General features: G+C 42.7%; 1 protein-coding gene and 1 non-coding gene across 2 annotated transcripts; one reads left to right on the top strand and one right to left on the bottom strand.

Annotated features, from left to right (window-relative positions):
• The first annotated feature begins 62,265 nt into the window (after positions 1-62,265).
• On the top strand, positions 62,266-274,580 carry mdga2a (MAM domain containing glycosylphosphatidylinositol anchor 2a). The gene is made up of 17 exons (XM_014210233.3): positions 62,266-63,208; positions 117,910-118,049; positions 137,919-138,093; positions 140,973-141,169; positions 150,481-150,613; positions 156,605-156,874; positions 171,112-171,441; positions 174,822-175,115; positions 209,298-209,567; positions 224,254-224,402; positions 240,648-240,825; positions 248,008-248,028; positions 251,382-251,537; positions 259,330-259,494; positions 264,006-264,136; positions 264,614-264,713; positions 265,621-274,580. Exons 1-17 carry the CDS (start codon positions 62,866-62,868, stop codon positions 265,707-265,709), a joined length of 3,141 nt encoding a protein of 1,046 aa, XP_014065708.3. The 5' UTR covers positions 62,266-62,865; the 3' UTR covers positions 265,710-274,580.
• LOC123726802 (U7 small nuclear RNA) lies at positions 262,523-262,579 on the bottom strand. The gene has a single exon (XR_006758950.1). It is a non-coding gene; the product is annotated as a U7 small nuclear RNA (small nuclear RNA).
• Positions 274,581-278,458: the final 3,878 nt, after the last annotated feature.

Genomic DNA, 278,458 nt, shown 5'->3' with positions numbered 1-278,458 from the left:
ACTTACTGAGGGTGCCATCCGGGCAAGTGGTTTATGGATGGTTGGAGGACCAAAAGGTGCATAAGCAGTGTTCATTTTGTATTTAACCTTTGTGAACGGATCAGCTTGTCCGAAACACCCTGACGTAGGCAGGAGGCACAAAACGAACAAACCAGAGGCAGTGTTTGTGATTCCTTTTCTTGTGATTGTTTAAAAAACAGGTCTTCTTTCACCAGACAAAATAACTTGAGTAGAGGATAACGTCCAACACAGAAACAGCAGCGTAACAAAAACAAACTGAGCTGTTGACCTAAAGGCCATGGCCAAAAAGGGAAAGCAAACCAACAAACAGCTACTCCTGTCTTCAGACGATTGTCTACACATTCTCTGCGGTAGGAAAATCTGACATCCTCACAGGTCCCCGTCTCTACTCCCACTTCTCCTTCAGCTCTTCTCCTGGCACACCTATATAGAGGAAGACACAAAGCAATTAGTGGGCCCAGGTGTGTACTAATTGGCTTTACACTGAGTACCTATCCCCTGAGGAAGTGCTGTCGGGTCATCTTCCTCCGGCTGGTCACTGAACTCTCACACTATTTAACTAGGCAAGTCAATTTAGAACAAATTCTTATTTACAATGATGGTCTACCCCGGCCAAACCCTCCCCTAACCGGACAACACTGGGCCTATTGTGCGCTGCCCTATGGGACTCCCGATCACGGCCGGTTGTGATACAACCCGGGATCGAACCTCGGTGTGTAGTGATGCCTTTAACACTGCGCCACTCAGAATCCCTCCCACAGATGTGACCTGTCGAAAACTACGAGGACGAATAGAACAGTATCAAATGGCAGACTTACCTGATGAACTCCTGCAAAACAGACCCACATTCTCTCATGTGGGCCTGGATATCTTCGGGCCATGGGAAGTCACCCCACGCCGTACAAGAGGCGGCCAAGTGAATAGCAAAATATGGGCAGTGCTACACTACATGACCAAAAGTATGTGGACACCGGCTTGTCGAACATCTCGTTCCAAAATCATGGGCATTAATATGGAGTTGGAACATTGCTGTGGGGACTTGCTTCGATTCAGCCACAAGAGCATTAGTGAGGTTGGGCACTGATGTTGGGCGATTAGGCCTGGCTCACAGTCTGCATTCCAATTCATCCCAAAGGTGTTTGATGCGGTTGGAGTCAGGGCTCTGTGCAGGCCAGTCAAGTTCTTTCACACCAATCTCAACAAACCATTTCTCTATTGACCTCACTTTGTGCACAGGGGCATTGTCATGCTGGAACAGGAAAAGGCCTTCCCAAAACTGTTGCCACAAAGTTAGAAGCACAGAATCATCTATAATGTCCTTGTATGCTGTATGTTTAAGATTTTCCTTCACTGGAACTATGGGGCCTAACCCCTGAAAAACAGCCCCAGACCATTATTCCTCCTCCACCAAACTTTACAGTTGGCACTATGCATTGGGGCAGGTAGCGTTTTGCTGGCCAAACCCAGATTAGTCTATCGGACTGCCAGATGGTGAAGCGTGATTCATCACTCCAGAGAACGTGTTTCCACTGCTCCAGAGTCCAATGGCGGTGAGCTTTACACCACTCCAGACGATGCTTGGCACTGCGCATGCTGATCTTAGGCTTGTGTGTGGCTGCTCCCATGGAAACCCATTTCATTAAGTTTCCGATGAACAGTTATTGTGCTGACATTGCTTCCAGAGGCAGTTTGGAATTCGGCAGTGAGTGTTGCAACCGAGGACAAATGTATTTTACGCACTGTGCTTCAGCACTCGGCGGTCACGATCTGTGAGCTTGTGTGACCTACCAGTTCGTGGCTGAGCCATTGTTGCTCCTAGACGTTACCTTTTTTTAATTTAGTTTTTTTACACCTTTTTCTCCCCAATTTCGTGGTAACCAATTGGTAGTTACAGTCTTGTCTTATCGCTGCTCGGGAGAGGCGAAGTAAGGTCGAGAGCCGTGCGTCCTCCGAAACACAACCCAACCAAGCCGCACTGCTTCTTGACACAATGCTCACTTAACCCGGAAGCCAGCCGCACCAATGGGTCAGAGGAAACGCCATACCCTTGGCTACCGTGTCTGAGTGCACTGTGCCGGCCCGCCACAGGAGTCGCTAGTGCGCGATGGGACAAGGACATCCCTGCCAGCCAAACTCTCCCCTAACCCGGACAACGCTGGGCCAATTGTGCTCCTCACTGTCAAACTAGACATTAGAGTCTAGTTTGAGAAACAGACGCCTCACAAGTCCTCAACTGGCAGCTTCATTAAATAGTACCCGCAAAACACCAGTCTCAACGTCAACAGTGAAGAGGCGACTCCAGGATGCTGGCCTTATAGGCAAGAGTTGCAAAGAAAAAGCCATATCTCAGACTGGCCAATATAAAGAAAAGATTAAGATGGGCAAAAGAACACAGACACTGGACAGAGGAACTCTGCCTAGAAGGCCAGCATCCCTGAATCGCCTCTTCACTGTTGACGTTGAGACTGGTGTTCTGCAGGTACTATGGACTTGTGAGGCATCTGTTTCTCAAACTAGACACTCTAATGTACTTGTCCTCTTGCTCAGTTGTGCACCGGGGCCTCCCACTCCTCTTTCTATTCTGGCTAGAGCCAGTTTGCGCTGTTCTGTGAAGGGAGTAGTACGCAGCATTGTACAAGATCTTCAGGTTCTTGGCAATTTATCACATGGAATAGCCTTCATTTCTCAGAACAAGAATAGACTGACGAGTTTCAGAAGAAAGTAGTTTGTTTCTGGCCATTTTGAGCCTGTAATCGAACCCACAAATGCGGATGCTCCAGATAGTCAACTAGTCTAAAGAAGCCCAGTTTTATTGCTTCTTTAATCAGGACAACAGTTTTCAGCTGTGCTAACATACTTGAAAAAGGGTTTTCTAATGATCAATTATCCTTTTAAAATAATAAAAGTGGATTAGCTAACACAACGTGCCATTGGAACACAGGAGTGATGGTTGCTGATAATGGGCAGCTGTAGATATTCCATTCAAAATCAGCATTTCCAGCTACAATAGTCATTTACAACATTAACAATCTCAACACTGTATTTCTGATCAATTGATGTTATTTTAAATGGACCAAAAATTCGAAAACAAGGACATTTCTAAGTGACCCCAAACTTTTGAATGGTAGTGTACATTATGCAATGGCTGAAATACATTTCAGAAAATGGCCACTTGGTGGTAGAAAAGGTCTGTGGCTTTGGTTTCTGTGAGGGTGTAATTATTACCATAGATGAGACAGGTTGAAATGCAAAAATGCCTTTAGAAGGAGCCACACTTAGGCTACTGCAAGATTCTAGACTTTTTAGAACAGTGTTCTATTGAGTTGGTGTGTGCGAGATGTCCTGGAATCAGCTTCCTGTATTTCCCAACTTGGCTAGGTGTGAGAGGTAGGTTGAATAGCACTTCAGCCAGCTGGTTGGTGACAGATACTTAGTGGTCATAAGGGTGACGTTCCAGCCTGACTACATTGCAGAAACATGCCAGATAGGCAGGCAGGCAGACAGACAGAGAGACGGACACTAAGAGTATGGCATTCACTGGGCTATAGGAATGAATAATCAATTACAGGAGAGATGGGTAGTTTAGTCTTATGTGTAGGCCTACTATGAACGATGTGTGTTAGATTGATTGATCTCCAATCTGCCTTCATTAACACAATGGGAAAAATCTAATTATTTATTTTTGAAATATTGAAACAGCCTGGGCGACCGAGAAAAGCAAATTGGTACTATTTAAGGCCAAGTGACAAACAATAATGCAGGCACTAGGGATGGGTTTGTGAGCATGCAGGTCTGGGCAGATGAGATGTAGTCATTGTTTGTGTGAGTCTGTAAGTTGTTGTTCGTATGTATAAGTTTATATCTGGACTGAAAATAAAAAAATAAAACAATAATACAATTTTTGTTTTTTAAGATTGGCCATTATTTCAGTCCAAGCTTCAGCATTTTGTATTGACTGCACCCTGTGGGGCCATTTTGAGCATGTGAAACCTTTCGGGTTTTTTCCTTTATCATTATAGACCTAGAAAACGATCGACCTATGGAAGTGGATGGCAGGTGGCTACCATCATCTGTGGCTGTACTGATACCAGCAAATTCATCTTAATAACTCACTGATACTCAGTGAGAGACATAGAAACCACCGCTCTAATTCTGGCTTCATTGAATTCAGAAATAAGGGCCCCTTGCCATGTCTGAGTGACAGATAATAGACTGAATGTGGTGTGTAAATACTCAATGTGGGAGCAGCCAGGGACTTGGAATGATGAACATAATGAGGACTACTGGAAATCTTTCCAGAGAACTATACTGTATTTCTACACATTGATTTGTACGAGAAGAAAATATTAGACCGTTATTGGTATTCATCATGGTTCATTTAAGGATACCAGGGACATTCAAAAAATATATATAACAATTTAAGGGCAGAACACTCAAACAGAGAGGTCATGATAAAAGGTTGTTATGTTTTGTCTAAAATATGTGCTTAATTGAGCTATATTGATATGTGACATATTCCCAATGTGCCAATCAATGTTGAGACCAGAGGATGTAAGCAAAAAGAGAACTTGACTTAATAGGTCTGGAAGGGTATAGACATCCTGTAATTATCTCATTCAATACATTTCCAAGCATCAAATGAAATGCCTTGGGTCTTTTTTCAAATGATTCTGTTAGGATGACTCCTTTCACGCCTTATCCCTCATGACCACTCACAACGAATAACATTTTCAATTTCCATTTAGGCTACGTGGTAATTCTATTACCAGGATAATTAAGAAGAACGCTTCTTAATATAATATCAGGGACTCTGTGGATGGCATAAAGTAAAACAAAATTGAATTGGAAAGCTCATCAGCTCATTCATAATGCAGAAATTACTAAAAGCAAATTGCCAAATGCTAAATGAATCTCAATAGCTATGTTTTCATCCAATTGGCGACAGATTTCATGCGAACATTCTAAAATCTGCATAAAGGTAATTTCCCCACTAGTGGTGTGTTTCCACCAAACTGACTTGTTGCTGATAAAAATCAGTGCGTGATGATGTAGCTCACACAAAATGTACTTTTTTGCTTACCTTTAATGTACTGAATAAAAATCTCAAGTTCAATGTGTTTCCATCACATTTTCAACTCTACCAATAGGTTTTTCATAAAAACAATTGTGTTAAAACCTCTACACCTCTATTTGTCCAACGGCAGTCAAGCAGTGGTGTAAAAAGTACCCAATAGTCATACATGGGTAAAAGTAAAGATACCTTAAAAGAAAATGACTCAAGTAAAAGTGAAAGTCACCCAGTAAAATACCACTTGAGTAAAAGTCTTAAAGTATTTGGTTTTCAATATACTTAAGTATCAAAAGTAAATGTAATTGCAAAAATATACTTATTAAGTATCAAAAGTAAGATTATAAATCATTTCACAATCCTTATATTAAGTGAGTCTGCCAGATCAGATGCAGTAGGGATGACCAGGGATGTTCTCTTGATAAGTGCATGAATTGGACAATTTTCCTGTCCTGCTAATCATTCGAAATATAATGAGTACTTTTGGGTATCAGGGAAAATGTATGGAGTAAAGCACTTTACAACACTGCAGTCAAGCATGATCATCATAACATGTTTGGCCTTGGGACAATTTTTTTGTGAGCTAAAAGTTGGAGGAACAGAACATAATAGCAGCCCAATTAAAAGGCTTATGCTACAAACTATACACAATTTTTAACACATCTGGTTAGTAGGCTATATAATCAGTTCAATGTCAATAACATGGCATAATATTTTCAATCTTTTAATTTAGAAAAAATATAGATTTCACCTTTATTTAACCAGGTAGGCTAGTTGAGAACAAGTTCTCATTTACAATTGCGACCTGGCCAAGATAAAGTACAGCAGTGCGACAAAAACAGCAGAGTTACACATGGGATAAACAGACGTACAGTCAATAACACAATAGAAAAATATACAGTGTGTGCAAATGTAGTAAGATTAGGGAGGTAAAGCAATAAATAGGACAGTGGCAAAATAATTACAATTTAGCATTAACACTGGAGTTACAGATGCGCAGATGATGATGTGCAAGTAGAGATACTGGGGTGCAAAAGAGCAACAACAACAAAAATAATATGGGGATGAGGTAGTTGGGTGGGCAATTTACAGATGGGCTGTGTACAGGTGCAGTGATCGGTAAGCTGCTCTGACAGCTGATGCTTAAAGTTAGTGAGGGAGATACGTCTTCAGGTTCAGTGATTTTTGTAATTCGTTCCAGTCATTGGCAGTAGAGAACTGGAAGGTAAGGCGGCCAAAGGAAGTGTTGGCTTTGGGGATGACCAGTGAAATATACCTGCTGGAGTGTGTGCTACGGGTGGGTGTTGCTATGGTGACCAGTGAGCTGAGATAAGGCGGGGCTTTACCTAGCAAAGACTTATAGATGACCTGGAGCCAGTGGGTTTGGCGACGAATATGTAGCGAGGGCCAGCCAACGAGAGCATACAGGTCACAGTGGTGGGTAGTGTATGGGGCTTTGGTGACAAAACGGATGGCACTGTGATAGACATCATCCAGTTTGCGGAGTAGAGTGTTGGATGCTATTTGGAAATGACATCGTCGAAGTCAAGGATCGGTAGGATAGTCAGTTTTACGAGGGTATGTTTGGCAGCATGAGTGAAGGAGGCTTTGTTGCGAAATAGGAAGCCGATTCTAGATTTAATTTTGGATTGGAGATGTTTGATGTGAGTCTGGAAGGAGAGTTTACAGTCTAATCAGACACCTAGGTATTTGTAGTCCACATATTCTAAGTCAGAACTGTCCAGAGTAGTGATGCTAGTCGGGCGGGCAGGTGCGGGCAGCGATCGGTTGAAGAACCTGCATTTAGATTTACTAGCATTTAAGAGCAGTTGGAGGCCACGGAAGAAGTGTTGTATGGCATTGAAGCTCATTTGGAGGTTTGTTAACACAGTGTCCAAAGAAGGGCCAGATGTATACAGAAGTATGTCGTCTGTGTAGAGGTGGATCAGAGAATCACCAGCAGCAAGAGCGACATCGTTGATATATACAGAGAAAAGAGTCGGCCCGAGAATTGAACCCTAGGGGGTTGCAACAATTGCGCCGGATAATTTTAGAAAGAGAGGGTCCAGATTGTCAAGCCCAGCAGATTTGTAGGTGTCCAGATTTTGCAGATCTTTCAGAACATCAGCTATCTGGATTTGGGTGAAGGAGAAGCGGGGGTGGGGGGGGGGGGTCTGGGGGGGGGGTTGGGCAATTTGCCGCGGGGGGTGCAGAGCTATTGGCCGGGGTAGGGGTAGCCAGGTGGAAAGCCTGACTTCCATGAAAAGTTGTATATCGCGGGGGCTATTCAATGCTAATGCAGTCCGCCAAAGGATGTTTTTGTGCTTGTCAAGGGCAGTCAAGTCTGGAGTGAACTAAGGGCTATATCTGTTCTTAGTTCTAAAGATTTTTCACGGGGCATGCTTATTTAAGATGCTGAGGAAAGCACTTTTAAAGAACAACTGGGCATCCTCTACTGACGGGATGAGGTCAATATCCTTCCAGGTTACCCGGGCCAGGTTGGTTAGAAAGGCCTGCTCGCTGAAGTGTTTTAAGGAGCGTTTGACAGTGATGAGGGGTGGTCGTTTGACCGCGGACCCATTACGGACACAAGCAATGAGTCAGTGATCGCCGAGATCCTGGTTGAAGACAGCAGAGGTGTATTTAGAGGGCAAGTTGGTCAGGATGATATCTTTGAGGGTGCCCATGTTTACGGATTTAGTGTTGTACCTGGTAGGTTCCTTGATAATTTGTGTGAGATTGAGGGCATCTAGTTTAAATTGTAGGATGGCCGGGGTGTTAAGCATATCCCAGTTTAGGTCACCTAACAGTACGAACTCTGAAGATAGATGGGGGGGCAATCAATTCACATATGGTGGGGGCTGAGGGGCACAGCTGGGGGCTGAGGGGGGTCTATAACAAGCGGCAACAGTGAGAGACTTTTTTCTAGAAAGGTGGATTTGTAAAAGTAGAAGCTCGAACTGTTTGGGCACAGACCTGGATAGTGTGACAGAACTCTGCAGGCTATCTCTGCAGTAGATTGTAACTCGCCCCCTTTGGCAGTTCTATCTTGTTGGAAAATGTTGTAGTTGGGGATGGAAATGTCCTAATTTTTGGTGGCCTTCCTAAGCCAGGATTCAGACACGGCTAGGACATCAGGGTTGGTGGAGTGTGCTAAAGCTGTGAATAAAACAAACTTAGGCAGAAGACTTCTGATGTTAACATGCATGAAACCAAGGCTTTTACGGTTACAAAAGTCAACAAATGAGAGCGCCTGGGAAATAGGTGTAGTACTGGGGGCTACAGGGCCTGGGTTAACCTCTACATCACCAGAGGATCAAAGGAGGAGTAGGGTTAGGGTACGGCTAAAGGCTATAAGAACTGGTCGTCTAGTGCGTTGGGAACAGAGAAGAAAAGGAGTCGATTTCTGGGCGTGGTAGAATAGATTCAGGGCATAATGTACAGTACAGACGGTATGGTAGGATGTGAGTACAGCGGAGGTAAACCTAGGCATTGAGTGACGATGAGAGAGGTTGCATCTCTGGAAGCACCAGTTAAGCCAGGTGAGGGCTCCGCATGTGTGGGGGGTGGGACAAAAGAGCTATCTAAGGCATGTTGAGCAGGACTGGGGGCAATTCAGTGAAATAAAACAATAAGAACTAACAGAAACAGCAGTAGACAAGGCATATTGACATTAGAGAGAGGCATAAAGCAATCACAGGTGTTGATCGGGAGAGCTAAGACAACAACGAGTAAATGGCGATGAATGGGCAGAGAGGGTCAGTTAGGTACACACAGGACCTGAGTTCGAGGCTGGGGCCGACAAATAAACCAAATGAGGTACCGTGTTAGTGAACAGTATAGCAGGCATCAGCTGTGTAGCCGAGTGATCATAGGATCCAATGAGCAGCAATAGGTGAGTCAAGGAGCCGTTCGGTAGCCGATACTACGCTAGGCGAGCGGGAGACACGGCGTTCAGAAAGCAATCGGGATGGGCTAGCAGATGGGTCTTCGGCGACATCGCAACGGAAAAGCCTGTTGAAACCACATCGGACAATTACATCGGCAGACCAGTCGTGATGGATCGGCGGGGCTAAGTGTCGACAATAAAGGGTCCAGGCCAATTGGCAAAAGAGGTATTGTAGCCCAAGAATTAGCTGGTATACTTCATCGGCTAGCCGGGAGATGGGCCTAGCTCGAGGATAACTCAAGGCTAACTGGTGCTTGCTTTGGGACAGAGGCGTTAGCCAACCATAGCCACTCGGTTGCAGCTAGCTAGCTGCGATGAGCCGGTGTAACGGTCCAGAGCTTGCTGCAGGAATCCGGTGATGTGGTAGAGAAAAGCAGTCCGATATGTTCTGGGTTGATATCGCGCTGTGCAGACTGACAGGTATTGTCCGAGTTAAAGCTGGCTGGTGTCCGAGCTAAAGGTGAAGACCGCTAGCAGTAGCTAACATGACTAGTAGCTAGTTAGCTGCTGATGGAGGTTCCAGTTATAAGGTATACAAATTGCACTATTTACACGGGACAAGACAAACACACGCCCGACTGCTACGCCATCTTGGATATTCTCAATGGACTTTACAGTGTCCCAAAACTTTTTGGAATTAGTGCTACAGGATGCAAATTTCTGTTTGAAAAAGCTAGCCTTTGCTTTCCTAACTGACTGTGTATATTGGTTCCTGACTTCCCTGAAAAGGTGCATATTGCGGGGACTATTCGATGCGGATTACATTGATAAAATCACCAATGCCCTGGACGTTCTGACGCCCTAGGCGAGACAAACATAATGACATTTTAGACATCCTTATGAATCTAAACATGGCACTTTCAAAAGTTACCTTTCCACCCAGACAGAGGCTCTACTTGACGCACAAAACTGTAAACTTCAACTGCTGGCTACTCGTCCATAACCCAACAACAGAAGTACTTCCCTAAAAGCTGCCTGGGTTTAAACAAACATCTTCTCTTTTCAGAAAGAGAAAAGCTCAATTAATAGGGACTAAATAGCAAAGTTTAAAAAAAAACGATCTCCTCGAATATTATAGGCTGCAGTTTAGCTTCCGATTGTCACAGAGAGGAATCAATATATCCTCATATGCATCGGAGTCACGTCTTTCCGGGGCATTTCAGAGCTTGTTTCTACCATAAGGCATCACCGAGTTAAGCATTGTTATATAACGCTTGATATAATCTGGATACGTTTAATGTATTTATTTCAAAATATAAAGCAAACAATAGATATCATTTTTGCCATTTTCTTTAACAAAGGGTATGTGACACCCTCTCTCAATTTGAGCCCTGGTTTTAGTCAAACACACCAAGTCCTTCCCAGACACGGAGGTATTATATCAGTGCCTGCGACAGTATTGGAGTATTTGGCTATACCGACATCTATGGATAGGAGAACTGTGTCTGTCAAACAGGTATGCTTACTACTTGTTTTTTGGAAAATGAAGAAATAAACTCCAATTATCTATGTAATTCTGTGTTCATGCCCGTAAACATTTGTGGTGGATGCGTGTGCATATAGGAGGTCCCTATCATACAAGGCAGAAGGCAATTTTAATTTAACCCCTGCATCGGAGAGTTACATTGTTGCTATCACTATGCAACCTACTACCTATAGTAGGAAAACTAGTTTGTTATTAATAATATCCCTCCTGAAATCAAATCAGCTGAGTTTGCTTTGACACCAGCCTGATCTCCAGATCCTTCCACCTCTGGAAACTATCTAGGTGGTCATGCGAGGCTGATGAGGTACTGATTCTTCCGGTCCCTGCTTCCATCCCTGGCCAGCGCAAATTTGCACTCGTGTGAAAAAAAGTTTGCAGGAATAACAGAAGGCTGCATCGTTACCTTGGTCTCTCCCGGTTCGCCATCCTCCTATTGTAGTGGGCCACCGAAAACTTTCGTTGCAACTCATCTCTTGGGAAATGTCCATCCTTATCCTGATGTGGCCCACCCTGCACTAACATATCCCGTACAGATCCATTCATATATTTTGGCCACTCACCGGTATCTTTATTGTTTTTTGTCTTGGAGTCGGATTTAGCAGCCGCAGGCAGCACTGTTATCCTGGACGGCGAGCGACGAATCGGAGTCTGGGTCCAAGATAGGGTCTTCACCGGCATTGTTTGGAGGTGTGGCTAGGCCTGGTGCGACCACCTGTTCTTGTCCAGCCAGACAGCTGTCATCATCGGTTGAAGTGCATGGCTCGGTCTCCTCCGGTTTACCCTCTTTGCTGCTAGAATCAGCGAACGGGGGCTCGTCGTTCTCGATTAATGAATGGCCTGTCACATACATTTCACCAGCGAATTTCTTTGTTTTAGAAATTATGCATATTTTCTTTTTGTTGTTTTAAAATATTAGCTTCCTGATAGTTTTTGTATCTTAGACATAGTAAGAACATCTTTCAAATCTCTAGATTACTTTTAGCTAAAATGATATCCACAAGTAGTAGCTAGCTAACGTTAACAGGCTAGGTTAGGCTACTGCCTTAATCACCTATTGTCTTCCTCCTCACACACAAACTAAAAAACTAAATGCAATTTATTTGGCAGATTCATTTTTATTAATGTTTAATAATTGGATAATCTCATATAAACACACACATAACAATAGCTACCAAGGATAGTGGGAGTGAACTTCGGGGGAATGGGTTGGAGGTAGGAACTGCAGCAACGCTATGAGCTGGTGGCTGGGGTGCTGCAGGTGGTGTCGTACCCGATCAGGGGCACCGAAGGGCGGCAGCCAATTGTCAAAATGCCGCCACAGTCGGCGGCGTAATCTTGCCTAATGGGAGGGCCGGCCCTGCTCATCACCACGCACTTTCACAATCCTGTGAAGTTCATCATCATTTATTGCATCTGTAGCCTAATAAACTGCATGCTTTCCAGAGTTGTAGTGGGAGGACTACACAACAAGTCATCGCGTGACTCCCAAATTTACTTTGATAGGATCGGGAAGTAGTTTGGGGGTGGGGGTGCTGCGATTTTTATTTGTTATTGTTTTTATTTATTTTTATTGTTTACCTAAATGTATTTCTATTTAAGTCTTTACATTTGTAACTTGAGTCTTATAATTATCTGTACAAAACAGTTAATTTGATAATACTTGTGGAATGAAACCGTGCTTCTACACCTGCATTGCTTGCTGTTTGGGGTTTTAGGCTGGGGTTCTGTACAGCACTTTGAGATATCAGCTGATGTAAGAAGGGCTATATAAATACATTTGATTTGAATATAAAGATACTTGCTTGATATGTTTTTCAGTTTCTTGAAATACTTTTGCAAATGCAACTTATTTATATGTAAAAACTGAAATGGTCTAGCCATTCCTTTTCCACTTTAGTAGACACACTTATCCAGAGGAAATTACAGTAGTGCATACAATTTCATATTGGTCCCCCATGGGAAATGAACCCACAAACTTAACATTGCAAGAGCAATGCTCTACCAACTGAGCCACATCATCACATCACAGCATCACAAACTACTTGATGTCTCAATGTACTCAGTTACTGTATTGGTCATTGTTGTTCGTTATGGTGATAGAAAGTCTACAGGTACAAGCCTAGATGATCAGCCTATGTACAATTTAGTAATGTATATTTACATTAAGTGGTTTGTAAGGATGGTAAATTAATACTGCACAAAAAGTGGTTGTTTTCTGTGTTATTTGATCAATAAAAAAGATTTAATGTGATGTGGATGTTTTGTGCCTTGCCCATAACTTTGCACCTTTTGATGTCAATGTTTGAGGACAGGGTTTTGTTCTTTCTGGATTACATTAGAATGACAATCACAGAGAAATGGACAGGGCAACAACTCTTACAATTCCAACTATTGAATCCTGCAAGATACTATTCTTAATTATACAACAGTGGAGGCTCCTCAGAGGAGGAAGAGGAGGACCGTCCTCATTGAATTACATAAAAATAAAACAGTGAAACATTAAAAAAGTTATCCTTTTTTAGATAAAACTATACTAAATATATTCACGACACCAAATAATTGATTAAAACACACTGTTTTGCAATGAAGTTCTACAGTATTCTCAACAGCACTCTGTAGGGTAGCACCATGGGATGGGGTAGCCGGAGGACAGCTACTTTCCAGCTAGAAAAAATACATTTCTTCAAAAATGTTCACTTTCACTTACTTAGCTAGTGAATGCAGCTAGCTAGTTTAGCCTTCTCAAACACCCGGCTCAAACAGAGAGGGATGCTATGTTACCTAGCTGGCTATGGCTATCCACCACTGGAACTCTTCCAAGTCAAGGTAAGCGTTTGGATTTATTACATCCGTGGCTCGCCGGTGGAACTTCTAAACTGCTTGCTGACTGTACACTCTATGATTGTAGTGGGTTTACTAAAGCGTTAGTACTAGTAGCTATGTTGACTTGATGTTAGGTAATATGGTGACAACGATGTAGGCTGTGTGTAGAGGTTAGCGGTTATGATATGAGGGTTTGGCTCTGGAAGTTTTTGTTGTTGTGCCTGGTCACATACAGCTGGTGAGAGGAGGAGAGCACGTAGATGCGAGAAGGAATTATCGAGCGATCAACGGGATCATCATGTTTGTATGTGGCTGCTATGAAAGTGAACTGTGTTTGCGTGTGATCAGGGATGTATTTATTCCACTGATTCTGTTGAAAAACATTTCTTAAATGGAATAAAACGGAACGAAATGAGATAAACATACTGTACATACTGTCCAATAGAAACTCTTGTTCTTATTGGCAGACTCGACAGCCTTGGTTTCTAAAATGATTGCCTCGCCTGGTTAACCAACTACTTTGATGATAGAGTTCAGTGTGTCAAATCGGAGGGCCTGTTGTCCGGACCTCTGGCAGTCTCTATGGGTGTGCCACAGGGTTCAATTCTCGGGCCGACTCTCTTCTCTGTATACATCAATGATGTTGCTCTTGTTGCTGGTGATTCTCTGATCCACCTCTACGCAGACGACACCATTCTATATACTTCTGGCCCCTCTTTGGACACTGTGTTAACTAACCTCCAGACGAGCTTCAATGCCATACAACTCTCCTTCCGTGGCCTCCAACTGCTCTTAAACGCAGGTAAAACGAAATGCATGCTATTCAATCGATCACTGCCCGCACCTGCTCGCCCGTCCAGCATCACTACTCTGGACGGCTCTGACTTAGAATATGTGGACAACTACAAATACCAGGGTGTCTGGTTAGACTGTAAACTCTCCTTCCAGACTCGCATTAAGCATCTCCAATCCAAAATTAAATCTAGAATCGGCTTCCTATATCGCAACAAAGCATCCTTCCCTCATGCTGCCAAACAAACCCTCGTAAAACTGACCATCCTACCGCTCCTCGACTTCGGTGATGTCATCTATAAAATAGCCTCCAACACTCTACTCAACAAACTGGATGCAGTCTATCACAGTGCCATCCGTTTTGTCACCAAAGCCCCATACACTACCCACCATTGCGACCTGTACGCTCTCGTTGGTTGGCTCTCGCTTCATACTCGTCGCCAAACCCACTGGCTGCAGGTTATCTACAAGTCTCTGCTAGGTAAAGCCCCGCCTTATCTCAGCTCACTGGTCACCATAGCAGCACCCACTCGTAGCATGCGCTCCAGCAGGTATATCTCACTGGTCATCCCCAAAGCCAATTCCTCTTTTGGCCGCCTTTCCTTCCAGTTCTCTGCTGCCAATGACTGGAACGAACTGCAAAAATCTCTGAAGCTGGAGACTCATATCTCCCTCACTAGCTTTTAGCACCAGCTGTCAGAGCAGCTCACAGATCACTGCAGCTGTACATAGCCTATCTATCTACCTACCTCATCCCCATACTGTATTTATTTATTTATCTTGCTCCTTTGCACTCCAGTATCTCTACTTGCACATTCATCTTCTGCACATCTACCATTCCAGTGTTTAATTGCTATATTGTAATTACTTCGCCACCATGGCCTATTTATTGCCTTAACTTACCTCATTTGCACTCAATGTATATAGACTTTTTGTTTTCTTCTGTTCTACTGTATTATTGACTGTATGTTTTGTTTATTCCATGTGTAACTCTGTGTTGTTGTATGTGTCGAATTGCTAAGCTTTATGTTGGCCAGGTCGCAGTTGCAAATGAGAACTTGTTCTCAACTAGCCTACCTGGTTAAATAAAGGTGAAATAAAAATAAAATGGTTTCGAATATGTCAATGTCTGTCACCTTGATTACTCAGATATCACTCGACCTGTGCACCTCATGCTGTCACGGTTGTTGTAAGAACGGACCAAGGCGTAGCGGATGTTGAGTTCCACATATTTATTACAAAGTGAAACTTTAAGCAAAAACAATAAATTAATAAACGAACAACAGAACATGACTATATGGTGCACATGCACAAAACAATATCCCACAAAACATAGGTGGGGAAATGGCTACCTAAATATGATCCCCAATTAGAGGCAATGATAAACAGCTGCCTCTAATTGGGAACCATATTAGCACCAACATAGAAATAGACATACTAGATCACCCCCTAGTCACACCCTGGCCTACTACACCATAGAGAACCACGGGCTCTCTATGGTCAGGGTGTGACACATGCTGGGTATAGGGAAAATTCAAGTATCATGTAGTAGGCTAAACCTATCAATGTTACATTGAGCTCGGTGAATGGAATATGAATGACAGTCATCCAATATGCTGTAATAGAAATAAGGCCAAGATGATAAAAAATATATTATCGTACTCCCTCATTTTAAACAGCAGCGACCGCCACAATTATACAACTACCTTTTTGCCAAAGTGGAGAATCTGATTTTTATTGTGCCTGCACTACAGACGTCTGTATCGGTCCGCCAATAAAGGACTAATAAAGGCCCAGTCTACTACTGTTGTGAAAAAATCTCTATAAAAAAAACATATATACATTAGGTGGTGCTGCAGCATCCTCAGCACCCCTACTTCCCGCAGATATGGTTATTATATCAATATTTGCACATAAAAGGCACCGTTTCTCCCATAATGAATTTTACCAACACAAAGTGATCCCACCTTGTCTACCGTATTTTGTTTTTTGTCCACATTTGGAAAGTTTACATACAAATTTGCTGTTTCCATCAGGCCTGTCATAAAAATGTTTATCTGACATGTACTTTACTTGCATAAAAATGTTTGATAGAACTGTTCGTGAAATGCTATTCCACAGTAAACAAAATAGTGTTTTTCCCAAACCGTGCCTGTTTTCAGTTTGCTTCAGTATTTCCTGACTGTAGAAACAATATTTCGTTTCTAACATTTGGAAATAGCTCCGAGGGAAGTTTCCATATTGTTTGTACCTGGCAAAAATCCACTTGTATCAAACTAACCTTTCCCTAGTTTGCCCATTGGCTCTGTCAAACATGAGTTGGTATCAGGATAGTTCTGATATTACCTGATTTCCCCTGAGAGCTCGCTTTGGATTTTAATGATATAGTATTTTAGGGACCAACATGTTTCATTAACGAGGGCACGGGCACTGGTAAAATAAAAAAAAATGGATCCATAAAAATATTGTTAATTTTAAAAATGAGTTCAGAATTTTGATTCATTTGATTGAGATAAATGGTATACTGGTATTTTTTACGTGATATTACAGACGTTATTTTGACTTACATAACAGTGAGCGTTGAACAGAAAAATACACCGTTCATTTACTAAACCCACGTTCTTACTGTATTAGTCTTTTATTTGATAGATAAGCAGCTCTCTTAGGCAAGCAATGACTTTGTAATGATTACATTGACTTCTCTACTTAAATCACTCCTGGGATGACACCTACACTCAATGACATCCCCCATCTTTAATTGAAGGAACATCTGTCACCTGTCTGAGACACATCTTAGTTCACTTTAGAGCTTCTTTATCAGTGCCATGAGAGCCATAAAGGTGGTGTCACCTTCGCACATTTTTATAGATAGGTGTGCAGATGTCAAAAGTGACTTACAAAAACTTTATTGACCCATAACTCCAAGTATCCCCAGCATTTATTCACAATGAACAAACACACACATCAACAAACACCATCTCGATCAGGGGGTGCAACTATTGGCCCATTTTCTACTGAAAATCCACTTGTACTACTGCCAACCCGTCTTATTTACAACCCTCTGTTATTTAAAGCAAAAGACGATGCTCTGGGAATAATTGCAGAAAAGAAAAGCTGCTGGCAAAGTGAGTGGGAAGCCAGCACGACCCAAAATTGCTTCAAGGAGAGAAACTATATTCAGTTTAATGATCAGGCCCCTCCATTGACATTTGGAAAATCCAATATTCTATCTCGGAGCAGGCAATCTCTGTGAATCTCTCTCTCTCTGTCTCTCTGTCTCTCTTGGCAATGAGTCTTCAATGCGATCGGCGGCGGAGACCAATAAACATTTATAACTCCCCACATTTGGCATCAAGTCCACCCACACCAGTGTACCAGAGGCAGGCAATAACACTGTGTGTAACCTGTGGTGTGTGAGAAAACAGAAACATCCTGCTGAGCTGCAAAACGACCGGACGATAATATACACATGGTGACAGTGACGTCCAATCAGTGCAACTGTTATTATGTGTAAACTAGAACCCCCCCCCCCCCCGCATTCATACAGATTCATCAGTATTGATTCTTCTTTGAACTCCTGACTCTCGACACTCCTAATTGATTCTTCTTTGAACTCCTGACTCTCGACACTCCTAATTGATTCTTCTTTGAACTCCTGACTCTCGACACTCCTAATTGATTCTTCTTTGAACTCCTGACTCTCGACACTCCTAATTGATTCTTCTTTGAACTCCTGACTCTCGACACTCCTAATTGATTCTTCTTTGAACTCCTGACTCTCGACACTCCTAATTGATTCTTCTTTGAACTCCTGACTCTCGACACTCCTAATTGATTCTTTTTTGAACTCCTGACTCTCGACACTCCTAATTGATTCTTCTTTGAACTCCTGACTCTCGACACTCCTAATTGATTCTTCTTTGAACTCCTGACTCTCGACACTCCTAATTGATTCTTCTTTGAACTCCTGACTCTCGACACTCCTAATTGATTCTTCTTTGAACTCCTGACTCTCGACACTCCTAATTGATTCTTCTTTGAACTCCTGACTCTCGACACTCCTAATTGCGGGGAGTCACACCACTTTGTACTACAATTCAATTTCTGGTTTAATTTAGTACAATTGAAAATTTCACATAAAAAAAGTACATTGATAACTTTCTGTTTTAGATCTACAGGATAATTTAGGAGAAGTGTTAGCTACTGTACATTGAATGTGTTTTAAATGTAAAATCCAACCACCAGTATAGAAAACCTGAACTGTGAATAGGATAGACCACAGAACAACCTTGGCATAAGCAGCTTCAGCAGATTACTTTGTTGACCTTAATGGAAATGAACATAGACAACTTATTCAACCCTCTCTTTTTTTAATTAAACTTCTACTAAATCCGTCTGGAGAAGCGGTTTGTATGACCTGCATGCTAATTAACCATGGAAGAAGTTGCCAATTTGTTTTGGTGCCAGTGTTTAAAATGCTTTTTTGCATTTATTTACAAGCCTAAAAATATTTAACAGCAGGCAACTCCCATGTTTATTCATGAAGTTGCCAGGATACATGGAAATACATTCACCACCACCTGTACAATTATGAGCTCCATCCCAAGAGAAAACAGAACAAACAAATAATGCACTATAGAGAGATTGCTTCTCTCAATACTTAGCCTTGTAAGGCGCTTTCAGGAAGCCAATCAAAACCCTTTTATTACTTTGGCCCCAAGGCCAACAATGACTTACTGCAGATTTTTTTGTAGAAAAATCACACTTTTAAAAAGTTAATATTCTGTTAACTCTATCCAAATAATGTTGTTAACTCATCCTATGCTTGTATTTGAATCCAAAGCATAAATTAGAGAACACACTACAAAAACCCCACCTCAAACTTGTATTTCAAACAGACTGTTTCAAAAATGCTTGTTATTTCCTCATAGAGGATGATGGTATCTTCCTGAGGACAATGAGCTGGCCAATCAGCGGTCTCCTCTCATGAATATTTTTTATGACCAGTATATGTCCACACCATTCTGTTGTTAAGATACGCCCACACCATTCCAACACAGAAAAGCTGCTTTTTAACACACTCATTTACCAATTTTTGGAAGGAAAACTATTTCACTCATCTTGTAATTAATTATAGGACATATTTCATAGAAATCTAGAAACACTGGACAGTTACTTTAAAGCCAAGTATATTTATGAAATATCCAGTGTTTGGGCTCTTCAAACACACCTAATCCTTTGGCACACTCGGCTGGGTTGAAGATTTTAAAGTATGGACAGGTATACTTTTTCAGCTAATATCATAATATGGTCCAATCCCTAAAAGGCCTAATGAGGACCCATGCAGAGGTTTCAAACACTTAACAAATCTATTTATGTTGCTTTGCATTTAATTGTCTGGTAATAAGAAGCCACCTATGTACAGTACATGCACTTACATAAAAAAAAGACTGAAATCTCTTTAATTACTCTTTGTATTCTCATTTAATCCTGTTTTCAATGGAACACATCAACCGTTCGAACTGAACTCAACTCGTAACATTAGCTCATTGCCATGTCTCTATGTCTGCCATACTGTATAGTATGATATAATATAATAATACATGCCACTTAGCAAGCACTTAACACACTGACCCATGTTTGTCCTCAAAGCCCCCACTATTAGCCAAATAATGATTATTCTGCACTAAAACACACATTTATAGAGGCCCACTGGGCTAAAGATGGACCAGCTCATCTGGAATTTGCCAGAATTGCCCAATGCCCAGTCCGTTTCTGGTTAGTACAGTGATTGTGGAGTATGTGTTTTGATAAAGTCAACATCCTTCACTCAGCTGCCAGCTAGCAGCCCCTTACCTCTATCAATTATTCAAACCATCCATAGCATGCAGTTGTAGCTACTGTAGCTGCCTGCAGGATGATGATGCTGGACTTCCACTGCAAGCAAAGTGACAACAAACAGGGCCCGTAGCCATCAAGCGTCTCAGAGTGGTAGAGCTGATCAAAGAGGTTAAAGAGGCCAACTGAGATCAGCAGTTCCACTTTGAGACGCTTTAAGAATACAGACCTGCGTTCAAATAGTATTTGAAATCTGTCGAATACTTTGAGTGTTTACTTGAACCTGCCTGCCAGATGGGTGGGGTTTGCATCGATTCAGGCAGGCAAGACCAATCAGAGCGGCTAAAGTAGGCCTACAGTACTTGAAGGATTTCAAATACTATTTGAACCCAGGTCTGACTACTGCAACACACTGTCAAAATAACGAGCTATCTGTGTGGTTCCTGCATGGCTTTTCTGTGTCATAATGTTCCTTATTACCATCACAAGGCTGAGTCAAGATCTACCAGAGCCAATCAGGTGTAAAGAGCAAACATGACTGTCAATCCCTGGCACTGTCATGTTCATTATGTGTTTTTATTCTGTGAGTGAGGACAAAAGACAAATGAGACGCATCAAAATGTTTCTGACAGCAAGTCAAGGGAGTTCAGGAGGGGATGCGTCTACAATGAAGCCAATTACATCTATAGACTGCGTTAAGAACTATGTAAATCAGACATGAGTTTACATATATACAGTAATCATCTTAATTAGTACACACATTTTGAATCGAAATAAAGATTTCAGCCACTGTACACTTCAATATTTTATCCATCGTATTTCTTGCAATGCGAACGTACTATACGACCTCAAACATCACAATGGAAAAGCCTGAAACCTTTCCCCAAACCCCAGGGAATTCACCGCCGTTGGGCTAACTGAATATTTCAGTTCACGTCTGGTAACTGTCACACAGGTTTAATTGCCCTCGTGTAGGTTGATTATAGCTTGCTTGACTTTGCCTCTCTGGAGGTTTACGGTAATAGAGTTATGGAATTCAAACAATCCATTTGTTCACAGCAATGTAATTAGTGTGGGTCCAATATTATTAACCTGGAAACGGTATCCATTTCAGGGGAACTGACTCTGCTGTTAACTAAATGGGGAGTGTTGTCACAGTTAATGAGAACTAATGGCACTTGATTACACATCCTCAAGCCCAAAAACCATCTCATTACGCATAAACAACGTTCTCTGTCTCCGCCTCCTCTGCTGGACCTTTGATATTAGATCCATATATTTTATTTATACAGGTTAGGGAATGTTTGTAAGATAAGGTACTGTTGTGCCGTTACCCTAATTGATTCATCTAGAGGACAATGTTTAATTTATTTAAGTACGCTTCAAAGATTCAAAAGTATAACTTCATAATAACATCTGATGCAATATCATTACCATCCTTCTTACTATGTAATATGTGGGTCTTAAGGGGGCTTGGCCGTGCCCAGTCAAGTGTTTGCAGTCCACAAAATGTGTTTTCTTTTGTTCATTTATTGTCCTGCTTCATTGAACATAGATCAATGGAATGTTAATAATAATGGTATAATTACTCAGAGAGAGAAAAATAATAAATAACATAGGAACCCGTTTTTATATCACATTTTTCTCTCTGGGTGGGCACATAATTGATCAAACTAAGGTGAAAGGAAACTTTTTTTGCATCAAATATTTTTCTAACCTTTGAGTAGGTATCTAATACCTAAAAGGGTTCTTTGGCTGTCCCCATAGGAGAACCCTTTGAATAACTCTTGTTGGTTCCAGGTACAACCGTTTTGGTTCCAAATAGAACCATTTTGGGTTCCATGTAGAATTCTTTACACAGAGAGTTCTACATGGAACCCAAAACGGATCTAGCTGGAACCAAAAGGGTTTTTACCTAGAACCAAAAGGGTTCTCCTATGGGGACAGCAAAAAACAACAACTTTTGAAACCTTTTTTTTCTAAGTATAGGCATATATTTTGATAAGGAACAGTTCTGTTATTCACCTTTTACTCAGGGGATTGAATGATCATATTGATCATATTAGTTTTCACAAACAGTTAGTTTTCACAATTAGTTTTCACAAACAGATCCCATATCTTCCTACCCACCGCTACAGTATGTTTTGTAGTTTGCTCAGAAGTCCGTTTTGTTCTCCTCTGTCTCCTCTAAAGACTTCGAATGTTTCAAAACTGCCTGCAGATGCACAACATTGCAATGCATAGGGATTGTATCAACTGTCCTCAGTTTGTATGTATTTCATTTAATTGATGACATAGTTCAGTTTTTAAAAGTTGAGGAATTTTGAACATGCTGTAACTTCTAATTAATGGAGACGTGTGGAGGACAGTCCCATGGAATCCCAGCAGAAATTGGTGTTTTTTCACTACTTTCATTTATCTTCATGTCCAGCCCTCATACAATTAAGTGTGTACCATTTTCTTTTCAAGACAACCATAGATACAAGTAGAATGAAAAACTATTTGACATAAAAAGTTACATTCATGAGTATTATTGACTAATGCTCTGCCAAACAATATAACCTGATAAAACAGAATATTCATAAGAATACTGTAAATACAGAAATGGTTTACTCAGTTGGAAACGGATATCCAACTAGTCGATGAGAACTGTGTGGAGTTTGGAGTTTGTGACGACAACTATGTGAGTTTATTATAGTATTATAGACACTATTTCCTGGCGGAAATTTGTGAAATGTACTCTAATATCCACAAAACATTACCCATTGTCTTATATCCATGTCTGTGAACTGTCTGTAAGTGTTTGAGAGATAAAATAATTGCTCCAGAAAACATCAGGAACCAGCACAATGCAATATTTCATCATGATCTTCATTGTAGAAAAACCCTTCTTAGTTAATCCAGACGGTTAGCTTTTTTGTTGTGTAACATTTTGTAGAATACTTAATTCAACATGACCACGGAAGGACAGTCAGCAGCACTGGGTGACTCACTGAAGTTAAAGTGTACCCTTCATTGACAGTCTTCATGAGTTACCAATTCAAAGAGATGCTGCCCCAGCCATCAAAATGTCTCCATGGTGCCTCTGGGAGCACTGCTTTAAATTGAATTCACACTGCTACCCTGCTGTTGCCTGGGCCTCTCCTGCCTCTCCCCCCTCTCTCCTGCATCTCTTTTCAACATGATTGATACCATTGCCTCCTTCAATGACCATTCGGGACCGTTAGCATTTTAGAAGGAATAGTAATTATGTTTTAGGTTTGTTGTGAGTGAGATAGAGGAGTCAAACGCTAACAAGTAACCTTAACTTAACCTCAACTTATTTACTGGCATCAATTGATTGTGTGACAGACTAGTGACAGGTTGAACATCCAGTAGATTAGGCCTACAGCAGACCACAGAGAAGTGAAGGCAGAACTGAAGGTGGTGAGTGCCATGCAGTAGCTATGCCCTAACAGGACAGCTTCTGTTTATACCATTACCTAGTTGCTCCCATCTTAAAGTGAAAGTTCAAGTGAGGTATCACATCTGCTTGAAGTGGAAATCAGAACACGTTTTATCAGGGATGAAGAAAATCGCTTACTGATGTTTCAGAGAGACATTTCAGACCAAGTTGAAAGACAGAGCTTTGTTTCTCTTTATAATTGTTAGTTCCTCCCTTCGGTTCCACAACTTCCGACATTAAAAGTCCACTGTTTGAAGTTCCAAGCAGTACATTTAATCGGTGGAACAAAGTCATTATTTTGTTGTTCAAAGCCCCCAATGCTTTAAACAAATGACTTATAAACATAGTACATGCAAAAACAGCCTAGTGTCCTCTATGTTCCTGTTGGAACAACAACAATACGTTTCTGATTGGTTTAGCTCTCAGACGGAATTAGAGGCAAAGCTCAGGGAAAGAGGAGAACTTGGTTCCAAGAAGGAATGTGACAGAGGTTTAATCCATTTCCCTACCAAACAAAACAGACGTGTGTCTGATCTATACAAAGAGTTAGGCTACAATTGATTATGCCAGTGAATGCCACATTGTTCCCATAAAACAGGAGCTATTATCTGCCCCGAAGAATCAGTCTGCTGCAGTGAAAATCTTGTCATGGTCATTTCATTAAGAAAACAAAGCCTTCCTAGAGAGTGCCTTATACATGACGTCAAGCACAATAGATGGATTTATGCGAATATTGCTATATATACAGTAACAGCCAAACGTTTGGACACACCTGCTGATGCAAGGGTTTTTCTTTATTTCTTTTGTATTTTCTACTTTGTAGAATAATTGTGAAGACATCAAAACTATGACATTATTCATTCTTTATTTATTTCACCTTTATTTAACCAGGTAGGCCAGTTGAGAACAAGTTCTCATTCACAACTGCGACCTGGCCAAGATAAAGCAAAGCGGTGCAACAAAAACAACAACACAGAGTTACACATAAACAAACATACAGTCAATAACTCAATAGAAAAATCTATGTACAGTGTGTGCAAATGTAGAAGATTAGGGAGGTAAGGCAAAAAATAGGCCATAGAGGCAAAATAATTACAATTTAGCATTAACACTGGAGTGATAGATGTGCAGATGATGATGTGCAAGTAGAGATACTGGGGTGCAAAAGAGCAAGAAGATAAATAACAATATGGGGATGAGGTAGTTGGGTGGGCTATTTACAGATTGGCTGTGTACAGGTACAGTGATCGGTAAGCTGCTCTGACAGCTGATGCATAAAGTTAGAGAGGGAGATATAAGTCTCCAGCTTCAGTGATTTTTGCAATTCGTTCCAGTCATTGGCAGCAGAGAACTGGAAGGAAGGGCGGCCAAAGGAAGTGTTGGCTTTGGGGATGACCAGTGAAATATACCTGCTGGAGTGCGTGCTACGGGTGGGTGTTGCTATGGTGACCAGTGAGCTGAGATAAGGCGGGGCTTTACCTAGCAAAAACGTATACATGACCTGGAGCCAGTGGGTTTGGCGACGAATATGTAGCGAGGGCCAGCCAACGACAGCATACAGGTCGCAGTGGTGGGTAGTATATGGGGCTTTGGTGACAAAACGGATGGCACTGTGATAGACATCATCCAGTTTGCGGAGTAGAGTGTTGGAGGCTATTTTGGAAATGACATTGCCGAAGTCAAGGATCGGTAGGATAGTCAGTTTTACGAGAGTATGTTTGGCAGCATGAGTGAAGGAGGCTTTGTTGCAAAATAGGAGTCTGGAAGGAGAGTTTACAGTCTAACGAGACACCAAGGTATTGTAGTTGTCCACATATTTTAAGTCAGAACCGTCCAGAGTAGTGATGCTAGTCGGGCGGGCGGGTGCGGGCAACAATCGGTTAAGAGTATACATTTAGTTTTACTAGCATTTAAAAGCAGTTGGAGGCCATGGAAGGCGTGTTGTATGGCATTGAAGCTCGTTTGGAGGTTTGTTAACACAGTGTCCAAAGAAGGGCCAGATGTATACAGAATGGTGTCATCTGCGTAAAGGTGGATCAGAGAATCACCAGCAGCAAGAGCGACATCATTGATATATACCGAGAAAGAGTCGGCCCGAGAATTGAACCCTGTGGCACCCCCATAGAGACTGCCAGAGGCCCGGACAACAGGCCTACGATTTGACACACTGAACTCTATCTGAGAAGTAGTTGGTGAACCAGGCGAGGCAGACATTTGAGAAACCAAGGATGTTGCGTCTGCCGATAAGAATGCGGCGGACTCTCCCCCTTTGAAGAGGGAGATGACCGCGGCAGCTTTCCAATCTTTGGGGATCTCAGACGATACGAAAGAGTGGAGGAACATGCTAGTAATAGGGGTTGCAACAATTTCTGCGGATAATTTTAGAAAGAGAGGATCTAGATTGTCTCACCCAGTTGATTTGTAGGGATCCAGATTTTGCAGCTCTTTCAGAACATCAGCTGTCTGGATTTGGGTGAAGGAGAAGTGAGTTGCTGTGGGGGGTGGAGGGCTGTTGATCGGGGTAGGGGTAGCCAGGTGGAAAGCATGGACAGCAGTAGAAAAATGCTTAATGAAATTATCGATTACCGTAGATTTATCGGTGGTGACAGTGTTTCCTAGCCTCAGTTTAGTGGGCAGCTGGGAGGAGGTGCTCTTATTCTCCATGGACTTTACAGTGTCCCAAAACTTTTTAGAATTAGTGCTTCAGGATTAACATTTCTGTTTGAAAAAGCTAGCCTTAGCTTTCCTAACTGACTGTCTATATTTGTTCCTGGCTTCCCTGAAATGTTTAATATCACAGGGGCTATTCAATGCATATACAGATCACCACAGAATGTTTTTGTGCTGATCAAGGGCAGTCAAGTTTGGAGTGAACCAAGGGCAATATCTGTTGTTAGTTCTACATTTCTTGAAAGGTGCATGCTTATTTAAGATTGTGAGGAAAGCACTTTTAAAGAGCAACCAGGCATCCTCTACTGACGCGATGAGGTCAATATCCTTCCAGGATACCTGGGCCAGGTCGATTAGAAAAGGCCTGCTCGCTGAAGTGTTTGACTGTGATGAGGGGTGGTCGTTTGACCGCGGACCCATTATGGATGCAGGCAATGAGGCAGTGATTGCTGAGATCCTGGTTGAAGACAGCAGAGGTGTATTTAAAGGGCAAGTTGGTCAGGATGATATCTAAGAGGGTGCCCATGGTTACGGATTTAGGGTTGTACCTGATAGGTTCCTTGACAATTTGTGTGAGATTGAGGGCATCTAGCTTAGATTGTAGGACAGCCAGGGTGTTAAGCATATCCCAGTTTAGGTCACCTAACAGTACAAACTCTGAAGATAGATGGGGGCAATCAATTCACATATGGTGTCCAGGGCACAGCTGGGGGCTCGGGGGGGTCTATAACAAGCGGCAACGGTGAGAGACTTGTTTCTGGAAAGATGAAGCTAGAAAAAAGTAGAAGCTAATTATTTGGCCACAGATCTGGATAGTATGACAGAACTCTGCAGGCTATCTCTGCAGTAGATTGCAACTCCGCCCCCTTTGGCAGTTCTATCTTGTTGGAAAATGTTGTGTTTGGGGATGAAAATGTCAGACTTTTTGGTAGCCTTCCTAAACCAGGATTCAGACATGGCTAGGACATCAGGGATGGTGGAGTGTGCTAAAGCTGTGAATAAAACAAACTTAGGGAGGAGGCTTCTGATGTTAACATGCATGAAACCAAGGCTTTTATGGTTACAGAAGTCAACAAATGAGAGCGCCTGGGGAATGGGAGTGGTGCTGGGTGCTGCAGGGCCTGGGTTAACCTCTACATCACCAGAGGAACAGAGGAGGTGTAGGATAAGGGTACAGGTAAAGGCTATAAGAACTGGTTGTCTCGCGCGTTGGGAACAGAGAGTAAAAGGAGCAGACTTCTGGGTGTGGTAGAAAATATTCAGGGCATAATGTACAGGCAAGGGTAATGGTAGAACGTGAGTACAGTGAAGGTAAACCTAGGCATTGAGTGACGATGAGAGAGGTTGCGTCTCTGGAGGCACCAGTTAAGCCAGGTGAGATCACCGTATGTGTGAGGGGTGGGACAAAAGGGCTATCTAAGGCATATTGGGCAGGGCTGGGGGCTCTACAGTGAAGTAAGACAATAATCACTAGCCAAAACAGCAATAGACAAGGCATATTGACATTAGGGAGAGGGATGTGTAGCCGAGTGATCATAGGGTCCAATGAGTAGCAATAGGTAAGTCCGTAGTCGCTACTATGCTAGGCGAGCTGGAGACACGGCGATTCAGACAGCTAGTGGGCCGGGGCTAGCAGATGGGCCTTCGGCGATGTCACAACGGAAGAGCTTGTTGAAACCACCTCAGACGATTACGTTGGCAAACCAGTTGTGATGGATCGGCGGGGCTCCGTGTTGGCAGTAAAGGGATCAGGCCAATTGGCAAAAGAGGTATTGTTGCACAATCATTTGCTGGTGGACCTCTTCGGCTAGCCGGGAGATGGGCCTAGTTCGAGGCTAGCTCAAGGCTAACTGGTGCTTGCTTCGTGACAGAGACGTTAGCCAGGAGTTGCCACTCGGATTGCAGCTAGCTAGCTGCGATGATCCAGTGTAAAGGTTCAGAGCTTGCCTCAGGAATCCGGAGATGTGGTAGAGAAAAAGCAGTCCGATATGCTCTGGGTTGATATCGCGCTGTGCAGACTGGGAGGTATTGCCCGAGCTGAGGCTGGCTGTTGTCCGAGTTAACGGTGAAGACCGCTAGCAGTGGCCAACTGACTACTAGCTAGTAGCTAGTTAGCTGGTTAGCTTCTGATGGGGGTTCCGGTTCTTAAGTATGAAAATATCAGATCCGTACCACATTGGGTGAGGCGGGTTGCAGGAGAGTATATTCAGTCCATAGATGGAAAGTGAGATTAAAATATATACGAAAAAAAGAGAAAAACAATATTTACACGGGACAGGATGGGACATGACAAAACACACGTCCGACTGCTATGCCATCTTGGAACTCTATAATAACACACATGGAATCATATTTTCAATTTGAGATTCTTCAAAGTAACCATCCTTTGCCTTGATGACAGCTTTGCACACTCTTGGCATTCTCTCAACCAGCTTCATGAGGTACATTTAACATTTACATTTAAGTCATTTAGCAGACGCTCTTATCCAGAGCGACTTACAAATTGGTGCATTCACCTTATGATATCCAGTGGAACAACCACTTTACAATAGTGCATCTAAATCTTTTAAGGGGGGGGGGGGGGTTAGAAGGATTACTTTATCCTATCCTAGGTATTCCTTAAAGAGGTGTGGTTTCAGGTGTCTCCGGAAGGTGGTGATTGACTCCGCTGTCCTGGCGTCGTGAGGGAGCTTGTTCCACCATTGGGGTGCCAGAGCAGCGAACAGTTTTGACTGGGCTGAGCGGGAACTGTGCTTCCTCAGAGGTAGGGAGGCGAGCAGGCCAGAGGTGGATGAACGCAGTGCCCTTGTTTGGGTGTAGGGCCTGATCAGAGCCTGAAGGTACGGAGGTGACGTTCCCCTCACAGTTCCGTAGGCAAGCACCATGGTCTTGTAGCGGATGCGAGCTTCAACTGGAAGCCAGTGGAGAGAGCGGAGGAGCGGGGTGACGTGAGAGAACTTGGGAAGGTTGAACACCAGACAGGCTGCGACGTTCTGGATGAGTTGTAGGGGTTTAATGGCACAGGCAGGGAGCCCAGCCAACAGCGAGTTGCAGTAATCCAGACGGGAGATGACAAGTGCCTGGATTAGGACCTGCGCCGCTTCCTGTGTGAGGCAGGGTCGTACTCTACGAATGTTGTAGAGCATGAACCTACAGGATCGGGTCACTGCCTTGATGTTAGTGGAGAACGACAGGGTGTTGTCCAGGGTCACGCCAAGGTTCTTAGCACTCTGGGAGGAGGACACAATGGAGTTGTCAACCGTGATGGCGAGATCATGGAACGGGCAGTCCTTCCCCGGGAGGAAGAGCAGCTCCGTCTTGCCGAGGTTCAGCTTGAGGTGGTGATCCGTCATCCACACTGATATGTCTGCCAGACATGCAGAGATGCGATTCGCCACCTGGTTATCAGAAGGGGGAAAGGAGAAGATTAATTGTGTGTCGTCTGCATAGCAATGATAGGAGAGACCATGTGAGGATATGACAGAGCCAAGTGACTTGGTGTATAGCGAGAATAGGAGAGGGCCTAGAACAGAGCCCTGGGGGATACCAGTGGTGAGAGCACGTGGTGCGGAGACAGATTCTCGCCACGCCACCTGGTAGGAGCGACCTGTCAGGTAGGACGCAATCCAAGCGTGGGCCGTGCCGGAGATGCCCAACTCGGAGAGGGTGGAGAGGAGGATCTGATGGTTCACAGTATCAAAGGCAGCAGATAGGTCTAGAAGGATGAGAGCAGAGGAGAGAGAGTTAGCTTTAGCAGTGCTGAGAGCCTCCGTGACACAGAGAAGAGCAGTCTCAGTTGAATGACCAGTCTTGAAACCTGACTGATTTGGATCAAGAAGGTCATTCTGAGAGAGATAGCAGGAGAGCTGGCCAAGGACAGCACGTTCAAGAGTTTTGGAGAGAAAAGAAAGAAGGGATACTGGTCTGTAGTTGTTGACATCGGAGGGATCGAGTGTAGGTTTTTTCAGAAGGGACGTCTCTTGAAGACGGAAGGGACGTAGCCAGCAGTCAAGGATGAGTTGATGAGCGAGGTGAGGTAAGGGAGAAGGTCTCCGGAAATGGTCTGGAGAAGAGAGGAGGGGATAGGGTCTAGCGGGCAGGTTGTTGGGCGGCCAGCCGTCACAAGACGCGAGATTTCATCTGGAGAGAGAGGGGAGAAAGAGGTCAAAGCACAGGGTAGGGCAGTGTGAGCAGGACCAGCGGTGTCGTTTGACTTAGCAAACGAAGATCGGATGTCGTCCACCTTCTTTTCAAAATGGTTGACGAAGTCATCCGCAGAGAGGGAGGAGGGGGGGGGGGAGGGGGAGGAGGATTCAGGAGGGAGGAGAAGGTGGCAAAGAGCTTCCTAGAGTTAGAGACACATGCTTGGAATTTAGAGTGGTAGAAAGTGGCTTTTGCAGCAGAGACAGAAGAGGAAAATGTAGAGGAGGGAGTGAAAGGATGCCAGGTCCGCAGGGATGCGAGTTTTCCTCCATTTCTGCTCGGCTGCCGGAGCCCTGTTCTGTGAGCTCGCAATGAGTCGTCGAGCCACGGAGCAGGAGGGGAGGACCGAGCCGGCCTGGAGGATAGGGGACATAGAGAGTCAAAGGATGCAGAAAGGGAGGAGAGGAGGGTTGAGGAGGCAGAATCAGGAGATAGGTTGGAGAAGGTTTGAGCAGAGGGAAGAGATGATAGGATGGAAAAGGAGAGAGTAGCGGGAGAGAGAGAGCGAAGGTTGGGACGGCGCAATACCATCCGAGTAGGGGCAGAGTGAGAAGTGTTGGATGAGAGCGAGAGGGAAAAGGATACAAGGTAGTGGTCGGAGACTTGGAGGGGAGTTGCAATGAGATTAGTGGAAGAACAGCATCTAGTAAAGATGAGGTCAAGGTAGTCACCTGGAATGCATTTCAATTAACACGTGTGCCTTGTTAAAAGTTAATTTGTGGATTTTCTTTTCTTCTTAATGCGTTTGAGCCAATCAGTTGTGTTGTTCAAATCAAATCAACTTTCATTGGTCACATACACATATTTAGCAGATGATATTGTGGGTGTAGCGGAATGCTTGTGCTCCTAGCTCCAACAGTGCAGTAGTATCTAACAATAATGAGTTTGACCCAATCAGTTGTGTTGTGACAAGGTAGGGGTGCTATACAGAAGATTGCCCTATTTGGTAAAATACCAAGTCCGTATTATAGCAAGAACAGCTTGAATAAGCAAAGAGAACCACAGTCCATCATTACTTTAAGACATGAAGGTCATTCATTCCGGAAAATGTCAAGGACTTTGAAAGTAACTTCAAGTGCAGTTGCAAAAACCATCAAGCGCTATGATGAAACTTGCTCTCATGAGGACCGCGACAGCAAAGGAAGACCCAGTTACCTTGGCTGCAGAGGATACGATCATTAGTTTCCAGCCTCAGAAATTGCAGCCTAAATAAATGCTTCACAGAGTTCAAGTAACAGACACATCAACTGTTCAGAGGAGACTGTGTGAAGAAAGCCTTCATGGTCGAGGGGGTGGCTACTTTGAAGAAGAAGAATCTAAAATCTAAAATATATTTTGATTTGTTTAACACTTTTTTGGTTACTACATGATTCCATATGTGTTATTTAATAGTTTTGATGTCTTCACTATTATTCTACAATGTAGAAAATAATAAAAATAAAGACAAACCCTTGAATGAGTACATGTGTCCAAACCTTTGACTGGTACTGGTCTGTAATTTTTACCCCCTTTGTCTCGTCACCGCAACTCACCAACGGGCTCGGGAGAGGCAAAGGTCAAGTAATGTGTCTTCTGAAACATGACCCGTCAAGCCGCGATTTTTAACACCCACTCGCCTAACCCGGAAGCCATCTGCACTATTATGTCAAAGGAAACACCGTTCAACTGACAATTGAAGTCAGCCTGCAGGTGCCCTGCCTGCCACAAGGAGTCACTAGAGCACGATGAGCCAAGTAAAGCCCCACAGGCCAAACCCTCCCCTAAACCAGACAACGCTGGGCCAATTGTGCACCGCCCTATGGGAATCCAAGGCAATATTGGAGACATCTGCTTGATTTCATCATTCAAATCCACAATGTTTAGGCTTTCACCTATTGAGTTCAATTATCCTGATGCATTCAATGGTTCACATGAAAGAGAACTTTGGAAATTGAATATTTGTTAGAATGGATTTAGTTTGTTGCCAGGATTTAGGCCTAGATATGTAGAGTAAATAATTATTGCACCATTTCCAACACCTAAAGGACACTTAATGGTTTTCTCCTCTAGAATTACAGTTTACCAGCACCTCCCTTATAAAAGTAAATGTCTTTCATGATGCTGTAAAACTAAATTCAGTCAATCATTTATCCATTAATCTCCTCTATCATAGGGCCTGGACGATACCAGTATCGCGATGCTTGTTAGTATGGCAAGGAAACAAAACACAAAGCGGATTTAACTTCTTTATGAAAACAGCCCTAATGTTGGAAACAAACATCCAGAGTTACATATATTTATTTTTCAAGCTATAGCACACAATATTTTACATACAGAAGGTTTTTAAAGGACCATAGAGCTTGGTCTGCTTAGTGTTTTCATTTTTGCCATGGAAAAAATATTGCAATACTAGTGTCGTCACAGCTTTATAAAGTCTTTAGTGTAGCTGCAGCAGCTACTCTGTAACTACTTTCTGAGTCTCATTGTAGACCTCAGTGTTCACCCCCGTGCTGTGGCCCTCACCAACCGCCCATCTGGCCCATAGAGACTAAAGGACGATGCACTCTCCGCTGCATCAACCATCATTGAACTGCACATAATAACTGCATATACCGTAAATATACTTAGTGCATAAAGGTGATTCTGATTGAGCCTTGGAACTCTATGTGTAAGTAAATATACTTAGGGCATAAAAGGGATTCTGATTCTGCTTGAACCTTGGAACTCTATGTGTAAGTAAATATACTTAGGGCAAAAAAGGGATTCTGATTCTGATTGAACCTTGGAACTCTATGTGTAAGTAAATACACTTAGAGCATAAAGGGGATTCTGATTCTGATTGAACCTTGGAACTCTATGTGTAAGTAAATACACTTAGTGCATGACTGGGATTCTGATTCTGATTGAACCTTGGAACTCTATGTGTAAGTAAATACACTTAGTGCATGACTGGGATTCTGATTCTGATTGAACCTTGGAACTCTATGTGTAAGTAAATATACTTAGTGCAGAAAGGGGATTCTGATTGAGCCTTGGAACTCTTCACTCCACTTACTACACTCGGCATCTCCGCCCAGGTTCTCGACTGTTCCACAACAACATGACAAAGGTCATTACATCCTAATAGAATTCAATTTGGCTCTAGAGATGTAGTTCACTGGTGTAGACAGAGGGCAAAAAGATCCAAAAGTGCCCAACAACATAATGTTTTACTGAATGGAAGCTGGTGGCAGCCATCTCTGTCTTCCTTTTGCAGAAGTAGCACAATTGATCAAATTCCTCTCTGGATCACAAATACCTATAAATGTTTATCCAGCAACAATCTCTCAGATGTCCGTGAAGTGTTTCTTTGAGATGTGTGACACATCAAAGGAAACAGAAGCAAAGATAAGGCATCAAGACAAACACAATGTTGCTAACGAGAACATATCTTCCAAACATTTCAGAGTGAGACTTCATTAATAAATAAATAAATGTCTGATGCACTCTGACTCTAAACAATTCCCTGCTCTCTGTCTATTTGACAAGTTGGAGATAGACTTTTGTAATCACAAGCTGCTGTTTTGTCTAATGTGACTGGCCAGTTACCTCATGGTTATGTCTTAGTTATTTCCATAAATTATCATTCTCCTCACACAGACTAGACAGGGTAGCCAGACACAAATGACTCAGGATGGTCAGAAGCCCGCACAGAGGTTTTAGGTGTCCTTCACAATACTTTCACTGACCAATGGATTGTTACATGGTTTATCATACTGTATGATGATGGGGTTGGACAGGCTGCTCGTGTTGGACATCTATGAAGCTACCTCGAAGAGTACGCTCTTTAAAAAAAAGGTTCTACCTACCACCATAAATTATTCTTGTCCCTTTAGAGAAGAACCCTTGGGTACAGGTAGAACGTTTTCGCCCAACAAAGAACCCTTAAAGAACTCTTGAACCTTTTCGGATGAAAAAAGGTTCCATTGTAAAACTCTTCTCCCTGTAGAGAAAAACAGACTAATTTCTTCTTCAAGCTATAGGAGGTTGGACCTTTCCTCTCTATACTTCACTGGGTCAGGCTGCAGAATGTATACCATGACTTCACAGGTGTAGGTAGGTTGGTAGATGAATGGAAAACAGCATTGCCACAATCTTTGTAACTACATCTAATATTTTGTTCTGCACTGTCATCTATCGATTGCAAACATTTCAGTTCTGAATAATATATATCTATGTGTTTCTCCATGTTACAAGAGAAGATATGCAAATCACTTTTGTGTTACATAATAGATGTAAATGTACAGCTGAATCTGGGCTGGTTGGGGAGCAAAGTCCTCTGGTCTGTGAAGATACAGCAGCAGCTATCAAAGATGGAAATATCTTTTAATCCATTCCAACCCTGCTCAAGGAGATTAAAAAAACTTTGCTCTGATGAGATTCATTTTTTCAGATTTTGAGGAAGACTTTGCCATACTACTTCTTCAACATCACCTCTGATGTTTCTCAGCATCCCTCTCTAGTGCAGTGTTTCCCTCCTCCAGTACCCACAACAGTGTTTCCCAACTCCCGTCCTCCAGTACCACCAACAGTACATATTTTTGTTGTGGTGCCGGACAAGCACACCTGATTTTACTCGTCAACTAATCATCAAGTCTACACACCTCTCTGTAGTATCTGCATTGCCACATCTTTGTCACATCTCCTTCGCTTGTCTTTGATTTATGTTCTACTCTTGCTCTCGTGACTTTGACTGGTGTTAGCACCAGCTGAACTCTGCTGCAACACCTTGACTGGTGTAATTAAGACCAGCTGAACTCAGCAGCAACACCTTGACTGGTGTAATTAGCACCAGCTGAACTCAGCTGCAACACCTTGACTGGTGTAATTAAGACCAGCTGAACTCTGCAGCAACACCTTGACTGGTGTAATTAAGACCAGCTGAACTCTGCAGCAACACCTTGACTGGTGTAATTAAGACCAGCTGAACTCTGCTGCAACACCTTGACTGGTGTAATTAGCACCAGCTGAACTCTGCTGCAACACCTTGACTGGTGTAATTAAGACCAGCTGAACTCTGCTGCAACACCTTGACTGGTGTAATTAAGACCAGCTGAACTCTGCAGCAACACCTTGACTGGTGTAATTAGCACCAGCTGAACTCTGCTGCAACACCTTGACTGGTGTAATTAAGACCAGCTGAACTCTGCTGCAACACCTTGACTGGTGTAATTAGCACCAGCTGAACACTGCAGCAACACCTTGACTGGTGTAATTAGCACCAGCTGAACTCTGCAGCAACACTTATTTCCCACCTCAAATGACAGGAGCAGCCAAAGACAACTGGAGGCTCCTGTCCAACAGTCTAGCTAGTAGCCGATTCAAATTTCTTAGAGCTAGTTTCAACGTGTTTTAACATTTACAGCGCACTTTAATGTAAGTGTGATTTCTGATGACCCTCGTATTGCACAGACCTGGGATGGTTCAGTAAGTTTTTATGTTCTGGGACGTTCAATTGAACAGAAACGGTGCTGTACTAAACGATCAGTTGAAAAACAGAGAGGATGTTGGGTTGTGGGTTGGGGAACGCTATCAGCATGGCCACTGCCCTTTACATACGTCACTCATTGCTTCAAGCCACACCTCACCACAGTACAACATTATTTTCATTATTGGACATAAAAGACATAAAATCGTCTCGAAGTGATTTTAAATTTGAGAAATCTGTTTCCAGTATTCCCATGCATAATAGAGAGACAAGTGATCGTATACAAATGTAAGCAAGGTTTTAAATTATGTTTAACTCAAATATTAAATCTGTTTGGGCGTCTTGCAGTCAATTTGCATTCTACAAATGAAGAAAATAAATCGACCCCCGGCTGAATCTAGTTGATGATCCCTGATGTAGAGTGCTGGGCCTCAACATCATCCTACCTCAGGCAATCTAAACCTCCTTTATATGAGCCTGTTTGCATTCAACTTAATTTCACATTTCACACCTCATCAATTCTCTACGATACACTGCCCAGCCTCCAGTCCAGCCATACATTTAAATGGCACTCGGATAATAACAAAGTGGATTATTCCTCTATCTGGTTGAGACCATGAATCTTCCAGGTATCAATTCATGTCCTGCAGTCAATGACAGGAACACTGGTAGCGCTGTTGCTCATTTGTCATGTGAAACGCTTTAATATCTTTCTCCCAATTGCAAGGTTAAGGAGTAAATTAGTGCTTGAATCAACATTAGATGACCGTTGGCTTCCATTTCCATGAACTATCTGCATACTGTGCATCCCCAGAGGTCTTCTTCCATCTACTCGGCTCGTTCAGAATAAAGATCTCTTGGGGTGGCTTTGGATTATGCCTGTCTTTTCAAATCTAAACCACAAAACAACATTTGGGAGAAAAGTGTAGGGTTGTATGAAAAATATCAACTCATATTATTCAGCAATTGTTTTTAATAAATGTCTCTTGTCCTTAGCATTGTAAATGTGGCTCTCAGATATAGCTCATCTTTATGCAGTGCATGGAAATAGAGATGGATAAGATTGATAGATGAATTTACTCTTGTCTGGTGTAGGTAGGAAATTATTCAGTCAACCTTTTCATCTGTTTTTGATTATGGTGATATTATTTATCAAAGAGCAGCTGCTACTGCTCTTAAACCTTTGGATGGCATTTACCATAGTGCCCTTCGTTTTGTTACAGTTGACAGTTTTAATACTCATCACTGCATCCTGTATCGAAAGGTTGGCTGGACTTTGCTAAAGACCCGTAGATCTCTACATTACTCCCTTTTTGTTAACAAAGCCCTACTTTATAAACTTCTGTCTTATCTAACTTTGCTGTTGAAGTATAGACACCTGAGTTACCTAACCCGTTCATAGAATTGGTTAACTATTGAGGTTCCTAAGGTTTTCAGCCAGCTAGCTAAATCTGCTTTTAGTTTTCATCCACCGTATTGCTGAAACAAAATTCTAAATACATTTCATCTTGAGATTCTGGTGCCGTTCAGGCAGTTTAAAGTATTGATTGAGGACTTATTTGTGGAGGAATGTAACTGTTTATCTGGGTGATTTGTGATGTTATATTTGTGCTTCCCATTAATGTGTTTTTGTATTTTAATGTGTATATGTGTATGTGACCAATATAATTTGATTTGATTTGAGGGATGGAGTGATGGAGAGCTGCATCAGATGACCCGGCCTCCACAATCACCCGACCTCAACCCAAACTTATATATATAGTTCCAGTCAAAAGTTTGGACACCTACTCATTCAGGGTTTTTCTTTATTTTTACTATTTTCTACATTGTAGAATAATAACACATCAAAACTATGAAATAACACATGGAATCAAAAAAGTGTTAAACAAATCCAAATATATTTTATATTTGAGATTCTTCAAAGTAGCCACCCTATGCCTTGATGACAGCTTTACTCACCCTTGAAATTCTCTCAACCAGCTTTATGAGGTAGTCACCTGGAATGCTTTTCAAACAGTCTTGAAGGAGTTTCCACATATGCTGAGCACTTGTTGGCTGCTTTTCCTTCACTCTGTGGTCCAACTCCTCCCAAACCATTTCAATTGGGTCGATGTCAGGTGATTGTGGAGGCCAGGTCATCTGATGCAGCACTCCGTCACTCAAATCAAATTGAATTGTATTGGTCACATACACATAGTTAGATGTTAATGCGAGTGTAGCGAAATGCTTGTGCTTCTAGTTCTGACAGTGCAGTAATATCTAACAAGTAATCTAACAAATTCACAGCGACTACCTTATACACACAAATGTAAAGGGATGAATAACAATATGTACATATAAATACAGTTGAAGTCGGAAGTTACCATACAACTAAGCCAAATACATTTAAACTCAGTTTTTCACAATTCCTAAAAAATCCCTGTTTTAGGACAGTTAGGATCACCACTTTATTTTAAGAATGTGAAATGTCAGAATAATAGTAGAGAGAATTATTTATTTCAGCTTTTATTTATTTTCTTCACATTCCCAGTGGGTCAGAAGTTAACATACACTCAATTAGTATTTGGTAGCAATGCCTTTAAATTGTTTAACTTGGGTCAAACGTTTTGGGTAGCCTTCCACAACCTTCCCACAATAAGTTGAGTGAATTTTGTCCCATTCCTCCTGACAGAGCTGGTGTAGTTCAGTCAGGTTTGTAGGCCTCCTTACTCGCACACGCTTTTTCAGTTCTGTCCACAAAATAGGATTGAGGTCAGGGCTTTGTGATGGCCACTCCAATACCTTGACTTTGTTGTCCTTAAGCCATTTTGCCACAACTTTGGAAGTATGCTTGTGGTCATTGTCCATTTGGAAGACCCATTTGCAAACAAGATTTAACTTCCTGCCGGATGTCTTGAGATGTTCCTTCAATATATCCAAATAATTTTCCTACCTCATGATGCCATCTATTTTGTGAAGTGCACCAGTCCCTCCTGCAACAAAGCACCCCCACAACATGATGCTGCCACCCCCGTGCTTCATGGTTGGGATGGTGTTCTTCGGCTTGCAAGCCCCCCCCCCCTTTTCCTCCAAACATAACGATGGTCATTATTGCCAAACTGTTCTATTTTTGTTTCATCAGACCAGAGGACATTTCTCCAAAAAGTACAATCTTTGTCCCCATGTACAGTTGCAAACCGTAGTCTGGCTTTTTTATGGCGGTTTGGAGCAGTGGCTTCTTCCTTGCTGAGCAGCCTTTCAGGTTATGTCGACATAGGACTCGTTTTACTGTGGATATAGATACTTTTGTACCTGTTTCCTCCAGCATCTTCACAAGGTCTTTTGCTGTTGTTCTGGGATTGATTTGCACTTTTCGCACCACAGTATGTTCATCTCTAGGAGACAGAATGCGTCTCCTTCCCGAGCGGTATGACGGCTGCGTGGTCCCGTGGTGTTTATACTTGCGTACTATTGTTTGTACAGATGAACGTGGTACCTTCAGGCGTTTGGAAATTGCTCCCAAGGATGAACCAGACTTGTGGAGGTCTACAATTATTTTCTGAGGTCTTGGTTGATTTCTTTTGATTTTCCCATGATGTCAAGCATAGAGGCACTGAGTTTGAAGGTAGGCCTTGAAATACATCCACAGGAACACCTCCAATTGACTCAAATGATGTCAATTAGCCTATCAGAAGCTTCTAAAGCCATGAAAATATTTTCTGTAATTTTCCAAGCTGTTTAAAGGCACAGTCAACTTAGTGTATGTAAACTTCTGACCCACTGGAATTGTGATACAGTGAATTATAAGTGAAATAATCTGTCTGTAAACAATTGTTGGATCGTTGTCCTAACCGACTAACAATTGTTGTCCTAACCGACTTGCGAAAACTATAGTTTGTTAACAAGAAATTTGTGGAGTGGTTCAAAAACAAGTTTTAATGACTCCAATCTAAGTGTATGTAAACTTCCGACTTCAACTGTATATGGATGAGCAATGGCCGTGCGGCATAGGCAAGATGCAGTAGATGGCATAGAATACAGTATATACATATGAGATGAGTAATGTAGGATATATAGACATTAATAAAGTGGCGTTACTTAAAGTGACTAGTGATAACTTTATTAAATCCATGTCATACATTTATTAAAGTGGCCAGAGATTTAAGTCTGTATGTCGGCAGCAGCACTCTATGTTAGTGATGGCTGTTTAACAGTCGGATGGCCTTGAGATAGAAACTGTTTTTCAGTCTCTTGGTCCCTGCTTTGATGCACCTGTACTGACCTCGCCTTCTGGATGATAGCGGGGTGAACAGGCAGTGGCTCGGGTGGTTGTTGTCCTTGATAATCTTTTTGGCCTTCCTGTGACATCGGGTGCTGTAGGTGTCCTGGAGTGCAGGTAGTTTGTCCCCGGTGATGCATCATTCTTAAATGGAAGAAGTTTGGAACCATCAAGACTCTTCCTAGAGAACCCGATGGTCACTCTGACAGAGCTCCAGAGTTCCTCTGTGGAGATGGGAGAACCTTCCAGAAGGACAACCATCTCTGCAGCACTCCACCTATCAGACATTTATGGTAGAGTGGACAGACGGAAGCCACTCCTCAGTAAAAGGCACATGACAGCCCACATGGATTTGCCAAAAGGCACCTAAGGACTCCCAGACCATAAGAAACAAGATTCTCTGGTCTGATGAATCAAAGATTGAACTCTTTGGCCTAAATGCCAAGCATCACGTCTGAAGGAAACCTGGCACCATCCCTACGGTGAAGCATGGTGGTGGCAGCATCATGCTGTGGGGATGTTTTTCAGCGGCAGGGACTAGGAGACTAGTCAGGATTTAGGGAAAGATGAACGGAGCAAAGTACAAAGAGAGATCCTTAATGAAATCTGCTCCAAAGCGGTCAGGACCTGAGACTGGTGCGAAGGTTCACCTTCCAAAATTACAATGACCCTAAGCACACAGCCAAGACATTGCATGGCTGTGATTGCATGGCTGTGTGCTCAATTTTATATACCTGTCAGCAACGGGTGTGGCTGAAAAAGCCGAATCCACTAACACTTTTGTATATATAGTGTATTTTGTGTATAATGTGTATATGTGTTGTATTATACAGGGCACATCTGAAAAAGAGACCTAGGTCTCAATATGTCTTCCTTGTTAAAATAAAGGTTACATAAAAAAATAAGACCTGAAGATCAAAAAGCTAAGAGAGACCAAACACTTACCCTCTCTCAAACTTCAACAGTCCAAGTAACAAGAACTTCTAATGACCCTGATGTATTTCGCTATTACATTTTCCAAAGGTGATTTTCAATTCCACTGCTCGCCCCTTTTTGCCCCATCCAGAAATCACCAAAATCAATTAAATTGTTCTAATGGGGTGTAGAGCCATTCGCTTCCTTTATGCAGTGACTGAATCCATTCTCCATTTGTAATTGATTCAACGCTACTAAAACTCTCTGTTGTGAATTTCAATTTCTGTCCTCGTTTCTCCTCAGTGCATGGAGTGTCAGTTAATGTCACTGAAAAGATAGATTGACCAGTTTAATAGAAATGATCAACATGCCATTTGATAATAAAATGACGAAAGTAGCCTACAGAGACTAATTGGTTTTATTGTCAAGTTATGGTATTTCATACCCCATGCCTCTTCTGCTCTGAAAGTGATTGTCTTTCTGTACCTTCTGACACAGCCTGCTCTGCACTCTCTCTCTCTCTCTCTCCCTCCTTCTCATACACTGTGTGTGGTGCTTTATCTCATTCTTTCTCTCTTCGCTCTCTCTCTCTGTCGCTCCCTCTCTTTCACTCATCTCTCTCACTCTGTATGGCTCTCCCCAAAGATTATGGATATACTGACAAGATACCTGTCTCTCCACCCTAACAATGGGAGTCATTGTCCACAAAGCGGCACGGTGGGAAATAAATGTTTAGTTTCCTCACAATAACTAATCAATTTCTTTGATCTAGAATCTAGCTAATAAATCAACCTGCTTTTAGCTGTCAAGCTCCTGCCTATTCCTCTCTTTTAGATTGGTGGATACATCATTATTTTAATACATTCTTGAATATTTAATGAGGGTTGTTGATGTCAACCGCCTGTATTCAATTGAGAGGGATGCTATTCTACTAGCCTCATCCCATGAATATGCATATCAAGCTCGAGACAACTCCGATAGTGTTTTTTCCCAAAGTTACCAGGATGTCACGTGTCCTACTTATATCAGTAACAATTTAAGTATTACAAAACTTTGATTAGATCAAATAAACCTCACGCAGCAAATAAGCCATTCACATTTTATGTTGACCAAATTCGACACTCACTGACTTCCATACAAAACCGCCTTGATGGTGGCTGAAAGAAAGGAAACAACCCCACCTGCTGGATTAGACTGATTTTTGGGGGAGAGTTGGGCCTCTCACTTTGGCTCTTCCTCTCTGCTCTCCCTCTAGGTCAATGACAGGACAAGGCTAATCAGAGAGCGGGTGGTCAGTCCTATCACCCATGTGTCTTTCCCAATCCAATCACAGTTTAGGTGTCATTATTATCATAGATTAGGTCATAAATAGGAATGGCTGCCAAGTGCCAACCTACCGGTACGGCCTGCAGAGCATCATACTCTGATTTCTTTATAGCTAAAGCGTATGACCATTACGCAACCAAATAAATACCTTTATCAAAAATTGAATGCTGCTCCATGCAGAGAAAAATAATGCTTTCCAATCAAGGTGCATGAACTGTGGAGCGAGCCGACGATGAAAAGATATCCAGCAACTCTTGAAAGGACAATGGAAGTTTGTTTCAAAAAGTATTTATCCATCCCTGCATCCTGCCTATGTTCTGCACATTTGGACTCTATTTCCCATGTTGCCTCTAAATATTATTTAATTGGCCCAGAGATGGTTCTTCACCAGAACAAGTTGAAGCTTTGATTGGCCATCTGATTCACAGTCACACTCCTGTAATGAACTTTCCATTTCTCATCAGAGACCGACTGCTCGACAGATGATAATTGCTCGACAGATGATAATTACTCTACAGATGATAATTACTCTACAGATGACAACTGTTCTACAGATGATAACTACTGTACAGATGATAACTACTGTACAGATGATAACTACTCTACAGATGATAACTACTCTACAGATGATAACTACTCTACAGATGACAACTGTTCTACAGATGATAACTACTCTACAGATGATAACTACTCTACAGATGATAACTACTGTACAGATGATAACTACTGTACAGATGATAATTACTCTACAGATGACAACTGTTCTACAGATGATAACTACTGTACAGATGATAACTGCTCTACAGATGATAATTACTCTACAGATGATAACTACTGTACAGATGATAACTACTCTACAGATGATAATTACTCTACAGATGATAACTACTCTACAGATGATAACTACTCTACAGATGATAACTACTGTACAGATGATAATTACTCTACAGATGATAACTACTCTACAGATGACAACTGTTCTACAGATGATAACTACTGTACAGATGATAACTACTCTACAGATGATAACTACTCTACAGATGATAATTACTCTACAGATGACAACTGTTCTACAGATGATAACTACTGTACAGATGATAACTACTCTACAGATGACAACTGTTCTACAGATGATAACTACTCTACAGATGATAACTACTCTACAGATGATAACTACTCTACAGATGATAACTACTCTACAGATTAACCTCCTTGGGCTAGGGGGCAGTATTGTGATGTCCGGATGAAAAGCGTGCCCAAAGTAAACTGCCTGTTACTCAGGCCCAGAACCTAGGGTATGCATATAATTGGTAGATTTGGATAGAAAACACTCTAAAACTGTTAAAATTATGTCTGTGAGTATAACAGAACTGATATGACAGGCGAAACCCCGAGGACAAACCATCCAAAAAAATAATAATTCAGCCTACCACTGTTTCCAATGGCTGTCATGTTTATTATGAGGTGAAATCCTCCCAGATTGCAGTTCCTAGGGCTTCCACTAGATGTCAACAGTCTTTAGAAAGAGTTTCAGGCTTGTTTTTGGAAAAATGAGCTAGAATTTGTAGTTTTTCTAAGTGGCTCCCATTTTGGCTGTAGTGTTTTCATGCGCGTGGATGAGAGCTCCTTCTTTGTTGTTTATCTCCGGTAAAGACAATAACGATTCTCCGTCTTAAATTTGATCATTTATTTACATATTAGGGTACCTGGGGTTTGATTATAAACATTGTTTGACTTGTTTGGAGAAGTTTATTGGTAACGTTTGGGATTAATTTTGTATGCATTTTGAAGGAAGGAAACCGGTGGATTATTGAATGAAGCGCGCCAGCTAAACTGGGTTTTTGGGGATATAAAGAAGGAATTTATCGAACAAAAGGACCATTTGTGATGTAGCTGGGACCTTTTGGAGTGCCTGCCTGGTTGAAAAATGTTTTTCCTGCATTTGAATGCGGGGCGCTGTCCTCAGATAATCGCATGGTGTGCTTTCGCCATAAAGCCTTTTTTGAAATCTGACACAGCAGCTGGATTAACAAGAAGTTAAGCTTTATTTCGATGTATGACACTTGTATTTTCATGAATGTAAAATATTATATTTCTGTAATTTGAATTTCGCACTCTGCAATTTCACCGGATGTTGTCGAGGTGGGTCGCTAGCGGAACGCCTGCGCCAGAAAGTTTAACTACTGGAAAACTGAAAACTAGCTGTTATTGGCAGGGAGTTGGAACTCTTTGTTATTGGTCTATTATACAACGGGTGGTTCTAATCCTGAATGCTGATTGGTTAAAACCGCATTCCAGCCGGTGTCTATTCCACAAGTTACCACTGGCTAAATCTATGACGTTAAAATGCCTATTTTCTCTGTTCCATATGACTGCGCAATACACTGTCTCATGAGTCAAGCCAGGTAATTTATAAACTTGATCTCCAATATAAAAAGCATCTAGACATTAGCTCACATTTCTTTCAGACTAACATTTAGTTTTCAACAGCAGAGATTTGTATAAACCTTGCTGTCTGTCTCTCCAATATTTGCAACATTGTTTTAATATTAAAATTTGATCTCCAGCTGTCCCATAGTAATGAATGTGTAGGGACGAGACAGACAGGCAGCGTTTCTCAGCCAGTCGAAATCATGAATCAGCTGGCATCAAAGTGCAGCTAGTTTGCAGTCTTCCCAGCTTCAGTTTGAAGGCTAGAAATGTGTTGTTGACTAGCTCCTCTGAGGAACAGTGTCCTAAGAAGAGAGCACATGTTCTATGTCAGGCGAAATCGCGCCTCATTTGCTCATTGTTATGGATGTATCCAAATAAATGTCACTAGAAAACAGCTTAAAACAAATGAAAATGCAGCTACTGTTGTTATTCTGGCTGCACTGTTTGACGTGACTGTAAGTTAGCTGTAGTTGGCTAGTTAGCAAGCAAAGGATTAGAACGTTGTCAGCTGGTATGGAAATAGAACATTTAGATCGAACAACTGGGTTGCGTTCGTAGATACAGAATAAAAAGACTGAATGACTGGGTATCGTTCATAGATACAGAACAAAAAGACTGAATGACTGGGTATCGTTCATAGATACAGAACAAAAAGACTGAACGACTGGGTATCGTTCATAGATACAGAACAAAAAGACTGAACGACTGGGTATCGTTCATAGATACAGAACAAAAAGACTGAACGACTGGGTATCGTTCATAGATACAGAACAAAAAGACTGAACGACTGGGTCGCTTTCATAGATAGAACGAACGATCAGCCGGCTGTGTCGGGACTATATCTTGTGTAAGGATGAAATAGTATGAATAAATTCATCAAAGTAACATTTTTAATGAAAATATTTAAATCCTTATTTGAATATGTTGGTAACCCATTGTATAAAAGTGATAATTCTCACGAAGCAGGTGTTTGGAGGATATATTGGCATGGTTTGCCAGCCTTCGACTTCCTCCAAATACCAGCTTCTCGGGCATTATCACCTAATTAACCAATTTACCACATGGTGATGTCACCATCGAAAGCCGAAACTTCCGCCCATGTAAACCTGCTGAATAGAAGGTCCTGTGTAGATTGTATTTTCAACCAGCAACTATCAGGAAATACCACACTTTTATAGTGTTAGTTTGGAAAATTAAATACATCCGATTTTAATATGAATAAAGACTTGCTGAAGTGCCAGAATTCAGCATTTTGACATGTCCCTCTGTGCATCCTCACAGATGTTAAGTAGCATGTTCTAACCTACTTAACTGTAACATTTCTCCCAAGTATTCAACATCATTGTAAAGCCATGGTTATTTTTGTTGTTTTGACAAAGTAATGTATGAAGATTATTTTTTATTTCCTGTTATTAGTGATTCATTTTAAGGTAAATAAAACTATTCCTTTTTAAATATGATTTTTTCTTTCAAAAGAGACACTGAACATCTAGTAGTCAAATCTGTGTAAAAGCAGGTGAGCTGGTTCTACTCATTATGGCAATTTTCTGGTGTTTTGTGACGGGAAACTGAGCGGGTCGAACATAACACGTCAACCCTGTTACACATAAATAAACAGACTAGGAATGTTTTAACAATTAAAACATTTTTGTGAGTCGATTGCCCATCCCTGTTGCACACAGCAAGCTTCCATTCCCTTTGTCACAAGGGAATTTATGGCTGATTTAAGATGAAGTCGTCAACACTGTTACGGTCAACCCTGTAACTATATTTGGTACATAATAGGCTATTAATATAGTAATTTTTTTATTTCACCTCGAGATGGTAAATGTTTTTTTTAGGAAGTTACACTAGCCTAATCAAAAGGCACCTAATTGGTGGAACAACCCATCTAATCATCCAGAATGAATTTTCATTCCTGTGTCGAGTGAGGATTTTCATTTTATATTTAACTAGGCAAATCAGTTAAGAACAAATTCTTATTTATAATGACAGCCTAACGGGGGACAGTGGGTTAACTGCCTTGTTCAGGGGCAGAACGACAGATTTTTACCTTGTCATCTCAGGGATTCGATCCAGCAACCTTTCAGTTACAGGCCCAACGCTCTAAACACTAGGCTACATCCCACCCCCAGAATGTACTTGGGACCGAAACAGATCAGTATTCAAATATATGTATAATTGATTACAAAACCCATAAAAAAAGAACTGAAACACATAGCACTGGGATGCACGAGTGCCTGCGGTAATTAGCCAAAGCAGCTAACCGTGAGAGGCAGGCAGGCAGGGTGTGAAGTGTGGATGTCAAGAGAGGAAACCAGAGAGAAACGTTGGGGCGTTCTGACAAAACCCTCCATCTCACTGAAGCGCCAGCAGAGACCAGGTTCAGTTTCAGTCAGGGTTTGAGTTACACGTTGACTCTTGTACGGTGTGTGACATTGTTATTGTTGACGCTTATCAGGGGGGGAGGGGGACAAATTGATATAAAACATTTTATGGGGGTGCCCTGGATTCACTAAACCTGTCGTTTTTCACCTGTATCCTCTGTCGTCTCTCTGGCCTTCTATTCCTAACATGGTGCTAGTGTAGGGAAGTTTAGGGTTTTCAAAAGGTGTCGGTATAAACTAGGATGGCTTAGGTAAGGATCTTGCAAGTGCTTTCTTTGTCTAAAACCAGGCTAGGATATGGATTTTAATGTTATAATTACAACAACCAAAGAACTTGGGTCAATCCCGCGCTAACCAGATGTACTACATACTCTATCTAAGTCAACTGCATTTCTTAAACAAGAATGTACATTGGTATTTGCATATGATGAGCACAAGAGAACAATGTTTACAAAATTGAACAAATATATTCTCAACTAGGTCTACATATAAATTCAGACATGCTTACCTCAATGCACTAAATGTTGTTTTTGGGTCAGCCCCAAAAAAACGATTATCTGGATTGACTGATTAGGGCCGTCTGTCCAAAATGTGAACAACTGGCCAAAGACTAGATACGGTCTAAACGGTTGCAGGACATATATTTAAGCAACAAGGCCAGAGGAGGTGTGGTATATGGCCAATATACCAAGGCTAAGGACAGTTCTTAAGCACGACGCAACGTGGAGTGCCTTTACACAGCCCTTAGCCTCCATATATTGGCCAAATATCACGAACCCCTGAGGTGCCTTATTGCTATTATAAACTGGTTACCAAAGTAATTAGAGCAGTAAAAATACATATTTTGTCATTCCCATGGTATACGGTCTGATATACCACAGCTGTCAGCCAATCAGCATTCAGGACTCAATCCACCCTGTTTGTTTACAGTAATTGACCACAGCAGAGGCTCTAAGCCTCCAGACCTGACAGCAGTGCATTCTGTTTGGCGACGTGCGTCATTGATTAATAAGTTAGAGGTTGAAATTGGCATTCTGTTGTTGGGGTCAGAGAGGAAGAGGTGAAGCGAGAGGCTCCACTCCAGTTAAAATCTGTCCATGCGGGAATACAGTGATAAGCAGACCGATAAGCAGACCGCCTGCCTTTGGGACAACAACTCACATTGTTAGGGTTGGAGACAAGACAATCTCGTCATTATATACATTATCTCTGGTGGGGTGAAGCACATTAGTACTGGAGGTACAATTAAGGGCTCCCAAGGAGAGCTGGAAGTGACGAGACAGGCTGTCGCCAGGGGCCTGGGGGCTGCCCCGGTCAGTCATACAGCCCAGTTCAGTCCATCCATCCCCAGAACCCCTTTAGAATGTTTTAAAGTGTGAAAGGTTTGTTCAGATAGCAGGTCTAGAGCTGCAAGCCTAATTCCTGAGCTTAGATTCACCAATAGGGGATGTTTTGGAACGCAGCACAGCTGCACAGCCTGCTGTGCTGACATGACTCTGTGTGTGTATAGTCTATGTGGCAGTGACTGTATAGCCATCGATCATATGATACCATTCATTGCTATGTGAAGATTCAATAGATCATCTAAGCCAAATGAAGCCGGTTAAGATGGCATCTCACGGAGACATAGTGAAGATCTCAATTGCTTACTTTAGGGACCTCTGGATTTCTCATTCAATTGTTTTTTGTTGTTGAAGGAAACAGGGGGAGAGAGGGATTTTTAAATAAGTACATCTCGTTTATTAGAAGCAATTATTGGTAACGTGATTGTCTTAAATTTTTGAATTTATTTACACAAAGATTGCCATTTTTCCATTCACTATAATGGGGGATCCTGTTTTCTGCTAACAATGCCTGCAGTACCACGGTCGGCATTGAACTTCCGAGGCTTCAATGAAAGGGGGCAGTAGTTCTCCCCTGCCATGTGGTGGTTGGTGAGAACAGACAATCTTGGATTGGAATGACTGCGTTTGGACAGGAAAGCGATGACGTTTTTGCTACATCGCAGTCAGTGGCTCCTAAGTGACCTTTGGAACACATAGTTGGCTACATTTTCAATGTGTGTCAAACGCATTTGCAAATTTTTCTGCCCCCACTTAACAAAGTTAAAGCAATTGCTGTCAGCCAGGCGCAAGGACACAGAAAAAGGCTAAGAATGAATTGGCAGTCTCTAAGTCCTCTGCATATTTTGGGACATTTGAGCGTATGGCCTGAGTGTAGGCCTCATATTTCACAACCGAAAGAGTCTCAAACGGTCATAACATTTTTATAATGCTCCCTTATGTGTCTTTCATAACACATAAATGGGATCCTAAAAATGGGAGGCAAATTAGGCATGCAGCTGGTGTTCTCTGGATCCCCATGCCAAGAAAGCTAGAATGTGTCCTCCGCAATGTCTCACTCTGGTGCCCTAGGGTAAAACCTGTTTCACTTATCTCTTATAGACTGCAGCTGTTGCAGTACCTAACTGTTCACTAGCTCTCACTTTGAAACGCACACTACGATAGGAATGCTGTGAAGCAGTGGTTCTCAATCCTGGTCCCAGGGCCCATTTTAGTTTTTACCCTAGCACTACACATCTGATTCAAATCATAAATTCATCATCATCTTTGATGATTTGAATCAGGTGTGTAGTGCTAAGGCAAAAACTAAAATGTGAACCCCTTTGGGTCCCCGGGTCAGGGATGAGAACCACTCCTGTAAAGCACTGGAGGACATAAGCAGGAACAGAGTTTAAGAGTGAGTACTATTAAAGTGTATGCTATATGCATACAATCCCCACTAAAAGCCAGTAAATCTTGCTCTTCCAACTGACTAATGGAGTTACAGTGTAACCCTAAGCATTAGCTCAGGGAGCTAACACAAGTCTTCAGGTCTCAGGCAAGTTAAAGGACTAGTTCACTATTTTACAACTTGATGTTAGATGATTCCCCACCCTATGATCCAAGAGAAACCGCAATCCATGTTTTTCCTCGCACATTGACTACTTTCAGGGTGAGGAACCATCTAACATCAAGTTGTAAAATAGTGAACTAGTCCTTTAAGTCTCCTCATCTAAACCACCTTCAGTTACCCCTTTGACCTCCTCCTGTCAATGTGACCGAATAGGGTCTGAATTCAGGTCTCATGCTAAAGCCTGAGCTAAAGCCTATAATTATCCCGGGAAAGCTAACGCCGGTGAGACTCATCGTGTCACCACCGTTACACTGGTCTCGCTACATGACGAGGTTGTTCTTGCCGATGTGTTTTCTGCTGTTTTTCCACAAGAGCTCTCACAGAGAAAAAAACAGTTGGATTCTGACCGATGGTTAATAGGCTCCTTGCCAAATAGTCCTTGAGGAGTGGTAAACGTGAAAGCAACAATGCAAATCTATTAGAAGAGGATTAAAAGGACACACAATCATTTGATGTTGTACAGTATGAATATGGAGCCGGCTGGATTTCATCCAAAAACATACACTCTAGCAAAGGCTCAAATAGGAACGTTTTTTCCAAGATGATAGATTAAGGTAGAGAGAAGGTAGGAACTGCTGAAAAGAAGCTTCATGAAATACAACTCTTGTAAGGAGGACACATCAAGGTTCCTCTCAGGATGCACACCGAGCTTCTTATCTGTGCTAATTTATCACCAGCGGCAAAATTTGCAGGTCTCAAGATTATCTTCAACTCCAGATTTCTCCCAGGTGTGCTTCTCTTATCAGAGGCAGAGCAGCCAGCAGACCCTAGCCCTGTCTCCTTCAGACCTGTAAATCTCACTTGTTTTTCAACGTCTTTGCCATCTCAAAACTTTTTATAAATGTTTTTCAAATACACCTTCTTTCAATACTTAAAGGGATTCATAAAGAGTGTATAAATATTCTTTTTTTTAATATATTTTAGAAATCAGTTAGAACCTATTGCTTGAAAATGTTTGCTTTTTATTTTGGTGCTTGACAAATATTGAGCGTATGAAATATAAAGCATTTTGAAAGCATAAACAACAAACATTATGTCATCAACAGAGACCTGTTCCAACATACTAGCGATGTGCAATAACAGCAATGTACTTTATTTTTTGGAAAGTGTTTATTGAGAAGTTCACATAAAATGTAATAACATCTCGTCTCTCCCTCTGTTTCTAGCTGCTCCGCCATCACCAAGACTGAATCACGATCAGAGCAGAGGTTTGATGCCAAAACCTATTAAATGGGCCATTAGTTCACTGTTTCCTGTCCAACCAGACACTGGACAAAAGAAGCACATCCATCCATATTATATCTCTATCTGCTCAGAGAAAGCGTTTTCTTTGGCTTCTCAGCACTTCCATGACAAATGAATGATTTGATAAGCCAGTCAACACTAGCATATTATGCCCATGGAGAATGTCGCCTAACCAGTTGCCCTGAAGGTCATGTAGATTCTAAAAACAAGTTCAACACCTCCTAAGGTACACCAACACTAATAAATAGAGTTTTTCCACACTGGGTTTGGAATGGATATCTTTCAATGACGTAAGCTACAGTATATAAACAGCTCACTTCAACTATTGCAATCAAAGAGAATTATACCAGGTAGAAAAGAGTGATATGCTCATATTATCTACACCAAGTAATGATTTGATTTATACAGCCTACATAATACAAATACATGAAAGGTAGGTTAATAAAACAAAGATTAGTTTAAATACAGTTGATAAATCTGCAGTGGAAAAAACACATTATAGAACAAGCAGAATAGAAGACTAGTTTAATGTGCGAATCCCCTGACAATTGTCTTTTTCGTTTTAATCCAAGACACCTACACCCTAAGGGTTGGAAGCACAGGACCAGTCACAGTGCAGTGCCCCCGGAGCAGTCATGGGTTAAGTGCCTTGCTCAAGGGCATAACGGCAGGAGATTGAACCCTCCAGTTGCCGTCCCATTCCCCTTCAGATTTCCCCAACGGGCTTCTTTAACCTCTAGTGTACCTGCTGCTGTTCTGGTATAGCTGGACAGACCAACTATAACAACTGTGTGTAAAAGTCTGATAGAGCAAACCTATCAAAAGGAATGCCAGCTTTCCCATTGGGTAGAACTGTCTCTTCATTGAGCAGAATGACAGATAAAGAGGAGGTGTTCTCAGCCTCCAAAGGGCACCAATCCATCTAACAGCAGCAGAGACTGTGTTTGACACAGCTACCAAACCAGAACATGGCCTGCAGCCTAGCTGTGAATGCAGCTAAAGAGACCCTCTCTTACAGCATTGCACATTGTGATTCAGTGTAACGTTACAGTGTCAGTCAGTCAGTGATTGTTCATATACAGTGCATTCGGGAACTGTTCAGATCCAATTACTTTTTCCACATTTTGTTACGTACAGCCTTATTATAAAATTGATTAAATACATTTTATTTCCTCATCAATCTACACTCAATACCGCATAATGACAAAGCAAAACATTTAAAAAAATATATATTTATAGCAAATAAAAAAAATAAAAAACTGAAATACCTTATTTAGATAAGTATTCAGAATCTTTGCTATGAGACTTTAAATTGCGCAACAATATTTTGCTGCAACACTTCTCTTCACTGCTCAAACAAGACGGGCTGATGCATTGTTTCCAAATCATAACCAATCATAATGCTACAAATGTTTAAATGTAGCTAATTAAACCAATCACACACTAGGCACACGCCAGACGACACAACTAACCCCTTTTCACTACACTTTACCAAAGAACTGTCAGCTAAGTAATGACATTAGCTAGAAAGCAAGAACAACAACAATGAAACGAGGCGGAATTTAAGCTTTCTTTAACAAAAAAAAAACTCATTATGAAAATGATCAACCAGAAGAAGATGATGAGGACGAGGTCACTGTTGGAGATAGTGCCAATAGTGTGTGATTGCGGCCCGCAATTCGGGTCGTTCCTGCATGTGGGCATTTCTGCGTCTGCAGGAACCCCTCTTAATACTTCTATTGGGAACGCATCTGCAGGAACGCACCCTCCCTCAAGCATCCCATTGGTTCCTGCATGAACGCCCCCCTTGAGCATCCCATTGGTTCCTGCATGAACACCCCCCTCGAGCATGCCATCTTCATGCTTGTGTGACACTTTAGATTTTCTGGTTTCCCCCTGATTGTCTATGCGATTAAAATGTGGGTCAAAAGGGAAACAACGGAGAAATACAAAAATTAAGACACTACCGGTATCCTAGGTAGCTACCGGTGTCGCCCCCACCTGCTGTGTACCGGAGCCCTCCTAGCTAACTAGCTAGCGTGCACACAGTGTCCTTCGCTCCCACCTGCCAAACACCTGCCCTCGCCGTCGTTAACAGAATTGTGGGAAAGCAGTGCCCGACAGGTGGAGGCAAAGTACACTGTCTACTGGTGTGCTAGCTAGCTACCTATCCTGCCTAGTGTGTACCGGAGTCCGAGCTAGCTGGTTAGCTAGCTAACTAACTACCTAGCACACAGTGGGATTCGCTCCTGCTGTGGTTTGCAAAACTGTGGTAAACCAGTGCATGACAGGTGGGGGCGAAGGACACTGACTTCCGGTGTCTTAGCTATTGTTAGCTATCTAGCTAGCTACCTATCCCACCTGCTGTGTACCGGAGTCCTAGCTAGCTAGCTACTTGCGTTGTCGCCTCTTCTTCTGTGGCGTTTTTTTGGCGGTTGGTATCCAACGTTATGATGCATTACTGCCACCTACTGTACTGAAGCGCCTTGCCTCCCGCCTGTGTACCGGAGTCCTAGTTAAAAAATGGACCAATAGAAGTATAAAGACGGGTTCCTGCAGATGCCCACATGCAGGAACGCCTCGAATTGCAACTTCACCCTTCTCGATGTTGCTACTGATCTACCTCTTCAGAAAACGATCAACATTTTTAGACAGGGGTGCCTTTGCGAATTCAAGTGGCTAAGGTCAGAGGGACAAAACTAGCAAGTGTGAAATGCTAGAATGTGTGAAATAATAGCAGCAGGGAAGACTTCTTTTGCTACTGGGTCCTGCAACGTAAAACAAGAATCGTTGCTAAAACATAACTTAAGCCAAAAGCACATCAAATGCCAGGACAAGTGCATTGGGACAGGAACTGGAGCAACACGACATCTACTAGCTACCAGCCATATTTGGCGGGCAAACCGGTCCACAGGCAGAGCTAGAGATTAAATGTAACACTGCTTACTGCAGTCCAAAGAGGAGATGGTTTTTACCAAATTCAGACCCATGTTACTCACCCAGAAAAAGAATGGATTGCAAATCAACCCAACATATGGTTAGTGCTATCCGGGATCCTTGGGCCATCCCTACCCTAAACCCTGATCCTAAAAGCAGGTTGATTTATTAGCTAGATTCTAGATCAAAGAAATTGATTAGTTATTGCGAGGAAACGAAACATTTATTTCATTATCCAACTATCAGTTCACAGTCAGCATGTTGCCTGGTTACAGTTTAGTATTATTATTATCTGTTAGCTGAATGCAGTAATGGATAAAGGTTTACAGTTTGCATTTTAGCAGACGCTCTTATCCAGAGCGACTTACAGTAGTGAATGCATACATTTCTTTTTTTTTTCTTTTTCTGTGCTGGCCCCCCGTGGGAATCGAACCCACAACCCTGGCGTTGCAAACACCATGCTCTACCAACTGAGCTACAGGGAAGGCTATATTGGGAATGCAGTTGCACTTTAATACAATAGTTTGTTTTAAACACCTATATAAATATGTTTGTTTGTATTTGAAAGTGCAATAACAATGTTCTGTTTTGTATGTTATATTTATTTGTGCAAAACTAATTACCTATGTAAATAGGTTTGCTGTTTGTACTTTTGAATACAATCAATGTTCTGTTTTGTGTATTACATTTGTTTATCCAAAATGAATTACCTATGTAATAATGTTTGCAGTTTCACTTTTGGATACAATTATTAAAAGTAGTTTTAAATCTAATGTCTTGCCCACTCTTTAGTGATGTGTTGTTCGACATCATCAAGGTAACAACTGATGACAATTAACAATGATAGGACAGTCAAAACAAATGTTGAGCGGCAAAAGTGGAGCGCCAAAACAAATGTTTGGCGCACCACTGGGCTTTCCCCCATCTCTAGAAGAGGGCACTGGGGCGGAAGGTAGCCTAGTGGTTCAGTGTTGGGCAAGTAACCGAAGGTTACTGTTTCGAATACCCGAGCTGACTAGATGAAAAATCTATTGATTTGCCCTTGAGCAAGGCACTTAACCCTAGTTTCTCTGGACAAGAGAGTCTGCTAAATGACTAAAATGTAATGGTCTGGAAGTACAACTCCACTGGGCTAGAGTGCTCAATGGCAAAAGGACGAATATCAGTTTGACAGTGGCATGAAAGCTTCACCAGCCATTACATGGTTATAAATGCCATACATCCAGCCAATACTGGTATGAAGGTTTTACTTCTCGAGAGAACTGGAAGACACAAAATAAAAATGTACAAGGTCAAAGCAATCTCTCATTAATATTGTCCAAGACAAGAGAGTCTGTAATCTCAGAATAGCAAGGTGGGTTTTGTATGGGAATAGAAAACAATAGGCCAGGGCCTCCTGAGTGGCGCAGTGGTCTAAGGCACTGCATCACAGTGCTTGAGATGTCACTACAGACCCGGGTTCGATCCCGGGCTGTATCACAACCGGCTGTGACCGGGAGTCCCATAGGGCGGTGCAGAATTGGCCCAGCGTCGTCCGAGTTAGTGGAGGGTTTGGCTGTGGGGGATGTCCTTGTCCCATCGCACACTAGCGACTCCTGTGGCGGGCCCGGGCACAGTGCACGCTGACACGGTCGCCAGGTGCACGGTGTTTCCTCCGACACATTGGTGCGGCTGGCTTCCGGGTTAAGTGGGCATTGTGCCACTTGGGAGGCCAGCTGCACCAATGTGTCGGAGGAAACACCGTTCAACTGACGACCGTAGTCAGCCTGCAGGTGCCTGGCCCGCGACAAGGAGTCGCTAGAGCGCGATGAGCCAAGTAAAGCCTCCCCTTGGTTTGGTTGTGTTTCGGAGGAGGCACGGCTCTCGACCTTCGCCTCTCCCGAGTCCGTACGGGCGTTGCAGCAATGAGACAAGACTGTAACTACCAATTGGATACCACAAAATTGTGGAGAAAAAGGGGTAAATGCAACAAAAAATAACTAAAAACTACAACAACACAAAAAATATACATTGGTTCAGCTGACTCCCCGGTTAAGCAGGCAGGGGTTAAGAAGCACGGTTTGGCGGGTCATGTTTCGGAGGACGCATGACTTGACCTTCGGAGTTTCAGTGATGAGACAAGATTGTATTCTTGAAATGGGGGAGAAAAAGGGGGTAAAATACCCAAAATAATCTAAATAAATTGGACTAGTGGGCTAGACTTTATACACTGAATTAATTTCCTCATTGGGCAACTTCTGAGTGTAGACCAAAAGAGGATATAGGCCTACTGCCTTTTACTGTAGCCTATGAACGGTAATGTTTGATAGTAGGCTTGTGCATCTAGTTTGAGGGAAATAACATGCACAACTTAACTTCATCTGCCACAAAAGCAGATGCTTTGAACTCTCACCAATGCCTCAGGATTTTAGCCTATGCATCATAGCCTACCTTGAAAATATTGTTTTGCCCAGAACGTGCCTCCTAGATGCACGCTTTAGTAAAACAATTGCTCATAGCACCATATAAATGAAATCTGATAGTCAGGGGCCTAAGTTAGCATCTAAAAATTATGAAACTGTTACGCAGCGGATACAAGCGTGAAATTTGGTAGAGATGCTTTTTGGGATGTATTAATTGATATTAGAAGGGGTGGCCAAAAATTGGGGCATGGCACTCCTATTATTATTTTTTTTAAACATAATCCAATATGGCCGCCAATACGGTATCCGATTTTGGAAAGGTGATATTACTGTAGAATTGTTGTTGGAATATATAATCAAAAATATGATGTATTTGGGAGTAGTGCACCAGTCTTCAACAATATGCCGTTATATTTCATAAGCAACCAGCCTAAAGTGGCAGAAATGGCCTGAAAACAACAGAAATCTAACAGTAAACCACTCAAATTTTGTTGAACTACTACATGAATCACCTTAAAAACATCCTGCTATCATGCTTAAAAATTGCCTACACACCCTAGGAGTTACATTATGTAGCTGTTACCTATAAATCATTCATTGATGTTGAAAACAAACTTGCAACTGCAGTCTTCAAAAACGACATGACTGAAGGACTTGTCTGACCTGCCATTCTAAGGGAAGTTATTTTCACTGTTGGTGTGCTCGATAACATAGACCTCAACCCTTCCTCCACTGCAGCCCAGAGCTAATATTATGGAAAAGGAAAAAGTGTGTTCCAGATCCCGACACCTTCAACTGGCACCATTTGTAAAGTACAAATTACCATCAAGACACCAACTGCAGAGGAAACTCTAGTTCTTCCTGATGATAGCTACACAACAGTGCGGTTATTTGCCATTTTTGTGCCTGTTGTAAATCCAACTGAAATAGAGGGTAACCTCCACACGGCGAAATAACAAGAGAAGAAATGGACTGAGCACGGAATACAGCTTCTACAGAAACACACATTGGATACAGGAGACTTCATCTCTTGGGCAGCATACCATGCTTCACTCCAGCCAGATCCCACCGACCAGGCAGCACAAAATTCACTTCTACTTCTTAAAAAAAAAAAAAAAAAAAAGTTTTATGAGAAAGTAGTCAGTTTCATCACGGTCAGATCACTGAACATCTCAATGCTGGCCAAATACGTGTGACGGCTTTAGACCAACTACTGTTTGCTCTTGAAAAGTTTGTTTAGTGGAGCTTTCCTAAGGCTTATGGAAAGCAAATGTTTGTGTTTATGTTTGGTGAACTGCACATAGAGATAGCCCTATGGCACACAATAGGATAGCTTTTTAGGGTGGCTCAAGTTGGACAGCTGCCTTGTCTGATGCTAGGATGGCACATTCAGGAAGAGCAGACTCATTCTTGAAGGCAGCACAAGGTCATCAAGTTACTTTGCTTTTGTGTAAAAAAAACTCCTGAATGATGCTTGGCTGTTGGGAGTCCACATGCATTTCTTTTGATATATGGAAAGCAGACATTGACGTATTGCCGCTTTCCATGTTATCTGTTTTCTGTAGCTTGTGAGGTGCGGAAACACTATTTGTTGCTTTTATGTATTTTGTTTTGTTGCTTTTTGTGCTGTGTTGCTCTGTCTGCGTGCTATGTGTTGCTTGTCCTATGTTGCTCTGCATGAGGTCACTGCTCATTGTTTGTCTGTATTGTTATTGTAATTGTTTTTAATGACCTGCGCAGGGAATGCGGTTGAAAATTAGCCGGCTGGCTAAAACCGTCACTTTTACTGAAAAGTTGATTAATGTGCACGGTCCCTGAAAAAATAAAAACATGATTCAGCCTTCTTGTTCTGGAACATTGTTCTTGAATTTGAGAGACTTGTGATGATTTTTGTCTGTGCAAACTAGAGATTGGCATGGTTATTCAAATCTAGAAATATCTGAATGGACGTTAGTATTCGAATACTTGCAAGAGAATTCATTTTTTTGAGGAAAAAACATCAGGCCTATTTTAACAATGAAAAGGCTTTGTCTGAATTAAATACAATTATATATGTGACACTGCTGCAAAAGGATATACCATGACATTTGAAATTCTTAATTTAATAAAACAACAAACTTTTGAATGTAGTTTTTATGACTTACGCCCCACAAAAAGATACGCGTGTAGCTTGTTGTTGTTGGCACTACAGTCAGAGGCTCCAACATGAAGTAGGAGATCTCTAATCAACGAAAAATGGAATTCAAATTATGGAATTAAGTTAGCTAAATGAGAAGGAGTAGGCTACAACGAGCAACCGACAGGTAGGCTGTTGTTTAATCTGAATGGAGTTGTTGTAGACAAGGAAGGGGAGCGCAGCAAAATAGCCTCAACTAGCCTAGCTCGCTAGCTACTGTAGCTAGCTAACATCTGGCTAGCTAACATCTGGCTATTTTAGCTAGCTTCTTAACATCGATTTGATGCAGTATAGACAGGCACTGCCAGATGGGATGATAGATAACCTATGGCATTTAGAAGTTTGTCTTACTTACGAGTCAGTGTGACTTCTTTTTCTCTCTCTCCCTCCTGTGTCACACACACACCACCTGCTCACCCCATCCCTGCTGCAGCCGTGCTGCACAGTCTCTCCCGAGTTGCTGCGCAGCAAGCAAGTGTCGAAGTTAAAACAAACTATTCGAATAACTGAAAAAATTTCATGATATTATTAGAATAGTGAAATTATTTCAAATGCTCATACCTAGTGCACACAACTAGATATTTTGGTTTTTATGTTGAAACAGAGGCTTTGGCACCCTGGTTCTTTACACTGGACATAACAACCTACGCAAGGTGGATTCCTATTCACGTCTGAGACATGAAAGCTCTACCAGCTAACATCAGAGAAGAACTCTCAGAGTTCTGGATCCTGCCAAAAACACAAAACAAGTTATTATGCATGCCGCTTTACCAAGCCCATGAGCAATACAATGAGCTGGTTAAAGGTACTGGGGAAGCCATTGGTCTAACTGAGAACCCACTGATGGATGGTAGCAGGGCCTGAGCGGGCCAAACTACTGGTTGATTTTGAATCCCAGCTTTGGAACACTGAGTCCCATTCAACACGAAATGTTCAACACAAGCAGTTAATCACCCCAGCAAACATAAAAAAAAACAAGTGGCCAGCTGCAACACAATCTCAAGCATGGGGAGTCCATTCCTAGATAAATGTCCAGAGCTTCTGGTTTTTGTCACATTCGTTGTAGTAAGTGGACCAAGGCGCAGCGGGTCGAGTGCTCATCTTAACTTTATTAGTGAACACTTAAACAAAACAAGAACCGACCAAACTAACAGTCTTGCAGGCTAAATACAGCAGTGCAAATAACAACCTCCCACAATACCCATAACAAACATACTCCTAAATATAGGACCTTCAATCAGAGGCAACGATAACCAGCTGCCTCCAATTGAAGGCCCCAATCCCAATTACCTAAACATAGATCTAAATACCCTAGAACAGACATAGAACTATACAACATAGAACTAAACCAAAAACCCCGGAATACATAAATCAAACGCCCCTCTACATAAACACACACTCAAAACCATATAAAACAAATACCCCCCGCCACGTCCTGACCAAACTATAATAACAAATAACCCCTTTACTGGTCAGGACGTGACAGTTTTGAATACATCCAATTGTGCAAACAAAGATGTCATTACCACAGTCTGCACCATTGAGCAACTAGGCACTTCTCAAGGAAGTCATTGTGGATCAGTACACATCCATCCATCAGTTCATTAAGAGGGATAATGTACCACTGCTTAAAATGCCAAAGCAAAGCCTCTCACAAAAGAGAAAAAGCAACATTCAGCATTAAAAAGTGATTGTACACTTTTCTGCTGACTTTACATTGCGAGCAAGTTCCGAGACGGAAACCTGGACGAGTTTTTCTCTCATGAGAAAAACCCATGTCCTCCAGTCCTTTAAAATAACGGAATTCTTTAACCTGCCAACCCAAAAATCTGATCTGCTAGGCCTGATCGCTGTAGATTCCTACCCAGCGTGCCCTTGTCTTTTGAAGCCAAAATCTCTGACGGAGCTGTCATTGTCCATTCCTTCCCTACTCACCAAGTTTCTACATTTGGCGAATATGGCAGTAGTGTCTTCCTGCCTTGGGTAGGGAACCAATTGAAAAACTGCAATAGAATCGATATTGTGTTTGACACATACAAAGAAGATAGTCTAAAAGAGAGAGAGAAAGCCAGAAGCAAGGACAAGTCATCTGAAAAAAGTTGTGAAGATAACCAAGCTTCTATGTAAGTTCTCTGACTTTCTCAGAAATCCTAATAACAAACAGTAGCTTTTCAAATCGAATCAAAGTTTATTTGTCACGTGCGCCGAATACAACAGGTGTAGACCTTACAGTGAAATGCTTACTTACAGGCTCTAACCAACAGTGCAACAAAAGGTATTAGGTGAACAATAGGTAAGTAAAGAAATAAAAACAACAGTAAAAAGACAGTGAAAAATAACAGTAGCGAGGCTATATACAGTAGCAAGGCTATAACACTAGCGAGGCTATATACAGGCACCGGTTAGTCGGGCTAATTGAGGTAGTATGTACATGTAGATATGGTTAAAGTGACTATGCATATATGATGAACAGAGAGTAGCAGTAGCGTAAAAGAGGGGTTGGCGGGGGGTGGGTGGCAGGACACAATGCAGACAGCCCGGTTAGCCAATGTGCGGGGGCACTGGTTGGTCGGGCCAATTGAGATAGTATGTACATGAATGTATAGTTAAAGTGACTATGCATATATGATGAACAGAGAGAAGCAGCAGCGTAAAAGAGGGGTTGGGGTTGGGGGCGGGCACAATCCAAATAGTCCGGGTAGCCATTTGATTACCTGTTCAGGAGTCTTATGGCTTGGGGGTAAAAAACTGTTGAGAAGCCTTTTTGTCCTAGACTGGGCACTCTGGTACTACTTGCCATACGGTAGTAGAGAGAACAGTCTATGACTGGGGTGGCTGAGGTCTTTGACACAAGCTGCACTGCTGCAACATTCAAACCCAGCAGCGTACCAAACAAGCATTTTGTCAATAGGTCTGAAAACCATCTAATTAGCACCTTCACCAGAACGATTTGGATGGGCTAAAACAGTTGATTCCTTGACACTTTTATTGACACTCTTATCTGAGGCTGACAAAGCATGCAGAAAACTCAATGCCAGGATGCTGGATTGTCATACACTGCAGTATGCCATTGTGCTGGCATATGTGAACCAGGGCCTTAAGGCTTTTCTTCACTAATCAGAACTTATGGAATACATTGGATGTATTATTACTTGATTTAGTTTTTTTGTAAAAAAAAAAATCATATAATAAGCTGTTTTAAATATGACTATGGATGTATTACTATCTCCATCAACGGTCATTTTTAATTCTGCTTCCTTGTCAATTTGAAATGAGCAGCCCTTCTAGGATGTTTTCATATGATCTGAGAAATGTTTGCTCCAAATGTAATGCTTTTATCTGTTGCATTACAGTTTTTAATGGTCAAATAGCTATTATGGCAGCCATTTGGAATTTTCCTGATAACTTGCTTCCTTTTTCAGTTTGAAATTGGCACCCCCTCTGGGATGTTTTCATATCACCTGCGGTATGTTTGTACCAAATTCCATGCTTGTATCTGCTTCATAACGTTGTTTTCGCTAAGGCCCTGGACTATGAGGAGTCATGCACTTGATGTCAGCGGGAAGCGGAGGCTTGTCGTTTCAGCGCAGTACGTAGTGCACGGCATTACTGACCATCTCTGAACCAACACTTCCTCTTCAAATAATAATTTGTACAAGACACTTTCAGATTTAAACGCGCACGTAACGACGAATCGTCGTTTGCTATTTCGAGAGACACAAACTCGAGGTTTTAGGTAACCTGCATCATGAGTCAAATACGCTTCTAAAACCGGGAATTATTATCCGCCGGGGATGGCACGTTCACGGTCTTTGGCCATAGTCCTAGCATGAACGCGTCACATCCAGCGGCTCAGTGTCAGCTTCTCGGAAAACCTTTTGCCTTGCTGTCCTCGGAACACTGTGGCAAGCCGCAAGTGGATATCAGAATGTCTTTAATCTCCGTTTAGCAATGGATGCTGCTGGAATCGGTATAAGCGTTTTCTCGAAAGAATTATCGGCGTTGCATTCTCGGTTACTTTTACAATGTCACAATCAAGGAGATCCTGTTGAGGCTTCAAAGTATGCACGGACATTGGCGATTTTGACTGATGTGCCATTTTAGGCACAACATTTATCCATTTGTTATCTATCGCTGTGAATCATTTATGCTATTACCTGCTGTCCCTGCTCCCACTGAAATATTGACAGAACCAAATGCATTTCATAGAGCATCAAATAAACATTCGTTACCCGGTGTCTCAACCAGATTTACGGTGAATCCTGGTGCGGAACCGCGGGAACTGAGTTCCGACAAGCTGCATCTCGCCTTGGGAAGAACCTATCACCATCGAAGTGGATATGTTGACATTAACGTGAAGATGGGCTTAGTTTTCGGTCTCTTGTGGCTGTTCAACTTCTTTTTGGAGGGCATTCATTGCCAAGGAGTGTATGGTAAGTCAACGCATTTTTTAAATACCCAACAGCTATCATTAATACCACCAACTTGACCTTGTGAAAATTGAGTCGAATGCAAAATGTATGCTGTACGGTTCAGCTCTGTTTTCTGTAGAATTGTAAACTACAACAGGTAGCCTATGTCATCATTAAGACGGTGGCTCGCTGAAACCACAGGTGCTCTCAGGGCATTGGGCTATTCAAACCTATGGTGCATGGCTGGTTAAGGAACGCACCAGCGTAGCATTGGCACTGTTTGTGAGCGTACAAAAAAACAAAACAACGACATCTCATCGATGATGTTATTTTATTGGTCCAAACTTATATTATTCCACCACAGCGTTAGTGCGTGCAGTAAATCGACTGGCACCAACCCAAGACCGATTGCCAAGTCTCATCTACCACCCAAGGCAGCAAGAGCCTGGCAAAGGCATCAACATCGAATCTGACGTGTAGAGCTGGTGGAATTTGATGGAATCATGTATATGAATAATCCTTATTGGTATATCTAAATGTTAGAGTCTATCCAATCTGAATGGTTAGAGAAAAGGATAAATTGAATGTTGAAGGTTGGAATGTGAAAATCATTTTATATAAGCAATAATGTGATTGTGGGCCTTTAAAACCAAGACCCAGAAATGATCTTGAAATAGTTTCATTACCCCATTTTATTGCCTATTAATAATCATTAGTTCAATGTCTTTCCCAGAGACTAATACTTTTACAAGATCAGATCACTAGTATTGAGCATTTGTCCCCCCAGATTCTGTCAGATTCTCTGTCAGTCCCATGACTGCATACAGTTGAAGTCGGAAGTTTACATACACTTAGGTTGGAGTCATTAAAACTCGTTTTTCAACCACTCCACAAATTTCTTGCTAACAAACTATAGTTTTGGCAACTCGGTTACGACATCTACTTTGTGCATGACACAAGTAATTTTTTCAACAATTGTTTACAGACAGATTATTTCACTTATAACTCACTGTATCACAATTCCAGTGGGTCAGAAGTTTACATACACTAAGTTGACTGTGCCTTTAAACAGCTTGGAATTCCAGAAAATGATGTCATGGCTTTAGAAGCTTCTGATAGGCTAATTGACATCATTTGAGTCAATTGGAGGTGTACCTGTGGATGTATTTCAAGGCCTACCTTCAAACTCAGTGCCTCTTTGCTTGACATCATGGGAAAATCAAAAGAAATCAACCAAGACCTCAGAAAAAAAATGGTAGACCTCCACAAGTCTGGTTCATCCTTGTGAGCAATTTCCAAACGCCTGAAGGTACCACGTTCATCTGTACAAACAATAGTACGCAAGTATAAACACCATGGGACCACGCAGCCGTCACACCGCTCAGGAAGGAGACGCGTTCTGTCTCCTAGAGATGAATGTACTTTGGTTCGAAAAGTGAAAATCAATCCCAGAACAACAGCAAAGGACCTTGTGAAGATTCTGGAGGAAACAAGTACAAAAGTATCTATATCCACAGTAAAACGAGTTCTATATCTACATAACCTGTAAGGCTGCTCAGCAAGGAAGAAGCCACTGCTCCAAAACCGCCATAAAAAAGCCAGACTATGGTTTGCAACTGCACATGAGGACAAAGATCGTATTTTTTGGAGAAATGTCCTCTGGTCTGATGAAACAAAAATAGAACTGTTTGGCCATTATGACCATCGTTATGTTTGGAGGAAAAAGGGGGAAGCTTGCAAGCTGAAGAACACCATCCCAACCGTGAAGCACGGGGGTGGCAGCATCATGTTGTGGGGGTGCTTTGCTGCAGGAGGGACTGGTGCACTTCACAAAATAGATGGCATCATGAGGTAGGAAAATTATTTGGATATATTGAAGCAACATCTCAAGACATCAGGCAGGAAGTTAAAGCTTGTTTGCAAATGGGTCTTCCAAATGGACAATGACCACAAGCATACTTCCAAAGTTGTGGGAAAATGGCTTAAGGACAACAAAGTCAAGGTATTGGAGTGGCCATCACAAAGCCCTGACCTCAATCCTATAGAACATTTGTGGGCAGAACTGAAAAAGTGTGTGCGAGCAAGGAGGCCTACAAACCTGACTCAGTTACACCAGCTCTGCCAGGAGGAATGGGCCAAAATTCACCCAATTTATTGTGGGAAGGTTGTGGAAGGCTACTGATAAAATCATTTATATGTTTAAGCTTTTGACTAAATGATTCCACCCTGAAAATGTATAACTGAGTGATTATAAGTCTAATTCTATAACTGTGTGTGCATAGGACAAGCTAAGACTTTACTATTTAGCAATGTAAGTGAGACATTTAAGGAAAATATGAACTGTTAACAGACAGCAGACAACTTGTGACCACTGTGAAACTGATAACAGGAAGAAGGTCTCCCCACCCAGGGTAGATTATGGAACATGTTATGGAACATGTTGCAGGATATGATAAACAATGTATGTGTTGTAGAAAACTTGTAAACTGCATCGTCAATGTTAGAGAAGAGGAGGGGCATTTATATGACCAAATGTTAGGTATAAAAGGCTGTGTACATTGTATAATTGGAGAGCACTCGTGAATAAACATTCTGATTATTGTAAGCTGGGCCTGCGTCTGTTTCATTCAACCAGAATCTTACAAACTCTGGGGGGCAGACTGAGTCGTTTAATTGAAGTTCAGTTTATGGACATTGGGATTGAAAATTCTCGTAACAGCAACCCAAAACGTTTGACCCAAGTTAAACAATTTAAAGGCAATGCAACCAAATACTAATTGAGTGTATGTAAACTTCTGACCCACTGGGAATGTGATGAAAGAAATAAAAGCTGAAATAAATCATTCTCTCTACTATTATTCTGACATTTCACATTCTTAAAATAAAGTGGTGATCCTAACTGACCTAAAACAGGGAATTTTTACTAGGATTAAATGTCAGGAATTGTGAAAAACTGAGTTTAAATGTATTTAGCTAAGGTGTATGTAAACTTCTGACTTCAATTGTATGTTGTGCCATATTTGATCCACTGTTTAACTTAATGCATGATCGAAACCATAGGGTGGCCAATAGCCAGAGTTGGGAATGAATCAGGAGCCCTGCCTATGGTTATGGGGTGAGTCGAGTGTACTGTCACCTGTGCCATAAAGGTTCAGACCTCTTGGCATTGGCTGTCGTCCACTCAGATACAGGGAGTCTACACTATTCCCCGTCTTAAGAAGTTCCCCATACACAAACCCCAATGCAAACGGGGGAATACTTTTAACAAAGGCCTGCGAGGCTTTCAGGATTATTCTGCCACATGTAGCAGTTGATGGAGAACAGCTGGACCACAGCTTGAATCAGCTTTTCTCTGGGTACAGGTTGAGGACACTAGAAAAAGTTCCAGACCTTTTGACCAAGGCTGTAGTATACATTGCTCACCCAGCAGCATTGTTTTGCCATATGTTACACGTGACCCAACCTTTATGAGGGGTTTTCTACTGGGATATGACAGACGCCATATGGTGTTGCTTAAAGGAAAGATTATATGTTATTCTACGGGAAACATCCAAATTAGAGGAAAATGTACAACGCTATTTCTTATAGCTTCCGGTGGTTATTGGTGCATTTTTAATGTACGTCTATAATAGGAATATAGCACCATAATAACATCAGGCCAAATTGGCATAACAGCAAACCCACTTAGGATGTACAGTAGTGGGTCTACATGACTTAGGATGTACAGTAATGGGTCTACATGACTTAGGATGTACAGTAGTGGGTCTACATGACTTAGGATGTACAGTGATGGGTCTACATGACTTAGGATGTACAGTGATGGGTCTACATGACTTAGGATGTACAGTAATGGGTCTACATGACTTAGGATGTACAGTAGTGGGTCTACATGACTTAGGATGTACAGTAGTGGGTCTACATGACTTAGGATGTACAGTGATGGGTCTACATGACTTAGGATGTACAGTAATGGGTCTACATGACTTAGGATGTACAGTAGTGGGTCTACATGACTTATGGTTGTGATTGGTCTTTTTCCCTTGACGTCCCTTTTGACTACTCACCCATAAGATCTACAAAGCATTAGCTCTGGAAGACTTCTCAAATACTAGCCACAACTGGGTCATTCTCACGAAACTGACATTTGACCCCAAAATTTACTTTTTTTATTTAATAATTATTCTGCATATTTTTTTTATCAAATATTATGCATTTGACCACAATTTCCACAACTACCAACACAAAAAGGATCATCACCGCAACAGTTTTCAAGTTCCAAAAAGTAATGAACAAATCACTTTCTAGTATTTTTTTAACATTGCTCCCCTAATGAAAAGGCCTGAGTTAAACATTACTCTGAAAATGTCATTATTATGATGTATTTTGTAATTTCTCATTATTGTAACACAACCTTTTGTTGTTGTTGTCATAATCACTGTTTAACTTGTTGCATGTTATTTTTTAATTGTATCGATTTTCACACATTTGGATAAAGAACAAAAGTCACACTATCCGATTAAGCCAAAATTGCTTGTTTTATTTTTTTTATTATTTCCTAAATATTGGTGAAATACGGTAATGATGAGCAGGTATCAGAGATGAGACTGCGTGTTTTGATTATGTGTGTGCATAGTTTGGCATGAACGTTTTTACTGATTTGTATCAGTTTGCCATTATACAAAAATCACTGATCTTAATGCAATTTATTAAAGTACTGTAGTTTAATGCATTTATTTTCAAGTCAAAAGTGGACCTAAATGTAACAAAGTTAATACTTCATCCAAGGTTTTTACAAGTAATATTGGTGTATTCGGACGTGAATATTTGTGTTGTAAGGTATTTTTAGATGTATTTCTGGATTGAATGGGATCTTATGGGCAAACTGCATAACACAAAATGCATATAAAGAATATAAATATGTGAGATATGGATCAAAAACTGGGATATCAAACAACAGTATATGTAAGTGTGAAAACAGCTCCTACTTTAAGTGGTGGGGTTGCTCTTTGCTGAAACCCAAACTGCTGATTGCGGCTTAAAGCAAGTTAAATGGCCTTCCCTGTGGCTCAGTTGGTAGAGCATGGTGTTTGCAACACCAGCATGGTGTGTGCAACACCAGGGTTGTGGGTTTGATTCCCACAGGGGGCCAGTACAAAAAAATTAAATTTCAATTGCATGAAATGAAAATGAAATGTATGTATTCACTACTGTAAGTCGCTCTGGATAAGAGCGTCTGCTAAATTACTAAAATGTTAAATGGGGTTTATACAACACATATTTCTTAACAAACCCTACTTAATCATATAACAGTTTTTTTTTTAAACCAAAAATCTATACAATAGGTTTAGGGAGTGGACCTAGTAAATAAATGAAGTTACCAGCAGAGCACAACCATTGACTACGCATTTGAATTAGCTTATTATCATTACCTAATTTAAGGTTTTCATTACCGAAACAGACCTAAAAATAACGTGGTAATGAGAAATTTGTGTTTCGGTAATGAGAGGCCCTTAGGTCAATCTGTAAATAATAGGAGGCACATTATTGTGAGTCAGCAAACAATTGACCACTTCACTAAAGCCCATTATTGCCTCCATGTTGTTAAGGTAATGGTTGTCTGACTTTTTCCCAAATTGAGCTTTTTATCCATTTCGGTAATGAGAAGGCCAAGTGGGGTAAAGGGGTGTTTAAGAATAAGAACCTCATTCTGAAGGTAAATAAGCAAATAAATTAACTTCACTTGTGCTCATCTAAGGACTACTCTAGATGATGCATCATGGGTGAATCTAATTTAATTTTAAACATTTATTGGAGTTTTTACATGAACTTTAAAAAGTGTTACGGTAATGAGACCCATGTCCACAGACACTGTGTTTTTACGTAATAAATATTATAGTTTAATGTAAACTTCAACTAGTATACAATTTGTATGATTAATGGACAAACTACAGCAACATATGTTGTGTTTTATTCAAATAAATTAGGTTTTTCTAAAGTAAAATTTTATAAAATGATTCAATAATTTATTTCAGACACATTTTGGTAATGACAATTTGTGGTGAAAATGTACAGACTTCAAGCGGAAAATGTAAAATGTATTTAAAATAACACACTTTGCCAAAAACGAGACATCTTAGTCTTCCGAATGAGAGTTGATTTTTGCAGATGCATCATGGGGTATGTTACTCAATTTGCTACAGACATAAAACTGGTTTCATGAGAATCACCCAACTGCTGTTGGTCACATATGGTGTTACAGTACTAGGTTTAGCCGTGTTTATGCAATATTGTGCCCTTGGAGGACTTACAGTACACGTCTTTAGAAGCAGTACCAGGCCAACACAGAAATTAGTCAGTGTTTGAATCAATCAGTTCATTGATATTTTCCAACTCGTTCCCCACAGCTTATTCATCCACCACATTTTATATTGGGCAACATTGCTGATAGATTAGGCTACTTTGGCAATGCAGTTTTATTTTTTGTCAATACATAAAGAGGGTTTGTAGGTTTGCCACATTGTTACTGTCTGCACGTCTTTATCTGTAGGCAACTGTTTGCCAAGATAAAGGTTTATGTGATCAAATTCTCTAACTGTCATTAACGACAAACTTCAGGTATTAATACAGTATAGTGTACCGAACGTTTCTGGAGGAACATTATACTGTCAGTATCTTTTCCGTCACAGCCAAGACCAAACATTAATACTCACTGCTCGGCCTCTAATTACAATATTACTGCTTTGAAATTTCCCCCTGCATAGTAATTTCGATGGATTCAGAGGCTTTGACTGATAATGGTAAACCTCACTACTTTCATTTGGTTGATCTGAAAGCAGGTTTACCTTTGATCAGCCTTTTTCTTATACTGTGACAGTAGGCATACATCATGTACATTTGCTGCTGACAATGATTTAATTGCAGCTCACATTAAATGCCGTAAATCAAATAAATCTCTGCAGCATTAAAATATAGTTGCATAGCTTTCCGTTTCTTTCAATGTTTTTGAAGTCTACAAAATATTGAAAATGGCGTAGACACGAAATTTACTTCTAAGCTATTCAAATTAATGCTGATTTGCGAAAAATTCATACATTTTTTGTTGTTGCCTTTTCTTAAGTTCTTAGTTCCTCATCCAATTCTCTTGGATCCGGGCCCTCTCATTCCCTAGCAGTGTGAACCATATTCAAATGAGTCTTCTCTCACCCACCTGCTTCTCTCTATTCTACAGATCCTCAGAAGGGTAGACTTTATCCATGGGTCAGATACAGTGTAGCCTCAGCTTCAGGCTTCCTACACTTGGGAGTATGGTAACACAAGACTAGATACTGTGTTACTGAATAAAGGCAGGTCAAATTCATTCAGATTTTTCTACACAAACATATGCCCACATCTTCAATCCTTTTTCATGATGATGTCGCCTCTGCCTCATGGAATCGACACGAACTTGTAACCACGAGCCGCAGAGATACCCGATTCCCCAGTCACATTCAGTTAGTTAATCGCCTTGGGAACACACTGCAACAAACAGAAGTAAACGCTGCTATGTGGAGCATTCGGCTCAGTTCAAGTAACGATAAGGCATTTCTCGAAGGCATACGATCAGTCTGCAGTCTTTCAGTGGGTGGTGTGAACATTGACCCCTGAGCCTGAATGCTTCAAGTCATTCTTCCATGCTTTAACACAGTATATTATGCTGTTGGTGCAGCAGTAGGGTACTGTAGGTTCAACCATCTGCAGACCAGAGAATAAAAAATGTCCCAGTGATCATTTTCATGAATCATTTAGCTGTGATGAGGCGGTAATGTACTTTAGTTACAGTACACTACCGCAGAATAATATACTTCACAGGACAAACAATCGTTCCATCCTTCCTTTCGCTAGCCTCTGCAAACAAAAATAGTCATTGTTCACAGAGAAAAGTGTATTTTTATAGCGGCTGCTGCCATTAGATTTTATTATTAAGACACTTGTCCCATCTCGAGCATGCATTGCTCAGCATTACAGGGACTGCTGTGATTAAAATGACTTGTGATGCTGGGTCAGTGAAAGCAACAATGCATATACTGTACTAGGGGTTAATCCCATCGCTCGGGGATCAGGCCGGATGACGTCAGGTCACTGTTTGACGTCAGTCCCAACGAGAACAGCTGACTTTGCACAGCGACAGACAAGAGGGAAACCTCTAGGATCCCTAAGAGCTTAAGAACAGAATGCTGGAACAGCTGAGGCTCGTACAAATAACCGGAACTGTGTCCAAACAGTATTGATTGTCTTTAAAATACTCTTTGAGCATTTGATTGAGCCTTCCTTGGGAGTGCCAGATGGACAGGGTTTGCATTTCTGAGACCGTTCGTTCCATTGAGCCAGCCAAGCTCAATCAAGCACAGCTAGAAAACACAGCTAGAAAACAAATACTATTTGACCCCATGCAGGTCTGCAAATAACCTGTGTAGATAAAGATGATTGCTGCACTTTTCGTAACGTGGTTTTCCACAGTGCTTGTTCACGCTGTCCACTGAAGAGAAGCCAAGCTTTGAAATAGATATTTCTGTGATATTGAGAGGTGATTGGAGGTTGAGATCACAGTACCCATTATACTAAGTAGATTTTTTTCCCGCTGACTATTTATTTTAATTTGGAATGAAATTACTGTATGAGCAGCTCTGAGCGTTGGTATCTTCACCATCGTTACTTTGAGCATAAGAAGCCACCTGATAGGCTAACGGCGAGGTCAAGACAGGAATAAAAGTGACAGTTCGACAGGGTGAATTTCAGTAGCATTTTGAGGATTATCTGACTCACAATGAAAAGTCTCCATAATTCATTGTAATGTAATAATATACTGCTCAAAAAAATAAAGGGAACACTTAAACAACACATCCTAGATCTGAATGAAATAAATAATCTTATTAAATACTTTTTTCTTTACATAGTTGAATGTGCTGACAACAAAATCACACAAACATAATCAATGGAAATCCAATTTATCAACCCATGGATGTCTGGATTTGGAGTCACACTCAAAATTAAAGTGGAAAACCACACTACAGGCTGATCCAACTTTGATGTAATGTCCTTAAAACAAGTCAAAATGAGGCTCAGTAGTGTGTGTGGCCTCCACGTGCCTGTATGACCTCCCTACAATGCCTGGGCATGCTCCTGATGAGGTGGCGGATGGTCTCCTGAGGGATCTCCTCCCAGACCTGGACTAAAGCATCCGCCAACTCCTGGACAGTCTGTGGTGCAACGTGGCGTTGGTGGATGGAGCGAGACATGATGTCCCAGATGTGCTCAATTGGATTCAGGTCTGGGGAACGGGCGGGCCAGTCCATAGCATCAATGCCTTCCTCTTGCAGGAACTTCTGACACACTCCAGCCACATGAGGTCTAGCATTGTCTTGCATTAGGAGGAACCCAGGGCCAACCGCACCAGCATATGGTCTCACAAGGGGTCTGAGGATCTCATCTCGGTACCTAATGGCAGTCAGGCTACCTCTGGCGAGCACATGGAGGGCTGTGCGGCCCCCCAAAGAAATGCCACCCCACACCATGACTGACCCACCGCCAAACCGGTCATGCTGGAGGATGTTGCAGGCAGCAGAACGTTCTCCACGGCGTCTCCAGACTTTGTCACGTCTGTCACATGCTCAGTGTGAACCTGCTTTCCTCTGTGAAGAGCACAGAGCGCCAGTGGCGAATTTGCCAATCTTGGTGTTCTCTGGCAAATGCCAAACGTCCTGCACAGTGTTGGGCTGTAAGCACAACCCCCACCTGTGGACGTCGGGCCCTCATACCACCATCATGGAGTCTGTTTCTGACCGTTTGAGCAGACACATGCACATTTGTGGCCTGCTGGAGGTCATTTTGCAGGGCTCTGGCAGTGCTCCTCCTGCTCCTCCTTGCACAAAGGCGGAGGTAGCGGTCCTGCTGCTGGGTTGTTGCCCTCCTACGGCCTCCTCCACGTCTCCTGATGTACTGGCCTGTCTCCTGGTAGCGCCTCCATGCTCTGGACACTACGCTGACAGACACAGCATACCTTCTTGCCACAGCTCGCATTGATGTGCCATCCTGGATGAGCTGCACTACCTGAGCCACTTGTGTGGGTTGTCGACTCCGTCTCATGCTACCACTAGAGTGAAAGCACCGCCAGCATTCAAAAGTGACCAAAACATCAGCCAGGAAGCATAGGAACTGAGAAGTGGTCTGTGGTCCACACCTGCAGAACCACTCCTTTATTGGGGGTGTCTTGCTAATTGCCTATAATTTCCACCTGTTGTCTATTCCATTTGCACAACAGCATGTGAAATTTATTGTCATTCAGTGTTGCTTTCTAAGTGGACAGTTTGATTTCACAGAAGTGTGATTGACTTGGAGTTGCATTGTGTTGTTTAAGTGTTCCCTTTATTTTTTTGAGCAGTGTATATATTTTTATTTTCCCCTCTGTTTCCCAGCTAATTATCATCTGCTAAAGAGTCAAGATTGTTGTGATACACAGTTACATAACCACAGATATGAATTACTTTATTATACGGATGGTTGGAACATGGAAAATAGGTCTCTTACACAACCTTATTTTCACCACATCTTGGCATTTACATTGTTTTGCATTCACATCCCTCTCATTGACTGAAATATTGTTGGATGTATTACATATAGGACATTATATATTTTATGATAGGATAGAGTAGAATATATTGCATGTAAGGACAACTACAGCAGTTTCTTGACAGACAGTGATATTGTGTGACTTAATGTATCTGCTCATTTGTCCCGCGTTAATCTGCACTGCCCACATAATGGCATTCTTTGGCCTTAGGAAGCCATCTGCCAGAGAGAGAGTGCTGGATGTTTTATCAACACACACAGATTAGGCAAATGCTCGGTTCACAGAGCACTGGAGAGGCCAGTTACAGATGAGGAAAAACTGAAGCCCTCTCAATTAAGTGGAAAAGCTACTATCTTTCCGCGGGTTCAGTGTTCGACTGCTGATTTGCACTAAGAGAGTCCGACACTGATATTCTGTTGACATTAGAAGATCTTTTTTTGGTTTCGTTGCCACACAATGCCAAACACTTGAATTAGTCACATGGTCCATATGGTCCAAATTGAGTATATGAACAAAAATCTAAATGCAACATGTAAAGTGTTGGTCCCATGTTTCATGAGCTGAAATGGGGATGAGGGTGCTGAGGAGTATTTCTCTGTATTTCTGTCTGTAATAAAGCCCTTTCGTGGGGAAAAAAAAATATCATTCTGATTGGCTGGGCCTGGCTCCCCAGTGGGTGTCCCTATGCCCACCCATGGCTGCACCCCTGCCCAGTCATGTGAAATACATATATTCAGGCTTAATGAATTTATTTCAATTGACTGATTTCCTTATATGAACTGTAACTCAGTAAAACGTAGAAATTGTTGCAAGTTGCGTTTTTATATTTTTGTTCAGTTTATTATTATTTATCAGTTGAACATGATAAATCTGAGTCATTTATCCCATTGACAGTACCTATTGTTAACATCTCTCTCCAAGGGGACAATCTCTGACAGTGGCTATATGAGTTTAAAAATGAATTGAAGGTGACAGATAGCAGATTTGTGCAAAAATACACAACTCTTTTGTGACTGTCAGTTTAAGCCTTTGTGGGATAGTTCTGTATGGCACTGTATTTACAATATATAGATATATCATGTCACATGGTATATGATATTTGTGACTTGCCTGGACAAGAATGAAATAGCCACAGCTGGTACTGCCATTGGACATCTTAGGATAGCAGAATCAGTGATTTATCCCATGGGTTTAAGGAGATGCACTGTCCATTTCCACTGCTGTGTCCTCCGGAGAGAGTGGGCCTGTGTAACATTGAGTGGTGAGGCTTGGCCGGCAGCCTGGCCTGCTTCTTTTCCAGCTCGCCTTCTTCCTGTTATTACCCTCATTACGCAGAGGACACCTCCTCACCGCTCACGCACCAGAGGGTGGAGAAATCAGTCATCCTCACATCTGGAGGCCACCAGTTAAAGCCAAAGATTATTATTGGCTGGCTTTGCACAGTACTGTGGTTCTGATAAACCCTACGGCAATGGGTTCTGCATGCATTATTGATAGACAAACATGAACATACATGGCTACATTAGTACATATAGTACAGTGCCTTCAGAAAGTATTCAAACCCCTTGATTTATTCCACATTTTGTTGTTACAGCCTGAATTCAACATAGATTAAATATATATGTTTTCTCACCATTCTACACACAATACCCCATAATGACAAAGTGAAAACATGTTTTTAGACATTTTAGCAAATGTATTGAAAATGAAATGAAGAAATATCTCATTTATATACATTGGGGGGAAAAAAGTATTTGATCCCCTGCTGATTTTGTACGTTTGCCTACTGACAAAGAAATGATCAGTCTATAATTGTAATGGTAGGTTTATTTGAATAGTGAGAGACAGAATAACAACAAAAAAAATCCAGAAAAACACATGTCAAAAATGTTATAAAATGATTTGCATTTTGATGAGGGAAATAAGTATTTGACCCCTCTGCAAAACATGAGTTAGTACTTTATGGCAAAACCCTTGTTGGCAATCACAGAGGTCAGACGTTTCTTGTAGTTGGCCACCGGGTTTGCACAGGAGGGATTTTGTCCCACTCCTCTTTGCAGATCTTCTCCAAGTCATTAAGGTTTCGAGGCTGATGTTTAGCAACTCGAACCTTGAGCTCCCTCAACAGATTTTCTATGGGATTAAGGTCTGGAGACTGGCTAGGCCACTCTAGGACCTTAATGTGCTTCTTCTTGAGCCACTCCTTTGTTGCCTTGGCCGTGTGTTTTGGGTCATTGTCATGCTGGAATACCCATCCACGACCCATTTTCAATGCCCTGGCTGAGATTTGACAGTACATGGCCCCGTAAAATGATGCGGTGAAGTTGTCCTGTCCCCTTAGCAGAAAAACACCCCCAAAGCATAATGTTTCCACCTCCATGTTTGACGGTGGAGATGGTGTTCTTGGGGTCATAGGCAGCATTCCTCCTCCTCCAAACAGGGCGAGTTGAGTTGATGCCAAAGAGCTCCATTTTGGTCTCATCTGACCACAACACTTTCACCCAGTTGTCCTCTGAATCATTCAGATGTTCATTGGCAAACTTCAGACGGGCATGTATATGTATTCTTGAGCAGGCGGACCTTGCGGGCGCTGCAGGATTTCAGTCCTTCACGGCGTAGTGTGTTACCAATTGTTTTCTTGGTGACTATGGTCCCAGCTGCCTTGAGATCATTGACAAGATCCTCCCGTGTAGTTCTGGGCTGATTCCTCACCGTTCTCATGATCATTGCAACTCCACGAGGTGAGATCTCGCATGGAGCCCCAGGCCGAGGGATATTGACAGTTCTTTTGTGTTTCTTCCATTTGCGAATAATCGCACCAACTGTTGTCATCTTCTCACCAAGCTGCTTGGCGATGGTCTTGTAGCCCATTCCAGCCTTGTGTAGGTCTACAGACTTGTCCCTGACATCCTTGGAGAGCTCTTTGGTCTTGGCCATGGTGGAGAGTTTGGAATCTGATTGATTGATTGCTTCTGTAGACAGGTGTCTTTTTTACAGGTAACAAGCTGCGGTTAGGAGCACTCCCTTTAAGAGTGTGCTCCTAATCTCAGCTCGTTACCTGTATAAAAGACAGCTGGGAGCCAGAAATCTTTCTGATTGAGAGGGGGTCAAATACTTATTTCCCTCATTAAAATGCAAATCAATTTATAACATTTTTGACATGCGTTTTTCTCGATATTTTTGTTGTTATTCTGTCTCTCACTGTTCAAATAAACCTACCATTAAAATTATAGACTGATCCTTTCTTTATCAGTGGGCAAACGTACAAAATCAGCAGGGGATCAAATACTTTTTTCCCCCACTGTAAGTATTCACACCCCTGAGTCAATACATGTTAGAATCACCTTTGGCAGCAATTACAGCTGTGAGTCTTTCTGGGTAAGTCTCTAAGAGCTTTGCACTCCTGGATTATATAATATTTGCATATTATTATTTTTAATATTCTTCAAGCTCTGTCAAGTTGGTTGTTGATCATTGCTAGACAGCCATTTTCAAGTCTGGCCATAGACTTTCAAGACAATTTAAGTCAAAACTGTAACTAGGCCATTCAGGAGAATTCAATGTCATCTTGGTAAGCAACTCCAGTGTAGATTTGGCCTTGTGTTTTAGGTTATTGTCCTGCTGAAAGGTGAATTTGTCTCCCTGTGTGTGTTGGAAAGCAGATTGAACAAGTTTTTCCTTTAGGATTTTGCCTGCTCTAACCTCTATTCAATTTCTTATTATCATAAAAAAAACTCCCTTGCCAATGACAAGCATACCCATAACATGATGCAGCCACCACCATGCTTGAAATATGAAGAGTGTTACTCAGTGATGTGTTGTGTTGGATTTGCCCCAAACATAACGCTTTGTATTCAGAACATAAAGTAGATTTCTTTGCCACATTTTTTGCTGTTTTACTTTAGTGCCTTGTTGCAAACAGGATGCATGTTTTAGAATATTTTTATTCTGTACAGGATTCTTTATTTTCACTCTCAATTAGGTTTGCATTGTGGAGTAACTATAATGTTGTTGTTCCATCTTCAGTTTTCTCCTATCACAGCCATTACACTCTGTAACTGTTTTAAAGTCACCATTGGCCTCATTGTGAAATCCCTGAGCGGTTTCCTTCCTCTCCGGCAACTGAGTTCAGGAGGATGCCTGTATCTTTGTAGTGACTGGGTGTATTGATACACCATCCAAAGTGTAATTAATAACTTCACCATGTTCAAAGGGATTTCCGATGTCTGACTTTTTTTTCACCCATCTACCAATAAGTGCCCTTCTTTGCGAGGCATTGGAAAACCTCCCAGGTCTTTGTGGTTGAATCTGTGTTTGAAATTCACTGCTCGACTGAGGGACCTTACAGATAATTGTATGTGTGGGGTACAGAGATGAGGTAGTCATTCAAAAGATCATGTTAAACACTATTATTGCACACAGAGTGAGTCCATGCAACTTATTGTGTGACTTGTTAAGCAAATGTTTACTCCTGAAGTTATTTAGGCTTATTTAGGAGATTATTAATTATTGACTCAAGACATTTCAGAATTTTTTTTTTTTTTTTTTCAAAAAACATATTTCCACTTTGACAATATGTGTAGGCCAGTGACCACCAAAAATCTTTATGAAATCAATTTAAATTCAGACTGTAACACAACAAGATGTGGAAAAAGTCAAGGGGTGTGAATACTTTCTGAAGGCACTGTATGTTGGCATTGCTGTATTATACACGATAAGGCATATTTATTCAGCCAGTAATACTTTCCCTCTGATTGTGTTTGATCTAGTGTTATTTGTACCTTCCATGTCAAAACGTGATATTTTTTATCCTGCTTATATTTTCAACTGCAGAAACTGTTAACTTTGCAGATTTCCTACAGCATCATATCATTCGATGCTCATAAAGAATTCCCCTTGGGTGTAGTAGTGTCCATGATCTTATGAGAAGGAGTTGGGATACCTAAATATTGTTGATGTAGTCCTCGAGCAGCGTCTGTGTCATCTATTATTAATGCTTATATTAAAAGTCTTTGGGAGGCATCCACCCGTGACGGTACTGTTCCTTTACAAAGGCAGATTCGAGCTTGTCCAGAGAAACAATGTTTTCAGAGCATATACCATCATATCAATCCAATCAATATCACTTAAAGGTGCTGTGTAAAGCTTCCCATCAACCAGCCGATACGTAAAAAACCTTCATAATCTTACTAATATGATGGACAGATGCTTCAACGAAATTCGGTTCTCAGTTTTGTATTTGTTTTTGTTCGGTCTATATTTTTGTTGCATTTCTAATCCATTTTACTACACCGGTTAGAAAATGGGAAGGTTAAGTAATAACACAGACGACTACTGTATATATATATATATAATTTAAAAAAAATATTGTTATGTCACTGCTTTTACTATTATGCCAAAAAGGAAGTGCTGCTTATGATGACGGGACGTTGGAGCCAACCTCTCTAGAATCAGGATAATCCCAAACTTTAGGATCAGGAGGATATCAAGCTTTACATTTAAAACCCAGAAAAAGCTACGTCAGCATTGAACTTGGATATGTAACATACTGTTTCTCAGAATGGATATGGAATTATTGACTGTTCTGATTCCCGAGGAATAAATACAACTTTATAAGGTACAAGCATCAGAACTACAGAACCAACATTTTTTACATGAACATGATGATACAAAGAGCTGTAGCTCTTTAGTACTGTCCACAACCTTGCTAAAACCCTTACAGTACAACACAGTTGCATTCTACAGAGCCTTACTCTGACGAAGAATGAAACATGTAGGTGGCTGTTGTTTTGGGAAGTCGGGGGTGCAGGAGGGGGACAGGGAGAGCAGGTAGCTGCCTATTGGCTATTCAGCAGCCTGTTGGTCTCGGGGTAGGAGCTATTGGCCAGTCTGACAGTTTTTGCCATGATACTCCTATACAGTGATGTAGGTGGGGAGAACAGGCCATGGTTCCAGTGGCTGAGGTCCTTGATGATCTTCTTGGCCTTCCTGTGACACCTGGTGTTGTAGGTGTCCTGGAGGGCAGGCAGTGAGCGCCCAATGGTGTGTTCGGCTGAGTGTACCACACTCTATAGAGCCTTGCGGCTCTACAGTGTAGTCTGCTGGATAGACTGCCTCTGGTCTGCAGACAGTGGGAGAGGCTTATAAAGTCTAAAAGTCACGTTGGAGGTTACCCCCAGTGGTTTCGGTTAGCGCTCTCTCTGTTTCTGTGTTTATCAAGCCATTAGCTGTAGATTTAGAGGGAATGCCTGTTAATAAGTGGTAATGACTGTTAATGAGGATATAGCACTGCAGATTACTGGGAGCAATATGGGCGCGCTTCATTTTGTGCCTGACTGCAGTCTCTGAATTATTGTCTATGGTATTTCACCTTAACTAGTAGCTACCTCAGTCTCATCAAAGGCAAAGGAATGGACATCGGGGCGAATGGCTTAGGGGCATAGTCGGCTTGGGAGAAAATCTGTCATCACACTTTGGTCTACGTTGAGTGTAAATATCCCAGAAGAGGAGAGATGGTGTCAGTTAACCAGCGCGAGCATGGACCTCACACTTCACTGCCACGACATGCCAACGCATTACTAAGGGTTCAATTCGCATGACAAAACGAAAGATTGGTTGTAGTGCAACGAGGTAGAGCCCACCATTATTATTCTTAAACATTACCCTCGTCATATATGCCCTTTGCAAGACATTAGCATGAAAAAAGAGGACAGAATTCCATTAGAGGAAGTGCACCGCCTCCTTTACCATTTTGCCTGTTCTCTCCCCAGAAAACAATGCGGACAGACGAAGAACCCTTTTTTCGTAGAGTACAGTGTGTGGCATTTACTCTTAAGTACATCCTAGTAATGGTCTCTGACAATCTAAAACAGTTATACATTGGTAGATTTCTGTGTTTAAACTACAGCGACAAATGATCTACAGAGGATGCGGTGTTGAGAGTTTGCCACTGATGTCCGATATTTTATTGAAGTATATAAATGGAACACAAGAAAATTCACATAACTTGCCAATGGAAGTGTTCACCCAGAGGTTAAAACAAACAAAATCATACATTGTTATTACCGGATGAATTCTGAAAAGCTTTTTTCTCTAACAAGTGTTTTAACCAGACATCCACTCAGGTCAATGCTGTAGTACATTAGACATAAAACATGAGTGAGAGGAATCTCTGTTTACATTCCAAGTATGTAACCCCTGTTTAGAGACAGCAGGATCGAGGCAGAGATTATAGTATTAGGCAGCATTAATATTCCACATCAAAACATTTTATCTTAGAGATGAGAAAAATCCTTACCTCTGGGAAAAGATCACAGTATCTGGATTAAGTTTATGTTTATAGAATGTTGGTATTACACTATTATGTAACATTCATATTCTGTTAAATTCAGATCTGAGGCCACAAAGCAGAAACTTTAGGTCTCCATGTTTTGGAGGAACTGGGTGGGGGTGGGGGTTGGTCTATCCCTTTAATACTCACCAGTGATTTAGTAGAAACATTGTGTTATCGGTCGTCCACCCCCCCCCCCCCTAACCTTTAGCTGTGTATGCATCCAAAAAGCAGCTTGGAGGCTCTGCTAAACTCGCCACATGAAATGGAAACGTTTAAGAAGAATTAATGTGATCACTAATGTGTTGGACAAATGTCTTAATAAATGTCATGATGGGATTAGCTTGTGGACATAATTTAAAAGATGTACACACACCATTCAGCAATTATTTATTTCGATAGATTTATTTCTTCACAAAATGCTCTGCTATCATGTGGAACTACAAACTATAGCGCACGTGATTGATTACGGCAGGGTTTTGTCTCCGTGCAGCCATGTTGCCAATACATCTTTATGTCCAGTTGTTCATCTTAGAACTACTCTTAGTGTCTCTCTACCTGATACTTGTAACTGGAAGTCATTTGGCCCTCCACGGTCCATTCCACATAGGCTACTTTGACTAAAGTGCTTTAGGGAAGTGGATAGGATGCTAGTAAATAGACTACAGGGTGATGGCATTTGAATTGCTGACCTAACCTGCCTTGAGTTTCCCCTCTCAAAACGGTTAGCTTCGTTGGACGGACTTAAAGGAATGAGTACAGTTAGGAAGAAGTAGAGTCGAGAAAGGGGGAGTAGCACAGCGTCCTTGGCAGAGCATGGGCTCTAAATACACCGCCATGTTGAGGCACTAATCGTCTTGGTCCGTTCAAACAGCCCCTGACCTTCATCTTGATGGGCCTTAATTGCGTTTAGTGCGTGCCATTTAGAGTGTCTCCCATGCATCAGCATCTTTCTCAAGGCAGCCTTAGTTTGATCAGACATAATGTTCAGCAATGAATACATTCACATTCCAGATATAACCTTGACAGTCCTTCCCAAGGACAGTTTTAGTTTGAAGCCGTCTTTCGTGGTGCGTTTACAGTTAAGGGTGCATGCCAGAAGAAACAAAGGACATTTGTTGAAGACTTGGACTTGGACTCGACTATTAGTGATTTTGTCAGAAAGTCTCTCACTTTTGTTGATTTAACATGCTAGCTACAACAGTTAGGTAGCTACTGTATTAGCTAGTTACTAATGTGCAACACTGTAGGATTCTGTGTTGCTTTCAATGTTATGAAATCTAGCTTCAAAGATTGTTGGACTTGACTTGAGTATAAAGGGGTCAGAATTGGACTTTCCAGGGTTAATGACTTGTCTACATCGCGTAGAGTACACACAATACTCAAGATATTACAGTGGTTTTAATATTCAATGCTACACGTTAGGAACCTGCTATCATTATACATTCTACATTGCCACTCAATATTTTATAAAAAGGTTGAAACTCCAGCACTCCAGGTGTTTGGATGCCCCTCAAAAAAACATATATTTTTATACACATTTTTGTTGCACGGTAGCTAGCCAAGGTAGGATATAGGGCAAATAGATTAAGTTTAATTGGAATTCTTGACAGTACATTTTTTTACATGTGAATGCGGGAATTGATGACTGTGGGAGAATAAAAAAAGAAAAAAAAGTTGTTGTTGCATTTGCCTTTCTTGTATTCCCCCAATGGACTTTTGTCATGGAAGATTAATGTTGTAAATTTATGCTGTGTCGTCAACAGTTTCCAAGTCTTTATGCATGAGAGGTAATCTGAGATACTCCTGGTGGTTGGATGATTTCAACATGTTTTGGTGAAGCTCTATTTTGTGCATGACCTGCTTTGTTGCTTCCAATTCCTATGTATGTGACACCTATGGAGTTCCCTCGTTTGTACTATATTATGTAATTACAATGATAGCTTGTGAGGGTTGAATACAAATGATAAAATATAGCAGGCTATGGTCAGCCTCAATTGTTAAGGGTGGATTATTAAAATGGTTGGGCAGGAAATGATTCATGCGGCATTAGAACAATAGAGCATCATTATACACTGCCTTCAGAAAGTATTCATACCCCTTGACTTATTCTACATTTTGTTGTGTTACAGCCTGAATTCCAAATGGATTACATTTTTTTTCTCTCACCCATCTACACACAATACCCCATAATGACAAAGGGAAAACATGTTTTTAAAAAATTTTGCAAATTCATTGAAAATGAAATACAGAAAATATCTAATTTACATACGTATTCACACCCGAGTCAATACTTTGTAGAAACACCTTTGGCGACGATTACAGCTTTGAGTCATCTTGGGCATGTCCGTATCTGCTTTGCACATCTGGATTTGAGGATTTTCTCCCATTCTTGCTTGCAGATTTTCTCAAGCTCTGTTAAGTTAGATGGGGAGTGATGGTGAACAGCAATCTTCAAGTCTTTCCACACATTTTTAGTGGGATTCATGTCTGGGAGCGTTGCTTTGGCTGTATGCTTGTGGTCATTGGCCTGTTGGAACGTAAATCTTCGCCCCAGTCTAAGGTGGTTTGCACTCTGAAGCAGGTTCTCATCAAGGATTGGCCTGTATTTGTCTCCATTCATTGTTTCCTCTATCCTTACCAGTCTCCCAGTTCCTGCCGCTGAAAAGCATCCCCATAGCATGATGCTGCCACCACCATGCTTCACGGTAGGAATTATGTTTTATTTTTTATTTAACCAGGCTAGTCAATTAAGAACAAATTCTTATTTACAATGATGGCTTGGCAAAAGGCCTGGGATTAAGAAAAGCACAAACAAAAACAATGCAAGACAAAATGGACAACACAGCCCGAAGACCCTGGCAGCAGCACAAATACAACAGCAACCAGACTGTGTGTGTGTGTCTGTGTGTGTGTCTGTGTCTGTGTCTGTGTCTGTGTGTGTCTGTGTCTGTGTCTGTGTGTGTGTAAAGTAAAACCTCATGTTTCCTTACATAAGACAACCCAAACTAGTGGCAACTAGAAACAATTACATGTCTCAACTAATAAAACCCAATAAATGTTAGATGTATGATGAGCTGTGCCTGGTTTTCTCCAGACTTAGCTCTTTGCATTCAGTCCAAAGAGTTACATTTTTTCTCTCATCAGACCACATACGTTTTTGCCTTATGCTCTCAGCCTTTCATGTGTCTTTTTGCGTGCTGTCATGTCTTTTTGCCATGTGCCTTTTTGCGTGCTGTCATGTGCCTTTTTGCATGCTGTCATGTGCCTTTTTTCTCAGGAGTGGCTTCCGTCTGGCCACTCTCCCTTAAAGCCCAGATTGGTGAAGTGCTGTAGATAGACTGTTGTCCTTCTGGCAGGTTCTCCCATCTCAGCCAAGGAACTCTGTAGTTCTATCAGAGTGGTCATTGGGTTCTTGGTCATCTCCCTGACCAAGGTCCATCTTGCCTGGTTTGCTCAGTTTGGTCAGACGGCCAGCTCTAGGAGGTCGTTACATATTTTTTCAATTTCCCAACGATGGAGACCACTGTCCTCTTGGGAACTTTCAACACTCTAGATATTATACTGTGAACCATCAGATCCTCCTCTCCACCCTCTCCGAGTTGGGCATCTCCGGCGCGGCCCACGCTTGGATTGCGTCCTACCTGACAGGTCGCTCCTACCAGGTGGCGTTGCGAGAATCTGTCTCCGCACCATGCGCTCTCACCACTGGTGTCCCCCAGGGCTCTGTTCTAGGCCCTCTCCTATTCTCGCTATACACCAAGTCACTTGGCTCTGTCATATCCTCACATGGTCTCTCCTATCATTGCTATGCAGACGACACACAATTAATCTTCTCCTTTCCCCCTTCTGATAACCAGGCGGCGAATCGCATCTCTGCATGTCTGGCAGACATATCAGTGTGGATGACGGATCACCAGCTCAAGCTGAACCTCGGCAAGACGGAGCTGCTCTTCCTCCCGGGGAAGGACTGCCCGTTCCATGATCTCGCCATCACGGTTGACAACTCCCTTGTGTCCTCCTCCCAGAGTGCTAAGAACCTTGGCGTGATCCTGGACAACACCCTGTCGTTCTCCACTAACATCAAGGCGGTGACCCGATCCTGTAGGTTCATGCTCTACAACATTCGCAGAGTACGACCCTGCCTCACACAGGAAGCGGCGCAGGTCCTAATCCAGGCACTTGTCATCTCCCGTCTGGATTACTGCAACTCGCTGTTGGCTGGGCTCCCTGCCTGTGCCATTAAACCCCTACAACTCATCCAGAACGCCGCAGCCCGTCTGGTGTTCAACCTTCCCAAGTTCTCTCACGTCACCCCGCTCCTCCGCTCTCTCCACTGGCTTCCAGTTGAAGCTCGCATCCGCTACAAGACCATGGTGATTGCCTACGGAGCTGTGAAGGGAACGGCACCTCCATACCTTCAGGCTCTGATCAGGCCCTACACCCAAACAAGGGCACTGCGTTCATCCACCACTGGCCTGCTGGCCCCCCTACCTCTGAGGAAGCACAGTTCCCGCTCAGCCCAGTCAAAACTGTTCGCTGCTCTGGCACCCCAATGGTGGAACAAGCTCCCTCACGACGCCAGGACAGCGGAGTCAATCACCACCTTCCGGAGACACCTGAAACTCCACCTCTTTAAAGAATACCTAGGATAGGATAAAGTAATCCTTCTAACCCCCCCCCCCCCCTTAAAAGATTTAGATGCACTATTGTAAAGTGGTTGTTCCACTGGATATCATAAGGTGAATGCACCATTTTGTAAGTCGCTCTGGATAAGAGCGTCTGCTAAATGACTTAAATGTAAATGTAAATATTGTTTTATATCCTTCCCCAGATATATGCCTCATCACAATTCTATCTCGGGGATCTACGGACAGTTCCTTGGACTTCATGGTATAGGTTCTGCTCTGATATGCACTGTCAACTGTGTGACCTTATATAGACAGGTGTGTTTCTTTCTAAATCATGTCCAAACAATTGACTTGGACATAGGTGGACTCCAATCAAGTCATCTCAAGGATGATGAAAGGAAATTGGATGCACCTGAGCTCAACTTCGAGAGTCATAGTAAAGGGTTGTGAATACTTATGTGAATTAGATATTTCTGTATTTCATTTTTTTTTAAATACATTTGCAAACATTTCTAAACACATGTTTTTACTTTGTCATTATGTGGTATTGTGTGTAAATGGAATTCAGGCTGTAACACAACATCATGTGGAAATAAGTCCAGGGGTATAATCACAGAAGGCTGCTGAAGAGAGGATGGTCATGAGAGTGAATGGAAACCATGTGTTTGATGAGTTCGATACCATTCCATTTATTCCGTTCCAGCCATTACTATGAGCCCGTCCTCCCTAATTAAGGTGTCACCAACCTCCTGTGGTATGACTACTTTCTGAAGGCACTGTATGTGCAAAGGAGATTATGTTGTCACTCAGCCAGAATATTTAGGCTACACTTAATATTTGGTACCTTTCAACTGTTATTTAGTGGCCTTAAACTGCAACAGTTTCAGAGAGAGCAATGAGGCTGGAGAAAGAACCCTTTTAAGGGCATGCAGGACTGAATTTGAAAGAAATTACAGTGACAAATGACAAAGAAGAAGAAAACGGCTGTGTCGATAACTCAGTAAAAGTTGTTTTATGTCTCTGCTGTCTGTCGTTTTGGGGTCAAGCAGATCAAATCTGAAATCTCCATTCCAGTCCAGGGCTTCCTTTGCGGAAGACACAGATCAACTAGCCTGAATTGTTACAGTTGGACTGTGTGTTTTCCATCAATGTGCTATAGCCATGGTACGTTGGGCCTTCTTCGGTATCGGGACACGCTGCCTGAATATGATCTAAGTACGATGGCCGTTTTAGTTGAGTGATTTTCGACGACGTTACATCTTAGTCCTTTTGAAGCAATTTTCCAACTGGCAGTCACGGTTCATGTCGGTTGGCGGCTCTAAAACACTGACATAGGGGGATCAATTTAACAAGGCCCAGCTCTGGTCACAGCAGAGCCTCCCATCTCGCTAACACACAGTGACATTCTGCATGTGTTGGCAGAATCAAAGGAAAGCACATGCCTCCGCTGAAATGCGAGCTAAAAATGCTATAGCTGTTGGTCTCTAGCTACTGCAAGTCCTATTCCCAAACAATATCATAACATCCGGGTAGACACAGCTGATGCTACAATTGCTATTATGGCAATAGGAGTTTTTTTGTTGTCAGAAATAACATTCACTGTACAACTGAATACCTAGAATTGAGAACTCATGAAGATAATGTAGCCTGATTTAAGAGATTAGATAAAGTAGCTTGATTTAATAGATTTAATATAAATTAGCCCGATTTAAAAGTTCTAAGATAAAGTAGCCCAATTTAAAAGTTCTAAGATAAAGTAGCTTGATTTAAAAGTTCTAAGATAAAGTAGCCTGATTTAAGAGACCTAAGATAAAGTAGCTTGATTTAAAAGTTCTAAGATAAAGTAGCCTGATTTCTCATCCAAGCCTGAATGTCTGAGATGGTAACAGTGACTGTATTCCTCTATCAAAGTGCCCCATCACTGATACAGCTGAATACACTGGGAAACCTTAGTAAATTCCAACGTGTTTTAATGAATACTGTATAGCCCCAGTTAGGTTAGTTGAAGGGTTATATGCCAATTGCTTGCCACCTGCCTTACTGTATTCACAACGCCACAGATTTAGTGAAGCTTGTTCCAATCCGCACGTGCGCGTGCACACACACACATACGCACACACACGCACATACGCACACACACACACGCACATACGCACGCACTGCCTCTGCCCAGCAAAGCTCTCCAAATAAAGTTATTGAAAAGCTGATCCCTGTTGACTGTTGCCCTCAGTGGCCTTACCCACAACATCTGCTGCTGTTTTCAGAGCTTTCTGTTCAGATAAAACTTGTGTTTTTTTATTTTTCCCAGGATGGAATGCCAGGTGTTCAGTTAGAACGAATGAGGAAATACATCAAAGAGAAACACTGTCAAGGGCATATACAGTGCGTTCAGAAAGTATTCAGACGCCTTCACTTTTTCCACATTTTGTTACGTTACAGCCTTATTCTAAAATAGATCAAATATTTTTTCCCCCACATTAATCTACACTCAATACCCCATAATAACAAAGCAAAAAACACGTTTTTTGAAATTTTTACAAATGTCTTAAAAATAAATAACAGAAATACCTTATTTACATAAGTATTCAGACCCTTTGCCATGAGACTTGAAATTGAGCTCATGTGCATCCTGTTTCCATTGATCATCCTTGAGATGTTTCTACAACTTCATTGGAGTTCCCCTGTGGTAAATTCAAATGATTGGACATGATTTGGAAATCAACACACCTGTCTATATAAGGTCCCACAGATGACAGTGCATGTCGAAGCAAAAACCAAGCCATGGGGTCGAAGGAATTGTCCGTAGAGCTCCGAGACAGGATTGTGTTGAGGCACAGATTTTGGGAAGGGTACCAAAACATTTCTGCAGCATTGAAGGTCTCAAAGAACACAGTGGTCTCAGTAGAAGTTTGGAACCACCAAGACTCTTCCTAGAGCTGGCTGCCTGGACAAACTGAGGAATAGGGTGAGAAGGGCTTTGGTCAGGGAGGTGACCAAGAACCCGATGGTCACTCTGACAGAGCTGCAGTTCCTCTGTGGAGATGAGAGAACCTTCCAGAAAGACAACCATCTCTGCAGCACTCCACCAATCAGGCCTTCGTGCTAGAGTGTCCAGACAGAAGCCACTCCTCAGTAAAAGACACATGACAGCCCTCTTGGAGTTTGCACAAAAGGCACCTAAAGGACTCTCAGCCCATGAGAAACAATATTCTCTGGTTTGATGAAACAAAGATTAAACTCTTCGGCCTGAATGCAGCGATGCTCCCCATCCAACCTAACAGAGCTTGAGAGGATCTGCAGATTAGAATGGGAGAAACTCCCCAAATACAGGTGTGCCAGGCTTGTTGCGTCATACCCAAGAAGACTCAAGGCTGTAATTGCTGTCAAAGGTGCTTCAACAAAGTAGTGACTAAAGGGTCTGAATACTTATTTAAATATAATATTTCAGTTTTTTATTTGTAATGAATTTGCTAATAAATCTAGACTGTTTTTGCTTTGTCATTATGGGGTATTTTGTGTAGATTGATGGGGGGGGGGGGGAACTATTGAATCAGTTTTAGAAGAAGGTTGTAACGTAACAAAATGTGGAAAAACTCATGGGGTCTGAATACTTTCCGAATGCACTCTATATTACCTATACTTCATATTTCAGTTCTTACTTAAAGCCCAATCTGTCCCTTTTGTCCAACTAACATAGTTTTATTGGGGTTTTATTGAATCCTATTACCCAGTCATGCCATAGAGGAAAAACGGCCAAACATGTTTGAATAATTCATGAGGTAGCCTAATAGAAACTATTCCCGTTTTCCCGTATTGATCGTTGCCAGTAATGTCCCCATCGGCTCACCGAAAACACAGCAGGATGTATAAAGCGAATTTGCATTTGAGGTAGGCTTTAGGCAGTTGCATTAACTTGTGTTGTAGTACACCAATTTCCCGACTGGAGCTGTCCTCATGTCCCCACTCCAATGGATGTGGCGGAGAGCATTTGTCAATCAAACCCCTGATCTAATCATCACCTTTCATGTGGACAGCATGCTGCAGTATTAAGGGCTTAACCGTCTCTAAGCCATACTGTAAGCTGCTTTGCTGAATTTCATTACTGTCTTCATCATGATCAGGTGTAGTATTAAAAACAGTTCCTCCGTGTTTCGGAGGGGGCTGATTGGTTGGTTAGTTTGGCTGGCTATGTTTCGGAGGGGGCTGATTGGCTGTGTTTTGGGGTGGGCTGATTGGTTGGTTAGTTTGGCTGGCTGTGTTTCAGAGGGGGCTAATTGGTTGGTTAGTTGGTTGGGATGGGGAACTTTGATGGGGTGGGGGCCATACAAAATTTGAACTCATCATGAGGGGCCGCAGTGGCTTGTAGGTCTGCGTACCCACACATGCAGTCAATTCATTTCTGCACTTGACTCTCTTAACTAAGTGTATTATACCAGGAGCCCTCCCACCTTGCGGACAAAACATTTTACTGGTCCCCGTTTTGGAGAGAAAAATGTACCTTTAAAGTACATTTTTGACATGGTACGGAGAGAAAATGTTGCATGTTTTATAACAAATTTCATGCAATTCTAATTATTTTGCCATGGGGCAGAGAGAAAATATTTCAGTTTTACAACAAATTTCCTGCAATTATATCCTTTTTGCCATATCTTCTTGCATGTTAATGTAATATCTGAGTCAGAGTGACTAGCTGACTAGCAAAGTCAATGGGGGCCCACATTTGATTTATTTATTGGGTCGGAGGCCCCGTTTTTGGAAATTGATCCACAGACCTACAAAAGGAAGATTTCAATTAACAGTTATATTTTGTACTCATTTCACCAAAACACATGTATGGCTGCATGTAGACACGTAGACAGCACAATTCTGATCTTTTTTTCACTAATAGTTATTTTAACCAATCAGATCAGCTCTGAAAAACATCTGATCTGAAAAGATCTGATGTGATTGGTCAAAAGTTGCCTGATGACTCAAACTGAATTCTTCCGCTGCTCTAGGTTCTCGACATACTTCAGTCTGAGACTGCCATCGTTGAAGTCTTTTGTGGTGACGATAAAATGAGGGGTGTTGTACAAACGTTATCAGCGATTGGATCATCTCTAACCAGAGTATCAAAGCCAATGATGAATTGTCAAAACGCTGCTTTACCCATGTGTGTTCTGGCTCTGGCCCAACCCATTGGTTTCTGGGACCAATCAGAACAGTTAGAATGTGTTTGCGTTCTAGAAATCGGCGAGAAGGTACTCCGATCCAGACTCATTACGGAGAAGAAACTAACGTCCGTGGGCGTGGCATAGTGTTTGGCCGGAGCAAGTAGTTTGGGTAGCCAGACAAGGTCAAAAGCCCAGTTAGTGGAAAAAGGATCAGAATTGGGCTGCCTGTCTTAACGCAGCCTTAGTTATTTCCTATGACTGCATTCTGATTCAACCTGCTTTTTGAGGTATAGTGGAAATGGCCTCTCATGATGAAGGACTGTACAGAATTGTATTTATGCCCCCTTTTGTGTCAAATATGATTAAACGTTCAGAGGAAACTGCAGAATACTGATCGTCAACCAACTGGGTAAACGATACCCACTGATGAGATTCTAAATGATGTATTCTGTTATTTTTGTAGGAGTATTGGCAGCCTTGGCTCTGATGGGACGCAGAATACACACACAGCTGGGTTTTTGTGAAATTTCAGGTCTATTTGGAGTGTAAAAATGTTTCACCACTAAAAATTATATTTACCCTAACCCTGAACCTAACCCCCAAAACCCTAAACCTAACCCCAAAAACCGTAAACCATAAACCAAGCCCTTAAGCTTAAAATTGCAGTTTAACCAGTTCCTGATAATGTAGGAAAGAAAGTGCACACACACACACACACACACACACGCACGCACGCACACACACACAGCTCAGAGTTCAACACCATAGTGCTCTCCAAACTCGTCACCAAGCTTAGGACCCTGGGACTGAACACCTCCTTCTGTAATTGGATTCTGGACTTCCTGATGGGCCGACCCCAGGTGGTGAGGGTAGGCATCATCACCTCCGTCACGCTGACCATCAACACGGAAGCCCCACTGGGGTGTGTGCTTAGTCCCCTCCTGCACTCTCTATTCCCCCACAACTGCGTGGCCACGCACAACTCCAACAGCATCATTAAGTTTGTTGAAGACATGAGGGTGGTCGGCCTGATCACCGACGACGATGAGACAGCATATATGGAGGAGGTCAGTGACCTGGCAGTGTGGGACCAGGACAACAACCTCTCTCTCAATGCAGGCAAGACCAAGGAGCACACCTCCATCCACGTTGACGGGGCTGCAGTGGAGCGGGTCGAGAGCTTCAAGTTCCTTGGTGTCCAAATCACCAAGGACTTAAAATGGTCCATACACATATGGACAGTTGTGAAGACGGAGCGACAGCACCTCTTCCCCCTCAGGAGGTTGAAAAGGTTTGGCATGAGCCCTCAAATCTTAAAAAAGTTGAGAGCATCTTGACCGGCTGCATCGCTGCTTGGTATGGCAACAGCAGCACCCTCGATCGCATGACGCTACAGAGGGTGGTGTGGACAGCCCAGTATATCACTGTGGCCGAGCTACCTGCCACCCAAGACCTCTATATCAGGCAATGTGAAAAGGAAGGCCCGGAAAATCGACTCATGCCGCCCAAGCCATAGACAGGGCATCAAATCTGACACCAACAGGATCCTGAACAGCTTCTATCCCTAAAGCCATAAGAATGCTAAATAGATAATAGAATGACTATCTGTCTCTGTACACACTCACAGGACTCTACACACTCACAGGACTCTACACACTCACAGGACTCTACACACTCACAGGACTCTACAAACTCACAGGACTCTACACACTCACAGGACTCTACACACTGACAGGACTACACACTTACAGGACTACAAAATCACAGGACTATACACACACACACACACACGCACACTCACATACAATCATTATATACGCTGCTGCTACTCTGTTTATCATATATCCTGATGCCTAGTCACCTTACCCCTATACATACAGTACTGTATCTACTGTATGTGTCACGCCAGTATCCCTGCTCATTGTACACTGAACAAAAATATAAACGCAACATGTAAAGTGTTGGTCCCATGTTTCATGAACTGAAATAAAAGATCCTAGAAATGTTTCATACGTACACATAAAGCTTATTTCTCTCAAATGTCCTGCACAAATGTGTTTACGTCCCTGTTAGTGAGCATTTCACCTTGTGCTGGGGACAATAAAAGGCCACTCTAAAATGTGCAGTTTTGTCACACAACATAATGCCACAGAGGTCTCAAGTTTTGAGGGAGTGTGCAATTGTCATGCTGACTGCAGGAATGTCCAACAGAGCTGTTACCAGAAGATTGAATGTTAATTTCTCTACCATAATCCGCCTCCAAACTTGTTTTTAGAGAATTTGGCAGTACGTACAACCGGCCTCACAACTGCAGACCACGTGTATGGCGTTGTGTGGGTGAGCGGTTTGCTGATGTCAACGTTGTGAACAGAGTGCCCCATGGTGGCGGTGGGGTTATGGTATGGGCAGGCATAAGCTATGGACAACGAACACAATTGCATTTTATCAATGGCAATTTGAATGCACAGCGATACCGTGACGAGATCCTGAGACCCTTTGTGAGGCCCATTTTTTTTAAAGGTATCTGTGACCAACAAATGCGTATCTGTATTCCCAGTCATGTGAAATCCATAGATTAGGGCCTAATGCATTTATTTAAATTGACTGATTACCTTATATGAACTGTAACTGTAAAATTGTTGCATGTGTTTATATTTTTGTTCAGTATAAATCTGGTACTGGAATTGACCCTGTATATAGCTTACTAACTTCTCCTGTTCTTATTTCTTATTCTTATTTTTAGTGTGTTTTTCTTCTACCTTATGTTATTTGTATTACTACATTGATATTGATTACTGGACTGTTGGGTATAGAGCTTGCAAGAAAGGCATTTCACTGTACTTGTGTGCGTGACATTGAAACTTGAAACACACACACACACCCTGCTCCCACGTGCACTGTGATGTATTCATACGCAGGTTATGATCTGACGGTGGTAGACCTAAGGTTATGATCTGACGGTGGTAGGCCTAAGGTTATGATCTGACGGTGGTAGGCCTAAGGTTATGATCTGACGGTGGTAGGCCTAAGGTTATGATCTGATGGTGGTAGGCCTAAGGTTATGATCTGACGGTGGTAGGCCTAAGGTTATGATCTGATGGTGGTAGACCTAAGGTTATGATCTGACGGTGGTAGATCTAAGGTTATGATCTGACGGTGGTAGGCCTAAGGTTATGATCTGACGGTGGTAGGCCTAAGGTTATGATCTGACGGTGGTAGCCCTAAGGTTATGATCTGACGGGGGTAGACCTAAGGTTATGATCTGACGGTGGTAGACCTAAGGTTATGATCTGACGGTGGTAGGCCTAAGGTTATGATCTGACGGTGGTAGCCCTAAGGTTATGATCTGACGGTGGTAGACCTAAGGTTATGATCTGACGGTGGTAGGCCTAAGGTTATGATCTGACGGTGGTAGGCCTAAGGTTATGATCTGATGGTGGTAGACCTAAGGTTATGATCTGACGGTGGTAGACCTAAGGTTATGATCTGACGGTGGTAGACCTAAGGTTATGATCTGACGGTGGTAGGCCTAAGGATCTGATGGTGGTAGACCTAAGGTTATGATCTGACGGTGGTAGACCTAAGGTTATGATCTGACGGTGGTAGGCCTAAGGTTATGATCTGACGGTGGTAGGCCTAAGGTTATGATCTGACGGTGATAGGCCTAAGGTTATGATCTGACGGTGGTAGGCCTAAGGTTATGATCTGACGGTGGTAGGCCTAAGGTTATGATCTGACGGTGGTAGACCTAAGGTTATGATCTGACGGTGGTAGGCCTAAGGTTATGATCTGACGGTGGTAGACCTAAGGTTATGATCTGACGGTGGTAGACCTAAGGTTATGATCTGATGGTGGTAGGCCTAAGGTTATGATCTGATGGTGGTAGGCCTAAGGTTATGATCTGTCGGTGGTAGACCTAAGGTTATGATCTGACGGTGGTAGGCCTAAGGTTATGATCTGATGGTGGTAGGCCTAAGTATCTGATCTGATGGTGGTAGGCCTAAGGTTATGATCTGACGGTGGTAGACCTAAGGTTATGATCTGACGGTGGTAGACCTAAGGTTATGATCTGACGGTGGTAGACCTAAGGTTATGATTTGATGGTGGTAGGCCTAAGGATCTGATCTGATGGTGGTAGACCTAAGGTTATGATCTGACGGTGGCAGACCTAAGTATCTGACGGTGGTAGGCCTAAGGTTATGATCTGACGGTGGTAGACCTAAGTACCTGATCTGATGGTGGTAGACCTAAGGGTCTGGTCTGACGGTGGTAGGCCTAAGTATCTGATCTGACGGTGGTAGACCTAAGTACCTGATCTGACGGTGGTAGGCCTAAGTATCTGATCTGACGGTGGTAGACCTAAGGGTCTGATCTGACGGTGGTAGGCCTAAGGTTATGATCTGACGGTGGTAGGCCTAAGTACCTGATCTGACGGTGGTAGACCTAAGGTTATGATCTGACGGTGGTAGGCCTAAGGGTCTGATCTGACGGTGGTAGGCCTAAGTATCTGATCTGACGGTGGTAGGCCTAAGGGTCTGATCTGACGGTGGTAGGCCTAAGTATCTGATCTGATGGTGGTAGACCTAAGGTTATGATCTGACGGTGGTAGGCCTAAGGGTCTGATCTGATGGTGGTAGACCTAAGGTTATGATCTGACGGTGGTAGGCCTAAGGGTCTGATCTGACGGTGGTAGGCCTAAGGGTCTGATCTGTTGGTGGTAGACCTAAGTACCTGATCTGATGGTGGTAGGCCCAAGGGTCTGATCTGACGGTGGTAGGCCTAAGGGTCTGATCTGACGGTGGTAGACCTAAGTATCTGATCTGATGGTGGTAGGCCTAAGGATCTGATCTGTCGGTGGTAGACCTAAGTACCTGATCTGACGGTGGTAGGCCTAAGGACCTGATCTGACGGTGGTAGACCTAAGTACCTGATCTGACGGTGGTAGGCCTAAGGGTCTGATCTGACGGTGGTAGACCTAAGGGTCTGATCTGATGGTGGTAGGCCTAAGGGTCTGATCTGACGGTGGTAGGCCTAAGGGTCTGATCTGATGGTGGTAGGCCTAAGGGTCTGATCTGACGGTGGTAGACCTAAGTACCTGATCTGACGGTGGTAGGCCTAAGTATCTGATCTGACGGTGGTAGGCCTAAGGATCTGATCTGACGGTGGTAGGCCTAAGGATCTGATCTGACGGTGGTGGGCCTAAGGATCTGATCTGACGGTGGTAGGCCTAAGGATCTGATCCGACGGTGGTAGACCTAAGGGTCTGATCTGATGGTGGTAGACCTAAGGTTATGATCTGACGGTGGTAGACCTAAGGATCTGATCTGACGGTGGTAGACCTAAGGTTATGATCTGACGGTGGTAGACCTAAGTGTGCTGAGAGGAGATGGCACTGTGACACTGAGCTCCTGACAGCGGAACTTCTCTGTGAGGTCTGTCAGATGAGTCGCTCTCTGTTCTGTGTGATGGCGTTTAACACTGATCACCTCCAACTGGGCCAACTATTCCATGTCCTATAGCCCCCAGAGGACTGGAGTGTTGCGTTACCACCAACAAGGATAAATCTGAGGCCGACCCAGACAGGGCGCCATTCAGCAGGGCACAGTGTTGTGTACGGTCACATATATGTGATATGTATAGATGTCATATAGGCGTGTATTATTTACAACAAACATGCCTCTCTGACAATGTAAATTAGAATAAGGAGTTGCGTCAGCAATTTTCATGACATTCCGATCTGCAGCGTTCCAAGTTTGTGGTTGTGAAGTCACATCTATAACCATGGGGCAAATGTTAGGTCAAAGTCAGGTCATTGGTTTGTGTATGCTGAGGAGCTGTGTGATGCCTGGAAATGTTTCCTTCATGTCTTGCAAGTTCTATGGGATTTGCTGAGCTGTCAGCGTATGAACAATAGTCACATCAAAAAAGGTTCTCATTATAGCCCGATCAAAAAAGCCCTGCTTTGTAGTATTCTTACTGGCATCATCTGGAGTTGGTCAGGAGGGTTATCTGCAATGTACTGACTGTTTCACCTCACTGAATACACCCACCTCTGCTTTCACAGCTGACCAGACTCGTCCTCTCCAGACTATTGACTCTGGGTTGTAATGGCCTACTTGTCGGTCAGTCGTACACCTTCCACACGCTAACCCAAAGAGCACAGATGGATTTGCAAGCATTCTCTTCTGAGCAAATTGTAACAAGGTTATACATCTTTGCTACGTCAGCCTTTTTCCCCCCAGTTGATGGGAAAATAACCATGCTGGGTCCTTGTTTACTGACAGCATGGGCTTAATGAGGCTCTGATGACTTTATGTGCTCCACAGCACTGCAAAGATATAGCAAGTACAAGCAGAGTGGTACAACGACGTCGACGGAATGGCAAATATTGCTCTATTAGGGGGAAAATAAGAACAGAAACAAGCTTATTCACAAGTGAATGGATATTGAAGATGCAATGAACATGTATTATGGTTGTGATATTGTCTATGGTACAAAGATGGATAGAGAGCTGGTGCTGCAGCAGCAAATAGGATGAAGGAACTCTCAAATTGCTGTGTCATAGGCCACCTATTCATTAATTTCACATCTCTATCACAAAACACCCACATTCAGTACTCTGTAGTGTATGTATTAACAAACAATATGTTGATAACATCATTAGTCTACACTACAGTACTGCATGTTGATAACATCATTAGTCTACACTACAATACTGCATGTTGAAAACATCATTAGTCTACACTACAGTACTGCATGTTGATAACATCATTAGCCTACACTACAGTACTGCATGTTGATAACATCATTAGTCTACACTACAGTACTGCATGTTGAAAACATCATTAGTCTACACTACAGTACTGCATGTTGATAACATCATTAGCCTACACTACAGTACTGCATGTTGATAACATCATTAGTCTACACTATAGTACTGCATTTTGATAACATCATTAGTCTACACTACAGTACTGCATGTTGATAACATCATTAGTCTACACTACAGTACTGCATGTTGATAACATCATTAGTCTACACTACAGTACTGCATGTTGATAACATCATTAGATTACACTACAGTACTGCATGTTGATAACATCATTAGGTTACACTATAGTACTGCATGTTGATAACATCATTAGGTTACACTATAGTACTGCATGTTGATAACATCATTAGCCTACACTACAGTACTGCATGTTGATAACATCATTAGGTTACACTACAGTACTGCATGTTGATAACATCATTAGGTTACACTACAGTACTGCATGTTGATAACATCATTAGTCTACACTACAGTACTGCATGTTGATAACATCATTAGTCTACACTATAGTACTGCATGTTGATAACATCATTAGGTTACACTACAGTACTGCATGTTGATAACATCATTAGCCTACACTACAGTACTGCATGTTGATAACATCATTAGTCTACACTACAGTACTGCATGTTGAAAACATCATTAGTCTACACTACAGTACTGCATGTTGATAACATCATTAGCCTACACTACAGTACTGCATGTTGATAACATCATTAGGTTACACTACAGTACTGCATGTTGATAACATCATTAGGTTACACTACAGTACTGCATGTTGATAACATCATTAGCCTACACTACAGTACTGCATGTTGATAACATCATTAGGTTACACTACAGTACTGCATGTTGATAACATTATTAGGTTACACTACAGTACTGCATGTTGATAACATCATTAGTCTACACTACAGTACTGCATGTTGATAACATCATTAGTCTACACTATAGTACTGCATGTTGATAACATCATTAGTCTACACTACAGTACTGCATGTTGATAACATCATTAGGTTACACTACAGTACTGCATGTTGATAACATCATTAGGTTACACTATAGTACTGCATGTTGATAACATCATTAGTCTACACTACAGTACTGCATGTTGATAACATCATTAGGTTACACTACAGTACTGCATGTTGATAACATCATTAGCCTACACTACAGTACTGCATGTTGATAACATCATTAGTCTACACTACAGTACTGCATGTTGAAAACATCATTAGTCTACACTACAGTACTGCATGTTGATAACATCATTAGCCTACACTACAGTACTGCATGTTGATAACATCATTAGGTTACACTACAGTACTGCATGTTGATAACATCATTAGGTTACACTACAGTACTGCATGTTGATAACATCATTAGCCTACACTACAGTACTGCATGTTGATAACATCATTAGGTTACACTACAGTACTGCATGTTGATAACATCATTAGGTTACACTACAGTACTGCATGTTGATAACATCATTAGTCTACACTACAGTACTGCATGTTGATAACATCATTAGTCTACACTATAGTACTGCATGTTGATAACATCATTAGTCTACACTATAGTACTGCATGTTGATAACATCATTAGTCTACACTACAGTACTGCATGTTGATAACATCATTAGGTTACACTACAGTACTGCATGTTGATAACATCATTAGGTTACACTACAGTACTGCATGTTGATAACATCATTAGGTTACACTATAGTACTGCATGTTGATAACATCATTAGCCTACACTACAGTACTGCATGTTGATAACATCATTAGGTTACACTACAGTACTGCATGTTGATAACATCATTAGTCTACACTACAGTACTGCATGTTGATAACATCATTAGGTTACACTACAGTACTGCATGTTGATAACATCATTAGCCTACACTACAGTACTGCATGTTGATAACATCATTAGGTTACACTACAGTACTGCATGTTGAAAACATCATTAGTCTACACTACAGTACTGCATGTTGAAAACATCATTAGTCTACACTACAGTACTGCATGTTGATAACATCATTAGGTTACACTACAGTACTGCATGTTGATAACATCTTTAGGTTACACTACAGTACTGCATGTTGATAACATCATTTGACCGGTAAATGTTTATCATCACAATGTGCTCTTACAGTAAAGGCTCCAAAAACTCTGGACTGTTATGTAAAAATCTGCTCTCAGAACATCTGGAGTCTTGTCATCCCTGGAGCTAGGTCATACATCCACATGTAGACTGATGTCGACGCTTCACCGACTGAATCTGAACTTACTGGAGCTAAGGAGACATGAGTTGTGGTGCGGATTATGCAAGGAGAGAAGTGCACAGTTCTCTGAATCAGGGCCAAAAGTGAACGAGTCGATTCAGAATGAGTGATTGCGGTTGAAGAATGCACTGGAGCTTATCGTCGGTTCGTTCACCTGCTTGTATTTGCATGTAGAAAAGGGAGAGAACTCTGTGTCACACAGTAAAGCCCTGGAGGTTCTGCTTTGTCATCAGTATGCTTGACGGGATATTACATTCATTTGGCTCAGCCTCTCCATTCCTCAAAGTTCAAGGCACGGGACAAATGGAAAACAACCTTGCCTGCCTCCTTACTGAGATCTTGGATGCATTTGGAATTTCAAACAAAACTTCCCTGGGTTATGAATTGCTTGTGACATTAAGCCTATTTCACAATGGATTTGCTTATTAAGACTCACTCATATTGACCAGCAGCGAAGATGATGCAGGCCCTGGAAACAAGATTTGCCAAGCTTCCATTCAGCCGCACAATAACCCCTATGGAATTAACGGCTCTGTAATGACCCCTATGGAATTAACGGCTCTGTAATGAAACGTAATGAGTCATTTTGCTGCTCTTATTCAATTGCCACTTCAAAGCACGAGGGGAATTCCATCAGGCGGTTCTCCCGCGGTGCCTCCTCCAAGACTGTGCCATCCCAGTCAGCAGTACACACATTCCCCAACCCCATTTTCTCCCATTACACATCATGATACTCAGAGACTGCCTTTCCCAGTCACCGCCTGCCGGGTCCAGCTATACCTCCTAATCATCTTTGGCTTGTCCAGCCAGCGATGGTGCCGGAACCCGAGGAGCAAACCAAGCATGTGGGCCCGCCTCTCCGTACTCAGCATCTCCATGTGCTGTTGGGTAAACGGTCAGGAGCTTTTCCTAAAGCTGGGGGTGGGAGAGATTAAAGCATTAAGGGAAAGGGGATATAATATGGATCCGTTCTCTGCTACTTTGCCCTCCCTCCCAGAATGCTGTTGTAATGCGTTGGTTTAGGGGTGGTGGGTGGGGGAGATTCAGGGAGAACAGGCCAGGTTGGCAGGCTAAGCCGAACCGCAGTCGGCCCATGTGGCAGGAGCAGCCGGTGGATGTGGCGTAGTCCCCAAGCAGTTGTCCTGTCATGTGTATCTAAGTGATTATCAGGAATGGCAGCGGGCCGCTTCATCCAATCAGGGCTATTATCCTCCTGGCCCCACTGTTGATTAGAGTGATTGAGAAGATAGAGAGGAGCTCACTGTAAAAAGGGGATTATAGGTCCAAATGGGGCTGTGGCTCGGGTGTGTGTGTGTGTGTGTGTGGACCCATTGTGACCCAGTCCAGCTAAAACACTCGCTAGCTTTGACAAAGCTGGGATTTGTGTCATTCATTGTAAATATGTAGATCTATTTCCCATCCCCTTGTATTTATGGTTGTTGCTCATACAAGTTTGTCGTTGGTTAATGGTATTTGTATTAGTTTTTTTAGAGAAGCAGTTGTACTGTCCCACTTCTGCCATCCTGGGTCTAGCTAGCTCAAAGTGATAACCATTAGCCAACTCAGTTGCCACTGTGCAGAGTTAAAGTAGAGTGACTATGTTTGTCCCTATTATTGTTCTGGTACTTGGTTTGTCACTCCCTCCGCTGCTTCTGAAACACTCAGATGTCTGTTCACTTCATGTCAGAGAAGTGAGTCCAACAATTACGCCACCAAAAATATGACAGATGCGAATGACAGTGTTTAATTAAATGAAAACAAATCCTATTGAAAGCTGAATTTAATATGCAAATGAACACATTCAGTTCAGCGATGATGTTGCTGTTCGTCCACACATTCAATTTCAATTTACTGCAGAGTTCATCTAGCTACTGTATTGAAGTTTCAGTGACATATGCAGATCTAGCTTCATGAATAAGACATCGCATGGATCCCTTGACCTCAAATATTTTTAACTTCTCCTGTATCCCTGATGGGTTGTAGTCAGAATTAGAGAGATGGGTTGTAGTCAGAGGTAGAGAGATGGGTTGTAGTCAGAGGTAGAGAGATGGGTTGTAGTCAGAGGTAGAGAGATGGGTTGTAGTCAGAGGTAGTGAGATGGGTTGTAGTCAGAGGTAGTGAGATGGGTTGTAGTCAGAGGTAGAGAGATGGGTTGTAGTCAGAGCTAGTGAGATGGGTTGTAGTCAGAGGTAGAGAGATGGGTTGTAGTCAAAGGTAGAGAGATGGGTTGTAGTCAAAGGTAGAGAGATGGGTTGTAGTCAAAGGTAGAGAGATGGGTTGTAGTCAGAGGTAGAGAGATGGGTTGTAGTCAGAGCTAGTGAGATGGGTTGTAGTCAGAGGTAGAGAGATGGGTTGTAATCAGAGGTAGAGAGATGGGTTGTAGGTTGTAGTCAGAGATAGTGAGATGGGTTGTAGTCAGAGGTAGTGAGATGGGTTGTAGTCAGAGGTAGAGAGATGGGTTGTAGTCAGAGGTAGAGAGATGGGTTGTAGTCAGAGGTAGAGAGATGGGTTGTAGTCAGAGCTAGTGAGATGGGTTGTAGTCAGAGCTAGGGAGATGGGTTGTAGTCAGAGATAGAGAGATGGGTTGTAGTCAAGAGATAGACAGCAAGTCTTACACCATGATGACTGCACCAAAAGTGAACTGGCAATCATGTTCTGGCTGCTTGTATGATTGGACCTTCCCAGAACCCCACACAGACGGCTTGGCACTGATAGAATGTCAGATTTGGAAAGAAGAAAAACATTTGAGCTGGCTCAAAACACTAGCCTTTAATCCAAGTTATTCAATTTGGATCCACATGAAAAAATACTATGGTCTAAATACTGTAGTATTACTATATTTATATACACTGTAGTGTTTTTGTGGACATGACTGTAGTATACTATAGTGTTTTTGTGGACATGACTGTAGTATACTATAAAGGAAAGGGAAAGGGGGGATACCTAGTCAGTTGCACAACTGAATGCATTCAACTGAAATGTGTCTTCCTCATTTAACCTAGCATAGTATTTACTGTAGTGTTTTTGCGGGCATGACTGTAGTATACTATAGTATTTTTGCAGACATGATGGTAGTATACTATAGTGTATTTGCGGACATGACTGTAGTAAATGTAAGTAATAAGGCCAGAGGGGGTGTGGTATATGGCCAATATACCACGCCTAAGAGGTTGTTCTTATCCACGATGCAACACGGAGTGCCTGGATACAGCCCTTAGCTGAGGTGCCTTATTGCTATTATAAACTGGTTACCAATGTAATTAGAGCAGTAAAAATGTTTTGTCATACCAGTGGTATACAGTCTGATATACCATAGCTTTCAGCCTTTCAGCCAGCATTCAGGGCTCGAACAACCCAGTTTATAATGTAGTAACACCTGCCGACTAGGGTTAGCTAAAACTACCAGACTACGATAGTTACTGTTTAATGAAGAGAACACCTCAACCAGAACTTAAGACACACAGGTTTGTGACAGGCCACCTATTGAGTTGGGTCAACAGTTCTGAGCAATGCAACAGACCCGACAACTCACCATAGCAAAAATGTTTATTACAATTGTAACATCTAAACTTAGAGAGGTTCTAGGCCCATTAAAGGGAAACAGTAGAGGCAGATATAAAGAAACAATGTTTTTTTAAAGCTTAGAGGATTAGGTTTGCTTGTTTGACAGATAAATTACTGTAACTTCCACTAGAAAGCTTTCTGAAATATAACAGTGCTTTCACAGAGATTCAGCTGACCAAGTTCACAGATGAACAAAAACAGTGACAAACAATACTGTCATTTGATTGTAGGAAATAAAGAACAGTGAACCACTGCATTTACATGAACTGTAGATATTTTAGAAATACAAATGACTTCTTAAGAAGACAGCCACCTTTTTTGGAGGGCTCAGTCAATAAACTGCCTGGACCTCAAATCAGAAAAGTCTCTCCAAACAAACCAACTGAAAACAAAAGGATATTATTGCAGTGAATACTGCAGTAATGTCCTCAAAAACACTAAAGTGAATACTATTCATAAAGAACATCTTGAATATTGTCACACATGAATAAACTCACTGATGGTCAAACTCAACACATACCATTCAGAACAATCGACCACAAGCCAAACATTTTTGGGGCGGCAGGTAGCCTAGTGGTTAGATCGTTGGGCCAGTAGCTGAAAGGTTCCTGGATTGAATCCCCGAGCTGACAAGGTGATCTGTCGTTCTGCCCCTGAACAAGGAAGTTCCTTCACGGTTCCCTGGTAAGCCATCATTGTAAATAAGAATTTGTTCTTAACTGACTTGCCTAGTTAAATAAAGGTTAAATAAAATAAAAATATTCAAGACAGCATGGTCACAAAATGGTTGCTCACAGAAACAACCCAACAACTTATAGTCTATACACACAAATTATCTTCCAGGTACAAAGCTCCCACCTGAACACCAAGGGGTGCTTCTATACATTTTCTACACGTCCTCCCCTAAAATAGGGCCCAGGGAAACTGACCAAAACTTTGGTTCCTAGTCTGTCACACATTCTTCAGTTACAATACTAACTGACTGAGGTTTAGGTTATGGTTATGGTGATACCTATCTACTGTGGAACTCTGGGTGAAGAGCAGGCGGAGGCAGAGATGCACTTCAGTTGATTCAGGTACTGGAGATGATACATGGCAGGGAATGATTGACAGTTGTTGACATGAGGCTCGTCTTGAATGGAGATTTGGTTGGCTTTGCATGGAGTATGGTTCATCTATCAATCAAATGTATTTATAAAGCCCTTTTTACATCAGCCGATGTCACAAAGTGCTATTCAGAAACCCAGCCTAAAACCCCAAACAGCGAGCAATGTAGATGTAGAAGCACGAGACAGGAAGGTACAAATAATACTGGTCAAAAACAGCAATGAACATGCATAATTAATCGTCTGTTAATGACAATAATAAAATGTAATAAGCATATAAATGGGTAAAGCTATAAATAAACATAGCAGCAATTAACAATGAATGGCCAGTAAGGAGTGCAATAGCATGCGGAATGGTAGGCCGAAGTTATAGCAGGCTAATTTAGCAATTGCTACATAGCATAGCATAGCATGGCAAGCAAACAAACATTATAAAACTAACAAAAGTAGCAAGCATAGCCATAAAGCAGGCCTAGTGAGCATAACAAGGAAATGCACAAAAAAGTGCAACATTTATTAATAAGGATCGGACCCTTTTTTTCAATTTTCGCCTAAAATGACATACCCAAATCTAACTGCCTGTAGCTCAGGACCTGAAGCAAGGATATGCATATTCTTAATACCATTTGAAAGGAAACACTTTGAAGTTTGTGGAAATGTGAAATGAATATAGGAAAATATAACACATTAGATCTGGTAAAAGATAATACAAAGAAAAAAGCATGCGTATTTTTGTATTTTTTTGTACCATCATCTTTGAAATGCAAGAGTAAGGCCATCATGTATTATTCCAGCCCAGGCGCAATTTAGATTTTGGCTACTAGATGGCAGCAGTGTATGTGCAACGTTTTAGACCGATCCAATGAACCATTGCATTTTTGTTCAAAATGTTGTATCAAGACTGCCCAAATGTGCCTAATTGGTTTATTAATAACTTTTCAAGTTCATAACTGTGCACTCTCCTCAAACAATAGCATGGTATTCTTTCACTGTAATAGCTACTGTAAATTGGACAGTGCCGGTAGATTAACAAGAATTTAAGCTTTCTGCCAATATCAGATATGTCTATGTCCTGGGAAATGTTCTTGTTATTTACAACCTCATGCTAATCGCATTAGCCTACGTTAGCTCAACCGTCCCGTGGGGGACCGATCACCGATCCTGAAGAAGTTTAACATGTGTCCATTAAAACTACTAGTACCAAAGGGAACTGATCAATAGACTCAAAATACCAGTTTTTTATTTAGCCATTATTTAACTAGGCAAGTCAGTTTAGAACAAATTCTTATTTTTAATGACAGCCTAGGAACAGTGGGTTAACTGCCTTGTTCAGGGGCAGAACGACAGATTTTTACCTTGTCTGAGCCGTTAGCATTTCACAGCCATTAGTGGCTGATATCAAACAATGGTTTGGGAGTCCTCTTATCCTCTTCTACAAGATAAAAGGCTTGTCCTTAGCACTGCTGATCCGACACAATGAATTGATGCTTGTTTCAAAGTATTACTGATCCGACACAATGTACCGATGCTCGTTTCAAAGTATTACTGATCCGACACAATGTACCGATGCTCGTTTCAAAGTATTACTGATCCGACACAATGTACCGATGCTCGTTTCAAAGTATTACTGATCCGACACAATGTACCGATGCTCGTTTCAAAGTATTACTGATCCGACACAATGTACCGATGCTCGTTTCAAAGTATTACTGATCCGACACAATGTACCGATGCTCGTTTCAAAGTATTACTGATCCGACACAATGTACCGATGCTCAACGACGTCCGAAGCGTCATTTTTTTTATCACGTGGTTTTTCAAACTGTTTGGCAAAATGCGAGACCCCACAGATTTTGTCGTGGTTCTGGTGCTTTCTTCAATTCCAAGTTGCTTTCAAACACCGGCCTCGACTGAACAACTTACAATGTAGTACATTTTTTTCATGTAACGTCACCTGAACGGTAGCTTAGCAGGTAGAGTTGGGGTCTCGGGGACCAGAACACTCAGACAACAGGGAACGGGGTTGAATCCCAGCTAAGGCATATTATTTGTATAATTGTTTTATGTGAAACCACACTTTCTGCACATTGTTGTTTAAACAATTAGTTTAATTCAGTAAAGTAAAACAAAATAATGACATAGATTCACAGTTTTTGACAGCAAAAAAAGGGATTCACAGCATAAAAATGGAAGCATGATGAAAGTTGCTATCCTGTATGGTAAATGATAGTAGTCTACTAAGACCCGCAACTAGCCGCTGGAGATTTGAGGAATATTGTGGATTTTTTTATATGAACTTCAAATGCTGCTTTTCATTGCAGACCAGCAGATGTCACTAATGTTTTTTAACCTCTTACATCTGGACGTTCCGCTAGCGGAACACCTGCTCCAATATCCAATGATAGGCGTGGCGCGAATTACAAATTCCTCAAAAATACAAAAACTTCAATTTTTCAAACATATGACTATTTCACAGCATTTTAAAGACAAGACTCTCCTTTATCTAACCACACTGTCCGATTTCAAAAAGGCTTTACAGCGAAAGCAAAACATTAGATTATGTCAGCAGAGTACCAAGCCAGAAATAATCAGACACCCATTTTTCAAGCTAGCATATAATGTCACAAAACCCCAGAAGACAGCTAAATACAGCACTAACCTTTGATGATCTTCATCAGATGACACACCTAGGACATTATGTTATACAACACATGCATGTTTTGTTCAATCAAGTTCATATTTATATTAAAAACCAGCTTTTTACATTAGCATGTGACGTTCAGAACTAGCATACCCCCCGCAAACTTCCGGGGAATTTGCTAACAATTTACTAAATTACTCACGATAAACGTTCACAAAAAGCATAACAATTATTTTAAGAATTATAAATACAGAACTCCTCTATGCACTCGATATGTCCGATTTTAAAATAGCTTTTTGGTGAAAGCACATTTTGCAATATTCTAAGTACATAGCCCAGCCATCACGGGCTAGCTATTTAGACACCCGGCAAGTTTAGCACCCACCAATATCAGCTTTACTATTATAAAAGTTTGATTACCTTTTGTTGTCTTCGTCAGAATGCACTCCCAGGACTGCTACTTCAATAACAAATGTTGGTTTGGTCCAAAATAATCCATCGTTATATCCGAATAGCGGCGTTTTGTTCGTGCGTCCCAGACACTATCCGAAATGGTAAATCAGGGTCGCGTGCATGGCGCAATTCGTGACAAAAAAATTCTAAATATTCCATTACCGTACTTCGAAGCATGTCAACCGCTGTTTAAAATCAATTTTTATGCAATTTATCTCGCAAAAAAGCTATAATATTCCGACCGGGAATCTCCTTTTCGGCAAACAGAGGAAAAATCACAAAGACGGGGGCGGCCAGGGCACGCGCCTAAGCCCACAGTCCCTTGATCGGCCACTTGAGAAAGGCGATAATGTGTTTCAGCCAGGGGCTGGGATGACGACATTCAGGTTTTTCCCGGGCTCTGAGCGCCCATGGAAGACGTAGGAAGTGTCACATTAGAGCAGAGATCCTTTGTAAAAGATAGAGATGGCAAAGAAGTTCAAGAAATGGTCAGACAGGCCACTTCCTGTAAAGGAATCTCTCAGGTTTTGACCTGCCATTTGAGTTCTGTTATACTCACAGACACCATTCAAACAGTTTTAGAAACTTTGGAGTGTTTTCTATCCAAAGCCAATAATTATATGCATATTCTAGTTACTGGGCAGGAGTAGTAACCAGATTAAATTGGGTACGTTTTTATCCAGCCGTGAAAATACTGCCCCCTAGCCATAACAGGTTAAGGGTGGGTGGGAAAGGATCTGGGTGGAGTTGAATCAGTGAAGGTAACCTGTAGTGGACTTGTGATATTTGTTTGTGTTTCTTCTGCCCAGAGGGAGCGGGTGCTCTGTCGCCTTGCAACTTGGGTCTAGATTGGTTTCTTGCTTTGCCCTTAGGAACAGGGCACCATTGAAAGGAGTGATTTCGGGGGTAGCCTTAAGTGTGGAAGTGGAGCAATTGAAGTTTCCTGGTGTTTGTGACGCCCGACCATTTGTTGCAACGTAGACCCGGTGGTAAGCGTGGTGAAACATTGTCAGTCCTTTTGAGTTTTGAGTAAGTCTTTACCAGACAAAGTCATTTTAGCATATATCAGTTATCCTGTTAGAGCTTTTGTGCCGAATCCACTGCGGTGTTTCAGGTGCCACATTTATGGCCATGTCGCAGCAGTGTGTTGGAGAGAGATTCCAAGATGTGGGAAGTGTGCAGGACAGCATGGGATAGAGGATTGTGTAGTTTCGGTGGATAAAGTTGTGTGTCAACTGTAGGCGTGCCCATGATGCTGGGGATCGGAAGTGTCCGGTGTGAGAGGCAGGTTGAGGTGGCCAGAGTCAAAGTAGTGCAGAAGATGTCATATGCTGAAGCAGTGACGAAAGTAGAGGAGGATGGGTCAAGGGTGAGGGATTCTGAGAGGATTCCTGTGAGTAGTAGATCTGTGCCAGAACAGAGGGATAGGCCAACGAGTGATATACTTTATGCTTCAGTATGGTTGGCTTGTTAGTGTTCATAGCAATGGTTATCAACTGTACCACAGAGATGAAACACAAATCACAGAAAATAGATGTTGTGCTGGCAGCTGCAGAGAAGTATTTGGATATACAAGATTTGACTTCAGAAGAGTTACAGGGTGTGTTGAGTGTTGGTGTCCCGTTCTACCAGGCCGTTGGCATGGTGCAGGAGCAGATAGGGTCCAAGTAGTGGGGGAGTAGGTTTTTAATGAATGGATTGCATCACCAAGTATCATGGATTTATATTATAGTCCAGTTGGGGATGGTAATGCAACATATTGGATGCCAACCACCGTTAAACCACGAAGAAGAAGAGGAGAGAAACGTATAAAAGCACCCCTTGGTCACGCTCAGGTGAAGCTTTGTACCTGGAAGGTCCTTTGTATTTATAGACTGTAAGTCGTTGCTGTTGGTTGATTTCTGTGAGCAACCATTTTGTGACCATGCTGTCTTGAAGAAATGTTTGGAGTGTGGTCGATTGTTCTGAATTGTATGTGTTCAGTTTGACCATCAGTGAGTTTATTCATGTAACAATATTCAAGATGTTCATTATGTAAAACCACTGCAATAATGTCCTTCTGTTTTCAGTTGGTTTGTTTGGAGAGGCTTTGCTAGTTTGAGGTCCAGGCAGTTTATTGGCAGTGCCCTCCAATAGTGACCCTTTAAGTAAAGTAATTTGTATTTCTAAAATATCTACTGTTTATGTAAATGCAGTGGTTAACTGTTCTTTATTTTCTACCATCAGAAGAACATTATTGTTCTTAGTCCTCTTGTGAACTTGGTCAGCTGAACACTGTTGTATTTCAGAAAGCTATCTAGTGGAAGTAACAGATCAAAGTCATTTTGGTGTACTCTTGTTAATGTGTGTTATTTCTGTCAAACAAGCTAATCCTATAAGGTTTTAACAACTTTGTTGGGCCTCCTGAGTGGTGCTGTGGTCCACTAGAGATTCTGGGTTCGAGTTCGGGCTCTGTCACGACCGGGAGACCCATGGGGCGGCACACAATTGGGCCCAGCATCGTCCGGGTTAGGGGATGGTTAGGGGAGTGTTTGGCCGGCAGGGATGTCCTTGTCCCATCGCGCACTAGTGACTCCTGTGGGGGGCCGAGCGCAGTGCATGCTGACACGGTCGCCAGGTGTACAGTGTTTTCCTCCTACACATTGGTGCAGCTGGCTTCTGGGTTAAGTGGGCATTGTCAAGAAGCAGTGCGGCTTGGTTGGGTTGTGTTTGGGAGGACACACGGCTCTCGACCTTCGCCTCTCGAGTCCATACGGGAGTTGCAGCGATGAGACAATACTGTAACTACTACCAATTGGATACCACAACATTTGGGAGGAAAAAAGGGGTAAAAAGTAAATAAATTACAAAAAAATGTAGTTTCTTCTTTACATCTGCCTCTGTAGAGTTTCCCTTTAATGGGCCTAGAATCACTAACGTTTAAATGTAAAGCATTTTGGTTTATTTTTTGCTGAGGTATGTTGTCGGCTCCGTTGCGTTGCTCAGAACTGTTTACCCAACTCAATAGGTGGCCTGTCACAAACCTGTGTGTCTTATGTTCTGGTTGAGAGAATGCCAAGAGTGCAAAGCTGTCATCAATCAAACGGTGGCTACTTTGAAGAATCTCAAATATAAAATATATTTAGATTTTTTTTATTCTTTTTTTGGCCACTACATGATTCCATATGTGTTATTTAATAGTTTTGATGTCTTTACTATTTACAATTTAGAAAAGAGTAAAAATAAAGAAAAACCCTTGAATGTGTGATAGAAGAATTTCTATGTTAAAAGATAACGATTAAATAATTCTACCCTGAAACCTAATTATTAGTGATATGGTTTATGTAGCCTGTATAATGAGTAACTAAAATGTTCAGCATAAATCTAACTAGGTTGGACTGGGGAAGAGAGGAATGTTAGTGTGTGTGTTTAAGTAAACACCAAGAACCGTTAAACTGTGGTTGACCCGGCATAGCTTGAACTCTGAGTGTTTATGATATGAGAGTGAGTACCCCTCAAGGTTTCCCTAATCTCAGAGGAATGAAACTGTCAGCTGGGTAATGATCTACAGTGTTGAGAGTTCTGGGGAAGAAGATAACTAACTCGCCTTAATGTTCGTGTGTATGTGCATGTGTAAATAAAGGAGCCTGGTATATAATCGATGTCTTTGTATATGAACTGCAGAGCACACTCGTGAATAAACATTCTTGACTATTGTAAGCTGGGAATTCTGTCTGTTTTATTTAAACCAGAACTTTACGAACTCTGAGTTGCAGACGGAGTATTTTAATTGAAGTTAACATTGAGAACATAATTCTCTTAACAATTGTCACGGCTGTCATCGTCGTCAGACGATATAGCAAAATCATCGTCGGAAAAGGAGGACCAATATGCAGCAGGATTGAGATTGTTCATCTTGAACATTTAATAAACTCAAAATGAACATACAAAAATAACAAAACGAACTCACGATTTACAGACAGTCTTCTCAGGCTCACATATGCTAGACAAGAAACAATCTCCCACAAAATACAAACACACCCTAATATATGGGACTCGCAATCAAAGGCAAATAGACCACACCTGCCTTCAATTGAGAGTCTCCACCCCAATTACCTAAACATAGAACCAGACTCACTAGACTAAACATAGAATTACATGAATATCAAACAGTGCCCAAAAACCCCGGAATACATAAATCAAATGCCCTCCTAAATAACACACCACCCCGAACCACATAAAACAAATACCCTCTGCCACGTCCTGACCAAACTACAATAACAATTAACCCTTATACTGGCCAGGACGTGACAACAATGAGTAGGTGTGTACAAACTTTTGACTTGTTCAGTACATGTACATATTGCCTCAATTACCTCAACTAACCGGTGCACCCGCACATTGACTCTGTACCGGTACCTCCTGTATATAGCTTCCACATTGACTCTGTACCGGTACCTCCTGTATATAGTCTCGCTACAGTTATTTTATTGGTGCTCTTTAATTATTTGTTATTTTTCTATTTTCTTCTTTTCAATTTCTTTTTTATCTTATTTTAGTAAATACTTTCTTAACACTTATTTTTCTTAAAACTGCATGTTTTGTTAAGGGCTTGTAAGTAACCATTTCTGTTGTATTCAGCACATGTGACAAATACTATTTTATTTTGATTTGAACTGGTGTAGAGTCTTATGTTCTGGTTGAGGTGTTCCCCTCATTAAACAGTAACTGGTGTAGAGTCTTATGTTCTGGTTGAGGTGTTCCCCTCATTAAACAGTAACTGGTGTAGAGTCTTATGTTCTGGTTGAGGTGTTCCCTTCATTAAACAGTAACTGGTGTAGAGTCTTATGTTCTGGTTGAGGTGTTCCCTTCATTAAACAGTAACTGGTGTAGAGTCTTATGTTCTGGTTGAGGTGTTCCCCTCATTAAACAGTAACTGGTGTAGAGTCTTATGTTCTGGTTGAGGTGTTCCCTTCATTAAACAGTAACTGGTGTATAGTCTTATGTTCTGGTTGAGGTGTTCCCTTCATTAAACAGTAACTGGTGTATAGTCTTATGTTCTGGTTGAGGTGTTCCCTTCATTAAACAGTAACTGGTGTATAGTCTTATGTTCTGGTTGAGGTGTTCCCCTCATTAAACAGTAACTGGTGTAGAGTCTTATGTTCTGGTTGAGGTGTTCCCCTCATTAAACAGTAACTGGTGTAGAGTCTTATGTTCTGGTTGAGGTGTTCCCCTCATTAAACAGTAACTGGTGTAGAGTCTTATGTTCTGGTTGAGGTGTTCCCTTCATTAAACAGTAACTGGTGTATAGTCTTATGTTCTGGTTGAGGTGTTCCCTTCATTAAACAGTAACTGGTGTAGTGTCTTATGTTCTGGTTGAGGTGTTCCCCTCATTAAACAGTAACTGGTGTAGAGTCTTATGTTCTGGTTGAGGTGTTCCCCTCATTAAACAGTAACTGGTGTAGAGTCTTATGTTCTGGTTGAGGTGTTCCCCTCATTAAACAGTAACTGGTGTAGTGTGGTAGTTGTGCCATTTTAGCTAACCCTAGTCGGCAGGTGTTGCTACAATATACTACAGTCATGTCCGCAAAAACATTACGGTGAATAATGCAGGATACTAGTCAAGTCGTCAAAAACACTACAGTAAATACTGTAGTATACTTCAGTCATGTCCACAAAAACACTATAGTGAATACTGTAGTATACTACAGTAATGTCTGCAAAAACACTACAGTGAAGATTATAGTATCTAGTAATACTACAGTAATTAGACCATAGTATACTGTAGTATTTTTTTTCATGTGGGTTAGCTGTAACATGTTGGGCCACAATGGAAATACATTTTAAATACATTTTTTTTGTTATTCTCGACAAATCTCTAAATGCATTGTATCCACATTTGTATTGTGTTTTTAAATAGTTAAATAAATCAAGGGATACTACAGTGTGGAGTATAGCATACTACACAATTTTACAATAAGCACTACACAATCGAGGGAGAACCTCAGAGGAAATCCCCAGTATGAGCTCCCCAAGGAGAGCACAAATCAAAACAGCATTGACAAAGCTAGCAGCTAGCAGTAAAGCTAGCTAGCAGCTAGCAGTAAAGCTAGCAGCTAGCAGTAAAGCTAGCAGCTAGCAGTAAAGCTAGCAGCTAGCAGTAAAGCTAGCAGCTAGCAGTAAAGCTAGCAGCTAGCAGTAAAGCTAGCAGCTAGCAGCCCAATTGATATAAACATGATTTAGTAAGCACTACACGATTGAGGGATACTTCAGTGTGGAGTATAGTATTCTACAGTATACTAAAGTTTACTACAGCATTCTGTAGAATTTCATAGTAACTACTATAGTATTCTATAGTAAACTGTAGTATTTTTTTATCTGGGCGAATGCAGGCTCCATGAACACACGTCCAAATTGTTTGCCTCTCTTTTCTCCGAGGTCGTTTTATTCTATTCAAATCCACACGAGATATGTTTCCATATGTTAAACCCTGAACATATGCTGCTCACTGAACCAAGAAAATGGGTACCCACGTCATTGTCATCCTATGGGGCCATATTTAGGTGAGGCATGCTACAGAGAAGACTGACATCACAGGACGGCCACATTAGCAGAGTCATGTTGGGGGGGGGGAGACTCATTCTCTAAAAATAGACAATAGAAAAGTAGGTCAGGGTACATTGCAGGCAGCTGGCACACAGGAAGTACAATACCTTAAGTTTTTCCCTTTGTTGTGCAGTCCAATGGAACAGCCTTAACCTTTAGCTCGTTAGCTATTTTGGGCCTGTGCTTTTTAATTACCATAACCCCCCCCCCCCCCCACACACACACACACACAATATGAGTAGAAACATATTTTCCCGGCTCATAAAGTAATCTTATGTTGCGTTATGGCCCCCCAATACACATTCTCAACATTACATCCATTATTTTCATTTCAAACACATTGCAATGAACTACTCTACTCTGCACGATAGGAGGCTACCTCAATAAGAATAGTAGAAAATTACATTAATTTCAGAGCTAGGGGAATGACTCATGAGTATATCATTGAAGCTCCAGCTCTGTGATACTGAAGGCTTCAGTTCTGGCTGTTCATATGGGGGGATCAATATTGGAAACATCCCGGTTCGTCGGTCTCCCGTGCACAACTTTGTGAAGTCTAATAAGATAGGTTATTTTTTTATCTCCCGTTTCTAAAGATGAATAATATCCTTGGTTTATTGTATAAATCTTGCTCCTCTCAAATCGTCTGTGCTTTACATCAGCCGGGGAGATGCGGGTAACATTGTGTGAATCAGCAGAGGCAGACGTTTTTCATGAACAGGAGAAAAATTAATTTCCCTAGTTATATGGACTGTGACTTTAGCCATACCTCTGTTTTTTCACTGTTTCTACACGCTAGTTATATGGACTGTAGCCTCGTCACGAACCAGGAAGTTCCATGTCAGAAATCATCTAAAAATCATCTAAAGAGGGGTCAGAACCCAGTGTAAATCAGTGACGCCTCTCAACGCGTCAAACCAATCAAATGCCTTGCTAGGGCGGAGCTCCAAAAGGTGCTCAGCAGATTAGTGCGGTAGGAGTAAACAGTGCGTGTAGGCGAAACATTTCAACAAAACACGCAATTTAGTGCATTGTCAGCGCGTTGGTTTTCACAGCATTTCTCTGTTAGCTCAAGATGATCTAAAGCAGAAATGGTCTACAATGCTGGCCATATTAATATTTTTCTGAAGTGATATTTGGCTGTAAAGGCTAGCATGAGGGACATGTAGCTTTCTTTAAGAAAAGTCAGCTAACCTTGTAAGCTACCTAGGTTTAACTAACTAGCTAGTTCCTATTTCTCTCACGATTCTAAAGCCAACATAAAAAAAAGAAGAAAAAACGCATATTATTGACTTAAAGTTTAGCTGTGTTAGCCCAGTCTCTAGTTTATCCACTGATGCATAGAGCAACCATGTACTGTCTATGGTAACTTCAATCATTTTGCTAGCAACATTGCTAAAATTAATGAAATTAAATGAACCTCATAAAATGTTACCTGTAATGCTCATCTCCTAATTTTCATACTGTACCGAAATTACAAGGGTTGGATTTGCACCATTTCTTTTTATGTCAGCACTTAAAAGGCATGTACCAAATGTGGTATATAGTTTGCCTCATATACATTGTCTACTGGTATAATTTTAAATTGAGAACATACAGCTCAACATGTAAACAATGTGAGAGTTTAGCCATGCTCTGCTTCAGATGACAGATGCCCATAAGGCCAGTAATTCCATCATATTATATTGGCGATGCATGACATATGATAAGCTGCAGAATGGATTCACACAGCTGATATACTGAGAGAGAGTGACAATCAAATCAAACAGATTGGAGATCTTGCAACAAAAAGGAAATGTTGATTTGAGAACACAACACAGAATCACAGACACATTACAGACAGAACTCCTTCCCCTCTTTATTGCAGGATTGTGATTAATCAACATTGACACTAGTTCATTTTGCATAATAGTTTAACAATTAAAAACAGTTTAAAGACTTCAGTGAATCAACACTTCATCACTTCAGAATGTACAAATAAGCTAACTGGTATGTAAAGATTAGACATGTTACTCTAAACAACAATAGATAACTGAGTAGTAAGAAGTAGGTTATTATTACTAAAGCATCATTTCAGGTGAACAAAACAAACTCCATACCAGCGGTGGCCAACCTTGCTCCACTTATCCCTGACCTACTGAGTGAGCAGACTTCTATACCAGCCCAGCAATGGCACACTAGATTATCAACTCATTAGGTTTGATAAGTTGAATCAGGTGTGTTATTGCTGGGATGGAATAAAAGTCTGGGGTGTTATTTGGCTCCCGGGTGGCGCAGCGGTCTAAGGCACTGCATCTCAGTGCTAGAGGCATCATTACAGTACCTGGTTTGAATCCAAGCTGTATCACCCTGATTGGGAGTCCCAGAGGGCGGCACACAATTGGCCCAGCGTCGCCCGGGTTTGGCTGGGGTAGGCCGTCATTGTAAATATCCATTTGTTCTTAACTGACTTGCCTAGTTAAATAAAAGTTTAAATACATGCTTTTTTTTTTTTTCCCGAACCCTGCACACCTCCTGCAGGGTTGGCCTGCTCCAACTGTAATAGGTCTATACATTGTGTGATGTTTAACTGTATGTTGTGAACATACTGTAGGTAGGCCTACACATATAACCCATGGCATATAGGATATACCCTTAGTCTCTTGCAACCTCTCTTTTCATCTGCAAACAGTCTTTCACAGCTTTCCATATCTGAGTACAGTAAACATCACAAAGAAACAGGCTTCATTATACTCAAATTAGACAGCACTGAATATTATGATGCTTTGTCCTCAAAGATTTCCCCTCTAGGAACTGGATAATCTTTTCATAATGAGCTAGCTAGCTAGTAATACATTGTATTTATTTACTTGAATGGGTTCCCTCAACCAACCCTTTTGGGGTCCTTACGAAAACAAAAATAATAGGTAATCTTCACTATATTTTCGGTGGTAGCAAATCGCAGCAATGTGGATGAATGGAGGCAAGGAAAAAAGTGTTTGTCACCAGAGCGGTATAGAAGATGTTATGACATTTGACTTTCCCATTGTAATCCACTTTCAATTTCAATAAATATACACTTGATAACTTGAAACTAGCACTTGAAACTAGCATTGGCAACAACAACTACCCGGACGGAAAACTGTGACGCACACAACACATTGTGCCCCTTCTACACACTTGGAAATTGGAGACATTACAAACATCAAAATGTAAACATTAGTGAAGAGACTAGCTAGATTTACATTTGCTATCAAAGAGCGTTGCAGTAGCTAATTAACTTTACATATCTGAATTGTTACCCCACAGTTAGTTTGTTAGCTAGCTAGTTGAAGTTGTTCACAGTTAATTAGCCACCACTCGCTAGCTACCGTGACGCTGTCGTGTCAAAAGCCTGTCACCAAAAAAGGTCTGCAGATGTGTTTATATTTCATCGATTGTCATATAATCCACTTTTCCACTTTATTAAAAAGGATTGATATGACCAGTTACATCTGTGTTTCTCATTGAATCTGACATTCATTGATTTGATATTTTCTTCCTTAACAGCACCTCCTACAGTCCGAATCATCCACTCTGGCCATGCATGCAACGTCGAGGAGGAGCGCTATACCGAGCGCGTCTACACCATCCGGGAGGGAGAGACCCTGGAGCTAGCCTGTCTGGTCTCGGGCCACCCTCGACCTCAGGTGAGATCATCACTGCACTATCCCCAGATCCAGTTGACTGATGTACAGCGTTGTCTGTGCCATATCACCAGAATGACTGGAACTGACATTACCATTCAAGACAACGTTCTGTGATGGATGGACCAGCGACAATATTGAGTTTACCCATGACTGTACCAGTCAAGTTGCTGTGGTCTGAGCATAGAATTTGAGTTACTTGGCCTCCCGAGTGGCACAGTGGTCTAAGGCACTGCACTGCAGTGCTAGCTGTGCCACTAGAGATTCTGGGTTTGAGTCCAGGCTCTGTCGCAGCGACCGAGAGACGCATGGGGCAGCGCACAATTGGCCCAGCATCATCCGGGTTTGGGGAGGGTTTGACCGGCAGGGATATCCTTGTCCCATCACGCACTAGCGACTCCTGTGGCGGGCTGGGCACAGTGCATGCTGACCAGGTCGCCAGGTGTACGGTGTTTCCTCTGACATATTGGTGCGGCTGGCTTCCGGGTTGGATGTGCGTTGTGTCAAGAAGCAGTGCGGCTTGGTTGGGTTGTGTTTCGGAGGACGCATGGCTCTCGACCTTCACCTCTCCCGAGTCCGTACGGGAGTTGCAGTGATGAGACAAGACTGTAACTACCAATTGGATATCACGAAATGGGGGAGAAAAAGGGGTAAAAGAAAAAAAGAAGGAAAAAAAAGATTAGAATTACTAGATCAGACTCTAATTTAAGTCAACGTTGCTTGAAGGGTGGACCAGTCAAGTTGCCATGGTAACTAGTATTTCTATTTGTACGGCTCCTGTAAATTCTCCACCTTTTAGACTTCCACTCCACTGTCATAAATTTGCCGGAGCTGAGTGGCAGGGCGTCGTCAAGCACTCTCAGTCGCAAGGCCTCTTTAGGCCGCGTCACGCTGTTCTGTCCAGGTCTTTCCATGTGCAAATGAGTGCAATCAGACCGAGTGAAGAGGAGCTCTCCATTGGGGGGAAACGGCCACAGGAGAAATCATCAGATGTTCTCTACTACAGAACTACCCAGGGAATCAAACATTTACACTAAAAGCAAGAGAGAGAGAGAGCTGGAAAAGATGAGTGCATACCACATTTCTCATGGAGTCTTCATGAATACGTGTGATAGTCATCTTTTATTACTCAACATAGTTAAGTGAATGAATGGGAAAGGCATACAAGGAGTTGACACAATGGATGATGAAGAGGGGCGGGGGTCACTGTTGGAATGTGGAATGTTTTATTGTAGGATTGGGTATGTGATGTGCTAGGACCCTGATAACAGATGGTTTCATTCATCTCCACTATATTACAGTACAGTTCCACAGTAATGAATTGACTGAGGTCCAATTGTCCAACCTATACGACCACAGAGAGATGGCGCCATGGCGGCTTACAATGAAGCCGGGTACTATACTATAACACCATTTCATTGGGTGGATGGACTTCAAACACGCTGTAGATTTCCAGAACTTGGCTTCTGGGGCTTGTCACTGATGGAGCAACGGGGCACCATCCAGCCCTGGCATCGGCTGCCTTGTCCCCCAACTGACAGAAGTGTTAGCCTGCTAAAGCCAGGGGTGTGCCAGCCAGAGGCACAGAGCCATAATGCCAAGAATATTGTTCTTCTCTGCTGTTGTAGAATGCTGTTGTAGACTCTGCTGTTGTAGACTCTGCTGTTGTAGACTGCTGTTGTAGACTCTACTGTTCTAGCTAGGTCAAATTATATGTTCATTCCACATTTTCAATTTTTTTTTGCTAAAGACGCGAGATTGAGAATGCTTTTTTTACCCTCAGTGATGAGCATTATATCTTCCTCTTCCAGAAGAGTAGGTTCCATCGACATTTGCTCCAAGACATTTTGTACTAGGTTGCATTTTTGTACTGTTGCAATAGATTTAAATATATGATTATGCTTTTGTCTATTTGTTTGAATGGAACTTCAACAATGGGAGGTTTTTCTAGGATGTTCCAGAGAGACAACAGATAATATAGTTTTAGGAGGGGTCTTTGGATGAGCCTGGCTCCATGCATGTGTAAAATGGAGCCCCAAATGTTTTGACCTCCTCCAAAGTGCAGTGTTAGACCATGTGGGTTTTGGTGCTAAATCCGCCCCAACAATTTACTGTCATTGAGACAAAACTAGACGATTGCAACCCATGACTGTGTTTAGCTCAGGGCATGATCAGAAGTACAGAATAACGCCATGAAGTTGTGGCCAGTGAACAATTTACTTTCATCAGACAAAACTAGACGATTGCAGCCCAGGACTCTGTGTTCAGCTCAGGACATAATCAAAGTGACACATGCCATGACTGGTAGTGGTGGCTCTATTGATCCGTCGGTGGTATCTGTTCCAGCCGCTGACACATCGTCAGACTAATGAGCGCTAATGGCACTTTATGTTTTATCCCGTTAATTGGTGTGCCAGTCTAAATGGGCTCTGGAGGATACTTTTTAAAAGGCCAAATAGTATTGGGAATAATGTTATGGATAGTTGTTGTATATTTACTCCAGGATTCACTAGCATACTACTGGGAATGTAGCATGCTGTTCTGTTTCAATGTCCTCACTAGCATACTACTGGGAAGCGTACTTTTTGCCTAGTCTGACGCCGGAGGGGATGGCTGTCGTCTTATCGGCTCTTAACCAACCATGCAATTTTTTTCCCCCCCGGGTTGTTCATAACTTGTTTTGTACATAATGTTGCTGCTACCGTCTCTTATGACCGAAAATAACTTCTGGACATCAGGTACTATTACTCACCTCAGATTTGACAAAGAGTTTTAATTCAATGAGTCGGATGGGAGGGACATACTACAGACACCCGAGCAGGAACAGATCCCTGTCATTCGCTGGAGAAGGAAACTGCGGTTTCGTGGGAAAAGATCTGCTAGCTAACATTCAATTGCTGTAAAATAAATGGGATGAACTGAAAGCACGTAAATCCTACCAATGGAACATTAAAAACTGTAATATCTTATGTTTCACCGAGTCGTGGCTGAACGACAACATTAAGAACATACAGTTGGCGGGTTATACACTCTATCGGCAGGATAGAACAACAGCCTCTGGTAAGACAAGGGGCGGGGGCCTATGCATATATGTAAACAACAACTGGTGCACAATATCTAAGGAAGTCTCAAGGTTTTGCTCACCTGAGGTAGAGTATCTCATGATAAGCTGTAGACCACTACCTATCTACCTAGAGAGTTTTCATCTGTACTTTTTGTAGCTGTCCACATACCACCACAGACCGATGCTGGCACTAAAACCGCACTCAATGAGCTGGATACCGCCATAAGCAAACAGGAAAACACTCATCAAGATGCTGCGCTCCTAGTGGCCGGGGACTATAATGCAGGGAAATTTAAATCAGTTTTACCTCATTTCTATCAGCATGTTAAATGTGCAACCAGAGGGAAAAAAATTCTAGACCACCTTTACTCCACACACAGAGACGCGTACAAGCTCTCCCTCGTCCCCAATTTGTCAAATCTGACCATAATTATATCCTCCTGATTCCAGCGTACAAGCAAAAATTAATGCAGGAAGCACCAGTGACTCGGTCTATAAAAAAGTGGTCAGATGAAACGGATGCTAAACTACAGGACTGTTTTGCTAGCACAGACTGGAATATGTTCCTTGATTCTTCTGGTGGCATTGAGGAGTACACCACATCAGTCACTGGCTTTATCAAGTGCATCGAGGACGTCATCTCCACAGTGACTGTACGTACATACCCCAACCAGAAGCCATGGATTACAGGCAACATTTGCACTGAGGTAAAGGTTAGCGCTGCCGCTTTCAAGGAGCGGGACTTATACAAAATCCCGCAATTTTTTTAGCTTTATTTAAGTATGCAAGTCAGTTAAGAACAAATTCTTATTTTCAATGACAGCCTAGGAACGGGGGCAGAACGACAGATTTTTACCTTGTCAGTTCAGGGATTCAATCTTGCAACCTTTCGGTTACTAGTCCAACACTCTAACCACTAGGCTACCTGACGTCCATGCCATGCCCTCCGACGAACCATCAAACAGGCAAAGCGTCAATACAGGACTAAGATTGAATCGTACTACACCGGCTCTGACACTCATCGGATGTGGCAGGGCTTGCAAACTATTACAGACTACTAAGGGAAGCACAGCCGAGACCTGCCCAGTGACACGAGCCTACCAGACGAGCTAAATAACTTCTATGCTCGCTTCGAGGCAAGTAACACTGAAACATGCATGAGAGCTTTAGCTGTTCTGGATGACTGTGTGATCACACTCTCCGCAGCCGATGTGAGTAAGACCTTTAAACAGGTCAACATTCACAAGGCCGCAGGGCCAGATGTATTACCAGGACGTGTACTGCGAGCATGCGCTGACCAACCGGCAAGTGTCTTCACTGACATTTTCAACCTCTCCCTGTCTGAGTCTGTAATACCAACATGTTTCAAGCAGACCACCATAGTCCCTATGCCCAAGAACACTAAGGTAACCTGTCTAAATGACTACAGACCCATAGCACTCACATCTGTAGTCATGAAATGCTTTGAAAGGCTGGTCATGGCTCACATCAACACCATTATCTCAGAAACCCTAGACCCACTCCAATTTGCATACCGCACCAACAGATCCACGGGCCTCCCCCAGGTGGTAAAGGTAGGTAACAACACATCAACCACGCTGATCCACAACACGGAGGCCCCTCGGGTGCGTGCTCAGTCCCCTCCTGTACACCCTGTTCACTCATGACTGTACGGCCAGGCATGACTCCAACACCATAATTAAGTTTGCTGATGACACAACAGTGGTAGGCCTGATCACCGACAACGATGAGACAGCCTACAGGGAGGAGGTCAGAGACCTGACCGTGTGGTGGCAGGACAACAACCTATCCCTCAACGTGATCAAGACAAAGGAGATTATTGTGGACTACAGGAAAAGGAGGACCGAGCACGCCCCCATTCTCATCGACGGGGCTGTAGTGGAGCAGGTTGAGAGCTTCAAGTTCCTTGGAGTCCACATCAACAACAAACTAACATGGTCCAAACACACAAAGACAGTTGTGAAGAGGGCACGACAAAACCTATTCCCCCTCAGGAGACTGAAAAGATTTGGCATGGGTCCTCAGATCCTCAAAAGATTCTAAAGCTGCACCATCGAGAGCATCATGACTGGTTGCATCACTGCCTGGTATGGCAATGAGTAGTGCGTATGGCCCATTACATTACCGGGGCCAAGCTTCCTGCCATCCAGGACTTCTATACCAGGCGGTGTCAGAGGAAGGCCCTAAAGATTGTCAAAGACTCCATCCACCCTAGTCATAGACTGTTCTCTCTGCTACCACACGCAAGCGGTGCCGGAGCACCAAATCTAGGTCCAAGATGCTTCTAAACAGCTTCTACCCCCAAGCCATAAGACTCCCGAACAGCTAATCAAATGGCAACCTGGACTATTTTCATTGCCCCCACCCTCTTCTACGCTGCTACTCTCTGTTATTATCTATGCATAGTCACTTTACTAACTCTACCTACATGTACATATTACCTCAATTACCTTGACACCGATGCCCCCGCACATTGACTCTGTACCGGTACCCCTGTATATAGCCTCCACATTGACTCTGTACCGGTACCCCTGTATATAGCCTCCACATTGACTCTGTACCGGTACCCCTGTATATAGCCTCGCTATTGTTATTTACTGCTGCTTTTTAATTACTTGATATTCTATCTCTTATTTTTTTGGTGTGGGTATCTTCTGAAACTGCGTTGTTGTTTAGGGCTTGTAAGTAAGCATTTCACTATAAGGTCTGCATCTGTTATATTCGGCGCATGTGACAGATAAAATTTGATTTGATTTTGATTTGAATGTAGCATGCTGCTCTGTTTCAGCATACTACTTAAAATGACGTAGTGCATTGGGCAATGGATATGCATTCTAAGTATATGCTGGTATGTACTTTGGAACATAGAGGCCATGTCACTCTTGCCTATACTACTTATTAAAAAAACGAAATACTAATCATACTACATACGATTTTTGAACGTACTGTTTACAAAAAAAGTATGCGTTAAGCAACAAATATCAACATACTAGAGCCATACTGATCATTCTTAATCTAATGCACAATTGCGTTGTTTCCCTCCATTCCTTCATTTTGGTATAGCGCGTCCTCTTATCTGATTATCAGCTGTAGTAAAACACACGTGGGTCTAAAAAGACAATTATTTTCCTCAATAGCATGCTGCGAATTCTGCCAGATGACATGCAGATAAGAGTATGACATCACTTCATTTTTTTAAATTTCACATACTGGAAAACCTTCTATCTACGCATACCCAAAATGGTTATCGAGTACGGGTATTCGGACACAGCCGAACACTGGCTCTGTTTCATTGTCCACACTAGCATACTGCGTAGAATGAGGTAATGTATTTGGCATACATTCTACTGTACGAAGTACTGTATGGTATGAATATTGGAACATAGAAATGGGCTCTGATTGGAACATGGACATGGGCTCTGATTGGAACATAGACGTGGGCTCTGATTGGAACATGGACTCTGATTGGAACATGGACATGGGCTCTGATTGGAACATGGGCTCTGATTGGAACATTGACTCTGATTGGAACATGGGCTCTGATTGGAACATAGACATGGGCTCTGATTGGAACATAGACATGGGCTCTGATTGGAACATTGACATGGGCTCTGATTGGACCATAGACATGGGCTCTGATTGGAACATCGGCTCTGATTGGAACATGGACATGGGCTCTGATTGGAACATGGACATGGGCTCTGATTGGAACATGGACATGGGCTCTGATTGGAACATGGACATGAGCTCTGATTGGAACATAGACATGGGCTCTGATTGGAACATGGACACTGATTGGAACATGGACATGGGCTCTGATTGGAACATAGACCTGGGCTCTGATTGGAACATGGGCTCTGATTGGAACATAGACATGGGCTCTGATTGGAACATGGACATGGGCTCTGATTGGAACATGGACATGGGCTCTGATTGGAACATGGACATGGGCGCTGATTGGAACATGGACATGGGCTCTGATTGGAACATAGACATGGGCTCTGATTGGAACATAGATATGGGCTCTGATTGGAACATAGACATGGGATCTGATTGGAACATGGACTCTGATTGGAACATGGACATGGGCTCTGATTGGAACATGGGCATGGGCTCTGATTGGAACATTGACTCTGATTGGAACATGGGCATGGGCTCTGATTGGAACATGGACATGGGCTCTGATTGGAACATGGACATGGGCTCTGATTGGAACATGGACATGGGCTCTGATTGGAACATGGACATGGGCTCTGATTGGAACATAGACATGGGCTCTGATTGGAACATGGACTCTGATTGGAACATGGACATGGGCTCTGATTGGAACATGGGCTCTGATTGGAACATGGACATGGGCTCTGATTGGAACATAGACATGGGCTCTGATTGGAACATGGGCTCTGATTGGAACATAGACATGGGCTCTGATTGGAACATGGACATGGGCTCTGATTAGAACATAGACATGGGCTCTGATTGGAACATAGACATGGGCTCTGATTGGAACATGGACTCTGATTGGAACATGGACATGGGCTCTGATTGGAACATGGGCTCTGATTGGAACATGGACATGGGCTCTGATTGGAACATAGACATGGGCTCTGATTGGAACATGGGCTCTGATTGGAACATAGACATGGGCTCTGATTGGAACATGGACATGGGCTCTGATTAGAACATAGACATGGGCTCTGATTGGAACATGGACATGGGCTCTGATTGGAACATAGACATGGGCTCTGATTGGAACATAGACATGGGCTCTGATTGGAACATAGACATGGGCTCTGATTGGAACATAGACATGGGCTATGATTGGAACATGGACATGGGCTCTGATTGGAACATGGGCTCTGATTGGAACATAGACATGGGCTCTGTTTCAATGTCCACACCAGCATACTCCTTTCACGGACCTGAAACGGGTCAAGATAGACATTTTGTCTATCCACACCAGACTCAACCATTTCCTATTGAGTATGGCTTTTGTGGAGTGGAGTTTGCGATGTAAACTAAAGCGTTACACGTCTCAGACAGAACAAAGTTCAACACCAGCGTACTACTGACAGTGGATTGGGCATTGGTATGTAGTCAGTCACTCCCCACCAGGATATCCTGTCTCTCTAGAGCAGTGGGGTTTAGTATTCTGAAGGTGCTAATGTTTGAGTGGGTGTGTGAAGTCTGCAATGACAAGGAAGTAATACATGTTAACATTCTTTTCAAGAAGTCGTTTGAAACTCCAAAGTGTTCGACAGTTCAAAAGACACCCCATATTATGGGGAGGATTACCCTTTTGTGCAGGAAGCTCAAGTGGAGTCTCTGACTTTAGCCCTTCCTCTGCCATATCCTCCCAGTTTAAGCAGCACTGCACTGTCTCTTCCTGTCTTACTCCTCCACCTTGTCTCTTCCTCTCTTCCTCCTCCACTCTCTCTTATTTTGATATGGAAAGGAAAGGAGGGAGGGATAGTGAGAGGGGAGCGAGAGGGTGTAGCAGACAGAACCTTGTTATATCATCCCTTGCTTCGGTACAGTAAGTTAGTAAGTTAGTTAGTTAATTACACACTGATGCACCTTCCTTCCTCCCTCCTCTCTCCTCAGACACTGTCCACACACACACACACACACACACACACACACACACACCACACACACACACACACACACACACACACACACACACACACACACACACACACACACACACACACACACACACACACACACACAGTCAGAGTCCAAGATCAATTGTGCCGCTGTCACAGACCAGCCAGCAGCATACCATTGCTGGCATGCCTCTGAAGCTAAGAAGGGATGGTCCTAGTCGGTCCCTGGACAGGAGACCAGATGCTACTCCAAGTGGTGTTGGAGGGCCAGTAGGAGGCACTTTTTCCCAGGGAAAAATATCCCAGGGCAGGGATTAGGGTCATTTGCCCTGTGTAGGGGGATGTTAACCTGGTGTCCACCTGACTCACAGACAACTAGTGTGGCTGACTGGCAGATCCCACACACAACTACCGTAATTTCCGGACTATAAGCCGCAACTTTTTTCCCAGGCTTTGAACGTCGCGGCTTAAACAATGACGCGGCTAATATATGGATTTTTCCCGCTTTCAAATAAAAAAAATAAAAAAACACATTCTGTGACGTGCTCAGTTTTTTGGCGGCATGAAGCTTTCATTAGACCAATGAAATTGCCGAACGGGTTGAGGTCAAACAACTATTTCTGTTTACTGTTTAGATTAAATCGAGCGCTCTCAAACTTCCCATCATTCTGATTACGGTAGTCATTTTGTCACCCTGATTGCTGGGGGCACAACAAAGTATTTGCAGCAACTCGACATCAGTGTAAATCGTGCATTTAAGGTGGCGCTCCGTGTTCAGCGGGAGGCTTGGATGACAAGTGGGGAGAAATCCTTAACTAAAATGGGCCGCATGCGAAGAGCAACTTATGGTCAAGTCTGCCAGTGGGTCCAGACAGCGTCGAGCATTGTCAAAAAATCCACTATCATCAACGGGTTTCGAAAGGCTGGACTGCTGCATGTTGAAGAGGGCTCAGCGGGGGATTTGCCTCCGGATGAAAGTGACGATAGCGACAATGAAAACGATCCAATATCGGATGAAGCAATTCTGAGGCTATTCAACTCCGACACCGAAGGAGATGGTTTCAGTGGTTTCAGTGCACAGGAGAAGGAAGATGGTGACCAATGACTTTCTTGGTAGGCTACTGTTTACTGCTAATTTTGTATTTTTTGTTACAAGCCTATTTATTTCTGTTACAAGCTGTGTTTCGTTAACCTCTATGGGGCAAGCGTCCCACCTACTCAACAGCCAGTTGAATCCTGTGGCGCGTTATTCAAATCCTTAGATATGCTATTACTTCAATTTTTAAAAAATATGACTATTTTACACCATTTTAAAGATAAGACTCTCGTTAATCTAACCACACTGTCCGATTTCAAAAAGGCTTTACAACGAAAGCAAAACATTAGATTATGTCAGCAGAGTACCGAGCCAGAAATAATCAGACACCCATTTTTCAAGCTAGCATATAATGTCACATAAACCCAAACCACAGCTAAATGTAGCACTAACCTTTGATGATCTTCATCAGATGACAACCCTAGGACATTATGTTATACAATACATGCATGTTTTGTTCAATCAAGTTCATATTTATATCAAAAACCAGCTTTTTACATTAGCATGTGACTAGCATGTGACTAGCATTCCCACCGAACACTGCCGGTGAATTTACTAAATTACTCACGATAAACGTTCACCAAAAGCATAACAATTATTTTAAGAATTATAGATACAGAACTCCTCTATGCACTCGATATGTCCGATTTTAAAATAGCTTTTCGGTGAAAGCACATTTTGCAATATTCTCAGTAGATAGCCCGGCATCACAGGGCTAGCTATTTAGACACCCAGCAGGTTTAGCACTCATCAAAGTCAGATTTACTATAAGAAAAATGTTCTTACCTTTGTTGTCTTCGTCAGAATGCACTCCCAGGACTTCTACTTCAATAACAAATGTTGGTTTGGTCCAAAATAATCCATATTTATATCCAAACAGCGCCGTTTTGTTCGTGCGTTCTAGACACTATCCTAAAGGCTAAATAAGGGTGATGAGCATGGTGCAATTCGTGACAAATGAATTCTAAATATTCCATTACCGTACTTCGAAGCATGTCAACCGCTGTTTAAAATACATTTTATGCCATTTTTCTCATTAAAAAGCGATAATATTCCGACCGGGAATCTGCGTTTAGATAAACAGACAAAGGAAAACAAAGCATTCGGTCGAAGCGGGCACGCGCCTAAGCCCATAGTACTCTGAGTGGCCACTTGCCAAAAGCGATAAAGTGTTTCAGCCAGAGCCTGCCTCGATATCGTTCAACGTTTTCCCGGGCTCTGAGACCCTATGGAAGACGTAGGAAGTGTCACGTTATTGCACAGATCCTGAGTCTTCAGTACAAAAAAGAATGCATGCATGAAATGAAATGAAATGGATGCATTCACTATTGTAAGTCGCTCTGGATAAGAGCGTCTGCTAAATGACTAAAATGTAAATGTAAAATGTCTTCAATAAAAAGAGCCAAGATGAAACACTACTTCTCAGACAGGCCACTTCCTGCTTGAAATCTTCTCAGGTTTTGGCCTGCCATAGGAGTTCTGTTATACTCACAGACACCATTCAAACAGTTTTAGAAACTTTAGGGTGTTTTCTATCCAAAGCCAATAATTATATGCATATTCTGGTTACTGGGCAGGAGTAGTAACCAGATTAAATCGGGTACGTTTTTTATCCAGCCGTGTCAATACTGCCCCCTAGCCCCAACAGGTTAAAGCCTATTTATTTTTGTTACAAGCCGCGTTTCGTTAAAGCCTATTTATTTTTGTTACAAGCCGTGTTTCGTTAAAGCCTATTTATTTTTGTTACAAGCCGTGCTTCATTAAAGCCTATTTATTTTTGTTACAAGCCGTGTTTCGTTAAAGCCTATTTATTTTTGTTACAAGCCGTGTTTCGTTAAAGCCTGTGTAAAGTTCATTTGTTTCAATGTACTGGTAGGCACCTGCGGCTTATAGACATGTGCGGCTTATTTATGTTCAAAATAATATTCTTTTTTTAATTCAGTGGGTGCGGCTTATATTCAGGTGCGCTTAATAGTCCGGAAATTACGGTAGTGTGGCTGACTGGCAGATCACACAGACAACTAGTGTTGCTGACTGGCAGATCCCACAGACAACAAGTGTTGCTGACTGGCAGATCCCACAGACAACAAATGTGGCTGACTGGCAGATCCCACAGACAACAAGGGTTGCTGACTGACTGGCAGATCTCACAGACAACAAGTGTGGCTGACTGACTGGCAGATCCCACAGACAACAAGTGTGGCTGGCTGACTGGCAGATCCCACAGACAACAGGTGTGGCTGACTGGCAGATCCCACAGACAACAAGTGTGGCTGGCTGGCAGATCCCACAGACAACAAGTGTGGCTGACTGGCAGATCCCACAGACAACAAGTGTGGCTGACTGACTGGCAGATCCCACAGACAACAAGTGTGACTGACTGGCAGATGCCACAGACAACAAGTATGGCTGACTGGCAGATCCCACAGACAACAAGTGTTACTGACTGGCAGATCCCACAGACAACTAGTGTTTCTGACTGGCAGATCCCACAGACAACAAGTGTTGCTGACTGGCAGATCCCACAGACAATACGTGTGGCTGGCTGACTGGCAGATCTCACAGACAACAAGTATGGCTGACTGGCAGATCCCACAGACAACAAGTGTGACTGACTGGCAGATCCCACAGACAACTAGTGTTTCTGACTGGCAGATCCCACAGACAACAAGTGTTGCTGACTGGCAGATCTCACAGACAACAAGTGTTGCTGACTGGCAGATCCCACTGTCAACAAGTGTGACTGACTGGCAGATCCCACAGACAACAAGTGTGGCTGACTGGCAGATCTCACAGACAACAAGTGTGGCTGACTGGCAGATCCCACAGACAACAAGTGTGGCTGACTGGCAGATCCCACAGACAACAAGTGTGACTGACTGACTGGCAGATCCCACAGACAACAAGTGTGGCTGGCTGACTGGCAGATCCCACAGACAACAAGTGTGGCTGACTGGCAGATCCCACAGACAACAAGTGTGACTGACTGACTGGCAGATCCCACAGACAACAAGTGTGACTGACTGACTGCCAGATCCCACAGACAACAAGTGTGGCTGACTTGCAGATCCCACAGACAACAAGTGTGACTGACTGACTGGCAGATCCCACAGACAACAAGTGTGACTGACTGACTGACTGACTGGCAGATCCCACAGACAACAAGTGTGGCTGGCTGACTGGCAGATCTCACAGACAACAAGTGTGGCTGACTTGCAGATCCCACAGACAACAAGTGTGACTGGCTGGCAGATCCCACAGACAACAAGTGTGACTGACTGACTGGCAGATCCCACAGACAACAAGTGTGGCTGGCTGACTGGCAGATCCCACAGACAACAAGTGTGGCTGACTGGCAGATCCCACAGACAACAAGTGTGGCTGACTGGCAGATCCCACAGACAACAAGTGTGACTGACTGACTGGCAGATCCCACAGACAACAAGTGTGACTGACTGACTGGCAGATCCCACAGACAACAAGTGTGGCTGGCTGACTGGCAGATCCCACAGACAACAAGTGTGGCTGACTGGCAGATCCCACAGACAACAAGTGTGGCTGGCTGGCAGATCCCACAGACAACAAGTGTGGCTGACTGGCAGATCTCACAGACATCTCTGGCCTGCTCGCCTCCCTACCTCTGAGGAAGCACAGTTCCCGCTCAGCCCAGTCAAAACTGTTCATTGCTCTGGCACCCCAATGGTGGAACAAGCTCCCTCACGACGCCAGGACAGCGGAGTCAATCACCACCTTCCGGAGACACCTGAAACCCCACCTCTTCAAGGAATACCTGGGATAGGATAAAGTAATCCTTCTAACCCCCCCCTTAAAAGATTTAGATGCACTATTGTAAAGTGGTTGTTCCACTGGATATTATAGGTGAATGCACCAATTTGTAAGTCGCTCTGGATAAGAGCGTCTGCTAAATGACTAAAATGTAAAAATGTAAACAAGTGTGACTGACTGACTGGCTAATCCCACAGACAACAAGTGTGGCTGGCTGACTGGCAGATCCCACATACAACAAGTGTGGCTGACTGGCAGATCCCACAGACAACAAGTGTTGCTGACTGGCAGATCCCACAGACAACAAGTGTGGCTGACTGACTGGCAGATCCCACAGACAACAAGTGTGGCTGACTGGCAGATCTCACAGACAACAAGTGTGACTGACTGGCAGATCCCACAGACAACAAGTGTGGCTGACTGGCAGATCCCCTAGGCTGCTGCTTATGACAGACCGCTGAGGCATTGCGTGCTATAAATAGCCTGGTGAATGGGGACGCTCGCCTGTCTTTTCCCACACTGGAGCCTACGTCACTGCAGTGTGCTGATCGGGGGGCTGAGTCGCTCCTCTCATATGCCAGTCATCTGCTGTTGCTGCAGCTGACTAGCTACACGCAGGCAAACCAGCAACCGCATCATATGTGAACGACTATGTGAACGACAAACAAGAATAAGAACAGATTCCTCTTCTGCTCTTTCCAAACATTCTGTGACGTGCTTCATCATCGTATTATAGGCTACATCCAGTGGCATTGATAGACTGGATGGAACACATTATTAGCACATAATGACTATGAAGCCACATTACAAAGAAATGCATTACTGTATTTTTTGTACATTATATTGTATATATTGAAGCATATACAGTATAACACATCTATAAGCATATTGTAAATGTGACATTATAGCTACATATATTACCGTTCAAACGTTTGGAGTCACATAGAAATGTCCTTGTTTTTGAAAGAAAAGCACATTTTCTGTCCATTAAAATAACATCAAATTGATCAGAAATACAGTGTAGACATTGTTAATGTTGTACATGACTATTGTAGCTGGAAACGGCAGATTGTTTATGGAATATCTACATAGGTGTACAGAGGCCCATTATCAGCAACCATCACTCCTGTGTTCCAATGGCACGTTGTGTTAGCTAATCCAAGTTTATCATTTTAAAAGGTTACTTGATCATTAGAAAACCCTTTTTCAATTATGTTAGCACATCTGAAAACTGCTGTCCTGATTAAAGAAGCAATACAACTGAGAAATTGCCAAGAAACTGAAGATCTCATACAATGCTGTGTACTACTCCCTTCACAGAACAGCACAATCTGGCTCAAACCAGAATAGAAAGAGGAGTGGGAGGCCCCGGTGCACAACTGAGCAAGAAGACAAGTACATTAGAGTGTCTGGTTTGAGAAACAGACACTTCACAAGTCCTCAACTGACAGCTTCATTAAATAGTACCTGCAAAACTCCAGTCTCAACGTCAAATTGGAATTCTGAATGCCAGTTTTTGTGGGGGGGACAGTGTCTGGGGTCTAGAAGTTTTAAAGCTGCTTTCTCTCTATTTACTGAGTAAAAAGCTACAGCGGTTTTACTTAAATCCAAACTTTGAGGTTCAAGTTGCTGAGAGAGAGAGAGGACATCCTATTAACCCCCCCACCGAAAAGAAAGCCGTGTGTAGTTAAGCCCCATGAATTCCAAAGCTGTTCCTTAACCAACACCAATCTGTGTGTAAACAAATCCATGCTACCTACCATCTTGAGCAAAGCATGAAATTCATTTTATCCCCCTGATTGCCACCCAAAGTTAGGTTCCGGATCTGTCCGATCTCAGAACGTGCCTCAACCCCAGTGGTATTATTATTGTTTTTATTCTTCCTTCTGTGGTGCCGTGAGAAAAGTAGATCACCGAACCAGACCAAAAGTTATCTGTCTTGGAAAATGGGGGTGTGAAACGTTTCAAATTAGCTAGTGAGAGGGGATGAGTTGCAAGGTGGAGGTGTTGGAGGGTGGGGTAGGGGTGTTAGTGGCTGCACAATGCCCGCCCCACACATAACCTTCTTGAATGGATCTCTGCTTCAGCTCCGTGGACTGCAGATCCCGCCTTCCCCGCTCATAAGTAGCCCGTACAGGAAGGCTCACACAGGCCCCAGCCAGGTCCATTCCAGGGCTGAATGGACAATTTCCTCTAATTGTCTGCATGACTGCCAGAGGGAGTGTTGTATAGTGGGAGTGGAGTGCAGTGTAGAGTCGTGGCCAAAAGTTTTGTGAATGACACAAATATACATTTTGACAGTCTACTGCCTCAGTTTGTATGATGGCTATTTCCATATACTCCAGAATGTTATGAAGAGTGATCAAATGAATTGCAATTAATTGCAAAGTACCTCTTTGCCATGCAAATTAACTGAATCCCCAAAAACATTTCCACTGCATTTCAGCCTTGCCACAAAAGGACCAGCCAAAAGTTTTGAAAAGTCAGTGATTCTCTCATTAACATAGGTGTGAGTGTTCACGAGGACAAGGCTGGAGATCACTCTGTCATGCTGATTGAGTTCGAATAACAGACTGGAAGCTTCAATAGGAGGGTGGTGCTTGGAATCATTGTTCTTCCTCTGTCAACCATGGTTACCTGCAAGGAAACACGTGCCGTCATCATTGCTTTGCACAAAAAGGGCTTCACAGGCAAGGATATTGCTGCCAGTAAGATTGCACCTAAATCAACCATTTATTGGATCATCAAGAACTTAAAGGAGAGCGGTTCAATTGTTGTGAAGAAGGCTTCCGGGTGCCCAAGAAAGTCCAGCAAGCGCCAGGACCATCTCTTAAAGTTGATTCAGCTGCGGGATCGGGGCACCACCAGTACAGAGCTTGCTCAGGAATGGCAGCAGGCAGGTGTGAGTGCATCTGCACGTACAGTGAGACGAAGACTTTTGGAGGATGGTCTGGTGTCAAGAAGGGCAGCAAAGAAGCCACTTCTCTCCAGGAAAAACATCAGGGACAGACTGATATTCTGCAAAAGGTACAGGGATTGGACTGCTGAGGATGGGGTAAAGTAATTTTCTCTGATGAATCCCCTATCCGATTGTTTGGGGCATCCAAAAAAAAGCTTGTCCGGAGAAGACAAGGTGAGCGCTACCATCAGTCCTGTGTCATTCCAACAGTAAAGCATCCTGAGACCATTCATGTGTGGGGTTGCTTCTCAGCCAAGGGAGTGGGCTCACTCACAATTTTGCCTAAGAACACAGCCATGAATAAAGAATGGTACCAACACATCCTCCGATAGCAACTTCTCCCAACCATCCAGGAACAGTTTGGTGACGAACAATGCCTTTTCCAGCATGATGGAGTACCTTGCCATAAGGCAAAAGTGATAACTAAGTGGCTCGAGGAACAAAACATCGATATATTGGGTCCATGGCCAGGAAACTCCCCAGACCTTAATCCCATTGAGAACTTGTGGTCAATCCTCAAGAGGCGGGTGGACAAACAAAAACCCACAAATTCTGACAAACTCCAAGCATTGATTATGCAAGAATGGGCTGCCAACAGTCAGGATGTGGCCCAGAAGTTAATTGATAGTATGCCAGGTCGGATTGCAGAGATCTTGAAAAAGAAGGGTCAACACTGCAAATATTGACTCTTTGCATCAACTTCATGTAATTGTCAATAAAAGCCTTTGACACTTATGAAATGCTTGTAATTATACTTCAGTATTCCATAGTAACATCTGACAAAAATATCTAAAGACACTGAGGCAGCAGACTTTGTCAAAATGAAAATCTGTGTCATTCTCAAATGTTTGGCCACGACTGTAGTCTAGTGTAGTGGAGGTGAGTGTAGTGTAGTAGGGAAAGGGGGATACCTAGTCAGTTGTACAACTGAATGCCTTCAACTGAAATGTGTCTTCCGCATTTAACCCAACCCCTTTGAATCAGAGAGGTGCGGGGAACAGTGGGTTAACTGCCTTCCTTAGGGACAGAATGACTGATTTTTACCTTGTCAGCTCAGGGATTCGATCCAGCAACCTTTGCGTATTCCTAGACCATTGCTGCTGCCGACCGCAGTAGTTTTCTTCCTCACCTTCGGAAGCCAAACGCTCCACTGATCGTATTTTTCTATTTTTTATTTTACCTTTATTTAACTAGGCAAGTCAATTAAGAACAAATTCTTATTTTCAATGACGGCCTAGGAACAGTGGGTTTACTGCCTTGTTCAGGGGCAGAACAACAGATTTTTACCTTGTCAGCTCGGGGATTCGATCTCGCAACCTTTTGGTTACTAGTCCAACGCCCCCATATACAGTATATACTGTATATGTAAATGAAACTGATGGTATATTCTGTATATGTAAATTAAGCTGATGGTATATACTGTATATGTAAATGAAACTAATGGTATATACTGTATATGTAAATGAAGCTAATGGTATATACTGTATCTGTATATGAAACATCCATTCAGATGGATAGCCAGGCAGCGGGAGACTGGTGTTCTCATCCTCCTCCCTTCTCAGATCACTAATTCCAGGCATGCCTAGATTCTTGTTGCCTTGTTTCAGATGCATTTCTCCTCCAAACACTCAAACACATGAAATACTTAATGTGGGCGGCAGGTAGCCTAGCGGTTAGAGCATTGGGCCAGTAACCGAATGGTTGCTGGTTAGAAGAATCTATCAGTGTGCTCTTGAGCAAGGCACTTAACCCTAATTTACCCCAGGGACGCCATACTACTATGGCTGACCCTGTAAAACAACACATTTCACTGAACCTATTATAAAGACTGCTTATCGCACACGTTTAGTGCCATTGAGAATACCTCAAAGAGTTGCATGGAATTCAGCTGTTTTCTGTGGTTCAGTTATAGTTCTGGTTTTCTCAGAGTTCTCATGCTGAATCCAGACTCACTGGATGGCGTTGGAATGTAAGACACGTCGCTGTCTCACAAGAACCACTCCAACACAAGCCACCTTCTAAATATTTGATGCGCTTGTCCTTTTAATGGATTTTGAATAGTGCCATAGATATACATTTCAGTCAGTTTTACCATGGAGATTTTTGTTATGTATTTTAAAAAATAAAATCACCTTTATTTAACCAGGTTAAAACAACTTTATTTAACCAGTTTAGAACAAGTTCTCATTTACAACTGCAACCTGGCCAAGATAAAGCAAAGCAGTGCGACAAAAAACAACAACACAGAGTTACACATGGGATAAACAAAAGTACAGTCAATAACAATAGAAAAATCTATATACAGTGTGTGCAAATGGAGTAAGGAGGTAAGGCAATAAATAGGCCATAGTAGCGAAGTAATTACAATTTAGCAAATTAACACTGGAGTGATAGATGTGCAGGTGATGATGTGCAAGTAGAAATACTGGTGTGCAAAAGAGCAAAAAAAAGTCAATAAAAACTAAATGGGGATGAGGTAGGTAGATTGGGTGGGCTATTTACAGATGGGCTGTGTACAGCTGCAGCGATCGGTTAGCTGCTCAGATAGCTGATGTTTAAAGTTAGTTAGGGAGATATAAGTCTCCAACTTCAGCGATTTTTGCAATTCGTTCCAGTCATTGGCAGCAGAGAACTGGAAGGAAAGGCAGCCAAAGGTGGTGTTGGCTTTGGGGATGATCAGTGAGATATACCTGCTGGAGCACGTAGTATATGGGGCTTTGATGACAAAACCGATGGCACTGTGATAGACTACATCCAGTTAGCTGAGTAGAGTATTGGAAGCTATTTTGTAAATGACATCGCCGAAGTCGAGGATCGGTAGGATGGTCAGTTTTACAAGGGTATGTTTGGCAGCATGAATGAAGGAGGCTTTGTTGCGAAATAGGAAGCCGATTCTAGATTTAATTTTGGATTGGAGATGCTTAATGTGAGTCTGGAAGGAGAGTTTACAGTCTAACCAGACACCCAGGTATTTGTAGTTGTCCACGTATTCTGTATGTATGTATTACAGTTTGATATGTTGTTGCTGTTCTCAATAGAGAGAATATTATGGACACATAAAGAAAAGGTACTATTGATTTTTACTGATTGATTGATTGTTTATTCACAGGCTGAATAAAGCCCATATTCGAAAAAATTTACATTATTAGTCCATTATTTAACCTTTTTTAAAACATGCACTACATTGGCTCATTTGAATCCAGAATAGCAGGTGTGTTTTGCAATATAATTTATCCCATGGCTGACCCAATTTACCGTCAGTCCAGCCTGTTGTCCATAGCATTAGTCCTCGGTCAGCAGATGTCACCTCTGACCTCTTATCTCTTTCCTACCCCAGATCCGATGGACCAAAACAGCCGGTAGCGCCTCGGACCGCTTCCAGGACTCCAGTGTGTTCAACGAGACCCTGCGCATCACCCGCATCCAGAGACTCCAGGGTGGACGCTACTACTGCAAGGCTGAGAATGGCCTGGGCTCCCCAGCCATCAAGTCCATCCGAGTGGACGTCTACTGTGAGTGGACAGGCCTCGGTCGCCTGCCTGCCCTTTTCTCCCTCTGCTCTCCCCCGGTGTTCGCAGCACACATCATCAGTTCTGTCCTTTCCCCCCCTGCAGATTGCCTGTGTCCACTTACCCATGCCTTGCGTTTAAACTACTGAACGACAGGCATTCACTTGCTCTCTCCTAGTCCTTACCCTCCCAGGCAACATGACGTTGTGGCTGAATGAAAGTCGTTTTAAAGCAGGTTAAAGCAACGTGGCTTTTTGAAACACATTAAGGTCTTAAAAAGAAAACCACCACAGGTAGGACATTGCAGTGAATGAAATGTGCCATACACTCGCTTGAATGCCGCCCCCCCCCCCCCCCCCCAGTAAATAACAACATCTACCTTACTCAGGACAACCCAGGTGTTAATTGCAGACAACGGCAGCCATTTCTCTGCGGATGCTGCCATCATATAAGTGACATTGCTGTTTTTATTCACTCAGTAAAGGAACTGCCCCCCAGCTGTGTGAAGTCCTGACAGTACAAATAGCTGAAGAAAAGGATAGCTCTGAAACAGAAGGGGATTGTGATTTCCAGCAATACAGACTGAGAGTGCATTCCAAATGTCACCCTATTCCCTACATCGTGCACTACTTTTGATCACGGTCCATAGGGCTCTGGTCCAAAGTAGTGCACTATATAGGGAATAGGATGCCATTTGGAATGCACCCTTAGACGCTTGAAGTCCTGCTGCTGATTCCTACATTGCAAATGAGGAAAAGCAGCAACCACACCTCAGGAAGTGTGTCTTAAATACCCACTGGGCAAAAAAACTGGTTGAATCAACATTGTTTCCACGTCATTTCAACCAACAAAAAAAACATGTATGTGATGATGTTGAGTCACCGTGGAAAACTGATTGGATTTGCAAAAAGTCATCAACGTCAGAGGATTTCATCTTTCTGTCACCCAACTTTTAACCTAAATCCAACGTCATGGTTGACTTCACGTTGAATTCACATTAGTAGGCAAACCAACCAAATGTAAATAAAAACTAGACGTTGAATTGACGTCTGTGCCCAGTGGGGAGAGAGTTCACCCAAATTGCAAATGTAATTTTATGGCTATAGGAAGTAGCTTGTAGTTACACATTGGTGTTCACTTCTCAAGTAGTACTTTATAGTGTTTCATTTGTGGAGCCGTTTTAGGCCTTGAGAGACGGATTGGGTTCAGCATTTAGATGGTGAATTCATTAATCGTTCTAATTGCTCTGTTTATCAGGGCTGATAATTGCAAATTGACTGAAATGAAGCATTATGCAGATACTGCAAGTTTTAGTGCATCACATTACTGGTGTTTGCATACCTCACTCTCTCCAAAGCAGCGATTCAATTTCCAAATGTCAGAGGACAGACATAATGTATGGGTTTACTGTGGCAGTCTAGATAGATATACTTACTCTCTGTGGATGAGTTGTATCTGAACTAACCCTAACCCCTAGACGCTTTACGCTGAAATCTGCCCCTACCCCGCTTCTCCTCCAAAAGAGTCAGCTACAAATTCCTCAACCCCCAAAAATGAGGTTGATCGAGTCAGCGTCTCCATGTTTGAAAATTCAGTGTGCCCCGGTTTCCGGGAGCTGAAAAATACAAAAACAAGACAAATGTGGTGCGTCTGCACTCTGTGCTTCCGAGAGAAAGGAGAGAAGGAGAGGATAGATGGGTTACTGCTGAGATACAAGATAAATAGGAGGAGGAGATGGACAGTGGCAGACAACATTGCCAGGGGGAGACAATGAGCCACAGAGCCATTACCCCTGACTCGGAGATCAGAACCCTTGCTTATTGTCTCATCTGTGCTCCACTGGGGGAGTCTTTTATCCATCCTGCCCTCTTCGCTACACCAGCTGATCAAAGCAATGACACGTGTTGCTGTTTCGCTGCCATTCAGCGATGCCGTGTTGGAATCCTTGCTGGTTGGTGATAAAGCACACGGATGACCCTGATAGAGACTGACTGACATGAAATTAGAAACTGTACGGACTAACTGACGCGGACTAATCTACAAAGCCATTTTTTATTATAAAAAAAGGCAAAGACGTTATAATGGTTTGTATAGGAAATGAGTCTGGCTCTGGACTGCCCGTGGCAGTAGTTAGTCGGCTGGTGGAAAACAGCTTTTTCAAGGTGCTTGTCTGCATCCCAAAGTAGCCCATACTAGGTGGCTCTTCCATGGAGCACGTTTTAGTCATTAGAGAGCTCTTATCAAAATCACATTTTTTAAAAGCTCCCTCTTGATTGGAGTGGGAGCATTGGAGTCTTAAGTGGTCCTTTTCACTGAAATTTGTCCCCCCCCAAAAAATCTAAGCACCTTAGTGCAGTGTGTGTGTGTGTGTGTGTTTAATTGACACTAATGAACGGGGTTGAGGATTCCTGACATTTCGGACGTATGACAGAGAGAAAAAAAGTGTCATTTTGATGTGGTTGTAGACCGTAGAAGTCAGGGATTGTCATTTCTGATGCTCTCCTGAAAAATATATAAAAACGATATATTTATATGATATTTCACATGATATTTATATGATTGATATGATATTTATAAGGGAATTACATTTGGCATGTATAACACATCATGTTTTTTCCTTCTTTTCATGCACATTTAGCGTGAGTGCATCGCAGGCTCCATGATGAGCTTAAGGGGGAACATTTGATCGCAAAAGATGACAACAGCTGTTAACCACTTGAACCAGCACAGTTCATTAAATCACAGCCACTGTACATAAATAGGTCCCTGGGACTAAGTAGATCATGTAATTGCACTTCATGCCTTGACCTACACAAGTGTGTGGAAAAACAAAGACTGCTTGCAGGCACCTTGATGCCATTGTTTCTATGTTCTTGCTCTAGATTTGGATGATCCCATTATAACTGTCCACCAGAGCATCGGGGAGGCTAAGGAACAGTTCTACTATGAGAGGACGGTGTTCCTGCGCTGCATGGCAAACTCCAACCCCCCGGTGCGCTACAGCTGGAGACGTGGCCAAGAGTTCCTGTCCCAAGGCTTGGATAAGGGCGTGGAGATCTACGAGCCCTTCTTCACACAAGTAAGCCCAGAGTCCACACCTGCTGCAACAGCTAGATTAGGGGTCTGCAACTCGTGGCCTGGGGGCCAAATCCGTCCCGAGAGCGGCTTTCTTGTGGTCCCACTAGGGCTGTGGCTGTCACGTAATTTCGTCAGCCAGTCATTGTCAAGCAAATAACTGTCGGTCTCACGGTAATTGACCGTTAATTAATATAAACACATTTAGCATCTCCTGGCTTCCATATACAGCCTACAAGCCACTGATGCAGACCTTTGGAACATCTACATTAAAAAAATTCTAATAAATCCATGTAATATAGCCAATACCTTTACAATAAATACATTATTTATTTTAGACAGGTCTAAAGAAGCATGATATGAAGAAAATATAGTCTATTTCAGAATAACAGAATAGCATACTCTGAGTTGTCCTCATGCTAGGTCCTGATGTGGCTATGCCAACATTTCTGTGGGCCACGGTAGTTCATTTAGCAGACAAGATTTGCTTAGAATTACATTGCATTATTTTATATTATTTTATAGTATGAAGAATACAATTGAACAAAGCTGAATACAATATAAATATTTTCTCCAAACGATTTGAGGGAGTGCGCACATGTGGCTATTCTGTGTTGAGCGGTTAACAAAGAAATAGGTTCTCCTATATTCTTAATTTAGAGTTATTAATGTAACTTTAGTTGTTCTACAAACGTTGGGCTATATGTTTGGATTTTTAATACATTGTCAGGCTGCATGATGAGACTAATGATGATTTGAAAAAAGTAGCTTGAAAGGTATGAGCTCTGCTTAGTTTTTTTTGCGCAGGCTGTACACACTTCATTAGTCTCTCATTCACAATTTGACAAGCACTTGATAATGCCTCGAACTTCACGGCGGCATCCATTGTGGCCTTAATGCACCCGAAAAATATCTATGCCTTTTGCGGCCAGTGGCCGTTGTTTCCTTGGCCCGTAGTGCTGCATTGTGCCCTTTTCCCTGAGTGCTGCGCGCTCCGAAGCGCCTCTCACTCACATGGCACTCCATCACGTGATCGGGTCTTTCTCACAGGCTACAAGTGAAGACAGACATATCGGGTACGCTACTGCACGTGTCCTTATCCATTTCCGAGGTGCATATTGAAGATATTGGAAGAACTGTCCACATTTACTTTTCGTCAGCCAACAAGAACAGTAGGCCTAACGAACAGCAAAAGCACTAGCCTATGTCAAACTACTATCCCCCATAGTACAAAAGTCGACATTCTATTCTGTGCGAGAAATACATTTTCCAAACATAGTCTGGGACAGTTGTGGGATGCAATAGATCCCAAATGAATACAAACACTAGCATTAAAAAAATAAATGTTTAGCTTAAAATGTTGATAAACTATTAGGCTATTTCTTCTCATTAGAAGCGCAGCAATGCGCACATGGTAGTAGGCTATAAGCACAATGTTCCATTAGCGGGAAAACAACATTATCAAAAGTGACCGCAAATGTGATTATGCATGTAATGCTTTTATTATAAAGGTGCATTTATATGGTGAAAATGATCTTCCCCAAACTTGAAACTCACACGCTGCTTATGTATGTCAGTTAGGCTCTACACCCCTTATAAAGTGGATTAATGTGCTTCATTTTAAGAAGTTATTTGTCCACTTTAGTTGTGATACAAACATCAAAACATATAGGCCTATGGGCTAGGCTACATGAGGTGTGTGACTATAATGATAAAAAGTCGCAAAAAAAAGGCATTGTTTCTTGCCTTTGCTGGGCATCATTCACAAGTGATAATATATAGTTCACAAGTGATAGGCTAATATTGTCACCCATCACACAATTCTTGATTTAATCTTGTCTTTACATATACTAAATAATATACACTACCAGTCAAAAGTTTGGACACCTATTCATTCCAGGGTTTTTCTTTATTTTTACTATTTTCTACATTGTAGAATAATAGTGAAGACATCAAAACTATGAAATAACACATATGGAATCATGTAGTAACCAAAAAAGTGTTAAACAAATCAAAATACACTACCTTTCAAAAGTTTGGGGTCACTTAGAAATGTCCTTGTTTTTTTTAAAGAAAATAACATTTTTTGTCCAATAAAATAACATAAAATGTATCAGAAATACAGTGTAGACATTGTTCATGTTGTACATTATTTTTATTTCGCCTTTATTTAACCAGGTAGGCCAGTTGAGAACAAGTTCTCATTTACAACTGCGACCTGGCCAAGATAAAGCAAAGCAGTGTGACACAAACAACAACACAGAGTTACACATGGAATAGACAAACGTACAATCAATAACACAATACAAAAAAGTCTATATACAGTGTGTGCAAATGGCGTGAGGAGGTAAGGCAATAAATAGGCCATAGTAGTGAAGTAATTACAATTTAGCAAATTAACACTGGAGTGATAGATGTGCAGATGATGATGTGCAAGTAGAAATACTGGTGTGCAAACGAGCAAAAAAGTAAATTAAAACAATATGGGAATGAGGTAGGTAGATTGGATGGGCTATTTACAGATGGATTGTGTACATCTGCAGCGATCGGTTAGCTGCTCAGATAGCTGATGTTTAAAGTTAGACAGGGAGATATAAGTCTCCAACTTCAGCGGTTTTTGCAATTCGTTCCAGTCATTGGCAGCAGAGAACTGGAAGGAAAGGCGGCCAAAGGACGTGTTGGCTTTGGGGATGACCAGTGAGATATACCTGCTGGAGCGCGTGCTACGGGTGCGTGTTGTTATCGTGACCAGTGAGCTGAGATAAGGCGGAGCTTTACCTAGCAAAGACTTATAGATGACCTGGAGCCAGTGGGTCTGGCAACGAATATGTAGTGAGGGCCAGCCGACGAGAGCATACAGGTCACAGTGGTCGGTGGTATATGGGGCTTTGGTGACAAAACGCATGGCACTGTGATAGACTGCATCCAGTTTGCTGAGTAGAGTGTTGGAGGCTATTTTGTAAATGACATCGCCGAAGCCGAGGATCGGTAGGATAGTCAGTTTTACGAGGGTATGTTTGGCGACGTGAGTGAAGGAGGCTTTTTTGCTAAATAGGAAGCCGATTCTAGATTTAATTTTGGATTGGAGATGTTTAATATGAGTCTGGAATGAGAGTTTACAGTCTAGCCAGACGCCTAGGTATTTGTAGTTGTCCACATATTCTATGTCAGAACCGTCCAGAGTAGTGATGCTAGTCGTGGGCAGCGATCGGTTGAAAAGCATGCATTTAGTTTTACTAACGTTTAAGAGCAGTTGGAAGCCATGGAAGGAGTGTTGTATGGCATTGAAGCTCGTTTGGAGGTTTGTTAACACAGTGTCCAAAGAATGGCCAGATGTATACAGAATGGTGTCGTCTGCGTAGAGGTGGATCAGGGAATCACCCGCAGCAAGAGCGACATTGTTGATATATACAGAGAAAAGAGTCGGCCCGAGAATTGAACCCTGTGGTACCCCCATAGAGACTGCCAGAGGTCCGGACAACAGGCCCTCCGATTTGACACACTGAACTCTTATCTGAGAAGTAGTTGGTGAACCAGGGGAGGCAGTCATTTGAGAATCCAAGGCTGTTGAGTCTGCCGATAAGAATACGGTGATTGACAGAGTCGAAAGCCTTGGCCTGGTCGATGAAGACGGCTGCACAGTACTGTCTTTTATCGATGGCAGTTATGATATTGTTTAATACCTTGAGCGGGGTCTGAGGTGCACCCATGACCAGCTTGGAAACCGGATTGCACAGCGGAGAAGGTATGGTGAGATTCGAAATGGTCAGTGATCTGTTTATTAACTTGGCTTTCGAAGACTTTAGGAAGGCAGGGCAGGATGAATATAGGTCTGTAACAGTTTGGGTCTAGAGTGTCACCCCCTTTGAAGAGGGGGATGACCGCGGCAGCTTTCCAATCTTTAGGGATCTCGAACAATACGAAAGAGAGGTTGAACAGACTGTTAATAGGGGTTGCAACAATGGCGGCGGATAATTTTAGAAAGAGAGGGTCCAGATTGTCTAGCCCAGCGGATTTGTATGGTTCCAGGTTTTGCAGCTCTTTCAGCACATCTGCTATCTGGATTTGGGTAAAGGAGAAGATGGGGAGGCTTGGGCAAGTAGCTGCGGGGGGTGCGGAGCTGTTGGCCGGGGTTGGGGTAGCCAGGAGGAAAGCATTGCCAGCCGTAGAGAAATTCTCGATTATCGTGGATTTATCGGTGGTGACAGTGTGCTCTTATTCTCCATGGACTTTACAGTGTCCCAAAACCTTTTGGAGTTAGAGCTACAGGATGCATATTTCTGTTTGAAAAAGCTAGCCTTTGCTTTCCTGACTGACTCCGTGTATTGGTTCCTGACTTCCCTGAAAAGTTAAATGTCGCGGGGACTATACGATGCTAGTGCAGTCCTCTACAGGATGTTTTTGTGCTGGTCGAGGGCAGTCAGGTCTGGAGTGAACCAAGGGCTATATATGTTCTTAGTTCTACATTTTTTGAAAGGGCCATGCTTATTTAAGATGGTGAGGAAAGCACTTTTAAAGAACGACCAGGAATCCTCTACCGACGGGATGAGGTCAATATCCTTCCAGGATACCCGGGCCAGGTCGATTAGAAAGGCCTGCTTGCAGAAGTGTTTTAGGGAGCATTTGAAAATAATGGAGAGCCACACACTCTAAGAGCTCAGATGCAAAAAAATGTATGTCCAACGTTTTGACAGGCAAACTGTCTTCATCAGGGTATAATCACAAACACTGCAGGGTGACTCGTTTATATAGTGTCGAAAGACACACACAGGTGTCTGTAATCATGGCCAAGTATGGCCTAATATCATTAGTTAATTCTCAAATATTAAAATGACATACAAAGAACAACAAAGAAAAAACAAATGGATAGCATACGATCATAGATTCAATTTAGACTACATAATCCTACAAACAATTACAATCGCAAAGTCACAATAATCAGAAGAATGGCTTCAGATCAAAGTCTACGTTGAGACCGAAGGGAGCAAGGGTCTTTCTATTCTGGTTAGAGCCAGTTTGTGCTGTTCTGTGAGATCTTGAGTTGTGCGAGATCTTGAGTTTCTTGGCAATTTCTCACATGGAATAGCCTTCCTTTCTCAGAACAAGAATAGAATGACAAGTTTCAGAAGAAAGGTCATTGTTTCTGGCCATTTTGAGCCTTTAATCGAACCCACAAATGCTGATGCTCCAGATACACAACTAGTCTAAAGAAGGCCAGTTTTATTGCTTCTTTAATCAGAACACAGTTTTCAGCTGTGCTAACATAATTGAAAAAGGGTTTTATAATGATCAATTAGGCTTTTAAAATGATAAACATGGATTAGCTAATACAACGTGCCATTGGAACACAGGAGTGATGGTTGCTGATAATGGGCCTCTGTACGCCTATGTAGATATTCTATAAAAAATCAGCCGTTTCCAGCTGCAATAGTCATTTACAACATTAACAATGTCTACACTGTATTTCTGATAAATTGTATGTTATTTTAATTTCCTTTTCTTTCAAAATCAAGGACATTTATAAGTGACCCCAAACTTTTGAACGGTAGAGTATACTTTATATTTGAGATTCTTCAAAGTAGCCACCCGTTGCCTTGATGTGCAAATCTGTCATCAAGACAAAGAAAACCCTTCAATGAGTAGGTGTGTCAAAACCTTTGACTGGTACTGTAGGCGTGAAATTTGTTTGGATTTAGAATGGACCTTTATCATGCACCTGTCATCTATGCACTTAAATAGCGAATGGAGGGCACTTTTCCTGTGGTTCATTTTCATGCCAGCCAGGTAGGCTGTGCTCCTGTTGTAAAGATAAACAATGTGCGTAATATTAGGAAAATTGAGACATAAATATGGTAAGCTGATGGGTTCCTCCTTTTTTTAGTAGAGGCCATCACTCTGTTTTCTCGCACAATTGCATAGACTATAGAAATGTTGTGTAACATGAGCTCATGGGCTCTCATGAAGTGTTTGATTAGATTTTCGATTAGATTTGCACAGAATTCAGAGTGATTAGAGGGACAATAGAGTGCTGAGGACCAGGTAGTTAGAAAGTTTGGTAGGCTACTAATGACCATGAGCAATATCACAGCTTGGAGAAGCCTAATTACCGTGACCAAACAGTCATGTGGAATTTGACTGCCTATGTGACTCGTGACTGCCTTTGGGATGGTAATACGGTCACCGTAACAGCCCTATGTCCAACAGACCTATTAAAATCAGGCCCTCATGAGGACTTTTCTGGCCTTCAGGTAATTTGAGTTTGAGACCCCTGAGCTAGATCAAATAACCCATCCCTCTGATCAGCGTTTTAGCTATTAAGGAAGTCCTAAGTCATTACTTTTCATGCATATTTTTAGATCAGACTGAGTGTGTTTACCTCCTTCACAGCATGTGGAACGTCTCCCATTGGAACACTTGAATCCCAAATGGGATGATGTTTCGTGAGGGCAATTTCTGTGAAGGGTTGAAAAATGGCATCCGTCTTTTCAAAACATGTAATCTAATCTCTGCTCTTTTTGCAAAGTAATCTCCGTTGACAGGAGAGATAAGAGCATTTTGACAATGAGTCGTATGTCTGACATAGTCACAAAGACTGGTATCGAAAGCAGATGAACTATGACAGAGAAGGGAACAGCTTGGGCTTGCGGTAGTATGAAACTCCCACATTTCAGATGTGGTTGTAATGAGCAGAGGGAGACGCCACTTCAGGGGCTTAAAGTATGTTTTTACTCACTCACTCACTCACACACAGACACACACAGACACAGAGACATTAGGACCTAGTTTTTCAGGTAGACTTCACAATGTGTGCCATCCTCAGCCTTGTAATGCCCTCATGAGTTTTAAGGAGATTCTCCTGTACTTTTGTATACTTTTTAGCCAGTTCTGAAAGTAACGCCCACGATGTGCAGATTTGTGCGCCACATCATTGCACTCTCTCGCTCTACTGTGTGTGTGCTTCTTGCTTGAAGCTCATTGGCTGATACTCAAATTGCTAGGGTGCTGGCCGACGTGGGGCAAATGTAGGGGAAATGACGCCACACAGTTTCCAAAAAAGTTGCTTTCAAACAAGAGATTTTGAGGATAACTGAGGTAAGACAGTACACATCTTGCCCAAAAGTGGGAGGTTTAACCCCTTGCACTCGTGGGAGTTGGCCTATAACACTCGTAGAAATTGGCCTATATGGGATAGGGCTAAATGAAAATGTTTCTTACAGAAGAAATATATAAAAAGCATATGCAAAACCATGGTAGCAATTGAAAGGGAACAATTTGGAGATGATGGGACAATTTATTAGAGTACAGAACAGTTTACCTGACACAAGACTGAATCTAAACATTACACTGTTGATTTTATTTGAGTTTTAGATTTACTGAACTTTTCGACTCATTTTTTGATAACGAAATCTTAAATCCTAAAATACTCTGGATACATTCTGTAACATGATAAGAAATATTCCTGAGGGCCTCCCGAGTGGCACAGTGGTCTAAGGTACTGCATCGCAGTGCTTGAGGTGTCACTACAGACCCGAGTTCCATCCCAGGCTATGTCACAACTGGCCATGACTGGGAGTCCCATAGGCCGACGCACAATTGGCCCAGCGTCGTCTGGGTTAGGGGAGGGTTTGGACAGGGGGTTCATTGCATTCTAGCGACTCCTTGTGGCGGGCCAGGTGCCTGCAGGCTGACATGGGTCGTCAGTTGAACGGTGTTTCCTCCGACACATTGGTGCAGCTGGCTTCTGGGTTAAGCGGGTGAGTGTTAAGGAGCGCGGTTTGGCACGTCAATGTTTCGGAGGACGCATGACTTGACCTTCGCCTCTACTGAGCCCGGTGGGGAGTTTCAGCAATGAGACAAGATAGTAATTCAAATTGGGAGAAGGAAGTGGGTAAAATATTAACAACAACAAAAATATTCCTGGAAAATGTGGGTTAGGTGCGACATAAAACAAAAAAAAATACACAGGTTTGAGTTAGAGAACTAACTGGTGCACTGTAATTTCAATGCACTTTTATGACTCAAAGAAGAGTCTTCAACTACATATCAGGTGCTTTTCTGATCTCTCCTAGCTGTGCCGCTGAGGAACTAGAGCTAACACACTTGTAGTTGTTTTGTTTGGAACACAACCCTGCATCCCTGCCATCACACAATTACTATTGTTGTTTACTGAATCCAAAAATGGTCCATTATAAATCACAATCTGGGTCAGGTGGGCATAATTTGCACGCCTGTTCTATTGCCAAAATGATCAACTAAGTTATAAAATATGATATTGCAGTGTTAGGCTTTTACAGTGCAATTCAGGGAAACTGTTAATAATTTTGGTGCGTATAGTTCAGTTATGAGTGCATTCAGGTACGTGTGCCCCGGCAAATTTTCTTCACAATGGACAAACAGGCTCGTTCTGTTCAGAACAACCTAGGGTATGACTCCATGTCATCTTGGAACTGTACATCAAACATAGTGATCATAAATGTTGACACTGTATATGAGAAGTTTTATGATATGTAAATGTGATGTGCACATTTGGACTCTCGGGTGTTTGGCTGACTTGTATGACATCAAAGTGGTATTTATTATAATACTCAATGTCTAATTTTCAAAATACATAGAGTCATCTTAATGTACAACATTTCCCTCACTCAGACAGCAAGACATTTGCGAAAGTTGCCTAATTAGCTGGAGGGAACGGCTCAGAACGTCTGTCAGTCAAAACCCGTACAGCGCCAGAGCTCTGACGTTATGTATAGCATGTTGGTGTACAGCCACCGTGTTCCATTATAGGCGTTTATCAGTGCCCAAATATGCCATTTTCAACCCGTATATGGGTACGAGTGTAAAGGGTTAAAAAATACTTACTAGTCGCCCAAGTACTGGAGCATGCCTTTAATTAAGAACATAAGTAACATAAGTAGCATATTGGAAGTATGTTGCCAGTGCCACAAAGATGGAGGTATACACGAGATCAGACAAAACAGCTGTTGTTGGTAAAATCATTTATGTGGGTATTAATAGCACATGTAGGCATCTTGACATTTGTTCCAAGCGCACTGTTTCAAGCACATCCAAATAGACAACTAATGAACTTAATGAATTGGAAAGCTTGGTATAAAGATAATACTCCTCGTTTGAAGATGGGGAATGAGCTCATTGTTGAAACGCTGCCAAGGAAGCTCTTTGATGTGTGTGAGATGAAGAGACGAGGTCAATACCACTGCTGTCTTACCCTTTTGTAAGACACATTAAGAGCGAGAGGCCTGAGCAAGGCGGTGCAGCACAAGGCGGTGCAACACTGTGTTTCTTTCCGAGTTGCAGGGGGAGACCAAGATTCTAAAGCTGAAGAACCTTCGACCTCAGGATTACGCCAACTACAGCTGCATCGCCTCGGTCCGGAATGTGTGTGGTATCGCCAACAAGAATGTCCTCTTCAAACTCTCCAACAAAACAGGTAAAGCTTTGGGGCGGCTGAGAACCTTGCTTCGTAATGTTTAGCACTCAAACTTCAAGGATCCACAGATTCCGCCATGAATAGCGATAAGCACCCGTTGTCTCTCTTAATTATAGTCAATTCATCTCGGCTTTGTCCACAACCTCTCCATTACAGCAAGTAAATCTGTAGCAAGGAGACAGGTGTCTCAATTTACAACCAAATTAAGTGACTGTAATTTAAAAAGGACTGCAGGTACTTGACACTAGAAACACAATTTGTGACTTTTAAGAGGTTTGGGGCCACTTGATTAGGCCCCATCCTTCCTTACCTTCTCCTGAGGTGGGAAGATTTAGCTGAGATTTAGATTTGGTTGCGTAGTAGCAGTTGTCCTTTCCATTGGCCAGATGTCATTAACCCCTGATTGCTCTCCAAGTTCCCCTAGGGGACACCTCTATTCATGTTCCGGGGTTATACAGCGCATTTGGAAAGTATTCAGACCCCTTGACATTGTCCACATTTTGTTACGTTACAGCTTTATTCTAAAATTGATTCAATTGTTTTTTCCCCCTCATCAGTCTACACACAATACCCCATAATGACAAAGCAAAAACAAGTTTTGAGACATTTTTGCAAATGATCACATTTACATAAGTATTCAGACCCTTTACTCAGTACTTTGTTGAAGCACCTTTGGCAGTGATTACAGCCTTGAGTCTTCTTGGGTATGACGCTACAAGATTGGCACCCCTGTATTTGGGGTTTCTCCCATTCTTCTCTTCAGATCCTCTCAAGCTCTGTCAGGTTGGATGGGGAGCGTCGCTGCAAAGCTCCAGAGATGTTTGATTGGGTTTAAGTCCGGGCTCTGGCTGGGCCACTCAAGGACATTCAGAGACTTGTCCCGAAGCCACTCCTGCTTTGTCTTGGCTGTGAGCTTAGGGTCATTGTCCTGTTGGAAGGTGAACTTCATGCGGGCTGTCATGTGCCTTGGCCACTCTACCATAAAGGCCTGATTGGTGGAGTGCTGCAGAGATTGTTGTCTTCCTGGAAGGTTCTCCCATCTCCACAGAGGAACTCTGGAGCTCTGTCAGAGTGACCATCAGGTTCTTAGTCACCTCCCTGACCAAGGCCCTTCTCCCCGATTGCTCAGTTTGGACGGGCGGCCAGCTCTATCACATCAAATCAAAGGTTATTTGTCACGTGCGTCGAATACAACAGGTGTGGATTTTACAGTGAAATTCTTACTTACAAGCCCTAACCAAACGTGCAATTTGTAAGTAAAAAATAGGTATTAGGTAAACAATAGATAAGTACAGAAATAAAAAAAGCAAACCGTAAAATAACAGTAGTGAGGCTATATACAGGGGGTACCGGTACAGAGTCAATGTGCAGGGGCACCGGTTAGTCTGGCTAATTGAGGTAATTTGTACATGTAGGTATAGTTAAAGTGACTATGCATAGATGATAAACAGAGAGTAGCAGCGGCGTAAAAGAGGGGTTGGGGGGGTGGCGGGACACAATGCAAATAGTCCGGGTAGCCATATGATTACCTGTTCAGGAGTCTTATGGCTTGGGGGTAAAAGCTGTTGAGAAGCCTTTTGGTCCTAGACTTGGCGCTCCAGTACCGCTTGCCATGCGGTAGCAGAGAGAACAGTCTATGACTGGGGTGGCTGGGGTCTTTGACAATTTTTAGGGCCTTCCTCTGACACCGCCTGGTGTAGAGGTCCTGGATGGCAGGCAGCTGAGCCCCAGTGATGTGCTGGGCCGTACGCACTAGCCTCTGTAGTGACAGTTGCCGTACCAGGCAGTGATGCAACCAGTCAGGATGCTCTCAATGTTGCAGCTGTATAACCTTTTGAGGATCTGAGGACCTATGCCATATCTTCTCAGTCTCCCGAGGGGGAATAGGTTTTTTCGTGCCCTTTTAATGACTGTCTTGGTGTGTTTCGACCATTCTAGTTTGTTGGTGATGTAGACACCAAGGAACTTGAAGCTCTCAACCTGCTCCACTACAGCCCCGTCGCAGAGAATGGGGGCGTGCTCGGTCCTCCTTTTCCTGTAGTCCACCATCATTTCCTTTGTCTTGATCATGTTGAGGGATAGGTTGTTATTCTGGCACCACCCGGCCAGGTCTCTGACCTCCTCCCTATAGGCTGTCTCGTCGTTGTCGGTGATCAGGCCTACCATTGTTGTGTCGTCTGCAAACTTAATGATGGTGTTGGAGTCGTGCCTGGCCATGCAGTTGTGGGTGAACAGGGAGTACAGGAGGGGACTGAGCATGCACCCCTGATGGGCTCCAGTGTTGAGGATCAGCGTGGCAGATGTGTTGCTACCTACCCTCACCACCTCGGGGCGGCCCGTCAGGTAGTCCAGGATCCAGTTGCAGAGGGAGGTGTTTAGTCCCAGGATCCTTAGCTTAGTGATGAGCTTTGAGGACACCATTGTGTTGAACGCTGAGCTGTAGTCAATGAATAGCATTCTCACCTAGGTGTTCCTTTTGTCCAGGTGGGAAAGGGCTGTGTGGAGTGCAATAGAGATTGCATCATCTGTGAATCTGTTTGAGCGGTATGCAAATTGGAGTGGGTCTAGCGTTTCTGGGATAATGGTGTTAATGTGAGCCATGACCAGCCTTTCAAAGCACTTCATGGCTGCGGATGTGAGTGCTACAGGTAGGTAGTCATTTAGGCAGGTTACCTTAGTGTTCTTGGGCACAAGGACTATGGTGGTCTGCTTGAAACATGTTGGTATTACAGACTCAATCAGGGACATGTTGAAAATGTCAGTGAAGACACCTGCCAGTTGGTCAGCACATGCCCGGAGCTCACGTCCTGGTAATCCGTCTGGCCCAGCGCCCTTGTGAATGTTGACCTGTTTAAAGTCGTCCGGAATAGCCGTCCGGAACAGCTGATGCTCTCATGCATGCCTCGGTGTTGCTTGCCTCGAAGCGAGCATAGAAGTGATTTAGGTTGTCTGGTAGGCTTGTGTCACTGGGCAGCTCGCAGCTGTGCTTCCCTTTGTAGTCTAGTAGTTTGCAGGTCCTGCCACATCTGACGAGCGTCAGAGCCGGTGTAGTACGGTTCAATCTTAGTCCTGTGTTGGCGCTTTGCCTGTTTGATGGTTCGTCAGAGGGCATAGCAGGATTTCTTATTAGCTTCCGGGTTAGAGTCCCGCACCTTGAAAGCGGCAGCTCTACCCTTTAGCTCAGTGCGAATGTTGCCTGTAATCCATAGCTTCTGTTTGGGGTATCCTCTAGGAAGAGTCTTGGTGGTTCCAAACTTCTTCCATTTAAGAATGATGGAGGCCACTGTGTTCTTGGGGACTGTCAATGCAGCAGACATTTTTTGGTACCCTTCCTCAGATCTGTGCCTCGATATAATCCTGTCTCGGAGCTCTACTGACAATTCCTTCGACCTTATGGCTTGGTTTTTGCTCTGACATGCACTGTCAACTGTGGGACCTTATATAGACAGGTGTGTGCCTTTCCAAATTATGTTGAATCTATTTAATTTACCACAGGTGGACTCCAGTCAAGGATGATCAATGGAAACAGGATGCACCTGAGCTCAATTTCGAATCTCATAGCAAAGGGTCTGAATACTTATGTAAATAAGGTATTTCTGTTTATTTTATTTTTAATAACTTTTGCAAAAATGTCTAAAAACCTGTTTTCGCTTTGTCATTATGGGGTATTGTCTGTATATTGATGAGGGGGAAAAAAAATATTTATACATTTTAGAATAAGGCTCTTATGCAACAAAATTCAAGGGGTCTGAATTCTTTCAGAATGCACTGTATATTCCATATTCCGAAGTAAATACCCCGTGGGCCCCTAGCACTGCTCTGTGGCTCCCTCGACGCCTGTTGTTGTTCCCCAATGATAACCTTTGGCCCTTCTGCGATCTGCATTTTTCTCTGTGATGCTTCAGCCACACATAAGACCAATAATGATAAAGGTCCCAATACACCGCCCTGCAGGTTTCCTGCTCTGGCCCTTTCCCCCGCAAACCACATTGATTGAACTTAAAGTGTACGTCAGCAGGCTAGCTTATGCCTAGCTTTTATAGACATGTATCCCACTACTAGGAATGGAGAAGCCATGTGCCTATGGATATCCCAGCCTGCACATTTGGTTTCTTGGAAGTTGTGGGAATGTACATTTTTGGTTTTCCATTAGTTCTGGGAATGAAGCCATACATTTCCTGACCGGTAAAACTGAACGTTTTTTAAACATTCTGACAATGTAACAGAAAAGGTTCTGAGAATGTTTTACTATGGTTCCCTGAAAGTTTTCCTAGGAGGTTTTATTTACATTCTGAGAACGGAAATTCTGAGAACATTCTCTAAATGTTGTGAATGGTTCTTTGGAGATTTTTGAAATACTTCCTTAAAAATGTTCACAGAATGTTTCAATAAGACTTTTAATAACACTGCTAGCTTAGTTTAACTCTTTTGAAAGCCAAGCATAGATGGGACACATGGAAATATATTTTATTGTGACACAGCGTCAGTGAGATTTAAACATATGATCTTCTGTTCTCTATCCATGGAATTAGTCCACTGGGCCACAAGGATGGAGCTAGCAATCCTTTTTCTTAACTCATGCAAAGCTTTTCATTGTAGTTTATTCAAACGGACCTCATTTTAAAGGTAACAAGCACTCATTAAATCAAGTGAACACACCTGAACACACTTAACAGGGTGTAGGATAGAGAGTTTTGTTGACGCTGAGAACGGAATGAACATTCTTAGAACGTTCTCTGAATATTACTAAAGTTTTCTAAAATTCCAAAAGGAAGTTCTCTGAATGTTCTGAGAACATTACTTTAAATAGAACCATGAGGAAACCTGTAGGAGACGTTATGCTGAAGTACTGAAATTCCCACAAAAGAACAATGTTTCCTAAGGTTCTCTGAACATTCTGTGAACATGAGGAAACCTGTATGATACGTTATGCGGAAGTACTGAAATTCCCACGGAACAATTTCCAAAGCCAAGCAACTATCCTGCACCATTCCCAGACCCCTGTGGGAAGGTTATATGCAAAATAACCATAAGACAGCCATGCTCACACCATGCTCTAAGAAACATATGGTTCTCAGAACATTATGTGTTAGCTGGGTTATGAGCTTACACCCTAATACCAACTATATAGCTACACTATAGAACCAAATGTTAGCTAGGATATTGGTTTTCAGGAAACAGAAAAGTCATATGATAGACTTTCTATCAGATTGGACGTTGTGACAAAGGTACCATTTCAGAGCATCATTAAGAGGTAAATACTACTCAGTTTACAGCAATTACAGTACCTATTGACTTGTTTGTTGACTATTGACACATTTCTCAGGGACAGAGGTACGTAACATACAGTAAATGGTATTGTAATGTGGGATGTGACAAATAACGAGGAACAATTGTTCCGCTGATTTATCGTCCCTGATTATTTGTACAGATTTCACAGTTGTGTGCATTTGAATTTCGAAGGGGAGGGGACATTTGGCCCATAGACTTGGCCGAAACACACAAAGAGAGAGCGGGTGGAGCTACCTCCCTGCTTCCGCCACTAATTCTAGTTTCACTTTTCATACCTCTCATCTAAAGAACCTAATTGAGTAGCTGGCGGGTGATTTTAATTCAGTTTTTTCCCGAGATCACTTATTGACATTGACAAAAAAAACTGGTACAAATACACCTTATGGAACAGCAAGGACCGTGAAGAGACACACATACAGGTACAGACACACGCATACGCACACAAGCTCTAGCACACGCACTCTACACACACGTACATTATAATATTGTTTCATGGTGGTATTATATATTTTGTATTGTAGATATGTAGTGGTGTAATAGTGTTATATGATGTAATGTTTTATCTTTTGTTTTATATCTAATGTAAGTGCCTTAATGTGTTTGGACCCCAGGAAGAGTAGCTGCTGCCTTGGCAACAGCTAATGAGGATCCCTAATAAATACAAATATAATGCATTCTATTTTAATCTTGTGTTTTCAGCATCTCCCACCATTAAGCTGCTGGTGGAGGACCCCATCGTGGTGAACCCCGGGCAGACCGTGACCCTGGTGTGTGTGACCTCCGGGGGGGATCCCACACCCACACTCACCTGGGTGCACAGCGCGGACGAGCTGCCCAAGAAGAGCGTCCTTAACGGAGGGACCCTCACGTTGCCCGCCATCTCCATAGAGGAAGCAGGCGTTTACAGCTGTGTAGCCAGCAACAACGTGGGCAACCCGGCTAAGAAGTCTACCACCATTGTGGTCCGAGGTAAGGCCCTGGAGGTGTAGGGTAATAGGTTGATCTCAGATAAGCCCTCAATTATTGCCATTTATACCGGACAAGCTCCCAAAATATTACCAAAATATTCCTTAGGTAGCCCAAGGAAAACCCTGGCTAGGATGATCCAAGGGCCAAACTTTCACATCAATCACACATTGAGGTCAATGGAAGATTTGCACAAACACTGAAGTTACATTCACACATATCTCAAGTTAGAATTCAGGTCTTAATAAATTACCCAAGGTAGTATCCATTCTAAAAGGTCATATCAGATATGTATTGTTTAATTGAATGTGTGAAGAATGCTTGTAAACTGGTGTATTCAGACTAAATATCACCAGTGTGTGTTTGATTCCCCACTAATAGCCTTGCCGCTGGGCTGTGTGTGTAATCAGAGAAGGACTATCTGGTACAGGGATATAACGACCCTCGACCCTCGGGGGACAATGAGGAAAATGAAAGAAAAGAAACACAGGCTTACTGTTTGGTGCTCCCAGTAGTGCTCCTGTAGTGCTCCCAGAAGTGCTCCCTGTAGTGTTCCCTGTAGTGGTCCCAGTAGTGTTCCCAGTAGTGTTCCCAGTAGTGCTCCCAGTAGTGCTCCCACTAGTGTTCCCTGTAGTGTTCCCAGTAGTGCTCCCTGTAGTGCTCCCAGTAATTCTCCCTGTAGTGCTCCCTGTAGTGTTCCCAGTAGTGTTCCCAGTAGTGTTCCCAGTAGTGCTCCCTGTAGTGCTCCCAGTAATGCTCCCTGTAGTGTTCCCTGTAGTGTTCCCTGTAGTGCTCCCAGTAGTGCTCCCTGTAGTGTTCCCTGTAGTGCTCCCTGTAGTGCTCCCAGTAGTGCTCCATGTAGTGCTCCCTGTAGTGCTCCCAGTAGTGCTCCCTGTAGTGCTCCCTGTAGTGTTCCCTGTAGTGTTCCCTGTAATGCTCACAGTAGTGCTCCCAGTAGTGTTCCCTGTAGTGCTCCCTGTAGTGTTCCCTGTAGTGCTCCCTGTAGTGCTCCCTGTAGTGCTCCCTGTAGTGTTCCCTGTAGTGCTCCCTGTAGTGCTCCCTGTAGTGCTCCCAGTAGTGCTCCCAGTAGTGTTCCCTGTAGTGCTCACAGTAGGGCTCCCTGTAGTGTTCCCTGTAGTGCTCCCTGTAGTGCTCCCTGTAGTGTTCCCAGAAGTGTTCCCTGTAGTGCTCCCTGTAGTGTTCCCAGAAGTGTTCCCTGTAGTGCTCCCTGTAGTGTTCCCAGAAGTGTTCCCTGTAGTGTTCCCAGTAGTGTTCCCTGTAGTGCTCCCAGTAGTGCTCCCTGTAGTGTTCCCTGTAGTGCTCCCAGTAGTGCTCCCTGTAGTGTTCCCTGTAGTGCTCCCAGTAGTGCTCCCAGTAGTGTTCCCTGTAGTGCTCCCAGTAGTGTTCCCTGTAGTGCTCACAGTAGTGCTCCCTGTAGTGCTCCCAGTACTGTTCCCAGTAGTGCTCCCTGTAGTGTTCCCAGTAGTGCTCCCTGTAGTGCTCCCAGTAGTGCTCCCTGTAGTGCTCCCTGTAGTGCTCCCTGTAGTGTTCCCAGAAGTGTTCCCTGTAGTGTTCCCTGTCGTGTTCCCTGTAGTGCTCCCTGTAGTGCTCCCTGTAGTGTTCCCAGAAGTGTTCCCTGTAGTGCTCCCTGTAGTGCTCCCTGTAGTGCTCCCTGTAGTGTTCCCCGAAGTGTTCCCTGTAGTGATCTTTTTTGCGAGGAAAAGGAAAAGACAACGTGTTGACCAGCCCGCTCTTCTATTGATTCCTATGTAATGATGTGTTGGACCCAGGCTCCTGTAATATACTCTTGGATGTTTGTGATGCTACTTTACCTCCTCAAATGGACTACAAAGACTTATTCGACAGAGAAGAGCAAACCATGTACTTTATAACCCACCCACCCCTTTCTCTTGCGTCGGACAAGCACCCACTCAGACGCCATCTAGAAGAAGCTGTGAGTCCTGTTCTAATGGGGCTGGACCATATGTGATCTATTATGGCTCGCTAAATTAATGGTTTACATTAATATGTTTGTACGGTCATTAGTACGATCTGAAGTTCATTTGGCTTCATGCGCCTTAATCATCTTTCTGTCACAAATGTCTGTCATCAAACAACGTTTCTAGACAGCCAGCTAACAGAATTGCGGGTACCTGACCCAAAAAGTAATTTTCATTCCACGTGAGGCTCAGATGAACCTGTAACTTGACGGGGCCACTGCTACTGCAGCTGTAGCATCTTATTTCACAGTCATGCCCTCTCCAAAGCGGATCGTCTGTGTGCAGAAATCTGCTGGCACCTCGGGACGGATATAAGCTGCAGGTTTTGAGAGGGGATCCATTTATGTCTGTGGAGTCAGTGGAGTCAGTCTTGGGCTCTGACAGCACACTAAGTCGGATAACTGAAAGCTCCACATTTGCATTGGGAAGGAAGAGAGAGAGAGAGAGAGAGAGAGAGAGAGAGAGAGAGAGAGAGAGAGAGAGCGAGTGTGTGTGTGTCTGTGTGTGTGTCTGTGTGTGTGTGTGTGTGTGTGTGTGTGTGTGTGTGTGTGTGTGTGTGTGTGTGTGTGTGTGTGTGTGTGTGTGTGTGTGTGTGTGTGTGTGTGTGTGTGTGTGTGTGTGTGTGTGTGTGTGTGCGCGCGTGTGTGTGCAAGGAGTTGTGGTTAGTTAGGGGGAGTCAGATGTTTTACCAAGGCAGGAGATCAGTCTGTTGAGAGGACTAGAGGCAGCTCAGGCCAGGGTGGTAGGAGACCCAGGTCAGGCTGTACTCAGCTAGAGAGACCAGGGTGGTGGAATACCCAGGTCAGGCAGTACTCAGCTAGAGAGACCAGGGTGGTAGAATACCCAGGTCAGGCTGTACTCAGCTAGAGAGACCAGGGTGGTAGAATACCCAGGTCAGGCTGTACTCAGCTAGAGAGACCAGGGTGGTAGGAGACCCAGGTCAGGCTGTACTCAGCTAGAGAGACCAGGGTGGTGGAATACCCAGGTCAGGCTGTACTCAGCTAGAGAGACCAGGGTGGTAGAATACCCAGGTCAGGCTGTACTCAGCTAGAGAGACCAGGGTGATAGAATACCCAGGTCAGGCTGTACTCAGCTAGAGAGACCAGGGTGGTAGAATACCCAGGTCAGGCTGTACTCAGCTAGAGAGACCAGGGTGGTGGAATACCCAGGTCAGGCTGTACTCAGCTAGAGAGACCAGGGTGGTGGAATACCCAGGTCAGGCTGTACTCAGCTAGAGAGACCAGGGTGGTAGAATACCCAGGTCAGGCTGTACTCAGCTAGAGAGACCAGGGTGGTGGAATACCCAGGTCAGGCTGTACTCAGCTAGAGAGACCAGGGTGGTAGGAGACCCAGGTCAGGCTGTACTCAGCTAGAGAGACCAGGGTGGTAGGAGACCCAGGTCAGGCTGTACTCAGCTAGAGAGACCAGGGTGGTAGGAGACCCAGGTCAGGCTGTACTCAGCTAGAGAGACCAGGGTGGTAGAATACCCAGGTCAGGCTGTACTCAGCTAGAGAGACCAGGGTGGTGGAATACCCAGGTCAGGCTGTACTCAGCTAGAGAGACCAGGGTGGTGGAATACTCAAAGGGAAAGGCAATACTGACACCACACACTCATCATTTTTTTGTTCCCTACACAAAAAAAACCCATCCATCCATTCTATTCTAAGTATTGTTTTGGTTCTTTGTGGCAAGATTGTGACTCTTAGTCTTTAAAAACCTCAAGCAATGTTGAATACTGTAGTGGGATGTCTAGTAAGTGTTAAAATATGATCCAATTTGTATTAGTGCTCAACGTACTGTATGATCATTACATCACACAACTGGTGTGCCAGTATAACCCCATGATATGTCAACATAGGACAGACAGACATAACTCATATTGTTGTTATTCACCAACCAAGGAGATTACAATGTCACCAAAGCCGTGTTTTTCTGTGATTTTGTAGACTCCTGTTATAATGGTTGAATAGAAGACAGATGTCTCCCTGATCCTTTATCAGAGTTCTTTTACACGGGTTTCAAGGATGACAAAAATAACAGAGAACTCCTCAGACAATAGCCTTGATACGCTCTGTGCAGCTGCTCTGATGGAAGAGGGGTGGTTCATTCAAACTGCTTCTCCCAGATAAGACATCCAGCCTCCAGTGACAAGGAGAGACGTTTACAAGCTCTGCCACGCTGCCCCGCTGCCACGCACAGATGGCAGAATCTCATTTGTGTGGAGGGGTGAGGCAAGGATGGAGGATAGGTCCAACGGGATAAGTAATATTACAGCTGCAGAGGGGGATTGCACTTCAAGTAATCTCACTGTCCTCCTGCCTGCCACTTTACTCTGGGCCCACTTATGTTGGGCCTCAATGGTCATTTCAGTAGTGACCTGTCATTGTGCGCTGGGAAAACACCAGAAAAGACAAAAAACATTGGACGATTGCATTGTGGGAGAGTTACTGAGGTTAATGGAAGTTTATGATGTTTCATAATAATAGTTACAGAATGTGATTCAGGGGTGTCATTATGGTTTCCTTGGTATTGGTGAATAGGACTGAGGAGACGAAAGTACTGATACTCCGAAAAAAGAAAGAGGAAATAGATGAAAGGACTGATACTCTGAAAAAAGAAAGAGGAAATAGATGAAAGGACTGATACTCTGAAAAAAGAAAGAGAAAATAGATGAATGGACTGATACTCTGAAAAAAGACAAACGAGGCAGTCACTGAAAGATGCCTGCACTGTGAAAAAGAGACAAACTGTTGAGTGTTTCCGAGAGTGGAGGGTGGATGTTGTAAATCCAGCATCCTGTTTGGAGTAAACTGTCAGGTAATCCCTCAGCCATGATGACACGTTGATCTGACAACATCATCAATAACTTTAGCTACCGTAATACAACCGGACTGCAAAACGCATCATATATCTTGAGAGGGGCCATTCAGTACTTCGGTGCTATTAAAGGCGTTCAGCAGACGGCGGTGCAGGAGGAAATGTACCTGACTCTGTGGTTTATAACTTATTTAGCAGTTGAGGGGGCAGGCAGGCAAGCAGAGCCAGACTGGAGGTGAGCTGGGCTTGCTGACCATGCACACTGCCATGGAACTCCCTTTTTATTTATTTACACATCATCTCCACTTGGTCTGTTTCTCCATGAGACGTACAGAATAGGCAGTTGAGATCTATTTTGTTTCTTTTTTTGGGGGGGGGGGGGGGGGGGGCAGTCCAGTTATACGGCGTAGCTTCCTTATTATAATGGGAGTTGTGGGTTGGCAGCAGCGCTGAGGTTTGCCTCAGCAGAAAAGGGCGCCCGTCAATGGCCTTCTCTGGCTGTCAGTCAGGTGTTATTGACGAGTGGGTTGCTATCGAATAAACTGTCCTCATTAAAAGCAGGTGGAGGATCAGTCAAAGTGCTCTCTGGTTATGTCATATTTTTGCGCGGTTCAAGTCAATAGTGTTTCTGTACTGTATTTCTCTCACTCTCTCTGGGATCTACTGGAGGTCTTAGGGTTTGGGGGGTTTTCAATAAAACGTCACAATGGGGTATTTCCTGGCAAATAGGTTGTTATCAATAAAATGTCACAATACGGTGCAGACCGTTTGATATGGCTGCTGGTGGGCAAGAAGACTCCCCCCCCCAGCTCCGCTAAAACCATTGACAACTGCGTGCTGTTTTCAAGGGATCGTTAAATGAATGTTATAACTATTTGGTTTTGATATCATCACCTCTTGAAGAGCAGAACTACACATTTTCGATTATTCCACATTTAGCTCTATCATCAGAGTTATACAGCAAGTAACTGCATACTTTTCATGATCAGTAAACATCAACTGATCATGTAATTTCAGATACAGTCCGTGAGGATAGCCTAGCCATATGGCATGTTAGCTAGCTAAGCTAACAACATGTGTCATTTAGCTTGATTCATCGGAGGTTAGGCTTTTGGACAAAGCCTGACATCGGCACGTCCGGGTAAAGTTGTTTGTTGGACTACTAGTTTATCCCTTGAAAGTTAGCTTGTTAACTGGCCATATTGACATGATCTGTTATTAGCTTGTTAACTAGCCATCTAGTTTTTCCACTAGAATTAGCTTGTTAACTACCCATCTACTTTTTCCACTAGAAGTTAGCTTGTTAACTAGCCATCTAGTTTATCCCCTTGAAGTTAGCTTGTTAACTAGCCATCTAGTTTATCCCCTAGAAGTTAGCTTGTTAACTAGCCATCTAGTTTATCCCCTAGAAGTTAGCTTGTTAACTAGCCATCTAGTTTATCCCCTAGAAGTTAGCTTGTTAACTAGCCATCTAGTTTATCCCCTTGAAGTTAGCTTGTTAACTAGCCATCTAGTTTATCCCCTTGAAGTTAGCTTGTTAACTAGCCATCTAGTTTATCCCCTAGAAGTTAGCTTGTTAACTAGCCATCTAGTTTATCCCCTAGAAGTTAGCTTGTTAACTAGCCATCTAGTTTATCCCCTAGAAGTTAGCTTGTTAAGTAGCCATCTAGTTTATCCCCTTGAAGTTAGCTTGTTAACTAGCCATCTAGTTTATCCCCTAGAAGTTAGCTTGTTAACTAGCCATCTAGTTTATCCCCTTGAAGTTAGCTTGTTAACTAGCCATCTAGTTTATCCCCTTGAAGTTAGCTTGTTAACTAGCCATCTAGTTTATCCCCTTGAAGTTAGCTTGTTAACTAGCCATATCGACGGATCTGTAGTTAGCTTGTTAACTAGCCATATTGACCTGATCTGTTATTACCTTGTTAATAACTAGCCATATTGACATTATCTGTTATTAGCTTGTTAACTAGCCATATTGACATGATCTGTTATTAGCTAGCTAGCCAATTTGATTTGTTCCATCAATCAATGTAGCCTATTCATGTCTGTCAGCAGCAATCATGATTTAACACTCACAATGCTGTCCAGTTTATACACTGCCCCCCGTTATACACGTGTAAATAATAATTCTATAAATTGTGCCTTCCTGTATTATACTGATGCTAAAATGTTTATTCTATTCTACTGAGCCATTTACTTTATATTCATATTCTTCTCTTTTATTATTTCTTATTGTTGTTGCATTTTGAGAAGAAACCTTCTCGCCCCCCAGAAGGAAAATCGAACGCTCTGCACCTTATTGTGACGTTTTATTGACGACCTATTGGGTTGTATCAAGGACCAAAAAAAAATGTTAAAAAATATTTAATAATAATAAATAAAAGATTAAGATGGGCAAAAGAACACAGACACTGGACAGAGGAACTCTGCCTAGAAGGCCAGCATCCCGGAGTCACCTCTTCACTGTTGACATTGAGACTGGTGTTTTGCGGGTACTATTTAATGAAGCTGCCAGTTGAGGACTTGTGAGGCGTCTGTTTCTCAAACTAGACTCTAATGTACTTGTCCTCTTGCTCAGTTGTGCCCCGGGGCCTCCCACTCCTCTTTCTATTCTGGTTAGAGCCAGTTTGCGCTGTTCTGTGAAGGGAGTAGTACACAGCATTGTACGAGATCTTCAGTTTCTTGGCCATTTCTCGCATGGAATAGCCTTCATTTCTCAGAGCAAGAATAGGCTGACAAGTTTCAGAAGAAAGTTCTTTGTTTCTGGCCATTTTGAGCCTGTAATCGAACCCACAAATGTTGGTGCTCCAGATACTGAACTAGTCTAAAGAAGGCCAGTTTTATTGCTTCTTTAATTAGAACAACAGTTTTCAGCTGTGCTAACATAATTACAAAAGGGTTTTCTAGTGATCAATTAGCCGTTTAAAATTATAAACTTGGATTAGCTAACACAACTTGCCATTGGAACACAGGAGTGTTAATTAACAATGTCAACACTGTATTTCTGATCAATTTGATGTTATTTTAATGGACAAAAAAAGTTGCTTTTCTTTCAAAAACAAGGACATTTCTAAGTGACCCCAAACTTTTGAACGGTAGTGTATGTTGTGAATTCCCTTTTTTAAAGCCGTGCCTGCCACTCCCTGTGTCACACACATTATCTCTCCCAATGAATGAATTGTGTAACCCTGCCATTCCATCTCTCCTATACTCATACCTGATGAGCACAGAGTACACTGCAGGCGCTTCAGTGGCAGGAAAGAAAGCACTGTGGGACCGTGATTACCATTTGGAGAGATAGACACGCTGGTTCTGATGCTCTCTCCTCTGATCTCCCCTCCACCCATCCCTTCTCCTCTGCTCTTCTTCTCCTCCCCTTTTCTCCCCTCCTGTCCTCTCCTTTCCCCTGCTCTGTTCTGCTCTCTTCTCTGCCTTCTCCTTCTCCCATAATAATCTCTCTCCTCCTCTCCCCCTTCCTTTCCCCTCCTCCCTCTTCCTCACTCCTCTCTTCTCCTCGCCTCCTCCTTCTTCCTCTCCCCTCCTCCCTCTTCCTCTCCCTTCCTTCCTTCCTCTTCCTCGCCCTTCCTTCCTTTCTCTTCCTCTCCCTTCCTTCTCCTTTTTCTCCCCTCCTCCCTCTTCCTCTCCCCTCCGCCCTCTTCCTCTCCCCTCCGCTCTCTTCCTCTCCCCTCCTCCCTCTTCCTCTCCCCTCCTCCCTCTTCCTCTCCCATCCTTCCTGTCCCCTCCGCCCTCTCCCCTCCTCCCTCTTCCCCCCTCCTCTCCTCTGCTCTACTCTGCTCTCTCTTCCTCTCCTCTTCTCTCTCCCCTAGAGAACTTCTGCAGCTGGCCCCGTCAGCCCATCAGTGTCCACTGGGCCCCGTCTTCACTCTAGGGTCCTGGGCCAGCTATAGCTCCACTCTCACCCACAGCCCTCATTTACAAGTCATTAAAGGAAATAGGATGCGAGCCAAATAAATGATTTAGGAACAACTTTGATGAAGATCTGATTAACATGTTGGTTTACATGCAGGAAAGCAAATGTAACTGAGCAGCGAAGTGACACCATTAGGGGGAGGCTGTATAAATAATACCTTCTCTGCCCCCCCCCCCCCCACTCCGGTAAAAACGCAGCAGTGTGTCAGGCGGATCACTGCATGCAGGGGGTCAGCTTGACTCACCTTTCGTTGGAGAATTTGCAACTTAATCAATAGCGTAATTGAGCCTGAATGGCTGGAGTCTCCTTGCATGAGCACATAAATCCTCTGAGGTGATTGGGAATCTAATGCCCTCGCATGAATACAGCCATTACCAAAAGAGCTTTTATATTACTTCTTATGAGATGGCATGAAACGAGGTTAGACGGTAATCTTCACACAGACAGTCTAGGAAAGTAACTTGTGAGGCAGAGAGTCAAGTTACGGCAAGTCCTAGGTTTCTTTTAATTTGGTAATCTCAGCAGGGCTGTTTATCCTGACAATAAACTAATTCTAGCTAGGCTAGGGGTTAGGATTAGGGTTAAGACTAAGGGTTAAGGTCAGGAGTTAGGTTAAAGGGTTAAGGTTAGGGGAAGGGTTAGCTAAAAGGGTTACGGTTAGGGAAAGGGTTAGCTAACATTCTAAGTAGTTGCAAAGTAGCTAAAATGTAGTAACTATTTGCAAAGTTGCTAATTAAATAAAACACTGAAGTCGTCCGTGATGAGATTCGAACACGCAACCTTTGGGTTGCTAGATGTTCACATTATACGCCGACCAACTACCCTCCTTTCATCCTTAAGTAACCATCTGTCTTCTGTAACCATACAGAACATAACTTATCATACTCATTTGTGTGTCCCGGATTTACGTTTACTATGTTACGTCTAGTCTATGAGACCAGGCTGAGTTATCGTTACTTATTGTGTATTTATTCCTGGTGTTATTATTTTTCGATTATTTCAATTTTTTTCTCTCTGCATTGTTGGGAAGGGCCCATAAGAAAGCTTTTCACTGTTAGTATACACCTGTTGTTTACGAAGCATGTGACAAATTTAATTTAATTTAGTGTGAAATATCCTTAATTTTTTTCTTCCATGTTAGTAAAACGGCTTACGTAACTATCGGAGCACGAGGTGGATTCCATTACTTACAAATGTAAATACCATGGAATGCAGCTGGCTGATTCACATCATGACCCCATCTGTAGTTACTCAGTACTACAGTAACCATACTGTATGAGTGAGTGACTTCACATTCATCATTCACTAGCTTGATCCCATGGTGCTGTGGTTGGCTTGAAGTCAGTGTCTTGGAGGCATTTACTTTTCATCTTGATTAATAGTGACAACAATACGATGCTTCACTCACGCACTCGCCTGGGCTATTTTTAGGTGCTGGGTAGTTAGCAACTCTTTGTGGTGCCAAGAGGAGAGATTTCTGTTGTGGTTTATGTTTTATGTCATAGGCATTGTTTTCATAGTGTGGGAACAGATATTCTTCTGTTGGACGTGGGTGGGGTTGACATTTCACTGCAATTATGGCTGTTGCCTTTTAAGGTGCATGCTCAAACATTTGAATTCAAACTGAAGGTACAAATATTTGACTGCTGATTCATAGTATTAGATGCCAAACAGGTAGTAAGTGTAAGGGGAAAGAGAGATCCCGGCTAAATCTGATATTTATTTACATTACGATATCAGTTTTTTATTTACATTACTATAAACTGGTATATTGAAAATATTTTTGCAACTTTATGCTTTTAGTGTCCTGCAAAGATGCATTTGAACTCTGATGTAAATGGAAAATATATGTTTATGGAAAACACTGTGGTAAAAAAAATGTAATGAGCCGCTTGTCGTGAAACATGTACCGCTGTCCTTAGGGAAAAATGAGAGACAGTTAAAATGAACCTCAAGTCTTTGTTCATTCAAGCCCAACTGAAATGTAACCTGTCTTGGAGTATCTGGGACTTTGGCTTATTTCTTTTTTTGTTGCTCCTACTATTATTAGCTGTCGATAATAAATTTGTCCTTGGTTTGTTTTGAGAATGTCACCTAACCTGGAAAAACTCTGGGACCTCGGTCGTAAAATTCTAGAGGAGAATGTCCTGACGCATGGCCCAGTTGAGACAGAGAAGGGTTTCATAGAGAGACAAAGGAAATTCTTCTAACTCACAGAATTGGGGAACCGAACGACATTTATGTTCTGGAGAAGGTATAAAAGATCGGTGAAGAATCCAGCTACGAACTGGTCCGCTTGGTACAATTTTGTGATACTCAGAAGAGACAATAGTGCCATATTACCATAATACTGTTTATATAATAGCCTCAGCTATGGGACTTGCATCTAAATGGTTGTATAAAATGTATTAATAAGGATAAAGCTATTTGGAATACGTTGAGATGCTATGTACTGATGTTAACCTCTATGGGCTAGGTGGGACGCTTGCGTCCCACCTACTCAACAGCCAGTGTAATCCCGTGGCGCGTTATTCAAATACCTCAAAAATGCAAAAACTTCAATTTTTCAAACATATGACTATTTTAAAACATTTTAAAGACAAGACTCTCGTTAATCTAACCACACTGTCCGATTTCAAAAAGGCTTTACAACGAAAGCAAAACATTAGATTATGTCAGCAGAGTACCCAGCCAGAAATAATCAGACACCTATTTATCAAGCTAGCATATAATGTCACATAAACCCAAACCGCAGCTAAATGCAGCACTAACCTTTGATGATCTTCATCAGATGACAACCCTAGGACATTATGTTATACAATACATGCATGTTTTGTTCAATCAAGTTCATATTTATATCAAAAACAGGCTTTTTACATTAGCATGTGACTAGCATGTGACTAGCATTCCCACCGAACACTGCCGGTGAATTTACTAAATTACTCACGATAAACGTTCACAAAAAGCATAACAATTATTTTAAGAATTATAGATACAGAACTCCTCTATGCACTCGATATGTCCGATTTTAAAATAGCTTTTCGGTGAAAGCACATTTTGCAATATTCTCAGTAGATAGCCCGGCATCACAGGGCTAGCTATTTAGACACCCAGCAAGTTTAGCACTCACCAAAGTCAGATTTACTATAACAAAAATGTTATTACCTTTGCTGTCTTCGTCAGAATGCACTCCCAGGACTTCTACTTCAATAACAAATGTTGGTTTGGTCCCAAATAATCCATTGTTATATCCAAATAGCGGCTTTTTGTTCGTGCGTTCAAGACACTATCCGAAAGGGTAAATAAGGGTGACGAGCATGGCGCAATTCGTGACATTTTTTTTTTTAATATTCCATTACCGTACTTCGAAGCATGTCAACCGCTGTTTAAAATACATTTTTATGCCATTTTTCTCATAAAAAAGCGATAATATTCCGACCGGGAATCTGCGTTTAGGTAAACAGACGAAAGAAAATAAAGCATGGGGTCGACTCGGGCACGCGCCTAAGCCCATAGTACTCTGATCGGCCACTTGCCAAACGCGATAGTGTGTTTCAGCCAGAGGCTGCCTCGATATCGTTCAGCTTTTTCCCGGGCTCTGAGAGCCTATGGGAGCCGTAGGAAGTGTCACGTTATAGCAAAGATCCTCAGACTTCAACAAAAAGTGCCAAGATAAACAACGACTTGTCAGACAGGCCACTTCCTGCATGGAATCTTCTCAGGTTTTGGCCTGCCATATGAGTTCTGTTATACTCACAGACACCATTCAAACTGTTTTAGAAACTTTAGGGTGGTTTCTATCCAAAGCCAATAATTATATGAATATTCTAGTTACTGGGCAGGAGTAGTAACCAGATTAAATCGGGTACGTTTTTTATCCGGCCGTGTCAATACCGCCCCCTAGCCCTAACAGGTTAATGTGATAGAATTGTATTTCTGTACCAAGCTTAACTCAGTCATCGGCATGCCCCCAGGGACACAGACGAGACCTGGTGTCATGTGACGGGCTGTTCTATGTTCAATTATAAAACCCCCACCCTGATTTACTTTCTGGAGACCAGGCCTCCACTCCATGACAAGTTGGCCAATAGGTTTGACCATCCAATTCCTCTACTGAAAGTTAACTACACCACATGGTTAACTTTTAGACTATCGATAGTCGACAGAATAAGAACAAGTTTTTGATATGAATTATTAGTCTGCAGCTAAGTACTCGATATCATCGAACGCGAAGACCGACGAAACATCCATTCTATAACGACATTAATGAATGTCGCTTTGAAAGATCCATTCTAACCGAGAGAGAGAGAGAGAACTCTCCAACAGAACGACCTTTCCAACGAAGATCGACGACACACTGAGCGTAAATATATATATTGATTGCAATTGTTTCCCGAATGAGTGAGCGTTCATGTGCAAAGGTTTAGCATATCAATTGTTAATATTTATGAACTCTGTAGTGTCTTCTCAGCTGCCCTTTATGACCCTTTGTTTTAACAAGACACCCGCCATGCCGGTTTAGCCCACTAGGGCACATCACTCTACCAATTCTTTGTGACGATAATTACTGTTTGTATTCTTTCTGTGAATTACTTAGTTTAGTAAATAAATTATTTTAAGACAATTGATGTATGGATGACTTTAGTAAAGGCTGGATTCGTGCAGATTTACGACGTTTGGAATGAGACTGGACGCGAGGTAAAATACACCATTTAAACCAGAAGATAATCGGCCTATACTATAATATAATATAATATATAATATTATAATATAGGAAAGTTATATTAGGAAAATTATAACTTTGTAATCTGAATATTTTCCTTGGTGCCCCGATCTCCTAGTTAATTACAGTTAAACGATTAATCAGTTTAATCACGTGATAATAATTACAGGGAGTTATTTTGATAAACATGTCTTCAGTTTAATGGTGCCCAAAGACACGACAGATCCAACTTCTGACTCTAATATAATACCTAGCTAGATTTGGTGTGCAATGAATAAGCATTCATTCATTCAGCCATCTTTATCTGAAACTGGAACTTTTTGTGCCCCCAGGTGGCAGCCATATTGTATTCTATATCAATACAGGAAGGTCCCTTGGTTATATAGTATATGTTATATTATACAGTATGTTATATTATATTATAGGCAAAGACACCTTTTCCTTCAGTGACCAAGATAAAAGACAGAGTGTTGTATAATGTATTGTTGTATGTATTGTATGTATTGTTGTATAATATATTATATTTTGATGGGGATAAAACAAACAAACTCTGGGCCCCAATTATTAGCATTAGCACTGATGTCACAATCTCGCTCTCTTTCTCCCCCCCCCCCCCCTCTCTCTCTCTCTCTCTCTCTCTCTCTCTCTTTCTCCCCCCTCTCTCTCTTTCTCCCCCCCTCTCTCTCTCTCTCTCTCTTTCTCCCCCTCTCTCGCTCTCTCTTTCTCCCCCCCTCTCTCTCTCTCTTTCCCTCTCTCCCTCCCTCTGCAGGGCTAAAGAAGGGGCGGTTCTGGATCACGCCCGACCCGTACCACAACGACGACAACATCCAGATTGGCCGTGAGGTTAAGATCTCCTGCCAGGTGGAGGCCACGCCCCCTGAGGAGCTTCTGTTCAGCTGGCTGAAGAACGGACGGCCGCTGCGCAGCTCAGAGCGCATGGTCATCACCCACACTGACCCGGAAGTCCAGCCAGGCACCACCAACCTGGACATCATCGACCTCAAGTTCACCGACTTCGGCACCTACACCTGTGTGGCAGTGCTGAAGAACGGCGGCATCCCCGAGATCAGCATCGACGTCAATATCTCTTCGACCACAGGTGAGCAACGGACTCAACTCTACTATTGTCCTTCTCGTCGTTGTAATAGCTTTAACTACACAGAGCTAGGCAGGCTTTGTCACAAGTCTAAGTAGCATAAAAAGTAGGTACAGGAAGTCATTACATTTACAGGAAGTTATTACACGAAGGCATAGTTTAAAGGTCATAGGTTACAGGGATATGGAAAGTCATCAAGATCTTTCAGTGGTTATGAAGGATGAGATGATGGACTCACCTACCCCTCTTCATATTCAGTACACTACATAACAGTACAGTATGTGTACTTTGATAGTATGTGTACTTTGATAGGAAGGATGGTACAGCAGAAGGATTGAGTTTCCAGTGAAGTCTGCATTCTAATGTGAATGTTTTCGGGCCAGATTGTTATTGGGATCGGTCCATTCAACCAGGCCTAAATCAGTCACTAATTGATGTGGATGTGCAGCTAATGTTTGTGGCGCGTTCCTACTTCCAAACCTAATGATTATTCACAGCCTGCTAGTAGAGGGTCACCTGTGTTATTTTCTCCTAATTAGCTCCTTCCTCTGTATGTTGTCTTTAGTTTGTTGGCGTCCGAACTGATGCGAAAGATATTTAGCTGTGTTTTTTTCTGATAATATGTTTGTAAAGCTGGAGCGGAACATTAAATGTTTGATGATGGCATGATTCTCCTCGTGTGGGAGGGAGGATTGGTAAATTGACAATGAAATGGAAGGGAGAACTTATGAACATGAAGGTGCTGGCCATTAGGATCATTGTGAGTAGCTACAACGCATAAACAATTAAAACCCAGAAATACTGTAGTTGAGTCTATTTGCAGTGGGGAGCCTTTGGAGGATATGCTCATGTGAGTCAACCTGGAAATGCATACATACATACATGCATGCATGCACGCACACACACACACACACACACGCACACACACACTTCCCTCCCTGGCACAGGTCTCAGCTGGTGTGTGTTCTTTTATTCCTTCCTTCTTTCTCTCTCTCTCTCTCCTTCCCTCTCCTTCTCTCTCTCTCTCTCCTTCCCTCTCTCTCTCCTTCCCTCTCCCTCTCCTTCCCTCTCTCCCTCCTTCCCTCTCTCCCTCCTTCCCTCTCACTCTCCTTCCCTCTCCCTCTCCTTCCCTCTCTCCCTCCTCCTCTCCTTCCCTCTCCCTCTCCTTCACTCTCTCCCTCCTCTCTTTCCTTCCTTCTCTCCCTCCTCTCTCTCCTTCCCTCCTCTCTCTCCTTCCCTCCTCTCTCTCCCTCCTCTCTCCTTCCCTCTCTCTCTCTCTCTCCTTCTCTCTCCTTCTCTCTCTCTCTCTCTCTCTCTCCTTCCCTCTCTCTCTCCTTCCCTCTCCCTCTCCTTCCCTCTCTCCTTCCTTCCCTCTCTCCCTCCTTCCCTCTCTCCCTCCTTCCCTCTCTCTCTCTCCTCTCTCGCCTTCCCTCTCTCCCTCCTCTCTCTCCTTCCCTCTCTCTCTCCTTCTCTCTCTCCTTCCCTCACTCTCCTCTCCTCTCTCCTTCCATCTCTCTCTCTTCCCCCTTCTCCCCTCTCTCCTTCCCTCTCTTTCCTTCCCTCTCTCCCTCCTCTCTCTCCTTCCCTCTCGCTCTCCTCTCTCCTTCCCTCTCTGTCCTCCCCCTCTCCTCCTCTCTCTCCTTCCCTCTCTCTCTCCTCCCCCCTCTCCTCCTCTCTCTCCTTCCCTCTCTCTCTCTCTCCTCCCCCCTCTCCTCCTCTCTCTCCTTCCCTCTCTCTCCTTCCCTCTCTCCCTCCTCTCTCTCCCTCCCTCTCTCCCTCCTCTCTCTCCTTCCCTCTCTCTCTCCTTCTCTCTCTCCTTCCCTCACTCTCCTCTCCTCTCTCCTTCCATCTCTCTCTCTTCCCCCTTCTCCCCTCTCTCCTTCCCTCTCTTTCCTTCCCTCTCTCCCTCCTCTCTCTCCTTCCCTCTCTCTCTCCTTCTCTCTCTCCTTCCCTCTCACTCTCCTCTCTCCTTCCCTCTCTCTCCTCCCCCTCTCCTCCTCTCTCTCCTTCCCTCTCTCTCTCCTTCCCTCTCTCTCTTCTTCCCTCTCTCTCTCCTCCCCCCTCTCCTCCTCTCTCTCTCTCCTCCCCCCTCTCCTCCTCTCTCTCCTTCCCTCTCTCTCTTCTTCCCTCTCTCTCTCCTCCCCCCTCTCCTCCTCTCTCTCCTTCTCTCTCTCTCTCTCCTTCCCTCTCTCTCCTCCCCCTCTCCTCCTCTCTCTCCTTCCCTCTCTCTCTCCTTCCTTCTTATCTAGCCGTCTTGAGTGGTTAATCACATTCCCATTTTTAGGCCCTGTGTTTTGCCTTTATTGTCACGGCCAGTATATTATATCCAATGGAGCAGAGTAGCAACCTCCAACATGCATTACTAAAATCCATTTGGGCTAAGAGCAAAGTAAAGCCCGTCCAGAATGATTGGACCAGGTTGGGATGATGGTATATGCCTTTGGCAGAGAACCGCTGTGGTTGAGAGGAGGTGAAAGCTCAGGGGGGGATAGCTACCCCTCCAAATGCGCCAAATGAATGACCTGGCAATGCCCAGGAGACCTGTCTCTTCGCCTCTCTGCTCCATGTTCGCTCACTCTACTACATATTTGTAGCTATTTTCTATTCATAGCTTTTTCTTTTTGTGTAGCAGCAGACGATACATTTGAACAAGGATGCCAGAGTCAAAGCACTGTTTGGGGTGGGGGGGGGGGACAAGGAGGTGGTTCTGAGGGTTGGATGGTCAGAATGCACAGCGCTCCCATCCTCCCACAGGGTGGTTGTGATGAAGAAAGTCTGACTCCTACTCATACTGTCTATCAACCCCTGATCTTGGCTGGAGAACTACAGGGTGTGCAGGCTTTGGTTCTTGCCCACCAGATTCAGCTAATCAAGGTCTAGGTGATTAATTGATTAGTTGAATCAGGTGTTAACGCTGGGTTGAAATAAAACCTAGCTCTCCTTTATCAGAGTTTGATAACCACTGCCACAAAGTAGAGTTACGTAAAGTAACATCACGTTAAATATCATATGATGAAGTAACATCACGTTAAATATCATATGATGAAGTAACATCACGTTAAATATCATATGATGAAGTAACATCACGTTAAATATCATATGATGAAGTAACATCACGTTAAATATCATATGATAAAGTAACATCACGTTAAATATCATATGATGAAGTAACATCACGTTAAATATCATATGATAAAGTAACATCACGTTAAATATCATATGATGAAGTAACATCACGTTAAATATCATATGATGAAGTAACATCACGTTAAATATCATATGATAAAGTAACATCACGTAAAGTAACATCCTGTACAATAACATCCCGTTAAAGTAACATCCCTGAAAGTAATGTAAAGTTTCTCTCTCCCTTTCTCTCCTAGTCCCCCCGGAATTAACGGTGCCGCGGGACAAATCCCCCTTGGTGGTCCAGGAGGGTGACACGGTGGAGCTCCAGTGCCTGGTCTCCGGCAAGCCTAAGCCCATCATCCTCTGGTCGAGGGCCGACAAAGAGGTGCCCATGCCCGACGGCGGCCTTCAGACAGAGAGCTACGACGGCGCACTGCGCATCGTTAATGTGTCCCGCGAGATGACGGGAACCTACCGCTGCGCCACCAGCCAGTACAACGGCTTCAACGTCAAGCCCCGGGAAGCACTGGTGGAGCTCACTGTGCAGTGTGAGTATTCTGGATGTACAGTGTTTTTACAGTACACTTCTGAGAAATGCAATTGAACCACAGTTGGTTTATGTTGGTGCCGTGACCCAGATAGGTCTCTGTGAGCCAGATGGAGCTCATCATGCAGTGTGAGTACTGGATGGATGTACTGTGTTTTTGGACCACCATCCATTCCTGATAAATACAATGGCTTCAAATTACGGTTGGTTACATTGGTGTCGTGACCTGGATACGTCTCTGTAAGGAGGAGGGGGTCAGGAAAGGTGGGTAAACTATGCAATATTCAAAATGATATATTTAAATTGTGACTTGTATGTTTTAAGGGGTTGTTTTAAGGGGTTTAAGTTAGATGTGTGGGGGGTCACCTATGTTGCTATGGTATTTAATGTTCTTGACATACTGTACAGTAACATGCGGCTGTAGATGAAGGAAAATCGTAAGATCAAACACGTCGCATCGGCTAATCATTAAAGGGTCTGAATAACATTTCTTCAGGTGGAAAGGTTAATATAACCTAATCAATTCCCTATTGTATGTTCCACGTTCAAAGAAACGGTTCAACACAACTTTAACTCAGTCACTAAAAATGTTATGGAAAAGGGTTGTGTGTCAGTGTTAACGACCATTAGCGGCCTACACTTTAGAGAAACGAGAGGTGTTTTGTAATCGCATAATCCATTACGTTTATTGACCTTGTTGAACAGACAGTGGTGTCCATAATTATTGGCACCCTTGATAAAGATGAGTAATAAAAAAATATATATAGAAATACTGAACTATATTGTATAATTATATTTTTTTAACTTATATTTTATACTAATACAATTGTTCAGAGAAAGAGATTTTGTTTTAACAAATCATTTTTTTTAAAACCTCAAAAAAATAGAGGTCAAAATAATTGGCAACCCTGTTTTCAGTACTCCAGCACCCTACCGTTGGGAGGATAACAACCCTGTTTTCAGTACTCCAGCACCCTACCGTTGGGAGGATAACAACCCTGTTTTCAGTACTCCAGCACCCTACCGTTGGGAGGATAACAACCCTGTTTTCAGTACTCCAGCACCCTACCGTTGGGAGGATAACAACCCTGTTTTCAGTACTCCAGCACCCTACCGTTGGGAGGATAACAACCCTGTTTTCAGTACTCCAGCACCCTACCGTTGGGAGGATAACAACCCTGTTTTCAGTACTCCAGCACCCTACCGTTGGGAGGATAACAACCCTGTTTTCAGTACTCCAGCACCCTACCGTTGGGAGGATAACAACCCTGAGCCTTTTTCTAACATGTTTTATCAGTTTGGAGAACACATTGGGAGGGACCTTTAGACCATTGTTCCATACAGAATTTTCCCAATCCTTGATATCATGCAATTGCGCTTATGGACTGCCCTCTTCAATTCAAACCACATGTTTTTAATGGGGTTTAAGTCCGGAGATTGGCCATTGCAAAATGTGGATTTTTGTGGTCAATGAACCTTTTCTTTGTGGATTTGAATGTGTGCTTGCTGTTATCGTCTTGCTGGAAGATCCACTTTGCGGCCAAGTGTCAGCCTCCTGGCAAAGGCGACAAGGTTTTTGGCTAAAATGTCCTGCTACTTGATAAAGTCCATGATTCCATTGGCTCCAGTACCAGTGGAAGTAAAGCAGCCCCATAACATCAAAAGATGCACCACCATATTCTACAGTCTGTATGAGGTTATTTTCTGCATGTGCTTCTGTTTTTTCCAACAACAAAGAAATATCCAGGGTAATTTGTCCCAAGAGACCACTTTTTTTGGACAAGTTATGTTTTCCAAACTGTTATGTTTACATTAATTCAGATTTTTCCCAGGGATACACAACATCCTGAAATATATGTGGATATCTTTGTTAGATAGAATACTATTTTTTCCCTTGACGTAGTGATGCTGAATGTAAAGAAATGGCTCAACTTTAGCCAAAAACCTGGTTGCCTCTGCCAGGATGCTGAAACTTGGTCACAAGTGGATCTTCCAGCAAGACAATAACCCCAAGCACAATCCACAAAGAAATGGTTTATTGACCACAAAAATCAACATTTTGCAATGGCCAATCTCCAGATTTGAACCCCATTACAACCCTGTGGTTTGAATTGAAGAGGGCAGTCCATAAGCGTAGCCGAATGATATCAAGGATCTGGAAAGATTCTCTATATAATTTTCAATGTTTTGAGCATAGAGTATAGTTCAGTATTTTTATTATATATTTATTATATATAATATTATACACATCCGAGCCCAGGTGTCCCATTTCGCCGACGATCCTCCCGGCTCCGCCCACCAACATCCTATTAAGGAAAACAAGAGCAAATGGAAGGAATTCGGCAGACAGAGTGGGAGGGTCGTCACCCCCCCCATAAAACCGGGGACCAACAAGGACCCCGGAACACCATATCAATCACACAAACAAATTGACCCAGCCTGCGTCCCAAATTGACCCAGCCTGCGTCCCAAATTCATGAGGGGGGTACGTGTTCACACTTCCACTTGCCCCAGCCAACCTCGTCCTCCCCAGACCTCAGCAACCTTCATTCACAGGAAACAACCTTTAAGAGGAAACAAGAAAACGAGACCAGAAGGGAACAGACAGGAGCGATAGAACAGGACAATACCAAACACAAAACAGTGGTCAATCACGTGGACATTCAGGAACAGGGCGCACAAGAGAGCGTGTCAGCAACGACATTATCAGTCCCCCGGATGTACCGCACATCGAGATGGAATGCTTGTAAAAATAAACACCACCTCATTATCCTCTGGTTAGGACACATCATGGACCTCAAGAAGGTGAGAGGGATGGTCGGTGTAGACAACTATAGGTGCTACTCCCAACTCAACATACACCTCGACGTGTTGTAGCGCCCATATTTTATTTTATACTGTTATTTTACCAGGTAAGTTAACTGAGAACACATTCTCATTTACAGCAACGACCTGGGGAATAGTTTCAGGGGATAGGAGGGGGATGAATGAGCCAATTGTAAGCTGGGGATGATTAGATGGCCATGAGGGCCAGATTGGGAATTTAACACCCCTACTCTTACAATAAGTGCAATGGGATCTTTAATGACCTCAGAGTGTCAGGACACCTGTTTAACATCCCATCCGAAAGACTGCACCCTACACAGGGCAGTGTCCCCAATCACAGCCCTGGGGCATTGGCATATTTTTTAGACCAGAGGAAAGAGTGCCTCCTACTGGCCCTCCAACACCACTTCCAGCAGCATCTGGTCTCCCATCCAGGGACTTACCAGGACCAACCCTGCTAAGCTTCAGTAGCAAGCCAGCAGTGGGATGCAGGGTGGTATGCTGCTGGAGTAGTGCTAGCGCTTCTTTTTCCGTGACCGAGTAGTTCAACTGATAATAGTTACACTTTTTGGAAAAGAAACTAACAGGCCTCTCAACCCCAGACACATCTGCTTGCAGCAAAACTGCTCCTGCCCCCACATGACTAGCATCCACCTGCAAGGTAAATGACAAATCCACATGAGGAGCATCCAGCACCGTAGTTGAGGTAAGCAACCTCTTTGCATCTTCAAAAGCCTGTTGACAACGAGAAGACCATACGTAAACAGCCTTAGCTTTCAGCAAATCTGTCAAGGGAGCGACCACAGTAGAGAAGTTCCTACAAAAACTACGGTAGTAACCAAATCATTCCCAAGAAACACATCAGTTCCTTTTTAATAGTTGGTGGTAGAAAAGTGTCAATAGCTACCACCTTAGCTACCACCTTTACTCTGCCCAACCACCTTTCCAAGATATGTAACGGTCACCTGAGCAAACTCACATTTAGCCAGATTGATCGTGAGGCGACCCGCAGCTAGGCGGTCGAACAAGGCTTGAATACGGGACAGATGTTCCTCCCAAGTATCTGCATACATCGTCCAGATAAACAGCGCACCCGGCCAGACTGGAGACAACCCTGTTCATAATTCGCTGAAATGTGGCAGGTAGTGTGGCAGGCCAAAACTCGTAACCGAATAGGAGTACAGACCAGAGGGTGTAATAAAGGCAGAGATTTCACGTGTCCTACTCATCAGTGGCACCTGCCAATAGCCCTTTAACAGGTCAAATTTGCTCACAAATTTAGCTGCTCCGACTTGATCAATGCAGTCCTCCATCCGAGGAAGAAGAAATTAATCTGGCTTGGTGACACTGTTTACCTTACGGTAGTCCGTACAAAATCTGTTTGTTCCATCCGGTTTACTGACCAAGATACAAGGAGAAGCCCAACTGGAGAAAGAAGGCTCTGCTATGTCACTCTTCAGCATGACCTGACCTCAGCATCCAGACAACGCTGTTTCTCTTAAGAAACTCTAGAACCGCTGACGAATGAGGTCAGCATCTCCAACGTCAGTATCATGTTCTATTAAGTTTGTACGTGTAGGTGTATCAGAAAACAAACCAGGAAATCTCAGAATCAGACCGACCATCTCTTCCCGCCCATCAACAGGGAGATGAGCGAGAGGCTGCCTAAAACATCCAGTGTCTCTGAATTTTTCAATCTACCCTGCAGTATGTAATTGTCGGGTCCAGGAACATCTTCCTCCCCCATGCACAGACCTAGCATGACAAGAACCCAGGGAAATAACGGTGTCGGCCAAAAGAACAGGTTTACCGTTCTCTGTAGACTCCCACTGTTCAGTCTCAGAGAAAAGTGCATAATAGGGTTTTAACAAATTTACATGACACAGTTGGTGTGCTTTTCTCCGTTCTGGAGTGGCAACTAGATAGTTTTTCTCAGTGCACTGGTGCACAAACGTATATGGACCTTGAAACTTGGCTTGAATAGGTGAACCAACAAAGACCCTGGTCACCTGGACTACAGTGACGAGGCTCAGTTCGCCGATCAAATATGCCCTTCATCCTCCCCTGTGAAAAGGATAGCTTCTCTTTAGCCATTTTACCAGTGGCGTACATGTGTCGCCGGAAATCACAAACATAAGATAACAGGGACTGAGGGGCTCGGGAGACTTCCAGTCATCCTGGAGGGCAGATAGAAGTCCACGCACCCTATGTCCAAACACAAGGTCATTTGGACAGAAACCCGTGCTCTCCTGTGAAACCACCCTAGCGGCTAACATTAACCAAGGCAATCCCTCTTCCCAATCCATCTCAGTACAATAAGCTCTCAACAAAGACGTAAGTGTTTGATGGAAACGTTCCAGTGCTCCTTGACTTTGCGCGTGATAGGCGCTAGACAAATTGTGTTTAATATGGAGCTGTTGAAGAACCTGACTAAACAGATTAGAGGTGAAATTCGATCCTTGATCACTCTGAATGACCTTAGGGATTCCAAACAGTGAGATAAACTGAGTCAAAGCTTTTAGCACAGACTTAGTGTTGATAGACCTGAGAGGATAGGCAGCAGGAAACCTAGTGGTGATAGACCAGAGAGGATAGGCAGCAGGAAACCTAGTGGTGATAGACCAGAGAGGATAGGCAGCAGGAAACCTAGTGGTGATAGACCAGAGAGGATAGGCAGCAGGGAACCTAGTGGTGATAGACCAGAGAGGATAGGCAGCAGGAAACCTTGTGGTGATAGACCAGAGAGGATAGGCAGCAGGAAACCTAGTGGTGATAGACCGGAGAGGATAGGCAGCAGGAAACCTAGTGGTGATAGACCGGAGAGGATAGGCAGCAGGAAACCTAGTGTTGATAGACCGGAGAGGATAGGCAGCAGGAAACCTAGTGGTGATAGACCGGAGAGGATAGGCAGCAGGAAACCTAGTGGTGATAGACCGGAGAGGATAGGCAGCAGGAAACCTAGTGGTCTGACACATCAGTGAACAGGTAACTACTACCCTTTTCAGAACGAGGCAGAGGACCAACACAGTCAATAATCAGATACTCAAAAGGTTGGCTGAGTACAGGAATAGGAAACAGTGGTACCGGCTAAATAGTTTGATTAGGTTTACCAATTAATTGACAGGTGTGACAAGTTTTGATGAACTCAGAAACATCCCTCTTTAACCTAGGCCAAAAGAAATGTCTTAATATGCGATTGTAGGTTTTCCTCACACCAATGTCGTTGTGGGAAGTTGTCAACACCAACTCACAAAGCTTAACTGGTACAACAACATGACTAATCACCTCCCCCAGAAAAAATCTACCATGAGACATCCACTTTCTCATCAGGACATCCTCTTGGACAAAATAACCTTGAGCGACATCTCACAACTGTTTGACAGGCACAATTTGGTCACGCAACTCTTCTAAATGTGGGGTCAGCCCGTTGCTCCTTGATTAGATCGGAGCGGGGTACAGATAACGGGATAACGGGGAAAGTAGTGACAGATTTCTTTGTGCCATTCTCGTTAGCCGGCGCAGTGACCAGGTCGCCACAGGTCATAGAACGCGTCACTGCAGACGCTGAGAACACCTCTGGGAAACTCTGCGGACTCAGCAGGAATCCCTACAAATGACGGCTTAGCGGAAACCACTAGAGATGGAAACACGACAGGCTGTACACTCTCACCAGCCAAGTTATTCCCAAGGATAACGTCGATACCCTCAATAAGCAATGAAGGACGCACCCCCACAACAACCTCACCTTTCACCAGTCCACAATCCAACATCAGTTTATGTAATGGAACTGACAGAGTGTTCAAACCTATTCCCCTAATTAGAACACTATTCCCAGAATCAGTCTCAGCAGAGAAGGGTAACACAGACTCCAACACAAACGACTCAGAGGCACCTGTGTCTCTCAGGATCTTCACTGGCACTAAGTCCTTACTTCCTAACATAGACACAAAACACTCCGTAATGAAAGGTAAATAGTCTGGGTCAATATGGAATTTCACATGCCCCTGGGCATGAGACAATGTGTCAGGAGTGAACTGATGTGGGACAGGCGCTGCTAATGCCATAGGCTTAGATTTAACGTAAGCGCAAGTACTGAATTTACCCTTATCCCTGAGAACAGGACATTTGTTTTTCCAATGACCTGAACCTTGACAGTAGTGACACTCTTGACCAATGTCAGCTTTACCACGGGAGCCAGGCTCAACCCTAGTTGACTGAAACTCTGCCCGTGAAGCAGAGTATCTTGGTGAGCGAGGCTCAAATCTCTCCGAACGCCCCCACTCACTCTGAATACGGGGCTCTGCAAAGACACTTTTGTATATACCATCTACTGCAGTATGTATATACAATACTCTATACCATTTACTGCATCTTTCCATCCTGATGTAATGTATCACTAGCCACTTTAAACAATGCCGCTTTATATGTTTTCATACCCTACATTACTCATCTCATATGTATATACTGTACTCTATACCATCTACTGCATCTTGCCTATGCCGTTCGGCCATCACTCATTCATATATTTTTATGTACATATTCGTATTCATTCCTTTACACTTGTGTGTATAAGGTAGTTGTTGTGGAATTGTTAGGTTATATTACAATGGTGGCCCTCTTGAAGCATGTGGGAATAGCAGACTGGGATAAGGATTGATTGAATATGTCCGTAAACACACCAGCCAGCTGGTCTGTGCATGGTCTGAGGATGCGGCTAGGTTATGTCGGCAGCCTTGCGAGGGTTAACACGTTTAAATGTTTTACTCACGTTGGCTGCAGTGAAGGAGAGCCCGCAGGTTTTGGTAGCGGGCCATGTCGGTAGCACTGTATTGTCCTCCAAGCGAGCAAGAAGTTGTTTAGTTTGTATGGGAGCAAGACATCGTGGTCCGCGACAGGGCTGGTTTTCTTTTTGTAGTCCGTGATTGACTATAGACCCTGCCACATACCTCTCATGTCTGAACTGTTGAATTGCGACTCTACTTTGTCCCTATACTGACGCTTTGCTTGTTTGATTGCCTTGCGGAGGGAATAGCTACACTGTTTGTATTCGGTCATGTTTCCGGTCGCCTTGCCCTGATTAAAAGCAGTCGTTCGAGCTTTCAGTTTTGCGCGAATGCTGCCATCAATCCATGGTTTCTGGTTGGGGAAGGTTTTAGTAGTCGCTGTGGGTACGACATCACCAATGCACTTGCTAATAAACTCGCTCACGAATCAGCGTATTCATCAATGTTATTGTCTGACGCTATGCGGAACATATCCCAGTCCACATGATCGAAGAAATCTTGAAGCGTGGAATCCGATTGGTCGGACAGACCTGAGCACGGGCGTTTCCTGTTTTAGTTTCTGTCTATAGGCTGGGAGCAACAAAATGAAGTCGTGGTCAGATTTTCCAAAAGGAGGGCGGGGGAGGGCTTTGTATGCATCGCGGAGGTTAGAATAACAATGATCCAGGGTTTTGCCAGCCTGGGTTGCGCATTCGATATGCTGATAAAATTTAGGGAGCCTTGTTTTCAGATTAGCCTTGTTAAAATCCCCAGCTACAGTAAGTGCAGCCTCAAAGATAAGTGGGTTTCCAGTTTACATAGAGTCCAATGAAGTTCATTCAGGGCCGTCGATGCGTCTGCTTGGGTGGGTGATATACACGACTGTGATTATAATCGAATGGAATTCTCTTGGTAGATAATGCGGTCAAAATTTGATTGTAAGGAAATTCTGGGTCAGGTGAACAAAAGGACTTGAGTTCATGTATGTTGTTATGATCACACCACGTCTCGTTAATCATAAGGCATACACCCCCGCCCTTCTTCTTACCAGAGAGATGTTTGTTTCTGTCGGCGCGATGCGTGAAGAAACCAGGTGGCTGTACCGACTCTGATAACGTATCCCGAGTGAGCCATGTTTCTGTGAAACAAATAACGTTACAATCGCTGATGTCTCTCAGGAAGGCAACCCTTGCTCAGATTTCGTCTACCTTGTTGTCAAGAGACTGGACATTGGTGAGTAGTATGCTCAGGAGCGGTGCGCGATGTGCCCGTCTACGGAGCCGTCTCCGTCTGCCCCTTCTGCGGCGCCGTTGTTTTGGGTCGCCGGCTGGGATCCGATCCATTGTCCTGGGTGGTGGACCAAACAGAGGATCCGCTTCGGGAAATTCGTATCTCTGGTCGTAATGTTGGTGAGTTGACGTTGGTCTTATGTCCAATAGTTCCTCCCGGCTGTATGTAATAAAACTTAAGGTTTCCTGGGTAACAATGTAAGAAATAATACATTAAAAAAACAATATACAGCATAGTTTCCTAGGAACGCGAAGCGAGGCGGCCATCTCTGTCGGCGCCGGATGCCAACATGCTCTAGCTGTAACAGAAGCAGTTCTTTCTGCTGTTCAAAAAGAAGACTACTAGGACTAACAGATGGAGTGGCCATTGTAACGTTACGGGGAGACGGCGAGTCCTCAGCAGAGGCTGCCCGTCACGACTTCCGCCGAAGTCGGCTCCTCTCCTTGTTCGGGCGGCGGTCGACGTCACCGGCTTTCTAGCCATCGCCGCTCCATTTTTCATGTGTCCATTTGTTTTGTCTTGTTCCCTGCACACCTGTTTTTCATTCCCCAATCACACTACATGTATTTATTCCTCTGTTCCCCCTCATGTCTTTGTGTGAGATTGTTTGTGTGTTACGTGTTTTGTACGCACTAGGCTTGCGTGCGTTTTTTCAGTGTTTTTTCACGAAGCCTGTTTGTATTGTTATACATTTGATGTTTTGTGACTGTTTTGCGCGCTTTAGACTTTGCCTTGTTGCCTGGAGTTTTTTTGGACGCAGCTGCGTCCGTCTGTATATCTCTCCTTCCGAAATAAAGTGTGCGCCTGTTCACAATTCTCTGCTCTCCTGCGCCTGACTTCACCACAAGTATGCACACGCCTGACAGAGCCCCAGTGGTAACTTCTAGAATACCACTCTCCATCAGATTGGCCTTCAATATCAACCTAATAGAATTTTAGACATTCTTTAGTACATCATTCTAACAGTTCATCTGATGGAAAGCGAATGAACTCATCTACATTAGACACCATAGTCACAAGTAAATACAAAAAAAAATCTCGCTCTTCCCCTCTGCTGAGCACACCAAACCGGACCACAAGAAAATAAATGACAATCACACTGGGCACCACAGAAGAGAGATGAGATCTATATGGAGCTTCCCCAAAACCTACAGTAACACAACCCAAGTCTTCATGCGGATTTGCAGTGGGTAATTATGCACTGTAGCCCTCTGGCAAGGGAGGAAAAAACAACAAGAAAACACCCAGCACGCTGGCAGATTCCCCCGAGCCACGGATGTGCCCCCGAGACATCTGCTCAGTCCAGACACCACACAAAAATAACAAACAAAATAACCATGCCCAACGTATTCCAAAGTGAAACACATCGGTAAGCCTAACAGGGGAAAAAGAAAGGCTATAGCTCCAGGTAGCAAGTGTCACTACCCTACCCAAATCTCCCACTGAGGTACACAGCCGACTGTACTCCTCGGACCGATGTCCCAACAGCGAGTAGAATAAGAGTCTCCAGCCTGGGCAAAGGCTTGGAAACTAACCAATTTACTCTCCAACGCAGCACACAACCAACTATCCACCGCAGTGGCAAGTTTACCAAACAAACAAAGGCAAACAATACTGGGCACCAAACATTACAACTCAAAAAACTGTAACAGAAGATGCAAACAAAGCACCTACAGAGTTCTCAAACAAACTCCACGTTTTCTCCCAAACACAATACCTTCAAGAGTCCAGATGTGCCCCCACTTGTCACGAACCGGCTCAAAGTTTGTAACAAAAAGGGAGACAACGTGGAGATAAGGAATAACAGAATATATTTATTAACTAAAGTAAACTAAATACAATTAACAATGGTGAGTGTAGTCAGAAATCAGTAGTGTAAGGGAGTGGTTGCATGCATAAATGTGATAATGAGGGGTGTTGAAAGGTGCCAACGCAAATAAACAAAACAGCCACACAAGCAATGCCACAACCAAAATCTATCAGTTTGTCTGCATGGAGAGAGTCTCAATGAATGGGGAAGTGGTGTATTTATCCTTGGACACACCCAGCCCAGGTGTGTCCCATTTCGCTGACGACCCTGCCGGCTCCACCCACCGACATCCTATTAAGGAAAACAAGAGCAAAGAGACAGAATTCGGCAGACAGAGTGGGAGGGTCGTCACACTTTATTTGTACTATTTTCTAGTAAAAAGATTTTCTAGTGAAGACATCAAAACTATGAAATAACACATGGAATCATGTAGTAACCAAAAAAGTGTTAAACAAATAAAAATATATTTTAGATTCTTCAAAGTAGCCACTATTTGCCTTGATGACAACCAGGCCTCAGAGAGTCCCCCAGGCAACCAGGCCTCAAAATCCCCCAGAAACAAACTAGAAGGCAGTGGTGTAAAGTACTTAAGTAAAAATACTTGAAAGTACTACTTGTGTTTTTTTGGGGGGTATCTGTACTTTACTTTACTATTCATATTTTTGACAACTTTTACTGTTACTACACTACATTCCTAAAGAAAATAATGTACTTTTTACTCCATACATTTTCCCTGACTCCCAAAAGTACTTGTTACATTTTGAGTGCTTAACAGGACAGGAAAATAGTCTAATTCACATCTACTGCCTCTTATCTGGCAGACTCACTAAACACAAATGCTTTGTTTGTAAATTATGTCTGAGTGTTGGAGTGTGCCCCTGGCTATCTGTAAATTTAAAAAACAAGGAACATTGTGCCTTCTGGTTTGCTTAATATAAGGAATTTGAAATTATTTCTACTTTTACTTTTGATACTTAAGTATATTTAAAACCAAAATACGTTTTTTTTTTTAACTTTTACTCAAGTAGTATTTTACTGGGTGACTTTCACTTTTACTTGAGTCATTTTCTATTAAGGTATCCTTACTTTTACTCAATTGGGTATATTTTCCACCACTGCAAGAAGGAGGCTAGGGGAATGGAGGGATGAGGAGGAAGGAGAAGTGGGCCCAGAGCCTCATACTTACAGATCTATAGTAGAACCTACACTCTTAGAAAAAAGGGTTCCAAAAGGGTCCCCACAGGAGAATCCTTTTTGGTTCCAGGTAGAACCCTTTTTACAGAGGTTTCGACATGGAACCCAAAGGGTTCTACCTGGATCCAAAAATACTTATTAAAAGGATTCTCTTATGGGGACAGCCGAAGAACCCTTTTTAGGTTCTAGATAGCCAGGTACAGTCAGAACTACATGAGGACTGGGCCTAAGTGTGACCTAATGTGGCTAGCTGGATATCGCTACTGTCTCTATACAGGTAGTTTAGTGCTATTCAATATGTTTGTTCTGTAAATGACGACACAGACAATACCCCCTCTACCAGAGCCACAATACGACTGAATTGAATGTAACACTTACAGTATATATGTAGTTACATCTCTATGGGTGATACTCTAGTCTACCAGATCCACAATGGCTCCACTCATAGTTTGAGTTTCACACTCAAAGGTGATTGTGAACATCATTACAGCTGCTGCTCTGTGTGTGTGTGTGTGTGTGTGTGTGACTCACAGATGTTGTTTGTTGTTGCTAGCCAGTTTAACAGCTCTCCACTCATTATGTAACTCCCATGCAGCCATGTCCTTGAGCACGAGGGCGAAGGTTAATTCACTATAAATACAGCACGCCACTGAATGTGATGTTCCACAGAAGTGTGCCTGCTAGCCGTGGGGTCTGTACATTCTGTAGGGTCGTGCGTACAGAACGAGGATGTACCATGTTCTACAGCAAGCACCAACATTTACTTGCATTTGTAGACCTATTTTTCTGCTCTCTAATGAAACTTCTTTCTGCTCTAATAAAACCCTCTTTCATGCTCTCTAATAAAACCTCTTTCTGCTCTCTTTCTGCTCTCTAATAAAACCCTATTTCTGCTCTTTAATAAAACCCTCTTTCTGCTCTTTAATAAAACCCTCTTTCAGCTCTTTAATAAAACCTCTTTCTGCTCTCTAATAAAAACCTCTTTCTGCTCTTTAATAAAACCCTCTTTCTGCTCTCTAATAAAAACCTCTTTCTGCTCTTTAATAAAACCCTCTTTCTGCTCTCTAATAAAACCCTATTTCTGCTCTTTAATAAAACCTCTTTCTGCTCTTTAATAAAACCCTCTTTCTGCTCTCTAATAAAACCCTCTTTCTGCTCTTTAATAAAATCTCTTTCTGCTCTCTAATAAAACCTCTTTCTGCTCTCTTTCTGCTCTCTAATAAAACCCTCTTTCTGCTCTCTAATAAAACCTCTTTCTGCTCTCTTTCTGCTCTCTAATAAAACCCTATTTCTGCTCTTTAATAAAACCCTCTTTCTGCTCTTTAATAAAACCCTCTTTCTGCTCTCTAACAAACCCTCTTTCTGCTCTCTAATAAAACCTCTTTCTGCTCTCTACTAAAACCCTCTTTCAGCTCTCTTTCTGCTCTCTAATAAAACCCTATTTCTGCTCTTTAATAAAACCCTCTTTCAGCTCTCTAATCAAACCTCTTTCTGCTCTCTAATCAAATCTATTTCTGCTCTCCAATAAAACCTCTTTCTGCTCCCTAATAAAATATCTTTCTGCTCACCACAGGGTTCAATTCTTGGGCCAACTCTTTTCTCTGTATACATCAATGATGTCGCTCTTGCTGCTGGTGAATCTCTGATCCACCTCTACGCAGACGACACCATTCTGTATACTTCTGGCCCTTCTTTGGACACTGTGTTAACTAACCTCCAGATGAGCTTCAATACCATACAACTCTCCTTCCGTGGTCTCCAACTGCTCCTAAATACAAGTAAAACTAAATGCATGCTCTTCAACTGATCGCTGCCTGCACCTGCCCGCCTGTCCAGCATCACTACTCTGGACGGTTCTGACTTAGAATTTGTGGACAACTACAAATACCTGGGTGTCTGGTTAGACTGTAAACTCTCCTTCCAGACTCGCATCAATCATCTCCAATCCAAAGTTAAATCTAGAATTGGCTTCCTATTTCGCAACAAAGCATCCTTCACTCATGCTGCCAAACTTACCCTCGTAAAACTGACCATCCTACCAATCCTCGACTTCGGCGATGTCATTTACAAAATAGCCTCCAATACCCTACTCAACAAGCTGGATGCAGTCTATCACAGTGCCATCCGTTTTGTCACCAAAGCCCCATATACTACCCACCACTGCGACCTGTACGCTCTCGTTGGCTGGCCCTCGCTTCATAATCGTCGCCAAACACATTGGCTCCAGGTCATCTACAAGACCCTGCTAGGTAAAGTCCCCCCTTATCTCCGCTCACTGGTCACCATAGCAGCACCCACCTGTAGCACGCGCTCCAGCAGGTATATCTCTCTGGTCACCCCTAAAGCCAACTCCTCCTTTGGCCGTCTCTCCTTCCAGTTCTCTGCTGCCAATGACTGGAACGAACTACAAAAATCTCTGAAACTGGAAACACTTATCTCCCTCACTAGCTTTAAGCATCAGCTATCAGAGCAGCTCCCAGATCACTGCACCTGTACATAGCCCATCTATAATTTAGCCCAAACTACTACCTCTTCCCCTAATGTATTTATTTATTTTATTTATTTTGCTCCTTTGCACCATATTATTTATATTTTAACTTTGAACTTTCTTCAAATAACAAATCTACCATTCCAGTGTTTTACTTGCTATATTGTATGTACTTCGCCACCATGGCCTTTTTTGCTTTTACCTCCCTTATCTCACATCATTTGCTCACATTGTATATAGTCTTATTTTTTCTACTGTATCATTGATTGTATGTTGTTTTACTCCATGTGTAACTCTATGTTTTTGTATGTTGTCGAACTGCTTTGCTTTATCTTGGCCAGGTCGCAATTGTAAATGAGAACTTGTTCTCAACTTGCCTACCTGGTTAAATAAAGGTGAAATAAAAATAAAAATAAAAACTTTCTGCTCTCTAATAAAATCTCTTTCTGCTCTCTAATAAAACCTATTTCTGCTCTAATAAAATCATCTTTCTGTGCTCTAATAAAACTTATTTATGCTCTCTTTTGAAACCTCTTTCTGCTCTCTAATGAAACCTCTTTCTGCGCTCTAATGAAACTTCTTTATTTTTTTATTTCACCTTTATTTAACCAGGTAGGCCAGTTCTCATTTACAACTGCAACCTGGCCAAGATAAAGCAAAGCAGTGCGACAGAAACAACAACACAGAGTTACACATGGAATAAACAAACGTACAGTCAATAACACAATAGAAAAAAAGAAAGTCTATATAGAGTGTGTGTAAATGGCGTGAGAAGGTAAGGCAAGAAATAGGACATAGTAGCGATGTAATTACAGTTTAGCAAATTAACACTGTAAAGATAAATATCAGATGATGATGTGCAAGTAGAAATACTGGTGTGCAAAAGAGCAGAAAAGTGAATAAAAACAATATGGGGATGAGATAGGTAGATTGGGTGGGCTATTTACAGATGGGCTATGTACAGCTGCGCTCTAATGAAACCTCTTTCTGCTCTCTAATAAAACCCTCTTTCTCCTCTTTAATAAAACCCTCTTTCTGCTCTCTAATGAAACCTCTTTCTGCTCTCTAATAAAACCCTCTTTCTCCTCTTTAATAAAACCTCTTTCTGCTCTTTAATAAAACCCTCTTTCTGCTCTCCAATAAAACCTCTTTCTGCTCTCTAAAAAAACCTCTTTCTGCTCTCTAAAAAAAACCTCTTTCTGCTCTCTAATAATACCCTCTTTCTGCTCTCTAATGAAACCTCTTTCTGCTCTCTAATAAAACCCTCTTTCTGCTCTCTAATAAAACCCTCTTTCTGCTCTCTAATAAAACCTCTTTCTGCTCTCTAATAAAACCCTCTTTCTGCTCTCTAATAAAACCCTCTTTCTGCTCTCTAATAAAACCCTCTTTCTCCTCTTTAATAAACCCTCTTTCTGCTCTTTAATGAAACCTCTTTCCACTCTCCAATAAAACTTCTTTCTGCTCTCTAAAAAAACCTCTTTCTGCTCTCTAAAAAAACCCTCTTTCTGTTCTCCAATAAAACCTCTTTCTGCTCTCTAAAAAACCCTCTTTCTGCTCTCTAAAAAACCCCTCTTTCTGCTCTCTAATAAACCCTCTTTCTGCTCTCTAATAAAACCCTCTTTCTGCTCTCTAATAAACCCTCTCTGCTCTCTAATAAAACCTCTTTCTGCTCTCTAATTAAACCTCTTTCTGCTCTCTAATAAAACCCTCTTTCTGCTCTTTTTCTGCTCTCTAATAAAACCCTCTTTCTGCTCTCTAAAAAAACCTCTTTCTGCTCCCTAAAAAAACCTCTTTCTGCTCTCTAATAAACCCTCTTTCTGCTCTCTAATAAAACCCTCTTTCTGCTCTCTAATAAAACCCTCTTTCTGCTCTCCAATAAAACCTCTTTCTGCTCTCTAAAAAAACCCTCTTTCTGCTCTCTAATAAAACCCTCTTTCTGCTCTCTAATAAAACCCTCTTTCTGCTCTCTAATAAAACCCTCTTTCTGCTCTCTAATAAAACTCTCTTTCTGCTCTCTAATAAAACCTCTTTCTGCTCTCTAATAAACCCTCTTTCTGCTCTCTAATAAAACCTCTTTCTGCTCTCTAATAAAACCCTCTTTCTGCTCTCTAATAAAACCCTCTTTCTGCTCTCTAATAAAACCTCTTTCTGCTCTCTAATAAAACCTCTTTCTGCTCTCTAATAAAACCCTCTTTCTGCTCTCCAATAAAACCCTCTTTCTGCTCTCCAATAAAACCCTCTTTCTGCTCTCCAATAAAACCTTTTTCTGCGCTCTAATAAAACCTCTTTGAAACACATAAACATTGTCAGAGAGAATCCTGTTCTTGCCATGTCATGGACATGATAAATGAGGACATTCATATTCAAGGGTTGAGGATGGCTTTGTAGCGACCGGCTGTCCTATGTGGAAAATTCTTTATCAAACCATTTAGTCTTTTTAATCTGTTTTTTTTTTTTTACTAAATAGCACCAATAGCACTGGGGCTGTGTGTGGCTCTGGTAGAAGTAGTGCCCTATATGGCGAATAGGGTGCCATTGGTGACGAATTCAAATCAAATTTTATTTGTCACATACACATGTTTAGCAGCTGTTTTTGCGGGTGTAGTGAAATGCTTGTGTTTCTAATTCCAACTGTGCAGTAATATCTAACAAGTAATATCTAACAATTTCACAACAATTGTGGTGGCTAATTTCTACATTACCAAATGAGGAGAGTTACAAACACACCAGTCCGAGTTAACTACATCTTTAATAATTAAGATACTTTTGCAAAAGCACTTGACCTTCAATAATGCACTCTTTCGAATGAACCAGAAAGGTCCCAACACAATGGCTACTGAGATATTTTATAGCAAATATCCACCCCCCTTTGACATGACAAACCACAGACCTTAATAACAGTTCACAAAGGTTAAGTTTTGTATGACAGATATCTATAAAACACAGCAGACAGTAACTGCTATATCAACAGGGTTCATTCTATAGCCCAGTATCTGGTCCCCCTAGAACCGTCCCTCCCTGGTATGGTATTGAACAGAACTATTAGCTCATGTCCTCTGGAATGCTTTTTAGGTGTTTTTACATTTAAGTCATTTAGCAGACGCTCTTATCCAGAGCGACTTACAAATTGGTGCATTCACCTTATGATATCCAGTGGAACAACCACTTTACAATAGTGCATCTAAATCTGGGGGGGGGGGGGGGGGGGGTTAGAAGGATTACTTTATCTTATCAAAATACACCATAAATCTCCTTTGTCAGTGCTATCTCATAGTGGCTCATCCTCAGTAAAACAACTCTTGTTCCCACTCCTGGACAAGCTCACTGAGGGGAGTGACCTGTGCACAGACATTGTGGAGACAAATAATGGGTTCCCCATTAATCACGCCATCCCTTCACATGGTTTAAGAATAGGTAAAGACACATTCACATATAAAAAACAAGTCTGACCTCTCCCCTCTCTGGGCCCCAAGTGACTGAGCCCCAGCTAAGGGAAACGTGCAACTGAAACATACCAGAGTCCAAAGGACACTTTCTAATGACAAGTATCTCACATAAGCATATTATACTAATAAAACATCTTAATTATCTATGTTACCCAACTAATTCTGATTCATCCACCACACAAATCTGAAGTAAAGGAATGGAATTAAAAATATATAAATATTTCTTTCATGGTTTGCCAGTCTGGGTTTGTTGCTTTTTTATTTATTTTTACATTTTTTATATTTTCAATGATGTGTTCAAATGAGTCCCAGCACTCAAAAATATGTCATCAAAAATGGGACATTAAAATTGACTGAGTGTCACGTCCTGACCAGCAGAGGGCGTATTGCTTAGTCTTGGTCAGGATGTGGCAGGTGGTTTGTGTTTGTTAAATGTTGTGTTGGTGATTGGGACTTCCAATTGAAGGCAGGTGTGTATAGTTGCCTTTGATTGGAAGTCCTATATAGGTGTGTGTGTTTTTCTTTGGGGTTGTGGGGAATTGATTTTGCACTGCGTTTTGTATAGCCTGCAAGACTGTCCATGTCGTGAGTACTGTCTAGTGTTGTTTTTCAAGTGGATGCCTTACATGTTTTGTCAGTAATAAACATGAGTGTCCACAATCCCGCTGCGCCTTGGTCCTTCTCTCTCCCATGCGACATATTCGCCGAAGAGTACGACATTTTCTGTCACAGAATTCCCCACCAAACCAGGACCAAGCAGCGGAAGAAGTCTGGCGAGGACTGGGGAACACGACGGGTAAGGGAGACTGAGAGGCACCCCCAAGATTTTTTTAGGGGGGGGGGCACAAGGGCTGTTTGATGGGGCAAGACTGGAGTGCCAGTCAACAGTCACCAGAGCTGCCCGCCAGTCAACAGTCACCAGAGCTGCCCGCCAGTCAACAGTCACCAGAGCTGCCCGCCAGTCAACAGTCACCAGAGCTGCCCGCCAGTCAACAGTCGCCAGAGCTGCCCGCCAGTCAACAGTCACCAGAGCTGCCCGCCAGTCAACAGTCACCAGAGCTGCCCGCCAGTCAACAGTCGCCAGAGCTGCCCGCCAGTCAAGAGTCGCCAGAGCTGCCCGCCAGTCGTAAGTCGCCAGAGCTGCCCGCCAGTCGTACGTCGCCAAAGCTGCCCGCCAGTCGTACGTCACCAGAGCTGCCCGCCAGTCAGGAGTCACCAGAGCTGCCCGCCAGTCAGGAGTCGCCAGAGCCGCCCGCTAGTCAGGAGCCGCCAGAGCCACCCGCTAGTCAGAAGCCGCCAGAGTGGCCCGACTGCCCGGAACTGCCAGAGTGGCCCGACTGCCCGGAACTGCCAGAGTGGCCAGACTGCCCGGAACTGCCAGAGTGGCCCGACTGCCCGGAACTGCCAGAGTGGCCTGTCAGTCAGGATCAGCCCGAGTGGCCCTCCTGTCCTCCGGCCCAGCCCGAGTGGCCCTCCGGTCCTCCGGCCCAGCCCGAGGGGCCCTCCTGTCCTCCGGCCCAGCCCGAGGGGCCCTCCGGTCCTCCGGCCCAGCCCGAGTGGCCCTCCGGTCCTCCGGCCCAGCCCGAGGGGCCCTCCTGTCCTCCGGCCCAGCCCGAGGGGCCCTCCTGTCCTCCGGCCCAGCCCGAGGGGCCCTCCTGTCCTCCGGCCCAGCCCGAGGGGCCTTCCTGTCCTCCGGCCCAGCCCGAGGGGCCTTCCTGTCCTCTGGCTCAGCCCGAGTGGCCCTCCGGTCCTCCGTTCCAGCCCGAGGAGCCCTCCTGTCCTCCGGCCCAGCCCGAGTGGCCCTCCGGTCCTCCGGCCCAGCCCGAGTGGCCCTCCTGTCCCCTGGCCCAGCCCGAGTGGTCCGTCTGCCAGGGTCAGCCCGAGGGGCCCTCCTGTCCTCCGGCCCAGCCCGAGGGGCCCTCCTGTCCTCCGGCCCAGCCCGAGGGGCCCTCCGGTCCTCCGGCTCAGCCCGAGTGGCCCTCCGGTCCTCCGGCCCAGCCCGAGTGGCCCTCCTGTCCCCTGGCCCAGCCCGAGTGGTCCGTCTGCCAGGGTCAGCCCGAGTGGCACGTCTGCCCGGCGCAGCTAGCGGCGCCACCGAAGTGGGCGACGCCAAAGGTGGAACGAAGTCCACGTCCTGCACCTGAGCCACCTCCAGGATAGGTGGGTTGGGGAGGGAGGGAGGATGGATGGAGCACAGTGCCAGAGTTGCCCGACTGTCCGGGGCTGCCAGAGTGCCCTGCCTGTCAGGAGCTGCCAGAGTGGCCCGTCATCAGGATCAGCCCGAGTGGCCCTCCTGTCCTCCGGCCCAGCCCGAGTGGCCCTCCGGTCCTCCGGTCCTCCGGCCCAGCCCGAGGGGCCCTCCTGTCCTCCGGCCCAGCCCGAGGGGCCTTCCGGTCCTCCGGCCCAGCCCGAGTGGCCCTCCGGTCCTCCGGCCCAGCCCGGGGGGCCCTCCTGTCCTCCGGCCCAGCCCGAGGGGCCCTCCTGTCCTCCGGCCCAGCCCGAGGGGCCTTCCTGTCCTCCGGCTCAGCCCGAGTGGCCCTCCGGTCCTCCGGCCCAGCCCGAGTGGCCCTCCTGTCCTCCGGCCCAGCCCGAGTGGTCCGTCTGCCAGGGTCAGCCCGAGTGGCACGTCTGCCCGGCGCAGCTAGCGGCGCCACCGAAGTGGGCGACGCCAAAGGTGGAACGAAGTCCACGTCCTGCACCTGAGCCACCTCCAGGATAGGTGGGTTGGGGAGGGAGGGTGGAGCACAGTGCCGTCGGTGACGGCAGCCACCCTCCCTTCCCTCCCTTATTGTTTAGGGGTCATTGTTTGTTGGGGTATTGGGGATTTTCTTGTGTTTTTCTTTATTTTAGGTGCATTCCGGGGTCTGCACCTTGAGGGGGGGGTACCTTCACGTCCTGACCAGCAGAGGGCGTATTGCTTAGTCTTGGTCAGGATGTGGCAGGTGGTTTGTGTTTGTTAAATGTTGTGTTGGTGATTGGGACTTCCAATTGAAAGCAGGTGTGTATAGTTGCCTTTGATTGGAAGTCCTATATAGGTGTGTTTGTTTTTCTTTGGGGTTGTGGGGAATTGATTTTGCACTGCGTTTTGTATAGCCTGCAAGACTGTCCATGTCGTGAGTACTGTCTAGTGTTGTTTTTCAAGTGGATGCCTTACATGTTTTGTCAGTAATAAACATGAGTGTCCACAATCCCGTTGCGCCTTGGTCCTTCTCTCTCCCATGCGACATATTCGCCGAAGAGTACGACATTTTCTGTGACACCGAGTGCCAAAATCCACAGCCAATAATTTCTTTACTTGGCGGCAAAGAAAGTCTAAATTATTAAATGAATTACTATTATTAAATTAATTATTTCATACCTGTACAGCTGTTCAGAACACCAATTAAATTTAGCTGAAATGATGGAGGATTCAATTGTAAAACATAATATGGTGTTACTGTAGTGATATAAACTGAGCGTGACAGATATCAATAAACCAAATATTTTTGTCCCCCTTGGCCTCTGGTCTGGAGGCAACGATCACATCATTTTTTTTCAGTCTGTCCCGTAGGGTAACATCTTCAGCCTGTCCTGTAGGGTAACATCTTCAGCCTGTCCTGTAGGGTAACATCTTCAGCCTGTCCCGTAGGGTAACATCTTCAGTCTGTCCCATAGGGTAACATCTTCAGCCTGTCCTGTAGGGTAACATCTTCAGCCTGTCCTGTAGGGTAACGTTTTCTGTCTGTCCCGTAGGGTAACATCTTCAGTCTGTCCTGTAGGGTAACATCTTCAGCCTGTCCTGTAGGGTAACATCTTCAGCCTGTCCTGTAGGGTAACATCTTCAGCCTGTCCTGTAGGGTAACATCTTCAGCCTGTCCTGTAGGGTAACATCTTCAGTCTGTCCCGTAGGGTAACATCTTCAGCCTGTCCAGTAGGCTAACATCTTCAGCCTGTCCTGTAGGGTAACATCTTCAGCCTGTCCTGTAGGGTAACATCTTCAGCCTGTCCCGTAGGGTAACGTCTTCGGTATGTCCCATGGGGTAACATCTTCGGCATGTCCCATGGGGTAATGTCTTCAGTGTGTCCTGTGGGGTAATGTCTTCAGCGTGTCCCGTGGGGTAACATCTTCGGCGTGTCCTGTGGGGAAACACCTTCAGCGTGTCCCGTGGGGTAACATCTTCAGCGTGTCCATTAGGGTAACATCTTCAGTCTGTCCTGTAGGGTAACATCTTCAGTCTGTCCCATAGGGTAACATCTTCAGCCTGTCCTGTAGGGTAACATCTTCAGCCTGTCCTGTAGGGTAACATCTCCACTCTTTCCCGTAGGGTAACATATTCTGTCTGTCCTGTAGGGTAACATCTTCAGCCTGTCCTGTAGGGTAACATCTCCACCCTTTCCCGTAGGGTAACATCTTCAGCCTGTCCTGTAGGGTAACATCTTCAGCCTGTCCTGTAGGGTAACATCTTCAGCCTGTCCCGTAGGGTAACATCTTCAGCCTGTCCCGTAGGGTAACATCTTCAGCCTGTCCCGTAGGGTAACATCTTCAGTCTGTCCTGTAGGGTAACATCTTCAGCCTGTCCTGTAGGGTAACATCTTCAGTCTGTCCTGTAGGGTAGCATCTTCAGTCTGTCCCGTAGGGTAACATCTTCAGTCAGTCTGTCCTGTAGGGTAACATCTTCAGCATGTCCTGTAGGGTAACATCTTCAGCATGTCCTGTAGGGTAACATATTCAGCATGTCCTGTAGGGTAACATTTTCAGCATGTCCTGTAGGGTAACATCTTCAGCATGTCCTGTAGGGTAACATCTTCAGCCTGTCCCGTAGGGTAACATCTTCAGCCTGTCCCGTAGTGTAACATCTTCAGTCTGTCCTGTAGGGTAACGTCTTCAGTCTGTCCTGTAGGGTAACATCTTCAGTCTGTCCCGTAGGGTAACATCTTCAGCCTGTCCTGTAGGGTAACATCTTCAGCCTGTCCTGTAGGGTAACATCTTCAGTCTGTCCCGTAGGGTAACATCTTCAGCCTGTCCTGTAGGGTAACATCTTCAGCCTGTCCTGTAGGGTAACATCTTCAGCATGTCCTGTAGGGTAACATCTTCAGTCTGTCCCGTAGGGTAACATCTTCAGCCTGTCCTGTAGGGTAACATCTTCAGCCTGTCCTGTAGGGTAACATCTTCAGCCTGTCCTGTAGGGTAACATCTTCAGTCTGTCCCGTAGGGTAACATCTTCAGCATGTCCTGTAGGGTAACATCTTCAGCATGTCCTGTAGGGTAACATCTTCAGCCTGTCCTGTAGGGTAACATCTTCAGCATGTCCTGTAGGGTAACATCTTCAGCATGTCCTGTAGGGTAACATGTTCAGCGTGTCCCGTGGGGTAACATGTTCAGCGTGTCCCGTGGGGTAACATCTTCGGCGTGTCCCGTGGGGTAACATGTTCAGCGTGTCCCGTGGGGTTACGTCTTCAGCATGTCCCGTAGGGTAACATCTTCAGCAGCCAGCTCTAGGCTGTGTGTTGTTCCCTCCTCCCTAGAAGAAGCACCAGGGCTGTCTGTGTGTTGCATGCATGCCTGTGTGTCTGCTTGCCTGCCTGCGGGGGTGCGTGCCTGTGTTTAGGAGATGCCTGTTAGTGATGACTCATACAACATCTCTCTATATGTGCATGTCATGTATCCTCCATTTCACAAATCCGTCCTCCTCCTCTTCCTCCTCTTCCTGCAGAGATTGTGATTACAGGGAAGGGAACTAGGGCAGGGAAGAGAGAAGGGTAGCTAGGAAGATAATCCCTGGCACAGGACTCATTACTGGCTGTAGGTCTGGGCACCCGTGTATGCTACTGGATAATGTGGACTTATATCTGTGACAGCTGAGCAGTCTCTTGCAGCAGAGGTAGCAGAGTTTGCGGGGGATTGAGAGGAGAGATGACAGAGGAGAGAGAGAGAGAGAGATTCACATGAGAGAGAGGGAGATACGAGAGAGAGATACGAGAGAGAGAGAAAGAAAGAGAGATTTCCCTTGGCCTTAAGCCTCCAGATCAGCATTACTCTGTTATATTGGTAATGAAAATAGCTCTCTCTATCTCTCCCTCTTTTCTATTTCTCTCTCTCTCTCCCGCTTCCGCCCCACGTCACACTCTACCCAAAGTGAAGCCATTAAGGCCTGGGGGCCATCTGTTAAGGCAGCCCCTTGTATTTAGCCCTAGCATAAGTGCAAGCGTGTTTTTAATAAATTCCTCTGTCGTAACTGTGTAATCTTTATTACCACTCTGTTCTACATGTCAGGGCCACCGGAGACCAGCTAGTACATGTATTTCAGCAAAGTGCTTTGCCTTGCTAGTATGCTAGGCTAGCGATGAACGGCTGCAACAATAGCACTCAGTTTTAATTGTATGCATAGAAGCCATTGTGATGGCTGTTGTTGAAGACATAATAAGACAAAGACCTGGGCTAACTTTGGAAACTTGGAAGAGGATCTTGGTTGACTCTCAGAAAGCCCCAGAAGGATCTACAGCTCACTTTAAAAGCCTACCTCAGTGAAACGATTGATGTACAATACTGTGCAGCTCTGATTTGGAGACTTCAATTTAGTTCAATGGCACTGTACAATGTCCATCTGAAATATTTCAGGCTTTAGTTCACCAGAAATATCGGAAAGGTATCTAATGATAATAGCCGCAAGACTGATTTCTATGACTTCACACTACATCTATGCCACCATAAAGATAGCCATTGGTCAGTTTCTATGGAGGACCAGGTGTATTAGGAATCATTCACTGATTTGTACCTGATGAAAACGGGGACCAGCAAACAATGTAGAGAACACAGCCCGAATCACCCAGGTAATTGAAAGCTCTCAGGTAATATACTTGAACCCAGTTAACTCCCGTCTCACCATAACAGTATGAGTGCTGCAGCAGCAGCCAGTATGTCTCCAGACCTTTTCACTTCAAGGGTTAATCGAGTTCATTGGCCAGGCATATTTCAGCAAAGTGCTGGATCAACAGCCGGGCTCCCGAGCTAGTCGGATCACAGAGGGCCTGGTTGGCTTTGTCGGAGGATCTCAACTTAAATCAGACGGTGAGCTGGCCAAAGGGGGGGTACACTCCGCTGACTGGAAAGATCAATGGCCATACGTGTCACCCGCCGAGTTTTCGCGGGCAAGAACAGTAACAGGGAAAAGGGAGATGACGTAATTTGCTCTGGAGCACTGTTCATAGGAACAGCACAGTCATTCAGTGTCTGGTTCTTAAATCAGACGTGCCACAGACTGGACAGAAACAGGCTGTTAGCACTGTGATTATTGTGCTTTGCAGACCCAGGTTTCCAGTGCACAATGACTGTGTTAGCCCGCCGAGCCAAAGGCCAGTCATTGCAAAGAAATGTCTTACAATTGTAAGACATTTCTGTTGCAACCTCAGACAACCTTTTCTCAGGAAGCCCAATTCCCCATTCAACCACTGGCGAAATCCCCTCACAATGATCTCAAAGTGTGTTCCTAATACACAATGAAATTGAACACAGACTACCCCTTGCTAATCAGGAAACATTTGGGTATGTTGTGGTGGACTGTCATTACAATTGCTTCACTGGAACCTGGTAAAATGATGTTTGTAGTGTAGCTAGCCCCTCAATGGCTCTGAATTCACTGTCAGCATGCAGTCAAAGCTGTAACCACTTGGAGCTAACTAGTGATCTCAAATCAAATCCAGATGTCGACAGCAGATGGGGTTGTATTCATAACATTGCTAAGTTAGCTAGCATACATTTTGAGAAAACAAGTCATATTAAGTGGCTAGCTAGCGTTAGCAACATTTGGTGGTCAATGAGACCGAGAGCTATCTAACCAGCTGAGCTAGCAAACAATTTAACAAAAGTATAATTTCAGATTCGAAAAAAATGCTTAATCAACAGCTTTCTGAAATCACAGTAGCTAGTACTCCTGGTGCACTTTTAAATGATTTAACCATATATCTTTAAGAAAATGCTGTTTTGCCATTTATTTAAACGTGAGATTGTCCAAGGGGTTGCTCAACGACAGTTGCTATCCATTGGGGCCGGGTTTAGCGAAGGGTCAATTGAAAGGGAACAGTTTCGAGATTATGGGGAAATTATTAGACCAAAGGTGAGGACAACACAAGACTGAATCCAAACATTACCCTGTCTATTGTCAACATGACTAGCTAAGTTATAAAATATGATATTACAGTGTTAGGCTTTTACAATGAAATTCATGGAAACAGATCATCATTTTGTTGCGCATGGAAATGAGTCATGAGTGCATTAAGGTGTGTGTGCCGCGGCAAATTTTCTTTACAATAGACAAACATAGGCTCAATCTGTTCAGAACAACCCATGGTATCTGTCACGTTGGTATAAAGGGATCAGGAGACAGGTGCAGGAATGCGTAATAGTTTTTTTTTTTATTGACCCAAATTACAGCGTGCCATGTAAAGGCACAGGGACAAAGACCAAACAAACACGTATACAACACACAGGGTTGAAACCCAAACAAAAGAGCGAGGAGTACCTCGAATAAATACACCGGGACGAAACCCGTAATCATCTGCACCCTACAAGCGTCATGAAAGACAAAACACAGCACAGGTACTCACACGACCAACGGACATTGGAACAATAATCGACAGAACAATGGAAACCAAAGGGCACATTTATACAATTACAATCAGTGGGAATGGGGACCAGGTGTGCGTAATGACACAATTCCGGAAGGATCCGTGACAGTAGGACACTATGTCATCTTGTAACTGTATATCAAACATAGTGATTGTAAAAGCTGACACATAAATATGAGTTTTATGATATGGAAATGTGAAGTGCAAATTTGGACGGGTGTTTGGCTTGCTTGTATGACATCAAAGTGGTATTTATTATAATACTCAATGTCTAATCTTTCAAAATACATAGAGTCATCTTAATGTACAACATTTCCCTCACTCAGAAAACCAAAAAGTTACCCAATTAGCGGGAGGGATGGGGGCGAGGTTCTCAAATTCAGGTTAAAAAGTTGGTTTGGAGTGTATGTTAAGATAAAGTTGTCAGCTATATTGTGAAAATTATATAATGACGGGTCTATCCTTAATAAAAGCATAGGCTGTATAGAGGCACAGTTCTACAGTAATTTTCCCCAAAATTCATAATGAAGTGTCTCGAAATTCTGATGCCACTGATGATTATTAATGGCGCTATTTAAAACTTAATAAAGAGATAATTGCAGCCGTACTCTGACATTTTACAACCCTCTCTGCATATTCCTCCCCTTCACACGATTAAATGTACAAAAAAGAAAAACCCTCAAACATCGAAGATCCATCTGCCTCTGAAAAGCCCCAATTATTGTTAGTTTAGGCATTTCATCTACAGCCCGCTATTTATTTATTTCCCCTGGTTATAAGATATGAAATGGAAGCATATTGATGTAAGCTGCTCTGCTATGACATCATAGTCTCTTAAAAATGAGGGCTTGAAATGGCCACCAGTTGGGAGGCAAGAGGAGGGGGAGAGAAAACAGCATGTAAAGAATGAGTTCTATAAGATTAATGACACATTTCTAGTCAAGCCCCCTGACTATGAGGGGATAACTCCTAGTCAAGCCCTCTGACTGAGGTGCTAGATCCTAGTCAAGCCCCCTTATTATGACGGGATAAATCCTAGTCAAGGCCCCGGACTATGAGGTGATGAATCTTAGTCAAGCCCCCTGACTATGAGGTTATGAATCCTAGTCAAGCCCTCTGACTATGGGGGGATAAATCCTAGTCAAGCCCCCTGACTATGGGGGGATAAATCCTAGTCAAGCCCCCTGACTATGAGGTGATGAATCCTAGTCAAGTCCCCTGACTATGGGGGGATAAATCCTAGTCAAGCCCCCTGACTATGAGGTGATAGATCCTAGTCAAGCCCCCTCACTATGAGGTGATAGATCCTAGTCAAGCCCCCTCACTATGTGGTGATAAATCCTAGTCAAGCGCCCTGTCTGTAGCTAGGTTTCCAAGAAAAAAAACATTAAATTATGTATATTTCGTCTCTCTGTGTGTCAAAATGTTCCTTCAATTCGCAAGAAGCTGAATGTATCTACATTTACATTTTACATTTTAGTCATTTAGCAGACGCTCTTATCCAGAGCGACTTACAGTAGTGAATGCATACATTTCATTTCATGCATTTTTTTTTTTTTGTACTGGCCCCCCGTATCTCACTGGAGAAAGCATCCGAGCGAGCGAAACAGCGCTCCTCTGTCTCTGTATGTGTAGGTCATTTATAAATGCTGTCTGGTCAAAAATAGTATGACATTATTGCCGCCTGTAGCATTGAATGTTAGCGAGCATTTGTCTTCCCTTGATGAAAAAAAGTATAAAATAATAGCCAATCAGCGTTGAGCTAAACTGAGTGAGCTCAACTGTGAATGGTCCTGGCACACCAAAGAAAACTTTCAAGGGAAGCTGGTTTGGATTTGGCATCACTCGTATCAAATCGCATCAGAGCATACGTCATTTACAGAAACAACTAGAATTGTTGGATCTCATTGTGTTCTAGTCATCCGGTAGCTAGCTAGCTAGTTAAAATTGGCCCTTTCCTAAAAGAGCCACAGATGGATATAGGGATTTGGACTTGTGATTTTACTTAATTCTCCGTACTGGCCAATGATTATAATGGCGATGCTGATTCAACCATTAATTCATACATTTTCCCCTGAGAGGATGGAAGTTCAATATGTAACTAGATGTAGTAGGCTAATGTTAACTAGCTGGCTCATCGTTGACAATTGAAGGCTAGGAGCAAGCATAAAAGAGTGTACTGTATGACCGAGTGATAGACCGTTTCATCAACATGAAAGAGGAGGATGGCATTGGCGTTTCTCTACAGGTAGGGCGAGTCAACATTTTTTTTTCTACTTGTACGAATGTGCGCGCGCACACACACATAAATAAAAACCATGGACAGCCACATCATATTTAGCTTACGTTGATTGGACTAAATCGTTCTTGGTATCTTTTAGTTGTCACTGTATTAGACTAAGCAGAGGTGATATGATGATGTTGAAATGGTGCTGGAATGTTGGAGGCAGAAACGGTTTTCTTTGCTGTAACTCTCTGTGGTTTTAAATCAATAGTTGTTTAGTGGTCCAAAAATGTCGGAAACATTAACTTACTTGACTGTGCTGTAGGTCATGTAACTGTTTGTTACATGCAATATGTTTTGGGATGAAACAAAGGTGTGGTTGAATTTATTCTGCCAAAATGTCTTCTTATTGTCTCGGCTTTTAGGCCTATATATATATATATATATCACGGTGGCAAGGCATATGAACTAACAGGTTATAGAGCAAACAACGCAATTATCACAACACATAGGTTGTAATATGGCTTATTTTTCCTGGCTTCCCCCTTTGATTTGACCCACACACAGCTACTGCGCTACAGATAGTTTTGTCACAGAATAACAAATGTGTCTGCTCTGGTGTTGGCTCGTGCTCGCTAGCCAACAACCCATAATGTGTGGGTAGGGTAGTCTACATCACAAATAGGAGCGACAGTATTTTTATTTGTCAGCAGTCCTGCATCGATCATCATGTCAACAGAATAAGATCCTCAATATTTATTGGAAAGGAGCATCAAGCTCATCAATGTTCATCATCATTTTTTTTTTCATTTGTAGCCTAATAAACTACATGGTTTCCCGAGTTGTTGTGTGAGGACTACACACCATATCATCGCATGACTTCAAGTATACATCGATATGATGGTTATTATATCAATATTTGTACATAAAGGTGTTTCCACCGCCATTTCTCGCCTAATTAATTTTACAGACACAAAAAGATCCAACCGTGTTGAACAAACAAATGATCTATAGGCATTTATCAACTTGTACCCGAAACCTCCTGTTTCCATCACAGCTGTTGTGATCATTTTTTTGTACCATATGGCTGTGAATGGAAACACGGTTTATAAAGTGATAAATGTGGTCCCTGTGATCAGCGCTAGGGAACTGGAGGGTAATCTACGGAGGATGGCTATTCCTTCTATGACCAAGGCTCTGTGTGTTTAATCCTGGGCTGTTCGTTAAGTATGGCATTAAAGCTGGCTTCCAGCCTAATTAGCGAAGCGCTAATTTATCCCCTCCAGTTTTCATTTATAAAAAAAGAGAGAATACAAGCTAGGACACTTGAAATTGTGAAAGTGCTATCATCACCCAGTCATGCAACGTTAGTAGACGGAGAAATCCCCAGTTGAGACGAACATGAAATGTGGCACCGATCGAGCTATTCACACTGCAGCTTTGCTGCCATTTTCCACATTGAAAGAGATTGTCATCATTAATATTTATTTTTGAAAAAACCCAGTCACAAGTAGCATTGCATAGAAATAGAGATAAAGACAGTCCCATTATAATGTCAGCAGTGCTTTTTGAGTTCGCAGAAGAAGGGTTTTGTAGTGTCTTCCAGAAACATCCCAGGAACATTTTACGCTCTTACATAACACCTTCCTGGAAGTTGCTCTTATAGGCCTACATGTGTAGTTAAAAGGAAACAACATTGTTTTAGCATAATAATGTTCAGTGGAACAATGGAACATGTTCTGTGAGTTTTAACGATACAATGCAATTTACTTTATTGTCCATTTACATGGAAATTGATTTCGTGACATCAGCATACAAATACACAAACACAACACAGTATATCACATGCAGTACGGAAAAATGGAAAATACACAAGTCACACATTTACATTTTCACATATTCAAAGTCTCTGCTGTCTACTGTCCGACAGTGTATTGGGTCCACATCTGTCCTATGGCCCACTGTTCAGCATCCTATATCTGTCCTATGGCCCACTGTTCAGCATCCTACATCTGTCCTATGGCCCACTGTTCAGCATCCTACACCTGTCCTATGGCCCACTGTTCAGCATCCTACATATATCCTATGGCCCACTGATCAGCATCCTATATCTGTCCTTTGGCCCACTGTTCAGCATCCTACATCTATCCTATGGCCCACTGTTCAGCATCCTACATCTGTCCTATGGCCCACTGATCAGCATCCTATATCTGTCCTTTGGCCCACTGTTCAGCATCCTACATCTATCCTATGGCCCACTGTTCAGCATCCTACATCTGTCCTATGGCCCACTGATCAGCATCCTACATCTGTCCTTTGGCCCACTGTTCAGCATCCTACATCTGTCCCATGGCCCACTGTTCAGCATCCCACATCTGTCCTATGGCCCACTGTTCAGCATCCTATATCTGTCCTATGGCCCACTGTTCAGCATCCTATATCTGACCTTTGGCCCACTGTTCAGCATCCCAAATCTGTCTTTTGGCCCACTGTTCAGCATCCCTCATATGTCCTATGGCCCACTGTTCAGCATCCCACATATGTCCTTTGGCCCACTGTTCAGCATCCCTCATCTGTCCTATGGCCCACTGTTCAGCATCCTATATCTGTCCTATGGCCCACTGTTCAGCATCCCACATCTGTCCTATGGCCCACTGTTCAGCATCCTATATCTGTCCTATGGCCCACTGTTCAGCATCCCACATCTGTCCTATGGCCCACTGTTCAGCATCCTATATCTGCCCTATGGCCCACTGTTCAGCATCCTACATCTATCCTATGGCCCACTGTTCAGCATCCTATATCTGTCCTATGGCTCAATGTTCAGCATCCTATATCTGTCCTTTGGCCCACTGTTCAGCATCCCTCATCTGTCCTATGGCCCACTGTTCAGCATCCTACATCTGTCCTATGGCCCACTGTTCAGCATCCTATATCTGTCCTATGGCCCACTGTTCAGCATCCTACATCTGTCCTTTGGCCCACTGTTCAGCATCCTGTATCTGTCCTATGGCCCACTGTTCAGCATCCTATATCTGTCCTATGGCCCACTGTTCAGCATCCTACATCTGTCCTTTGGCCCACTGTTCAGCATCCTATATCTGTCCTATGGCCCACTGTTCAGCATCCAACATCTGTCCTATGGCCCACTGTTCAGCATCCTATATCTGTCCTATGGCCCACTGTTCAGCATCCTACATCTGTCCTTTGGCCCACTCTTCAGCATCCTATATCTGTCCTATGGCCCACTGTTCAGCATCCTATATCTGTCCTATGGCCCACTGTTCAGCATCCTACATCTGTCCTTTGGCCCACTGTTCAGCATCCTATATCTGTCCTATGACCCACTGTTCAGCATCCTACATCTGTCCTATGACCCACTGTTCAGCATCCTACATCTGTCCTATGGCCCACTGTTCAGCATCCTATATCTGTCCTATGGCCCACTGTTCAGCAGCCTGATGACCATCGGAATCGAACTTGCCCTGCTCCTATTCTTGCTGAACAGTGGGACCTTGTATCTCTTTCCAGAGGACAGCAGTTAAAAAAATTGGGCAAGATTGTGTGTGGGATCCTCTATTAAATCTCTTTCCCTTGTCCTTTGCCCGTTTATGGACTGTCAGTCCTTGCATCCGTAGCTAAGCCCCGTTCCTCAGCTAACCAAAACAGGGTTATGATCAGGCTGTTGAAATAACAGATTGTGCCTTTAAGGTTTTCTTTTTCCTTTTTTTTTAGCTTTTGTTTGGGCCTTTTTGTTCTACTTGGTATGTTTTAATCCCTGCAGTAAATAATAACAAGTACTAACCTTACACCAATAATGAATACACTCTTTGGTTGTCCCCATAGGAACCATTTTTTGGGTTTCATGTAGAACCCTTTGTGGAAACGCTTCTACATGGAACCCAAAGGGTTCTACTTAGTACCAAAAAGGATTCTACAAAGGGTTCTCCTATGAGGACAGCCGAAAGGACCCTTTTAGGTTCTAGATAGCACCATTTCATTTTAAAAGTGTAATGTGGGTGACTTTCAGGAGGAAAATACTAAGCTTTGTTTTTCTAAAGTTCACTTCCTTGTATGAATTTAAATGTCATGTTATGTTATTCTCTAGAGCCAGTTGCATTTTGCATTGTTGAGGATGTTTGAATTGTATAGGCTTGTCAGAGGACAGTATTTATCTACTTCACAATCATAAGGGATTGCTGCTCCAAAATTCCACGCGTATTCTATGTGACTAGAACATTTTGAAGTTAGTTCATTTAGGTGTAGTAATATTAACTTTCAGACGGTGGCCTAAGGGAGGCTTGCCTGAAGCCTCGTTGTGGATAGTGGTGGTGAAGGTGCTAGCTGGGCTATAGTATGCTAACAGGGTTCCTACCACTTCCACGCTTTTGCACTGTGTTGCTAAGCTGGAAACAAACGTCTTGGGTCACTGACCTTCGGGCTCTACAGACTACTTTCTAGGTATCCATAAGATGAAGTATATTTGCAATTCCGGAGAAATGTTCCTTTAAGTGTTTCTGGAGTATTATCTCGTATGGTGCCACTCAGAAATTCTGTGAATCACGTTAGTTTTTCTCAGAGCGGAAGACGGTCCCTATGGATTCACCCAGCCATTCTGTGTATTCAAGCAGTAAGCTCAGTCGAGTTAATAGAGGACAGTTCCTCTGAGAGTTCTCAAAATTAGACATGAAACAGGAAAAATATCTCAGAGGCCCTCAAAATATCTCCTGCTAAAGAGCCTTGCATAAAACAACAATACAACAACTAATTCAACATATTTTTGTGCAATGCCAGTCAGTCAAAGGTTGTTAAGCTGCAGACAAGAAGCTCTGGTATCCTAGACTTGTGACTTCTGAGTTCTCATGTTAGCCTTTTCATGTTAGCCTTCTCATGTTAGCCTGTAGCTTGTTTTGCCCACACACTGGACTCTGACTCCCGCAGCGTAACCGAGTTTGCTAGGTGTGCACCAAAGAGCGACAGGAACATTTTAACGCTGTGTTTAAATTACTTTCCAGTGAAATCGTAGTGGATAATTGATCAAGCCACGTCTAGTGGCATCTCGTTACTGGTGCATTAGGGATAATTACTGCGGTAGATAATATAAAGGCTGGATAAATAAGGGAACTTTAAAGTCCTGTAAGTGAGGAACTTCTGGATGCAGAGGAATGGATTATGTTTGGGTTGACGTACGGAGCAAGGCTTGGGATGCTGCCTGTGTGTGGAGGACAGTTTTGCTGAATTCCAAATCGCCTGCTAGTCCTCTATACCCCCCTACTCCCTACCCCCCTACTCCCGAGGCACTCCTGTAGATCTGAGAGGAGTTGATAGGTGTAAACAATATGGGGAATCAATTACCATATTGCTTGCACCTACCAAAATCAGGTATCCATAGGAGCTTGGGGTTATTTTAGGACAGGTTCATTGCTACTCTTTTCCTGACTGATATAGTACAAGGGATAGTGATTGATTTGGGATCCAGCCTTTGTCTCCCTCCCTCCCCGCCTGTCTGACTATGGCCTTCTGTCTTCCTCTCCATAGATCCGCCGGCAGTGGAGCCACTGTTCACAGAGATCCGCCAGGGTTTGGGTCGCGCTTTCACCCTCAACTGCCGCATGCTGCGGGCCCACCCGTCCAAGGTGCTCAAGTACGAGTGGAAGCTGGGCACCCGGCTGCTGACCATGGGCCAGTTGGACCAGCGCGATGAGACGGACTACCACGTCAGAGCCCTCAACAGGGAGGGCTACGGGGAGTACACCTGTGAAGTGACCAACGAGGCCGGGGCGGGTGCCTGCAGGTTCTTAGTCACAGGTGTGTACGACAGACGTCGTTGGCCGTTCCAGTTTCTATACTTGCTTTGCGTTTAGTAGATTGTTTGATACTAAGTGGTCTGCTAGTGTTGATATTGAGACCGATACTGATCAATTTCTAATCCTATTCTCCTCTATTGTCTCCATACATGTCCAATGTCTTACCTCGAAAGAGAATCAGACGTTAGTACACTTTACTGTAATGTGTGTAATTCACTGCTTTTGGTTGCGGTGTATTCGGAAAGTACTCAGGCCCCTTGACTTTTTCCACATTTTGTTACGTTACAGCCTTATTCGAAAAAATCTACCACAATACCTCATAATGACAAAGCAAAAACAGTTTTTGGATTTTTCTGCAAATGTATAAAACCTTTTTTTTTACTAAAATTGCACATTTACATAAGTATTCAGACCCTTCACTGAAGCATCTTTGGCAGCGATTACAGCCTTGAATCTTCTTGGGTATGACGCTACAAGCTTGGCACACCTGTACTCGGGGAGTTTCTCCCATTCTTCTCTGCAAATCCTCTCAAGCTCTCTCAGGTTGGATGGGGAGCGTTGCTGCAAAGCTATTTTCAGGACTCTCCAGAGATGTTCGATCGGGTTCAAGTCTGGGCTCTGGCTGGGCCACTCAAGGACATTCAGAGACTTGTTCTGAAGCCATTCCTACGTTGTCTTCGCTATGTGCTTAGGGTAATTGTCCTGTTGGAAGGTGAACCTTCGCCCCAGTCTGAGGTCTTGAGCGCTCAGGAACAGGTTTTCATCAAGGATCTCTCTGTACTTTACGCTGTTTATCTTTTCCTTGATCCTGACTAATCTCCCAGTCCCTGCCGCTGAAAAACATCCCCAGAGCATGATGCTGCCACCACAATGCTTCACCGTAGGGATGGTACCAGAAAATCTTGTTTCTCATGGTCTGAGAGTCCTTTGGGTGCCTTTTGGCAAAATCCTAGCTATGTGCCTTTTACTGAGGAGTGGTTTCTGTCTGGCTATTCTATGATAAAGGCCTGATTGGTGGAGTGCTACAGAGATGGTTGTCCTTCTGGAATGTTCTCCCATCTCCATAGAGGAACTCTGGAGCTCTTTCAGAGTGACCATCGAGTTCTTGGTCACCTTCCTGACCAAGGCTCTTTTCCCCCGATTGCTCAGTTAAGCCGAGCGGTCAACTCTAGGAAGAGTCTTGGTGGTTCCTTACTTCTTCTATTTAAGAATGATGGAGGCCACTGTGTTCTTGGGGACCTTCAAAGCTGCAGAAATTTGTTGGTACACTTTCCGAGATCTGTGCCTTTGTAACAGTATAGCTTCCGTCCCTCTCCTCGCCCCAACCTGGGCTTGAACCAGGGACCCTCTGCACACAGACAACAGTCACCCACGAAGCATCGTTACCCATCGCGCCACAAAAGCCGCGGCCTTTGCCGAGCAAGGAGAACAACTACTTCAGGTCTCAGAGCGAGTGACGTCACCCGATTGAAACACTATTAGCGCGCACCACCGCTAACTAACTAGCCATTTCACATCGGTTACACCTTGACACAATCCTGTCTCTGAGCTCTATGGACAATTCCTTCGACCTCATGGCTTGGTTTTTGCTCTGACATGCACTGTCAACTGTGGGACCTTATATAGACAGGTGTGTGCCTTTCCAAATCATGTCCAATCAATTGAATTTACCACAGGTGGACTCCCATCAAGTTGTAGAAACATCTCAAGGATGATCAATGGAAACAGGATGCACTTGAGCTCAATTTCGAGTCTCATAGCAAAGGGTCTGAATACTTATGTCAATAAGGTATTTCTGGTTTTAAATTTGCATTTTTAAAAACCAGTTTTTGCTTTGTCATTATGGGGTACTGTGTGTAGATTGATGAGGAAAACATGTATTTAATCCATTTTAGAATACGGCTGTAACTTAACAAAATGTGGAAAATGTCAAGGGGTCTAAATACTTTCCAAATGCACTATATGTAGCTGTCAGACCTGTAAATAGTAACAAGCAGTGGCTAACCGAGAATTGTGCATCAATGGAGAGCTGCCCCTTCACTTTCCTCACTACTCCTGGACACAACAGTTGCATCCCAAAAGGCACCCTACTCCCTACTTAATGCACTACTTTTGACCAGGGCCCATAGGGAATAGGGTGCCATTTGGGATGCACCCAACGTATTGATTCGATTCACGTTCACTTTCTGTGATTGCTGTTGGTTGTTGCAGCGAGACTCCCATTGTCAATACCCCATTGTCAATTCCCGGAGACAAGTAGAATCCACTCTCTGTCTATTCTAATGAAATGTATCCCATGGAGATGGCCTTGTCAGCCCTTATAAAAAAACATTTATAAAAACCTAATAAGCTGCTTATCTGCGACACGACAAACTGTTGCTTGTTTTCACTGCTAGCAGCAGACATAAGCAAGGAAGTTTGCACAGAATTTCAATGATTTATTGAATAGATGACAGGGTGATGATGCATTCATAATAATGAATATATGTTTGAACATGCAAGATGTCATTGTAATGATTAACACCTGTGGAAATAGGTTTTGGTATTAGTGTTCTTAGTTCTGTGTTTTGGTATTAGTGTTCTCAATGTTTAGGTATTAGTGTTCTCAGCATTTTGGTATTAGTGTTCTTAGTTCTGTGTTTTGGTATTAGTGTTCTCAGTGTTTTGGTATTAGTGTTCTCAGCGTTTTGGTATTAGTGTTCTTAGTTTTCAGTGTTTTGGTATTAGTGTTCTCAGTGTTTTGGTATTAGTGTTCTTAGTTCTGTGTTTTGGTATTAGTGTTCTCAGTGTTTTGGTATTAGTGTTCTCAGCGTTTTGGTATTAGTGTTCTTAGTTCTCAGTGTTTTGGTATTAGTGTTCTCAGCGTTTTGGTATTAGTGTTCTTAGTTGTCAGTGTTTTGGTATTAGTGTTCTCAGCGTTTTGGTATTAGTGTTCTTAGTTCTCAGTGTTTTGGTATTAGTGTTCTCAGCGTTTTGGTATTAGTGTTCTTAGTTGTCAGTGTTTTGGTATTAGTGTTCTCAGCGTTTTGGTATTAGTGTTCTTAGTTCTCAGCGTTTTGGTATTAGTGTTCTTATCTCTCAGTGTTTTGGTATTAGTGTTCTCAGCGTTTTGGTATTAGTGTTCTTATCTCTCAGTGTTTTGGTTTTTGTGTTCTCAGCGTTTTGGTATTAGTGTTCTTAGTTCTCAGTGTTTTGGTATTAGTGTTCTCAGCGTTTTGGTATTAGTGTTCTTAGTTCTCAGTGTTTTGGTATTAGTGTTCTCAGTGTTTTGGTATTAGTGTTTTTAGTTCTCAGTGTTTTGGTATTAGTGTTCTCAGTGTTTTGGTATTAGTGTTCTTAGCTCTCAGTGTTTTGGTATTACTGTTCTCAGTGTTTTGGTATTAGTGTTCTTAGCTCTCAGTGTTTTGGTATTAGTCTTCTTAGTTCTCAGTGTTTTGGTATTAGTGTTTTTAGCTCTCAGTGTTTTGGTATTAGTGTTCTCAGTGTTTTGGTATTAGTGTTCTTAGCTCTCAGTGTTTTGTTATTAGTGTTCTCAGTGTTTTGGTATTAGTGTTCTTAGCTCTCAGTGTTTTGGTATTAGTGTTCTTATCTCTCAGTGTTTTGGTATTAGAGTTCTTAGTGTTTTGGTATTAGTGTTCTTATCGCTCAGTGTTTTGGTATTAGTGTTCTCAGTGTTTTGGTATTAGTGTTCTTAGCTCTCAGTGTTTTGTTATTAGTGTTCTCAGTGTTTTGGTATTAGTGTTCTCAGTGTTTTGATATTAGTGTTCTCAGTGTTTTGGTATTAGTGTTCTCATTGTTTTGGTATTAGTGTTCTTAGCGCTCAGTGTTTTGTATTGGAATTCTTAGCTCTCAGCGTTTTGGTATTAGTGTTCTTAGCTCTCAGTGTTTTGGTAATAGTGTTCTTAGCTCTCAGCGTTTTGCTATTACTGTTCTCAGTGTTTTGATATTAGTGTTCTCAGTGTTTTGGTATTAGTGTTCTCAGTTTTTTGGTATTAGTATTCTTAGCTCTCAGCGTTTTGGTATTAGTGTTCTTAGCTCTCAGTTTTGTGGTATTAGTGTTCTTAGCTCTCAGCGTTTTGGTATTTGTGTTCTCTGTGTTTTGGTATTAGTGTTCTCAGTTTTTTGGTATTAGTATTCTTAGCTCTCAGCGTTTTGGTATTTGTGTTCTCTGTGTTTTGGTATTAGTGTTCTCAGTGTTTTGGTATTAGTGTTTTTAGCTCTTAGTGTTTTGGTTTTAGTATTCTTAGCTCTCAGTGTTTTGGTATTAGTGTTCTCAGTGTTTTGGTATTAGTGTTTCCAGAGTTTTGGTATTAGTGTTCTTAGCTCTCAGTGTTTTGGTATTAGTGTTCTCTGTGTTTTGGTATTAGTGTTCTCAGTGTTTTGGTATTAGTGTTCTTAGCTCTCAGTGTTTTAGTATTAGTGTTCTTAGCTTTCAGTGTTTTGGTATTAGTGTTCTTAGCTTTCAGCATTTTGGTATTAGTGTTCTTAGCTCTTATTGTTTTGGTTTTAGTGTTCTTAGCTCTCAGTGTTTTGGTATTAGTGTTCTCTGTGTTTTGGTATTAGTGTTCTCAGTGTTTTGGTATTAGTGTTCTCTGTGTTTTGGTATTAGTGTTCTCTGTGTTTTGGTATTAGTGTTCTCAGTGTTTTGGTATTAGTGTTCTTAGCTCTCAGTGTTTTAGTATTAGTGTTCTTAGCTTTCAGTGTTTTGGTATTAGTGTTCTTAGCTTTCAGCATTTTGGTATTAGTGTTCTTAGCTCCCAGTGTTTTGGTATTTGTATTCTTAGCTCTCAGTGTTTTGGTATTAGTGTTCTTAGCTCTCAGTGTTTTGGTATTCGTTTTCTCGGTGTTTTGGTATTAGTGTTCTCGGTGTTTTGGTATTAGTGTTCTCTGTGTTTTGGTATTAGTGTTCTCAGTGTTTTGGTATTAGTGTTCTCTGTGTTTTGCTATTAGTGTTCTCTGTGTTTTGGTATTAGTGTTCTCAGTGTTTTGGTATTAGTGTTCTTAGCTCTCAGTGTTTTAGTATTAGTGTTCTTAGCTTTCAGTGTTTTGGTATTAGTGTTCTTAGCTTTCAGCATTTTGGTATTAGTGTTCTTAGCTCCCAGTGTTTTGGTATTAGTATTCTTAGCTCTCAGTGTTTTGGTATTAGTGTTCTCTGTGTTTTGGTATTAGTTTTCTCTGTGTTTTGGTATTAGTGTTCTCGGTGTTTTGGTATTAGTATTCTTAGCTCTCAGTGTTTTGGTATTAGTGGTTTTAGCTCTCAGTGTTTTGGTATTAGTGTTTTTAGCTTTCAGTGTTTTTGTATTAGTGTTCTCAGCGTTTTGGTTTTAGTGTTCTTAGCTCTCAGTGTTTTGGTATTAGTGTTTTCAGTGTTTTGGTATTAGTGTTCTCAGCATTTTGGTATTAGTGTTCTCAGCGTTTTGGTATTAGTGTTCTCAGTGTTTTGGTATTAGTGTTCTCAGTGTTTTGGTATTAGTGTTCTCTGCGTTTTGCTATTAGTGTTCTTATCTCTCAGTGTTTTGGTATTAGTGTTCTCAGCGTTTTGGTATTAGTGTTCTTAGCTCTCAGCGTTTTGGTATTAGTGTTCTCAGTGTTTTGGTATTAGTGTTCTTAACTCTCAGTGTGTTGTATTCGTGTTCTTAGCTCTCAGCGTTTTGGTATTAGTGTTGTCAGTGTTTTCGTGTTAGTGTTCTTAGCTCCTAGTGTTTTGGTATTAGTGTTCTTAGCTCCTAGTGTTTTGGTATTAGTGTTCTTAGCTCTCAGTGTTTTGGTATTAGTGTTCTTAGCTCTCAGTGTTTTGGTATTAGTGTTCTCATTGTTTTGGTATTAGTGTTCTTAGCTCTTTATGTTTTGGTATTAGTGTTCTCAGGGTTTTGGTTTTTGTGTTCTCAGTGTTTTGGTATTAGTGTTCTTAGCTCTCAGTGTTTTGGTATTAGTGTTCTTATCTCTCAGTGTTTTGGTATTAGTGTTCTCATTGTTTTGGTATTAGTGTTCTTAGCTCTTTATGTTTTGGTATTAGTGTTCTCAGGGTTTTGGTATTTGTGTTCTCAGTGTTTTGGTATTAGTGTTCTCAGTGTTTTGGTATTAGTGTTCTCAGTGTTTTGGTATTAGTGTTCTCTGCGTTTTGCTATTAGTGTTCTTATCTCTCAGTGTTTTGGTATTTGTGTTCTCAGTGTTTTGGTATTAGTGTTCTCAGTGTTTTGGTATTAGTGTTCTCAGTGTTTTGGTATTTGTGTTCTCAGTGTTTTGGTATTAGTTTTCTCAGTGTTTTGGTATTAGTGTTGTCAGTGTTTTGGTATTAGTTTTCTCAGTGTTTTGGTATTAGTGTTCTCAGTGTTTTGGTATTTGTGTTCTCAGTGTTTTGGTATTTGTGTTCTCAGTGTTTTGGTATTAGTGTTCTCAGTGTTTTGGTATTTGTGTTCTCAGTGTTTTGGTATTTGTGTTCTCAGTGTTTTGGTATTAGTGTTCTCAGTGTTTTGGTATTTGTGTTCTCAGTGTTTTGGTATTTGTGTTCTCAGTGTTTTGGTATTAGTGTTCTCAGTGTTTTGGTATTTGTGTTCTCAGTGTTTTGGTATTTGTTTTCTCAGTGTTTTGGTATTTGTGTTCTCAGTGTTTTGGTATTAGTTTTCTCAGTGTTTTTGTATTAGTGTTCTCAGTGTTTTGGTATTAGTGTTCTCAGTGTTTTGGTATTAGTTTTCTCAGTGTTTTTGTATTAGTGTTCTCAGTGTTTTGGTATTTGTGTTCTCAGTGTTTTGGTATTAGTTTTCTCAGTGTTTTGGTATTAGTTTTCTCAGTGTTTTGGTATTAGTGTTCTCAGTGTTTTGGTATTTGTGTTCTCAGTGTTTTGGTATTTGTGTTCTCAGTGTTTTGGTATTAGTGTTCTCAGTGTTTTGGTATTTGTGTTCTCAGTGTTTTGGTATTTGTGTTCTCAGTGTTTTGGTATTAGTGTTCTCAGTGTTTTGGTATTTGTGTTCTCAGTGTTTTGGTATTTGTGTTCTCAGTGTTTTGGTATTAGTGTTCTCAGTGTTTTGGTATTTGTGTTCTCAGTGTTTTGGTCTTTGTTTTCTCAGTGTTTTGGTATTTGTGTTCTCAGTGTTTTGGTATTAGTTTTCTCAGTGTTTTTGTATTAGTGTTCTCAGTGTTTTGGTATTAGTGTTCTCAGTGTTTTGGTATTAGTTTTCTCAGTGTTTTTGTATTAGTGTTCTCAGTGTTTTGGTATTTGTGTTCTCAGTGTTTTGGTATTTGTGTTCTCAGTGTTTTGGTATTAGTGTTCTCAGTGTTTTGGTATTTGTGTTCTCAGTGTTTTGGTATTTGTGTTCTCAGTGTTTTGGTATTTGTGTTCTCAGTGTTTTGGTATTTGTGTTCTCAGTGTTTTGGTATTTGTGTTCTCAGTGTTTTGGTATTAGTGTTCTCAGTGTTTTGGTATTTGTGTTCTCAGTGTTTTGGTATTTGTTTTCTCAGTGTTTTGGTATTTGTGTTCTCAGTGTTTTGGTATTAGTTTTCTCAGTGTTTTTGTATTAGTGTTCTCAGTGTTTTGGTATTAGTGTTCTCAGTGTTTTGGTATTAGTTTTCTCAGTGTTTTTGTATTAGTGTTCTCAGTGTTTTGGTATTTGTGTTCTCAGTGTTTTGGTATTTGTGTTCTCAGTGTTTTGGTATTTGTGTTCTCAATGTTTTGGTATTTGTGTTCTCAGTGTTTTGGTATTAGTGTTCTCAGTGTTTTGGTATTAGTGTTCTCAGTGTTTTGGTATTAGTGTTCTTATCTCTCAGTGTTTTCGTATTAGTTTTCTCTGTTTTGGTATTAGTGTTCTCAGTGTTTTTGTATTATTGTTCTTAGCTTTCAGCGTTTTGGTATTAGTGTATTCCTCAGAAGTGTTGACACAGTGGTATAAAAAACACTATTCTTCAGAAATGTTACACAGTGGTATGTAAAAAGACACAGTATTCCTTAGAAGTGTTGACACATTGCTATGTAAAAACACACTGTATTCCTCAGAAGTGTTGACACAGGAAAACACTTATCTTTCAATGAGATGTCATATTACATTCAAATTCTAGTAACTTTATTGTTCCCAGGAGACAACTTCATATTTCGACATAGAGCAGAATCAGCAGGGAGAAGTCGTCACTGTGATATTTTGCCCTTTTGCTTTCAAGCTTTTTCAACATTAGACACTCAATGGATGGGAGAAATGGCTACAAAGGTTTACTGTTGATAAGTGTTCAGAGTCTGCAGATCAAGAAGTACAGCCGTATCACTGCTCAAGTCTTTCCACAGTTATATTAGCCCCAACTCGGATTTGCATTGTCAATTTTCTGTCCTGCACAGCAGCCACAAGGAGAGAGGATTACTGCACTCCCTATCTTGCCCTCCACCCAAAAGAGAATGTCAGCAATTTAGGGAACACGAAAACCCAGGTCCACTTGTTATATTAGAAAGTCACCTTGTCTTCCTGTATGGCATTCCTGAAACTATTTGACTGTCCAACATTAAGGAAAGCAAGAAAACCTGATAATAGTGTGTGTCTCTCTTGATCCTGGCAGTTGTTTGAATCTTTCATATAGAGTGTTCGTCTCCGGGCAACTCCTGCTGCTTTTATAAAGGACTAATGTTTGATATTTCAATGCTTTTTTTGAGGAGTTCAGTCACATGAAAGCAAGTTGTTGACAAACCACAAAGGGATACTTCAGGATTGTGGCAATGAGGTCCCTTTACCTACTTCCCCAATATCACATGAACTTGTGGGTACTATTTTTATGTCTCTGTGATCAGTATGAAGGAAGTTAGAGGTAGTTTCGCGAGCCAATTCTAACTAGCGTTAGCGCAATGAATGCAAGTCTATTGGTATCTGCTAGCATGTGTGAGTGTGTGTGTGTGTCTCGTGACAGACGTTACAATGTGCACAAGTTCTGGGTGCCTTCTGATTGCATGATAGCAGAATCTGTGGCATAGCAGTAACATTGCTGCGGTAGTGGCTGGTAATGAATCTCTAGCATAGCAGTAACATTGCTGCGGTAGTGGCTGGTAATGAATCTCTAGCATAGCAGTAACATTGCTACGGTAGTGTACTGGTAATGAATATCTAGCATAGCAGTAACATTGCTACGGTAGTGTGCTGGTAATGAATATCTAGCATAGCAGTAACATTGCTGCGGTAGTGGCTGGTAATGAATCTCTAGCATAGCAGTAACATTGCTACGGTAGTGTACTGGTAATGAATCTCTAGCATAGCAGTAACATTGCTGCGGTAGTGGCTGGTAATGGATCTCTAGCATAGCAGTAACATTGCTGCGGTAGTGGCTGGTAATGAATCTCTAGCATAGCAGTAACATTGCTGCGGTAGTGGCTGGTAATGAATCTCTAGCATAGCAGTAACATTGCTACGGTAGTGTGCTGGTAATGAATATCTAGCATAGCAGTAACATTGCTGCGGTAGTGGCTGGTAATGGATCTCTAGCATAGCAGTAACATTGCTGCGGTAGTGTACTGGTAATGAATCTCTAGCATAGCAGTAACATTGCTGCGGTAGTGGCTGGTAATGAATCTCTAGCATAGCAGTAACATTGCTGCGGTAGTGTACTGGTAATGAATCTCTAGCATAGCAGTAACATTGCTGCGGTAGTGTACTGGTAATGAATCTCTAGCATAGCAGTAACATTGCTGCGGTAGTGGCTGGTAATGAATCTCTAGCATAGCAGTAACATTGCTGCGGTAGTGGCTGGTAATGAATCTCTAGCATAGCAGTAACATTGCTACGGTAGTGTGCTGGTAATGAATATCTAGCATAGCAGTAACATTGCTGCGGTAGTGGCTGGTAATGGATCTCTAGCATAGCAGTAACATTGCTGCGGTAGTGTACTGGTAATGAATCTCTAGCATAGCAGTAACATTGCTGCGGTAGTGGCTGGTAATGAATCTCTAGCATAGCAGTAACATTGCTGCGGTAGTGTACTGGTAATGAATCTCTAGCATAGCAGTAACATTGCTGCGGTAGTGTACTGGTAATGAATCTCTAGCATAGCAGTAACATTGCTACGGTAGTGGCTGGTAATGAATCTCTAGCATAGCAGTAACATTGCTGCGGTAGTGTACTGGTAATGAATCTCTAGCATAGCAGTAACATTGCTACGGTAGTGTACTGGTAATGAATCTCTAGCATAGCAGTAACATTGCTGCGGTAGTGGCTGGTAATGAATCTCTAGCATAGCAGTAACATTGCTGCGGTAGTGGCTGGTAATGAATCTCTAGCATAGCAGTAACATTGCTGCGGTAGTGTACTGGTAATGAATCTCTAGCATAGCAGTAACATTGCTGCGGTAGTGGCTGGTAATGAATCTGTAGCATAGCAGTAACATTGCTGCGGTAGTGGCTGGTAATGAATCTGTAGCATAGCAGTAACATTGCTGCGGTAGTGGCTGGTAATGAATCTCTAGCATAGCAGTAATATTGCTGCGGTAGTGGCTGGTAATGAATGCTTGACAAGATGACTGCTTTACATTTGTGAGGAGTTGGTTGTGAAATATTGATGACAGGGTTTAACTGTGAGGCTGGACTCTGCTGTAGCAGCAGCTCAGCTCTCCACCCACGGAAAAATGTGGCTTCACGTCCCAGGTACCAAAGACCAAAGCCTTACTTAAACTATGGTTCCCATCCCTCATATCAGCCTTACCTAATAGGCTCTGGATAAGAGTGTCTGCTAAATGACTAAAATGTAAAGATATCAGATATCGTCTGTTTTACCATACGTGAAGTTATTTTGTGACAGCCACTGGATAAGCATGTAGAGTTCAGAGTGTGTGTAGTACCTCTGTTTGGACAGGTACTGTGTGTGTGTGTGTGTGTGTGTGTGTGTGTGTGTGTGTGTGTGTGTGTGTGTGTGTGTGTGTGTGTGTGTGTGTGTGTGTGTGTGTGTGTGTGTGTGTGTGTGTGTGTGTGTGTGTGTGTGTGGACAGGTAAGATTAGACTGGAGTGTGTGTAGTACCTCTGGACATGTACTATGTGTGTGTATGGACAGGTAAGATTAGACTGGAGTGTGTGTAGTACCTCTGTTTGGACAGGTACTGTGTGTGTGTGTGTGTGTGTGTGTGTGTGTGTGTGTGTGTGTGTGTGTGTGTGTGTGTGTGTGTGTGTGTGTGTGTGTGTGTGTGTGTGTGTGTGTGTGTGTGTGTGTGTGTGGACAGGTAAGATTAGACTGGAGTGTGTGTGTGTGTGTGTGTGTGTGTGTGTGTGTGTGTGTGTGTGTGTGTGTGTGTGTGTGTGTGTGTGTGTGTGTGTGTGTGTGTGTGTGTGTGTGTGTGTGTGTGTGTGTGTGGACAGGTAAGATTAGACTGGAGTGTGTAAGTTACCCACCACCTGGTGACCTTTCGACTGTGTGGCTAAAGTAGGGGTCAGATGGGAGGGGTCAGATAGGAGAGGTCACTCCCGGGTCCAGTCCCTGCTGAGTCTAATCTTGTAGTTTATAAAACTGGACAGTTTTATCTCAAATCTCTTAATTCATAGACTCAATAATGGACACTCTTACTGACAGTTGTGGCTGCTTTGTGTGATGTATTGTTGTTTCTACCTTCTTGCCCTTTGTGCTGTTGACTGTGCCCAATAATGTTTTGTGCTGCTACCATGTTGTGTTGCTACCATGTTGTTGTTGTCATGTTGTGTTGCTACCTTGCTGTGTTGTCATGTGTTGGTGCCATGATATCTTGTTGTCTTAGGTCTCTCTTTATGTAGTGTTCTGTTGTCTCTCTTGTCGTGATGTCTGTTTTGTCCTATATTTTTATTTCATTTATTTGTATTTTTAATCCCTGCCCACGTCCCCGCAGGAGGCCTTTTGCCTTTTGGTAGGCCGTCTTTGTAAATAAGAATTTGTTCTTAACTGACTTGCCTAGTTAAATAAAGGTTAAATACATTTTTTTTAAATACAAAAGAAAGAAAGAAAGAAAGAAAGAAAGAAAGAAAGAAAGAAAGAAAGAAAGAAAGAAAGAAAGAAAGAAAGAAAGAAAGAAAGAAAGAAATAGCCAATATGCTTTCAAGTGCTTCTCTTCTCTGAAGTCATACTCCCATTGATCTCAATGACTTTGTGGTCATCATCGTGCGACTGTTATAAAGGCATCCATAGACTATGTTGTGACTTCAGACAACGCATCCATGTATACAGTGAGTATTACATTCTTACTTATAGACTATATATTCTGTCTACAAACAACACATCCATGTTTTCATTGTAAATTATAGATGGGAGATGAATGATTTTAGGTAACTTTGTTTTCTTTCAATCACAAAAAGTTTGGAATTATATTGATCTAGCTGGCATCAAACGAGATCAAATATTTGTTTTTAGTAAAAAAAAAAAAGAATTGTGTTGTATCATGACTCACTGTTTTTCTATTTAACTAGACAAGTCAGTTAAGAACACATTCTTATTTACAATGACAGCCTAGGAACAGTGGATTAACTGCCTTGTTCAGGGGCAGAACCACAGATTTTTACCTTGTCAGCTCTAATGTCACATTCATGTCAAGATATGAAACGGATTCATCTAACTCACATAGCTAGAATGATTCATCTAACTCACATAGCTAGAATGATTCATCTAACTCACATAGCTAGAATGATTAATCTAACTCGCATAGCTAGAATGATTCATCTAACTCACATAGCTAGAATGATTAATCTAACTCGCATAGCTAGAATGATTCATCTAATTCACATAGCTAGAATGATTCATCTAACTCACATAGCTACAGTAGAAGGATTCATCTAACTCACATAGCTACAGTAGAAGGATTCATCTAACTCACATAGCTATAATGATTCATCTAACTCACATTGCTACAGTAGAAGGATTCCTCTAACTCACATAGCTAGAATGATTCATCTAACTCACATAGCTACAGTAAAAGGATTCATCTAACTCACATAGCTAGAATGATTCATCTAACTCACAAGCTACAGTAGAATGATTCATCTAACTCACATAGCTAGAATGATTCATCTAACTCACATAGCTACAGTAGAATGATTCATCTAACTCACATAGCTAGAATGATTCAGCTAACTCACATAGCTACAGTAGAATGATTCATCTAACTCACATAGCTAGAAGGATTCAAATGGCTACCCAGACTATTTGCATTGCCCCCCCCCCCCCCATTTACACCGCTGCTACTCTCTGTTGTTATCATCTATGCATAGTCACTTTATTAACTCTACCTACATGTACATATTACCTCAACTAACCGCTGCCCTCGCACATTGACCCTGTACCGACACCCCCTGTATATATTGTTATTTTACTGCTGCTCTTTAATTACTTGTTACTTTTATTTCTTAGTCTTATCTGTATTTTTTTAAACTGCATTGTTGGTTAGGGGCTTCTAAGTAAGCATTTCACTTTAAGGTCTACACCTGTTGTATTTGGCGCATGTGACAAATACAATTTGATTTGATTTGATTAATCTAGCTCACATAGCTAGAATGATTCATTTAACTCACATAGCTAGAATGATTCATCTAACTCACATAGCTAGAATGATTCATCTAACTCACATAGCTAGAGTGATTCATCTAACTCACATAGCTAGAGTGATTCATCTAACTCACGTTGCTAGAATGATTCATCTAACTCACATAGCTAGAATGATAAATCTAACTCACATAGCTAGAATGATTAATCTAACTCACATAGCTAGAATGATTCATCTAACTCATAAAGCTAGAATGTATCATCTAACTTATATAGCTAGAGTGATTCATCTAACTCACATAGCTAGAATGATTCATCTAACTCACATAGCTAGAATGATTAATCTAACTCACATAGCTAGAATTATTCATCTAACTCACAAAGCTAGAATGATTCATCTAACTCACATTGCTAGAATGATTCATCTAACTCACATTGCTAGAATGATTCATCTAACTCACATAGCTAGAATGATTCATCTAACTCACATAGGTAGAATGATTCATCTAACTCACAAAGCTAGAATGATAAATCTAACTCATATTGCTAGAATGATTAATCTATCTCACATAGCTAGAATGATTCATCTAACTCACATAGCTAGAATGATTCATCTAACTCACAAAGCTAGAATGTGAGACGCTGATATTTTGTTGTATCACGACTCACTGTAACATCAATATATGTGATAGATAGACAGCTCTTCAATGTCACATTAACGTCTGCTTTGGACTAATCCATTACCCTGTGTGTTAATAGTCACACTCTTAAGCTCCTGTGCACCTCTTCCTGCTTCTCTAGTAACAAGTTAGGTTTTCAAGAACCAGACAGGTGTTTTTCGCTAAGCTGTTTTCCATGGCTTGTCAGCTTTTAGCCATCTTCTTCTTTACTGCGTAGTTTTGTGTCGGTGCATTCTTTGAACCCCTGGCTTTCTTTCTGCATGTTCTATTTGTGGGCAGCATTTGGAAAAGTAAAGCTTCAATGCTACAGCGACAGTGCTCTCCATATATATATCCACAAGAAGACATGTTTAGCTGTAGAAGAGTACGGTGCACCAACAAATTGAGGCTGTTCTGAGGGCATATGGGGGTGGTGCAACTCAATATTAGGAAGGTGTCCTTTACCGTTTAGTATACTCGACGTACACTGAGTAGGTCTGCAATAGGACAAATAGAAGCACCCACACACACAGCCCATGCTAAAACCAGTCTGCTTTTATTTTCTTTGTTACAGGGAGGGCCTATGCCCCAGAGTTCTACTATGACACGTACAGTGCATTGTGGCAGAACCGGCCCAGGGTCTACGGCTTCAAGCTACAGTGGACCCAGCAGAACCCGCTGTCTGTGGACCGCATCGTGGCCTACCGACTGGGGATCAAACAGGTGAGCGGGGACAGTTAGACCTTCACCTTGACTTTTCATGCTCTAGGTTTTGTCAGTTTCACCTTTTTAAGGTCTACTTTTGTCTCAAAGGCGAGAGCAATTATCTGTAGCACACAGTACTTCCTCATTCTGTTGTCACCCATGAGAGTGAATCAGGTTTTGTCATTCTAGCCAAGTAGTGACTTTGACAGTATTCATTGCAGAAAATATCCTTATTTTGCAGTATTTCAATTTTTTTGCAGAAAGAGCTAAACACCAAGAAGATACTGTAGTCATTGCAGAAATATGATCCTGAGACCTAACATAGGTCTATGCTAAAGCCTGTGCATGATGTACATGCGAAGACATTAGAATTTGTCCTTTCTGACTGTGTGTGGCATTCTGCTGTTGGGGGTCACCCCCCCCTCCCCCTTCATAGACGACCAGAGGAAACTAGCAGAAAGCATTTCATTTCTTTAAATCAACCCCCACCCTCCTCCTTGTGTGTGGTGTTCCGGTTAGGGATGGCATTCCGCTTGTCAATCCCGTCTTCTCCGTTCACCATTCCTTCTCCCTCACCTTCAGCACTGTCAGCGCACAGCTGGAATGACAGAGTCCTCAGCCACATCTAATGGCATCACACGGCGTGATTTATTCCCCGTCAGGTTTGTCATTGCCTGGTCGCCACCCACCGGCGCTCAAAGTCAACACTAAGTCAAATAAAAACATGAAACTAATTTGTCCCATTCTATTTTTATATTTGTTTATTTTTCCTTATTTATTTCGAAACAAACTTCCCAGTCTTGCATGCTGTTAGTCATCACTGCAGGGCACTGAGGACATTTAGACTTTTTATTTGATTTATTTATTTAGGTTCTGTGTACACGTCAGGTGTTCTGCCCAGTGGTTCCACATATTGGGGTCGACTTTCTCTCACACGACACGCTCAGCGATATTTTCAGCACAGTGAAGCACATTTTCACTGGCTGCACAGATTCTTTCAGACTCGCAGGACTGTTTTTAAAACACTCGAGCCGGGTGTCTTTTCACCTGGGAGGTGGTGCGTCCGTATCTGTATCAGCTCCGTTCTGAATGAACCACTTGTGTTCATTCGCCACAAGGCATTGTGACAAAGCAGCTAGCTATTGTTTCTCAGTTCCTTCTTCTTGCTAGATCTGCATAGGGAAAGGGACTTGACAGCCGTTGCTATATAAGAGTCAGCAACATAGCAGACACCTGGCTAAGAGCAGGAGGTGAAGGAGAGGAGGAGGATGGGAGGGGGGAAGAAAGAACAGGAAAGGAGTGAGGGCAAGAAACTAATTAACAACTTCACCCAGAGGGGAAGAGCTGCCCAAATAAGATAAGGTGTTCAGTGAGGAACCAGTGATGGAATTCGCTGGAACAGAGGTTAGCTGTGTGGGCCGTGATTACATGTGCGTGAGACGCGTCTGAAAACCACACAGCCAGCATCTGTCAGTGGGGGAGGAGAGGTGGCTGCTGGGTAAAAAGAGGACGAGCCGTGATGGACTCTTTCAGACTCATCACATTGCAGGTGCCCGGTTGTCACGGTCTCTGTCAGTCCCTTTCTTGTTTAATGGGTAACGCTCTCTAACCGGCTGTCTTTTGCGATGGTAGCACATTATCTACAGCTTTTATTGTGCTTTTCTTTGCCATGTTCAGTACAGTGGTTTCCTGGATGAGGCCCATCCATCATGGAGGCATGGCTGGTCACTGCTCTTTCCTCTCTGCCTGGATTTGGTACCTGCTGTTCCCCTCACTCCTCCCCTCCTCTCCTCCTTTCTGCCTGGCTGGTCACTCCTCCCCTCTGCTCCCTCACTCTCTTTTTTTCTCTCTCTCTCTCTCCTCTCTCTTCTCTCTCTCTCTTTCTCTTTCTCTCTCCTCTCTCTGACCCCTCATTATCTCTCTCTCTCTACTATTGCTTGCTCTCTCTCCGATTCCTCTCTACCTCTCTCGCTCTCTCTGCTATAGCTCTCTCTCTCTTTTCTGTTCAGTGGCTCACGCATGACATTTCCAGGACACCAGCCTGCATGGGGTTTAACTTAACCCTCCTAAGGGCAGACTGGACTGGCTGCAGAGTTAAGTTCACTTTCCTAGTGGGTGGTGGGTGTAGTGTGTGTGTGTGTGTGTGTGTGTGTGTGTGTGTGTGTGTGTGTGTGTGTGTGTGTGTGTGTGTGTGTGTGTGTGTGTGTGTGTGTGTGTGTGTGTGTGTGTGTGTGTGTGTATGTGTGTGTGTGTGTGTGTGTAAATCCAATCATTTGCGAAAATGACAGATAACAAGTCCTATTGTTTGAGCAGAATCAGTCTGCTATTATTCTGTCTGTATTGTGTGTCGTTTAATAGCGTTGTTTTGATGAATAATGAAACTCTCCTTTCACTTTTTAATCACTTCCACCATTCCAACATCATAGCTTTGGCATCACAGACACAAGACGCTTTGCATAGTGAGGAAATCATACAGTATAGCTACCTCGATGATGAGACGCTGCCATTATTATTCGCAGTGGTCCAAGGACATGCTGATTCATTCTTCTAGTTATTAGCTGAGCGATAACAGAGTCACTTCAGCTGGGGGGGATTTGGCGTTAGCAGAGACTGGGCTAAGTAAGCCTATGTATCGCAATCTTCCGTTCTCATCGTTGATAACAGAAGCTGATCAGATACCAGATGGGTCAAGCCATTTGGGGGTTCGGGGATCATCCCAGGCTACCTAGAAGGGTTGCAATTATATGGCCCCAGTGTTACAGCAAGTAGGAAGTAGCATCCCGTTCAGTCATTCTGAGGAAGAAAGGGAGGGAGGGACGGTGAGGAGGGAGGTAGGGGGATAACATCCTCCGTCACGCTCTCTCTCCATGCTCCCTCTCTTTTAGTTAGGGGGCCCAGAGGTGTAGCCTCGTTCCGCCCCTCACTCCTGCTGATGATAGGATGGGAGCCCCCGCGGTGTCCTGATGTTGGCTGTTTCCGATCGGGCAACCAAGCAGGACGCCCTTATCTAATCGTGCACCCCGTATACGCCTCTGATTCCCGTGCCCCCATACTGTTTATCTGCTTAATTTCATCAATGGTGACTTCTCTTCTATCTCTCTCTCTCCCTACCTATCTCTCTCTCTCTCCTCCTCTCTCTCTCTCCCTATTTCTCTCTCTTTCCAACTCTCTCTCCCTATTTCTCTCTCCCTATTTCTCTCTCTCCCTATTTATCTCTCTCCCTCTCTCTCTCTCTCTCTCCCTATTTCTCTCTCTCCCTATGTCTCTCTGTTTCCAACTGTCTCTCTCTCTCTCTCTCTCTCTCTCTCTCTCTCTCTCTCTCTCTCTCTCTCTCTCTCTCTCTCTCTCCTTATTTCTCTCCTTCCCAACACCCCATTCTCAGAATCTCACCCAGGCTGATATTTGACACATGGCTGCTAACAGCGTATTAAACTCTTGACAGCTCAGCGGACTTCGCCTCGACTTCACACATCGTGACGTCTTGCTAAGTATAATAGTCGAGGTGGTCGTTCTCTCGTTAAGTACCTGCAATTCATCTAGCATGTTAACAAGGCCATGTGTGACAACTAATTCACACTTCCCTTTACAACATTCACTCCCCCTGTTAGAGTTGGAAGTACTCGTACAATATCCGTGTCACAAACCGCTTTTCTTGTCCTTGCCGTACCTAATAGGATTACATAGCCTATTACAATATGCTCACATAAGTATTTACATTGTAGAATAATAGTGAAGACATCAAAACTATGAAATAACACATATGGAATCATGTAGTACCCCAAAAAGTTTTAAACAAATCAAAACATATTTCATATTTGAGATTCTTCAAAGTAGCCACCCTTTGCCTTTGATAGCTTTGCAAGCTCTTGGCATTCTCTCAACCAGCTTCACCTGGAATGCTTTTCCAACAATCTTAAAGGAGTTCCCACATATGCTGAGCACTTGTTGGCTGCTTTTCCTTAAGTACCTTACTGTGATTGTTTTCAATTAAAATGGTCAAGAATAGCTTATTAGCAAAAAATATATACTTAACCTGTTGAGGACAGACGTTCCGCCTGCGGAACCCCTAGCCAACAGCCAATGGCATCACACGGCGCGAAATACAAAACTAAAATACCACAATTCAATTTTCTCAAACAATCAACTATTTTACACCATTTTAAAGATAAGACTCTCGTTAATCTAACCACATTGTCCGATTTCAAAAAGGCTTTACAGCGAAAGAAAAACATTAGATTATGTTAGGAGAGTACATAGACACAAATAATCACACAGCCATTTTCCAAGCAAGCATATATGTCACATAAACCCAAACCACAGCTAAATGCAGCACTAACCTTTGATGATCTTCATCAGATGACACTCCTAGGACATTATGTTATACAATACATGCATGTATTGTTCAATCAAGTTCACATTTATATCAAAAAACAGCTTTTTACATTAGCATGTGATGTTCAGAACTAGCATACCAACCAAAAACTTCGGGTGAATTTACTAAATTACTCATGATAAACATTTACAGAATACATAACAATTATTTTAAGAATTATAGATACAGAACTCCTTTATGCAATCGCTATGTCCGATTTTAAAATAGCGTTTCGGTGAAAGCACATTTTGCAATATTCTGAGTACATAGCTCGGCCATCACGGCTAGCTATTTTGACATCCGCCAACTTCGGGGTCACCTAAACTCAGAATTACTATTAGAAAAATTGGATTACCTTTGCTGTTCTTCGTCAGAATGCACTCCCAGGACTTCTACTTCAACAACAAATGTTGTTTTGGTTCCAAATAATCCATAGTTATATCCAAATACCTCCGTTTTGTTCTTGCGTTCAGGTCACTATCCGAAGGGTAACGCGCGAGCACATTTCGTGACAAAAAAATGTCAAAATATTCCATTACCGTACTTAGAAGCATGTCAAACGGTTTAAAATCAATTTTTATGCTATTTTTCTTGTAAAATAGCGATAATATTCCAACCGGGCAATGTTGTATTCATTCAAAGGCTGAAAGAAAAAAATGGAGAAGTCTCGTGAACACGCATCTCAGTCTCACTGTCCCCAGGCTGAACACTTACAAACTCTGCTGCTGTACTTTGCCCAGAGACAGCAGACACCCCATTCCACTTTCTGGCGGCTTTAGAGAGCCAATGGAAGCCTTAGAAAGTGTCACGTTACAGCACAGATGCTGTAATATCGATAGAGATGCAACAGAAGGACAACAAATTGTCAGACAGGGCACTTCCTGTATGGAATCTTCTCAGGTTTTGGCCTGCCATATGAGTTCTGTTATACTCACAGACACCATTCAAACAGTTTTAGAAACTTTAGAGTGTTTTCTATCCAAATCTACTAATTATATGCATATTCTAGTTTCTGGGCAGGAGTAGTAACCAGATTAAATCGGGTACGTTTTTTATCCGGCCGTGAAAATACTGCCCCCTATCCCAAAGAAGTTAAGCAAGAATTTTGCTAAGACTGTCTAGTAGTGGTCTGAGTGAGGGGCCTAATTGTAGGAGCCTAATGGGAGGGATATGTAACCTGAAAACTAGCTGTTATTGGCAGAGAGAAAACTCCTGGTGATGTCGCCAGGCGGTCCAAAACCCCAAAACAAGTTGAAATTTCAGGCGGTCTTTTCTAATAGCTCTTACACTGAAAGGGTATTATAATAATTTTCAACATTTCACAGTAGTATTCCAACCTTGTGGTGTGGAAATATATAAAACACAGGAAAATCACAACCCTACTGCCGACAACTCTACTGCCGACAACTCTACTGCCGACAAAACCCTACTGCCGACAAAACCCTACTGCCGACTAAACCCTACTGCCGACAAAACCCTACTGCCGACAAAACCCTACTGCCGACTAAACCCTACTGCCGACAAAACCCTACTGCCGACAAAACCCTACTGCCGACAACTCTACTGCCGACAACCCTACTGCCGACAACCCTACTGCCGACAACCCTACTCCCACAACCCTACTGCCGACAACCCTACTGCCGACAACCCTACTCCCACAACCCTACTGCCGACAACCCTACTGCCGACAACCCTACTGCCCACAACCCTACTGCCCACAACCCTACTGCCGACAACCCTACTGCCGACAACCCTACTGCCGACAACCCTACTGCCGACAACCCTACTGCCCACAACCCTACTGCCGACAACCCTACTGCCGACAACCCTACTGCCCACAACCCTACTGCCCACAACCCTACTGCCGACAACCCTACTGCCCACAACCCTACTGCCGACAACTCTACTGCCCACAACCCTACTGCCCACAACCCTACTGCCCACAACTCTACTGCCCACAACCCTACTGCCCACAACCCTACTGCCCACAACCCTACTGCCGACAACCCTACTGCCCACAACCCTACTGCCGACAACCCTACTGCCCACAACCCTACTGCCCACAACCCTACTGCCCACAACCCTACTGCCCACAACCCTACTACCGACAACCCTACTGCCCACAACTCTACTACCGCAACAAGCTTTCGACATAAAAGAAAGGAGGACTCTGTGTTTATACGTCCTGACACAGCATAGAGGAGAAATGCAACGGCCAAGTTGCCCGGTGTTTCCCCGCCTTGGCATTGAGTGCTCACAGCTTAGTCGTCAGCCTCGCCGTTATCAGCCTTCATCATCATCACCGACTTGACTATACGCTCTGTTTCATCATCACAGACTGACTGTACGTTCGCCGTCATGTCAGTATTCGCATGAAGGAGGAAACAATAGAGTATTGGTCAAACAGATTAGAACAAACTCAAGGCTAATTGGTGCTGTTTGAATTATTTAGTGATGTGTTTGCTGTGTCCAAGAGAGAGGCCTTGGATTGAATTCTCCCCAGATTATTATTTACTCAGAGTAAATAATTTCCCCCTGGTCTCCAGTGGATTTGAGGACGAGCTGCTGTATCCTGATGAATCGCAGAGGAGGAAAGTGAGAGGATGAGGAATTTCCATGAGAAGGAATCTCTCTCTTCTCTCTCTTTCTCTCTCTCTCTATCTCCCTCTCCCTTTCTATCTGTTTTTCTCTTCTCTTCTCTTCTCTATTCTTTCTCTCCTGCTTTCTCTCTTCTCTCTTTCTCCCTCATTCTTGTTCTGGTTCTCTCCCTTTTATCTGTTTTTCTCTTTTCTTCTGTCTCTCTTTCTCTTTCTCGCTCTCTTTTTCTCTCATTCTCTCTCTCTCTTCCCTCTCTTTCTTCCTCTGTCTCTTTCTCTCTTCTATTCTCTCCCTCTCTCCTCCTTTCTACAACAGGATTTGGCATGAGGATGGCATGAATGAGAAGTGAGGCCCGTTGCCATGGCAACACAGTTTTACCTCCAACAGGCAACATACATTGCTTAGCAGAATACAAAAAGGGGCAGAGCAGAATGTGAGGGAATAGTTTAGCTTATTAATTTGACTATTTTAAAACAAGCACACATAAAAATAGAAAAATACATAGATGTACAATAAAGGGGGATACCTAGTCAGTTGTCCAAATGAATGTATTCAACTGAAATGTGTCTTCCACACTTAAATAAACCCCTCTGAAATTCTACCTTAATTGACATCCACGGCACCCGGGGAATACTGCCTGCCTCAGGAGCAGATTTTTACCTTGTCAGCCCCAGGATTCGATCTAGACAACCTTTTGGTTACTGGCCCAATGCTCTAACCACTAGGCTACCTAATCTCAGTATCGGTCAAAAGTTTGGACACACATTATTTATTCAAGTGTTTTTCTTTATTTTTACTATTTTCTACATTGTAGGACAATAGTGAAGGCATCAAAACTTTGGAATAACAAATAACAAAGTGTTAAACAAATCAAAATATATTTTATATGTTAGATTCTTCAAAGTAGCCACCCTTTGCCTTGATGACAGCTCTGCACACTCTTGGCATTCTCTCAAACAGCTTCACCTGGAATGCTTTTCCAACAGTCTTGAAAGAGTTCCCACATATGCTGAGCGCTTGTTGGCTGCTTTTCATTCACTCTGCGATCCAACTCATCCCAAACCATCTCAATTGGGTTGAGGTCAGGTTATTGTGGAGGCCAGGTCATCTGATGCAGCACTCCATCACTCTCCTTATTGGTCAAATAGCCCTTACACAGCCTGGAGGTGTGTTGGGTCATTTTTCTGTTGAAAAACATATGATAGTCCCACTCAGCACAAACCTGATGGGATGGCGTATCGCAGCAGAATGCTGTGGTAGCCATGCTGGTTAAGTGCGCCTTGAATTCGAAATAAATCACTGACAGTGTCACCAGCAAAGCAGCCCCACACCATCACACCTCCTCCTCCATGCTTCACAGTGGAAATCACACATATGGAGATCATCCGTTCACCTACGCTGCATCTCACAAAGACACGGCGGTTGGAACCAAAAATCTAAAATCTGGACTCATCAGACCAAAAGACAGATTTCCACCGGTCTAATGTCCATTGCTCATGTTTATTGGCCCAAGCAAGTCTCTTTTTCTTATTGTCGTCCTTAGTGGTTTCTCTGCAGCAATTCAACCATGAAGGCCTGATTCACGCAGTCTCCTCTGAACATTTGATGTTGAGATGTGTCTGTTACTTGAACCCTGTGAAGCATTTATTGGGCTGCAATCTGAGGTGCAGTTAACTCTAATGAACTTATCCTCTGCAGCAGAGGTAACTCTGGGTCTTCCTTTCCTGCGGCGGTCCTCATGAGAGCCAGTTTCATCATAGCGCTTGATGGTTTTTGAGACTGCACTTGAAGAAACTTTCAAAGTTCTTGAAATTTTCTGGATTGACTGACCTTAATGTGATGATGGACTGTCGTTTCTCTTTGCTTATTTGAGCTGTTCTTGCCATAATATGGACTTGGTATTTTCCCAAATAGGGCTATCTTCTGTATACCACACCTACTTTGACACAACTGAACTGCAAAGGGTGGCTACTTTGAAGAATCTAAAATCTAAAAATATATTTTGAATTGTTTAAGACTTTTTTGCTTACTACATGATTCCATATGTGTTATTTCATAGTTTTAATGTCGTCACTATTATTCTACAATGTAGAAAATAGTACAAATAAAGAAAAACCCATGAATGAGTACAGTCGGTGTTTCCAAACTTTTGACTGGTACTGTACATCCACCTGTTTGGTGGATGACATGGCGTTTTGTCTGACTGCGTATATAATCATACATGACATGATCAGTATGATCTACTCTCTCTCAGCATCTCTAAGCAGTAAATGGTGAAAGGTGGGTGCATTTTTATGGAGGACATAGCATTGAGTCCGATTATGATCTTAATATGACCGTCATAACATAACAGTGTGAATGAACATGACATGGAAAATGAATGGCTGTTACCTTCTCTACCTCTACCCACATTGCAGGTAAATCTTCAAAACAAGCCAAATAACACATCTGCGCTTTTACAATTTAATTCGCCCAATTTTATGGCCGTGTCTGAGTCTCTGCCATACACACTGGAGAGGATGAACAAAACAGGCATATGTATTCCCCCGCCGCTGATGTTTGAATATAAAGGTCAGCGTTGTAGGAAATGAAATGTCAGGCTGGTGGAGGCAGAAGGAGGCTGGTGGGATTGGAGGAGGCTGGATGAGGCTAGAGGAGGTTGGAAGAGACAGGAGGAGGCTGTTGGAAGCAGGGGGAGACAGGAGGAAACAGGTGGAGCCAGGAGGATGCTGTTGGAAGCAGGGGGGAAATGGAGGAGACGAGGAGGTTGGAGGAGGCTGGAGGAGGTTGGAAGAGGCAGGAGGAGACAGGATGATGCTGTTGGATGTAGGCATAGACAGGAGGAGGCAGGAGGAGCAGGTGGGGTAGGAGGAGGCAGGAGGAGACAGGAGGCGGCTATTGGACTCAGGAAGAGACTGGAGGAGGCAGGAGCAGGCAGGAGGAGGCTAGAGGAGTGAGGAGGAGGTATCGGAAGGAGGATGCCGAGGGTCGTGCTCATGCTGGAGGATGTGTTAAAAGTCAAGTGCTGTCTCAGTTTAGGTCGACGGTCCCTGGTGCTTCTGGGGGTGAAGTGTTTGAACGGCAGACTGAGCTGATAACTTCCTAACATCTCAGCGACATGGGACCTAAACTGGAGCGGAAGAGCAGTGTAGTGCTCTTTTAGATGTTAGGGGTGTTAGTAAAGTACATGCTAATGCCATTTACACTGCACATGAGTTTTGTCTCTTGAGTGACACAGGCCTATGCCTACAGTATATGTATGCATAATTGGTAACCCTTTACTTGCCTGCAGGTATAATGCATTGGGATGCAGTTATAATGTTGTTATAAGACTTGTGACAAGCATGTACTGTATGAGCCCTTATAATGTCTGGTTATCCTCTCATAATGATCATACATCCTTTCTCTATCCTTTCTCTCTAACGTTCCAGCCTTGGTTTCATGCTGAAACCATAGAAACAGTTTTCGAACACATACTGTAGTATTGTACATCTCTACGGCTCAAACTCCGTGTGGATAGAAGAGCAGGCAACAAAAAAAAAGATGTCCTGGTAAGAAAAAGAAGTCCCTTTAAGAAAAAGATGTCCTTGTAAGAAAAAGATGTCCCTTTAAGAAAAAGATGTCCTTGTAAGAAAAATATGTCCCTTTAAGAAAAAGATGTCCTTGTAAGAAAAAGATGTCCCTTTAAGAAAAATATGTCCTTGTAAGAAAAATATGTCCCTTTAAGAAAAAGATGTCCTGGTAAGAAAAAGATGTCCCTTTAAGAAAAAGATGTCCTGGTAAGAAAAAGATGTCCCTTTAAGAAAAAGATGTCCTTGTAAGAAAAATATGTCCCTTTAAGAAAAAAATGTCCTGGTAAGAACTGCAGATGTGGAATTAGGAAGCTAGCCGAGGCAAAAGATGTAGATGTCATTAGCTGGGTAGCAGGGCGTGCAGGAGAGAAAGTGGGCCTCACAGGTTCCCCGCTCACTTCCCACCAGCTCCACTCTCCATTGGTTGAATTCTGGGTTTGACCAGTCATCTTCTATTTGTCGGCTGCCAGGCCCACTGTGACTCACTCAGCTGTCACACGAGACAACGTGGGCCTTGGCACCCTGGGAAAATGGCGAGCCTGCCAATTGTCGTAGCCAAGATCAACAGTGATTAGCCGCACAACATTGCTCGGGGGTTGGCCACATAACCAAGTGTTGTTGCATCTCTGGCATGGAAAGACAATTAATTGAGATGGTGTTATGAGTTATTACTGGTGATGCATTGAAAAATAGTCACTCTTTGTAATTTTGAGTGACGGGATATGAATACAGATGTTCAATAAAGAATGAAAACCGAAATGATTTTATTTTTGAGCCGTTCACGGTTTGTTTGACCTAATGTACAATTCATAGAACTCAGATGTACTAATAATGATGTGAACAGCAGGATGGTTGATTATTTTTGGGATACAATATAGTTGTGTTTGATGATCATTTATAGTGTTTGTCTTCAACTGTCTCTAATACAACACACCTGGCAAGTACAGTCCATTGCTCTACACTTGAAAACATTGGGCCTCACTAAAAGCTAGGTATTGTATTGTACTCAAATTCAGCCTATTGTTATATTTTTAGGCTAATCCCTTTTGACTGGTGCGCTGGTGTTTATTTTTCTAAGTACCTGAAGAGTTATGTGGTGGTGCGTTTAATGTGACATGCTTAGCTGGTTCTAGAGGAACCGTGTGACTAAGAAACCAACAAGGGAACTAAGAGAGCTTTTTACATTAAAACATACACGCTTTACATTATTCCTTTAATATTTACATTAAAACATACACGCTTTACATTATTCCTTTAATATTTACATTAAAACATACACGCTTTACATTATTCATTTCATATTTACATTAAAACATACACGCTTTACATTATTCCTTTAATATTTACATTAAAACATACACGCTTTACATTATTCCTTTAATATTTACATTAAAACATACATGCTTTAAATTATTCCTTTAATATTTACATTCAAATATACATGGCTTAAATGATTCCTTTAATATTTACATTAAAACATACACTCTTTAAATGATTCCTTGTAACGTTCGTCATAAGGAGTGGACCAAAATGCAGCGGGTAAAGTGCTCATCTTCTTATTTATTAAAGGAACAACACTTAAACAAAACAAATGACGAAAACAGTCCAATAAGGTGCACAGACTATACTGGAAACAACCACCCACAAAACACAAGTGAAACAAACCCCAACTAAATATGGCCTCCAATTAGAGGCAACGACAACCAGCTACCTCTAATTGGAGGTCCTACCAAAACCCCAACACAGAAATAGAAAAACTAGATAAACACATAGAAATAGAAAATGTAGAACATAAACCAAAAAACCCGAACCACACAAAACAAACATCCCCTGCCACGCCCTGACCAAACTACAATAACAAATAACACCTTTTACTGGTCAGGACGTGACATTCCTTTAATATTTGCATTAAAACATACACGCTTTAAATGATTCCTTTAATATTTACATTAAAACATACACGCTTTAAATGATTCCTTTAATATTTACATTAAAACATACACGCTTTAAATGATTCCTTTAATATTTGCATTAAAACATACACGCTTTAAATGATTCCTTTAATATTTACATTAAAACATACACGCTTTAAATGATTCCTTTAATATTTGATTCGAAGATGCATGTCTCTGTCTGCAACTTGTTTGCTATGCATGTGAGAAGTTAATTGGGAGATTCAAAGAACTAGAGCATCTTATCTCATCTCAATGCTTCCAGCACGGTGGCACCACAGCTCTAACAAGGTGTGTCTGCTCTTCCGCATGTATGACAACTTCATAACTGTCACCTATTCATGAACAGATTGCCTATCTTCTAGTCTATTGTCATTGCAGCTCTAGTGTGTGTGTGTGTGTGTGTGTGTGTGTGTGTGTGTGTGTGTGTGTGTGTGTGTGTGTGTGTGTGTGTGTGTGTGTGTGTGTGTGTGTGTGTGTGTGTGTGTGTGTGTGTGTGTGTTAATGTCTTTATGTCTGCCCAAAATACTATTCATTATGTTGAGAAGGTGTCATTTGTGATTGATCGAAAACAGTAGGTCACAATGAAAGAGACAATTCATTATGAAGTTTCACAATAGATTTCTTGGCAGGCTGTTTTATTTGTAAGAAAGACTGAAATTAAAAGCCGTAGTGATAGACAGAACTGTACAACAGAGTGTACAGGTATGACAGAATTTGCTCACACAGCATTGGTCTGGTCTAGCGACTGCCAGCTCTGTGCTACCCATGATGATTTGCAGGCTGGGATTTGATCCCCAGTCCTGTCTTTTCTGTTTGCACTCCCCTACCTCTGTCCCACCCTCTAATTTAACCTGTCTGTTACTATAACAACAAAATATGAAAGACAAGAAAAATTGCCATAAATTGAAGTGGACTCTTGTCCGGTGTTAAATTCAGTTAACTTCCTTCCAGCCCAATGAAGTAAATCTATCTGTTAAAAAACACAGTTTACAACTGCTCAAAGAAACGTCACGATGCCACTTACCACTGTCAGTCAGGCTGATGGAACTCGTTCCATAAAGATGTGTTCCAGCAACAACAGAGGCAGCTGTTCTGGAGGACGTTGGTGCTTAGTGTAAAATGTATAACCCTTCACCATGCGGTGATTCACTACATTGTAAATCAGAAATGGATGGGGTGTTCACTACTCTGAGACATTGTAAACCTGGGCTGGATGGGGTGTTCACTACTCTGAGACATTGTAAACCTGGGCTGGATGGGGTGTTCACTACTCTGAGACATTGTAAACCTGGGCTGGATGGGGTGTTTAAAGGACGGAAAGAGGCCTTGTGAGGACTCCCAGGCTGCCTCCTGGTTCTCCAACCTTCTCCCTAAATGTGCACATCCAGTCATGAATTAAAAAATATTAGATTGGTGTAAATATTGGTGGGATTTTCCACCATTTTGTCAATCCATGACTGGAAGTGAGCAAGTGCATACTTAGGGAGAATAGTGGATAATCAGGACGTAGCCCCAGTCTCTCTAGGGGTTGCCTTCACCTGTCATTACTCCAGAATCACACAAACTAGTATCCAGCTAAGTGAGGGCGGACTAGCATACAGCTAAGTGAGGGCAAACTAGCATCCAGCTAATTGAGGGCAAACTAGCATCCAGCTAAGTGAGGGAAAACTAGCATCCAGCTAAGTGAGGGCCAACTAGCATACAGCTAAGTGAGGGCCAACTAGCATACAGCTAAGTGAGGGCCAACTAGCATCCAGCTAAGTGAGGACAAACTAGCATTCAGCTAAGTGAGGGCAAACTGGCATCCAGCTAAGTGAGGGCCAACTAGCATCCAGCTAAGTGAGGACAAACTAGCATTCAGCTAATTGAGGGCAAACTGGCATCCAGCTAAGTGAGGGCCAACTAGCATCCAGCTAATTGAGGGCAAACTAGCATCCAGCTAAGTGAGGGCAAACTAGCATCCAGCTAAGTGAGGGCCAACTAGCATAGAGCTAACTGAGGGCCAACTGGCATACAGCTAAGTGAGGGCAAGCTTGGGTGAATCTCAACTGTATTTCCTTGATCGAGGCAAAGAGGACACGAGGAATCAAGGAAATACAATTGAGATGCACCCCTTGTCTCAACTTATTGGAGAATGCTGTTCAATCCAGGCCGACTGTGTCCGGTCTGGAGCATGAAGTCACGAGCTCTGCTGGTCAGCTACTGCATAGCAACCTAGCGGTGCCAAAAGCTCTGGTCTGCCCTAAATTACAATCACCTGAACGGGCAAAAAATATATACTGAACAAAAATATAAACGTAACATGTGAAGTGTTGGTCCCATGTTTCATGTGCTGAAATAAAATATTTCTCTCAAATGTTGTGCACAAGTTTGTTTACATCCCTGTTAGTGAGCATTTCTTCATTGCCAAGATAATCCATCCAACTGACCGGTGAAAAATTTATTTTTATTTTACCCTTATTTTACCAGGTAAGTTGCTGAAAGAAGAAGCTGATTACGCGGCATGATTTTTACACAGGTGCACCTTGTGCTGGGGACAATATAAGGCCACTCAAAAATGGTACCGTTTTGTCACACAACACAATGCCACAGATGTCTCAAGTTGACAGAGAATTTAATGTTAATTTCTCTACCATAAGCTGCCTCAAATGTCGTTTTAAAGAATTTGCCAGTATGTCTAACCGGCCTCACAACCGCACACCACATGTAACCACGCCAGCCCAGGACCTCTACATCCGGCTTCTTCAGCTGCGGGATTGTCTGGGGGGGGGTGCTGATGAGTATAAAGCCCTTTTTATGGGAGAGCGATGCTACGCTACTAGCCTCATTTCATTAATGTCTTTTTTTATTTAACTAGGCAAGTCAGTGAAGAACAAATTCTTATTTACAATGACAGCTTAGGAACAGTGGGTTAACTGTCTTGTTCAGGGGCAGAATGACAAATGTTTTCCTTGTCAGCTCAGGGATTCAATCCACCAACCTTTCGGTTACTGGCCCAACACTCTAACCACTAGGCTACCTGCTGCCCCTATATCCATCCCAAGACAACTCCGACCTCGCATATCAAACAAGCTATTCATTTTTTTTTACCAAATTCGACGCTCATTGACCCCCATACAAAAACTCCTTGCATGGTGAAACAACAACAAAAAAACACCTGCTGGAGGGAAACAGATTTTCCACTGAGTTGGGCCTCTCTCTTCCTCTTCCTCTCTGGTGCCTTTCAGCCCCATTCAGCAATATATCTCGCTTAAAATTCAAATACTTCAAGCGCCATCGGGAGTTTTTCATAGGAATACGTGGATGACTTCAGTAGATATCACTCTCTACTGGTTGTAATGTCTATGGTTAAATCAGATCTAACTTTATGGTAGCCGACTAAACTCAACTCCACGATACACGATGGAGTTGAGCGGCGACTAGTGTGGTCCGACTGGAGCTCTGGCGTTTTTATAAAAACCTACTTATTTCAGCACCAAAAGAATAGCACACAATTACACAGGACATTGTTTAGTCGGCTGACTTTATGGTAGATGGGAAGAAGATCATATAACCAAGTGGAGGCTGTAGTGATGGTTGCCATTCCTTGCAAAATACGGAATCCATTCAAATGTATCCTATTAGTTTCCTTTCACCTTGCGTTCAGAATGTGGACCAGTAGGAATTTATTATAATGTGTCGAGTTTGGCCTATGTGCACTTGTAAAAAAAAGCATTGGAATTGATTATAATGATTTTCCAATAAAATATTCCTATGTGTTGTCTAGACGGGCCAGTCGAGGTGGTGGGAGCAAGAGATCCCCATGGAGGGAGCGATCGCCAAGGGCGAGCTGATCACCCACAACCTGACGGAGCTCATCAAGCCAGAGGCCTACCTGGTCCGCCTCACCCCCATCACACGCTACGGGGAAGGAGACTCCACAGACAGAACCATCAGATACAGTGGTGAGCAGAAATCATTCTCTGTCTAGTTGCGCGGCCTGGACAGTGTATGATCACAATGCTCTATTGGGAGTTTATTGTACTGTACAAAATCTACTTGGCCTTCAGCACTGTATGTTCTTCAGTAGGGACTAGCATGGCCTTGTATGCTCACAGTTCTATATTGTGTTAATGTATATTGTTGCATATTGTGTTGTATTTTGTTGTATAATGTACAGAATGACCCTCAGCATTGTACAGTAGAGAAAGAATGTTCTTCAATAAGGATGTACAGTTGAAGTCGGAAGTTTACATCCACCTCAGCCAAATACATTTAAATGCAGTTTTTTACAATTCCTGACATTTAATCCAAGTAAAAATTCCCTGTCTTAGGTCAGTTAGGATCACCACTTTATTTTAAGAATGTGAAATGTCAGAATAATAGTAGAGAGAGTGATTTATTTCAGCTTTTATTACTTTCATCACATTCCCAGTGGGTCAGAAGTTTACATACAGTCAATTAGTATTTGGTAGCATTGCCTTTAAATTGTTTAACTTGGATCAAACGTTTCGGGTAGCCTTCCACAAGCTTCCCACAATAAGTTGGGTGAATTCTGGCCCATTTCTCCTGACAGAGCTGGTGTAACTGAGTCCAGTTTGTAGGCCTCCTTGCTCACACATGCTTTTTCAGTTCTGCCCACAAATTTTCTATAAGATTGAGGTCAGGGCTTTGTGATGGCCACTCCAATACCTTGACTTTGTTGTCCTTACGCCATTTTGCCACAACTTTGGAAGTATGCTTGGGGTCATTGTCCATTTGGAAGACCCATTTGTGACCAAGCTTTAACTTCCTGCCAGATGTCTTGAGATGTTCCTTCAATATATCCACATAATTTTCCTGCCTCATGATGTCATCTATTTTGTGAAGTTCACCAGTCCCTCATGCAGCAAAGCACCCCCACAACATGATGCTGCCACCCCCGTGCTTCACGGTTGGGATGGTGTTCTTCGGCTTGCAAGTCTTCCCCTTTTTCCTCCAAACATAACGATCGTCATTATGGCCAAACAGTTCTATTTTTGTTTCATCAGACCAGAGGACATTTCTCCAAAAAGTACGATGTTTGTCCCCATGTGCAGTTGCAAACCGTAGTCTGGCTTTTTTATGGCGGTTTTGGAGCAGTGACTTCTACCTTGCTAAGTGGCCTTTCAGGTTATGTCCATATAGGACTAAATTTACTGTGGATATAGATACTTTTGTACCTGTTTCCTCCAGCATCTTCACAAGGTCCTTTGCTGTTGTTCTGGGATTGTTTGCACTTTTCGCACCAAAGTACGTTCATCTCTAGGAGAGAGAACGCGTCTCCTTCCTGAGCGGTATGAGGGCTGCGTGGTCCCATGGTGTTTATACTTACGTACTTTTGTTTGTACTTATGAACGTGGTACCTTCAGGCATTTGGAAATTGCTCCCAAGGATGAACCAGACTGTGGAGGTCTACAATTTTTTGGGTTGATTTCTTTTGATTTTCCCATGATGTCAAGCAAAGAGGCACTGAGTTTGAAGGTAGGCCTTGAAATACATCCACAGGTACACCTCCAATTGACTCAAATTATGTCAATTAGCCTATCATGAGCTTCTAAAGCCATGACATCATTTTTGGGAATTTTCCAAGATATTTAAAGGCACAGTCAACTTAGTGTATGTAAACTTCTGACCCACTGAAATTGTGATACAGTGAATTATAAGTGAAATAATCGTCTGTCGTCTGTTCTTATTTTCAACGCCCATGATTTTGGAATGAGATGTTCGACGTCAACATACTTTTGATCATGTAGTGGATCACAGTAAGGGCCTCCCAGATGTTGACATATTTATATGGTAATAGGGACCCCTACTGGTTAGGAAAATACTGAATCATTAGATAGATCACTGTCAGTACATTTGACAGAGCATTCTTATTTACAAGGAGGAAGTAAAGCAAAGAGAGATATGAATTTGTACCAGTAATGATTACACATTCAGAGATCCAAGCACAATTACATGAAAACATTCAGCACCTCAACTTAGTCATCAAAAAGTGCCATCGTCACCGAGGGGGAGGCGGCAGACAGTATCAAGAGCCATCCAGGAAGGATTTCGGCTAAGAATACAAACGGAAAGGATTTTTAATGAAATGCAATTTGTATGAAGTTGGAGAGGTGGACTTTAATTCCCTGTCTGTTACTACTGGTGTTTCTGTAGACAAGGTTCCACACCAGAGAACAATCTTTGTCTAATGTCTACTTTATTTCTTTATCCTTCACTATCATTTACTTTTTTTGTGTCAATCCATCCTTTTTTTGGTACTTTCTTATGAAGGGAGTGAAAAGAGGCACTGAAAATGTCCTCCACCAACACCTGTTCAACAAATCAACTCCTTTCAACAGGCTGCAGAATTGGAATTACAGCCTGAGATTTGCTTCAGCTTCAACACAGTTGGAAGCTTTTGTAGTGCAGCAGTGCAACACAAGACACGATACTGTCCAGGTTTTGAGTCCTCTCTCTTCCAAACTTGAATTGCCTAGCCTGGGTCTATTCTAGTTCCACCCTTTGAAATACATGTCTGCTACAAGCTGTCAGCCCTAGCCTGTGAAGTCTGCACAGACGCAGCCAGCCAACCCCCCCATAGAAATACAACAGAACACAGTCTGGTGGTGAGCTGCTCTGACTAGCAAACAAACACAACAGTTCACTGACCTTCTGCACTAATTAGATGCTTCCAGCCCATATTCTCTAATCATGTGTTCTCTGCACCCAGGTGAGATGAGGAAATAGCAGCACTAGAGTTCTTTCCACCTATTATCTGGTTTTTAGGAGTATTCTATATATTCCATGTCAGAGGTCTGAAACTCCCGGCCCTCGTGACACATTAGGCCTAGAACTAGTCATTTGTGGCCCGCAGGCCTGGAATTTGAGACGACTCCTCCAGCTGATGCTGTATCCATGTTATGGTGGTTGCCCATACAGTACAGATTGACAGACATGCCTGACCTGACATTTCAACCTCTATGCTCCGGTCTCCCCCCTCGACAGTGTTTAAGGCCCCATGTGACCATCGGTTGTGCTGTAAAAATAACATCAAGGCTCACCTCAAAAAAGTCACCGTTGATGCAGTGACACACTTAGCCTATCAGTCCATCGGAAAGTATATTTTACTGTGTACAGGAATGTTTATACTGTGTATATGTAATGACACGTATGAGACCCTTATACTCGTCATAACATTATTTAGGCTTTATTAAACTCTCTAATTACAATTTATACAACCACTGAGGACACTGTGGTAAAATACAGTTGAAGTCGGAAGTTTACATACACTTAGGTTGGAGTCATTAAAAGTTGTTTTTCAACCACTCCACAAATCTCTTGTTAACAAACTATAGTTTGGCAAGTCGGTTAGGACATCTACTTTGTGCATGACACAAGCAATTTTTCCAACAATTGTTTACAGACAGATTATTTCACTTATAATTCACTGTATCACAATTCCAGTGGGTCAGAAGTTTACATACACTAAGTTGACTGTGCCTTTAAACAGCTTGGAAAATTACAGAAAATGATGTCATGGCTTTAGAAGCTTCAGATAGGCTAATTGACATCATTTGAGTCAATTGGAGGTGCACCTGTGGATGTATTTCAAGGCCTACCTTCAAACTCAGTGCCTTTTTGCTTGACATCATGGGAAAATCAAAAGAAATCAACCAAGACCTCAGAAAAAAAATTGTTGACCTCCACAAGTCTGGTTCATCCTTGTAAGCAATTTCCAAACACCTGAAGGTACCACGTTCATCTGTACAAACAATAGTACACAAGTATAAACACCATGGGACCACGCAGCCGTCACACCGCTCAGGAAGGAGACTCGTTCTGTCTCCTAGAGATGAACGTGCTTTGGTGCGAAAAGTGCAAATCAATCCCAGAACAACAGAAAAGTACCTTGTGAAGATGCTGGAGGAAACAGGTACAAAAGTATCTATATCCACAGTAAAACGAGTCCTATATGGACATAACCTGAAAGGCCGCTCAGCAAGGAAGAAGCCACAGCTCCAAAACCGGCATAAAAAAGCCAGACTACGGTTTGCAACTGCACATGGGAACAAAGATCATACTTTTTGGGGAAATGTCGTCTGGTCTGATGAAGCAAAAATAGAACTGTTTGGCCATAATGACCATTGTTATGTTCGGAGGAAAAAGGGGGAGGCTTGCAAGTCTAAGAACACCATCCCAACCGTGAAGCACGGGGGCGGCAGCATCATGTTGTGGGGGTGCTTTGCTGCAGGAGGGACAGGTGCACTTCACAAAATTGATGGCATCATGAGGCAGGAAAATTATGTGGATGTATTGAAGCAACATCTCAAGACATCAGGCAGGAAGTTAAAGCTTGGTCGCAAATGGGTCTTCCAAATGGAGAATGACCCTAAGCATACTTCCAAAGTTGTGACAAAATGGTTTAAGGACAACAGAGTCAAGGTATTGGAGTGGCCATCACAAAGCTCTGATCTCAATCCTGTAGAAAATTTGTGGGCAGAACTGAAAAAGCGTGTGCGAGCAAGGAGGCCTACAAACCTGACTCAGTTACACCATTCCGGCAGGATAGATGGACCAGAAATTCACCCAACTTATTGTGGGAAGCTTGTGGAAGGCTACCCAAAATGTTTGACCCAAGTTAAACAATTTAAAGGCAATGCTACCAAATACTAATTGAGTGTATGTAAACTTCTGACCCACTGGGAATGTGATGAAAGAAATAACAGCTGAAATAAATAATTTTCTCTACTATTATTCTGACATTTCACATTCTTAAAATAAAGTGGTGATCCAATTCCTTACAAGGATTAAATGTCAGGAATTGTGAAAAACTGAGTTTAAATGCATTTGGCTAAGGTGTATGTAAACTTCCGACTTCAACTATATATGGTAAAAGAAAACACTTGCTCTCAAATGTTAATTGCTCAGTCGTCTCATATTATACAATAAAAGAGATGCTCAACACTCAATCACGCACGTGCGCACGCACGCACGCACGCACACACACACACACACACACTGTCAAACCCACACACTCGCAACATACACACCCAGACGCACACTGCAAATGGATAGATATGAGAGAGAACATGTTTACACATTCACGTAAAATGACACCGTGACCTCAAATATTTACATATGTATTTTAATCCCCCAGTGATACAACATTGTACATAAATAATCTATCGGACAACTAACAGATGATTCCTCCAAATCTATCTGACCTGAAACGTTTCATCTCCCTCTGCATGAGTTGTGTCAAGATTGCCAAAGTTAACTCCAAGTTACCTCAGATAACATCTTTTTTTTGTGTATTTGTTCATTTTATTAACCAGAATCATGATAATGTATAATCACTCCTGTTTGACATCAGAGTGCCTTGAATAATTTTTGGTTACACTTAATACCTGTGTATATCTACATACCCCGGGAATACGGTATGCCGCCCAAGCCTTTTAAATACTAGCAGTGCACTTGCTGATTCTAATGAGCAGTGGCATGGCGTACAACTGTCCTCTGGATAACAGCTGTGGCTGAGGACATGCCAGCCACTTCACTTTGAGACACTGGATTGGGTTTCGTGTTGGTGTTAGAGTTAGTTACACTATATGTTTTTCTATGAGCAACTTTGGTCTCAAGAATCGTGTTCTCTTCTCCATAAATATTGTACAGCAGCTGTTTGAGAAAGAAAACAAGGATATTACTGAAGTGACGCCTACAAGAGAAAAGGAGAATGTACAAAAACATGTTTGCGTAAATACCTTTTCTGATGTAGGCTTATGAAAATGTGTGTCCGTTGCAACTAAGTCCTCCAGATATGCAAGCTACCGTACACAACGAGCAAAAGAGACATGCGGCAATTGGAATGTGTATTTAACGATATTGACTAAATGTTGTGCCTCCCTGCCTACTGCTTCCCTGCCTGCGCAGTGCTTGTGGTCTGTCTAGGCACTGAGTGCACGGAGACCCTATCAATTAGAGTCAGTACTAATGCAGAGCATGTTTCCAAGCTAGCAGCATCTGCTCCTCTCCACCAAGGCGACCTCCTCCTCCTCACTGAAGTTGGGAACAGCTGGGTGGTTTAGTAGTGGGGGAAATGGAACCTCCCGATGCATAATTGCGGCTCAGAAAAGGGAAAACTATGGAGAAAAAGGCTCATAATGAACATCTGATGCATTTCGCCACAAACCACCAACCCACTCCTTCGTATTATACAGTTTCCCAAATTACAATAATTTGATGCAGTCGCAGGCATTTTCACATTTTATTCCTCAATTGAATCATCAATGAATCAATTGATGGTTCTCTATACAATTGCTAAATGGGATAATTTCTCTGCGTTTAATTTTTTTTGACAGATCTCACTTCAATAATAGTAGCTTTTTCTCTTGAACATCTGCTGTTGTTGTGTTTTCTGCGTTTTATTAAAAAAAAAGTGCATTCTGTTCATATCTGACCATTTATCGTTAGCCAATGGGACGGATGCCTCTGGCTGCACCTTTGTTGGGCCGGGCTGATCTGTTACACCATCAAATGGGACACACGGTTTACTCTAGTTCAGACATCTCACCGTGAAGTTTACAGCCTGAATACATCTTCCAAACTCCTACTTTGCTTGAAGAATACTCTCTCTACAGGTTAGGCTCTGGAAGTTTATTGGTTGAAATTGGGAGACATTTCAGGTCAGCTATCTCCGTTGCAAATTGTTTGGAAACCTCTACCCAGCATGCAGTTCTGCCCTCATTGGGATTAGGAAAGGACTCAGCCACAGTTCCTGGCGAGCACAGATAGGGAAGGTGGTGAATTAAATGAAGAAAGATGCAGGTCTGTATAGTTTACCTGAGTCTTGTGCTTCCTTTCTTCCATTAGCCATCTGCAGCCCATAAGCCCTCTCTCTCTCCGGAGTAACCTAACCCTAACCCTCTCTCCCTCCGGATGATAAGAGGGGTTGATGGCATGGCCTCACTACTCCCTAGTACTCCGCCTCAAATTAGACTGCAGGGACAAACAAAGTAGTTCTTGATTTTTAGATTTCCCCACGGGTCTTTTATACAGAGTAGGGATGAAATGTTAGACACAGGCATTCCTTTCACAAGTTTGAACTCCTAAATGATTCAATTGTCTTTTGTTTTCTCTTTCAGCTCCAGTCAACCCTCACTTGAGTAAGTATCAGTCCTACGAATGGACTCCATAACCCATGGCAGTTTGATATTTAATAAGACAAGCCAACCATAATGTTTTAATTAACAACGGCCAGAGATGAAGAAAAGGTTGGGTTTTTATGTTATATACCATTTCTATGGTATACACAGTTTATTCATGTTAATTATCCATCGCAATACACAGGTCCTTAATAATGTCAAAAATGAAATATTTCCTATTAATACCATGTTCATAATGCACTATAAGCACATTTCATAATTGTCAATAAGTTGTTTGAAAATGCATGTCTATCTCAGTAGTATCTAAGCTATAAGACTCCTGAACAGCTAATCAAAGGGCTACCAAGACCCCTCTTTTACGCTGCTGCTACTCTCTGTTTATTATGTATGCATAGTCACTTTAACTCTACCTACATGTACATACTACCTCAATTACCTCGACTAACCTGTGCCCCCGCACATTGACTCGGTACCCGGTATCTTCTGTATATAGCCTTTCTATTGTTATTTTACTGCTTCTGTTTAATTATTTCTTACATTTATTTAAAACATTTTTACTTATCTATTTTTTACTTAACACTTTTTTTCTTAAAACTTCTTAAAGTGTTGTTGGCTTGTAGGTAATCATTTCACTGTAAGGTCTACCTGTTGTATTTGGCTGATGTGACAAATCAAATTTGATTTGGACTGGCTGATGCCAGCATCGTTTAAATTAAAAGACATTTGTAACGAACTAAATCTTACTCAACTAATAACTATACCTACCCGTCCTAATCCAAAAGACCCCCCAAAAATGTACATTACTAGGCCTTATCTTAACAAATACACCTCATAAATATATAGCTAGTGGGTTATTTGCAAATCAGTGACCACTGCCTTATTGCATGTATCAGAGATACTAGGCTAAAAAACCCTGACCCCCGAATAATTCTAAAGAGAAACAATAAACACTTCTCAGAGCAAGCCTTTATCCATGACCTTTATTATTCAGAGCTTTTATCCGTAAACTGCATAATTAGCATTCTCTTTCTATTCCTACATTTTTACCTTCATGGCTGATAAACACGCTTCGTTAAAGCGACAGGGTAAAACATTGAACTAATCCTTGGTTCTCCTGTGATTTGAAAATCCTTTTCCTGCAAAAGAATCAAGCATGGGCCTTGGTGAGGAAAACTGGTGAAACAGCTGATTGGCTGCTTTTTAGGCAATTGAGAAATAAATGGACGGGAGGAATAAAAAAGGCAAAATCTAGGTATTTTCTTGATGCTATGACAGAGTCTGCTGTTGATCCCTCTAAATTCTGGAAAACTGTTAACTCACTTAAACAAGGAAACTCCTTGACTTCCCTGCCGAAGAAAATTACATCGGAATCTGGGATCATCAGTGACGAACTGAAATTTGTGATGTTTTTAATAAGCATTTTATTTCTGCTGGTTTTCTTTTTGAAAGAAAAAATGGCCAACGCGATCCTGACCGGTCTATTGTTTCAGCCCCTTGGCCTGTGGAAAACAGTAAGCCTGTTTTTAATTTTCCAAAAAGTCACAGAAGATGAGGTCTTATCTGCACTATCTGCTATAGATTCTAAGAAATCATTAGGCGCTGACAATCTGGATCCATATTTACTCAAGTGTGCGGCACCTATTATTGCTAGTGCAGTGACGCATATCTTTAATCAAACATTAGTGGTAGGAAAGATTCCTAAAGCTTGGAAAACAGCTTTTGTTTTACCACTCCTCAAGGGAGGTGATGGTAGTGAATTGGATGGTAATGAAATGAATCTCCTGTTTGGCTAAAATTCTAGAGTCATTGGTGAATAGGCAACTACAATCTTTTTTAACTGTTAACAATACTCTTTCTAGCAATCAATCTGGCTTCAGACCTAAACACAGTACCACTACAGGAACTGTACGTGTTGGAAATGATATTACTAATGCCCTAGATAATAGAAAGTACTGTGCCGCCTTGTATGGATTTGTATGAAGCTTTTGACACTGTAGACCATGCGATACTTTTGGATAAGCTGTCGTTAATAGGACTGGGATCGGATTCCTGACGTTGGTTTCATGACTATCTAAAGGATGTAAGTCAGGCTGTTAGAGTCGACGGCATCCAGTCGGAGCAATTGGAGTTGGTTAAAGGGGTCCCACAAGGTTCTATACTTGGTCCATTACTGTTCACTATCTACATAAACAATATCGGTGATGGGGTAAGAAAGTGTAAAATTCATCTTTATGCTGATGACACTGTCATGTACTCTATCACTTCAACGGCTGATCAAGCATTATCACAATTGGAGACAGATTTTAAGATATTACAAGGGTCTTTTTTATAGCTGAAACTTGTTTTAAATGCAAAGAAAACACTTTTTAAGATTTTTAATAGGTTCAAAAAGTTGGTTGAAAATACACTTTGCAATACAATACAATTGCAATTACGAGCTTAGATGGCTCTCGAATTAATTAGGTCTCTGCATATAAATACTTAGTGATATGGTTGGATGATAAACTGTCTTTTAAAATGCATGTTGACGAACTTTGTAAACGGCTAAAAATCAATCTAGGCTTCCTCTATAGAAACACGACATGTTTGTCCCCAACAAATAGAAGACACATTGTGCAATCTACTTTTATGTCTGGTATAGATTATGGGGATATTATCTACATGCATGCTACGGCATCAACTAAATCGCTGGATGCTACTTATCATTTGGCACTTAGGTTTATTACGAGTGCTAGCTACAGAACTCACCACTGTGTTTTATATCAAAATGTGGGTTGGACTTCGCTGTCCATAAGACGAGAACAACATGCTCTCGTGTTTGTCTATAAAGCACTTCTGAATAAACTACCTTATTTATCATCACTTATCAACAATATAATTATAATTCCTAAAACCAGGTCTGAAGCATGGATTACACTTGAGGCCCATGCGATTTCCACAGAGTTGGGTATGGCTGTCTTTTCCTGTTACGCTCCTTGCCTATGGAATAGCCTGCAGACTAAACTTAAACTTCAGACTCTTGTCCCCCTTGCCCATTTTAAACATTTATTAGGGGATTTTTATTCTTGTATTGCTTGTAACTGCTTCGGGTAATGCAAGTTCTTGTGCTGTTAGGGGAATAACCTATGTGTAAATGTAATCTGCTGCTGTATTTTTTTAGTGTTATCTGTGATCGTTTTGTTTGTCTTGTGAAGTTTCTTAATCAATGTACCTAAACTGTATGTGTAAACATGTATACGCAGGGCCCAGCTGTAAAAGAGACCTTGGTCTCAGTCTGTGTTCCTTGTTGAAATAAAAATATAATAATAATTTGATTTGATTTAAATGTCTTCTCTGTGTGTCCTCCCAATCAGGAGAGTTCCAGTGTAGCTTTGAGGACGAGGCCGTGTGTATGTTCACCCAGGACAAGACGGATGACTTTGACTGGACCCGACACAGTGCTGCCACCAGAGACACCAAGTATACGCCCAACACAGGGCCCAGCAGTGACCGAGTGGGCTCCAAGCAAGGTTAGCACACACACCAATGTACAGTCGTGGCCAAAAGTTTTCAGAATGACACAAATATTAATTTCCACAAAGTTTGCTGCTTCAGTGTCTTTAGATATTTTTGTCAGATGTTACTATGGAGTACTGAAGTATAATTACAAGCATTTCATAAGTGTCAAAGGCTTTTATTGATAATTACATGAAGTTGATGCAAAGAGTCAATATTTGCAGTGTTGACACTTCTTTTTCAAGACCTCTGCAATCCGCCCTGGCATGCTGTCAATTAACTTCTGGGCCACATCCTGACTGATGGCAGCCCATTCTTGCATAATCAATGCTTGGAGTTTGTCAGAATTTGTGGGTTTTTGTTTCTCTACCCGCCTCTTGAGGATTGACCACAAGTTCTCAATGGGATTAAGGTCTGGGGAGTTTCCTGGCCATGGACCCAAAATATCGATGTTTTGTTCCCCGAGCCACTTAGTTATCACTTTTGCCTTATGGCAAGGTGCTCCATCATGCTGGCAAAATTGTTCATCACCAAACTGTTCCTAGATGGTTGGGAGAAGTTGCTCTCGGAGGATGTGTTGGTACCATTCTTTATTCATGGATGTGTTCTTAGGCAAAATTGTGAGTGAGCCAACTCCCTTGGCTAAGAAGCAACCCCACACATGAATGGTCTCAGGATGCCTTACTCTTGGCATGACACAGGACTGATGGGAGCGCTCACATTGTCTTCTCGGGACAAGCTTTTTTTCCGGATACCCCAAACAATCAGAAAGGGGATTCATTAGAGAAAATGACTTTACCCCAGTCCTCAGCAGTCCAATCCCTGTACCTTTTGCAGAATATCAGTCTGTCCCTGATGCTTTTCCTGGATTCTCAAAACTTTTGGCCACGACTGTACCGTTACATGCATGCACACTCTCACCAACACAACATAACACTGTGCTCTCTATCTTTCACCCAATTTCTGCATTCTGTTCTGCTCTCAAGTAGTTGTAGAGCACTGCACAGGCCTGAATATTAAGTCCTACCCATGCCCATGACGCAACCTTCAGGCCCTACCCTACCCAGGCCTGATTGCTTCTGTCAAATTTAAGGCCCTGACCTGCCCAAAATCTGAAATAATTTCCTCCATTAGTAAATCCATTAGCTGCTCCTCTCTGTCTGTCACTCACTCCCTGCGTGCAGCTCGCTCTGCATGCGCTCTGCTCATGGCGGCTCTGTGAGTATCCATAGCAAAGGCTCCGCTTAGGCTGCTCTCCTCAATGAAGAGACATAAGAGAGAGCTGTTAGCTACGTTTAGTCACTAAACTCAGACAAAACTCAAGGAACATTATTATTTATGTTAAATAATCTCTCCTGTATTGTATTTAATGAGTTTGAAGTACTTCTGAAACCATTTTATGATCTTAGTCAGATATGACTGTACTGCAGCAGCAGAGCACATGCAAAATGTTAGTGATCAATTTAGTGATACCTCAGCCCTTCTCGTTCCCTAGTTATTGATGTTAAAAAAACAGGCCTTACTCACTGGTGTACAATGATGAGATGACATATCAGGAGGTCCAACTATAGTAAATAGTCATATCGCTAAATCAAGTTGCTGATTATTTGCATAACGTTGGTACTTTCTCAACTCTGGTCGCCAAATCTATAGTTGTCAAATTAATGAATTTCTACTTGTGTCTCCTTCCATTGAAAATGACTGATTTCTAGTTGTTAGGTCACAATTAGAATCGTTTGTCAGTGATGGCCTGACAGAAAAACATAGAATAATTGTTGTTTGACACTGAAATTACAAAAGGACAGCCTCAGTCTGTTGCTTTAGCCAGGCCAGTATACATGGGTGTTTATGTGGAAAACATTTCAAGGACATTTATGCAACTGCATTGATGAATGGAAACCATGTTTTAAATGTACTTCCTATTGTCTCCATGTTACCTACAGTACTGAAAACCATGCATACCATGCTATGGGATGTGAAACATGGGATGCTTTCCCGAATAGAATCAATAGATCTCTTTCTTAATACAGTATTTTCACAAAGCAACACAGAAGTCAACATAAAGAGTACAATACAATGTAACTCTGAGAAGGCCACTTCTGGGAAGTGTTCATGGTTCTTGCTTTGTACAGTGTTGCCATGGTGAGGGGGGAGGGTGGTTCTGATAGATTGTTTCTGGTGGTGAGCCTCCAGCAGGACCGGGAGGTCAAGGACAGTGTTCAGGTTTTGTTAAATCGTCATATACACATGATCTACGTAAGCACACAGTGCAATGAAATGCTGACTTACAGGTTTACCTCTCAACAATGCAACAACAATAAGTGAATAAAAGAGGAATAAAAAGCTCAATGAATGAAAAAAGGATCAAAATTCAGCAAAACATATAATGCAAGAAGGCACACAAACGGATTGAAGTGCTGAAGGCTAGTAAATACAGCCAGTTTAGCTGAAGGCTAGTAAATACAGCCAGTCTAGCTGAAGGCTAGTAAATACAGCCAGTCTAGCTGAAGGCTAGTAAATACTGCCAGTTTAGCTGAAGGCTAGTAAATACAGCCAGTCTAGCTGAAGGCTAGTAAATACAGCCAGTTTAGCTGAAGGCTCGTAAATACAGCCAGTCTAGCTGAAGGCTAGTAAATACAGCCAGTTTAGCTGAAGGGTAGTAAATACAGCCAGTCTAGCTGAAGGCTAGTAAATACAGCCAGTTTAGCTGAAGGCTAGTAAATACAGCCAGTTTAGCTGAAGGGTAGTAAATACAGCCAGTCTAGCTGAAGGCTAGTAAATACAGCCAGTTTAGCTGAAGGCTAATAAATACAGCCAGTCTAGCTGAAGGCTAGTAAATACAGCCAGTCTAGCTGAAGGCTAGTAAATACAGCCAGTCTAGCTGAAGGCTAGTAAATACAGCCAGTTTAGCTGAAGGCTAGTAAATACAGCCAGTCTAGCTGAAGGCTAGTAAATACAGCCAGTTTAGCTGAAGGGTAGTAAATACAGCCAGTCTAGCTGAAGGGTAGTAAATACAGCCAGTCTAGCTGAAGGCTAGTAAATATAGCCAGTTTAGCTGAAGGCTAGTAAATACAGCCAGTCTAGCAGAAGGCTAGTAAATATAGCCAGTTTAGCTGAAGGCTAGTAAATACAGCCAGTTTAGCTGAAGGCTGGGAATTATGGGGAGGTGGGCGGTCAGGCTGTGTGTCCACCGCGGACAGTAGTCTCAGAGCTATGTATCTACACTACTGGTCAAAAGTTTTGGAACGGCTACTCATTCAAGGGTTTTTCTTAATTTTTTTACTATTTTCTACATTGTATAATAATAGTGAAAACATCAAAACTATGAAATAACACATGGAATCATGTAGTAACCAAAAAAGTGTTAAACAAATCAAAATATATTTTGTATTTGAGATTCTTCAAATAGCCACCCTTTGCCTTAATGACAGCTTTGCACACTCCTGGCATTCACTCAACCAGCTTCATGAGGAATGCTTTACCAACAGTCTTGAAGGAGTTCCCACATATGCTGAGCACTTGTTGGCAGCTTTTCCTTCACTCTGTGGTACAACTCATCCCAAACCATTTCAATTGGGTTGAGATCGGTTGACTGTGGAGGCCAGGTCATCTGATGCAGCACTCCATCACTCTCCTTCTTGGTCAAATAGGCTTTCACAGCCTGGAGGTTTGTTGGGTCATTGTCCTATTGAAAAACAAATGATAGTCCCACTAAGCCCAAACCAGATGAGATGGCGGATTGCTGCAGAATGCTGTGGTAGCCATGCTGGTTAAGTGTGCCTTGAATTCTAAATAAATCACCGACAGTGTCACCAGAAAATCACCATCACACCTCATCTTCCTCCTCCTCCTCATCCTCCGCCCCATCGCCTCCTCCGCCCCATCTCCTCCTCCGCCCCATCTCATCCTCCACCCCATCTCATCCTCCTCCTCCGCCCCATCTCCTCCTCCTCCGCCCCATCTCCTCCTCCGCCCCATCTCATCCTCCTCCTCCGCCCCATCTCCTCCTCCTCCTCTGCCCCACCTCCTCCTCCTCCTCCGCCCCATCTTCTCCTCCGCCCCATCTTTTCCTCCTCCTCCGCCCCATCTCCCCCACCCCATCTCCTCCTCCTCCTCCTCCGCCCCATCTCCTCCTCCTCTTCCGCCCCATCTCATCCTCCTCCTCCGCCCCATCTTTTCCTCCTCCTCCGCCCCATCTCCTCCGCCCCATCTCCTCCCCCTCCTCCTCCTCCTCCGCCCCATCTCCTCCTCCTCTTCCGCCCCATCTCATCCTCCTCCTCCGCCCCATCTCCTCCTCCTCCTCCGCCCCATCTCCTCCGCCCCATCTCCTCCTCCTCCTCCTCCGCCCCATCTCTTCCTCCACCACATCTCCTCCTCCTCCACCCCATCTCCTTTTCCTAATTTATTCCTCCTCAACCTCCACCTCATCTCCTCCTCTGCCCAATCTCTTCCTCCTCCTCCTCCGCCCCAGCTCCTCCTCCGCCCCATCGCCTCCTCCTCCTCCCCATCTCGTCCTCCTCCTCCACCCCATCTCCTCTTCCTCATCTTATTCCTCCTCCTCCTCAACCTCCACCTCATCACCTCCTCCACCCAATCTCCTCCTCCGTCCCATCTGATCCTCCTCCTCCTCTGCCCCATCTCCTCCTCATCATCTTCCTCCTTCTCAACCTTCGCCCGATCTCCTTGGCCCCATCGCCTCCTCTGCCCCATCTCATCCTCCTCCTCCTCCGCCCCCTCTCTTCCTCCTCCTCCGCCCCATCTTGTCCTCCACCTCCTCCACCCCATCTGATCCTCCTCCTCCATCTCCGCCCCATCTCCTTCGCCCCATTGCCTCCTCCGCCCCATCTCATCCTCCTCCTCCACCTCGACCCCATCGCCTCCTCCTCTGCCCCATCTACTCCTCCTCCTCCACCCCATCTCCTCCTCCCCTGCTCCTTCTCCTCCTCCTCCTCCTCCGCCCTCATCTCCCCCTCATCATCTTATTCCTCCTCCTCCATCTCCGCCCCATCTCCTTCGCCCCATTGCCTCCTCCGCCCCATCTTGTCCTCCTCCTCCTCCGCCCAATCTCATCCTCCTCCTCCACCTCGACCCCATCGCCTCCTTCTCTGCCCCATCTACTCCTCCTCCTCGCCTCCTCTTCTCCTCCTCCTCCTCCGCTCCTTCTCCTCCTCATCTCCTCCTCCTCCTCTGCTCCTTCTCCTCCTCCTCCGCCCTCATCTCCTCCTCCTCCACCCTCATCTCCTCCTCCTCTCTGCTCTGTGTCTCTATGGGGTGTAGTAGCCATGATGGACATCTGCAGCGCTGCAGGGATGGCTGTGACATTTCCTTTAGAGAGCGGGCAGCATTATGAAATATGAGTGTCTGTCACTACCTGCCCATCGACGTATGCCTTAAGGGAACTAGCAGTAACCATTCCCCCAAAGTACAATCTTCCGCAATGCGATCCACTCGTTAAATGCCAAAAGCCCCAGCCGTTAAAATAAACCAATTAATCGGGGATACCTTTGTTTAAGTGTTTTAGGGCATGTTATGATGGATTATGTCAGAAATAATGCATTGCTTTTAATTATCCAAGGCATTACGATGAAACACGCGGCTCACAGTTTCCCAACATTCCTTGCTTTTTAAAAAATATGATTGGTATCCACGAAGAAGGCTTGTATTATGGATTGCACTGTATACAAGGTCAGACAGAGAATTGCAGTGCAGAAACCTTTCCTGATACCAGAACAGTTTATGGCCTGCTAACGGCAGTGCCTAAGCTACAAACTTGGAGCAGTTATTATAGAGACATGAACTCTGCCGTTTGGTTTAGAATTCTGATGTTCTCTCCATTGCAGTGGAACACCAGCACATCCGACCTGGGTTGAAATAGTATTTGTTGTCATTCAAATACTTTTATCTTTAGCTGTGCTTGCCTGGCGCAATGAAACCAATAATCCAAAAAAGTGCAAAGCCAGCCCTTCTGGCATTCGAGACAGACTTAATGAAATGATCAACGTATTTGAAAGTAGATAAATATTAATGGAACCCAGATCGGAATCACAATACCATGACAGAGAGGGTTACCATGGCAGGACAGAGAGGGTTACCATGGCAGGACAGAGAGGGTTACCATGGCAGGACAGAGAGGGTTACCATGGCAGGACAGAGAAGGTTACCATGGCAGGACAGAGAGGGTTACCATGGCAGGACAGAGAGGGTTACCATGGCAGGACAGAGAGGGTTACCATGGCAGGACAGAGAGGGTTACCATGGCAGGACAGAGAAGGTTACCGTGGCAGGACAGAGAGGGTTACCATGGCAGGACAGAGAAGGTTACCATGGCAGGACAGAGAGGGTTACCATGGCAGGACAGAGAGGGTTACCATGGCAGGACAGAGAAGGTTACCATGGCAGGACAGAGAGGGTTACCATGGCAGGACAGAGAAGGTTACCATGGCAGGACAGAGAAGGTTACCATGGTAGGACAGAGAGGGTTACCATGGCAGGACAGATAAGGTTACCATGGCAGTACAGAGAGGGTTACCATGGCAGGACAGAGAAGGTTACCATGGCAGGACAGAGAGGGTTACCATGGCAGGACAGAGAAGGTTACCATGGCAGGACAGAGAGTGTTACCATGGCAGGACAGAGAGGCTTACCATGGCAGGACAGAGAAGGTTACCATGGTAGGACAGAGAAGGTTACCATGGCAGGACAGAGAAGGTTACCATGGCAGGACAGAGAGGGTTACCATGGCAGGACAGAGAAGGTTACCATGGCAGGACAGAGAGGGTTACCATGGCAGGACAGAGAAGGTTACCATGGCAGGACAGAGAGGGTTACCATGGCAGGACAGAGAAGGTTACCATGGCAGGACAGAGAGGGTTACCATGGCAGGACAGAGAAGGTTACCATGGCAGGACAGAGAGGGTTACCATGGCAGGACAGAGAGGGTTACCATGGCAGGACAGAGAAGGTTACCATGGCAGGACAGAGAAGGTTACCATGGCAGGACAGAGAGAGTTACCATGGCAGGACAGATAAGGTTACCATGGCAGGACAGAGAGGGTTACCATGGCAGGACAGAGAAGGTTACCATGGCAGGACAGAGAAGGTTACCGTGGCAGGACAGAGAGGGTTACCATGGCAGGACAGAGAGAGTTACCATGGCAGGACAGAGAGGGTTACCATGGCAGGACAGAGAGGGTTACCATGGCAGGACAGAGAGGGTTACCATAGCAGGACAGAGAAGGTTACCATGGCAGGACAGAGAGGGTTACCATGGCAGGACAGAGAAGGTTACCATGGCAGGACAGAGAAGGTTACCATGGCAGGACAGAGAAGGTTACCATGGCAGGACAGAGAAGGTTACCATGGCAGGACAGAGAGGGTTACCATGGCAGGACAGAGAAGGTTACCATGGCAGGACAGAGAAGGTTACCGTGGCAGGACAGAGAGGGTTACCATGGCAGGACAGAGAGAGTTACCATGGCAGGACAGAGAGGGTTACCATGGCAGGACAGAGAGGGTTACCATGGCAGGACAGAGAGGGTTACCATAGCAGGACAGAGAAGGTTACCATGGCAGGACAGAGAGGGTTACCATGGCAGGACAGAGAAGGTTACCATGGCAGGACAGAGAAGGTTACCATGGCAGGACAGAGAAGGTTACCATGGCAGGACAGAGAAGGTTACCATGGCAGGACAGAGAAGGTTACTTTTGGGGGTTTTACATACATTATGTTGTGTTGTTCGGTCAGTGTCATTGTTTTACCATCATACAGGTTTCTACTTTGATTGTCATTGTTTCACCATCATACAGGTTTCTACATGTATATCGAGACGTCTCGACCACGCCTGGAGGGAGAAAAGGCTCGACTGTTGACCCCCACTTTCAACGTCGCCCCCAAAAGCCCTTATGGGACTGTGACATCCTCTCCAACCTACTGCTTTGGTTTCTACTACCATATGTATGGGAAACACATAGGTAAGATGCCTGGGTGCCAGCACACATGGCATGTATGGTATAAGGATGAATGCAAATGGTGCGCTGTAGCTCTTTTATCAGGCCAATCTATTTCAGCTTAGAGGGAGTGTGTTTGACTTCTTAAGTACATACCTGCTAACTTTCAATCAGAATCCACTTGCAAGCGTATCAAATCAAATGGTATTAGTCACATGCGCCGAGTACAACAGGTGTAGACCTTACTGTGAAATGCTTACTTACGAGCCCCTAACCAACAATGCAGTTTAAAAAAATACGGATAAGAATAAGAAATGAAAGTAACAAATAGTTAAAGAGCAGCAGTAAAATAACAATAGCGAGACTATATACAGGGGGTACCGGTGCAGAGTCAATGTGCGAGGGCAGCGGTTAGTTGAGGTAATATGAACATGTAGGTGTAGGAGTTATTAAAGTGACTATGCATAGATGATAACAACAGAGAGTAGCAGCGGCGTAAAGGGGGGGGGGCAATGCAAATAGTCTGGTTAGCTATTTGACTAGATGTTCAGGAGTCTAATGTCTTATGGCTTGGGGGTAGAAGCTGTTTAGAAGCCTCTTGGACCTACAGTAGACTTGGCGCTCTGGTACCGCTTGCCGTCCGGTAGCAGAGAGAACAGTCTATGACTAGGGTGGCTGGACTCTTAGACCATTTTTAGGGCTTTCCTCTGTCACCGCCTGGTATAGAGGTCCTGGATGGCAGGAAGCTGGCCCCAGTGATGTACTGGGCCATTCGCACTACTCTCTGTAGTGCCTTGCGGTCGGAGGCCGAGCAGTTGCCATACCAGGCAGTGATGCAACCAGTCAGGATGCTCTCGATGGTGCAGCTGTAGAACCTTTTGAGGATCTGAGGACCCATGCCAGATCTTTTCAGTCTCCTGAGAGGAATAGGTTTTGTTGTGCCCTCTTCACACCTGTCTTGGTGTGCTTGGACCATATTAGTTTGTTGGTGATGTGGACACCAAGGAACTTGAATCTCTCAACCTGCTCCACTGCAGCCCCGTCGATGAGAATGGGGGGGTGCTCTCAGTCCTCTTTTTTCTGTAGTCCACAATCATCTCCTTTGTCTTGATCACGTTGAAGGAGAGGTTGTTGTCTTGGCACCACACGGCCAGGTCTCTGACCTCCTCCCTATAGGCTGTATCGTTGTTGTCGGTGATCAGGCCTACTACTGTTGTGTCATCTACAAACTTAATAATGGTGTTGGAGTCGTGCCTGGCCATGCAGTCATGAGTGAACAGGGAGTATAGGAGGGGACTGAGCACGCACCCCTGAGGGGCCCCTGTGTTGAGGATCAGCATGGCGGATGTGTTGTTACCTACCCTTACCGCCTGGGGGCGGCTCGTCAGGAAGTCCAGGATCCAGTTGCAGAGGGAGGTGTTTAGCTTTGAGGGCACTATGGTGTTGAACGCTGAGCTGTAGTCAATGAATAGCATTCTCACCTAGGTGTTATTTTTGTCTAGGTGGGAAAGGGAAGTTTGGAGTGCAATAGAGATTGCATCATCTGTGGATCTGTTGGGGCGGTATGCAAATTGGTGTGGGTCTATGGTTTCTAGGATAATGGTGTTGATATGAGCCATGACAAACCTTTCAAAGCACTTCATGGCTACAGATGTGAGTGCTACAGGTCGGTAGTCATTTAGGCAGGTTTCCTTAGTGTCTGCTTAAAACATGTAGGTATTACAGACTCGGACAGGGAGAGATTGTAAATGTCAGTGAAGACACTTGCCAGTTGGTCAGCGCATGCTCGCAGTACACATCCTGGTAATCCGTCTGGCCCTGCGGCCTTGTGAATGTTGACCTGTTAAAGGTCTTACTCACATCGGCTGCGGAGAGCGTGATCACACAGTCTTCCGGAACAGCTGGTGCTCTCATGCATGTTTCAGTGTTATTTGCCTCGAAGCGAGCATAAAAGTAGTTTAGCTCGTCTGGTAGGCTCGTGTCACTGGGCAGCTCTCGGCTGTGTTTCCCTCACCTATCCCCCACTTCCCTGTTCGCTACCTCCCTGATGATTAGATAAAAGTGTTTGCTTACCACTCAAGTGTACTCACACCTTTCTTTTTTAATTTGACAACCACTCAATAACACTGCAATGCCAGAATATCCGAAGCCCCCTGGGCGTTGGTGAAAAATGGAAATTGAGCACACTATTTCAGAGCTTTTACGACCATTCTATTTGAGAATTAATAACTTTGTCCTCCGTCAGATTCTTTTCGGGCTCCCCTGAAGGTTGTCGTCTCACACCCCTGCTCTCCTGTTGGCGCAGTGTCTTAATCAGACAGACAGTTGCACTTGAGCGATGGGTGTGACCCCTGACCTGCAAGACACGCTTGTAACCACAATTTTCTGCTCCACAAAGCTGTTGCGATTCTGAATAGGACGTGTCAACCTAATCCATTCAGGTCTCAATGGGCCCTCTCTCTCTCTCTGCTCTCTCAGCCTCAGCAACCAGCAGCCAGAGCCAGAAAGGGCTGACGGCTTGTGTCCTAACCTGTCTGTTTCCTTTCACTGGTTTCTGTTAGAGAAAGAAAGGTAACCTGCATTCAGAGCCTTTTTTGGATTCTGTGCAGAATGTGAGTGAGTAGGTGGGTGGAGAGACTGAGTTCTCATTTGAAGTAGAGGGCATTTTTGCAGGAGTCTGTTGTTGGTGTCATTGGATCATCCAGTAAGATCCACTTAAGGCTCCCATCACAGGGAAGTGGCATGTTGTAGCATGTCTAGTTTGGCCTCTACATTTTTGCGGACTTTACTGTAGTATTCACTGTAGCGTTTTTGCAGACGTGAGTGTAGTATACTTTAGTATTTACTGTAGTGTTTTTGGAGACATGACTGTACTATACTATAGTATTTATTGTAGTGTTTATACAGACATTACTGTAGTATAGTATAGTAGTTACTGTCATGTTTTTGCAGACATGACTGTAGTATACTATAGTATTTACTATAGTTTTTTGCAGAGATTACTGTAGTATTTACTATAGTGTTTTTGTTAGATTATCTTTCACATAGAGCTGGGGGCTTTCTCTTTGAGGAAACCTACTGGAGAAATATAAAAAGAGCACAAGTTCCATAAGCTGTATGGAACATAGCTGTATGTGGATAATACTGCTGTATTTACTAAAGTATTATACAATATACTATACAATTTTTTTTTACAGAGTTTGTCTGGAGGCCGGAAAATAATTATAATAATTTGTACACTGCATATTGACCACAACTAAGCCCAAAATGAAAGCCCAACAATCATTTCATACCTGAGACACAATCACATATGTCTTCTCTCTTGTGTGGGAATACTCAGGAACAGATTTCCTAAAGTAAACACATTCTTTGCTGAATTCTTTTATTGTTTTTTACCAAAATCTAAAATCACCCCCAAAATGTTTGTGTAGTGTATTCTACAGTTTACTACAACATTCTATTGTAAGCACAGGCGATTGAGGGATGCTACAGTGTGGAGTATAGTATTCAACAGTATTTTTAACCCAGACGATTGAGGGATGCTACAGTGTGGAGTATAGTATTCTACAGTATTTTTAACCTATAGATGATCGAGGGATACTACAGTGTGGAGTATAGTATTCTACAGTATTTTTAACCTATAGATGATCGAGGGATGCTACAGTGTGGAGTATAGTATTCTACAGTATTTTTAACCTATAGATGATGGAGGGATACTACAGTGTGGAGTATAGTATTCTACAGTATTTTTAACCTATAGATGATCGAGGGATACTACAGTGTGGAGTATAGTATTCTACAGTATCAACCGGGTGGTTTTAACCCTGATAGCTGATTGGCTGAAAGCCGTGGTATGTCAGGGCTAGGACAAAAACATTTATTTGTATTGCTCTAATTACATTGGTAACCAGTTTATAATAGCAATAAGGCACATAAGGGGTTTGTGGTATATTGCCAATATACTACGTCAAAGGACTCTACAGTATACTACAGTTTACTACAGTTTACTACAGAATTCCATAGAATCAGGGGCTTTCTATAGAGTACTACTATAGAGTACTTCTATAGAGTACTGTAGTATTCTATAATAAACTGTAGTATTTTTTTATGTGGGTCTACACATCAGAGCACACTATTTGGCATCACCTTGTTTGCTCTGAAAAGAAACATACAAGATTTGACTTCCATGATCATCCCTTGACAAGTGTATTATTTTGTCAAATGAATCCATTGTGATACATTCCACTCTTTCAGTAAAAGCCACCACTCAATAAGGGGAGGTTAATGTGTAGACCCCTTGAATCATTTAGTATTTGCAGTAATGAGCTGTTATGTGTTTTTTTATCAGGTCAATTATTAATAATTAAATAAGTATAATCAATAAATAAGGAGATGAGCTGCCATGATGAGGCCATAGATGATATCAGACTTGGGCTCAAATTGTACTTGAAATCTTTCACAATACTTAAGCTGTGCTTGATTGAGCTTCCCTGGCACAATGTTGTCCATAAAGGGCTTGATGTTTTCTCCTCTAGGAGCGTTAAATGCTTACTTACGACAGAAGGGCCAGTCGGGCGCAGACAGTTCCGTGTGGACCCTGGTCGGGAACCAAGGGGACCGATGGAAGCAAGCCAAAGTCAACATTCACCCAACAGCCTCTTTCCAGGTGGGTACAACTCTATGGGAGGAGCAGTGGGTCACCAATGCAGAACTACGGTGGCCCTAAGGTGCAAAACTGCCTTCATATGTGCTTCCTCTCTTATGCCGATGTCTTATATAAACATTTGTCTTATATATTTTGCTATATGCTTCACAGAATGAGTCATTATTTGTATTAAAATTGTATTTAACCTTTATTTAACTAGGCAAGTCAGTTAAGAACAAATTCTTATTTACAATGACAGCCTACCCCGGCCAAACTCTAACGATGCTGGGCCAATTGCGCGCTGCCCTATGGGACTCCCAATCACATCCGGTTGTGATACAGCCTAGAATCGAACCAGGGTCTGTAGTTACACCTCTGGCACTGAGACGCGGTGCCTTAGACCGCTGTACCACTCGGGAGCCCATTTGTAGCAGGAAGACATTTAAGCAGTTGGTTTTAACATGTTTTGTCTCTGTCCCGCTTATCCTGTTTTGATAGTTGGTTCTGGAAGGAATTCGGGGGCCTGGGATAGAAGGGGATATCGCCATAGATGATGTCACCATTGAGGAAGGAGAATGTAAAGACCCTCCACACAACAGTAAGTGCTTTTTTGGGAAGGGGGGGGCATGACCTATACATCATTCAGAACCAATCAATCAGGAAGAGGCAAGCCTTATAACGTACGTTTATATCATTCCTCTTAAGGAACTATAAATCAAGGACTGAATCAGGTATTGTTAGCTCTTTGAAAAACAGGTTTACTCGCCAAGAGTATATGCCACTGTATTTTTGTTTCAGGCATCATCAGTGAAAATACAATTTAGAGGTTATGAACAAACATCTGCTTCGAAAATATTATGCATGCCAGAAAATTGTACTGTCTGACTGGCCTAAAAATAACTATATTTTGTGCAATAGCTAATTTTCATTCCCTCATTACTTACATTACTTAAATTGGTAATGCCTTTTAAAATTATGTTAAATCTCCTCCCAAATGGTAGATATCAGCGTCTTACACTAAAATATTAGGCTTTAGATGCTCTGTCGCTTGTACACTGGAGACTGTCGGCTGGGTCTCTTTACTGATTAACAAGATTCAGTACAAATACTACTAATGGGAATGTTTTTAAGAACCTCTTAACTGAATTTTCTCATATAGTACTTGATGTATTTCGGCAATAAGTATAACGCATGCTTGTTGCTGAGCTGACACTGAATTATTGTGAGTCTACATTGAGAGAAATCACAATGCATCTATATACCAGAGGAGACTCCTCCAGAGAAGAAGAGTACGGTCCTCCTCAGAACAACTAAAAACAATCACATGTATTCTGAAGTCTTCCTTAAATCAAACACGGAATTGTACGTTACCCACATGTCATCCCATTAGCTCAATTAAATCGTTTTGAAATGATTTTCATACATCATCCTTATCTACATCGCCAACTTTATCTCTTTCTTTCTCTACTTTCTCCTTCTATCTTTATCTTTCTCTATCCCTATAGATCTGAGATCACTGTCTCCTCCCACCGCGCACCATATATGGCAGTTCTTGGTCACACTGACCCTGGTGTTTGTGGGTCATCAGAGGTGACCCCTCTCTCTCAGGAGGAGCAACCTGATGCCGGCCCCACCCCTGTGGAAGAATCTGCAGACTTTGACTGTCTAAACTCCCAAAACTACCAAAGATTCACTCCTCTTCAGTCTTCAGGAGAGCAGCAGCAGTCCAGCGCTGGTCCAGGGTGGAGCATGCAGGAAACAAAAAAAACTCAGTCAATCTTGTTTTGTTTTTTTCTGAAATATGCACAGAGAGCATTCCGAGGTCAGGACTCCAGGGTCAGGATGGAGAGCCGGGTTCTCCATAGTAGACGCTCCAGTAGTAGGGGCTACACCTAATTTTTTCCCCCCCAAGGTGAAGCCAGTCGAAGCAGAGTGTGGGTACCATCATTGTGTATATTGGCTCAAGGATCGGAACGGAATGGTACATTTCTGTAAAGCACAAGGACACATGATGTGGTCCCATTTTTTTCTTTCCATTTTCAATATGTTATTTGTTTGCTGCTTGTCAAGGCCAAGGAATAACTATAATTCATTGCTTAATGAGATGGGTGTTGAAGAGGTTGATTTTATGTTAAGAGTATAAATGTACGAAATTCGCTCAATAACCCACATTGACCCGAAGCTATTTTCTCATGAATATGTTAGAGACTGCTATTCCTCTTTGTGTTGTCACTTTAACCCCTTTTAAAACTCAGAGGCTGCCTAGGGTCGGATTCATCAAAATATGTATAAACAAACACGTGCATACCTTCTACCCAGAGGCTAAACTTCGACTGCTTAGTGCATTATATGCATATCTTCAAGTTAATTCATCACAATTATTCCTCTGGGGTTTTTTTGGGTTTTGAGGTTGCTTAAAATGTTGGTTTCATTAAAAAGTGCATACACTGGTTACTCTACTATGTAGTGGCTGAACTATGGTGCGCCTGGTGTAATCAACCTCTGGACATCTGCACTCCTCCTCACAGCCAACAATTAGATCCTTTTGACCTACCGTAGAGGCTTCTCTGTGTCCCAGATGCCCTTAACTTCTACAATGTGATTTAATGAACAGTGACATGAAATATCTCTCTTTCATTATCTAAACGGGATTGATGAGGATTTTTAAAGCTAAAGTGGTCTAGCTTGTATTAACAATGGTAATTGCAATCCAACCATTTGTATGAAAGGTTAGCATCTCTTTTATTTCAGTTTCTATTACCTAGCTTCTCCTTTCACCTCCTGACCAATCTAATTGGTAAGGTCACATGTAGTGCTTAAAGACCAGGACCCGGTTTCCCAAAAGCATCTTAAGGCTAAATTCAGCCTTAGAAACGTCTTAAGAGCATGGTTAAATCTCTGAGCTGTTTCCCAAAACCATCGTTCTTAACGTTGCACTTGAAAATGTTTGAAATCGGACACCTGCCTCGGACCACTCGTAGAACATGTGCGTCGTTAGATGCTTTTTTTGCCCTCCTGCATCACTCTATAATCAGAAAATCTCTGCTAAACATAGAATCACATGGTTATCTGCATCACTCTATAATCAGAAAATCTCTGCTAAACATAGAATCACATGGTTATCTGCATCACTCTATAATCAGAAAATCTCTGCTAAACATAGAATCACATGGTTATCTGCATCACTCTATAATCAGAAAATCTCTGCTAAACATAGAATCACATGGTTATCTGCGCCGATAAAGTTAGATAAAGTTGACTACAAATACAAAGTTGGCAATGTCTTTTCAATTGATACAAACAATTTCAAGATGCTTGAAATTAAAACCGAGGTGACTGCATTCAAATATAAATACAGTAGGCTATACGTCTATTTCAATCACATTGAAATACTATATATTTCATGTTCAATCAATTGAGTTCTATTTTGCTGCTTGTAGGCTACTGTCTATTTGGTCTCAACATATTTCATGATGTGTAGCCTAACATGTGGCATGATGTGCTAAATCTTATTATAGGGTAAGCATTAGAACAAGCTGCCTCAATATTTGAAGCCATAGGTGCTAATATCTTTCTAGGAGCTGATCCATCATCAGTATTGATGAATATTTCTAATGTTAAGGTAAGATTTGAATGGGGGAAACTGATCTGAGAGCAGTGCTGCCTTTCATTCTATTCTATCCTATCAGTGTTGACACATGTCTGTCTCAACGACGCACTAACATGCTGACCAGACCGGACACGTCGCGTGCGCGAGTGTTGCAAAGTAAATTTAGAAATCCATGTTATTCAATTGTTGCACCCACAATGCTTGCGCGCGCCAACGAGCATCTGCATTGCCAAGGGCTAAAATAGAAGTCATTCCTATTTCTGACGCAGATCGCGCTGCAAGTCCTGCCTCTCTCATCTCCTCATTGGTTTATAGAAGCAGATACCCACGTGCCATCTCCTCATTGGTTATACCCACGTGGATGATTGAAAGATGAACTGTTTTGCTGGTCGTTGTGGTAATACTATGAAAGTGTAGATGCCGATCACCATATAAGTTAAAGTATGAAAAAGCCTGGAAGGAGGGGAGATGACTAGAAACGATGCGGTTGTGTGGATTAATTGTCGGAGTAGAGGACCTTGTGCATTTCAGGTAAAATAACAACTCAATGTTTATATCCCAGGACAAATTAGCTAGCAAGTGCAAGCTAACTAGCTAAATTGCCATACATGTTTAATGCTTTTCGACCTGTCCCCAAATTAATGTCATTGGTTCAGAGTTTGTTTTGATATTTTAACCTGCGTGTCGTGATCGCGTTTGGTGTGGGGGGACAAAATACTTTTCTGCACGATGGCGCACGCGCGCAGCCGGTTTGGGTTCCGTGTTAGCGAACGTTCTCTCTGCATGGTGTTTTGGGAACGCATGTTACATCTTCTACCGTTGCAGGAAAGATGCATTGTTAAAACACTCTTAAGCCAAAATTACATCGCTATCAGGAAACTGGGCCCATGTGCATTGTCTTTACCAGTCAACTTTTTAAGTGTTTCCCAAACAAGCACCTAGAGAGAACATTCGCTAAGTGCGCCATGTGTCGAGACTGACAGGATCGAAGGTAATGCACCGCTGCTCTCAGATCAGTTTTCACCATTCAAATCTTACCTTAACGTTATAATTATTCCACAATACTGATGATGGATCAGCTCATAGGGAAATATTAGCTTTGTTATAACACTCAAATCATCCTCTCCTAACTTACCTTACTTTAAGGACAAGTGGTCATCAGGTAGACTAGCGGTTAAGACCGAAAGGTCACTGTTTCCAATCACCGAGCTGACTAGGTGAAAAGAATCTGTCGATTATGCCTTGAGTAAGGCACTTAACCCTAGTAAGTCACTCTGGAAAAGAGTGTCTGCTAAATGTCAAGAAAGAATTAGAAGAAAAAAAATACTGGAGGAAATGCAAGCTCATTTTATTTTATTTCATGTTATAGTAGTTTCTCTCTTGCAACTGCCAAGATTAACATCCGTTTTCAATACAATAAGTCATTGTCCTGACCTTTGATTTCAGCATGGCTTCATAAAGCACATAAAAATATGTACTACAAAAAAAGAAAAACCTTGAATGTCAATGCTATCTTTCTCTCCCTGCATGAGTTGTACTCATTGATCATGATACTGTGCCCATGCATGCTTGTGGCAGTCTTCGGAAGGTTACTTTATGAACAGCTGTTTTTGCATCTTTTGGGCCTATCTCAACAGCTAGTCCTCTCGGGATAAGATAAGACGCTGCTGTGTGCCATAAAATCAAGTGCCTTCAGACTTAGTGGAAGATTACATGAATGGAAAAACCAACATTGGCTAGTTTACCATCCAAGCATTTGCCCCTTAGGCACATTTTATATAGAAAGAATCAATCATGCTGTAATCTGCAGCTAACTCTAGAATCAAGGGTCAACTCTGCATGTGGTGGCACAGTGTCAAATTATGGATATCTACACAGCTCTCTTTATTTTGACCTAGGAGAATGACTTACTGCCCTTGACAGTCTAGGCTTTTGGAGTGGGACTTGTGCTCAAGCAGAGAAAGGATGGTGGCCAAGCTTTGTCAGAGTGACTGAGCGAGAACGGGGAGCTCTTAGAAATAAGCAATGGGCTCTGACAAAAAAATCGACTTGCAGGGAGGGAAACTTTTGAAGTCTACCAATTCATTTCAGCTGGACCCGCTGAGAAAGACAATATTGCGACTTCGTCCAAGGACTGTGAAAGGAAGACTTTTCAGGTGTGACTCTTATGGCTGATAATGGCCTTGGCTTACCTGGGTGTCTGTCAGTCCATTAGATCAGGTTGTGTGGTTCTCACAGACCTATTTTAGTACTCAAATGAGAGTGTAACTCTACTTTTACAGAAACTGTAAAGACCTTGGAACTACCTGAGACCATGAGTTACCTTAACCAGCTGGTTTTTGAAGAAGAAAAAAAATGTATTGTAAAATTACTCTACTATTGTTCGTAAAAAAAAAAATGTTTTGGGAGAAAATGTACATTTCCCTTTTTATTTTCTGATTCTTTTATTTTTTACAGAACAATCAGAAATAGGCTATAAGGGCCCTATTCCGACTTAGGAAATTACGACTTTCTTACGCACACCTTTCCTACGCACTTCTCAGTAGGCCGTGACAGTGTTTACAGAGGAAGCAAATTAAGGTAAACGAAACAATGTACTTAAATGGAATGATAATGTAGGCTACACCAACTGAAGGGAAGTAACAGTAAATTGGCAGTTGAATATGTGGTTATTAGGCCTACTGGTGGACGATACTGAAAGTGACTAATATTTAGCTTGATAGAAATAGGAAACGGAGACAGTCAGGGTAGCCCATAATTAAGACATTAGAGTGCCCATCCCTGCAAGTTAAAAGGCAGTACAATTTAAATTCTGCATATTTCATTACATAAACTTTACTGTGGGAAAGTTGATATGTTGATATGCTTCAGTTTGCTGCCATATGAATGGTTTCACATTTGTCTCCAGTGATTATGAGGTAAAATATATCTAAAAACAAGTGTCATTTATATTTATAATTCCTTTATCCAAACGGATTACTAATTTACCCAGCTCTTCTTAATAACTCTTATCCAGCTGTAAATAACAGTGCAGAATAAAGTAGATGCTTTTTCCACTTGGAACCGGTAGGTTCGCCAGATGTTATTCATGGTTTACTCTCACGTAAAGGTGGTGGAATTATTAGGGAATTAAGTCAGAATATAGCGTATCTGCAGACACACCTCCGCCACTCCTTCATTTACTCGATCTCCACCCAAAACAAATAGCAGGTGAATAGCATGCTATTCTCATGTTTATATTCAAGGTCAGAATACTCATAGAGAGAAAAGTGCGTAAAAAAGGGAATTACGTTCCATTAACCCACACTTAACTGGGGTCGGAATCGGGCCCTAAGCAAATACATGAACACCACATTATACAATATTCTATAAGAAACCATTTGTCATTCAAAAAGCACAAGATGACACAGAACAGATTTTGACTAAATTTAGTACATTTCTCACACAGATTTAGGCCGAGACAGTTCCTCTCAGCAACCTGTTAAAATAGAAGAAAATGTGTTCTTCTCTGTTCAATGAAATTATTAATGTAAATCATAGCATGTGTGGTCACTTTTAATAATGGAAAATATAACATTTCATTGAACAGTTCGCTTTATAACTTCCATTCCCCCGTGTCTCTCAATTCAATATTTGATTGCATTGTTTATCTGCAGACGTTAAAGGGAAAATCCACTAAAACTATATTTTGGTATTTTTTTTATTAGTCATGACGCATTCAAAACAACTAGGAACTTCGGGGAAAAAACGAGCTCAGACTGGGAAAATTTTGGACGGTCATCCAACTCGTAATTTCAAACTCCGACTTTCTGACCAGAAGATCATTGACGTCATGATTTGACCTTGTTTCTTAATGAGTTCCCAGTTATTTCGAAAGCACCATCATTTCAAGAGGCAAAGTGTCACTGGCCGCATCATCATGACGATGCAAAATGCGGTGGGATTTGAAATGGTCGGTAATCTGTTTGTTGACTTGGCTTGTAGGATAGATATAGGTCTGTAGCAGTTTGGGTCAAGAGTGTCCCCCCCTTTGAACAGGGGGATGACCGTAGCTGCTTTCCAATCTTTGGGAATCTCAGACGACACGAAAGAGAGGTTGAACAGGCTAGTAATAGGGGTTGCAACAATTTCGGCAGATAATTTTAGAAAGAAAGTGTCCAGATTGTCTAGCCCGGCTGATTTGTAGGGGTCCAGATTTTGCAGCTCTTTCAGAACATCTTCAAGTCCAATATCTTTAAAACTTCACTGCTGACATGCAAAACATTTTAGGACTGTATCAACAGTGGACTAATGAAAAATATACCAAAATATAGTTTTTGGCCGGATTTTCCCTCATGAGTATTTGTGTTTATTATTTCAAAGTAATGTATACAGATACAGCAAATACATTTTTCAACTCTCCTTTCCATTCCATTCTGGTCCGCTCTGTCATTCTATACTGAACTAAAATATAAACACAACATGTAAAGTGTTGGTCCCATGTTTCATGAGCTGAAATAAAAAATCCCAAAAAGTTACCATATGCATAAAAAGCTTATTTCTCTCAAAGTTTGTGCACAAATTTGGGGGTACTGAGGAGTATTTCTGTCTTTAATAAAGCCCTTTTGTGGGTAACAACGAATTCTGATTGGCTGGATCTGGCTCCGAAGTAGGTGGGCCTATGCCCTCCCAGGCCCATCCATGGCTGCGCCCCTGCCCAGTCATGTGAAATCCATAGGTTAGGGCCTAATTAAGTTATTTCAATTGAGTGCTTTCCTTTTATGAACTGCATCTCAGTAAAATCTTTGAAAGTGTTGCATGTTGCGTTTATATTTTTGTTCAGTATATACATACAGTTGAGTCGGAAGTTTACATACACCTTAGCCAAATACATTTAAACTCAGTTTTCCACAATTCCTGACATTTAATCCTGGTAAAAATTCCCTGTCCTAGGTCAGTTAGGATCACCACTTTATTTTAAGAATGTGAAATGTCAGAATAATAGTAGAGAGCAGGATTTATTTCAGCTTTTATTTATTTCATCACATTCCCAGTGGGTCAGAAGTTTACATACACTCAATTAGTATTTGGTAGCATTTCCTTTAAATTGTTTAACTTGGGTCAAACATTTTGGGTAGCCTTCCACAAGCTTCCCACAATAAGTTGGGTGAATTTTGGCCCATTCCTCCTGACAGAGCTGGTGTAACTGAGTCAGGTTTGTAAGACCTCTTTGCTCGCACACGCTTTTTCTGTTCTTCCCACAAATTTTCTATAGGATTGAGGTCAGGGCTTTGTGATGGCCACTCCAATACCTTGACTTTGTTCTCCTTAAGCCATTTTGCCACAACTTTGGAAGTATGCTTGGGGTCATTGTCCATTTGGAAGACCCATTTGCGACCAAGCTTTAACTTCCTGACTGATGTCTTGAGATGTTGCTTCAATATATCCACATAATTTTCCTCCCTCATGATGCCATCTATTTTGTGAAGTGCACCAGTCCCTGCTGCAGCAAAGCACCCCCACAAGATGATGCTGCCACCCCTGTGCTTTTCGGTTGGGATGGTGTTCTTCGGCTTGCAAGCCTCCCACTTTTTCCTCCAAACATAACGATGGTCATTATGGCCAAACAGTTCTATTTTTGTTTCATCAGACCAGAGGACATTTCTCCAAAAAGTATGATCTTTGTCCCCATGTGCAGTTGCAAACCATAGTCTGGCTTTTTTATGGGGGTTTTGGAGCAGTGGCTTCTTCCTTGCTGAGCGGCCTTTCAGGTTATGTCGGTATAGGACTCGTTTTACTGTGGATATAAATACTTTTGTACCTGTTTCCTCCAGCATCTTCACAAGGTCCTTTGCTGTTGTTCTGGGATTGATTTGCACTTTTCGCACCAAAGTACGTTCATCTCTAGGAGACAGAACGCGCCTCCTTCCTGAGCGGTATGATGGCTGCGTGGTCCCATGGTGTTTATACTTGCGTACTATTGTTTGTACAGATGAACGTGGTACCTTCAGGCATTTGGAAATTGCAACCAGACTTGTGGAGGTCTACAAAAAATGTTTTCTGAGGTCTTGGTTGATTTCTTTGATTTTCCCATGATGTCAAGCAAAGAGGCACTGAGTTTGAAGGTAGGCCTTGAAATACATCCACAGGTACACCTCCAATCAACTCAAATTATTTCAATTAGCCTATCAGAAGCTTCTAAAGCCATGACATAATTTTCTGGAATTTTCCAAGCTGTTTAAAGGCACAGTCAACTTCGTATATGTAAACTTTGACCCACTGGAATTTTGATACAGTGAATTATAAGTGAAATAATCTGTTTGTGAACAATTGTTGGAAAAATGACTTGTGTTATGTACAAAGTAGATGTCCTAACCGACTTGCCAGAACTATAGTTTGTTAACAAGAAATGTGTGGAGTGGTTGAAAAATGAGTTTTAATGACTCCAACCTAAGTGTTTGTTATCTTCCGACTTCAACTGTAAGTGCCGCCAGCAAACTGATTTTATTTGATTCATTTCATTGCTTTTTAATGTATGTCAACAACAAAAAATTCTCTCCTTGCCTACCATCTTGAGCTAAGTGAGCGTTTCAATTTTACCCTCAAAGTAAACCCATATATTCTATTGTACAGCAGATTTCAACTGGCACTTTAACTCAATAATGCATTTGCTCAAATGGGAACAAAATAAATGTATTATTTGGGGTAATCATTCTCTTAACAACAACACCCCAGAACAGAACTTTGTCTAACTGTATCAGGAAAAAAAAAAATTGTATTACTATTATTATCTGCAACAGACTTCCTGTCATAATTTGGATTTGATTTCCCAGATGATTACATCGCATTATTATGAATAAATACCCTTCAAATGTCTTCATCCTGTGTCATCTGTTTATTAGGACAACAACTTGTTCTCGGTGAAATGATCGGTAATATTTCATCATGTTGTTACTCATCACCAGACAATACGTCTTTGAAGAATGTGTCTGATGATGAGTTGATGAGAGAGATTTACAGTGATCTATAAAAATACTGAATAGGACCAAATAGTTCCTTTTCAGTAGATTTCTTTAGACTTCTCACAGTTCTTTGATTCCAAGAAAAACACAAAACTTGATAGCTGTATTCTAACCACAGAGCACCATTGCAACTTCTGTTAACTTTCATTATTGGTGTTTACTGTTCCTTGACCTTCGCTTAGCCCCTGCAAAACAACTCAATATTTATTTTATACACTGTAAGCCCTGTGGATACCTTACGAACCTTACCTTGAGTTGAAATGCAATGTGTATACAGCTTGTGTTCTCACCATTAATGCATTGTTTATGTATTCAGTAAGTAAACATTCTTTCCAGAGCCACCAGGCAAAGCATCTTCTCTCGGTGCAGACGAGATGCTGGACACGGTTTACATCTGGCCAGGAGGGCCCCCATCTGCTCCCAGGTGGAGTACAAAAGACTCCCTCATGCATATTAGCCGGCAACATTTGGCACCGTTGATACTAGTGTAAAGTTAACCTGAATGTTCTTAAAGCGTCAACACAGTAGGTCTCAGATGGGTTTCTTCCCTCCTTATCCAGAACTTTTACCTCACGTGTTATACAGTATGAAGATTACTCTTGAGCCTTAAGGGTTTTGCAAGATTTATATGTACTGAACAAAAATATAAACGCAACATGCAACAATTTCAAAGATTTTACTGAGTTAATATAAGGAAATCAGTCAATTGAAATAAATGAATTAGGCCCTAATTTATGGATTTCACATGACTGGGCAGGGATGTAGCGATGGGTGAGCCTTGGAGAGTATAGGCCCACCCACTTGGCAGCCAGGCCCATCCACTGTAGAGACAGAAATACTCCTCAGCAGCCCCCACCCCTCTCAGATGATTCCGCCGGTGAAGAAGCCAGATGTGGAGGTCCTGGGCTGGCGTAGTTAAACTTGGTCTGCGGTTGTGAGGACGGTTGGACGTACTGCCAAATTCTCTAAAACAACGTTGGAGGCAGGTTATGGTAGAGAAATGAACATTAAACGATCTGGCAACAGCTCTGGTGGACGTTCCTGCAGTCAGCATGCCAATCGCACTCTCCCTCAAACTTGAAACATCTGTGGCTTTGTGTTGTGTGACAAAACTGCACATTTTAAAGTGGCCATTTATTATCCCCAGTAGAAGCTCATGAAACATGGAAACCAACACTTTACATGTTGTGTTTATATTTTTGTTCAATGTAGTTTTCATAGCTAGTCATGATCACAGTGAAGCGACAGCACAGTATCCTGGGGGTCTGTATCTGACACTGTATCCGTTGGAGCAGACCTGGGTTCAAATAGTATTTGAAATCCTTTTCAAAATATTTCTAATACTTAAGGTGTGCTCGATTAAGCTTGCCAGCTGCAATGGAACCAAAGGAATAGTCCTAAAAGTGCAAACTTTGCCCATCTGGTACTCCAACCAGGCTCAAGCAAACGCTCAAAGTATTTTAATACTATCTAAACCCATGCGTTGAGGATGTTAACTGATATTGAGGGTTATTTTCTTGTATGAAAAGAAAACACAGAAGTTATTAGAACGAACAAGCTGATTGATTATCACACAAGTTATGCTGCATAGTCCAGGTGTGTACAGTACACTTTTACCAGATCCTATTATGGCATCCTGTCATGGCATCCTGTCATCAGTATCACAGGCTGATGCTGTAATTGTGTGGCCTGGCACGGAGGCAGTGTCACCTCCATTAACGCTAGTGTGGAAGAGCGATAGCCAAGTAACATGGCACGGTGATGAAAGATATGAAGGTTGTGGAGACGTACATTTCCCAGCTGCCTTCTAAGCTGACATTGACATTTTGTATTCTGCTATAGATGGTATTTTCCAAGGCCTTTGGATAATATTTTACATACTTCTGTTTGTTTGTCTATCTACTGCAGGGCAACTGGCGGCCCACAAATGCCCTCATCCCCCCCGAAATGTGGTTATGCATCAGCAGTTTCTCTCTTGTTATGTCGGTCACTGATAGTCATACATTTTTCCATGTCAGCTAATATTTTTTAGATTGCTAAGTTAGTTTAGCAGCCAGCTATCTGAACTTGTTAAATCATGGTCGAATTACTTGCAGTTGATTTTGTTAGTCAGTCTCAATCAGATACCGGCCGGGGGGCCCCTTGATTTTGTTAGTCAGTCTCACTCAGATGCCGGCCGGGGGGCCCCTATTGATTTTGTTAGTCAGTCTCACTTAGATATCATATTGAAAACTGATAACATTTCTATCCATCCTATGGTAAAATGTGTAGTTATAAAATTGCATAAACAATTCTCCCGAACTTATTTAGGCTTGCCATAACAAAGGGGTTGACAATATATTGACTCAAGGAAAATATTTCTCTAAACATAATTCCACTTTGACATTATGGGGTATTGTGTGTAGGCCAGTGACACAAAATCATTTAAAATTCTGTCTGTAACACAACAGAATGTGAAAAATGTCAAGGGATGTGAATACTTTATGAAGGCTCTGTAAATAAGTTCAGGAGTTAAAATGTGCTTAACAAGTTACATAATAAGTTTCATGGACTCACTCTGTGCAATAATAGTGTTTAACATGATTTCTAAATGACTACCTCATCTCTGTTCCCCACACATACAATTATCTGTAAGGTCCACAATACTAACTTAATTGACAGAGTGAGAAAAAGGAAGCCTGTACAGAATAAAAATAATAAAAATAAGGCACTAATGTAATACTGCAAAAAATGTGTTAAAGAAATAAACTTTTTGTCCTGAATACAAAGCGTTATGTTTGAGGAAAATCCAACACAACACATCATTGAGTACTCATGCTTCATTTTTTTCAAGCATGGTGGTGGCCTGCATCATGTTATGGGTATGCTTGTCATCGGCTAGGACTAGGGAGTTTTTGTTTTTGTTAAAAAATTTACAGAATAGAGCTAAGCACAAGTAAAATCCTAGAGGAAAACTTGATTCAGTCTGCTTCCCAACAGACACTGGGAGAGAAATTCACCTTTGAGCAGGACAGTAACCTAAATCACAAGGCCAAATGAACGCTGGAGTTGCTTACCAAGACGACACTGAATGTTCCTGAGTGGCCTAGGTAAAGTTTGGACTTAAATCGACTTGAAAATCTATGGCAAGACTTGAAAATGGCAGTCTAGCAATGATCAACCACCAACTTGACAGAGCTTTATTAATTTTGGAAAAAATTATATGCAAATATTGTACAGGTGTGCAAAGTTCTTAGAGACTTACCCAGAAAGACTCACAGCTGTTATCGCTGCAAAAGGTGATTCTAACATGTATTGACTCAGGTGGTTGAATACTTATCTTATCAAGATATAATGGTGTTTTATTTTCCATCATTGTTTATAAAATGGTCAAATTTTTCTTCCACTTTGACATTACAGAGTATTAAATCCATTTAAATCCCACTTGCACACAACAAAAGGTGGGGTGTGAATACTTTCTGAAGGCACTGTATATTTGCGAAAACACGTATTATTTAAATGCTGTGGCAATGGTAGAATGTGCTGTGTCGTATGCACAGTCAGATTATACATTTCCTCCAGCATTACATTTTATTCATTTAAGTTTGTCACAAATCAAGAGATAAATATGCTAATCATACTGTCAACAAAACACTGGAATAGATCAATATCTATTTCCAACCTTTGCATTTCTTCTGACTTTAACATTACCCTAAGCATTCATAGTTTATTATTTTCACACAGGAATACTGT

The sequence above is a fragment of the Salmo salar genome, chromosome 01, assembly GCF_965601325.2.
Source record: "Salmo salar chromosome 01, fSalSal1, whole genome shotgun sequence".
In the NCBI taxonomy this organism is placed as follows: domain Eukaryota; kingdom Metazoa; phylum Chordata; class Actinopteri; order Salmoniformes; family Salmonidae; genus Salmo; species Salmo salar.
The sequence above is the reverse complement of the archived record's forward strand: the minus strand, read 5'-3'. Positions and strand labels throughout refer to the sequence as shown.

Bases quoted from the DNA above. Each gene is read 5' to 3' on its own strand.
- mdga2a (XM_014210233.3), top strand. From the start codon at position 62,866: ATGTGCCATTTTAGGCACAACATTTATCCATTTGTTATCTATCGCTGT. The intron at 138,094-140,972 runs GTGAGTGGACAG...TTCTTGCTCTAG, and splicing joins CATCCGAGTGGACGTCTACT to ATTTGGATGATCCCATTATA. The intron at 171,442-174,821 runs GTGAGCAACGGA...TTTCTCTCCTAG, and splicing joins CAATATCTCTTCGACCACAG to TCCCCCCGGAATTAACGGTG.